The sequence below is a fragment of the Alligator mississippiensis genome, chromosome 5 (assembly GCF_030867095.1).
Source record: "Alligator mississippiensis isolate rAllMis1 chromosome 5, rAllMis1, whole genome shotgun sequence".
NCBI classification, from domain to species: Eukaryota; Metazoa; Chordata; order Crocodylia; family Alligatoridae; genus Alligator; species Alligator mississippiensis.
In genome coordinates this window covers 51,228,084-51,450,597 of record NC_081828.1, presented here as the reverse complement: position 1 = coordinate 51,450,597, position 222,514 = coordinate 51,228,084, and the positions used below count along the sequence as shown (strand labels likewise).

The following is a 222,514-nucleotide window of genomic DNA, read 5'->3' as shown; positions in this document are numbered from 1 at the left end:
GGCATCCTTTGTTTCAGTGCTTTGGGGTTTTTCCATACCCAGCTTCTGTTTTTTGCAGATGTTCTTCATTCATCTTCAGCTTATCTCAGCCCGAGGTCAGTTTGGTTGTAAACGTTGGTATCTCAGCCTTGGAGTGTTCTTGCTGCCCATCTGGCAGGATGTGTGCATTCCTCCTCCTGGTTATCTCCTTTGTGCCCTAGGCCTCAAAGGGATTCTTCAGCCATGCATTAGTTTACTGACAGGTAACTTACATTTGGCACCTTGTTGCTTACATAAACAGTTAAATCTTCTTCTCCCATCTCTATGCCATTCTCTCACCATTCACCCTTTCACATACACTCATTCAAAAAATGGCATACAGAGTTCATTCACTTATGTTAAGCAAAACAATACAAAATGGAGTTTTCAAGTTACTTACAGGACAAAACTAACATGGTTACATTTCACTACTATTATACTCTATGTTAACATCAGCTAAATTAGTTCAGTTCCTGCTACATGAGCCCTGGAAATTTGCTTCTGAGTTTTCTGCACTGCAAAGGAAGGATCACTTAAAAAAAAAAAAGTAATATTCACTAGCAGTTTTAGGAAACTCCTGAAACATTTCTATTTACTTCCAGTCTTGTGAAATCTTTTCTTTATCAAATATAAATTTAAATGCCTCACCACCAGACAATATCACTGCGGTTAATAATTCAACAAGTACAATCCTTCCCTGGATAATACAGCAAGTCTTCATTTAAGCCCAGATTCAGCAGAACAAAGGAAAATCTGCTTAATGTTAGGCTTGTGATTAAGTCCTATTGCAGTGCTCTGGCCAAATATGGATGGATTCAATAAGTTAAACCAAGAAATATGACTTTGCACAGGGGTTGTTTGGAACCAGGTATCCAAAATGAGAAATATGCCTTATTACAAGAGGTAGCAGAAAAGCATTATTATTCAGGAAGTACTGTGTTCTCTCTTGCCCTCTCCCTACATACGCACACAGCTACTGTAACTATTACAGATATTTGAGCCCGTGTGACTTCACTGGGACTCTTCACCTGGATGCAGGGGTCCAGTCTATGCAAATAGATCCAGTTACAGGATCAGACCTAAGGGAACATATAAGCATGTATTTAAGCTCACTCCTATTCAACCAAAGACTTTACATAGCCTTTGGATTTGGTTTGGGAGTGCCAACTCACAAAAACACTGATTTAAAAAACAAAGTAATAGAAAACTGTTACTTATTCTACAGAAGTAAACCCAGCTGCATTTGAACTCTTTGCACTAGATAGTTTTTGCCTCAGGATATTTTTCACCTTTGCATTTTAGCAAATGAGGAGATGCTTGTGTAGCACATTGAAAAGGGAAAGTCTAATAATTCATTCACTTGTGTTACAAAAAACACCCTTGTTATGGCTGTACTTTCTTGCATATAACCCATAATTTTTTCCTCTAAAACTAGCTGGAGAAAATAGGGGTGCATGTTATGTACAAGAAACACTTATCCCTACATGTCTGGAAATTGGGTGAACCATGCCAAGGTTAATTGCTACAGCTCTAGGAGCCATGGAAACTAATGCGGCCACTTCCCACCACTGCCAAATTTCTGGACCCATAAGGAGCCTCTCAGCCAGATGACATGGCCATGCATGCTGGATCAGTCTAGTGCACAGTCCGAGATGCAGCACGTGACCCCAGGCCTCGAGCATGGGACTGGATGTGCCATGTAAGGTCAGACCCAGCATGTGATCACAGACCCAACAGATGGCCCCAGATTTGGCTCAACAGATTGGACCCAACATATGGCCCCAAGCTCAGGCTCAGCTCCCTAGCTGCTGCTACTTGATCTACTACTCTGATTTTTTTTCTTCAAGCTGCCTTCTGAAAACAAAATGTGCATTATCTATGAGGACATGCTGTATGTGAGAAAATAGGGTAGCCCTTTCATTTCTTCCAGTCAGCTGGCTCACTAATCCCAATTAAGCCCCTTCAGTGTAGCACATTTGAAAACACCAGGGCATGATTCTCATTTACAATAGGCCATTTTACAGTGCTGGAATATAACATCACAGTGGTCCCTGCTGGCCTTACAGCTTATGAATCTATAATGGAAGCTTAAGGCCACTTCATCAGAAGACATGCACACACACACTGAAAAAACTCTTAACATTTAATTAAGGTATCAAAACATAAGAATTATCAAACTGGGTCAGAACAAATGTCTGTCTAACCCAGTCTCCTGTCTCCAAGAGAGGCAAGTGGCAGATGTTTAGAAGAAAAATATTAGAAACAGGGCATGTGTAGAGTGATTTACTCCTATCATACCCACATTGCCTCCAATTCACCTGCAATATGTTACACCTGATGGTTGCATTTAATAGTCCCTGATGGACTCAGCCTCCATGAGTTTAACCCCTTTTTTAATCCAATTACATGACTGGCCTCCACAGCATCCTGTTGCAATGAGTTCCAGAGTTACCAAACTAAAACTTGTCCTTGATTACACCTGTGAAATCTAATCCTGTTTCCTTGTGCACTGAAACCAGTTGGGCTGCTTGGATGTACTTTATGGTGGCATTCAGCCCTAACTTATTTTCTTACCCCTAAACAATTAATTTAACTTCCTTGGTATAATACTATCATCTCTTTCTCCATTATACTGCTCTCTACTATTCAGTCACTACATGCTGTTTCTCCCAACACAGTCATTGCAGTCTGGGGTCTCCCATAACCTTTCGCAGCTCTTTGCCAAGGCCTCTGAGAATGCCAGAATTAATACACACATTTTCCCCTCCGCAGAATGTAACAATTAGATGTAGATTACCCATTATGCACGTCAGTGAATCTGTTCTTCCGATGCTTGTTCAGGCAAAAATAAGCCCAACTGTTCATGCAAGAAACATATAAAACAAGCTTCCTCATCACTCTATGAAACAGACCCAGGGGAAACAATTAATGGGGGAAGGGAAGCATTGCAATATTTCCCAACACAAGGCTAAATCCTTTGCTGGTGTAAATCAGTGTGGTGCCATTGACCCCCAATCTGTCCTCAGGTGACTGACATACAATGCATGTTGTATAGGAAGCTAAATGCACATCTGACTTAGTGCTTAGGGTGAGCTGATAGTGATAGATGAAGACAAGGTTCCCTGTAAGATCTGGCAAAGACAAACGTTCCAGATGAGTCTTTTAGTTACTGTTTCCCAAGGAAAGGATGCTTCTCAGCCATGTCCAATTGTCTGGAAGCTTCTTCCTAGTCCACAATTGTTTAAGAAACATCATAACACATTGAGCAACAAAGAGGGTGCCCCTGCATGGGTAGACAGTGTGTGCATGGCTACAGGTACCTTGTGCATAAGGGAAATGAGATAGGCTGATCTATGCTATGGTATTTATCTTCATGATGGAAAAGAGAAGGGATAAATTACAAGTGAGTTATGCTGTCTTCTTCCTGAGTGTAGATAAATGTCATAAGGAATCAGCCATCCTGCATTTTACATCTCTACATGCAGCAAACATTCCCTCTCCCCCAGGCACTCTTGCAGAACTGAAAGAGCTTTAGATTACAACTAGGAAATGGTGAAGGTAAGAGAATAGCAATATCATTCACCCATTAGTAACTTCTGAACTGTTATATTGTCAAGAGAGTAATCATTCAGGCCATGGTAGTGCCATTTGCCTCAGAGTAATTTATAATTCATCCTCACAATGCCCCTGTGAGATGGCTTAATATCACCATGCCGATTTTACAGAGGGATAACAGGAGCAGAGCTCAATGAAACCAGCAAAAGTAACTGGGCACAAACTATATGGCTTGTGGAGCCAAAACTAACTGGGTGTTCAAAGTTCGCCATGGCTGATTGGTCTGACAAGGGTCATGCAGCCAGCCCTTTGCTTCCTATTCAAGAAGCTTAATGTGAATGGGCTGCTATTCATAGAAACATTTGGTGAACATTCACCTTCACATGCAGTAAAAGCCATTTGGCTGGGTGGCCACTATTTGCTATCCTCTGATTTTAAGGGCTTCATTCCTCCAGATCAGCGCAAGGAATAAAACAGAGCTAAGAGTCAAGTGAAGAGGCACAAAACAATGCCTGGGCTGAAATTTGTTTAGGTGGGCCCCCATTCAGCAAAGCGCTTCAGTATGTGCCCAACTGTAAGCATGCAAGTAGTTACATTAACACCATTACCATCCTGCTTGAAGTCTGGCACATGTTTAAGGACCTTGTTGCATCAAGGCCTCAAGCTGCTCATTAAATAGCTTGTAAAAGCAGTATAGTTTCCTTTGAACACTTTTGTCATTGAAATGGCTAGCAGTTTCCATTTAGCTTAAACTTTTGCTAAGAAGGGCCTTTTGAGGCTCCAGAGAAACTGTGATTTTACTGATTTATGAGCTTTTTAAAATTGTGTTTGGGAGAGCATACAGTAGGTTTGAGGTTTTTAACTGTGCTAAGCTCATAATGTGCACAGCTAAAGAAAGATTCCCTGATTATGAATGCTTGGCTTTCTTAACTACATAAGGAGTAAGTGTAATTCTGGTGCTATGGAGCTTGCAACCTTCATTTTGGTATACCCTAACTTGTGAGTGTTTAAACTCTTCAACCTAGTCCCACACCTGCCAAAACATGTCCCTGTGCATAACTTCAGGAGGAGTCTTGAATTCAACAACCCATATCCTTGCAGTGTAAACTAAGCTAGCTCCACTGAAATCAGTGGATCTATCTATCCTGCTTTACACCTGCTGAATATCTTGCCTAATGGGATTAAGCACCCATTTGAGTGAATGAGTAAGTATCAGGGCTTTAATGTCTTATTAACACATCAAGAGAGATCTAGCTCCATAAGCCATAGTTCATATACTTTCCTTTTCTCTTTCTATATACTATATTTGTATATGACCTAATAGAAGATGCTGTTACTACATCAGAAAGTCAAGTACTCAAAAGGACAGAAAGTTGCAGAAGCTACATTTTCTTCCATAACAGTAACTCAGGCATTGTCATATTAAATGAAATAGTTTGAATGTTTGTAAAGGTTGCCCATTAGCCAGTTTCAGGAAGAAGATAAGATTTATCTCCTTATCTAGTTCATTGTTTTGGGGACTACGTGCAAAAGGTCCTGACTTTGCTTAAAGTCTTAATTTAAATTTCATCTTTTAGAAATCTTTTACAAAGAGAGCAAATATCCTGAATTCCAAGAGATCAAACCCTAGGGCCTTTTGACCAGGTTGGTGAGAAAAGGGCATTTGCAGTGATATGGAAGTTTCCCAAAGGTAATTTAAAATGCTCAACAAAGGTAAAAGAATCTGTTGAGTAAGATCCGAGCCCAAATTTGGGAGCAGTGATATATTGAGTAGGAGGAGCCCGCTGACGGCATCTCACTCAATAAAAACCGTAACTTACTGTCCCAATTTGGAGGTGACTATACTTGTAGAACAACGAAGGAAAAATCTCAAGTATAGCCTGGGTCCAGACTGATCACCTGAACCACCCTCTCCGTGAACACGAATCTCTTAGTTCACGCTGAAGCCGCGGAGCACCTGAAAGGGACTGAAGGAAGGGGACTTAGTCCTATCACTGCTGAAGCCAGCCTATTGAATTGTATTGCTGAGCCCATTTCATTGAACCGTACTACTGAGGCCAACCCATTAAATCGTACTACTGAGGATTGAAACCATATTTCGGTATTTGGCTTCTTGGAATTCTAGGATTGTAAGTATAATATGAAAAATAATAGTATTGATTCAAATTTAACTTTTAGTTGTAATTGTAGTTGTTTTTCTAACACTAATTCTTGTAGTATTGTTTGGGAAGGAAGTGCATTCGGAGCATTGTTTCTGATATATGTAATTATTGTGTTCTTAATGTTTGTGGTGTTTCTTAAAGCTAAGCAGTGTTATATACGTAGCAAAGAGTTTTAAAATAAAATTGTGTTGTATAAATTAAGTGTGTAATCATTGTGAAATTGTGCAATCAGTTAACTACTCCCCCACCCAGTGCATCAAAATGAATCAGTAAATTGTGTGGGATTTTCTCTATTCCATAACCCACTAGAGACAGGCATGTGGCACTACAACTTTGCACACAGTGTTGCACTATATACTGGTATACTAAGAAGTGAAAGCACACACTCAACAAGAAAAAAAAAAAGAACAGTGATCATTATGCAGGTGCACTGTAGCCAAGTTCACTTTGCATCGAGACTTTCCTGATAATGTGCATTTGATTTCAAAACCATAAGACTGAATGAACAGCAGGTTTTGTGCATTTTATTCCCCTGGATTTTTAAAAGGAGACATTCAGAGGTCTTTTGTCCACACAACTTTTTAGGCCCTAGCAGTAGGATTTAAATATTCTTTGCTCTAGAACAGGGATCTGCAAGCTTTTACCACTGTGGGCCAGAGCTCGTGATCCGGCTTCCTGCTGCAAACCACTAATCTGCAACTCCTGCAGAACTCAAGTTGTCTGCACCTACAGGTGCTATGTGGCAAGGAAAATGCAGACACTAGGGACAGCAGGAAGGGCACAGGAGGGTCCTGTGGAGGGGGTGGGCATTTCCATGCAGCTGCGTGCCGAATACCCTGTGCTGTCCCCCAGCTGGATTCAACCCTTTGCAGACCAGATCTGGGCGGTAGGTTGCCAAGTCCTGCTCTATAAGTGTTGTAACATGGTTGAAAATTCTTTATGCCAGAGCTAAAGTCTTTCTTACTCACACAAGATCCTCTCCCACCCTCTTCCTCTGGAAATGTTAAGGTCATCAAGATGGTAGGGCCTGTTTCTTCACTTCCATGTAGCCTCAGTTACATAGAGAGCAAATGTAAAGTGGGTATAAAATGTTACCAACTCCGATTGCTCCCATTTTATTTTGGTAGCAATTCACACATCCACACTTCAGGGAAGTAAGTGACTACATGATTGGGAGCCAAAAGGAGGAACCCCAGTGTTGCTCTCTACTCTGGCAGTATGGCACATCTGAAGCAACTCAGTTTGCTAGATCTCAGTCTAGTTGTTGATGAAGAGATGCCTATTAGTTCCAAATCACACACCAGCACTAACACTGGGAAGCTCAGCACAGGGACCAGTGCTGGCATAGTTACTAGGGTTGTGCGAGGCTTCAGATAGAGCTTTGAAACTGAAGAAGCTTCGGACTCTTTGGGGTCCGAAGCAGCACATCCGGGTCAAAGCGCTGCCTTGTTCGGCTTCCTGAAGCAATTCAGAGCTTCCGAAGAGCTTCGGAGCCGCCTCGGAGATCCAGCCATAGGGCATAATGGGGAAACAATACAATATCCGTAACTTTGTTGTTTTTTGTCCGATTTGGATGAAGTTTTCAGAGATGGTAGACTCTGTAGAGAGCGTGAATCCTGCCAAGTGTCAAGAAGATCAGTGCAGGGGTTTGGGAGGAACTGTACCCTAAATTGTTGCAAGCAAAACTCCTGTCACATCTGTGTGTTACAACACGGGGGGGACGTCTCAAAACTTTAGGGGTGGTAGCTCTTGCTGAGGCCACGAAGCCTGCCAAGTTTCAAGAAGAGCAGTGCAGGGGTTTGGGGGAAACTGCCCCCCAAGCTGCGGACAAGCAAAACTCGTGCCATGTGTGCTTGTGGGTCTGGCTTGGGGCGGGGAAGGGAGACACTACTCAAGGCCTGGCTGCTAAGTTATTGTGTTACCAGTTACTAATCAATCAATCATGATTTACTCAGGGACCAGCTCAATACACAGGACCTAGCTGCTATATAACGACTTAACGAGCATCAATTAGCACCTACAAACCCAGGATAAAGAGAGGAAAGACTCAATACAGACAATCAACTGCCCCAAGACAGACACACTCTTGGCACCAGTTTTGTCCGTCAGCAGCTAGGGGTGCAGGGCCCGAGACTCCCCCTGCACCGATCTCCTCGACAGCTGGCAGGTGTCACAGCAGGGGCCACCATCCGTGCACCTGTCACCCTGCTGCGCCTTAACACACGCAGTGTCACCCGTGGTACGAGTTTTGGTTGTCCATAGCTTGAGGTGCAGTTCCCCCCAAACCCCTGCACCGATCTCCTTGAAACTTGGCAGGCTTTGTGGCCTCAGTAAGAGCCACCACCCGTGCAGTTTTCACCCCCCTGTGTTGTAACACACAGCCATGACATGAGTTTGGCTTTCAAGAATTTGGGGTTCAGTTCCCCCCAAACCCCTGCACTGATGTTCTTGAAACTTGGCAGGTTTCATGCTCTCTGCAGAGACTACAATCCCAGCAATTTTCATTCAAATTGGACAAAAACAACAAAGTTATAGATATTTCATTGATTTCCCCATTATACCCTGTGGCCGGATCTCCGAGGAGGCTCCAAAGTTTTGGCCGGATTGAGGTGGAAACCTGGTCCGGAGTTCCAGATCGGATCGCGGCCATCCGAAGCAGCTGGATCCAAAACTGGGTCGGATCGCTGCTGACTCGCACAGGCCTAATAGTTACTGTAGATAAATTCTCTTGCAAGGTTACAGGGGCCTCATGTAGAGTCACAGAGAAGAATTTTACATTGCTGCCACTGTGCTGAAGAGAAAAAACCATGATCCCAAGGTCACAACTGCCACCAGCACTGAATTCACTTCACTTAATAGGAAAAAATACAGTAGACATTTATGCCAGAATTATTCAAGGTTGCCAGGAAATCTGGATACCTAGTTTCTATTTAAATGGGGGGAGGGAGTTGGACCTCTAGTTCCATCAAGCTTGGAAAAAAAAAATCACACCCTTATATCCGCAGCCAAGTCAAACACAAACATGAGAGAAAGCTCAAGACAGTTCCTTATACACTCCTTGGCCAGACTGTAGGTTAGAATGAGATACCTTGATACCGCACCCCCCCAAAGCACTGCTTTGCTCACTCCCTTACTTCTCTCCTCCTTCCATTCCCTCTACCTGCCTCCCCCTCCCAGCTCATCCCTAAGAGGTTGCTGCTCTCTATCAGCCAACTTACATCACAGTATGTGTGAGATAGGTAAGTGAGTAAGACACCACTTACATCAAAAGCTTGACTCGCTCAGGTCAGCTGGTTACTCTGAATTGAGTAGAACAGCAGTGTGTGGGGAGGCTCTACACTCACTTGATCAATATTGAACATGGAACTGGTCTATGAGGCATATGTATTTTTCTCCCTCTGATGAATGCAAGTCTTAATATTTGATGAATAAAAGCCTTTTTCCAGATCTTGGAAGGATGAAATTTTATTGCACAAGCAGTTTGCCAGAGGAATAGCAGAAAGACTCTTATGAAGCACGTGAAACAGAGATACTCAGCTCTTTCCACTGACTGGGGTTTCAGAACCATCCTGTCCCCAACACGCTCTCTCCCTCCATACCTTTACTGTCTCCATGGCTTTACCCTCAGCTCTCCAGCCCCACAGTCACATTGTATGGCCTCAAGTAGCACATCACACTGGCAATCATAGGGGATGCGTAGGGGGGCATGGAGGGTCACATGCCCCCCTGAGATTGGTCACCGCTGACGCTAGCATCTGCGGGAGGTCGCCTCTTGCTTGCCACCCAGCCATCACCGCAGCCACCTGTGGGCAGTCCCCACTCACCACCACCACACCCCTGCCAGCTCCTGTGGGCAGTCACCGTGCCCCCCCCTCCCCCACCCCCCAATGGGCACAAGTCATTCATGTCAACAATCCCGCCAGTGCACTCAGGATCCCCCTTGCCTGAAACCAACCATATCCTCTCACCCAACTCCTCTTCCCTCACAGACATTCCTGTCACACAAGTGACTGCAATGCCAGAGCTCATTCCATAACTGCATTCAGTGAGCAGTGGGATTTTTATGTTGACTGTGCAAGACCATGGTGACTTACTATGGTATCTCCCTGTGAAAAGGCCCCAAAAAGACATCACAGGCTTCCATATAGGGCATGTGTTAAATGGAGCTCTGTGGTGGGGGAATGAAGAGTCTAACTAAAAGTTTGTTACCCAAATGGACACCAATTTACATTTACACCAATGGTGCCCAACCTTCCAGCCCTGCGGGCTGGATGAGTGTAATGGGGTTGATCCACGTGAGATAACTGGCATCACAAGAATTTTTCATAGACATTAGGGCTGGAAGGGACCTCGGAAGATCATCGAGTCCAGCCCCTAACTACAGTACTAATAAAGCAATCAGTTACAACCTGTTGGTCTGGGGCTCTGAGTTTTCAACCTATCCTACTAAGTGTTTCAACTCATTCCCATCAGGGAAATCAGTCCTGGTACTTCAGCAAGGAGGGTAACTTGGGCATTAAATGGGCAGATTCACTGATGAGGTCAATCAGGGATGCACAAACCCCAGTCTGCAGGCCAGATCCAGCACAAAGGGTCCAGACATTTGCCAGCAGAGAAGCAGTGGCAGTATTTATTGCTGCTTCCCTGATGCCAAATTTCTGGACCTGTGGGGGCCCCACAGGCCAGATAATGTAACTCTGAGTACCAGATTACATCAACACATGGCCGGATCCAGCCATGCAGCTGGATCTGAGCACTCATGGTCAGGTCCACAGACTGAGACCGCATGCTGACCCTGTGTGAGCTCCAGCCTGCGGGGTTGGAAGGTTGGGAGTCACTGGTATAAATGTTCATCTCTCAACTGACTTCAATGGAGCTATGCCAAATAACACCAGCTGAGCATCCTGCCCTGAGAAACTCACACAAGGATTCTGGTCTGGTTTAAATTGAGACTACCAGAAGAGGAATGGTGCCTCTTAAGAGGAAGAGTATAATTGGCAGGAGATTATACTGATAGGCACAGAGCAGCCTAGAGTAGGGAGTTAGCATTTCAGCCCTAATTCATTCCTAGGACCTGAAAAGGAGCAAAGAACTCCCCCCTGGGATCATCCATCTAGCTGTCCCCAAGATCATAAACCAAGCAGCTTGGCAAAGATGAGAGACTTTCTCCATGAATAGGCCGGACTGCTGGAGAGCCGTGGTTAGACAGGGTGGAAGAATCATTAGGGTAGGCTGACGCAGCACAGAACTTTCCTCAAGGGTCTCTTCCTTCCTTCCCATCTGCCAAGCTACAGATGCGTTTGGCTTGGCAGATTCTCATCTATCACTGGGAAAGTGGTGGGTAAAGCAGCTTAATTCAATAAGTACAGAAAACACGCCCTCTGGGACTTGTGGTTCACATGGCTTAATTCACAGATAATATCCCACAATCCAAAGCTTGGTGTGTATAGAGCATCACAAGAGCCAGGGTTAATATAACACAGGGGTGGGCAATTATTTCAGTCGGAGGCCACTTACTCAGTTTTGGCAAGCTGTCAAGGGCCACATGGGTAGCCCTGCCCCTTGGTCACCATCTTCGGACCAATGTCCCAATGTCTTGGGACAAATGTCCCAGGGCCAACACCCGTCAGGCCCAGAGCGGGGCACAGGCTGGCAGGGGTCTGTGGAGCCGGGCTGGGCTGCACCAGCAGGGAGAGGGGGGAGCTGTCCTGGCTCCATAGAGCCCCTGCCAGCTGGGACCCTGTACTCCTGCCACCCTGCTCTGAGCCCCACCAGCGCTGGCCCCAGGACACCTGCTCACCGGCAGGGAATGAGCTGGTGCTGAGTGCGGGGAAAAGCAGCCCCTCCCCAGCCCCATGGCCGGGGCTCCCTGCTGCAGCCGCTCACAGCCCACGCGGGGCTGTCCTGAGCAGGCACAGGCAGCCCCAGGCGGGCTGCGAGTGGCTGCAGCGTGGGGTGCCAGCCATGGGGCGGGCGGGCGGGCCGCTTCCCCCCCTGTGCTCAGCACTAGCTTATAACCCACCCCTGCTGCCAGCCTGAGCCCTGTGCTGGCTCTGGGCTCGCCCATTGGGTCTGCGCCATGGCGGCAGCAGCTGCAGCCCCCCTGCTTGCCACGCCAGGCAGTGTTTTCCACCGCCACACCTAGGCTGCCCAGCGCGCAAGCTCCAGGTGGGCAGCAGCAAACACTGCCCGTCGCAGCAAGTCCAGGGGCCACAGCTGCTGCCGCTGCATGCAGCCCTGATGGGCGAGCCCAGAGCCAGCACAGGGCCCAGGCTGGCAATGGGGGTGGGTTACAAGCTGGTGCTGAGCACAGGGTGGGGGGGGAGGCGGGGTAGAGCAGCCCCTCCCCCACCCTGTGGCCAGGGGTCAGATCCTCAGCTGGTGTTGCTAAGCAATGGTGACTCAGGTCAGCTGAGGAGCCAGCCTAAAACTTTGACCAGGGTTTTAACTAGGGACCTACATACTACAAAAACACAGCTTATACTTACCCAGCTGGTGCTGCTGGGTGGGGGGAGGGGGGGAGGGGGGATCCCCACTGCCCCCCACTGCACGAGCCCCCCAACCCCCTCCTCTTGCTCCCCCCCCACCAGCCCCTCCCCCACCAGTCCTTTTAAGAAAAAAACAAAAAAACCCAAGACCCACTGCTCCTGCCAGCGGGGGCAGGGCTGGGGCTTTTCTTGGAGCTTTTTTTTTTTCTTAAAGGGCCAGAGCTGGCTCAGGTGGGGCACCCATGAGGGTGCTGGGGGAGCGAGGGGAGGGAGTCGTGGGGCTAGTGGCAGAGCCCCCCATGCAGCACGGGGCAGTGGAGGGCAGCAGGGATTGCCCCCCCCCACCCAGCAGCACCCGGTGAGTTCAGGCTTTTTAAAAAAAGTACGGAGCTGGGGCACGTGGGGGCAGCCATAGTGGGGCTGAGGGAGCAGGGGGTTGGGAGGGCACTGGCAGGGGTCCCGTCATGGTCCCCTCCCCCATCCCTAGTACTTACCAGCTCAGAGGCAGCTGCAACTCCCTGCTGCAGCCACTGGGGACTGCCCAAATCATCAAAGCTCTCCAAATCTTTTCTGAAGTTTCAGAGAGCTTTGGATTGATTCAAACCTTTAAATTGGTCCCCTGATTCGATTCGGATTCAGAGATTCAGCCACCAAATTGGGTCAAATCTCCTCCAAATCGAACCACCACTCGAAGCTTCGCACAGCCCTAATGATTATGAAACCTTTCACCACCAGGAGGAGTATGCGTATTTTCTTCCACACCTCTCTGGCATATGGGCAGTCTCAGAAGAGGCGGCTGATGATTTCTGCCTCCTACCAGCAGGATTGTCTAGGGCAGTTGGATGGGCCTCTCTACCCCACACCGTTTTTCCATGCCTACACAAGGAGTGCCTGGTGGGCTACCCTTCAGTTTGTCTCTGTGCTCCTTCTGCAGGTCCTTGGGAAAGATTTGCTCCCACACAGCCTGGCCGCTGTCACCAGGTAGTAGGTCCAAAGGGGATATGATGTCTCTTGCTCTTACCATCTCCTGCACTTTGCGGTGGTTTCCCAGTATTGCTAAGGCCTCATCATGCAGTTTATATTTGCCCCAGAAGTGTTTCAGGACCTCATAGAACCAGGGGGATTCCATGGTCCATGGACTCACATTGGCCATCATGTATACCTGCCACTGTCACAGTAGTTACCTCTCTGAACACTCAGTTACAGTCCCTCCCTGACCATCACTTCTCAAAGTCACTTTGGAACCTAACTCTGCAGCCATGCTGCTAGTGAAGCATACCATGCTTGCTGTCAAAAATAAAAGGCTACCCTCTACCTTTTTCCAAATTCCCCAAAAATGGGCACAGGGGAGAACTCTGGAAGCAAAGGCAGATAAAAAGGCTATTGCCTTTCAGGGCAACTGACCCTGAAAGGAGGGTTTGTCTCTTTAAGACATCTCCTTTATTTCAGCACTCCACTGCAGCCAAGGTGTTGTCCTCATTTCAGACGGAGCTAGTGGGAGCCCAGGCCCCAGAGGTAGCGGGATGATGCCCAAATCTCCTAATGGAGTTTGACAGCAATGGGATTAAAAGCACAAGCAGCAAGAGAGATTGCAACCCCCTGCAGTCAGCCTCACCCTTTACAGAGCTGAACCATAAAATAAACCTCCTGGCAGGAAAGAGAACAAAAACCAACAGTGATTAAAGAGTGACAGAGAGCGGAAAAACTTCTGTTTGCTATAAGGAGGACAGCTGTATTGGAAAGCCCTGTTTGCCAGTGGTTTGTATGAAGAGCACATCTGCCAAATATTTGAAACTAAGAAAAAAACCCACTAGATTCCAGTTTGCATAAATATGCATACATTTGTATCAGTCTACATAGATACTTACATTTTTGCCCTGCATATGACCACTCAGTATTTATATTCCATATCCAGTTAGCATAGGCATTGACATTTATTTTTGCTGGGTGGGAAGGGAGCTAAGATGATGGTTATGTACCCCCCGCCCCCCGTATGGGGGGGGTATGTGAGCACAGGCACAGGGCACAGGTAAGGGGGGTGTGGGCATAGGCAACATGTGGGGGGCAGGAGAGGGAACAGGTGATGCAGCAGGGGGTGGGGGGACATGTGTCCTCCAAGATTTCTGCACCCACAACAAGGCGTGGGCCTGCAGTCAGGCCAGACCAGCTCTGGGTAAGAGCTACAGCCCAGTGGGCAGGACCTGGCGTGGGAGGGAGTGCTCCTTTGCCATGGCCACCTAGATGAGGCACCTCCTACCCACCCAGCAGCAGCGGGGGCACAACTCCATGCTGCCATGGCCTCATCTGGTTGGTGGTCACAGTGGTGCAGCATTCCCACCTGTGCTAGGCCGTGGAGGTAGCTCCTGCCTGGAGCTGATCCAGCCCAACTGCAGCCCTGCAACCTGCTGTGGGTGCAGAAATCTTGGGGGGCATGTGTTCCCGCCACAGTGCCTTTGCCCCCCACCCCTCTCCACTGTGTCACATGTGCCCCTTTCCCCTGCCCCCATAGACTTATTTGGAGAGAGCTGCAGGAGCTGTTCTACATCACTGCTTGGCTGCCGCATGCATGTGCCTACGCACATGCACATGGCACCCTCTGCCTCTACTCGCCCTCCCTGTTCCCCCCAACACCAAGCAGCCCTTTGCAGGTTGGAACTCTGCCAGCCTGCAAGTGGAAGCCTGCAGTTTCCCAAGTTTTTCTCTGTTAAAGGAGAAAACCTGCGCTTTTCCACAGCGAATGGAAAGCCCGGATACCTAGCCTCAGTCATCGTTCCTAAGAAATATTACATCATTTTCCTCAGGTTTAGACCCTGACAGCCCCCTTCCCAAGGAAAGCCAGGGGTCTTGGGCCCCCACGTACTCAGCGCCTATACCAGTCATTCTGCACTCACTTTCTACCCACACCCATACTCCCCAGATGCAGCTTGTTCCCTCCCTATTTCCATTCATTTATCATTTCACCCTGCCTCTGTTCTCAGGTCTTAGGTCCTGTCTACACAATAGTGACACTTGTTTAACTAAAGGTGAAGTTTAACTTATTTCAATCATATGGGTGTAGTAGCCTCTGGAAATGCTCCCACCTCAATTTACCAGGCTCATTTCAGTCAGCCAGGAACAGGTCTAAGCTAAGCCATGGCAATTGTACTTGAATCAAAATATAAGTCTAGTCCTGGGAGGCTGCACTGCTTACAGACTTATAAAGTAAAACCAGGCAAGTTGCTTGTATAGACAAGCCTGTAGCCCACATAGGCTGTTGCTTGCAACCACAACCCACCAAAGGGAAGGACATACAAATATATTAACAATTTACAACTACAGGGTGTGTGCGCGCATACAGGCAGTTACTGTGTTATGCATGCTAAAACCTATCCCCTGATACTCCATAGGGAATTGTTCACAAGTTTGTGTGCCAAGGGTCACCAAAAAGGGTCAGACTGGGGCTGCTTATGTAAAAAGCAAAAGCCGCTACCTTTTAAACCAGGGATGTCCAATTTCTGTGTGCCTGGGAGCTGCAGGCCCTTCAGCCACGGGCACACTGTGTGGGTGCCATCGACCATGAGCTTCCCTGCTGCACTGCATCAATACCTCCTCAGTGTGCTGCTCAGCCCTCTGCCCTCACCCCCGCCACACTGGTGCTCCAGGTCCTCCTGAGCTTCCTCAGCCTTGTGAACCATACTGCCCAAACCCATGCCAATGGGTGAGGCAGACAGCCAAAGCTGGAGAAGAAAGATGGAGCTCTGAGTCTTTGCCAGCAATAATAGGAGAGTGATAGGGGTGGGGGAGAGCAGCACCCAGAATGGGAGCCTGAGGGCCTCATACAGTCTGTGGGCCACAAGTTGGACGGGCCTGATTTAAAACTAACAGATTAATGCCCCTGTACAGCAAAAGGAACACCCATTAACCCATTAACTTCTTCTGTGGACCTGCCACCAGGAGAAAAAGACCCACCTGGTGGTACTTTGGCTTCATTTTTTTTCATCCCTCAGAGAATGAGAGAGAAATTGATACAAAGGGACTACCAAGCAAGTTGCCAGGGAGTAAAATTTACCTTAGGGCAGTGGCTACACCTCACCAGGCCCTAGACACTATGCAGAAGGTTTAAAAAGGGCTAAAGAAGTATTTAGGACAGGACTTCCCAAGCTTTTTAGACCCAAGGCACCTCAATGCCAGTTCTGAGCTTTCACTCATTTCTTGATTATGGAAAAATAAAGGAGAAATTCTTCTGTTGCAAACAACTCAGAAAGCCCACAACAGGTCAGAATGTTCTTGACATTACCAATTTCTCTTTGAAATCTCTGGGCTTGTCTTGTGAATCACGTGTAGATGTTTGCTCACCTGACAGTGCTAATATTTCACAGCATGCTGTGGCACCCTGGTTGAGACTCACTGGCTTAGGGCCTTCTGCCTTGTGGTGTGTTTGGCCACAATGGGAATAAGAAGAGCCTGTGAGTGGCAGCAGGTAAGAGGAGAATGGGATCCCAAAAACGCTCAGCCATCAGGCTTGCCAGTGAGGGAGGATGGAACAAAGCTGCTAAAAGCTCTCTACTCATTTCAGATGACGCCCATGGGACGGATCTGTGCCTGCGTCCATCTATCCAGCTGACGTTCTTTTATCTCCTGCAGGAACTCACAAAGCCAGACAGCTACTTACACACAAGGCCAATCTACAGCTGGTGTAAAGCAGCACAATCTTGCTGATTTATGCTAGCTGAGGAGCTGGCCAGTATTTTTGCTTTAGGAAAGGAGCCTTAATTGAGTGCTGGGAGAAAGGGTGTGATGCTCCTCTGAAAGGTCACCTGCTGAAAGTGACATCACTGCTGGAAGTCAGCATGGCACAAACAGGATCCTTATCTCTGCTGCTAGCAAGCTCCATCAAAACACAAACAACAGGAGTTCAGCTGCTTCTTCCATGACCGCCCATTGCAGATGCTGCGATTAGGACTTGCAGACGGCAATAATAACAGGAGAGACTGAGGCTCGCCAGCAAAAATGTGGAGTCGCGGGACTCTCAGTCATTGTGTTTCAGGTTTCCTTGCATGGAACAGGGCAGGACTCCTCAAGCTGTGTGAACAGGTGATTTTTGTGGTTGTTGAACCAAAACATTCCTTCTGGGTAGAGCCAAACCAAAAGCTAGCAGCTTCTCTTGCCCAAATGAAAAACAATAAAAGAAATACAGAGCTCATAAACATTTCACTTGCTGCAAAAATATGAAGTGCTTTGACTCATTTGGGGGCAGGTTCTCTTTTAAACCTGAACTTCAGCTCAAATTAAACTTCTTAAAGGTTTTCCTTTTTTTTTTTTCTTTTTTTTTTGAAGAAAAATCCCTCATTTTTTCAGTCCAGCCAACTTGCCCGAAAGCCAGCCAGAATTGCTTTGGTCAAACTGAAATGGCATTTCTCAGCAAATAAACTACTGACATGAAAAAATTAACTCAGCCTTAAAGAGGACCGACTGTGGAGAGGTTCCCACTGTTGCGATCCTAGCCCCTACCAGGAAGGTTTTGTAAGCAATGGTGCTGCAGCACTGGCCATGTAGGGTATTCAGTGCTGCTGCCATCTCAGGTCTCCCTGCCAAGACATGCTGCAGGGAGCAATATGGAAGTTCTAGAGGGGTGGGAGCTCTGAGGTATTGCAGCCCTAGCCTTCATCATTCAGAGATACTTTAGACGGCTGCAGGAATACAGGCTTTGGAGGAGTTCTCAGCTACAGCAGTCCCCAGCCTTGTCTGCAGGGGCTGAGAGTGTAAGATACGCAGGACTTTACAGCCAGCTAGTCCAGTGCCAGCTCTAGAGTTTGGCATGATGAAGAATCCACACAGTTCAAAGGAACAACTGCATAGTTCTCTTCACTAGTAAAGGGTGGGAGGCTAGGTTATATCTGATTAAATAGTCTAGTAGTCACCTTGCTGGGAGCCAGCTTAAAGCTGGGCATTCATGACAGAGACGTAATACAGCTCTGGGGAACTTCTCTGTCCTGGAACACAGCAGGACACTGCACTGCTTTGGGGTGCAGTGGAATAGCAAACTGCTTCAAGGTGTGCCAGGACACTTCGTGTGACACCATGCTGCTCCGTGCATGCTCCACGGAGTGCCTGGCCCCTGCACTGCCTGACCAAACTCTCCTTAACCTCTGCAGTTTGATTGCTAACTTGCAGGGCTCTCTGTTGTCACCCATTAACCCTGTGACCCTTTGAGAGCAAGACCTAATCTTTGAGGCTCATTGTTCCTCTGGGGCTGGTTGGTTACACACCAGTCCAGGACAGGACCGTGGCCCTCCAGACACTCTCCAAAGACTAGATCCTGTTCCAGTTAAGCTAGGTAAGACAGGAGGTAATTCTCTGCAGACCCTCCAACAGGCCATGTTGTGAATTGTCTGCAGAGACAAACCCAGGGGGATGCAACAGCAGTGGCAGCAGCAGCAGCTAAACTGAGCTGAAAAACCTCCAGCTCCCAGTATCTGGCAGTCTCTGCAGCACTTTGTTAAGCTGAAATGAGCTGTCATTTTCCAACCTCCTCCTGCCAGCGCCAAATGCTTTCTGACAGTCCATTTAAAACTCAAAGTACTTCCATTTACAATCTCGGCAATCAAACTGCTGACTGCAACAGCAAAAAAAAAAAAAAGGAAAAAAAAGCAAGACAGCCCCATTATAAGCAGTTTGACCCCCCTCCCCCCTTTCTATCTGCCCAGACACCTGGCCCTGACAGAGATGACAACTCATTTGTTCCCACCACCACTGCACTGGCCCCTACCTGGACAGAGAACTGTCTTCCCACCTCCAGTTCTATAATTTCTTTTAGGTGTTTCCCATTTTGGACCACCTGGTTAGAAAGGGCACCAGGTTTTCTCTTTCTTTTGCCATACAACCTCAGACTGCAGACACCCACATTAGGGGAAGGGAAAGGCCTATGTACCAACCCCGTCTCACCACTGCTATAGCCAGCCTCTTCCCTCTTAGAACTAACACTTGATGATGAGTTAGTGAGAATATATTTATCTCCCCTCACTTCCCCCCAACCTACACCTTGACTTTCCCTACCCTAGGACATCTGTACCTCTCCTCTCATCCTCTATCTTAGGACACCTGCTAGGATGGCAAGGTATTCCCCAATAACAGCAGAGGCTTCTTCTATTCTGGGATGCCAGTGCTAAACCAGGGAGAGTTTGTTCCTCTCTTCATTAACCCAGTTGTTGACACTCCAGAAATCATCTAATCTTCTTTCCTAGCCCAAGTAACACATTTCTTCATTTCCAGGATTCCTTGCTATTCTAGGAAACATGGCAGGGAGGCAGCTGACTTCATGGTTAGGGCACTGGTCAGGGATGCAGGAGGCCTGGGTTAGTCTCAGCTTTGGGCACCTTGGGCAAGTCACTTCACTTCTCTCCATACCCTCGGTCTACCTGGGCAGCACGCAGCTTTTACATTAGTTCACCTATTTTGGTTAGGAGTTACCTGTCTGCCAATGACATTCCAACTATGGATGTCTATACCCAGTAACATGGGAGGAGGCTGGGAAAAGGCCATACCAGCACACTGCTGGTATATTAGAGAGGTATACTGGGACAGCTTAAGAGGTACAATCCGTGCATTTAGACAAAGTCCCTTTGGCAATGGGTGTCTCACTGCATCCCCACGCATAGGACAATGGAGCTTGTAGATATTATTGTAATACAAACAATAAGAGAGCTGACAATGCCTTCCCCTTGCCCTCCCACCTCACCCCGCCTCCCATTCTGGGACACATGCCAGCAGGCTGGCAAGCTGCCTAGCTGCCAAGGATCTCTATCACAAGGCTGCATCAATACAGGTGCAGTGAACTGTGACCCCACACATCATTGGAGTCCATTAGATGTTCCGTGGTAGCGCGCACCTCACTAGAGTTTTCTTAACCCTGGCTTTTAGGAAAGCTGGAGCAAGCAGCAGCACTCTTTTAATATTTAATTATTAATTCATTTTAAACATTTCCCTTCTCCCTCCTGGGAGCTCCTGCTCAATAATCCCTGCTTGCTGCAGCAATATCTGTTGTCAACCCTGGCACTAATTGTACATAGGCGTCCCAGCACTGAGTTCAGGCCAAGGAGTTCGTAGGAGTTCAAGTCAGAGATTAACATAGAACAATTTGTTCCCCTCTTCACATCAGGAGTCACCAACCCACCAGCAGATAGATCTGCATGGGCTACACCTCAGACCCTGACTCATGTAGCATAGCTGAATGATTCCTACCAACCCCAGATACCCACAAAACAGCCGAGGAGCATTTTACAGATGAAGGATATACAGCTGGGGCAAGTTCTTCCTATTTCCCCCCATGTAGTACATTTCTAAGGGCTCCACGGCAGCTGCTGCCAGATGGAGTAGGAATGGCCCAGACTCAGCTGACAGAACTCCATTGCCTTCTGAGTCATACCCAGTTAGCCTGGGGATCTGACCCAGCATCATCCTTGCCAGTGGATGTGGAGCCTTCCTGGAAACTTTTTAGGTTACTATATTATCAGTAGGTATAACTGAGGCAGCTGAAGCCTGGTGCTCCTTCTTTGCTGTAGGAGAAACCCTGATGTGAGACCCTGAGATAAGCACTCCTATTCCCAGAGAAAGCAAAGAGGCAGAACAGAGCTGTGGCAGGAAGAAGCTTCCTGGCTGGTGGGAGGTTATAAGTAAGGGGAATGTAGCAGAGCACCCATTCAAAGGTTATATAGAACCAGACTGCAGCTGTGTAGCTCTGAGCAAAGTTGGCCATTATAAGAGACACCCAGACCACACTATAGCATATGAAAACAGAAAAACCATTTCTCAGAAAGAACATGTTTTACTGACACTGTTCTACCATTCCAGCTTAGATTGAAGATTGGTTCCCAATGTATGTTGCAAGCTGGTTTACCCAATCATCTGTTGCATCCAGGAGATTATATGAAGTAGTCTATAGATGGTAAAGCAGAAAACAGTAAATCCAGGTTCCCTTGTTAATTCACTTACAGTAACAGCTAGAGGTCACTACAAAGATCAGTACCCTGTTGTACCAGGCACTGCACATATACATAGCAAGAGACAGTCTCTGTGCTGCAAAGTCTAGTGGACAAGACAGACATATTGGCAGGGGAACCATAGGAAAAGAAAGATAAAGTGATTTATTCAAGGTTAGACACAGCCAGCAGCACAGCGGAAATTCAAATCATACCTCCAAAGCCTCAGTCCCGTGTCCTGCTTTCCAAGAGACTTGGCTTCTAGCTTTCTTGGCTCTGCATGACCTCCTGAATGAGGAGGCAAATTGTTTCATTGTACTGTGCCTCAGTTCCCACAACTATAAGCTGAAATAGCAATGTCTTCCTTCCAGCAATGTTATGGCTTGATAGAGAAATAGCTGCAAAGAGCCTTGTGAACCTTATAGTAATAAGAAATTTCAAAACCTCCCATTGCCCCCAGCTCTCAGTAAGTTTTGCAGACACTGGAATGCAGCCATGGGCTAGCACTGTCCAAGGTATTTTCTGGGAATCCAGATAACTTCTGGGGGTCAGTCTTCAACCAGGGACCTTTTGACATCTGCACAAAGGCTACAGGGCACAGAAAGAGTGGAGTGCAGAAAACAGACCCTTTTCTTTTTGGGCAGGACTGTTATGCTACTCAAAGAGGGCTTCTGGTTCTTTGAATTTGGCAGGGTGTTCAGGCTTAATTGAATTCCACTCCATTCCCCCAGCAGCTGCAGCAGTTATCTACAATCTAAGCTGCTAATAACCTTAAAGGGGAGAAGGGTAATGATACAAAATGTGAAAGCCCCCCAGATCCAAGCAAAAGGCACAACCCAGGTAAGCTTGCCCATCTTATGGAGAGTTCCTACCTGAGGACCAGTTATGACAAGCCACAGAATCAACATGAAACTAAGTCAGAAGGTGTTTTGCCTTCCTTCCCAGACGTATTCAGGAGAAGATTCAGTGAGAAAGCTAGCAGTGGCCTGATAATCACTGACACAGTGCAGCGCAGGGAGTGTTATGTGAATCAGGGGATGGAGGCTCAGAACACGAATTGAGCAAAAGGCACTGCTGGGTTTTTCTATCAAGCTCCCTAGATGATGAAGGAGAGGCAGCAATGCACTGTGTAGTTAGGGCATAGGATTACAGTCAGCAGACCCTGGATTCTTTTCTGCTTCAAATTTCCTCTGTGGCCCTGAGTCCATCATGCTGTTCTGGGCCTCAGTTTTCCCATCTCTAAAACAGCAAGGATAGTAGTAGCACTAAGCTCCTTTACAGATTGGGGCTGAGATATTTGTGATGCCACAAAAAGCATAAGAATGATGCGGACTCTACTTTTGTCTATTGGAGAGGGAACTCCTATCTTCTCTGATCTCCAAGGGCTACAGGGGACCCTTGCTCTCTCCGCCCTTAATCCTAGACTTCCTCATGAGCAGAAAGGTAAAAGAAAATCCTTCACATGCAGTGAAAACAGTGCCTTGACCCTCAGATGTTGAGGGCTAAGGGGTCAAGTCAGGGAGTGTGGTCCTCTGGGTGCTGGAGCCAGCAGCAATGAAATGGCTGCCTTCCCATTCCCTCCATCCACAATCTTAGCTTGGCACAGCCACTGGGGCATGTAGTATGTAATGAAGACATGAATATAACACTTTCACTCAAGTCCCTCTGGCATTTTCCTTTTGTTCCGCTGCCTTAAGCAACAAACAGGGAACTGTGGAGCATGATAAACTCAACCCAGAAGTCCCAAAGCTGTCACTCACTATAATGCCATGTTGTGCATTGCAGCCAGATTAAGCCAGGCAATCCAGCCCTGGGCAGTGGTATCAGATTGCAGCCCTCTCTCACAGACGCTGGAGCACGAAAATGGAGCTCAGAGGAAGAGCAAATTATTTGGGCTCAGGCAGTCTGATGATGGTACCGTAGGTGCAGAGAGATCAACCTTCAGTTGCAGGCTCCCAGATGTCTGGAGAGTGGTTTCAGGGACCACAAGGTGTTTGCTTGCAGTGGTCTGTCTGTCCTCAGTCTAACAGTTCAACATTCAGTTTGACACTTCTTCCCGAAACCAACCCATCCTCCAGGGGCAACCTCTGGGCAGCCTTGTGCAGGGGAAGACAGAGGATGGAGCTCAATGCATCCCTACTTTGCACTGCTAAAGGGGATAAGACAAACTCCAATGACTAGAAGAGACTGATTTAAGGTATTCTAGGCTGCATAGCTCTCCCTCTGACATGCGAGCTAGAGCAAACCTAGCATGGCAGGCAGGCACCCTTAACAAACATCAGGTGAGCCAAATTCTCTCTGTTATGGTACCATAACCCCAGAGGAGATGTAAAGGTAACCACAGGGCAGGTTTTGGTCCAGCAACACGAAGTTGCTTGCCCATGATTAAACATACCAAAAACCATGGTAGAGTTAGTACAAATGAGCCACCAATAACTGAAGGAAACTATCCACCTAGGAACTGAGTGAGATTCCTTAAGGGACACAACAGAAGACCTACAGACCAGCCACTAACTTTTAACAACAGGAGTCAAGGAGCTTGGAACAAAGGGACCAAGGATGAAGAGAATTATTTTTTAAGTGTTATTGCTGCTGAGGACAGAGAGTTTCAGGGACTGTGAGGGGAGGTGAACCCTAAACCCTTAGGATCAGTACACCATCTGCTTGACTTACCAGGAAGGCAGACTCTGAGGTCTTGTCCATGTTACAAAGCTCTGCCAGCAGAGTTATGCTGAATAAGGCTATGGAAAACATCACACCCTGTGCACTACTGGCAAAACCCCCTCTTATGAACACCACTGTGATAGCAGAAGAAGGGCTCTGCTGGCACAGCTCTCGCCATTCAGGGGACCTGGTATAATTTTGGCAGCAGAAAAAAAAAAAAAAAAAAAAAAAAATCGGTCTGCCTATAAAGCTAAAGCTGCATCTGCATCTACACCAGAGGCCTGGTCACCTCAGTGCTGTCACTGTGGCTACTGCAACAGCAGTCCCACAGGGTAGAGTTAAGTTAGTACAACCAGGCCATATTTGAAGGACTTGCATGCTTCATTTCAACTAATAAATGATGGCTTGTATCTCAGAGATCACCCTGCAGTACTGAAATCACTACTGGTCACACCACAGTTTAAGGGTAAACCCCAACAGGAGTTTAAGACTGATTAAGCTTCTGTGTTACAGCACCACTGTTTCTCTGAGTGGGTTTAAATAAGCTCTGAGCTGAAGGAACCTCAAGAAGCTAAGCCTGGGGTCTAGCTTAAAAAGGGGATGCAAAAAGACAGTAATAGCTGCAGCTAGCAACCTGCAAATCTGTGACAGGCAGAAAAAGGCATGTCCTTTGACACTAAGCAGCCCCCAGCATGATCTAAGCTCACGCTCCAAAGCATGGGGAAGCTAGAGCTTCGCAATGTAATGGCTCTTAAGAGTTTTTTGGCCAGGCAAAACAACTTCTATTTCCCCAACTTTGTACTGTTGAACAAAACTGAAGCATTTTTGCTTCTGTTTTCTATTAAACAAACATCAGCCCAAAGCATACATTCAGCATGGGAACTTTCAGTCCGAAGGGTTAGGATTTTTCTAAACTTTAAGCCACTGAAAACAAGGTCTCGTAATAGGGGCATAAGGCAAACATAGTTAAACATTAATGTGCTGGGGTTAAAATGCCCAGAATTAACTTTCACTTCCATAAATTAAATACAGGCATTCAAACAGGTGTTGCATGTCAGCTGTTCCACAGCAAGTCCTAGTCTCCAAGTTAACTGACTTTGATCCTTGGTCCATGTGCTGAGCCAGGATACAGATGAGCTGGTTAATTGCACACTTATGCTGGAAGCTCTCTGGGTTTTATTTTGTACCTTCTTAATACAGTGTTTAATACAATGGCAACATGTATTCCCATAACCAAAATAGGTGGTCAGGACCATCTGAACACCTTTAACTACTCCCAGGCCCTGAGGGCAGTAGCAAGTTCACAGCAGACCCCCAGTGCTAGAGAAGGATTCATGCTTCCAATCTCTGAGTAGACAGATTCACACTCAATAACAATCTACCCTTCTCTAGAGCACTTTTCATAAGAGAATCTTAGAGACCATCTGCATGCAATGATGTGTTAATCCTCACAATCCACCCCAAGAGACTGGCAAGTGTAATTACAGTTGAATGAAGCTGAAAAATACATTCACAAATACTTGCTTCAATAAAAACATGAGCAACTCAGATTGTAGTCCTGCTACTTCTGTAATTTTTAAACTTCCGTATTTCTAGGGGAAGCATTTGTAGAAAGAGATTTTTAAATGACTGTCACAGATTACTTGCAAAATATGCTTTTTAAATGTATAATTGCAAACGTGTACACCAGAGAGATGACAGTTACACATGTCCAATGAAGGAACAGAATAATGGCATCTGTGCACTCAGCCAAAACTAACTCCTCTTACAGTTCAATTACTAAATATTCCTCAAGGGGCCACACACAAAACTTAGAGACCACAAGTTAACTGAGAAACTAATGTATTTCAGAAAAATCTCACTAGCCATTGGCAAACCATTTAAAAATAGAAAAAGGTTAAGTTTGGTAAATAAATTACTTTATACAAACAGTTTGCTTGGTTCTAAATTATCTATATTGTACACATGGAAATACCAAGGCACAGAGGGTCAGTGTACATAGCAGGTAAAGCCAGAAAGGAATTGGCACCTAGATCAGATTTTGGTTCCTTTGTGTTCTAAACCACTTAAAAGGCAAGGAGCATTGTCTGAGGGTTAGATTCACACTCCCAAAGCTTGTGCAGTGGGATCCACCTCTCACTGTCTGAGGGGCAGATTTCACGCTGTGAAAGCAGTGCACACGCTGGTGATGGTAAATGCCTTTTTTGGCTATACTGACCCCTACCCGTTAATCAGGAAAGAGAGAGAACTGCAGAGGGCTTGGTTCAGCCCACCCCAACAGGGTCAAGGAAGAACATCTTGTGTGAAGATCAAATTGGAAGGAGGCAAAGACTTGTGCCTCTCCTGAACCTACAACAGACACCAGAGGGCAGCCGTCTCAGTGAAGAAACGTCAGTAGGATTCACTGGGCCAGATCCTGGTCTTAACTCTAGCTGTTCTGCCATAATAGTGCACCGCAAAGCAGCCAGAAGGCAGACTTTGCCTGTTCCCTGAAAATTTCCTGTGTATGGGAATTCCCAAGTGGCACAGGGCTGGAACAAAAAAGAGCTGATCTAGCCACCTGATCCCCAGCTGCTGGAATAGCCCCATGAGACTGTGGGCTCAAGACAGTAGCCTTCAGGCTGCTCTGACTTAGGTAAAGATCAGGCTGGTGGTCCTAGTAAGGCCACCTTTATCCTATCTCCTCTGGGCCTGCATCAAACATAGATGGGTCTGAGAGTCAGTTCCCTCAACCATGCATGTGCTGCTGCTCTCTTTACTGGTGCATGAAGGATCTGCTGCTATCTAGCATTTTTCTCTATCCATGGATGGCCAACCTGCAACACACATGCCACAAGTGGCTCAGGACAGCCTCTGTGTGTAGCACACAACAGACTGGCAGCACAGCAGCAAATATGGCAGAGAGCAGAAGGCAAAGCAGCAGATCAGGCAGAATGGGACTGAAGCAGCATTTGTGGAGGATGCAGTGCCTGTCCCCCACAGCACTAAGCTACAGCAGTGAAATGTCTGCTTCAGACCCCTGGCACACATTCACTTAATGGTACAATGGGATCTGTTCCCTGATCTCAACAGTTGCATCTCTTGCCGTGCCACACATACAGGGAAGGATGTGCAGTTTTGGAATCAGGGATTGCATTATTACTACCTGCCAGTGAGGAGGAGCCTGGGATCATGATCCCAGGTTCCCTCTGTACCATCAAGTAGAGAGCCAGATGCCCCATTGACCAGTGCAGTCCTGGGGCTGGGACCCACAATCAGCTGACACCACAAGGAGCTGGTTAGAATCAAGCGTGGTCCTGGGACTACCCCCAGACCAAAGTGGAGCAACCTCATGACCCCAGTGTAATCCCAGGGCTGGAACTGGCAGTCAATCAGTTGGGGGTCCCACCTCAGGACTGCACTGGGGCTAGTCCCAGATCCCCATCATGCAGCCAGCCATTTAAAGCATGATGGAAACCACCCACAAAATTATTACACATTTTATTAAATAGTTTTGTGTCTTATTTCCCATTTTATTGTGCCATTAAATTGCCTGAACTTGTGGCTAGTGTACTATTTAAGAAGCATCATAGTATCATAGTTAATCATGTCTTAAGTGTAATGTCTACCAGAGACCTCAGTTTGAGATCAGCATTTATTGAATGTTATTACCTTGCCTCTAAAGCTTTGCCTACTACTTCTAAAGGAACCCAGTGAGGTATCGTGTGTGTAATGGAACAGTCTTCTCTTTGCATTTATCCTGAACAGAGGATATCTGACACACAATCCTCTTTCTAGCTGGATGCTGCCACCAGCAAAGGGAGAGCAGAGGAACACCGATAGCATCACAGATCATATGCCAGCACTGAATGTGTCTGGAGTTCTCCCACACATGGCCTAAAAAACCTACAGAAGAACCTGAGTCACACTCCCAGCCCTAGTGCAGCAGGATCCATCAAGCACAAATGAGCGCAGAAGTCCCTCAGTAGTGAGCTCCTTCATTTCAATAACCACAACTAGCCATTAAAGAATCTCTGCTTACCTTGTGTTCTTCAGTGGAGAAGCAGTTCCCAAATCAGATTCCCAAGGCTGGCTAAAATCTATTACTGACTTGTGTACCTCAGGACACATCTAGTTGGAGGGCATCATATATTGGAGGGGCAAACAGCTCAGCTTGTGTTCACATGAGGTAGCTCAAGCTGTAATTAGGATTTGGGTGCAAGTATTTTTTTCACCTCACTTGCTCTCCAGGGCAACATTTTGTTGAGAGCTCCCGTATCATTAGAACGCCAGCTGCTCTCAGGGTAAGGATAGTTGTAGAGTGGGGTGGGTTGAGGGACAGGAGAAGACACGATAGATGATAGAGGGCTTGAAAGCAGGCTGAGTGGGATCAAAGGAAGATTGCAGGCATCTGCAGCAGGGGCAGACACCACGAGAGATCTGGAGTGTGAAGGAAGCAGAAAGGACAAGGATACACTACTCATTGCTGTAGTGCCTCATTTATTCACTATACTGGAAGCAATTCACTTTGTGCTCAGTGTTCTGAGAATCATCCTTCCTTTGATGGCCCAGGTCTGCCACACTGCTACACTAGTGGCATGCCATTATCAGGAGCTACCTTGCACAGCATATGCAGCCAGGGTTCAGCAGCAGAGAGGTTACTGAAGAAGATAAAGTTCTTGAAGGAAATAGCAGCCAGACTACTAATGCCATGGGTGAATGGCCTAGAGGCCACAGCTGAGGGCTTACCTCACAAAATACTACCGAATATCCACACGTGGATCACTACGTTCTCCAGCTCAATAGCTATAGGTATCTTCCTTCCTCTGACACAGCACTGGGAACATCTGTACAATAAGCAACCCTACAAGAAGAGGTCCGTACAAGACCTCTGGGGTGGCCCAGTATAAGAGCAGCAGAGAATCTGTAATGAAGTGTAGTGCCAGCCTTGGATACAAGGCTGTTTTGCCAAAACAAGACCTTATGGTGCTGGTCCTAACTCCTCCCTTGGAAACTGCTTTCACACCTGGGAAAACACACTAGAACTGGAGGTTTTTCACTCCTTTGTAATATGCTGAAGTGCTAACACCATCTTTGATACTGACCTGCTGTGTGCAGTACTTTGAGGTCTACAGACAGAAAACACTGCATAATACCTGTACAGGAAACAACACACACAGGATGCCAGCTGTACCAGTGTCCTGTCCTTGAGCGCCATCTAGTAGCAATAAGCAGCTATGCAGCTTCAGTGGCCTTAACAGGGCCAAGGGCCCACACCACAGAGAGATTTCTTTGACTGCCTATACAAGCAAATAAACCAATTTCTTATGAAGACCAAAAATCTCTCAGGCTGCGACTAAGGTATAGTTTTAACCCTGGCAACATACAAACCACAAGGCTTCAAATTGGACTAGCAAGAACATTCGTACCACCCATCAAATAGGCAGAAACTCATGCTCTTCCCTTAGAGAAGATACACGGGCAGCTCCCACAGAGACAGTAATGCAGCTGGGGAACCAGCCTGGCTGCAAGCCAAGCACTCTCAGACCATCTCCCCACCCTCAAAGCAGCAGCTTGTCCTTGTGCAGCTCCCACGCAAACCTCTGGTAGTAAATGGAGTGGCTGTTCCCAGAGCTAATTAACAATTTACACAAACAGAAAGGAGCTGGAACAAGTTCCAGCAAGGATTTCTGCTGCCCTGCCACATTTGCTCTTCCTGCCTCCGTTTTTCATATATTTTAACAAGTCAACTTGAGAACATAACAGAAGGTGACTGGCTGGGCAGTTCTAGGGGACATAGACTACTTGCGGGCTTCCTCATTTATTACTCCAACTGCATTTTGCTCCCCCAAGATTTTCTCCAGGTTTAAATCTCAGCTTCTCCAGGCCACAGTTCCAGTCCACTTATGGTCCCTTTAGGTTGCTGGAGTGGCCTCCAAGTCCTCTGCCATGTGAATTCCTCCAGCAGAGATGCCAGGGCACTTGCTTGTTCCAAGAGTGTGAGCCAGACAGCAACAGCTCATAGAGCAAAGGTGTATCTAACTCCTCAACTATGTGAACAGCAACATCTGGAGAAGATGAAGCTCCAGCCCTGGCAAGAACCTGTACCACAGCCTTTCCAAAGGCTGTCAGCCAAGCAACTGTAGCACAAACAAGGCCAACATGTGAAAATGACCTAACTAGAAAGCCATCTCCAGCTGTATTGTCAGCAGAGCCACTCAAGAACTGGTGGGCCATTTTACTAAGCTAGACACACCGTAAATGTAGATGAACATTAACAACTATCTGACTTGCCTTCTGCAAATTCTTCATTTGGGACAGAAACACGTACTGTAGTGGGATGGACACAAGAAACACAAAGAATGTGTCATCCTAGCAGAAAAGGACAAAGGCAGCTTTATTTTGAAGCCTAAGTTGACAGAACCTAAGGTTGGCGCAAAGGCACCATAAATGGAAGCCCAGCGTGATTCACCAGCACTGTCACCCTTGTAGATGTTGTATAGGCTGGGTTCCATTAGAGGAAGCTACAGGGTAGTGACCCCAGCAGGATGAGCAACACTAAAAGATCCACAAATGACTCCTGTCCTATAAAAGCGTATGCAGACTCTGCCCAGGTTTAACAGGACATAGGCAGGGTCTGAGAGAAGCTCATCTCAAACTGGTGCCTAGATGGAATGGGTCTATTGTAACTGCCAAGTAGATGGCAACATGCAGGAGCCAAGTTGGAAAGTTGGGACCTTGTTAAGGTGTAGCATGCAGATCAGGTAGCTAGGAGGGTAAAGGGCACTGGCAGCTTAATGGGATTCTTGGGGTAGCTTGACAGGGAGCAATGAATTAAACCTGGTAGCATATTACCTTCTTGTACTTCCTGGACCCTCTGCATCCATCTGCTGTCTCTTGTCTGATACTTCAGAGTAAAAAAGAACTTTCTGAGGCAGGACCTAGCTTTTTTGATCTTTCTGTGTGACACCTGATACATTGGAGTCCTGGTCCACAGGGAGTGTTGCAGTAGAAATATAAGAAATCATAATGAAGGGGATAGTGTCACTGATGAGGTAGCAGGAAGACTAAGGATGTTGGAGGAGCTAGGGAACCTGGGGGTGCTGGGGAGAAGGGGAGATGGCAGCAGTGTTTTGCAGGTGAAGGGGTAGATGGGTCTCTTGGCAAGAAGGCAGGAAGAAATTCAGCAGCTGGGAAGGAGCTGTTTTGTAGAGGGTTATTATTATGAGAAGCAGCAGTGATGGGGGAAGCAAAAAGTGTCACATACTAGTTTAACAAGCTAAAGCATGCAATAACTTGATGTTAAAAATACATGGCCTCTTAGGTCAGTCCCCACTTCCTAGAACGCCACAGGAGAGCCTACACACAGCTGAGCCCAGATGATAGGCTTTGCTCACGAAGTCTGCACCAACGCAGCTGAATCAGCAGGTCAGTAACTTAATTACAAAGAGCAAACAGCTAATGAAATGTGCACTTCCAGAGACAGACCAGCTGGCCATTTCTGTCCCAAATGCCTTCAGAGCTGCTAAGAAAACAAACAAGCTCTCTATGATTGTGCTTGACAGATCAGGCCCGCCTGCCCCAGTTTTACAGGTGCTCTCCATCCCATTTACTCCGTTAGCAGCAAGCTGCTTTTTCCCCAGGAAAGGAAAGAAGCAGCAGAAGGATCTAACTGTAAAAGAAACTAGTGCATGAGAAACAGAAGGAGCCAAGATCCAATTAATCTCTCTGATCTCTGTATAGGGACTCACTTGTGTCAAACAGCCATTATAAAGCTGTGAAAGGACTGTCTATGGTGGCCCTATGCTGCCACCCTCACTACAATGGTTTACAGGACATGCTGGGGCACAGCTAGAAGGGACACACTGAGGCATGTTTTCACAACAATGCTCCAAGCTACAAAGTAGTGTGTATCTAGCTCTGGAAAACCTACTGTAAAAGTAGGGAGGTCCCTGGTTACTCCATCTTGAACCAGAAATCAGATAGACTCCTCCAGCTACCAAGAATTAACATCAGGTCAGATGCTGTCTTTCTTGAGGCCTGAGAACTGATAATTCTACATTTAATTTCAGTTTTTCTTTTAGCACATAGCATTTCCTTCTCCAGATGCAAATATTTTCATTAGGAAGCGTATTTCCATTAGGAAAAAGCTGGCATACTTCTCTCTTGGAATAGGCAAGGGAAAGAAAAACATTGTTCCCCAGGGTTAGATTCATGCGTACATGGAAAACAAAACGGGCACTGTTTCAGCTTTAAATGCCAACTGACTCAGAGCCCATGGGACTCATAAAAGGGTAGAAAACCTTTCACATACAACTTACATGTTTAAACTGTCTGATTACTAGCGACTTGGCCATTGCCTGCTGTTCTCAATGAGCTTGTTTAAGAGAATTCCTTTCATGAAAAATTAAGATTCGAGATTGGTCTTCCTCAGGTCACCCAAGGAAGTGAATGTTATGCCAAAAAGTTTGTCTAACATCTCTCCCAACTATACAGTTGGTCTAAAAAAAATGTATTATGAAACAAAAAATGAGCAGGGCTGTTTTAATATAGTTTTACTGTCCAACATGAAATATTTTTTTTCTTGCTGTGCTATTATTACCTGGTACCATTTCAGCGCTGGCAATCATCATCTCACAAGATGACCAGGGAAGTTGGCCTTTTTTAACATGTTCTGTGATTTAATTTCTTCTACACAGACTTCAGCAAATGCACTACAATGTACAGAGCCTGCACCCTGGTGGCACTCCAAGCTCTTCCTTGTTCTGGATTAAGAAACACTCCATGCATAAAAGCCACACTACTTATGCTTCTGTAAATCAAGGTGGACTTGGTATTTCTGCCAGCCAACTTTCAGGCTGCATGAATTAAATGGAAAATTTCATTCCTTGCTGCTGCTTATTTTTTTGCTGCCCACTGAAACTACTGGAGCCCAACAGAAGTTAGTCATTTCACAGGCTAAACTAGTACACAGTAAACAGGAACAACAAAAAATTACTAATCCAATGACGATGAAATACTGCTACATTAACATTGTTTGCCTTAAGTGTCCTAGTAGACACCAGTCTTTAAAAAACAAAACAAAAACAAATCAAGAATGCAGGTAGCTGCCTGGCTGGCTCCTTTAAAGCCTCACTCCGTCACCATCATGCTGCTGATGCAGGAGCTGGGAGGACTGTGCACGCAAGTCTTCCAGAGTAGAACTGAGTTCTACTCAGAGTTAGGGCAAGTAATAAGTTATTACGACAACCAGCAGATTTGATTCAGCAAATGCACAGAGCAAAAAGTCTTATTTCCAAATTTTTCAAAGCTCTTTAAATAGTTTTAAAGTGTGGTAAAGAGAACAGTCTCAGTCCATAGTAAGATGGCCCTGTTGATTCCATTTATTGGATAAACCTTAACTACTTACAGTTAGGGACCTACTGAATTTGTTATTTTCAAGATTCCACAAAATCTAGGCAATACCTGTGAAATCCAGGGTGGGGGGAAGAAGGGGAACTTACAGAAAGTAAAATGCTGGCTCCCTTAGGGCACTGCAGCAGTGCACCCAGGTGGGGAATGGGGGAGGGCTGCCTGCTCAAAGAGCTGCCACCCCTGCCCTTTGCCACTGATTGGCTGTGAGGGCTGCTTGACATGAGGCCTCGCTCCTCCACCCATCTGTGCCAAGGGGCAGGGCTGCATGATGGGCAGCCCCTTCAGCCAATCAGCAGTGAGGGGTGGGGCCACATGACCAGTATCTCTTGCAGCCAATCAGTCTCAAAGAATGGGGCCACCGGGGCCCCTCAGCCAGAGGTGTGATAGGGCCTGCTGTGCTCCGCCCACAAAATGACAGCTGGGCCCCACGTTCTGACCACAAAATCAGTGGGCAGCCACTGTGAATTAGGTAGGTCCCTCCTTATAGTTTGTCCCTTGGCAGGACCCTACGTTAAAACAACCTGTTTCAACTGAGCTCAAGCTGTTGAACTCTATCAGCACTGGAATAAAGTGGATTTTCAACTCAATTAAGCAAGCTCAGCTCATCTACCTTATTTGAAAGCAGCATTTTGTCTTTGTTTAAGCAAAGATTTTGAGTGTTATCCTTACATTGTGGTTCTAATCTGCCATGTCCCTAAAAGTGGCACTGCAGGGGTACAAACTTGCCCCTTGATTCCTAGTTTAAAAAAAGAGGTGCACACTTGTTCAAATGGGTAATTTTATTTATTTTTTAACTTAACTGGACAGCAGAGAATCAAGCTAGGTTCTTTCCTTCTGAATCAGCAGCAACAGTAAGAAGCTCAGACATGCTGGATCAAACCCAACCCCTTCAATATATTTGGAGATGGATAACTGAGGGGCACTTAGTGCAACCAGCAAACAGAACTGCTTGCAAGACTAAAGAGAATTCAGCACGCTCTGCCTCCCTCCTCATGGTGTCAGCAGACGTAAAAAGAGCAGTAATATTTTTATGGATGTCACCAGATACTAGTCGAATATACCCAAGCAGATCTAGTATGTAAGATGATGCCATTTTTAGCTGTGTTTCTACATTACATAGCTGCAGCATGGAGAAGAAACCAGATGAAAGGGGGGTGTTTGGGTTAATCCCCTGGATGTAGATTTAAATAAAAATTCCTCACACAATGGCAAAAGCCTCAAGGTGGTCAGAGTTACTAACAAGTCATAGAGCACTAGAAATGCCTTCTAGTTAGGACTCATGGTTTGGAAGCGAGTGGACTCAGAGGGGATTTTAGCTGAGCTGTTTCTAAATAAGGGTTGCTTAATATGACTCAGGTTTCTGTTTCTCACCTCTCAGGAACCTGAATATTCACACAATATAAGGTGACACTCAGACAAGACAATGTTTAAACTTTTCATTAAAAAGAATAACCAACGTAAGTACAACAGCAGAAAAACCCACCGCACTGAAAACAATAACATTTGTTGCTTATATACAGGAAGGCAAATAGAGACCTAGTTTCTAAGCATTTATTTTAAATTGCCTCTATTCCATGCCTACCAAGAAGTCCACCTGACCTGCTTGTTCCTCCTCCACACATGCCAACTCCAAAAAAAAAATACAAAAATAAATAAATAAATAAATAAATAAAAAAAATCGAGCAATGTAGTGGCCTCAGAGCAGCAGTAGACATACATCCAATGCCACTCAGGTGTGCTTGCTGGCATATACATGTGGGTGGGATGAACTTCTTGATGGTGGTACCTGGCACAGCAGAGAGGCAATGCAGATATGCCTTAAGTTATTAGGGGGATGGAAACCTTGTGGTCCAAGAGCATAACTGCATCTCCCACTCAGAAAGCCTCTGTTTAATTTCTCCTACTTGTCTGATGCTGTAAAATAGCAATTGGAAGCAATCCAGCTGGGATTCCGCCCCTTGCCTCACTCATCCATCTTTCTCAGGCCAGGAAACCAGCAGAAATGGCCACTGGACGTGGCTAGGCGTGCCGCAGCTCCCAGTACTGCAGTGGGCAAGCTACGAGGAATGTAGAGCTTCTGGAATGCCTGGAGCTCAGCAGCTAAGAACAGGGGGTTCTGCTCCACAGTCCCTTGATCAGGGAGGCTGGTCTTGCTGCACAATGTGAGAGTCTGGGTCCCAGAGAGGTCCTCGTTCTTCACCCTCTCTGGAATGACTTCATCTGTATTGAGAATGAGATACAAGGCACGGGCAGTCCTGCATTGACAGGTCAATGTGGGTTCCTCTTTACCCCCTCCCCTCCAAGCAGCCAGATGCCTGCACTTACCCTCACCACTGATCCCCAACCCCTCTGCATTGAGGGCAAGCACAGACACAGCAGAGCAGCAGGCTCCACAGTGGAGAGGAATGCCACAGAGGAGATGGGGAGCACAGTGCAGCTCCATGCCACCAATCCTCTGTGGCAGCTCACACCTTTGTGGGCTAACCTCTTCATAGCCCACAGGGTACCAACCCTTGGTCTAGTGGATAGGGCAAAAGCTTAGATGTGGGAGGGTTTGATTCCCAATAGTTCCAGACATACTGTGCAACTACAGTTTACCCTACAAAATGCAGATGCCACACAGAGGTGCTGTGAAGATAAAATCCATCCATTCTCACTCAATATAAGATAAGACAGAAACTTGCAGGGAGCTTTACAAGGTAAAAAGGTTTCAGTTACCCTTAATTTCAATGGTCTTATTATGGGTCACTCAATGCTTGGAAATAGGATTTCCCAGTGTTAAACAAATATACACTAATGCATGAGGCAGGAAAGCATTTTGGGAAACAACTGGATAAAGGCAACAGAAGAAACGTTAAATATCTGAAAGAGGCAAGCCAATATCACATAGGAATACACCTCAGTTCAATTCATCCTTATTTAGATACTTATGAGTGCACTTCATTGTGTAAGAGGCCAAGCCAGAAGTACGGCATCAACCCACAGTTACAAATTATCATCTGTCCATTGCAGAGATGGAAAGATTCAAGTTCCCACACATTCAGTGGAACAAGAGAACACACCAGTACACAAATTTCAGGAGTTTGGCCTCCAGCTGTAACAGCTCCTAGGTACAGCATCATGATCTATATTAACATTAACAAAAGTATCTAGGGCACTAGGGCCAGGATTCAAACTGTGCAGTGGGATACGTATGTTAATGTACTTTCAGTAATCAGATGTACTAAAATCTACTCAATAAATCCATCCATACCATTGAGTTTGTCCAGAGATAAGGGCACTGCTGCACATGAAGCAGAGGCAGGTGCTGCTGTAAGACACTGGGCACTGTCAGGAAGTATTTCATTCCAACCAGACTCAGCTTGACTTGGTTCTGCTGGCTGCTGGGAATGGATTAGGGAAATATAAAATTCTTCCTGTGACTTGGATAAACTAGCAGGATCTGAAGACTCTCCAAGAGAGTCTGATGTCTGCAATCAAATAAAGAACAGAAGAGAAAGCAGGATTAATACATGTGCAATTCAACAACTACCCTGATACATATATTTAAGTGCTTAGGCATAACTGGATTCCTAGCACCTGGATTTTTTTTTTTTTGATCAAACAAATTATGACAGCATCTCCTCCATAAAACAGAAGGCAGCCTCTCCTCCACAGGCTCCAGGGTGGACAGTTGCTTACTACAACTTACAAACTACTATCCCTGCTCATCTCTTTAAAAAATATCAACAAAATGTTGTGTGACCATAATCACTCCTGAGTTGACAGAGGCCCAAGAGAGAGCTAACAAAAGGCAGCAAGTAAAAGCAAGGGAATTTGAACCGAGATTAAGTAGGCCACTCAACTTCTTGTAAATAGTGAAGGGTCAAATCACTGAAAGTTGTAGATAACAGAAAATTATTTTTGTTGGTCAAAACTGGAGACTATGGCGCTCTTGAAGACGCACAGAAAGTTAGATGACTGAGTAGTTTGAAGGTCAACTAAACTCAGTGTTGACAAATGCAAGGAAAGCACATTTGGAAAGAACAAAGAGAACTACTCCAATGTAACTGCGGTCCAAATTAAGCAACCATTAAGGAGAGATGTGAGCAGCACACTGATACCAGTAGCTCCATCCATTGCAGCAGCGAAAGCAGCAAATCAAATGTTAGGGGCAATAAAAATAGGATTGAAAATCATGAAATTATCTTAATGGCACTGCCGCTGAGGACAACCTGCACTGACTTCTTGACAATGTCACAAAAGAGGAAGAGAAGAAATAAGAGAGATACAAAGACAGGTGAAGGAAGAAGTTACCAGAATAGAAAAAGTTGCACAAGCAGAGACCGAAGACACTAAGGCTATTAAGTCTACAGAAGAGACAACAAAAGTATACAGAATAATGCATGACAGATGAGGTATGACAGGCATTTCTTTCTCCTAATACAAAAACTGGAAAGACAAGTAATGAAAACTGATAACAGAAAATGCTACTTACACATAATTCATCTGTAGAATTTAGGACCACGACAATTTCATTAAAGCCAGGAGATTAGAAGGATTCAAAAAAAGGGATTCCATATTAATAGTCAATAATGAGACTATTCTACAGTTAAATGAGATAGCACAAAAATAGGTATAGGCCAGAAACCATCAAGGCTTCAGGGTATAAACCAACCAATAAATGCTCAAGGTCAGAACGTAACTTCTACCAGACAGGAATTTCCCTCTGGGATCAAAACAATGTGCGGTTTACTGATTAATCAGTTGTTTAATACTGAAATAGACATATTTAAGCTAGATGACGACAAATCCAATATCCACAAGCCATCCTCTTCTGTCTCCGTCCCTTCTCTTCTTCCCTGCTTAATAACTAGGGAAGACTAATTGTAGTTCCACACAAATTTCATAATTCTTGACCTTCAGCACTGGAACTATCCATGCTACTTTGATATGCAGCTCTGCATTTGTAGAGAAATGGCATACTAGCACTATTAGTCAGACTGTATTTATTGTCCTCCGGCTACCAATGACACAATAGTAGCGGTCATTGTGCCCAAAGTGAGCTTGATAAATAATCCTTCCTAGGCTCACCATTATGACTCCTCCTCTGTGTCTCCTCTAAGACCTTGTAGTGGTGGAGGGGCTTGCACATCCCAGTGATCTTCAGAGCTGTCACCCAGAGTATCACACTCCTGGTCTTTTCATTCCATCCAGGAAGAGCACACACCAACTGCTGAAACTTTCTTAGCCCGACGAAGGGTTTTTGAACCCGAAAGCTTGCTTAGTAACTTTTCTCCAACTATTTGGGTTGGTCTAATAAAAGATATTAAATTCACCCAAGGAACCTTGTCTGCCTATGTCCTTAGACCAACATGGCTACAACCTAAACCCCTACACTCCTGGTAGGGTCACTCAGGGCAAACAGTCCTGAGGGGAGGTTCCAAACAAACCACAGTCCAACCTTAAGTCCTCAATGGCAGATCAGGTAAAAGATAACGTCAGGATCTTAACAGCTGTAAAGACAGAAGAAGGCTGCAGCAAGATGGAGATCTCCTGTTGCCTCCATTGCCACAGGGCCCAGATCTCCACCTTGTCAAAATCATGGGATTGCTGTCTCCATGCACCAGCATCCTCATGTTAAGGTCACATTCAGGCTTCTACCACAGGAAACAACATGCTCTCTTGTATCAACCTCCAATAACTCCTGTTATAATGGACCAGTGATGACAGAGACAGGAATAGTGAATCTGGCAGTCTCCAGCCACAATACTGCACACAGGCAATGATAGCCTGATGGCTATTGTGCACCTGAGATGAGAAAGGGGTGCAATTCAGCAGCCGCTACCATGACTAAGCAGTCCTAGTCAGGATTCCCTCTGCTACCCCCACATAGAGAAGGGGTTAGAAAAAGGTCCTAAGCCTAGGCAGTCTTATCCGCTCCTGTCTAGATAACTGTGTCCAGCGGGTTCACTCTCTCTGCAGTTGAAAACATCATAAGACGACAATGATTTTTGCAACATGGAGCATTCACACTTTGATAGATAACCAAAACAATGAATGACCAGAAAGAAGAACTGCCATCATCTCCAGGGAACTAGCAAGATACAACATCGACATTGCAACTCTAAGAGAGAGAAGATGACCAGAAGAGGGAAGTAGATAGAGGCTATACATTCTTCTGGAAAGGAAAACCAGCCAAGGAAAGACACATTCACAGCATCAGCTTCATCATCAACAAACAGTTTGTTAGTTAACTTAGAGCTCCTTGTGAGCATTAATAAATGACTTACGACCCACTACCTTAAACTCAGCAACAATGATTATGCTACTGTCCTCAGCATGTAAGCTGCATTGCCTGATGCTGACGATGATGTCAAAGAATAGTTCTGCTCCAACCTTGCCCACATACTGACTAATATTTGCAAGGAGAACAAGACCATTCTCTCTGGTGACTTCAAAGCCAGAGTCAGATATGACCTGGAACTCTGGAGTGGCACCATTGGAAAGGAAGGAGTAGGCAAAGCCAACTCCAACAGAATCCTCTTCACAAGCAAATGTGTGGAACATGGTCTCGGCATCACAAACATCATCTTCAGACAGAGTGACAAATACAAGACCATCTGCAGACACATTAACTCTAAGCACTGGCACCTCCATGACTCTGTTAAACAAGCTTGTGATCGCGTGGATGTCCATACTACACAAGCCATGCGAGGAACTGATGACTACTGGACAGATCAACAGCTTGCTCTGAAACACTGGAAACAGCCAAAAGCAATGCAAAGGACTCTCAACACCAAATCTCTTTAAGACCCAAAGTTTTGTAAGAATCTCCAACTGTGTCTCTATGAAAAGCTGTCTGCCCCAGCTACAAATGAAGACGACACAGAGGAAATCTGAAAGGGGTTTAAAACCATCATCAATATGGCCTGTGCTGAATCTACTGGCTATACCATCCACTGACACCAAGACTGGTTTGATGAGAGTGATACCAAGATCCAAGCCCTCCTCAATTGAAAGAGAAGGGCTCATTTTGCTTGGCAAGATGACACATGAACTGAGCAAAAGAAAGAGATGTATTAGCTCCTCAAATCAAGGATCTGGGAAATCAAAAAATGAGTGGTGGCACGATAAAAATCAAAGAGATCCAGCTCTATGCTGACAAACATGATGTGCATAGCTTTTCCCAGGCAATGAAAGCCATCTACTGCCCAACTTCCTATAGTCCTGCTTTCCTGTGATCACAGGATGGCTCAACACTCCTCAAAGACAATGAAGCTATCCAAACGAGATGGAAAGAACACTTTGATGCACTCCTGAACTGAGAGTCAAATGTGGTAGATACCACCACCGAGTCATCACCCAACACCCTGAAAGGGGATCCCTCACCCTGTGAGAACTATCAAGGTATGGCCCTCCTCCGTCCCACAGCAGGGAAAATCCTTGCCCACATCCTCCTGAACCATCTTTTACCTCTTGCTGAGGAAGTCCTGCCAGAATCTTAGTGTGGTTTCAAACATCCCATGGGGCAGTTGACATCTTTGTTGCCTGCCAGAGATAAGAAAAGTGTTGGGAACAACACCAGGACCTGTTTTTGGCCTTCATTGACCTTACTAAGGCCTTTGATTCCAACAATCATGAAACATTATAGAAAGTACTGGCCAGATTTGGATGCCCTGAAAAGTACATCAAGGTCCTGAAGCTCCTCCGTTACCAGATGACTATGACCGTTCTGTGTAGTGGATTGGAGACAAATCCATTTGTCCAAAGTGGGGTCAAACAAGGATGTGTTGTTACCCCCATTCTGGTCTCCATTTTCCTGACAGTCATCCTGGTTCTCATAAAGGACCACCTTCCTTCTGGAATTGACACTGAGTACCAAATGGATGGAAGGCTCTTCAATCTGGGTCGTTTTTGCTCAAAAACCAAAGTATGTGAAACAACCATCCTTGACCTTCAATATGCCAATGATAGCACCATCCTTGCACACGAAACCTCCAGGCAGCGCTGGCTCTTTCTGGAAAGGCCTACTGAGCTTTGACCTCTCTCTCTCAACACTGAGAAGACTAAAGTGTTCTATCAGCCTGCCCTAGGCCATGAATGTGACCCCTCCTCCCCCACATTACCGTTGAGGGAAAGACTCTGGAGGTAGTCCCCTAGCTTGGTAGCCACCTCTCACAGAGAGTTAACGCTGATGAAGAGATCCAGCACAGGAGACGGTGCTTAAGTGCCTCCTTTAGAACATTGCTCCAGTGTGGCTTTATTCACCACAGTCTACAGAAAAACACCAAGATCCAGGCCTATAATACAGTCATCATCCCTACTCTCCTCTACGGATGTGAAATGTGGGTGACCTACTGTCATCATCTCAAGAAACTGGAGACGTATTACCGGCGATGCCTCTGGAAAATCCTCCACATCAAATGGGAAGATTACCACATAAATGCTAGTAAGCCTTGCTGAAGCCAATGTTACCAACATTGAGCCTGCGATCCTCAAGCATCAACTTCACACTGTGTGTGGATGCCTGACTCTCAACTCCCAAAACAAGTGTTCTACTCTCACCTTAAAATGGTCTGAGATCTCACAGTGGCCAGAGGAAACGCTACAAGAATGTATGGAATGCATACCTCAAGGAAACGGATGCCAACATCAACACTTGGGAGAAGCTAGCTGCTGACTGACTTCAATGGTGCTGAAATCTCAAGCAAATGACAGCTTGTTTCAAGGTAAAGCATCTTCCCCTCAAAGCAGAGAAGAGAGCAGAGGAAGGATAAGGAGAGGAAACCCAGCCTGAAGCCTACTCTCCCCTGCAGAAAGTTCTGCAACTTCTGCAGATGGATCTGTCTCTCAAGAACTAGACTCTTAAGTCATCTCAAGACCCATTAATGAGCTGTGGTAAAGACCATCCTCGAATTCAGGGACTGTGGGTGACAACAGTTATGACTCCTAGCCTCACGCCTCAAATTCATTCAGCAGTAAGATGGAAGATCACACTGCAATTTAAGGGCTTCTACCCCCTGAGCCACAGACACCGGTTGTTAATATAGAGAATTCTCCCTCTCTAGCAATCAACTGTTAAATTCATTTCCATGACCCCATTTGGAATAAGTTACCTAAAGACATTGTGGCATCTCCAACCACGGAAGTTTTCAAGACCATGTTAAATGGACACTTGACAAGGATGGTTTAGTCAGGGATGATTCTGCCTTGAGCAGGGGGATGTACTAAATGACCACGTGAGATCCCTTTCAGCCCTACCTTACTATAATCCTACAATGCAAGATCAGGCCCATGGTGTGACACTGCATGAAGCAGACTTGTCAGGGTAGCCATCTGCAACAGAGCTAATCACAGAACTCATGCAAGGGCATCACTGACAAACAGACTAGTTCTCTGGATACTGACAAGCATTCTTCACAACCAGATGCAATCAACACATTAATACTGAACTGCTGAGTCTGGACACATACCTGCAGGTACAACAAAATTACTTTTGGGGGGTTTCCCTTGCTTACTCACCCTTTGTTATGGTAATGGAATCACCATTATTGACTGGCAATCTAATGCATACACTTCCCTACAGAGTTCTGCCAATGCACCCATTCTTATCTGCAACCACTTATCCCTGACTTACAAGATCCCAGACTGAACCTTCTTTTAGCAAAGACTGCTAACCATACCAAAGCATCAGCAAGAGGAAAGTCCAACACAAACATCCTGGATTAGGGTAAATCATTAACATTCTGTCTCTCTCTACTTTGAATTATGCCTGCACTGCAAATTGAAGGTGTGGGTGTAGCACAACCAAGCATACTCTAAGTAGCAAGGGTAACAACAGCTGTGAAAACATGATAGCGCTGGCTTTAATGCAAACTGATAACTAGCATACAAACTCACCAGGGGTCTTGGTTAAGTTTGCTGGCTGTTAGCACACGTTAAAGCCCATACTGGTTAAAATCTAGTATTAGTACTCAAGGCAATTTAGATTTAGCTAGTGGAGATACGCTAGCTTGTGCTATGCTTCCGTCTTTATTTTGCTGCGTGGATGTGCTCATGTATAACAGACTGAACTTCAGAGGTATTCAATGATGACAAGCACCAAAATAAGAACCTAGATAGGTCTGCAGTTGGACGTTAATATTGTTGTGTCTAATTTGGCCAAGTATTTCAGTTTAACAAAAACCAAGATTTTACAGAGCCTAAAAACCATAAAATATGGTTTTAGGAATACTGAAATAAATATAAAAACGAAAACATCCCAGCACAATAAGCCAGACAGCAGGCATTTACCTTCAACCCTGCAATGGGTTCCAGGATTTTTTCCAGTTTTCTGCACTGAGGATTCCGATTTTTTAACTACTGTGGTATTTACACGATCTAAAAGTGACAACATATTATCCAATGTCTCTTCACAGGCAGAAAAGTGCCATTTTTAAGAGGGCACATAAGCCAAGAAGAGTCCCCATATAGTTTGTGTGGAAGGAAGAGAAACTGCAACTAAGGCTACATCTATACCCTGACACCAGAACTGTGATTATAGCACAGGCAAGCATATCAACACTAATGTTAATTGAGGTAGGATAGACAGCAACAGTGAAGATACAGTGGCACAGACTTCAACATGGACTAGCGATCCTAATAATTGCCCAGGATCCTCAGGCAGGTTTGTATAGTCTAGGCTGATGTCTAGGCTGCTGCAGCTTCACTACTTCTGGTAGCCATGCCAGCTAAATTAAGACTATATGTCTACACCCAGGTTAGCTTTAAGGCACAGCACATCACTGAAGGGGCACAACTGTTAGGTTCCTTAACAAGGAACCTAAACCCCTCCCTTGTCTAAATATCAAACAAAAATGTATAACCAAGCACAGAAAGTTAAAATCAGGTTCTGGAAAGCTGCCACTTCTCAGATCTTAGAGGGTGGAAGTGAGCCATCATCTCCTGCAAACTTCAGCAGGTGGGTGCAAGATGTGTATGGGACATGCTTTAGGAAAACTGTACATGTAACGGGCAAACTGAGTTATGCTCAGGTTCTTAGCATAACTTTAGACTTTCCCAGAACTAAGGAATTAAATTGTACAGAGTGCCTTATAAGGCACTGGGAAAGGTGAGAGCTATGATTGGTATGATGGGCTAACCAGGTACAGTAGTTTCCCTAAAAGGAAAGGAAACCAAAAACGGAATAGGATTGGAGTACCTTATCTAAAAAGATGAGGTAAGAAATTTGAGGATTGGACAGTTTGAGATGAGACAGTAGTGGACAAACAAAGAGACAGCGTGTGCTCTGTGTTGCCACTCTGGGGAGACAGAAGCAACCTTGGAATTATTGCTTTGAGTAACAAGGAATCTAGAAACTAACATCCCACACACCCAGCAGAGGATGTGAGGCTGGTACCACCAAAGGTCGCTGTTGGACCAAAGGTCCAACACCTGAAGGAACTGCTTGCCAGGTTGTATTACAAGGATAATAAGCTTGTAATAAAGCCTAGGGTTTAACTAATAAAGTTCACTTGATACCAAATTGGACAAGGGGCCATGTCAATACTTGGGGGTCTCTGGTAAAAGGAAGCCTGGGGCAACAGTACATAGGTAAGATGTTGGGGAGTGAGAGGGAGGAGAAAGAGGGTCACTGATAGTGAAGAGGAATAAAAGGGAAAGGGAGAGGGAGACTTGTTCTTGCGAAAAACTCCCTTAAAATCTTACACGTGTATTTGTAACATAATATTAAGCTTTTTGTTTCTATATTAATAGAATGCCTTCACTTTGCCCGCTCCAGATCTGCCTATCCCTATTCTCTCCAGTCCCAAGATACTTTTTCATCTCAGTGCCCTAAGGTAGTTCCTACCCACCCTCTCATCCAGGCTTACCCACATCGCCACTTTTTCAGGAGTGAAAGAGAGAAAACTGAGAATACCATAAAACTCTTCTACTGATTTTTTAAAAAACCTTTCACATGCTCAGGATGAGAGGGGGCCCAGAAAATTTCTTTTGTGGGGGATGTTGGTTGGGGCACTGAAAATAAATTAGGCTTCTGAACTGGAAACTAGCCGTGGTCTCAACTCTGGAGTTTCACAGACACAGGCATAAAATTGTCCTAGTCTAGTAAAACACATGTTTGTTCAGTCCTTCTGCTCCCAGGAAAACCAAGAAAAGTATCTGTTAATTCTTTTCAACAAAAATGGAATTACTTTCCTTAAAATGTATCCATGAAAATAAGTCATATAGGCACAAGTCACTCATATAGAAAACAAGAAATATTTCATTTCTTAGATTAACAATTTTTTTTTTTTTTAGGGGTGCACCAATAGATTGTGGGGGCTGATACCGATAGCCAATTTCTGAGGTGTACTGGCCGATACTAATCTGATTTCCGATACAGCATGGAGAGCTGCGTGCAGCTGGTAAGTCTGTTGTGGTAGAAGGGGAAGGAAGGAAAGGGGAGGGGAGGGGAGGGGAAGGGGGAGCAGATCAAGGCCCCTATGGTGAGGGAGGGAATGAGGCTGGGACAGGGGCTGGGGTAAACACTGCCCAGCCAGGGCAGGTGTGGGATGGAATTGCAGCTCGTCCAGGAGGTGTGGGGGGAGGGCAACTCCCATCACTGCGTGCACCCCAGGAGAGCATGGGGCAGGTGGGCGGGCGGCAAATGCTCTGGATCTGCACAGGACGCAGGTGGGGTAGGCTGCAGCTGCACCAGGCTGTGCTTGGGGTGGCAGTGGCACTGGGAGGGAGTTACGGGGCTGCAGGGCCCCAAAATTCCCTGTAGCCCTCCTCCCAGCACCACTGTCACCCACCCCGAGCGCAGCCCAGCTCAAACCCTCCCCCCCCTCCAAGTGCCGGGAAGAGCCTGGCAGTCCCGGCCCCATCCTGCAGCTGCCGCCCACGCCCCACACCAATCTGGGAGCACAGGCCACCCCTCACCCCCCCCCCCCCCCCGTGCCCTCCCGGGGTACACGCCAAAGCGAGAGCCACCCTACACTCCGTCCCAGCTGGACAGCGCGTCGCCCAGCCCCACTCCTCCCTCACTGCAGGGGCCTTGATCTGTCCCCTCACCTTCCCCCCCTCGCCACACCAGACTTAACAACTGCACGCAGCTCTCCAAGCTGCCAGGCTGCACTCCTTGCTGCCTACATGCTGTGCACGTGTACTTAATAGGCCAAATTATCAGCCACATCAGGCCGATTTCCAATACATTCAATTTTCTTTATATCAGTGCCGATCCAATATAGGACCAATGTATCGGCACACCTAATTTTTTTTAGGTAAAATATTCTGAACTGCTTTATAATTAAAATTGTCACCAACAACTGGATGCACCAACAAGGAAAAGGAAGCATATGGGATATTTCAAATGAGTGCATAGGTAAGGTAAGCATAATGTGAATAAATTGACTAAAGAAAAATCTTCTCATTAGTGAGATGTAATAGATTGCAGAATAACCTCTTTAGAGAAGTGATGAGGCCTTTGAAATTAGACTGAACAAAACCCCAGGGAATTTACAGCATGATAATTTTCTGCTGATCCCCAGTGCGCCCAAATTAGCCGTCACTAACTTAAATTATTTACACAGCCTTTGTCATTCATCTAACCAGTTTATGGAGAAACACTTACTACTAAATACCTTTAGGGTTCTTCCCAGTTTCTCCATGGAATCAGCAAATGCAGGAAACTGTACTTCAAGCACAGTATTTTTAGAACCCATTGAGAAAGTGTCACCATCATGCATTTTTCCACCTCCCTCCCTCCCCAAAAACCTACAAAGTAACCTGTGTAAGCAGCTCTTTGCTTTCCTGGATCTGATCCTGTTCTCCATTTCTGGAAATCTGGCTAGAAGATACCACAGTATCCACTGTATCAGGGCCCACGTTAGTCTGCTTCTTCAGGGTTTGCAGAGGCAACCAGTTCTCGTCCCAGATGTCCGTACACACAGTGACTGGCTCCAGGTAAGGCAACTCCAGAGGAAAATTACCAACATCCTGGAAAATTTTTCAAAAGAAACAAAACTCTGAAGAAGAAAACAGCTATCTGAACTTGATATTCTATATATACTTCTATTCTGTGAAGAACATGGAAGCAAATTAATAAAGGGCAGAGGGGAATTATTTTATCCTTGTCTATATCCATATTCATGTTTTCTAAGGAACTGTAGTCCCCTTTTATTTAGTCCACAGAAAAGGTTCAGTAAGCTTGTGATAATTACTGAAACGGACCAAAAAATACTGCACATCTACATTTGAGGCCTTTTTACATATTGAACACCAGTAACAGTGCTGTAGCACCAATCAATATAAAAATAGGAAGTTTCAACAGGCATGAGATATTTGATAACTTTCACATTGCAGAGATTTCTCTTTTATGCCATCAGATTTAAAGCACTTATATACAGAATCTGATCTCTTGGGACATTCTGCTTCTCTAATTACTTTTGCTTTCATTTAAATACAATGTATCCTAATGAGTTCATATTTATTTGCTATTTAAAAAAAATAAATCAATAAGCTGTACTCAACCATCCATTTGTTTTCACCATCTTTTCTCCTTCCCAACTTCTCATTACAACATCTACTCTCCCAGATGAGGCCAGAAAAATATATTATCTTCATGGCTTTGTTTTACACATAGCTCTGCAAGTGAAAACAACTACCACCATACTATGTTCATGATAAAAATCTGAATGAATTCCAAATTAACTGGTCTCTCTTCCCCCTCCCACTCCCCCACCTCTGGTTCTAATGTTTCCTTTCTAGAGTTACTGGTTTACTAATGCATTTTTACCTACCACTGCATTAAGATGAATTTAAATAATGTTAATCAGATGATCCATAACTGGCAGCATTTCATGAACATGAACAGCAAGGATTTTTCAGCCTCAAAGGCATACATATGAATGATAGATTTCTTAACCAAATATAACCTATTTTTAATAAAAAGTTATTCTTTTTCCACTAACAATAATTCAACATGGCCCAGAAGTCTGAAATACATCACTGGCACTACTGTTTCTTTTGTAATACCTTTCTACATAAATGTTAATATAAACTTTTCAATCACGAATGGGGAGTATTGAATAAGGAGGCATCTTTTGGTACCTTTGCTACAGACTGTAACAACTCTGTTTCCTTCTGGTCACCCTGAGATCCCTAGAAAGACACAACAGCTTGATTTCAGCTTTCTGTGTACATATTCTTTTTTACCCCAATTGTAAAGCTCTTTTATATTTTTTGTAAGTGATATATAAAACCCATGCAAAGAGCTGTACTTGGTATATCAAGAACTAACTCATAACTAGGGGTCTACTGAACTTGAGATGACTGCCAGCAGATTTTGTAGGTAGACCACAGACTGGACAGTGGACTGCCATTTTTGTGGGCTGAACACAGCACCCCCCCATGCCTCTAATTGGCTGAGGGGCCCTGGTAGTCCCAACCCTCCCTCCAGATTGTCAGATGACCCCCAAAACTGTCACTTGCTTAATAACGCATCAATTAATGGCTTCCGCAGGCTTAATCCCCTGACCTCCATCTCTGTAGGGTGAACACTTTACCCATACACTGAGATGGCACAGTCAGAGTCCATTGAGTTCACTGGAACGATGAGGCAGCGCTTTGCCAGGGTGTAAAGATGTGGAAACGGGTCACAGACAGAGTCCCAGAACACAGGCACAGGCATTTGGCACTCTCTGACAGAGTTCACATAAGCAGCACATTCATTGTCAGGCTCTTTCCCCTCCCCCATTCCAGGATTGCTTGCAGTAGCTGAGGGTCAAAATGCAGCAAAGGCACCTGGTTGGGGTCCAAAATGCAAACAGCACTGAGGAAGAGGAGAGCTGGTTGTCTGAGCCATGGTGGCAGTGACAGGTCATATCTGTAGTATTGGTTCAGCTTCACAGCTATTACCTGGAACAGGTCCCCTCTGAGCTGGTTTTCACAAGGACAGTGTCCCAGGGGGACACAAGCGGAGGCTCTGGAGAACCCTCCTGCAGCGGGACCCGAGGCAGGGTTGACCCACTCGAAAAAGGAAATGAAAAGCCCTGAAAATGGGGCATACTTATTATTTTCAGGAAAAACAGATCCGTGCTGAGAGGAACCACCCACACGGTTCATGAGCCACTTTTATTGCTGGCTGGGAGTGGCGCCAGTGGATGACATTATCAAAAATCGCCACCTGGCTGATTTAAAAGCCAGCGGCAAGGAAATGGAGGGGAGAGCAGCAACGCCAGAGCCAGAAGGCAAGACTGCTCTCCAGGCTGCACACAGGTCGTGTCGGCAGCGGGCCGCAGATGCTGGTGAGTGTCGGGGCCTCCCTCAGGGGTGAATGCGACCCAACATCTAGGTCCCAGGGACACACCCTGTGGCCAGCACCTGGTGTGCACTCTAAAGTTGCTAGACAGCGCCTATATGAGGCCAGGCGGGTGCAGACAGCTTGACAGTTCTTGTGATGCCTTGTCTTTGACTCAACTTATCAAGTCCATCGGTTTGTTGTGTGCAGAGAGGATCATAACCCACCAGTCTTCAAACCACCTCAGGAGTTCCATGATCTGGGTGGTACTGTCAGCCACAAACATCACTTAATTTTGAATGTCACCTCACCCTAAGAGATCATGAAGCTTCAGCAGGCAGTGCTTACTGGGTATGATTTCCAGCTCCTCACTCACAAGCTGCTAGTAGCGCTGCAAATGCTTGGTGTGATAACGGACCACACTGAACCATAAATTTCACTGTGTGAGCACAGGCTCTGCTGGCAGCGGTACAATGCCATGTGAATCCCCACTCTGACTGGCAACGAACTCCCTGTACTGGACCTTATGACCTGGACAGTGCTTGAAGTCTTTTTTGAAAGAAGACACCAAGCTATTTGGGGAACTGTGTGCACCAGATGTCACTTACTAAGGACACATTGTGCGCACTGTAGGTGACACGAACAGCATGAGGCAGCATTCCTTGAAGCACATTGAAGAAAGCCTTGCGCATGTACATGGCACTGTCAGACAGGAATGCAGAGATCTTGTTAAAGACTATGCCAGTGGCCTCCAACATTAAGTAAGAGATCACCTTTGGCATTTAAAAGCAACCCAAGATCTGTGCACCGCGGCCACTCCCCCTCTCTCCCCCCACTCCCTCCCCCACCCAACAGGTAAGTCTATGGGGAGGGAAGAGGGGTGCAGATCAAGGCAGAGGGAGAAAAAATTATTTGAGGGCATACCTCCCCAGCAAGTAAGTCCCACCCGGTCATGGCCCCACTCAATTTACCCCTGCTCCTGCCTCTGTGGCACTGTCCCTCACTGCAGGGGCCTCAATCTAGCCCCCGCTCCTTCCCTCCCCCACAGACTGACCTGCTGGGTTGGGGTGTGCATGTGCATGCACACAGGCACCCAGCTCCCCACCCCAGCCTTGGATTGACTCCAAGAGGCTCCAATATCTACTGGTGGATCGAGATCCACTGGTTGGTGACCACTAGTCTATGCCATAGCTGACAATTATCTTCACAATGGCTTGGGACATGGTAGGAAAAAAACTGACAGACATGAGATGGACTGGCTCTGTTTACAACACAGGCAGATCACAGTCAGTCCAGCTCCCCAGTGCAAATAAAATGTGCAGCATGCACTTATCTTGAATGTCAGTGGCTTCATCAGCCACAATGGAGAAGGAATGATACTCTGACAAGGCATCTTTCATGGACTGTATGTGCAAAACAACCACTGCAGGGAGACAGCCTTGGCAAAGCTTGTTCATACATGGAAAACTGCCATTTGGCACATTTTGGTTCAGGTAGCCCCTTAACTGCAGGTGATCTATTTCTCCAGCAGAATGTTCAGCGCCAGGAAAGCCTCCACAAGAGAAAATGCCACCTCTTCCCTTGCCAAGCTGCTTTCTGTGGTCCTTTTCAAGAGGGAGGGCAGGGTCCCTTGCTTCTTTCTCTAACCTTCAGCCTCTGCAACACCCTCCTCTTCATGTGTGCCTTGGACTCCAAGGGTGCCTGCATACGAGTGCAGAGACTGCTCCAATGTGCAGTAATTATAGCGCGTCGGACCAGACTTGATTAAATCGAGTCTGCTGGACCATGATAAACAGTGCAGTCCAGCAGTCTCCCTCATCTCATGTATCAGAGTCCCCACACTTAAAAATGGCAGCGGAGGCACTTGAGCTAAAACTCATTGAACAAGCTTTCATTTAAGTACCCCGCCGTCATTTTTAAGTGGGGGGACACTGATACACAAGACACTGCAACACTTTAATTAGAGTGGCTCTCGAAGCTATTCTAATTAAAAGGGCCACCCCCCACCCCTCGAGCATGTGTAACAGTGCCCCTAGCCTAGGTGGCAGAAGGCCGAGGCTAACACAGCTTAGCCCCTCTGAACACAGGGCAGTGGTGGCAGTGGCTAGAGCTGCAGGGCAGCCCGGGCATGGGCTCTGGGCGGCTGCAGCTGTGGGGAGGGGCATGCACAGACACAGAGTCAGAGCCTGCAGCAGCCTGGCAGCGTGCAGAGCACTGCCCAGTAGGACTGTGCGAAGCTTCAGTCCCTGATTTGATTCAGCAGAGATTTGGCGGCCGAATCTCTGAATCCGAATTGAATCGGGAGACCCTTTAATCTCTCCGAATCAAATCAGAATCCTCCAAATCAATTCGGAGAGATCCAATGATTCAGACATAGACACAGTTTTAAATTTTTTTTCTGCATACCTCAAGGTAATAGGTGGCTCATGAATGCTGAGATGCTAGGGTGGATGAAGCGTCCCACAGGAGCATGGGGGGCTCCCCAGCGTGCTTAGCAGCAGACCTGGAAGTGGACCAGAAGCTCTTCTGGTCCACTTTCAGGTCCACAGGGAAGCACACTGCGGGGGGCCCCCAAATCAACAGATCGAATCAATGTCCCCGATTTGGGCCGAATCCGAATTGAATATGGCCCGTTTCGCACACCACTACTGCCCAGCACAGCAGGTAAATCTGTCGTGGGGACAGGGTGTGGGGGTGCAGATCGAGGCCCCTGTGGTGAGGGAGGGAGTGGGGCAGAGGCAGGGACTGGGGTGAATTCAGCCCCAGGGCCAGGGTGGGTGGTGGGACACTGGGAGCCCAGGAGGTTTGTCCAGGGGTGTCAGGGAGTTCTCGTTGCTGTGTACACCTGGCAGAGGCCCGGGGGACATGTGCCCCCTGGATTTGTGTGCGGGGTAGAGGCGGCCTGCCGCTGCGGGCTGGGCTCTACGCCCTGCATGAAGCAACATGGCATCATGCTGCTGCTGCCCCAAGAGCAGCGTGACATTACATGTCTGCCACATGGGGGGTGCTGAACCCAGACCCAGTGGCAGCCTGCCTCCACCCCACACACAGATCTGGGGGTCACATGCGCCCCGGGGCCTCCACCAGGGTGTGTTCAGCAGCAGGAGCCCCCCTCAATGCCCTTGGACAAGACACCCAGGGTCCTAGGTCCCACCACCTGCCCCAGCCCTGGGGCCCCATTCACCCCAGCCCCTGCCCCACTCCCTCCATCACCGCGGGGGCCTCCATCTGCCCTTCCCCATGACAGACTTACCTGCAGGGGGAGTGCATGCACTCAGCTCCCCCAAATATTTTCTCCCTCTGCCTATGGCCCCTAGTGCCAATCTATGTGTGTCTCCTGGACACATCCAAAGTTACATTGCAGAAGAGTCTGCCTCCATCTACATGCAAGCTCCCAGCAGGATATTGTCTTGTAAGGTCCAGCACCAAAACATATTTGGCAATCTTAGAGGATTTCATCCCAGTGGCCATGTTGAAGAATCCTCTTTGGTTAGCAGCATGCTGCAGCAGCATGCTTGTGAGCACTTTAAACCCCTCTCAGCTTCCCTAGCTGGCCCCTGAACATGTCAGGGACTCGGCCTCTGGTTTGCTCCCTTCCCCCCTCCCGCCCCATTTTTCAGGACACAAGGGCTGCCTACCCTTTTCTGTTCTTGCAATTTTCATTTTGGTTTTTTCCCCCTCGCTCAAGTGATTTCATGCTTTTTTGCAGGGCCCAGGCTTTTTCACAGAGCCCTAGCTTTTTTTTCCCCCTGCAGAGACTGCCTGAAATCAGTTTCCACAAAAATCATGAAATCACGATTTCAGTGGGCCCCTACCCATAACATACAGCATCTCAAATGACATAAGCAAAAGTTATAAAGAACAATCCTGCATAATACATGTAGGAATTTAGATGAAAAAAAGAAATTAGCTGTAAAGTTTCATATGCTGACAAAAACCATTATCCTCAAGGGTGCAGCACCATTATTTGCTATTAAAGTAGCATATAAAGGTTGTAATTAAGATGAGGTCCGATTGCATCGGCAGTTCATACAAATGCAGCAAGAGACAAAGCCCCACCCACTCTGAATAAACATTCCAAAAGCCAAAGAAAGGATTGTTCTCTCATTTTATTGATAGGGAATATAGTCCATAGAGGTTAAATGATTTACCCATGGTCACAGTTGGTTTGTTGCAAAACCAGGAAGTGAACCCCGATCTTTGAGCCACTGCCTTACTCCCAAAGTCAGCCCTAAACATCTCTCACATTTGTAAACTGAAATGATTATATGAAGCTTACAGCCCATATGACACGCTTTCAGTGCTGGGAGGATACTAATACCCAAGGTTGACAGTTCATCTCAAGTTTCTCTGATACAAAAACCCAGTCTGCTAAAGAGAGAAAACTGGGCAAAGCTAAAAATTACTAAACATGAAGCTTAGATTTACCCTCGTTTTAATAATCTCTGAAACCATAACAGAAAAGTCTCTCTTGTACTAATCATATCATGGAACATAGGAAAGTAAGAAAAGCATAGAAAAGCAACATGACAGGATGAGATATTACCTGAGAACTGGTGCCTCATGACACTGTGCCGCAGAAGCACTGGTAATTCAGTATAACAGAGGAGCAAATAATGTATCTTTATTAACATTTCTTCATTCATGGATGGAGCATTAGACTCAAGAAACAAGTTCTATTCCCAGTTCTGTTACTACTGGGTGACACCGCAATGCCCCACTTTTACACATTTCCCCATAAGCAAGATACAGACTATAATTCCTTCCGTGGTATAGTACCATGAGATCAACTGGTGAAAAGCACTGTCAGAACTAGGTACTATTATAACAAAATATTTCTGAGTGAAGCAGTTGCATAAAACCAATGCCTTGCCACACCCAGAATTACTTTACTTTCAATAATTTTTAATTAAATTTTGAATGATCAAGTCAAACTCTTAATAGCAAATTCTAGAGTTGGCAGTAGGTGGTTATGGCATCTCTTTAATAGCTGATGCCACATAGCCAAAAATGCAATGAAATGCTGTGCCCATCCCAACCCCCCCAATAAAAGCAGAGGAAGATTAAACCAAATAAAAGTGATATGGAAGGGAAGATTGGAGATATGGAAGGGAAGGGAAGATTTTGAAATTAAAGTTAATTTTAAGATAACTTTTAAGATAATCTCATGAGTGAAGTAAAATTTGAGTTCATCAACGAGAACAGAAACAAAATCACCAGGCAAAGAAGCCTCTTTATACTTAAGAAATGAAGGCATATGAAGTAACTGACAGGATCAGACTAGCTGACAGGATTAGATGAGCAGAGAAGAAGATGAGAAGTCCAGATGCTTATTTTCTAGAACAGTGGTTTCCAACCTGTGGTCTGTGGACCCCTGGGGGTCTGCAGACTATGCCTAAGAGGTTCACAAAAGATGACTATGGTCAATCAAAAGTATGTGAATACCCACACTTACAATTCAAAGGGGTCTGCACCTCCAGTCAAGATTTCCAAAGAGGTCTGCAGCTCCATTTGAAATTTTTTAGGGATCCACAAATGAAAAAAGATTGAAAACCGTTGCTCTAGAATACATATTTGTCCCCCATCTGCACATTTTTTGTCTGATATTGTACTGCAAGGAGCTAAAAACAAAAGTATATACATCCAGTGGACTCTCACAACCCAAAGCTGTTTTTTTAACCTCATCATGGATACAGAATAGCAAAAAGCCTCTTACCTGGTCATGTGATTCACTCTCACCTATCTCTGGATTTGCTGTCCCATGGACTGTACTAATACATTTCTGCTGCTGTGAGTGAAAGTCTTGCCCTGCTGATCCAGCATTCTGCTCCAGACTAGGCCGAATATATAAAGCTGAAGGGTTCAGTTCTTCAAAGCCCTATTAAAAATACAGTACAGAACAAGAAAAGGTACTGTGATTAGCAGAACTAGTTACAATACTGAAAAATTCTAAATGATTTTAGAAACATAGACTAGTAACTTGAGAATGATCTGCTACAAAGTTTAAGATGTTTTTCTTCAGAGACAAAATATCCAATGAGTGACAGATGGACATAGAATGCACCAAAAAAATCAAATCCTATGAATCTTGACACAAGAAGCACTATTCAGTTTACTGCTTAAAGCACAGGAGGCATCTTTACATGTGCTCTGGGAGTGGAGGGGGCATTTAATTACAGTGGCTCTCAGAAGCCACTCTAATAAAAGCGCCTGCAGCATCTCATGTATTCCCATGCTTCAAAATGGAGGCGGGGCACTTTACCTAAAAGCTTGTTAAAGCACCCCGCCACCATTTTGAAGTGTGGGGACGCTGAATACACGTGATGCCGAGGTTGCTGGAGCATGCTAATTAACACACTCCAATAGACTTGATTAACCTGGAGTATATAGGCACCCAGGGACTCTAAATTCCTCCTGCTACATCACTATGGGTGGAGGGGGGGAGCTCCAGCCGGGAGGCTCTTATCCCACTACATGGGGCTCTGGATCCAGCTCCTAGCTGCCTTCCAGTGGGTGGAAGGCAGCCAGGAGCAGGAGCTGGAGCTCCATGTGCAAGTGCAGGAGCTGCCTGGATAAAGCTTCCTTCCCGCCTGGAACAACACAGCATGGGAAGGAGGAGGAGCCACCACAGGAGGTGAGGGGAGCCCAGCAGCACCCAGGCGGCTGCTACTGCACTGGGAGCAGCCCTGCCAGTAAACTGTGCACACTGGCTAGGACTGGGGCCAGCAGGAGTGGGCAGAAACACAGTGCTGGCTATCCCAGGCAGGGCTTACGCCCATTTGGAGCACTGCAGGGGCAGCTGCGGGCCAGATCCAATCAGTTGGCAGGCTGGATCCAGCCCATGGGCCATACTTTACATATAGTACATACATACAGGTCATGCTAAAACAGTAGTGACTTTTTCAGATATTGTCCAGGTAAGCCTGAATTATAAAAAATGGTCCACAGAATGATTTTATAACTTAGATCAAGAATAGGCAACCCCTGGCACGGGTGTCAGAGCATAGCACTCAAAGGCATTTTGCTTGGCATGCACACCTCGCGACACACAGCAGGAAAGGGACCAAGGCTGCACTTCCACAAGGATCAAACCCCTTGTGGCTCTCTTGCCATCTGTCCCTGGCATGCCAATATCTTATAATTTGAGGTCACGGGTATTTTTGGCACTGTCCAAAAATGTTGCCAACCCCTGACTTAGATCAAGGATTGTCAACCTAAGGACATGGGACTTCAGTGGCTTTTGGTAGGTGGGCACGCTGGCTGTGGACACTCTCCTCATGCTGCCACAGGGACAAGAAGCAGCAGTGGTCGGATCCTAGTACCCACCTGTCCACCCACCTCTGACCCAAGGCAGTCATTCCAGCCTGCACCTGAGAAAAGTTGCCCACCCCTGGCCTAGATGCCTGCTTAAGCTCTGGTACTTGGTGTAATTAATTTAAATATGCCTTTATAGCAGAATTCATTTACACTTGCCAAGGAAGCCATACTAGCATCTTTTATACCAGAATGAAAGGCCTGTTTACTAAAAAAGTAAACGGATTCCCACGGCTAATGTAGACGAAGTACACTTGATTATCTTGTACTTCTAACAGACAAACCAATTGGACAAAAATCAGCAGGAACCTTACTGTCTCACTTAGGATGGTTATTTCTAGAGCCAAAGTACCAGAATACCACAATGGTTTATTCTTCCTGACCTTTCAAAACTGATGAATTTCAAATGAATGGAAGAGGATGTTTTCATTAATTTTCTGGGTAAATAATATGCTCTTAAAAGTTAGAAGCTGAAAAAATTGGCAAGGCCTAGTGATAAAGCAGAAAGGTATCTGACAGGTACATTAATCTTGACCTTAAGACCCTCTCTCAATGTTATCAGTTCTGGGCTGGTTTTGAAAACATCTATAACTAGTTTTATTTAATATCATCTACCATATTTTCTTACATACAATGTGCCCCACAATAAGATAAACACCTTGCTCTTCAAAGGCAAAAAATGGAGGGGGGGTAGCTTTCCTTGTAATAAGTAACTGAAGGGCTAAGGACAGAAATTACACATAAACCGATATAAGTTATCAGAAACAGGTTCAAATTTGAAACACAACAGAAGTCCAGTGCACATAAACTGTTTTCAAAATGGCTGAAACTGGTTTAAGATAAGCCTGGATGGATGTAGCTTTGCAGGGTGGGCAGGCTAGCCTTGGCCCAAGCTAGCTGCTCTAGCTGAGCAAGGTGTGTTCTAGTGCTCCCCGGCTTCTGGCCTGGGCCACTGCAGGCAAGTGGCTGCATTTCCACAATCAAAAGTAAATATTTGCTTATTGGTTCAATCTACACTGTAACAGGGGGCCGGTCAGAGTCACCGTGCTCTCCCCTGCCGCCTCCTCTACCGTGCCAAGCTGCCTACTAGCACCCTCCAATTCTCGCCCGCCACGACTTTGTTCTAATGTATATTTTATAGGGAGGCCGCCTTTCGTCCTCCTGTCCATGGTTCTCCTGTTATCCCTAGTTCCTCTTCTGTATTGGGTGTTCTGTACACCCCAGCCTTATGGGCTATGAGTGGCTCCAACCATCCCTGTACCACGCCTCAAGCCTCACAGATGTAACTGACGTTGTTCAGTCTCTCTCTCCGCGCCCCCTCTGGCGCTCGGGCTCTCCGCGGCCCTGTCTCTCTCTCCGCGCCCCCTCTGGCGCTCGGGCTCTCCGCGGCCCTGTCTCTCTCTCCGCGCCCCCTCTGCTTTCTGGCACCCAACAACCGCGGACCCCTCTCTCTGGGGCTTCTCACATGCCCCCACACTCTCTGGGGCTGGGGTCAGTGTACCCCGAATGCTGCGCTCTCGCTGGCGTTGGGGTCCCCACATGGCTGTGAGTCCCCTATGAGGCCTCCTCCATCCCCTCTTAGCCTCACCCAGACCACCGGTCACAAACAGCAAACGAAACACAAGCCCCTCAGCTACAACACAAACTCCAGCTGTCCGGCTATAACATTAATCCAGTCACCCCTAGCCTGCTCCATCCTTTACCAGTCTCAACGGCTGATGCATTCAGGGCTCTTCCCTCTGCTTGCTCCGGCAGGGCTCCTTGTCTGCCGGCAGGGAACTGCCTCCTGCCTGTGATTTATATAGGAGCCAGGCCCTGCCTTCTTCTCAGCTAGCTAGGCAGGTGTAGGTCATTAGTTCCCTCTAGTTGCCTCAGCAACCGGCAGCTGAGGAGTTATCTCGGCTCTCCAAGTAGCAGGTACCTTAGTGCCCTGCTACATACACAACTTAGACTAACCTGCAAAGATTGAACTGATTCAGACTCAGGCTTTTTGACTGTCTGTACTTAGCTATGAGCAACAGCTAGAGAGTTGAGCCTGCTCATTCTTCTGCTCTCTGTGGATCATGTGCAGAATTTACTTTTGCTTTTGTCTGGTAAGTGGCAGAAACTGCTCTTCCATATTTCCTTACATATAATGCATTTTCTTGCATGCACCAATTTCTAGCAGATGGTTTTTGGAAAAAAAGGTGCTGCTACAGACAAGAAAATATGGTATATAAAAAGATGCCTATCACTTATAGCTGAATGTACAGTAGATACCACAATATAATCCTTTCCTTCAACAGAGCTGCCCAGACCAGCCCCCTATGCCTTACTTTACCTTGGAGGGAAAGTTTCCTCTACAGATGATAACAAGGCCCTCTGATCTCAAGACATGGTGGAGGTAGATATCATCATCTGAAGATGTGTCACACAGGAAGAGGTGAAGAACTCCATTTACATATTCATCCACCACTCCCACCAGAGGCTTCAGGCTGCATAGCTTCTGGAACTGGAGAACTGCTTTGGATGTCCAGGTTCCCTTGGAAAAAAGAGGAATAAACAGATTACTGTAAACAGCTCATCACTAGTCAAGTAATTCTTCTGTTCACTCCAAGGACATTTAGTGCAGGAAACAAAGTACATCATAGGCTGCAAAACAAATGGACCAGGTTTGAAGAGCAAGAAATCTGGGGACATGCAACATACTCCAAAATGAACCAGACAAGCTGCCCAACACTAAATTAACTTAAACACCCAGCTTGTAAAGATCTGCAATAGTACAGTTATCACTGGAGTGACACTTTCAAGTTCCTATTTTCAAAGGCTGATATAAGGTCAATGACTTGCAATTTTACTACATCTTCAAGTATTTAGCATTTTCCTTGAAGCCTCAGCCCAGTTATACAATGGTGAGAATCAACCTGATTTTGTCCCCTGCAGGGCCCAGTTCCTCTTAACCAGTGTCAGGTAATTATTTTGGATGGAGGGCCACTTACCAAGTTTTGGCAAGCTACTGAGGGCCACAAGGGTAGCCCTACCCCTTGACAGGTCCCCCCCTCCGGTTGCCATCTTAGGACTGGAAGTCCCGTCCCCCTAACCTCTGACCGTTGCCACAGGACGTTCCTCCCCTTGCCCCTGGGAGTACTCCTTTTGAGAAGAGGGTTTGCCATCTTAGAACGAGGAAAAAAAACCCAGAAATTATATACTAAAAATCAAACACCCATAACATATTTAAATTTAATTTTTTAAAAACATTGTTGTCCTGATTTATGTGTTTGTGCTGTATATGTAGAAGTGATTGATTAATAGCTCAAAATGCAGTCTTACTCTTGTATATTGTGTGGGGTGTGCAGGAGTGGAGGGGGTATGGGTGGATGTGGGTGGGTATGGGGGATTTGTAGTGATGGGTCGATGTGTGTGTGAGTGGGTATGGGATTTGTGGGGGCTGTGGGGTGTGTGGAGAGGGAGGGTGGCTGGGAGTGTGTATGCATGTGTGGGTGCATGTGTGTGCATAGCAGTGAGCGGGGCTCCCCCCAGAGGCATGAGGGCGTGTGTGTGGGCACAGTATTTGTGGGGTATGTGATTGTGTGTGGGGGACAGTGTGGCTGTGGGATTTGCAGGAAGGGTTTGAGGGTATGTGGAGTGTGCACCCCCCTGCATGAGCCCCCCTGAGCCGGTCAGCACCCACCTCCACCCTGCAAAAGCCCAGAGCCTGCACATCCTGCGGTGCCTCCCCACCACTGCAAACAGCGGATTGTCACGCCATGGCGTGTCCTATCACCCCTGGGCATGCACTGGTAGCGACAGGGACGAGCACAAGCAGCTGCGACCCTGCACACGCTGCACTGACTCTGGGCTCACCCATCCTGGCTGAGCAGTAGCTGGGCAGAAACTGTTGCTCGGCATGGGGGAAAAGCCCCCCTTCCCCCCCCCCCCCCCCCCTTTCCTCTGGCAGGCAGTTTTTGGTGCAGCTGCCCAGAGCCCACACTTCACTGGGCTGCCCTGTGACTCTGTTACTGCCACCTCTGGGATGCCCTGCGGCTACTCCACACTGTTACCGCTGCCATGCTGGGCATCCTAGAGGCAGTAGTGACAGAGCCGCAGGGCAACCCGGCACAGCACAGGCTCTGGCCAGCTGCACCAAAAACTGTCCAGTGGTGGTGAGGGGGAGAGGTCGCTTTCCCCTGTGCTAAGCAACAGTTTCTGCTCAGCTGTTGCTGCCGCTCTGCCTGGACAGGCAAGCCCAGAGCTGGTGCTGGGGCCCAGGCTCAAAAGCAGCAGCAGCATGGGAAAGAAACTGCTACTTAGCAGGGGCAAAGTGGCCCCTCTGCCTCCTGCTACTGGCACCTCCCAATGCAGCCACTCAGAGCCTGCACAGAGCTGTTTTGCATCTGCTCTGCACTGCCACCGCTGCCCCGCAGGGCAGCCCAGAGGTGGCGGAGACAGAGTAGAGGCACAGGGCAGCCCCGCACAGGCTTCAGGCAGCTGTACCAGGAAGCACCAGCAAGGAGGGGGAGGGTCTGCTTTTCCCCCACTGAACATCTTTGTCCCATGGTGCCGCTGCTCAGCCCAGACGGGCAAGCGCGGAGCACGTAGGGTCAGGGCTGTGCACACTGGTCCCCACCTGTACCACAGGGCTGAGGCAAGGGGGAATGGGAGCGAGGAGGTGTGCAGCAACAGCCGGGGACAGTGTGGGGCCCATGCCGGTGTCCGGGGGGGGGGGGGGCCGCCAGAGTGGGGCGGCAGGAGTGTGGAGTCCTGACCAGCAGGGGCTCTATGGAGTCAGGTCAGCTCCCTTCTCCCCCTGCTGGCACAACCCAGCCCATAGACCCCTGCCAGCCCACACCCCACACTGCTGCTGCCCTGCTCTGGGCCCCACCAGCACTGACCCTGGGACACCAGTGCAGGCCCCGCACTCCTGCACACCTGCTCACTTCCACTTCCCTCCTCAGCCCCACCCCACCGCTTTCCCCACTTTCCTGCTTGCTGGGCAGGAAAAGCCCCATAGTCCCAGGCCAGAAGCCTCTGCTAGGCAGGGGCTTCCAGTTGGGGGAGGGATGACAGGGCCAGGCAGGCCTTGCTGCTACTGAGCCTTGCTGGCTCCCCCTGGCTCTTGTCATCTTTGACAGCAAGCCAGGGCAGATAATTATTAATTTTCTAAGTTTTTTAGGGGCCCCGTGGGCCAGATAAAATGGTCTGATGGGTTGGATTGAGCCTGTGAACCATATTTTGCCCACCCTTCCTCTTAACTATATTAAGAGTGAAATTAGGCCCAGTTTCTCAATACCAATATTCCTGGGTTTGTTTCAGATTGATTAGATGCCAATGTCTGCCTAACAGTCCTGTTATGAGTACAAGGGGGAAAGACTGTAGATGGACAATTACCTCCAGAGGTTTCACCCATGCCAGAGAACAAGGGATAGCTTGGGCAGGAAGTTTTGAATAGCAGCATCTGAAACAGGAATCAAACCCATTACTCTTTGGTTATATATTGGGATCTAAAAAAAACAAAACAGTACAAAGTTGCTGGGAGCCACTTGTTTTCTTGATCTTATAATCCAAAGACATCTCACATTTGTATTTTTAAATTATGTTCTTGAAAGATACCCAAACAACAGCCCTGAAATACAACTAGATACGCACCAATATATCAGTGCCATATAGGATCAGCACTGATAAAATAAAACAACATTATCAGCTATTGGCTTTTTTTGGCCGGTGTAGCTGATGATCTCACCAGTAAATACAATATGACTTCTGGCCAGAGCCCCTGGATGCTGCATGCATGAGCACAGCCACAGCATGCACGTGGCCAGGAATACAGTTGGGCAGCATGGACAGCAGCTCTCTGCAGGTATGTCTGTGGAGGAGAATGGGTGAGAAAGAGGCATGAGGGGGCAGACTGAGGCACCTCACAGTGAGAGGGGGAGTGGGGCAGGGTCAAGGGGTGCTGCCTAGCCAGAGTGGTGAATGGGACCCCAAGCAGGCAACAGGACAGAGTCATGAGCGGCCTAGTGAGGGTCGGCTCCCTGCCACTGTGTGCACACCAAAGGGAGGCATGGAAGGGCATGCATTCCCCAGATTTGTGCACAGGGCAGATGTGGGCTGCTTGCTGTGGGCTCAGGGCTCTCCACTCTGCTGCCTTTGCCCCGGCCACACATCCCCTGCCTATTCGGCAGCAGTGGTGGCAGCAAGTTGTGCCTCCTGCTGCTGGATGGGGCACGTGGCCAGCGCACAGTTCCCGGGGGCAAAAGTAGCAGAGCAGAGAGCCCCAAGCCCATAGCAGGCAGCCTGCCGCCACCACCCTCGCCCCACTCAGCTCTGCTCTTAAAAGCGTCCCTGAGCTTAAAAATGATGGCAGCAGCACTTGAACTAAAACTCATTTGACAAGCTTTAGTTCAAGCACTCCAGCTGCCATTTTTAAGTACCAGGACACTGATCCCCTGGACAAGCTGCCTACAACTCCATCCCACCCCACCCCAGCATCCCATTCACCATCCTGGCTAGGCAGTGCCCCTCGCCCCTGCCCCAATCCCTCCCACTCACTGTGGAAGCCTTGATCTGTACCCCCACTCCATACTCCTTCCTTCCCCCCCTTGCAGGTAAGTCTGTGGAGGAGAACAGGCAAGGAGCTGCTCTCCACACTGCCTGGCTGTGCTCCTGTAAATCAGTTATTGGATCAATATCAGCTGATATGCCTGGTGAATAATCGGTTATCGGTATCAGTCAAGAAAATCTTTAATACAACAGCCTGCATCCACAAAGCAAGTACAACACAGAGTTTCTACACATCTTCCCCATCCACATGCATCTCATCTTTACATACTGGCTACCAAGCCAAAGACAGGGAAGATTGTTGGTTCAACCCATGCCAATGCCCCCCTTGAAGAAAGGCAGAAGAGGAAAATGAAGAGACAACAAGAGAGGTAGCCCTCGAACTGATAGCAGTATGAGGAAGGGGAAATAAAGACTCCTGGTGCTGCACAAGCACCCCAGAACAGCTGACATCTTTAAATAATAGCAGGTTTAGAATACTTTGTGGAATATACAGTTTGCACACCTTGCCCCAAAGCAAGTGAAATTGGGATAAAATATAGAAGAGAAAGAAAGATCTGGCAAAACCTAAGCACAAACCCTCATGTGCAATTAACATACTTGAGCAATCTCAACCAGGACTTCTGAACAGTGCCCAGGTTACCAAAATCTGGGTAATACACTTCCACTTCCTGTTCACTGAGTACCCGATGGACAATAACACGGTACCACCATTTGTCCTCTGAAATCCTTACGCAGCAAAGACAACCAGGCTGGATCAAGGCCGCAGGCATAACGTAACGATTAGAAACGGTTTTATTGGAATAGCATCTCCTGCAAGACAGATAAAACAGGTCATGCTGAGCAGGGAACAGGATAAAGAGAATTATGTGGCTGCTTGAGAAACACCGTGAACATTCTTGTCTTCCTTAAAAAAAAAAATCTGTCCTTAAAAAAACCTTAATATGAACTGAACTGTCAGGAGACTCACTGTAAACAGCTAAGAAGACCTTGTACAATTAATATAAGAGCGAATATCTTCCTTCACAGAGAAAGGGGACTAATCCTTCCATATCATTTTTATATATGACTTGACTGCTCAGTGCAATAGACTTTAAACACTGACTAATGGACACACAGCCAAACACAAAGACTAAGAGTAAAAATAATACAAAAAGAACTACACATATAGGGATGTAACTTTCTTTTTAAAAACTGCAGTTAGTGATGGTGGATCAACAGCTGCATTCAATTCGAGTATATTACAGAGTTCAGTTTTAACAAGAGCTTTGATTCTTTGTCCTCTTGAAATCTCAGTGAAGCAACACAAACCAACACACAGAATCCCAATTTGAGTATCACTTTAATTTTTCATAGTGATTGGGTGGAGAAAAACCTGGATTGTCACAAAAAGAATGAGTGTTTAAAAGTCATGCTGTTAAGTAATTTGTTCACTGGATGGCTCACCTTTCTTTTGCCTCTTTCTACAAGAAATCTCACACCATCGGGAAATTATTCTTTGAAACAATGCTGCTTCTCATGTGCCTAGAATTTCAGTTATAGTGCATCTACAAAGATTTTGTAACTATACCTAAAAGTCACAGGTGTCCCAATTACAAAATCAAACTACTGTTTACCATAAAATTAATAATGACCTCAGCAGCAGTAAGGTAAAATAACTTCCCAGATGCATGGAAACAGCAACATGTAACCCAATTCATTGAGGTCACAAATATAAGATTTTTGTCTGTGCATGTGTGTGCACGTGCGTGAAAATACAAAGAAAAAAAATGTCTATATACACATACACACACCAAGACATATATCTATATATAATGAAGTCAGGGCACAAACTGCTTCTTAGTACCCAATGGAGATAGGAAAAATCGTTTCTTGGAAAAAATCGTCAACAGTACTGTAGGCAATGTCAAAAAGCCTAGGAATGCACAATTTTCTCCTCTTTATTTCTTTTTTCATACTTCTCAAGTTGGATGAAGGGCCTCCTAGTAAATCTTAACTGCTACTACATATAGTCCCTGTTTGCCAGTCATAGATGGACGAGTAAACACTATGCCCATATGTTTGTATGTCTGCATTTTCAAGTGGTGATCAAAGCTGGGATTCTACACGTACATCAAGCTACCAACTACAAAGGCAACCTGGGTGCACCAGTCCCTCAGCTACCATAGCACACAAGAAAACAGACACACAATTTACACAGTAGGCCATGTCACCAAGTTGATGCAACACATTCTCACCTCATCTCAATCATGGTATCTTCCAACATCTCTGATGTTTCCTTGCTGCAGATACGGATGTAAAACTGGTTAGGAGAAACTATGTGCTCTACAAAGACTCCCACCAGGCTGCTATTCTCCAGTAGTGGGAGACCACAGAGGTTTTTGCCTTGAACAGCATCTGGAGGGATCTCTGGCTGCATTATCTCCAGGTTTAAAAGTGCTTCTTCTATACCTAGATTCTGCAAACAGAAGGAGAAGTAAAAGATCTTGGTGTTCAGATGCCTGTTTAAGTGCTGATGCTGCAGGTGCACTACTGCAAAATGACAAGTAACCATTCCAATAAGATAAGATAAGATAAAAAAATACAACCAATGCTGGAGAGGAAGATTAAGTTCTGTGTGTCACTATGCAGAGTCTGAGTCCTATACCGAGCCTATTAAAGCTGGAAACTAGAGAGCAATAAATTCAGGTGCTCAGATCTACAGTACATGTGAAGAAGCTTCTGGGATTCCAACTGCTTAGCTTCCACATGAATACTAGGGATAGCTGGCTCAGCAGAGACTATAATCCTGCCAGAAGTGGGGTTCCCTCCACGGCAGTGGTGGCCACCTTCCAGGCAGACACCGCAGCTGCAGAGGGAAACACCAGGCCCCCAAGCAGCCATGCGCGCGGGGGGGGGGGGCCAGCTGCTTACGCACAGCCCTTGATAATAAAGCTAAAAAGGACAATTATGCATAATCCTACACAACAGAGGGCAGATAACCTCACTTAGTAACCTCTGTATGTAGTCCATAACCTCTTGAGTTACAACACATCTTTCACAAAAACATGCAGTCCTGCTAGAGACTCCACCATGTCAAGACAGATTTGGAGAGTCTGAATAATAGAAACAAACAAACTGCAGTGGCTTGACGAGGGCAACTCTAACCACAGTATACTACTGAAGGGATAATTAAAATTCCCAGCAGTCAGATCCGTGCTATTTGCAGCTTCCAAACAATTAGCGGTACAGTGTAAGTGTATTTGATCAGGGACTTCTCACCTGTTTCACTACCTTTGTTACCACTTTGAACACACTGACTTTCTTCATGTCCAGAGCCTCAGTTTCCTTAGCAGAAGAGTCCCAGCTGGAGACCTTGAGCTCAGCAGCTGGAGGTAGCGAGAGTGCCAAAGCATCATGCTGATCAACCTCATCCATTGATGGATCATCTAGTGGAACCAAATATGCAGTGGGAGAAGGTGACACTCAGATCTGTACAAGAGGCAAAGCTATTCTTTCTCCAGGCTCTGCCTATATTTGAGATAGATGTACTAATTTAAGTGCATCCATATACTACACCCAATGGGCACATCCAGACAAGCGCAGATGTGCAGTATGAAGCCCCACAGACCTGTCTGCAGTGCCACATGCTGCACACGCCACACATGCAGGTGTTTCCCACGCTGCTACTTTGCAGTGCAGGGTGGGGGTTTGACTCCAGGAGATCCCAGGGTCAAAAAACCCACACCTAAAAAAAGCAGGGTGGCTCATGTGGCGGCAGCACACCACCCAAAACTGGAGCCTGGCTGGCCAGAATAACACTCCAGCTGCCAGCCAGGCACCCTGCTACAGGAGCACTATGGCTGCAGCTCCTGGAGGCCCCCAGGACACCAGGTAAGACTGACAGGGCTAGCACGGTTGCTGGCCCCAGCCTCCCCAACCCCACCCAGGGCAACATGATATACACCAGAGTGCATGTGGCACAGGCGTTCCCCCAGGAACAAGTAGCAACAGCACAAGGTGTGCCAATGCTACTTGTCCCCAGGGAAACACAAGTTCCTGCTTATGGAGACATGCCCATGAAAGACATTCTCCCCATGGAAGACATTCTTTCTTTGTTGAGCTAGACATGCTACAACCCATTTTGAAACCCCTTTAGTATAAGGATCCAAGGTCACTTCCATTAAAGCAGAATCAGGGATACACTGACCAACCAAACTTCCCTGCAGGAAGGAGAAAGAATTAATGGCTGCAGATCATCTGCACACAAAATTCAAACAGATGGCAGTAGGGCTGTCAATTAATTGCTGTTAACGTGCATAATTAACGCAAGAACCAATTAACGCGTTAATGTTAAACACATTAATTGCGCACACAGTTTTAAAGACTGCAGACGGGCTGCCCTACCCCACTGTCACCACCACTGCTTCCAGACCACCCAGCGGTGGCAGTGCAGAGAAGCTGTAGGGCAGCCTGGGTATGGGCTCTGGGTGGCTGCAGCAGGAAGGGTGAAGGGGTGCACCCACACTTAGCTCCCATCCAGGGCCCTGAGCAGCTGGGCTGACAGTGCCAGGGGTTTGGGGAAGGTGGAACTGAGCCACAGCAGGGCTGCCTGGCATCCTTGGATCCCACAGCTTGTGCTCAGGGCAGGTCAGGACTGCCTGGAAGAGCCAGCCACCTCTGGGCCCATGGTTTCCTGCACATCCCCAGTTCAGGCCCACAGGGAGCAGTGGCAATGGCAGCCACGCACCCCCACGAAGGCAGCCACTGCCAGCGGGTTAAGGCAGGATTCCCACGCAGCTGCCTAGCGCAGCCCTCAGCCCAGCACCTACAGAGCCCGAGCCACACCTAGTGCCGCTGCTGCTCTCCTCCCTGTGCCACACGGGCTCCCGCCAGGACCCACACAGAGCCACTGAGTTCCAGTGGGAGCCTGGGTGGCGCAGGAAAGAGAGCAGCAGCTCTGCCTGGCTTGGCAGTGGCACTGGGTGCAGCTTGGGCTCCAGTGGCACTGGGCTGGGCGTGCGGTACAGCATGGGCCAGGGGCTGTGGGAGGCGGCTCCATGGTAATCCCATCCCTGCCTACCAGCAGTGGCTGCTGTCGCCACTGCTCCCTGGGGGCCTAGACCAAGGATGCACAGGGACCCACAAGCAGCTTGTGACAGAGCTCCCAGACAGTCCCAACCTGCCCCAAGCCTGAGCCATGTCGTCTAAGGGTGCCAGGCAGCCCTGCCACAGCAGCTCTGTGTGGGTCCCAGTGGGATGCTGTCTCCTGGCAGATCCAGCAGAAAGGCAGGGTGGGGAGTGAAGGGCACACGCACCCACCACCCCCATCTAGGGCCCCCGAGCAGCCAGGCTGGCAGCGCCAGGGGAAGGTGACACTGGACCATGGAGGGGCTGCCTGGCATCCTTGGGCCCAGGGTGGGCTGGGACCGCCTGGGACCCACTAAGCAAGTAAGTGTGGAAGTTCAGGCCCGGTCTGGAGCAGCTCCCCCAGCCTTGGCTGCCACTGCTGGGACAAGGGCAAGATAAGCTCACCACTGCTGGGGCCATGCTAGGGCAGGAGGTATACCCCAGGCCCGGGGCAGCTCTGCAGAGACCCTGCTCAGACTGGGCATCCTGCCAGGGCATGCAGGGTCCCCCCTCCGCAGGTTCCAAACCCCACACACCTTCACAAATTCCTCCCCTCAACACCCCAACCATACAAAGTACTTGCATAATTTTGAGCTTTTCTGCACAACATTTTGAGTTTTTAGCTGTGCAATTAAAATCGTGATTAATTGCAACTATTTTTTTTTAATCAAGTAACTAATCGTGATCAAAATTTTTAATCATTTGACAGCCCTAGGTGGCACTTTAAAACAAGGCACCAAAATTTCTATAGTTCAGGTACAGGTCTCAGGTTCTAATCCCTACAGCAGAGTTTAGTTGCGGAACCTATGCCCCCTTCCCCCCCCCCCTTTTTTTTTTTTTTTAAAGAAAAAAAAATCTAGGTTTATTTTTGTGAAAGTATTTTTTAGGAACGAATCAAAGGTAAACCAATGATATACTGTCATCCTGACAAGCAGATATAAAAGGCAAAAGACAGGAGTGCACTACGTCAATTCATTTAAATGAGATCCTGATCTCAGGTCAGCACAAATTATTTCACTCTATCTTGACAAATAAAATTATCAGAGGTAAGAAACAAAGGAAAAAAGATCCCAGAACACAGTGCTTCACCACCCTCCATGCATTATTTTGCTTAGATCGAGATAGAGAGTTATATGTAGACATTTCTCCTCTTTAACACAGAGGCATAGACCCCATTACAGACTTGGCTGAGTAACATTACCCTTATCAGCCATTCTCCAGTCTCTCCCACTTTACTGAACCTGAACCAGGGATGCACAAAAGCCATACTTACTATCTTTTAAGCACTTTGATTTGAGGTCAAAGACCATCCAGTCTTGTTCACCTTCTTTGCATTCAACATGGAAAATATCATGAAGGGCCCCAACAAGTTCCATCACATTGAAGAAACCAAGCTGCTTCACCGATAGCTTCTCTTTAAAACGTGCCTGTTGACAGAAAGGAACCTTTTTTTACAATGCATATTTGATGAAGAATTGTAACTGTAAACTCTCTTGCAGAACAAGCACAAGAGTGAAACTGAAAGAACTAGAGAAAAGAGCTAACATGGGGGCTTTCCAACAGCATGTGGCCCACGATGGGTTAATCTTCAGTCCCCAGGTGCCCACTGCTCCCCCTATCACTCCAGCTGCAGCAAAAGCCAGGGTCTCAGGGCTTCTCCAATATCTTCTGCTTCCTATGCCTGCCCCAGGGAAGCAAAGTGCAATGCAGCACAGCTCCCAGTACTAGGAGTGCCCTACAGCCAATGAGCTGAGTTGGGGGATATGGGGGGGAATCTATGTATAAGTGGTGCTGGGAGGCGGGGGACACGACGACGACACACAGACCATGCTTACACCCAGCATAGCAGTTGGAAGAGGGGCACCCACATGCACGGTGAAGGCAAGATGGGAGATTATGGAGGAGAATCCACAAAGTAGCACAACAATGTCTGCCAGGAACCCTCAGCCTACGTTTTCTTGGTAAACCTTGATAATCTAAAACCTGAGGGACCACAGTAGTATGAACCAAGGGCCCATGTGTCAGGTAGCTCCTGCTGGTATGGCCCGTTCAGGGTGCAGCCTCTTGGCCACTTAGTAGTTAATAAGTCTGGGATGTATTATCTCAGAACTCTCCATTACAGGTGCCCAACATTTCCCATAAGATTTTGTTTTCAATTGGTATTAACTTTGCCAAACTTTAACCAATCAAGCTTAAGTTTTCCATGCTAGTTGAGCAATTCAGGGAACTATGGGAAGAGAAAAAATGTTTGTTTGTTTAAAGACGCATGGATACGATCCTGGAGAACTGAATTCTGTGCTTCTCTGTCAGAAAGTTCCAGCGTGATGCTGCACAAGCCATTTATTTAACCAACATCTTTCAGCAGTGGTCACTGTGCTCCTCATTTTCTGGTGCCTGACTGGGGTCAGATTTGTAGAAGTGCAGAGCATTCACAGCTGCATCTAAATTAATAAAAAGTATAGTCCAAACAAAGTATGCACTGTTAAAAATGTTAAAGTTCTTTTTAAAGAAGCCCTAGCTGCTACAGGTAAAACCTACCTCAAACTCACCAGGTAGCCTTGATACAAACAAACCCTCTGGATACTGGGCTACAACCTAAACAACATAGAAGGACACATAAGCAAACAGTTGTGTGGGGGGAATGATAAGAGGGTCATAGCTCAGAGAAAACGCATAAATAGTGCAGTTGTGAGTAAATGAATTTCTACGAAACAGAATAGCCTGGCTTTTTACGCTTATTTTTTACCATTTCCCCAACAGCATGCGACTTTGGACCAGCAGTGTTTTGGCATTCATTCCAAACCTCAGATTAAGTGTGACTTAAATTTCTGAATTTGTATACCTCAACACATGTACATTTAAATCAGGGGTGGGCAAAATGCGACTCAGGGGCCAGATACAGCCCACCAGGCCATTCTATCCAGCCCGCAGGGCCCCTAAAAAATTTAGAAAATTAATATTTACCTGCCCTGGGCTGCCTGTCATGTGGCCCTCGATGGCTTGCCAAAACTCAGTAAGCAGCCCTCCGCCCAAAATAATTGTCCAGCCCCGATTTAAATAATCCTCCTTTCACATGTAAAGACTAAAACTCTAGTCTCTCCTGGATTTTCTAATCTGGATAAAGGCAAAAATATAAAGGAAACACCACATCCCAGTCTAATGGGAACAGGAGAAGCAGGTCACTTAATACTGACTGAGCATAGTAAATCTGCGGCTAAGACAGACCCCACATCTGAAACAACAGGATATCTACTTAGAAGCTGCACTGCTGTTTCTGATAATGTACAGGGAATAAATACTTGTTTTTGCCCAAATGCTCAAATTTCCAGATACTAATACTTACAATTTGGAGTTTTCTTTTTAGTTCTGAGCTGACTGTCCCACCAGGTCCCTTCTGTGCAAGGGTCATCTTAAAATCCTGCTCCAACTTCAAATGAAAAAAAAAAAAAAAGAAGTCATATCAGAAACAAAATGGTGAATTCTAGCAGTCAAAAAAATTCTCATGAAGTAGCTAATCAAGTGTGGCAGTGGATTCCTGCACTTAAAGATTAATAATTTTGTTTGTTGTGCGTGTCAGTAGAAATGACATAAGATTAGGAAAGCAGAGAAAGAAAACAGTACACCAGCATTTAGCAAAGTAATTTTTTTAAATGCACCAAATGTACAGGGGGCAGTTAAACAGCTTAGACGGGGATTTAGGGCACCTAGCTCTTGCTTTCCTAATCTCCAGTGATTCCAGCTGTTCACTCATTAATAAAGACTTGCTCTGAGGTGCAGGCATCTCATACTTGTTTGCCATTATGCTGCCAATGGTGTGCTGTCCTTTTCTAAAGCTGCTCATTCATTCAGAGGTTACCTTTCTGGAAGTCTTAAAGGAAGGATTACTGAACAACTCCTGATAGAGAACTTTCTTCCCTGCATGCTGATATTACATGGAACTCTTAGCAGGGACTAAATCAATTTATCACAGTTCTGGACTGGCCCCTTCTCTCAATCTAAACTTCCTCAGTAAACCCCTTGTATCCATTACCATTCACATCTTTCCATCTTCCTCCAGGCTACTCTCTATCCTTGGATCTCTTCCCCTCATTTGTTAAATGACACTCCTTCTATTTAGATGTAAACCAGTATAACAGTATTCATTTTAAAATCCTCCTTAACACACTTCTCATTAGGTATATGACAGATCGACAGAAATCTGCACCACTTTCCACTTGTACTGCTGCCATGTGTTTTTACCATGTGCCAATACTATGTCTGTTCTCAATGAGCCATGTAAGCATGATGGGTCAAAACAATACCTTTCTCTGTACAATGCAGAACACACAGTGAACATTTCAAGACAACAAGTCCTTTCCTGATACTAGTAAATGATCAAGCTTTATTCTACCTCAGCACAAAGCCTATCAGGGCAGAAAACAGCAGAGGAGTACGTTATTTTCCAATTAAGGCATCAACTGAAATACCCTGCATTCTTTTATGTCCCCATAGGTCTCTTATCTATATGCTGAGCAAAAGAGTAGGAATCAAGGTTTACCACTGATTGCCTTGATTTCTACATAAACTGGCAAAAATTCACATTATTTGTGCTTACAGGGGAGTTGAGGCTTGATTAACATCAGTACTGAGATCTTTGAATGAAAAGCATCATAAGGAAAATCAGGTGGCAAGCCAGTATTCATTACTGAAATTGGTTTATAGATGAAAGTTAGCATGAGTACAGAGACAAAAGAAACTGATCAAGATACTGACAGCCTTCTGAACTATGATGCTAACTAACATCAGGTTGTTCATTTCTGGACTAATCTCTAGAAACCAATTTTTAAAGTCTACAGTGATATTGTGAATACAGACCTCAGAGACAATGACATCACTAAATGAATCTCCCAAATAATAAGAAAACCTCATAGATTACTTCTTCAGTCACTCACTTGTTTCATTCTGTTGTCATAGTTCAGTACTTGTGCATCTACGGGCTCTGAACTGGGTTTTAGAGCTTGAAGGAGGTTCTCTGTCCCCAATTCTAGAGAGGGTTTCCCAAATGCAGGGGTGGACACAGAAGCAGACTTGGGCTTCTTTGCTCTCTTTGGCTGACTCACCCTCTCATCTTAAGGTAGTGCAAGAGAGAGATGAGATTTACAAAGCAGAACGTACAAAACAAGCTGCTAGAATATGCAAGTCTTATCTTTTGGTCTCCCCAGTTGGTCTAACACCAACATTTACCTAGATTGGGAGGGGGGACCGTTAAGCTCTGGCCCGTAGGCCCAATGCGGCTTGTGGAGCCATGGCTTTCAGCCAAAGAGGCTCTCCACCATCTAGAAAATGTGGTGGCAGGGAAGTGGTGGCAATCAATACTGCCACCCTCCTCCCCTGCTACCAAATTCCCAAATCCTCCACAGCCAGATTCAGGCTGAGCCACACCCCATTTCTTTCCCTACCCCCAACAATGCAGCAAACTTAGGGCCATTTTTTGTCCCCTTACTGCCCCATGTGCAGCAGCCTTAGAGCTGGATCATGTCCCCTTCCCCGTTCCTGCATGGGAGGTGTAGAGCCAGGCCAGGCTATGCCCCTTCTCTCCTCCCCCGCAACCCCTCCACCCCCACCCACAGGACCAAACATGACCCCTTCCCCCGCACCCCGTACAGCCAGATCAAGGCCAGGCCATGACCCCTCCCCACTCCTGCAGGGTTGGATCAGAGCTAGGCCATAGCTTTCACCCCAACTGCTACACAGCCAGATAAGGCCCAGGTTATGGCCCCCTTCCCCACTTCAGCATGGCCTGATCAGGGCTCAGCCATGGCCCTCCTCCCCCTCGCTGCTCCAGCCCACCAGCTCCTGCCCCCAGAGGGTCTGAGCACCATCTATCCAGCCCAAGGGGGGAAAATCTTGGGCACCACTGATCTAGAGCCACTACAAAGAGGCATCTTTTATCATAGCAATCAACTGTATGTACAGAACCCATCTTTCAGACTGGCTAGACATACTATGCTGCCATTTGCTTTCCATCTCAGAAAAGGGAAGTCAGAGTCAGAACCCTTTTGCAATAGCAGCTGTGTCATGAAGCTTCAACAGGAGCACCATAAGATTTTTATGCTGAATCCTACAAGAACTGGTGCTCAAAGGGTGCCTCTAGACAGGTGCTGCTCCAATGCGTTGTAATTACAGCATGTCAGAGCAGACTGATTGAGTCAGGTGTGGTGCCGCTAATTAACATGCTCCAGCCAGCCATGGTCTGCTCCAAGCAGACTTGATTAATCAAGTCTGCTGGACTGTGATAATTAGCGCACTCCAGTATCTCCATGCTTCAAAATGGCAGCACTGGCATTTTAACTAAAGCTCATCGAATGAGGTTTAGTTGAAGAGCCCCCACTGCCATTTTGAAGCACAGGATGCTGAATACACAAGATGCTAAGGGTGCTTTAATCAGAGCAGCTCTCAGAGCCACTCTAATTAAAACACTGCCCCCCAAAACATGTGTAAAGATGCCCTGATAGGCCAGTGACCTCTTTCCCTCAAAAATACAGTCAATTTACTTTAAGCAGTAAGCAGGCATTAATTGGAACTGCTTGCTCCAAATTAAATGTGTTCAGCCTCACCTTCTAACACTTTTTCCTGTTTAACTGAGGGGTTCTTCTTCAGTGTCAGCAAAGAGCCTGCCCTGGTCTGTTCAACAGCAATAATCTCTGAGGCTGCATTCAGCACTTCAAACATGGAGAAAAATCCATAACGCACGTACTGGAATGCCCGTCCAAAGTGCCTCGAAAAGGCTTCATCAAAGTCTGAAAGCAGGACTGGTGAGAGCCTCAGCAAGTCCTTCAATTCGCTTTTCACCACAGCCGGCAAGACAGGAGGGGTCCGGCCTCGCCGAGGCAGGCTAGGACCAAAGCTGGAGGAGAAGGAATTTGCCCTGCGTGTGACATTCCGCGTCTTAGGCTTGATCTTCTGTCTGGCAACCAAACTTGCAATCCGTACAGTGTCTTCATCTGCAATGGCTAAAGCAATAGGAACTAACAATTAGCACTCTTGTGGACAACATTCTCTCTTTCCCTTCCCCTTTACTAGTCCCATTTAAGTGGAAAGATCCTCTTTCAAACAGCAAGTTAAACTAACCAAGTTATTGCTGAGCTTCAACATTCATTACAAAAGGCATAATAACCTGTCGTTTTTATTCTCCCTCTTATAAAAGAGATCGGAACAGATATAAAATTTACAAGTACATACCCTGTCAGCATCGTGATCTCAGCAGACCAAACACCAAGTGGGGAAGGCTACTGAGCCTACTTAGTACTTTAAAATCTTAAAAAACAACCCAGAAGCTATATGAAGTTGTTTCATTCAGTAAAGGTTCCCCTGCCCTCTGAGCCAGTATTGTAGCAAAGCCTCACAACAGAGCTAAAACATAATCTACATGACAGATTTAAAACAAAGGCCCTGACTACTTGTGACCATGGCATCTGACGCAAAATCAGAAGGGTCAACAACAGCATCCTCGCGATATTTCAGTTTGTGAAATTACACTCTACCTATATTTGCCCTTCAGTTTCAGATACAGTATTCTTGATGCACTGCACTACTGAGATGCAGCTCAGCTGTGCAGTGATCCCTCTAGACAGCTTGCATAGCACTGAGGAAAACTTCATGTTGAAAAGCTAATGCTACCAGCAACAGATAATATTAAGGAGTAGTCCTGGCTACTCTCTGCAAAGGAAGCATAACTAGCTTTGTGAGGTCTCTCTGAATAACTGGTTGGTGTCATGGAGCTTACGTGCAAAACAGGGTATGGCCCAGAAGTGAGAGTGCAGGCCCAGTCACCCCCTTGTATATATGTCCCTCTCCATGGCCCTGGACTGCCCCCTCACAGGCCTCATCCTCTACACCCAGGGACCTTGAGACCCAGGTTCAACTCCCTGCCACTTGCATCCAGTGTAACTTTGGGTAAGTCACTTATTCGCCCACTTGTGGGATTCAGGGAGGAAGATATTCACCACAGGTTTCCCCAAAACACAAGAAAGCAGAGCTGGAGAAGGGACCTCACACAGTCATCTAGTCCAGCCCCCTGCTCAAGGTAGAAGTAACTAAACCATCCCAGGCAAGTGTCTTTCTAACCTGCTCTTGAAAATTTCTAGTGATGGAGATTCCACTTCTCTAAGTAGCCTGTTTCAGTGCCTTCATAGTCAGAAAGTTCCTCCTATCTCCAACCTAAATTTCCTCTGCGGCAGCTCAGGTCCATTGTGCCTAGTCCTGTCCCCTATGGCCACAGAGAAAAGCCTATCTCCATACTCTCTGTAAGGTCTCCAACCTTTTTAAGTAGATCACCTTTGGCATTTAAAAGCAACCCAAGATCTACTGTATGCCACCACCGCCGCCGCCACCCTCACCCCTGGGTGAGGGTGCGCAGGCACGGAGCCTGTGGGGAGGGAAGGGGGTGGAGCAGATAGCGGCAGAGAGAGAAAGAATTATTTGGGGGCATGCCTCCCCAGCAGGTAAGTCCCACCCAGGCAGGGCCCCACTCAACTTATCCCTGCTCCTGGCTCTGCAGCACTGTCCCTCATTACAGGGGCCTCAATCTAGCCCCTGCCCCTTCCCTCCCCCACAGACTGACCTGCTAGGTTGGGGCATGCACATGCATGTACAAAGGCACTCAGCCCCCTCCCCAGCCTTGAATCAACTCCAGGAGGCTCCGAGACCTACCACAAGAGGCTCCGAGAGCTACTGGTGGATCGAGATCCACTGGTTGGCAACCACTGCTGTAGACCATTTTGCCAGTCTATCCAGGTCATTTTGGATCCTAGCCCTACCCTCCAGAGAACTGCAACTCTACTCAACTTGGTGTCTTCCACAAATTTGTTAAGGAGGCACTCAATCCCATCATCCGAATAATTAATGAAGGTACTAACAATACTGGACCCAAAACCAACCCTTGGGGAACCGCACTTGATACCTCCTCTCAAACTAAATATTGAGCCATTGACAACTACCTACTGAGCACGATGATGCAACCAGTTACATATCCACCTTACAGTACTTTGATCTAATCTGTATTTTCACAGCTTATTAATGAGAATATCACGGGAGACTGTGTCAAAAGCTTTGCTAGAGTCATAGGGCATCGTATCCACTGTTCTCCCCTGATCCACAGAGCCTGTCACTTTATCACAGAAAGAGAACAGGTTAATTAAGCATGACTTGGTTTTGGTGAATCCATACTGGCTCCTCCCGATCAGCTTATTCTCCTCTAGTACTAACTGCAGATACTAAGCTGCATTTCTACTAACGCCACTGACATCAATACTATGTCAACACAAGGGACCTGAAATAAACAACATTTTCCAACAAATACTCGGAATACTTAGGGCACCTATACCCGTGTAGCAAGGCTGCTCCAACATGCTGTAATTACAGCATGTTGGAGCAGACTCAATTAATTGAGTCTGCTGGAGTGTGGTAATTACCACACTCCAGCAGACTCCAGCATCACATGCATCAGCATCCCTGTGCTGAAAAACGGCAATGGTTTAAAGTGCCCTTACCGCCATTTTTCAACACAGGGACACTGATACATGCAATGTTCTGGATGCTTTAATTACAGAGACTCTCGGAGCTGCTCTAATTAAAGTGTCGCCCCTTCCTCCCTCCCGGAGCACATGTATAAACATCCCTAGGGAAAGGCAGCTAACACTCTCAACCCTCATCCTGCCTGTCTTTATTCACATCCTCCTGCTTTCTGGCTCTCGTATCTTACACATGTGCTACAGTCACCTCAAGACACTTGAAAGAAGCTGGCTCTTTTGTGGCAAGCATTCCCAGTCACGCTCTCCTCTCCCAGGATGAGAGCACCCACCTTCCAGGACTACGTTGCCATGTCTGTAGGGGAAGATTTTGACCACATCAGGCATGTCCAGGACCAGCTCCATGGTGGAGCGGTAGCCTAGCGAGCGCAGCGGGAGAGGTTTGCCCATCATCGACAGGTACTCCTGCTCCAGCTGGGCTGGGGTCAGGCCCTCCTTGACAGCCATCAGCAGTGACCGCACCTCCTTCCGCAGCAACTCCATGAGGTGCTCCTGCTCCGACATGGTGGCGCTGAAGGAAAAAACAAGACAAGAGGCAATGAGGCTCAGGGCCCGCACTCGGGGGGGCTCCACCAGACACTAGCTGGGGGGGAACCGCAAGCTAGGCAAGGGACAGGCACTACTTGCCAGTGACCCAGAGCCCCTACCCTGTGCCCCAGCCCCCTCATCCTCCTGCCCCTCCCCCTCGCGCCACCTCCCACACCTCCCCGCGCTCCTTCCGCACGTGCCCCCGCTCCGCTCCGCGCCTGCGCACAGCGTCCGCCCAGCGGGACCATAGAGTGGGGGGCGCTTGCTGGAGCGTCCCCCTGCCCCTACCCCCTCGGCGCGCGCAGTGGCCCCTAGTGGCTGGCGCCTGGCTCCGCGCTCGAGCGGCCTGCCCGAGGGAACCTGCCGCGCGTGAGCCGGGAGTGGGGCTGCGCGAAGCTCCCGCCGCCGCCTGTCCCGCCGTGGCGCGGACCATGGGCCGGGCTCCCCGCCCGGTAGCGCTGAGCGCGGCGGGGGTGTAGTGGTGCAAACATGAAGCCCGTTCAGACGCAGCCTGGGCCCCCTCATGAGCCTGCGGCCCCAGGGCGGGCCAGCGCAGCCCTTGATCCCGGGCAGATGGGCAGCAGCAGTGCCTGGTTGGGGCTCCTGCTCCTCAGCGCTGTGCAGATGGGTGAAGTGCTGTACGAGGGATGGCGAAGCTGCGACCATGCAGATATTATGGGCAGGCAGGCGGAGCAAGGAGTTCCTCGGCTGTTAGCACTTCTTGGACCAGCCGTATTGGTGGGCTTGAGTTAGACAAGCTTTTGAATGCAAGACATCAAATGCAAGATGCACTTGTGATGTTTAACACAGCATCAGGCTGTTGGGGCCCAGCTGGGTCTTGGCTCATTGGCCATGGCTCGCCCAAAATGACCCATGCTAGAAAGATCTCCAATAAACCATCTGGGCAGGAATTAAGAGGCTCTGGCGGATCCCCAGCTGATATTACTGAAAGTTCTTCCAGACAGAAGGGTATTGATTTATGCCCTTCAGGTCCCATGTGATTAAGCTGTGATTATCTCTCTATTAGCCAAAACAGAGCTAGTCTGATTCTGCTCTGTGTTCAGACAAAATTGAATCTCTCGAGCCTTCTGTAATCACAGTTAGATTTAAGGACTCTATTTTAGGACTAACATAATAGAACAATGCTTAGCCCTTTACTTCCTGGAAGCACTTAGGAAACATCAATTAACACCCAAGGGAGAGTTGTTATTCCCCCATCATACACATAAAGAAATAGAGGCAAGTAAGGTTAAAAAAGAAACGGCACCTTTTTCACAAAAAGCTAACCATTTAGTTTATTGTTACAAAGCTAAAACATACTCAAGCCTTGCATATTTTGCACTTCTAGAAATATTTTGTAGAACACCCACTCTACAGAACTGAAGTGCAAAGTAGGGAGATTAACTAACTTGCCGAAGACCAAAAAAAGAAAGAGGTTGGTGCTTTAACCCAGTTTAAATATCTTGACTCCCTGACTGGTGTTCAGGTTTATAATGTTTCCTCTCAAAGTTTGTAACGATTGTTCAATAATTTTCTTTACTACCCAGTGGTTATACAATTCAGTACAATTACAAAGCATTCAAGATGTAGATTTAGAGGTTGGGAGAAGATACGGATAGAAAAACAGTCCAGCACTTGGATAACCAATTCTTCTTTATGTTCCAGAGGTAGCAATGTCAAAAGCCATTCAATGATTTCCCACTGCACAGAAGTAAACATGCTGCACTGTTCAGAAGTCCAAGTTCATGAGCTCTACAGAGAGCAAACCACTGTATGCAGAGCCCTGGGGAAACATCATCTAGGATGTTCATTGAGCAAAATATCAAACAAGGTATAGAAAGGTCCAAGGCAATTGGAGGCCTTAAATATACCGTGGTACTTCTGATAAGAAATTGCTTGGAGCCAGAGCAACCTAGACAAAATAAAGCTTTAGGGCTTATTCACCGTTGACCTAAAATTCTAGCTTCAGTTTCAATGTAATATGATATTTTGTCTTTATTTCACAGTCCTCTATTGTGTTAACATAGCCAGTTAAGAACTGCTTCATCTGTATTTTTGTGCATATGTAGTTTACACAGCACTTTGGGATGATTGAAAGCACTGTACTAATGAATTAATATATCACTGTTTCCTCCCAAGCAGCCGCCCTACTCCACTCACTTTGACACGAGGCCTGTTCATTTGCTAATTCCCTGTGGCCAGTGATTTTTCAATAAAGACTTTAATACTATGAAGTTGATGAGGGAGCAAAGAGTTCAGAGTTCACACATGCCTGTACTATCCTGAGGTAGATGATGGTAAATATTTCCAATAAAACAGGAATCCAAGAAAAAACAAGACCATCACTATCCTAACCCACTCCCTCCCTCCCCCAGGATACCCACCTGCTGGACAACTGCACAGCTATGCAGGTCCAAACACTCCACATACTCCATAGGTCAATTTTGACTAATCAGAAGGGAGATTACTGCTTCAGTACACTGAGGGTTGACACTATCTTGCTGCTGAAAAATTAGTATTTGTAGCCTAGATTGGGCCTAATCACACTATTTTTATAATAGTGCTATCCCCCATGCCACTGAGAAATAGAAGAGTCTCTTGTGAACTCTTTGTTTCACATTTCCAAGCCTTTGCTCCCTTTGAGTGGACTGATGGACATGTTCTTTGGGCAACAGTCAGTTGGGGGTTGTTGCTGCACTTGTGGGATGTTACATCTTTCTTCCCATCAGCATCACTGTGAGGGCATCTATACATGCAACTAATGTGCCTTAATTTTCTGGGCAGAAAATTCTTAAACTGCACCCCCCCCCCCTCCGCACCCCCTTAAGCATAAACCTGTTGGGAGCAAATCTGCTCCCAATGGGAGTTCAATCTAGGGCTGCTTCTGCTCTGCTTTGCTCTGCCCCCCTGCAGCAGCCAGGGGGAGTTCCAGGCTCCCCAGGATGCTGGTTGGGAGGTGAGGGCTGGTTCTGATCTCCACATAGCTGGGAGAGCTGTCCCAGCTGCCAAGTAAGCAGCTTCCCTGACCTGATCTCCACATGACTGGGAGGCAGTGTTCCACTGAGCCACAACTGCTCTCCCCACCCCCTGTGGCCCCCTTCTGCCTAGGCTGGTGAGGAGCAATTTGCTCCTGGTCCTAGTACCTGCATCTCCAGGTATTAGAAAATGGCACATTAGAATAATCTACTGCTTAATAATTGCTGCATATGTGTTGACAGTGATTCTTTACTATGCATTAGATTAATTTAATATGTAATAAAGCATCTCATGTAGCTGCACCCAGTGAGTGCAAAGATCAGTTCCACAGCCATTTCAATCTTCTGCCTAAACACAGTGCCTAGACTTAGTGCAAATGTTGCTTTTCTCACCCCACCCCCCCACCTTCCACCTCAGTCAGCACAGGTAGAGTTTGGAGCTTAATCTCTTCAATACTTTAGGTCAGAGCACATCACACTTCACCTTCACCTAACCCACCTCTCCTCACAGAACATTAGGCACTCACAGAACTTCTAATGACACACAAAATGAGCAAAAGGGGACAGACTTTTCTGCTTTTAATTATTTGTCAGCTAGTAACATTACTGGCAGTCTCCACAGGGCAATCCACCTCCCACTAGTGCCTCAAAGCAATCCATCTGCCACTAGGACCAGCAGCCATGTACAAGAGCCTCCATGAGATGCTGGGGTCCATATATTGGAGAGATGGAACAGCTCTTCAGTACCCTGATATAATGGGAACCTCAAATGCTTCCAGACTGTGCTAAAGCCATTCAGTGCTTTAGCAAAGTCTGAGAACATCGTTAAGTCCCATCTGAATTACAAATCAATATGCACTAGGAGACTGCTGTGCTGGGACAAGGTTCTGCTAACTGACTGGCTGTCGTCCAAAGAACATGTCCATCAATCTGCTCAAAGGGCATGTCTATACATACACTTCAGTGCACATTAGCCTATTTTAATGTGCATTAAAGTGTCACAAAAACCATGCTCTTTAGACAATGCACATTAAAATAGGCTAATGTGCCTTCTACTACCTCACAATGGAGGTACTAGATTTAATGCACATTACCTGAAGTGCATTAATGAACGTGTAGACTCACCCAAAGTATGTAAGATATCCTGTCATTCTCCTGATGCAAAATCACCTTCAGCCAGCATTAATCTCTGCTCTCATCATGAACAGGTCTCCCATAGGGAAAAGGAATAAGGTGACAAGTGATTTGCTCTAAGCAACTATACATATAATAATGGACCTAAAAGAAAAACCTTTTCACACCTAGCCTAGGAGTCCTAGGAAGGGGCAGGAACAAGCAGGAATCTAACATCCTATTTACACCAGCTTTCCTTGTTTGGCAAGGATAGTGGGATATCGCTAGCATTTGTGTCTCCATCTCCAGGGCAAGAGATATTCAGTTATAAATAAGTGGAAGTCATTAAGACAATACGGGCACAGGCTTACAGCAACTGAAAGAGGAGCAATCAGTTTGGTAAACTCTGGGTGGGAAAGATGCCTTTGGAGAAGGAGACTTTCTGCATATATAAAACCACATGGGTTAATGTTATTGTAAGAGCTATAAACATTTAAGCTGCTCATCTCTTTAATATATAGGATTTGTTTATCTTTCAGTAGAACAAAGATTCATTCTAATAGCGTTTATAATAAGATGGGTTTTTTTGTATAATCATCGACTTGAGCCCCTCTCATACAAATAGATGTTTACAACGTCTTATATGTGCATTAAACAAAGTGATAGTCTTTTACCTGGACCTATAAACTGCTTTTTTGGATCATTAAACATATAAACAAAACTAATAATAAAGCAGCCTCCATTGTAAAGAGAATTACAAATAATCAGTTTGCCCTCCAATGAAAGTGTGCCGCTCCCCCCTCAACCTTGTGCAGCTGAAACACGACAGCTATTTAACAGCACACATCAACACAATGCTATAGTATGTGACAGAAAATGAAGAATAACAATGGAAATTACAGAAGGGAACAGTTGTGAAACATGAGGTAGAACCACAGAAAGAGGGGAGAGAATCTCAGCAATAAAGAAACTGAAGCTGCAGAGAAGATCTCAGAAAATGTGTTTCATTCAAGTTCAGGAAGCCCAAAGCAAACAAACAGCACTCAGGGTTTGATGTTAAACACAGAGATACGGACCTCTCAAAAAAACAACAACAACAACAAAGCCTCTGTGGACTTTCCCCATTTCCCGAGCTAACCGCTGATTAAAACCCATAGGCGACTGGTAGGGGGTGCACGGGGGTGCACACGCCCCCCCCCCCCGACACTGATGCTGTCAGTAGAGCTGGTGGACCCCCTGACAGGGCCACCGCCATGGGTGGCTTCTGCGGGTGCCTTCTGAGGCACCCTTTGAGCCAGATTCAGGAGGCACCAGTCACCCATGTTAAAACCCGTTTCTACCAGCCCTAGCTCTGAGCCACCATGAAACAGGATTTTCTCTTCTTACTGGAATGAATGGAAGTCTTTATGTTTTACATTCTAATACAGACATCTTTCCAAACTATTGTGCAAAGACCAATCCCTCCAATATCATTCAATGTAACCTCTTGAGTGGCCATTATACTAAAGGATGTTTCTTTCAAAGAGCTGCCGGGCTTGTGCAGTTCATGAGCCTCCATACCCCAGCAGTGCTACGTGTACTGAGACACTGATGAGTTAAGCATAAAGTTTAAAGACCAGTCTTAAAGGCCCCAAACCTGTATTAGGCTCTCTGCCCCAAGTCCACATGGAGCTACATTGACTTCCATGGGTTTCCTGGATTACGGCTCTATTCAGTGGCTCATCAATGAACCAGGACCCCAAGACCTTACTTAAATTTAAAAAGGACTGTAACTTAAATTCTCATGAGAAGAATCTCATGTAGCGAGCCTCTTCCCTTACCAGGAAATCAAACAGAAATTTATAAGGAGCAGCACTAAACAATTTTCACATCACACACCAATCCCTGACAAGGACCCAGTTTTCTAAGTGTTGTAAATATACCCATGATTTAGCCAGGACAGCTGTTTTCAGTAGAAAAGATTTCTGATTTTTCACCTCAGCTCAGGGCGTCAGCTGTCCTAGGAAATCCTCACAGGCTGGAGAGGTCTCCAGAAACAGGTAGCTAATTCTTTAAGCAGGGATTTTGCAGATCAAAGTACTGGAGCATATTTTTTTCATTTTTTGCCAAAGTCACACAAGCGCATGCAGAACCTCACATCCTGAAATCCATCCTGTCTGGACATTTGACTGGGGAGGGCTACACAGCTCCCTGAAAAAAGGGCTGAATACATGTGGGATTGAAAGACGCTGGAAAACAGCTTGCTTGTCTCACTGTCCAACAAGTCTAACAAGCCCATAATAAGCTTGATGCTTCATGATCCTCCTCCTGCCTGTCACCTCCCTTCTTCCTATGCCCCCACCTTCTCTTCTGGCCACAATAAATTCCAGGCACCAGCCACCCTACTTCCAGTGCAAGACAATCTTCCTAAAAGCTGCATGCTTCTCAACAGAAGGATGGAAAAAAGGTCTCGAAGCTCCTCCAGTGAGTCTCACAGAAGAAACAGAGAGTCCCCAGCTATGCATGGCAAAAGGGACAAGATGGAGAGCAGCAGAGAAGCCAGTAGAGAAAGAGGGGGGTCCAAGAGAGGGAAAGCAAAGGAGACCAGGAAGGAGGACCAGAGCACTGTGGGGGCATCCAACAGAGTTCAGTCTTCCACAGTGGTGGATGTGGACGAGGTGGTGTCTTTCGATGACGAAATGGAGGTGCTGGCACTGCTGGAAAGTGAGCGACAAGAGGAAGGTATGGATGGCAGGGGCTTGGGAGGGCAGGCACAGAGAACCCACTGACTCTTTGGAAGCTGGACTGCCTAGAGCAGGGCACTGGTGTCTGATTCTACCCTGACCCTTGCATAGTCCTTTATACCACCTCCAAGTGAGAGCAAAGTGAGTGAGACCCCACACTGCACAAGTATAAATGATTACCCAAGGCACAGCACACCAGAGAATCAACTCCCCCCAGGGCAGAAAAGTGCAATACCCAATGCATTTTTGGAAACCTCTTTCTGCTTTTATCAAGGCTGACCAGTGACCTCTCAGATAAAGCACTAAACTAAGAGCACAGCTTTCAGTTTCATTATGCTCTGCTTTCACAATTATACATCTGATTCTATTGCCCATCAACACTTAGAGGTGCCGGGGACTGTTTACCATCCTTTAGATCAGTGGTTCACAAACTTTTCCAGTCACAACTGCACTGAGAATGGAGAGGATATAGTGCAACTCCATATATGCAGTTACCGTTGTCCATGTTCCTGCAGTTAAGAGATGGAGATTTATTGCTCCTCTGCAGTAACTGACCCCATACTCACAACTGCTCCACATTGGGTGCGTCTACACAAGATACTTACTGTGCAGTAGCCTAATAACACTGTGCAGTAGTGAGCTGGTCAAAAAAGTGTGTTAATATGCTACTGCACATGTTGTTAAGCTACTGCACAGTAAGCATCACAAAAAACCTGTGTGCTGGTGCTACTGCACATTTAGTTAGTAGTTCATTAAGCAAGTTAATCTAAATGCACAATTAAATACTGCACATTAATGAACATGTAGACACACGCAGTTGGCACATGTAAACGTTCATTAATGTGCTGTAATTACAGTGCATTACATTTAGCACCTGTGATAACAAGTACTACCTTAATGAACTGTAATCAGAGCTACTGCACATTAGCACAGATGAACACTTTATGTGATGTTAATGCACATTAGACTAAATCTGTACATTACTGTACATTTGCATGGTTTTTGCCAGCCATGCTCATGCACAGTAGGAGGTTGGCATAATCTACCTTGGACAACAAGATTAGCTGAAAGTTCCTTCTTTGCTGTCAGTTTTGTAATGATTTCTAACTATTATTTAAAAGATCTTGGCTCCATAGTGCAGTTGGGTTCCCCATGGCATATCAAGAAATTATAGGGAGATGCAAGCACCAGCAGTCCAAGAATTGACCATGTTTAAACCCTTTTATGTGAGGCCCAATGTTGACTCTGGGCAAATTTAGGTGAATGTCCTCTGACTAGCTCATAGCAGGTATTGATGACCTAAGGGGAGTTAAGTTTCTGACTGTAGTCAGTATAGATAGAAGCATTCACCTACAAATGCATTTGCTCTTTATTTTTCTGTAGATATAATGTCTTCAGGGGAGTTAATTTTTTGATTGCACAAACAAATCCTAGTCAGTATAGATAGAAACATTCACCTACTAATGCATTTGCTCTTTATTTTTCTGTAGGTATAAAGTCTTCAGGTCTCGGTATCTGTGAGTGGCTTCTTACCATCCTGTCCCTTCTCTTCATCATCATGACCTTCCCCATCTCCATCTGGTTTTGCATGAAGGTAAGACTAGTCAGGGAGACTCTGCAATTTTGTTGACTTAGAATGCAGAAGGCAGGGTAGATTTTCACCTTTATAGACTAACTAAATCAGAGCTATATAGCATAAGCTTTCGTAAGCAGAGGGCTTGTTTCATCAGATGCCGTGAAGGGACTGTAGGAAGCAGAGCTTTTAAATAGAAAGCAGTGATTAGAATACAAAGGGTAGGGAAGGGGGGAGGTAGAAGAAGGGGGCTTAGTGTGCATCAGGGCTGTAAATAAGTGGATCAGTCTCAGTGGGACAGGTGCTTAACGTTAAACATGTAATAAATGCTTTTCTGGCCCAGGGCCTGCCAACTTATGTAGGATCCTTGTATTATTTTGGCTAATCACACATCATCTTTCACTAAATTAGAGGGCAGGTCAGGTGTCTTGGACAAATTCCAATTAGGGCAATTGCACATTGCCTATTTAATATTCCCCAAGCTGGTTGTAGGGTGTCTATGCACCATTAAACATTTGCTATGTTCCATCTCAGAGATGGCAACAATACAGGAACAGGTGAAATGATTTCTGTATTACAGCTTTTAGAGGATTTTAAAATTACAAGTCTTGGTAAATACAAGGCTTTTTGATGTACAATACAACCACATTATCATAAATCCCATCTATAACCAACCCCTGCTTTTAACAATCCAAAAGAACCAATTTTTTCGTTGTTATCCTGCAGCAAATAGACTAATCCTATTACAGCGAACACCCTCTTTAAATAACTTTTCTCCTGATCCTGTGGTGATTCCTTATAATAAAACTGTACTGATCTGAAACCATTTAGTCATCGCCATTAATATAGATCACATGAAAAGCTCCCTTAAAAGGACATTTTAAGCTTACAAAGTCAAGCAGCTAAGAAATGCCACTGTAATCATGCCCTGTGTGTAGTCTTTTTCTTCCCATTTTCATCCCTGGTTCTCACTATCAGTTTCTTTGCCCAGTCAGTCCCAGTTTCCTCTGCCCTGCCTCCAGCTCCTGTTCTGAGTATTTCCCCCTTCCCTTTCTTTTCCCAATCTATACATCTTGAGACCTACTGCATCTAATGGTCATAAATGGTCAATTTTCAAGATGGACAGAAGTAAATAACAGGGCCCCCCTGGGATCTGTGATGGGACCAGTGCTGTTCAACATATTCATAAATGAGCTAGAAAAGAGGGTTAGTAGCAAGGTGGCCAAATTTGCAGATAACAAAATTATTCAAAGCGGGAAAGTCCAAGGCAAATGAAATTCAGTGTAGATGTGTAAAGTGATGCACACAGGCAAAAATAACCCAGACTGTACCATCACTGTGATGGGCTTTACATTAGCTATTACCACACAGGTTAGGAGATCTGGGAGACAGTTCATTAAAAAACACCAGTTCAGTGCTCAGCAGATGTCAAAAAGGCAAACAAAATGTTAGGGATTGTTATGAAGGGAATTGTAAACAAAACTAAAAGTATTATCATGTCCCTTTATAAATACATGGTGTGTCCACACTTTGAATACTGTGTCCAGTTCTAGTCCCCACACCTCAAAAAAGATACAGAAAAACTAGAGAAGAGCAACAAGGACGATTGGCAGTATGGAGGGGCTTCCATGTGAGGAGAGACTGAAGAGGATAGGCCTATTCAGTTTAGAAAAGGAACGCTTGAAGGGGGACATGATAAGGGTTTACAAAATACTAAATGGTGAAGAGAAAGTAAATATAGATTTATTATTTACTATCTCTAAAAATACAAGATGAAACTAGTAGGTAGTAAGTTTAAAACTAACAAAAGGAAGTTCTGTTTCACACAGCATATAATTAAAGTGTGGAACTCATGGCCACAAGACATTGTGGAGGCTGGGATTGGACAAATTCTTGTACAATAGGGGCATCAGTAGCTATTGAGCATGGGAGTTAGGGATACAGCCTTTGAATTAAAACTTCATAGACCATAAATACTGGCAGCTGCAAGTCAGAGAGAAACAGTGGAAAAAAACCCTAGTCATACCCAGTTCACATTTCTTTACAGCATCCACTCTCTGCTCCTGTATGACACAGGATACTGAGCAAGATGGACCTTATGGTCTGACCCAGTAAATGACAATTCTTATATTCTCCTCCACATTGCCTAGATCTGGAGGTGACCATGAATACAGGTGAGACGGGTTCATGGCTTTCTGTTCCAATAGCAGGATATGGCCTAGGGCTGTAATTTCAGGGGGAAGTCCTATTGAGTCCCAGCAAATACTCCAGAGAATTTAGTGATGAACTGCAACAAGTCTACTGAGCATACATAAACTACAGTGTTTTTTCAAAGGCTTATACATTGGCCAAAAAATTGCTCAGATTTTCACAGGACCAGCAAAAGGCATGTCTATGGCCTCTGACATACATTATTAAAGGCATCATGAGATCTGATGCACAATCCCAACAGTGATGCCTCCTGACATTCCACATATATACTTGATTGGAGCTCCCAACCAGGGGAGCATGAGGAATCAGCTGATGGGCATTCCCAGCCAGGGAAGCCCATCAGAGCAGAGGGCTTCATGAGCTCCTTCAGCTGGGAGCACCCATCAGCCTGCAAGGTGTGCTCAAGAGGCTGAGAGCATGGGCTACTCATTCAATTAAAGGCATGATAGGAATCAGCCACAAAGCTATTACACATATTTTGTGTAATAATTTTGTGACTTATTCCTTGCTGTATCAGTTGAATGAATGTGTGGCCAAGAAATTACTTAAGACCTAATTAACCCGTTAATCACATCTTAAGTATAAAGTCTGTCAGTGGCCTATGACACACAGGCCACCCCTTGTCAACTTTTAAGTCTGCTACAAAGCTTTCCAGACCTGAAACTATATAAAAAAAAAAAAGGCTCAGAAGAATTTATCATGTGCCAATAAATGCATTTTTCATTAGCCTCACTCTCAGAAATAACTTCACTGTTTTTGCTGAAATCTGTCCAAGAAATCTTCAAAGGAGGCAGACACCCAGCATGAAAGAGCTCAAGTTTCAGTGTTGAAGCAATTTGGTCTCATCTTGGAAAATGTTCTGCAATATTTATAATAGGTTGGTATAATCTGCTGCCAGTTAGAATCACAAAGGACAGTATTTCTTCTTGAGTCCAGCCGTTCTCTCACACAAATGGGAGTACAGTCCTTAGTTAGCTATAAAATCTTTGAGTCAGATTTTCAGCTGTGGTAAATAGGTGACCTGAATTCACCAGTTTACACCAGCTAAGAGTCTGGTCTGCATAGGATTTGCCTTGGATGGTTTTTTTTCCCCAAAACCATTGTTTCCTTCTCAACAGCCCTGCTCTCTCTTGCCCTCGCTTTCCAATTCCAGCCTCTGTGTCTCCCACTGCAGGTCGTGCGGGAGTACGAGAGAGCCATTGTGTTCCGATTTGGGCGCCTCCTTCCTGGAAGGGCCAGAGGGCCCGGTAAGCAGTTTGTTCAACCCTCACCTTCGCCAGCCTCAGAATGGGTTGGACTCAATCCCAGATCCGTCACCAATGCCCCTGCTGTTAGAAGGAATCCTCACACTCATTTCACACAACTCTGACGTGTTCTTTTTCCTCCTCCCTGTTCCACAGACAGAGGTCCACCATGATCTTATCTCAACAGATCTGAGCTGGGGTCATTCTTCCCCTCTCCCCAGTGATCTTATTCATCTCCTTCCTCTCCAACCCTGAGGGCTTTGGCACTCTCCCCTCTCTCACAGCATCTGATAATGGGTAGCAAAGTAGGTATTGCTCTTTGTTTCTATCCTTGACAGGCAGCTCTTTCCACAGCTGGTTCTTCAGGGAGTTCACATGGGATAGAGGGTGCCCTGTCAGACATGTGGGTGGGAGACTCAGGAAACACATAGCTTACTTGACAGTGCCCCCTGCTAGCTGCTCCCTCACCTCACTCATCTCTCTGTGCAGACAGGGGAAGGCCTGGTTTTAATGTCTCTTTTTGGCTCCTTCCCTTGGTAAGGACAGCTCGTAAGGGGACTCCCTTAAACCTGCAGGCCTCCAAACCTTACTGAAGCTGTGGGCTTAGGACTCATGGCAGTTAACTTTTTCTCTATCTCTTCACACCTTTCACCAGTTCTGAAACCCATTAACAGTGGAAAAATAGCCCCTTCCCACCCACTGGGTTGAGGTCGTTTCCCTCTTCTTCTCATCTGCAGGGTCTAAACAGGCCCAATAACCATTCTGTCCCATGCACCTTTGTATCTCTCAGCTCTATCAGCCTGTCCCATCTATGCACATTCTATGTCAGAAGCCTAAGTAACCTTGAACAGGGAACCCAGGGTACAGACACTGTATTTTTGGATGCCCCTACTTTTATGACTCCAGGCAGAGCTTTCAGTCAGGACCCTCTCCAAACATCCCATTTCTTCAAAAATGCTCAGGACTGGATCCTGAACTATATGGTGCAGCTCGGGCCCATCTCAGTCCAAGGACATGTGTTCATCTGTGAAATGTGAATGCAATGCATTGAGATAAGGGGAGACTGAAAGGGGGCAGGGAGTAATAGAATCCATTGTCCAGGATGTCCAGGAGAATCTCTCTGGTTATGATGTTGCAGCCCGATCTGTCAGGAAGAATTTATTCTTCTCTCACACATCTGGATAGGTGTCCTAATGGTGGAGAGACTGCCTCTCCAGCAAACACATACACAAGTTCCTTCCTTCTGTTCTGCCCGGCATGGCCCCATACTTGCTGCTCTCAGAATCAAGAAGTAGAATTCTTCTGTGGCGTCCATAGTCACTATCTCCTGCCGTGTCTCTTCCTCACACAGGCCTCTTCTTCTTCCTTCCCTGTCTGGATACATACCACAAGGTAGACCTTCGCCTCAGAACCTTAGAGATCCCCTTCCATGAGGTAAGAACTCCGGCACCACATGTTCCCTTGCTGCTTTATCATTACAACTAGTCCAATCTGATTGTCCCTCCAATGAAAAAGGTGACAGAAAACACTACTGCTACCCAAGAGAAGGACTTAAAACCAAAATTAATTGTAGCTAGACTTGGTCATTCTGCCCTCATGCAATAGAAGGAACTCATGCTTAGATACTGCCTTTGATCCTAAGGTGAAGGACACCAATTTATTGGCTCTAGCATACTGCTCAGTGTTGCTGGCTCTTGTGATTTTATCATAAATCTCATTATATTTAGTGTCCTCTTTGGAAGTCTCCGCTCCTGAAGTCATGAGAATGTACACGAACCTTGCTCTTTTTTATGAAGACTAAGTTCTTTGCCTTCCCAATTGCATGATAAAGCACGAAAATGTGACCAAAAGAGCACCCTAAAAACTCCAAAACAAGAAGTTAAAAACAGTACCTTTAGGGCCTCATTATTTTGGAAGGCTGCCTAACATGAGCTATACTAGTCTGCTGCACAGCAGATAGGAGGGAGGGAGGCAGCGGTGGCTCTGGCTGAAGAGCATGGTCCCCATTCCCACCAAACGTATGCCAGGGTCTTTGATACCCCTGCAGAGGGGACAAGAATACAATTCTTTTACATCTCTTTGGAAGAATCCTCACAGAGGTGAATTGAGTCCACTTTACTCTTGGAAGGGCAAAGGACTGAGCATCTGCCATTTCAGTGGTCCAGGTATACACAAGCATGAAGGGGGTAGCTCCCTATAGAAGACCTGTGTTTTATTTGCTGTTTTTGACTTCCTTTCTCTGTGCTGCTGCATCATTGATGTCTATTACTCTTTGCATCACTAGATCATCTCAGACCTCCAACGGGAAGTACTAAATCACAGTGCAGTAACAACATTGCCATAGTGACATGTGTGAGAACCCAAGACTAAGCTCCTTGAAGCAGTGACCCCCCCCCCAGGACATACTGAAGGCAACTGTAAATAATGATTAACAGCATTGTTTTGGGCACTCTGCAAACACAACAGGAGACAGGCCCTGCCCCAGCCTGCTTACAATCAAAGCAAACTAGGCTGACAAAGCATAGGAGGGGAAAAAGAAGCATAGAGAAGGAAAATGTTACACAGAAGGTCAGTGGCAGAGCCAGAAATGGCATTTGGCAGACGGACAAAGAATGGCAGAATGACATCAGTTCTCATCTGTAAAATGGGGGCAGTTAAAATGCAGAGATGAAGGGTCCTGCACAAGGTTGCAATGACCAGAGGCAGAGTCATGATATAAATCTGTGATAACTGTAAGCATCTTCTGGGCCATAGCCTACTGCTTTAACCACAAAGCCATTCTTCACTTTCCCCAGTGTCTCTAACCCTTCTGTGTAATTAAAGCCATCAGAACCCACCTCATTTCTCAAAATCTTTTCTGTCTAGGTGGTGACCAAAGATATGGTTACATTGGAAATAGATGCCATCTGTTTCTACCGCATGGAGAATGCTTCTCTCCTCCTAACCACTCTGGTCAACATCTCCAGTACTATCCAGCTGCTGGTACAGACAACCATGAAACGCGTGCTAGCACATCGGTCCTTCACTGAACTCCTCCTGGAGAAAAAGAGCATTGGTCAGGAAATAAAGGTAAAGGTATTTCCACATGGAGGTGGGCAGGGCCACAGCATTGGGATAGGGTACCACAGCTTTCTTTCAACCCATGGCTAATCAAGGCTTGGTGGAGAGGCCTCTAAGGGTCACCCAGACAAGCATCCACTTGCAGTATGCAGCACTGCAAACCCATCTGCAGTGCCACACACCACAGTCGCTGCACATGCAGGTGTTCCCTGCACTGCTAATTTGCAGTGCAGGGGGGGTGGAGGGGTTGAAATCAGGAAATCCCAGTGTCCAAAAAAACCCACACCAAAAAAAGGCAGGGTGGCATACATGGTGGCAGCATGTGCTACCTGAAACAGGAACCTGGCTAACTGGAGCCATGCTCTGGCTGCCAGCCAGACTCCCTGCTGCTGGATCACCACCCGGGACAACATGCTGCATGCCAGAGCACGCATGCACAGGCATTCCCTGTGGACAAGTAGTAGCAGCACAATTGCTGCTGCTGTTTGTCTCTGGGGAAACTCATGTTCCCGCTCGTGAGGATGCACCTTAAGAAGCCCACAGTGATCCACCCAGTGGACCTGTTGGCAGGATCACATGCTGTGTTCAATGAATGGCAATGGTTAATACCAAGTCCTGTTTTCCAAGGAACTCAAGAGTGCTTTGGCAAAAAATGGAATCACTCTCAGGCATTGGTCTCATAGGGCAACTGAGAAATCAGTGGAATGAAGTTGGTGGAAAACCAGCTGCTGAGAAGGGCATTGGGGAGCAATGAATAGAAGACAAGACAAGCCATGTAGACTAAAGTGAAACAGCTGGAGACAGATTCAGATCTAGTATATATGGGTGCCACACCACTGACTCCAGAGTTGGTTCCCTTGTCTCCTCTGTTGAGGTAGTAAAAGTTCTCTAGCAGCAAGTCCCCCTGAGCACAAAATAGGACATAATAATTAGGGGAAGAACTTTGTCATTTATCCTTCTGCCCTGTCCTCTAAAGGGATCTCTCTAAGTGCCTCTCCCTTCACAGAAGCCAGCTGTATTATTGCACATGCCTTGCTGCAATATGAACAAGTAGCTGTGAATACTTTTGTACCAGATACATACATTCAGCACTTCTCCAGACAGTACATCACATGGGACCGTATCACCTGTCTGAGTTGTCTGTAAGCTCTATGCTGCCCATACTCAATCAGTCATCATCTTTACAGGTAGCTTTGGATGCAGTCACATGTCGCTGGGGGATCAAGTTGGAGAGAACAGAAATGTAGGTAGGACACATAGGAAGCAGCCACAGCAGGGTAAAGAAATTTGCTGTTGCCCCTTTGCAAATTTCACTCTCTCTTGACTGCCAACTTCTGCTCTTCTTACAGCTTTGCACCTGAAGATCTATCTAAGTGTATCCCCTGCAGCAGCCAAACCCCACTGCTAGCCCACATGCTTTTTCTACAGTACTCTGCAGCTGCATTCAGCTGTCAGAGGAAAATATTACCTGTAGAGCTTCAAGCTTGCACAAACCCTGTGCTTTGCAGTTATGGCATTTGGAACTAGATCTGCAGCTGGAGCAAATCAGCACAGCACCACCAATATCATCACAGGGACATTGGTTGGCACCAGCTGAAGAGCTGGCCCTCTTATTTACTATTCACATTTCCTATCCAATTTTCAAAGTAGAAAAATATCCCCTGGCAGACAAAGCCTTCCTAATCCAACTGTCAAGCAGTCACTGGAAAAGCTCCCAGTGATTTCAGTGCTGGCTAAACTGGGCCCAGCTGCATAGGAGATGGGCTGAGAAGGCTACAAATCTAAATCACAAGGGATATTAGCAAACTGCCTCAGCTCAGATGAGAACATAGCTGCAGCTTGATACCTTCTAATGAGCCACTGCAAACCCCACCAGCTTCATGCACCCAAGCTCCTGCCACTAAGTAGAGGTGCAGAATACCAGGCCCCAGGTAACTCCTATTTTCCCCCTACAGCAATCATGTAAGGCTGCCAGCTGAACTCCAGCAGTCCTTGGCAGCAGAAGCAGAGGCTCATAGACATGCCAAAATACAGGTAAGACAACAGAGTGCTTCCTGTTTTCACACAGTACAACATTCAGTCTTTCCCAGAACAGCCCTCACTGCTGCTTGAGTGTCAATGGCACAGGCAGCCACATTCTAGGCATAGAGCCTGCCCTAGGCAGACTGGATATACCACAGGGAGAGCCCCTCTCCCAAGCTGGAAATTGGCTGTTCCATCCTTTGGTTCTCCTGTAAACCCTGCCCACTTGTAAAATCTTCTCCAACCTCCCCTTAGAGGGATCTAACCCACAGGATGGGAAATTATAATTTAAAGAACAGCATAGGAGGAATTTAGTTACAGGTGGGGCAACTATCCTGTTGCAGTCCCAGCCATGGTCACTGTGGAGAAGAGATTGAACTCTGACCTTAGAAGAGCCAATGACAGCTCCCTTCCCACCATCTTTCTGCAGAAGGTGCTGTAAGGAATATTACAAGAGCCCTCACCATGGAGAAGCCTGGAAGTTCTCCTGCCTCAACTGCTTCCATTAAAGGTGTGTCTGCACTGCCTCTATGCTGAGCTCAGGACCCCACCAAGAAGACCGACTACCACTCATTCCTGCTTTACACACTTCTGCGGCAATGTAGCCACCTTAGAGGAGCCCAGAGTGCATGCCAACCCTACTCTTAGGCTCTCTCAGGTGCAGACTGTTGCGAAGCTCTGAAGTGGTCACTTTGCACCTGGTTTCTGCTGTGTGGAGCAGGAGTGAGTAGGTGAGACATACTTCTTGGTGATGTCCCCAGGCTTGGCACAGAGGCAGCATAGACAAGCCCTAAGACTTCCTAAGAAATGCTATCAGACAGCATCCTCCCAGCTACCACCATCCCCCTGGGGCTAGCTTAGCAACTGCTGATAAAAGCCCCTTTCATTCCCTTGTGTTGTAGGTGATAGCTGCTGAGGGAGAAAAGGCTGCCTCTGAATCCCTGAGGATGGCAGCTGAAATCTTGTCCAGCACCCCAGCTGCAGCTCAGCTCCGCTACCTCCACACGCTGCAAGCCCTGTCTACAGGGAGGCCATCCACTGTTGTTCTGCCTTTGCCCTTTGACCTGATGAATCTTGGGTCTGCAGCCATCCACAGATGTACAGCCAGCCTTTCTGATAACACTGCAAGCCACCCAGAGCCTCAGGAGGACAAGAAGGACTCCCCCATGTTGTAGAGCCTTCCTGGAAGAAGCTGGAGCTCAAGTGGGGCTGCTGCACCTGCAGCCATGTTACACAGTCATTCACTCACAAGAGCAATGAACTGCCTGCCTCCGTGTTGGTATGAACTGTGGTAGCGCTGGGATGGAAAGCACACAAGGGCTTTTAATACAAAGTGTGTTAGACAGCAGAGGATTTAAGTTTGCTTGGAAAAAGTATTCCATATCTTAAGTGTGCAGGGGGTGGGGCTGGAGCTGCAGGAGCAGGTGTGGTAGGGATTGTTGCCTCTGAATTTTCCCATTTTATTTCTTTTATCACCAAACCACAGTGAGCAGTGCAAGAATGGTATTTTATGCCCACACAAGCTTCACCCCTAGGGATAGGTCTATTCTTCCATGGATGGTGGGTGGAAAGAGAAACTAGCGTTTATTTTGAAAGGCCCCAAATATCTAATGTTCATTTCCCAACCTTTGTGGTAAGATCCATGGGGAATATTTTTCACTGCAAAAGCCAGGTGCCTGGGACAAGCAAAGAGGCATAAACTGACACCCTGTACAATACATCCAGCAGGACCTTTGGTTTTCACAAAGTTCCATACCCTCATCCAGCTCTGGGGATTTTCTTGCTGTATCACTCACCATCTGCAGGGCAGCTTTTTGAACTGGCAGTGAGAGATGTGCAGTGCAAGCATGACTGAAATCGGGAAGTGGAGCTGGAGCAAGAATTGTGGGAAGCTCGTAGGCATCTCCTGGCCCTTCCCAGCCCCACCAGACTCAATTTGTTGTGTTCTAGGATGATGTGTCAAAATATGGAACATAGTTGGTCCAGGGACAGCAAACGAATAGTGTAATGGAAATAAACATTTGGGAACTTGCTGTTTGTGTTAATTAGCTCAGGTCACAGTTACTTGATCAGTTGCCAAAGGCTTATGTGGGAAGCACACAAGGACATGCAGGTACTCCTGCTGGTTCAGGGATGGATGCAGAACATGGCTATAGAGGGGGGATCCCAGCCTGGAGCCAAGCTGTCATATCCCAGCCAAGCTGCATTGCTGTCCCAGTGGGAGTTAGCTAAAGGACCAAACAGACCTGTGTCCTTGATAACAGGCTGGAGATAACTGTTTCCCGACCCTCCCCCCAACACACAGAGACACAGGCTGGTCTTGGAGACTTTTAGGCTTCTCAGTCTTCCTTGTGTGTGAATGGAACAAATCAGAGGATGCAGAGGATCAGAGAAAGAAGAGAGTGGCAGATAAGTTAGAAAAAGCCAAAGGGGATGGATAATTAAAGTAGGGTAGAGAAAGGAGCAGGGTTGGGGTAAGGTAAAGAGAAGATGTACTGGAGGCGTGCAGTCCAGAAAAAGAAAGGAGTGATGGAGATGCAGGGGTAGGGAAAAGGAAGAAATGAAGGAGCAATAGGGGCAAATGTGGACTGAAGAGCTACAGGACAGGATAAAAGAAGAGCAAAACAGGCAAAGTGGGGACAAAGGAAGGAGCCGAGGAAGGGCAGGGCCTGGGCTGCAGGGTGGGGTAAAAATCATAGAATCATAAGAAAACAGAACTCAAAGGGACCTCCAGAGATCTAGTTGAACCCCCTGCCTGAGGCAGGATCATTCCTATCCAAAACATCCTATACAAATCCATTGTTTATCTTATTAGCAAAACTACACAGTCAATCCTGATACAACCACAGGACAGCACCCTAACCTGCCAAAAATAAGGCAGGGGGACCATAGTGGCCAACATCCTGTTGCTGCAAAGGTTGTTAAAATACACTTAAATTCCAGGAAGAGGCCTATGCCCCCTGCTGTGAAGGAAGATGTAACAGCCAAAACCAAAGAAATTAATAAGCAATAAATATGTGCTTCTTAGAGGCATTTGAAATGTTTGTCTAATATAAAGCTTGTATTTTTGTAACCCACAAATGTAAGTTGTAACTGTTTGTAAAACTCACTAGGCCCCAAAGACAAAGCTATAGTTGTAAATTTAGCTGACCTAATGGTTCTTTCTTGCTCAGAATTTAGCCTTGATGATGATAAAAACTGGATTCAACTGCCTGGCCTACCCAGCACATTCCAGGAAAGCACATTTCAAAAAAGCATAGTCAGAGAGATCTAAAGGGGTTAAATTTAGGTGGAATAATGTTAATTTCAAACCTAAAAATGCTGCATTGCAATTTGCTTATTGGATAAACCCAAGTTTGGGTAGTAACCTTTTATAATAATTTTTAACACCTTTTAATCCCATAGGGCAACAGCTATAGAACAAGATTGTGAATGGCTTTAAAGCCAACAGATTAACATAAAACTAGGTATAAAAAGTGCATGCATCAGGTGACCAGCAGGAAGGAAGGAACAGAACAGTCACTGCTGTTCCACGCCCGGACCCCAGACTCCCGGTGTAAGTAAGAATCGGATCCTAATCAAGGGACCTTCCCCAGTAATCCCCCTAACAGCGTCAATCGAAAATGCCTGACTTTGCTGGAAGCATCTGGCGCGCACCTGGCATTGAGGGGCTATCAATAAGTTGCCAACCCATGTCTGTCTATCTGTTGTTTTAAACAGCCGGTGGCTGATGCCCTCGCAGTGCCCAGCTGGCCTGTGACAGGTTAATCTATCTGTTATTATTTATTATTAGTTCTTTAATACTGCATTATCTGCTTATCACATTTATCTTTCTGTTAACTGTTATGTATGTGTAAACTATAATAAATTTGCCATTGCTTTACTCCCAACTCTGCCTCCTCAATCCCAAACCAAACAGCCCAGTGGCTAAATTGATATACTCACAGTGCCCAGCTGGCCTGTGACAGGAAGGCAAAAACCACTACCAGGTGTACCCATCTGACCATGGAGCAAAATTCCAATTGTGGTGATCGGTCTGACCTTGAGCAGAGAGACAAGTCTCTCTAAGCCAGAAACCTCCACATTTAAGCCCCAGCAGGAGCACTGGCACACCAGCCAAAATCCCAAGTCTTGGCTATAGCTAACATCCAATGCTTCTGAAGAAGGTAAAAAACCCCAAATAAACAACCCTGATGTAGCAGCAGGAGAGGGAGAAAAAAAAATCCCTTCCCAGCCCCATGTGGCAGCCAGCAAAGCCCAGAAGCATGTCAAACATCCATAATAGAATATAGGCACAGCTACTCCTAGATCATCCCTGACTAATGCTTATCCAACCTCTCCTTGGACACCTCCAGTGAGATACCACAGCCTCTCTAGGCAATCTATTCCACTGCCTCATTGTTTTAACAGTGAAGAAGTGCTTCCTGATATCCAATACAAGCTTACTTTACTGCAACTTCAAGCCACTGGTCTGTGTCCTGCTGTCTGCAGCCAAAGAAAAGACTTCCCCCCCATCATCTTCAGATATTTGAAGACAGCTATCACATTCACTCTTAAGTGCCTTTTCCACAAGGAGAACACGCCTATTTCCTTCAACCTCTCCTCATATGAATTGCCTTCCAAGCCCTTTATCATTTTTGTCACCCGGCTATGGACCCTTACTTCTCCATGTTCTTTTTAAAATGGGAAGTCCAAAACTGCACACAATACTCTAGAGGCCTAATCAGTGCTGAGTGAAGAGGCTGAGTGAACCTCCCACGTCACCCAACTAATGCTTTATCAATGCATCTCAACACTTTGTTATCCTTTTGTACAACTACATCACAATGCAGACTCGTACCGAGTCTACAATGAACCAAGACTCCCAGGATCCTTCTCTGTAGTGCTGCCATCTAGGGTGGTGTCACACATTTTGTACCTATAGATTTTGATTATTCCTCCCAAGGTGTAGCACCTTGCATTTGCCATCATTAAACTTCATCCTGTTTGGTCTGGTTTGGCTTCCAATCTATTAGATGCTTCTGAATGGCAATCCTGTCCTCCATGTTTGCAATCCTTCTCAGTTTCAAGTCGTCTGCTCATGTGCTTAAGCTCTCAGTTCCAGTATCCAAATAATAAACATGTTGAATTGCACTGGGCCCAGTTCAGACCACTGTGGAACCTCACTCAAAACCTCCTGCCATTCTGACATGTATCCATTTATAATAACCCTCTGCTTGCAGCTATTGATCCAGTTATCTATCTACCTTATAGTAGTTTTGTCTAGCCCACATTTCTCCTATTTATGAAGTCATATGGGACTTTGTCAAAAGGCCTGCTGAAGTCCACATACTTTATGCCCACTGCATTCCCTTCATCCACCCAATTAGTTATTTGTCCAAGAAGGAGATCAAGTTTGTTTGGGATAATTTGTTCTTAGTAAATCCATACTAGCTGCTTGCAATGAGCCTTTTCTCCTCCAGATGCCTGCAAATAGATTTTCTTATGATATTGCTTCAGTATCTTCCTGGATATTGAAGCTAACTAGTCTGTATTTCCCTAGGTCCTCCTTTTTGGGCCCCCCCCAAAAAAGAGGCACCATGTTGGCCCTTTTCCAGTCCTCTGGTACCTTGCCCATCTCCTGTGACTTCATAAATATTATTGCCAAGGGCTCCGAGATCACCTCTGTCTGTTCCTTCAGTACCATGGAGTGAAGTTCATCAGGCCCTGCTGCCTTGAATTCATTCAAACCCATCAAAAGTTGTTTCTTTTGTTATCTCATCCCTCAGCTAGGCTTTCTCTGCCTGCAACCCCTCATGGGCAATGTTTTAAAATTAAAGGAAATCATGCTTTTTTGGCATTTTATTTTACCAGAGGGAGACATCCAGATCACACAATTGAAGAATATAGCTTCCCTAAGGGTCAAGAACACAGTTGCTGGGCAATATCTGTTGTGCAAATAGAATGGAATATTTTGTGGTTTTCTGGTTTGCAACATTCATGGCTGTGGAACCTGTGTTCTTAAACTATATTTCTTTAGAAAACTGCCATAGCAGCTACTGTAGCTTGCATGTTGCATAGAAAGTTGGTAAAAAGTGGCAGCGTTGGAGAAAACTTGCTGTCAGTGGAATTGGGGGGGAAAAAAAGATTGTACAAAACACCTTAAAGATCAAAACAAACAAAAAAAATATCTGCACTGGAGGGGAAATTCTCAATGCATGGGTTACAACGCATTCTCAAATTTAGATTAAGGAAACTTCCCAATGTAAAACTGTCACTTCCCAGGTTACATAAAGTAAAGGATGATGTTTCCTCCTAGGCCAGGAAACTAAACCCTGGCATGGAACAGACCCTGAAAATGTTTCTAAAGGCTTCACACACAATGAATAAAACATTACTAAGGATAACACCAAACACAGGAGACTTGAAACAAGGTCTTCAGAATCAGTAACTTGAAAAAGGCAAGTCGTAATGTTCTCTACTGATTAAGATGATATTAAGACATGTTATCCTCTCACTGGAGCAGAGGTACATGTTTAACAATTCTGTATACCATGTTTTCTTGTACATGACATACAACTTTTTCCCAGAAGCTGGAAAGTGTAGTGCTCATTGTATGTGAAAAATACAGTAAAAACAGTTTTTCCACAGGATTCACAGGGAAGAAAACAATGAGTAGGCTCTGGTCCCAATGAAGGAGTGGGGGTGCATGCACGCATACTTTTGGGAGCCTCACAATTAGACAAGACTCTTCCTCTGTCACTTCTGAGTATCATCTCTAATGCTTCTGTGCATTGTCCCATGGATTGCAGTCAGCAACCTCCCAGTCAAACTTGCACGAATGCACCTCTCCAGGTCCCCCATTAATAAACATTCTAGTGTAGCAAAAGCCATTCACATTATTTAAAAGGATACCAACCATGACAAGGATGGCTCTCACAAGAAATGCTGTCTGCTGCCTTATCTGTTTATCAAGCAACACAGGGCAGAACTTTTTCCTTTCTCTAACCATAGTCTGTAACTGGACGCTTACCTTAAAATACTAAGGGCTCGTGTGCAATTCAGGGATGGAATTGGTTTCAGAGCTCCCCTCAGTCCCCAACCCTGAAAGAAGCCTTGTCCTCAGATTTCTGCTCACTGGCTAAGCATTGAAGGAGGATGCAGAGATCTACACAGTGTGCCAAACTCTTAAGAGCTGGGGTAGTACAGCCAGCCTTCTATTATTTGATCTATTACAAGCTCTATTAAGAGAGATGTTGCTATGTCTTGCAAACCTTGCCCACAAAGTATGTTCAAGCCCTCCGAGTCATGAATGTGCTCAGACACCAAACCACCCAAAATGTACTTTTCCAATCATTCATAAATTGGGGGAAGGTTCTTTCTAGGCTTTTGCAATGGCTCTCCTTATGAGGGCATATTTGAAGAAGTTCCACCCCCTCTGCTATACCAGTAAAGCAAGGGATGAAAGTGTATACTGAAGAAGCCACTGGTATTGAATCAAAGTTTGCTACAAACGAGAACCCAAATAACTTCCTTAGGCATTACTACTATTTATTTTTTGTGTTTGCTGGTTTTCCTGGACCGGGCAGTGCAAGACTGTGTATGAGAAGTTGGACTGGTTTCTTCTTGGAAGTGGATTTCTGAAATTTAAAAATAATATATAAACACATTAAAAATAAACACAGAATAATGCATTCCTGGGTCTTTTTATCTTTGATAATCAAAAACTCATTGTAGCAGGGCCAAAAGCTAGGCCAAGAGTTTGGGAGGGTTCAAAACAGGATCAAGAATATACGTATAGTATAAAAAATGTATAGTTATACAGAAAAGTGATCCATGGTTTAGGACACTAGCTTGTGACTCGCATACCACATGGTCCACCACAGACCTCCCACGTGACAGGGAATGTCAGTCTTCATGCCTTAGATACTCATATGCAAATAAGCAGGAGGGAATAGCTTTCTCTGAAGGCATTTCACTCCCTAATGCAGGGGTCAGCAACCCCTGGCACGCGTGCCTAGCATGGCACACAAGGCCATTTTGCTCGGCACACCACTGCCAGCCCGGGCTCTAAGCAGCTGTTGCCAGCCATGGAGCCCAGGCTGCTCCCAGCAGGTGGCTGGGAGGCTGCAAGCTCTGCTGCAAGCAGACCGAGCTCCATGGGCCAGCTGCAGTAGGGAAGCTGCAAACAGCTGCTCCGGGCTCCGGCATGTTGGCACTCCAGCACCTTCCAAAGTAGACATTGTGGTTTTTTCGGCACTCTGGACAAAAAATGTTGCCTACCCCTGCCCTAATGCCTACTTCAGGATTTCTTGCATCTGCCTGTAAAGCAAGTGACAGAATACCAGATGAAATAGATCATCTGGTCTCATCTCTTACAGCAGCTCTTCCAAATGCAGGCTGTGGCCCTTTGAGGTCGCCAAGAACTAGAAAAGGGTTGGAAAATGAACTCTCACGTTTTGATGCTGCTTCTTGGGTCCTGTGTGATTTTTCCAGCTCTTTCTCCAACTCTTGAATTCTCCCCAGAGCTTCCTCCAGCTGCTGCTCCAATTTTTCTGATTTCTCCTCTGCTGTCTGAGCACGGGTCTCTGTTTTTCTGTAATCCAACAGCCAGGACAACACTGAAATCTATAACCTAACGAAGTGTTGGCCACATCTCTAGTACAGCTTAGAAAATAAAGGTTTTCAGAAGAACTAATGGGTGGTATGAAAATAAATTCACAATGTAAAGTTGTAGCATTAAGAACTAAATCAAATGGGGAATTCAGGACTATATCACATTAAAATTCAGATTCAATTTATTTTAATATTTTTATGCTAATGGGAAGGGGGGGGGGTGTCAGATACTGATCTTGGTTGCATAAGGATAAATATGGAGCAGTTCCATATAAGTCAGCAGAGTTAAATGAGTCATCTCCTTAGCCAATGTAATTCAGTATAGCTCCATTGAATTAAAGGAGCTATGGAGCTACAATTGCTTGTACCAGCTGAGGATCTGGCCCAAGACAAAAACAAGACTGAGAACAGAATGGAACCAGTTGGGTCAAAGGCATAACTTTGCATAAATGTTTTTTTAAACATTACTGGAGATCAAGATAATCATCTTTGTCAGAACAGGAGAGTCAAACACACAGTCCATGGGTCAGATCTAGCTCGTGAATCCATTTCACTTGGCTCACAGAGGGACTGAGTGATAACTGTAAGGCAGGGTGTCCCACTGAAATCCGGGCATGGATCCCTGATGGGCACATGCGTCAGCAGTAGCGGGGTGAGCAAAAGCTGTGTTAACCCCCAGGCCATCACCCCCTGTCCTCCTACCACTACCACTCACACTGTTTGTGAAGTGGTAGTGGTAAGAGACCAGAGACCTTCCCCACTCACGCTGTTTGTCCCACTGCTTCCAACAGGTCTAGATCTAGTCCAGGAGGAGCCCCAGTCTGGATCCAGCCAAGGGCACAGGCAAGTTTGACACCCCAGTCTACAATAAATCTCTAATACTCTTGGTTCTCTTGTCCCCTTCACTGGGAAACCCAATACTCACAGAAGCTGTGACTGCAGATGTTCCAAGAAAGCAAGAGTCTCAAACTCCTTTTGGGAACAGGCAGTTGTTGACTTGCTGGCAGTCATCTCTCTCTGTTTGAGAAAAGGAAACATCTTCTGTACATGAGTATGATGAGGGGGAAGAAAGGCAAGGTTGCATGTCATCTGCAGCGTGTGCTAGTTCAAGCCTCGTGCTGGTGGGCCAATGCTGCTTAAATGCATCCTGAGCAAGCAACCTAGAAAGAAGGGCTGCTGCATCAAGGTACCAGTGCATTAAATTGTGTACGCATAGAAATCACGTTAAGTGCATGAGCAGTTGCACTGATTTCAAATGGATTCTCTCATGTGCTCAGTGTTAGGCATGGGCTTAAGTGCTTTCTTGAATCAGACCCCAGTGGGCTCCATGGGTTACTTGTTGCTAAGAATACACCACCATGTTATGGTATATGCACTGATCACTTCTGGTGGCAAAATGTCCCTCCTCAGTATCCAAGATATTTCATGTGGGACAGAAGTTGAGCTGGCACTGGCGATCTGCACTGCCTCTTTGGGAAAGGAATCTAAGGTTGGAAGGGGACAACAATGCAGGCTTGCATGAATATAGCTGCATCCTCAAGGCATCCAGAAGGGTCAAGTCTAGGACAGGTACTGGGTTAGGAAACACAAGGGGCCCCAGGAGATGCTCTCTATTGGGCACTAGGACATTTACTACTGTCCCTTGTAGATCCTTCACCATAGTCTCTTCCTGACACCCATTATGTTCTCCAAGGAGGGGAAGGAGGGTATATAGAAGAGGAGTTCCTGTCATGTCCCCCATGGAATGAAGAAAAGGAGTACACCTCTTCCAAGGGAAGGACTCCCTTGTCCAGAGTGCCCTGGCTGTGTTGGGCTCCTGCTACATGAGAAGGAAGAAAAATCAGTACCAGAGAAATCTCTTTTTTTCTGCATATCAGTGATTCAAGAACTACTAAAAATATCTTCAGTATTTCAAATGGAAGACTCAACAGATAAATTACTTGGTACCATGCATAGGTACAGAGAAGCTATGCATCAGTGTGCTGAATGTTGAGGAACACATTTCCAAGGTTAGCTCTTGTGTTGGTGTACAACCAATGTGCAAAGTACCAAGAGCTCGGTACTGGGAGAGATGCAATCCACAGGTTTACAGACTATCACTAATGGCACTTTACTAGTGAGTACCAGGACACTAGAAGGACCCTTCTCAGGCCATTGGCTACCTCTCTTGTTGAGTCTGAAATGAGTCAAATATATGAGATTTTTGTCTCAACTCAGTAGACAGAGACCTTTGTACCAGCCCAATTCTGGCATGGTGCTCCTTTCTAGCCATCTCTCAAGTCATCAATGCCAGAATGGAATTAGCATGGATGGAAGTGGAAGTTCTTGAGTGATATTGCTGAGAGTTCAAGGTGAAACCTTCATTCATAAGGGTGCTCATGAGAGGGATGGACCAGAGGGGTGATTTTTAGCTATATTCTTCCTTTTGCTGTCAAAAAAGGCTTGTATACAAGTGAAGCATTTCAGAAAGAATGATTTTGGGCAGACTTCTCCGGCTGTTTGAGTCTGCGTAGAGAAGCAGTGACATAAAAACTAGTTGGAGGCTGTTTTAAAAATTATAACAATAAATTGTAATGTGTTCTGCATATGCTCTATGTGGAATGAAGTGAGAGAATCTAGCAACTAAAAAATTTATCTATGATACTATAACAATAGACAGTAAAATGCAATTTGTTTGCCAGATCCTCAGCTAGTATAAGTTAACAGAACTGCACCAGTTTATACTATCTGAATATCTGGGGTTTTGTGTTGGTTACCAACTAAATATCTGGAGCCAACTTGCTGGTTAGTAAAGTTTAAAATTGTATTAATTAATTATAACATTGTATTTATTAATTATAAAATTAATATTGGTCTGTATTAATCAGTGCTTGAACTCACAAAAAAAATGTATAATTACTGTGAAATATTTAAGCAAAGTCAACTGCTTAGGAGTTAGATAACTATGAATCAACTACACTTGTCACACATGCCAAATCAGAAAGTTTCTGCAAGCAAAAATAAGAAAATCATGTACAACATGGAGATTCTTACCCCAGTGACTGACACTGCTTCTGACTTCAGAGATTTCAAATGGATGTTAGAATCATATCCTATATACCTGATTGTGTCCTCAATCATCTCACCACTTACAGCTGGGCCATCACTGCTGGCATCTGGTGCAGGCTGTAGGGGCTGCAAGGAAAGGTGAATAGACAGTGTAATAGTGCCTGGCCCAATAGCACTTGGGTTTGGATTTCAAATGGCTCAGAAGGCAAGAAGCAAAAAAAGGCTCCTTTGGGAAACAGCACCTCACACTCCAGCCATCACTACTATGCACACACACACAAAGGGGATTGTCACCTGTGCTTCCAACATTTCTTTCCCTATCACAGGTTTCATATCAGTATCAGCATGTTCAGTTTTGTCTTTCCTAGGTTCATGAGAAGACTCAGATTTTCCATAAGGTAAAGAAGAATCCACACAGTTCACCTGGTGCGTCTGTGGCTGGACTTTCTGTTAAGTAATGCAAGCTGTTGGTCAATGCTCATTTGGGATTTTGTAATATAGGCAAAACGCTAGAATAGGTCAACCAATCTCTTATCGTGCCTCGCTCAAAATGTTCAACTGTGAAATAAGTGGAGGCTTGGCTCACTTATTAGCCAGCTATCTATGGGAATAAATCTATTTGAAATCACAAGTTAAATGTATTTTGTCTTATCTAAATCGTTACCCGATTCTTATGAATATTACAAAATTACATTCAGAATCTACACTACATAAACTAAGGAATCACATAACAGTCTTGATGTCATGTGGACAAAGTCCAGATCTGATGTAAACAAATGAAACTCCATTGAAATAAGACTATTTGGACTGACTTCCCCCCACATGTGAATTTAGTCCTACATAGACTCTGGGTGCTCAATTTCCAGCCCGCAGTCCAGATTCTGCGCACAGAGCTGTGGCATCCAGCCTGCAGGGCTCCCCATGTGTCTGAAAATTTGGCAGTGGAGGAAACTGGCAGTATTAATTGCTGCTCTCATGTTGCTAAGTTTCTAGATCCATGGGGATTCTACGGGCTGGATATCATGGCCCCTTTGCTAGATCAGGCACATGGGGCTGGGTCAAGATGGCATAGACCCCTGTGTGCCTGGATTGGGCCCTATCTGGGCTCAAAGGGCTCAGTCAAGATGATGTAGGGCTCAACCTCAGCTGCAATCCAGCTTACGGACAGGCCCTGCACCACTCATCTGGCCCACGGGGCCAGAAAATTGAGCACCACTGCTTTAGACCTCCAGTCTAAAAGGTGTAAATCAAATGTTCACATGTAGGTGGCACCCATATGATCAACTACTTAAGTAACGTTTTCTTATATAAAACACACACCACTTCCCCAAAACCAGCTGCTGGAAATTGAGGTGCACATTACATGTCAGAAATATGGTAAGAGCAGGTTCTGCCACTTATCTGGTGAAACTGAAAGTAAAATCTGCAGTAATCCATAGGGAGCAGAACAAGGAGCAGGCTTGGCTCCCTAATTGCTACTACTCAGTTACTTACTGTAAGGAAACAGGTTTTATTTCCCCTCACTCTGCCTTTCAAAAACAAGGTGTGTATTATATTCTGGGGCATATAGTCTGCAAGAAAATGTGGTAATTAGGCTAGTGGTTCTGGTAACAGTAGAAAGTACTTTGTGATCCAAAACCAAAATTCCATCAAATTCCACTATTGTGGGAGAAATAGAAATACAAGGCAACATAAAACGGATCTTCAACTTGTATAAATAGCCATATCTCCACTGAAGCTATGACAACTTTCACCAGCAGATGATCTGCCCCCATAGGAAGTATCATAGGTGTAACAAACAGTTACTGCTCCTATTAATTCCACCTGGACTGCTGAGTGCAGAAGGCTCCCAGTATTAAATCATTCTAGAAATAGGAATGTAGTTTCTTCATTAGGTCAAAACTTTCAAGTTGTTCTCTATCCAAATAACATTTACTAACCAAGGTAGAATGTAAGTCTCTAAGTACCTGTGGCCCAAACAGATTGGTCTGCTCTTCTAAACTCAATAAGGAGACTGGAGAGCCTTTGACTTCAGAAAGAAGGAGTCCACATGCATTAACCCAGTCAAAACATTCAGTCTGGAAAAAGATAACAGAAAAGACAAATAGCATACGGGACAAAAGGATTTCTCTCTTATTCCTTCTTAAGTAATTCCATCCTTCTGTCCATCTTGGATATTTACCTGGACCCCATCTAGCTTCACGCTATAAAGGAAAAGGAACATATACTTTTCCTAAGCCTTTGAACATGGAACCTTTCACTTGCTAATTCCTTATTCCATATGATTTATTCAACAAGCTGCAGTTTAATTAGGCTCAACAGTCTACTGCCAAGATATTGCTCTGCCAAGAAGAGGGGAGATATCATGTAAACCCCAAACTCTGTTTTTCACCCACAATGCTAGCACAAACCAACAAGCATGGAGGAGGAGCAATCCTTTCAGTCTACTGCTGTAACTACTTAGATGAAATCCAGTGAAGAGAGAATGGATGTGCTAATCTTTGGTGTAACACTGCAGGGAATTACTTAAATTTAAATATGACTCAGACATTTAAAATAACGTGCTTTGTGTCTGCAGGGTAAGCAGGAAACTGCTGGTAGGAAAATCCAAAAGCAGAGGATGCTGTGCGGATAGAAGAATTCTTGTGGACAATTCTGGAGCACTGGATTCTTCCTCTGGAGGGCAGAGTCTGCATTCTATAATCGATCTGATCATATTTTAATTAGTTACTGACCAAAACGAATGAATTTATTCCTGCAATAAACATTTGGTGGCGTATGGTTTATACTTGTGAAGTATGAACGTTCTCCTGTCTGTTGAAACTCCTTCCCAAATCTCTTGTATAAATTAGTTCTTTGCCCCTTCTTTTGTCTGGCTCTTACAAAAGGAGATATAGCCAATTCTGAACTGGGTCTGAATTGTATTCTGGGCAGCCAGGAAGCCCTGATTACCGTGATCTTTTCCAACTGCAGTCGCTCATAATCAGCTTCTAAATTCAATTCAGACTGTTTCTTCTGAACTATTGCATCTACTGTCCCCTTGCAGCAGCTGAGGAAACACAAAAGATAACCTACCCTTCAGCAACGGCTTCAAACACCTTTCCTTAATCAGTTGGGATTCTCTAGCAACAAGGCATACTGTCATCAGATACCATGGCTTTTAAAGTAGCAACATGTAAAAATACCAAGTACTATTTGTTAGAACTCTAATACATCTTAGAAAAAAAGGTGATGGGCCCTGTGACTGTGCTTAATTTTCCTCTATATTTCAGGAGAGCTACTACAATAGCAAACTATTGAGAGAAAAACATGTATTTAGTTTTACTCAGTCAGTCTCTCTAATATTATTACAGATTCTTTTGTTTGAATTGTTTCACATTTATAGTGCTATATGGGCCACAACACGTGGCAGTGCTACAAAAATATAGCACTTTGAGGGATGTCCAAACTTTCAGTAGGTCCCAGCTGAAGCGCTACAGTCACCACAAAGATGCACTCTCTAGTCAGGGGGTGATAAAGGTTGCTCCTCTGTTCCCCCACCCCCAGGGGAGCATGTCAGTGAGCCCAATCACTGGGAGATGGACTGTCCTCCACTAGGGAAGGGAGACTGCCAAACAAGCTATCAGTAATCAGAAGGGACTGCTTGCCCCTGCAGTTCACTGGATCAAGAACTGCAAAATGCAGCTCTGCTTCCTGGCAGCCACCATGGAGCCAGCTGCTCTCCCCACTTCAACCTAGGAGAGGGGGAGGGGGAAGAGGGGGATGGCAGAGCATGGTGGGATAATGTGCAAGATCCCCTGTAGCGCTTGTGCCATTTTTGTAGCGCTACAGGCAGAATGTACACTTGTACATCCTCTTTTTGTAGTTCTACAAGAGTGTATGTAGCTCTACAAATCCAACATCTGCCCATGGCCTTACCCACTTTTGATAAGACCACACCTCCTGCAGGAGACACTCCTGTGCCATCCTCTGGATCATTCCTATTAGAGAAAACCCTATTAGGCTTGTGATGTGTATAGACTGTTAAAATACCTAATTATGTAACTGGAGAATCTGCTAAACTTGGCAACCAGGTTTACAGCTTCTTCTTCTAGCTTACAAGTACTAAACACTTTGAGCTGTTTCTCAGCAGCTTCAGCATCTTCGCTTAGGGGACACTCACTGGACAAGCGGTCAGGCACCATCAATCTCAGCAAATTCACCATCCACATGATCAGAGCTTTGTGGAGTTCAACCACCTGGAAAAACCATCACACTGAAAGGTTAAAGCATGAATAAACCTGCAGCAGGAATGGTGCTGGAATGGCGAGCAGTTGTCCTGTCCACAATTCCAACCTCAGTGGCACTGTCAATGTGTGTGGGTGAAGACTGACACACACTTCACTGGTAAATTGTCCCTCTGAGGCAGAAATATTTAGTTAAACTTCTCTTTTTCCTCTCTTCTTTCCATGTTACCATCTTTTCCTATCCTGGTTCTTCCCTTTACCTAGTTCCTTCCTCTGAGATCACTGAGCTGCTTTTGTCAGCCACACCACAGTCTTAAATTTCCAAGAAGCAGGTATGTCCCAGAATCCTGTATGACACTGAAACAGCATCTGCCCAATAGGATTCTAGGATGAACCAGTAACTGAACAGCCCCAGACAGCTGTATGAGCTGATCATAGCAAAACTGTTTTTGAGAAGCCAGATGACAAGCGATAACTAGCAAAGGGGCCTGTGATCTGGAACCTCTTTTAAAATGCATTCCAGTGAGACGGGAGTCAAGGTTCACACCCTTTAACTTTATCTTCATTAAGAATTTTTTCACAGGGATAGGATGTATTGCAAAATTACAGGGATATGATGTATTGCAAAATTAATTCAAATAGGATCTGCTAGAACAAGGATTGGCAACATGCGGCCCATGGGCCCAATCTATCCCACAGAGCCACTGAACCTGGCCTGTGGAGCTGGCCAGAGAGATTTGTCTGGGCCCATGCCAGGGCCAGACAGCCAGGAGCCAGCTGAAAGTCAGTGAGGGAGTTGTATTGGGGCTGTGCAGCTTCCAGCTGTGCCTGCATTGCAGCCAGAGGCTGGGACCAGAGTGGGGAGAAGCAGCAGCAAAAAGGCAGTCTGCATATACCTGGTTCTGCCACAGCTCTCCATTGGCTTGAACTTGCACCGATGCTGCAGCCAGGGAGCTGGGGATGGGGAGAAGGGGCAGTGGCAGGGAGACAGCTTCCTGGTGACTGGCTCCAGTATGGGCTTCAGGAAAGCTCTCCTGCCACCTGGCTCATGTTGGACAGAAGCCAGGTTGTTCCAGCCCATGACTTGTAAAACATTGCTGGCCCCTGTACTACAGCAATAGGCCATTGCAGCAAGAGAAGTGGAAGGCTGCTGGCCCACTTCTTGAATAGTTTAAATGTATGCTTTGGCCCTCCAACTGCTGACAAATGCACGCTCCACCATGCATTACTACCGTAATAGCTCATAAAGTAGGGCTTGTACTTTCTCTGCACATCTACTAATTCTGTTTCTACTTTTCATCAGCCTGAACAAATAGAACAACAAAGAGAAATACAAGTTGAAAACAGTCTTCCTCAGACATCCAGGGCCAGGTGCTAAGATCCTGGAATGAGGCCCTCAGCAGCCCCTCTGAAAGTCAGCAACGTTGACATTTCAATTATTAACCCTGCTTGCCATTTTAAGTAGAAACACAAGCTGTCTGCCTTTCCTAGCACAGTTGGATTTATTTGAAAGAACACCCTACAAAAGAAATGCTGTAAATTTAAAATATGCAAATAACTTTACTAAGTAGATGATTTATATGTGGTCTTCCACTTGGGACTATGGGGAGAGACAGTGAGAATCAGTCTAAGGCAGTAGAAAACTTCTAGGCAAAGAGGAATGGGGTGGGAAGATCTTGAGTTCTTGAGAGCATGGGGGATCTCATATAAAGAATTGGTTTAATGCCATTTTTTTCTCTAAAGCTACATGAAATAGATATTAATTTACTAAAATGCTCATTACAGTAATATCACCAAGTGTATTCTGAAATAGTCTGATGATCCCACAGATCTTCAAAAGCTTTTTGTAAAACACATAGATAAAAATAAGTAGTCTGGCAAAATTCCCCAGGTCTAGTGATATTGCCTACAGCTCTGGTTCATGACACTATAAAAATCCTTCCAACTAAATAAGGAGCACCTCTCAAAGCTTCTGAAAGAAGGCCACTTAGCCTTCCCTTGTCAGAGAGATGGAAGCTATAGTCCTGAGCTTTGAAGGGAATGAGGGGGATCAAAGCAGACAGGGGATTCCTTATGACACCATCTCAACATAAGGAAATAAAACAAGAGAGTGAGCAAATGCTCTCAGCCCTAACCACTTCAGGCATATACATACTTCCTGAGTAAGATACACATTGTTCTTCTCAGTTTCATTAGTCACAGACAAGATCCATTGCTGAATCATCTTAAATACATCTGCTGGTGCCACCCTGAAAAACAAACCCAAAATAAAAAAGTGATACATATAGCACAAGATCTAAAAAGTTCTCTTATCGCAAGGTCAAGTCTAACTTTCCAACTTAAAATCTGTATTTACTCTGCAATATTTTCTACAAAGGCTGAGGCAATTTTGCAAATGCAGTAGCTTTTTTTGATGACTAAACAGTCTGTTATATTTTGTATGTATTCTGCAGTTAATTCATTCCTTCGGTAATTTTACTGGAGTCAATAGAACTGCAACATTGGAAGGAATCTGGCTACATGCCTCTTACTGTAAATAAATCTTTTTTTCTTTTACATTTATAAAATAAGCAGCTACCTACAGCCTACAACTTAACACAAGGTAAAAGAACTCTTCATAAAAGTAACCATCCCTGGCCTCAGACTAGTTTTACTCAGCAGCCAGACAGAGGGGAAAATAAAATCATAGAAAATTACAGTTGAAAGGGACTTCAGGAGGTCATCTAGTCCAACTCCCTGCTCAAAGCAGGACCAGCCCCAACTAGATCATTTCCGCCAGTGCTTTGCTGAGCCGAGCCTTAAAAACCTCCAAGGATGGAGATTCAACCACCTTTCCAGGTAACCTGTTCCAGTGCTTTACTACCCTCCTAGTGAGAAAAGTTTTTTCCTAATATACAATCTCAACCTCCTTTGCTGCAACTTGAAACCATTGCTCCTTGGTCTGTCATCTGTCACCACTGAGAACAGTCTAGTTCCATCTTTTTTGGAGCTACCCTTCAGGTAGTTAAAGGCTGCTATCAAATCCTCCCTTAGTCTTCTCCTCTGCAGACTAAATAAACCCAGTTCCCTCAGCCTCTCCGCACAAGTCATGTGCCCCAGCCCACAAACCATTTTCACTGTACTCTGCTGTACTCTCTCCAACTTGTCCACATCCTTTCTATAATGGGGAGCCTAAAACTGGACACACTACTCCAGATGTGGCCTCACCAGTACAATTACTTCCCTTGATTTGCCAGCAAATGCTCCTACTAATGTAGCCTAGTATGCTGCTAGCCTTCTTGGAAAAAAGGGCACACTGCTGACTCATAGACATCTCATCATCTTCTGTAACTCCTAGGTCCTTTCCAGCAGAGCTGCTGCTTAGCCAGTCTGTCCCCAGGCTGTAGCGGTGCATGGGATTCTTCCATCCTAAGTGCAGGACTTTGCACTTGTCCTTGTTGAAACTCATGAGATTTCTTTTGGCCCAATCCTCCAATTTGTCTAGGTCACTTTGAATCCTACCCCTACCCTCCAGCATATCTACTACTCCTCCCAGCTTGATGTAATCTGTAAACTTGCTGAGAGTGCACTTTATGCCATCTTCCAGGTCATTGATTTAGATATTGAGCAAAACTGGCTCCAGGACCAACTCCTGGGGCACTCCACTTGATTCTGTCTGCCAACTACACAACGAGCCATTGATTACTACCCATTTAGCCCGACAATCCAACCAGCTTTCTATCCACTTTGCAGTCCATTCATCCGACCCATATTTTCTCAGCTTGCTTGCAAGAATGCTGTGGGAGACAGTATCAGAAGCCTTGCTAAAGTCAAGGTATACTACATCCAGTAGTCTCCTCACATCCACAGAGCCAGTCATCTCATCATAGAAGACAATCAGGTTGGTCAGGCATGACTTGCCCTTGGTGAATCCATGCTGACTGTTCCTAATCACCTTCTTCTCTTCCAGGTGCTTAGAAATGGATTCTTTAAGGACCTACTCCATGATTTTTCTGGGGACTGAGGTGAAGCTGACTGGTCTGTAGCTCCCTGGATCCTCTTCCTTCCCTTTTTTAAAGACAGGCACTATATTTGCCCTTTTCCAATTATCTGGGACTTCCCCCAACTGCCACAAGTTTTCAAAGATAATGACCAGCAGCTTTGCAGTCACATCAACCAATACCCTCAGCACTCTTGGATGCAATGAGATGGTAAAACTATAGATATCCTTAACCTAGAAGGTTAAGAAATTATGCAGCGTCACTATTTGTTTTTCAAGTCTTTTTCATCTTCTGCTTAAATTAATACAACAGAAACAGCAAGACTTGTGTAGTCTTACCATGTTTGGTGCCAAACTAACCAGCTAAGGCCCAAACTCCTCTTTTTATCCATATAACAGATAAAGTCTGAGCAGCAAGATTCTTCACACTGCCCTAGCATTGTGCTTCTTTCCTGACCTGAAAAGTCATAACTAGAGGGAAGGCAAGATTCAGTCTCTGAACACCATTCAGTTTTTGACCTCTACACATAGAGACTATCAGTGGAGGGTGTCAGCCAAGAGAACACAGTGTGTGTTAGGAACTTGGAAGAAGCCACTAATGCTTTTCATGGATATTACCAAATAGGAGAGAAAGACTTTCAGTCACTACCCACCCAGACCAGAGTTCAAGTGATGACCTAGAGGTGAAAGGTTCTGTATCCTATTACCCTGTGCCAGACAGTTTCCACCACAAACAGGAGAAGAGAAAGTTATATCAGGATAGTCCCAGAGGGAGGAATGGACAACACTGGCAAGAACCTGTCTTACGGAACATGCGGCTTTTTATTCTTCTCTTCCTCATGAGACTGACTGGAACCTATAATGGTCATCAGTGCATCCACCTGGGACAGCCACTCTGGAATTACTTGATATAATTTCAACCAATCAGATTCACGTATGTCAGATGCCCGCTTGCAGGTTAGCTGCTTGAACAACCAATCTTCCAAACTGCTCACCAACCCCATCAAAATCCTAGTTACACCTGCAGGAGGAAAAAGAGAAAGTGTTAAGTGTATGCCTGCACTCCATGCAAGTTAAGCTGCAGAAACAAGACAAGAGAAATGAATACACTATGCTGTAAATTGGTAGTCTGGTTTTGAAGATGAATCACTTAATAAGGACTGGATTCAAGGCTTACTAAAGTTCAGGAGAGACAGTGGGATTTTCCTGACATACTGACTTTCCAGCATAGCACAGCTGTTCAATGTCACAAGAATTAGCAGCTGTGCATTGGTTTGAAATAATGTCAAGACAGATCTGTCCTTTCTCAGCACATACATTATTTTATAATAGACTGGGGAGTTGATCCGAGTGATTAGCCAAAGCTTGGGGTTCTATGGGCCGTTTCCATTAGGAAGAGAAACTGACGATGGAATCAGATATTGTTAACGCTATACGTTCTTAGTAAAGTAAACAGGATTAAGTACTGGATCCCTAAACACACACACACACACACACACACACACACAATCAAACAGTAGGAGACATTTTCACTGCTCGCAACTTCACACCTCTCTCTAGCCAGCAGTCAACCCAAAATCTCTCTCACACTTAGCTTTTTTCCTCAGAGTCATGCTCCTAGTACTCCTGGACAAAGGCCTGAACTACAGAATTAGCACAGCGCCACCTGATGGTGAATAAAAGTAATTACATGTCTCTGAGTTGCTTGTTTGCACAACAAGAATCCATAGATAAGGTGCAGTAAGCAGTGGCAACGCTAAATAAAACATGTCTGAGCAGCATTAGTTTAACGTGTCGAAAAGACTATTAAAGCAGTGGAAAATCCCACTCGTGCAAACACAAATGCAATTGTGGCAGGGTAAACAGGAAAAATCATGACGTGTACAAATGCCCCCGGTTGTGTGTGGTACCTCCTTGATGCATTTTCTTAGTTCCTCTAGTTTTTGCCCTACTTTTCTCAGACATACAGCTCCACCAAACTTCTCCATCCAAATTTGGCTTGTACATAATTTTTTTAAGCAGTAACACATGCCTGTGTTTGAAGTAAAGGCCACTATAGTGTCAGCTCTTTGGTTTTAAAAAGGAACTTAATGGCTTCTTACAACATTCTTAAATTAAGAACTTTAATTATATCCCTTGTTTCAGAAAGGCTTGATCCAATATGTTTCAAAATGCACATATGCACAAAATAAAATTCCTAAGGAACTGCGTGATGCAGTCCAGCAACAGGACTAAGAGGGATTGAGAGACAATGTGAATTTCAAGAAAATATGGTACACTTGGCAATAATCCCTGTGTTTTAAGATTGGCCACACACTATACTGTATTCCAGCTGGCTAATAATTCTGGCTTAGTTTTGAAAGGCTGCCTTTGTTGCTGCCAATATGTCTGATTTTATTATTTCCCTTTAAAGGGAAGGCCCAACAATAGTTGAACTAATTTTGGGCTTCCTGAAGGGAGCACTGAGACACCCAGGCGCTACAGCACAAAGGCCCTGTCCTAAAGTTTTATGAGATGCAGAGCTATCCTTTTACACTTATCCCCAGGTTTCTCCTTCTCTCTCTCATTTTCTAATGGGAGTTGACTATGTAGTTTCCTCTTGTGAGGAAGAAGACTTTGTCTTACCATTCTCCCCATTTATCCTTATGTTATATTGCTGGCAGAGCTTAGTTGCACTTCTGTTTATTTCTTCCATGACAGTGAACTCTGGAGGCATCAGCCCATTAACATCTTTGTGGCGACTGAGCATTGCTTGTCCCAGCTCTGTCCAATGTTTCTGCAGCCTGACAGCAGTCTTGAAAGTCTCCTTGCTTGCTAGGAGCGCATCCCCTCCAAATTGCTCCAGGTCCTCATTCAACATCTGAAAGAAATGGAATCAGTATGTCACCACAGAAAAAACACTCAGTTAGCTCAACCATCCCCTGGGATTTAACAGAAGAGAGGTGGAAACCCAATGAGAAACATTAGGGAAACCCAGCAGATAAAGCTGTCACAGACATGGCAACTATCAGAACAAATGGGAGAACTGCTTTACTGTTGAGTGACCCACTCCCAACAACAACTCATCCTCTGACAACATTCAGGAAAGGATCAATGCCAAAAAGCCCTAAAAAACATTAGATTGGACACCTCACAGTGGATGAAACCCTAACCTTGACCGCTACATTGACTGCTTCAGGGAAAGGATGAACAATTAAATAAACAGCAACACACGCCACCACAACAACCTCTCTACCAGAGAAAAAGGCCATGAATCTCTAAGATCTAACCACCAAATAGTAATAAAACCAGCAGATAAAGGAGGAGCCACAGTCATCCTAAACCGTGAGGATTAGATAAAGGAAGCTAAGAGACAGCTCTCTGACACCACCTACTACAAAGAACTACAAGAAGATCCTACTCCCCTTTTCACCAAAAAACTCAACAATACCATCAAATCATTTCCATCAAGACTACAAGAAAAACTACAGACCTTGATCCCCCCGCTACCTAACCCGGGGACTTTTTACATGCTCCCTAAAATCCACAAACAAGGGAACCCTGGCAGACCTATCATATCCAACCATGGGACCCTAACTGAGGAAATATCAAGTTTCGTTGAATCAATCCTAAAACCGCTTGTCACCCACAGAGCAAGTTTTGTCCAAGACACTACAGACTTGCTACGGAAGCTTAAAAACATAGACCACCTTCCCAGCAACACAATCCTAGCCACCATGGACGTTACCAGCCTATATACCAACATCCCGCACCAGGATGGCATCCAAGCCTGCCTTACATATCTACAGGAACAAGATTACAACTCAGAATACAGGCCCAAAGATATTACTGACCTTATACACTTCATCCTCACACACAACATTTTCACTTTCAATAATCAACACTTCCTCCAGATGATGGGAACAGCTATGGGCACTAAAATGGCCCCACAGTATGCCAACCTTTTTATGAACCACCTAGAAAAAGACTTCCTCAAGAACTGCACCATCAAACCCTTGCTATACTTAAGATACATCGATGACATCTTCATCATTTGGACTGAAAACCTGCAATCTCTGATTGTTGAATTTCTGGTGGAACTCAATCACCACCCTTCCATCCAACTTTCTTTAGAATACCCCAGCACCAACATCCCCTTTTTAGACACAATGATCAGTATCCAGAAGGGTAAAATACAGACCACAGTATACAAGAAACCCACAGACCAACATACATATCTGCACAGAACCAGCAATCACCCTAAACACATTAAAAAAGCTGTGATATACAGCCAAGCCCTCAGATATCACTGAATTTGCACTGAAGAGAACACCCGGGATTGCCACCTCACCAATCTTAAAAAGGCTTTCACCCAGCAAGGACACTTGTCCAGAGAGATAGATCGCATGTTTGAAAGAGCCACCCGGATACCACATGAAGAACTGCTGCAGTACAGAAGAAAACCCCCCACAAATTGCACACTGCTGGTTGTGACATATCACCCCTCCCTTGAACCTGTACAGAAAATCTTCAAAAAATTGCAACCCATATTAGAAAGAGACCCTATTCTTAAAAAGATCTTCCCAGAGCCACCCATCCTAGCCTTCAAACAAGCACCGAACCTCGCTAACCTCATCACCAGAAGCAAACTTCCTCAAGCCCAGAACACACCAAAAGGATCCAGACCGTGCCATGGCAAGAAATGCAAAACCTGCCAACACATCTCCACCACCCCCACTATTACTACACCCCACAACAGAGCCATTAGCATTCCCGGATCTTACAGCTGCACCTCCAGAAATGTAATATATCTCATCCAATGCACCAAATGCCCTGATGGAAAATACGTAGGAGAGACCAAACAACAACTGCGCACCAGAATGAACGCACACCAGAAATCTATCAAAGACAGAAATACCCAATTACCGATGGGGGCAATTTCTCACAGGAGGGCCACTCTCTCTCCAATCTCTCAGTCCTGATCCTCAAGGGAAATTTACACAACACTTCCCAGAGACGAGCCTATGAGCTCCATTTCATCAACCTGCTGGATACTAGAGATCATGGACTAAACATAGACATTGGATTTTTGATACATTATAATCTGCCTGGCAACTGACTCCCCAGCCCAGCCCAGCCCCTGGCTTCTTTACTTTTCATTCCATCCAGGAAGAGCACACACCAACTGCTGAAACTTCCTTAGCCTGACGAAGGGTTTTTGAACTCGAAAGCTTGCTTAATAACTATTCTCCAACCATTTGGGTTGGTCTAATAAAAGATATCAAATTCACCCAAGGAACCTTGTCTGCCTATGTCCTTAGACCAACACAGCTACAACCTATACCCTTGTATCCATCTGAGCATTCACAGAATTTAAAAGGATTTATTAGTACTGTAGATGTTGATCAGAAAGTCTTACATTTCCGAAGTTCTTGAGGTCTTGTAGCGCTCCCTCCATTACATCTTCCTTCATCTGAGAGAAACCTGCTTTCCCACTATGAAGGCAGAAAGAGAACATGAAAAAGAAGGGATAAGATGGGAGAGAAAACACACTCCCCTCAATGAGCAATCTAAAACCAAAAGTAAACTTAAGACTGGCATGGGATATATGTAAGCGGTACTTAAAATGAATGCCATTATGCTACAGGAAAGGTCTGTATGGCTTCACCCACCAAATGATTTATAGTCTTTCATTTGAATCACGAGAGCATTTGGTGTCTCATCTATGATAAAAGGTCACTTTAAGCATAGACATGAACTGAAGGAAAATAATACCGGGTGTTTAATCATTGTTACAACTGCATGTTAGAGAGATAAAGTACTTCCTCCATAAATACTCAAATACAAGACCAGGTTTTCTCCCCTCAATCAACATGGGGGTGAAGCTCCTTAACTTACATTTGCATACAAGGAAACCTCACTAAATACATTGTCTATCATTAAACTGTTGCCAAAAGCAGTATGTGCCCAATAATGGAAACCAGCTATAAAGTTGACTAAATGAAGCCAACACTGATTATGATTATAAAACACATGGCCCATACAGAGTAAAGATACTGATGGGAGGGAGAGGGAAAGAGGGGACAAGGGGACACATGTACGTGTGCCTTAAAAAAAAAGAGCAGCTGCTCCCCTGGTAGGGAATGGGTACCAGCCTGGAGGTACTGCAATACCAATACCAGGCCAGCACTGGGATGGCCAGAGCCAGACCTGACACCCTCCCCTTGGTGCCAAAAATGCTTGATCTTAGCCTTTTTTTAAAAAAATGTTCATGTCTCAGGCCAAATTAAACACATCAGTTCAAAAATCCATCAGCTGAACAAAGCCCAGTCATTCAGTTCCACGTGGTGTTAACACCAGCAAGTATCTTACTTCCCAGGCTCTTCAGCTTGGGGCTTCAGATACTCACAAATCCATATCAGGCATCCTATGTGCAAGCCCCAAGCCTGGAGTCTTGGGGTTCAGATACCCCTGAGTCCCACTTTCCCTTAGCCAAAAAAGGCAAAGGAGGCAAGCTAGGGAGAAATCCCCCATCTCCATAAAATAAAGTATGTAGCTGAGATTCTCCCATTGGGAGGCTATAGCAGACTCTCATAGGGATGCATGCCAGCAGTGCAATGAACAGGTCTCCACCCTCAACTATACAAAGTCATTCACGGTCAGGGAGAAGGGGATCCCTTTTTCGAGGTACAGCAAAACCACCTAGACCAATCCTACCTTCTACCGTGGTGATGATCACACCATCTCCCCTGCCAGGGATCTTGGCCAAATGACAGGTTAGTGTAAGGGCGGGCAAAGGCCAGCCCACAGCAGACTCCACTTCTCAGCAGCCCCTGCCCATGTTCCTGCAGCCAGTTTCCATGGAGACCAGCCCCAGCAGCACTCGCAGGGCAGGACCTGCTCCGGGCCTGGGATCTTGCAGTGGTAACAGTGGTCTGGAGCCAGGGCACAACCATGATCCACTGCCTGCACACCCCAGGCAGGGACATGCAGGGAGCAGACTGTGGCTCTGCCCTGGCTCCAGACCATACTGTCACCACTGCAAAAATCACAGCCCTGACCATGAAGCAGCTACTCGCGCAGCTGTGCACCCTGCCAGAGCTGCTGGAGCTAGTCTCTATGGAAACTCTGGCCCCATGCTGTCGCTAACACAGCTCCTGGGGTCTCCATGGAAACCAGCCACAGAGACATGGGTAGGGGCTGCTGGGAAATGGAGTCTGGCCACCAGCCAGATTTTTTTTTTTTTTTGGTGAAAATTTTTCATATTCCAGGTCAAATTTGCCAAATCAGTTCCGAATCCTCTTGACTGAGCAAAACTCAATTGTTCAAACACTATATGTGGCACTACAACCGGCAAGTATCTTCCACCCCAGACTTTCCAGCCTGGGGCTTCCCAAATCCATATGGCAGGCATCCTATGTGCAGGGCCAAGCCTGGAGTTCTTGAGGTTTGGATGCCCCTGAGTCTTTCTTGCCCCTAGCCAACAGCCATAGGAGCAAGATAGGGAGGAGTTCCCCATTTCCATAAAGTAGGTGTGTAGCAGAGATCCTCCCACGGAGCTGCCCACTGGGAGGCCATACCAGACTCTCATTAGGTGTCCTGTCTGCAGTGCACTGGACATGGGTACAACCTCTACTACACAATACCACTCAACTCCATCTGGGTTGGGGCAGCAGGCCAGTGCAGCGCTTGATCTTAGTCCACAAGAGACTGAGAAACAATCTACTATTTCGCCCTCCCCTGGGTTAGTGTAACCCACCTAAATAAGATTTAGTATAATACCCTTTGTGCTCAGTCCCCCTCAGAAATCATTTTAAAGTCATGGTAAGCCACTATACTGAACACATTTTATACTTCTGCTTCACTCCCACAGCTAAGCCACACCTTTCCTTCCCATTTCCAATGAGTCCTGTTTCTTAACCAGCCTTAAATGACTGGTAAACATCACTAAACAGGGCCCCAGACAGTTTGACCAGAATCCCTCTGTCACCCCTCTCTCAGCCTGTTGCATACGATTAGCGTGGCCCACCCACCATGAGATGGAGCCTGACCAGGTTGCCCTGCATCTCATCTGCATATAAATTTTCATGACAAAAACACCTCCCACCCTTTAAGAAGAAAAAAAAAAAGGTGAGAAAACTCCAGACTCATTGTTCCTACAGGTGGGGGGGTGATCCCTGCTGCCCCCCACTGCCCCATGTTGCATGGGGGGGCTCTTCCATGAGCCCCCTGAAGCCCCGGAGCCGCTGCAGGAACGGTTAGTCCCAGGGCTTTTCTCCATTTTTTTTTTTCCTTAAAGGGTCAGAGCTGTGGCAGGCAGGTCAGCCATTGTGGGGTTTGGGGGGCTTGTACAGAGCCCCCCATGCAGTGTGGGGCAGTGGGGGATGTCAGGGATCACCCCCATCTCCCTACCCAGCAGCACCCGGTGAGCACCAGGGCTTTTCTTTAAAGGGCTGGGAGCTGGGGCAGGTGGGGCAGCCATGGTGGGGCTGGGGAAGCAGGCAGGGGATGGGGCCTGGCAGGGGTGCCCCCATTGTCCCCTCCCCCACCCCCTACTTACCAGCTCAGAATCCGGCTGCAGCTCCCTGCTGTAGCCACCAGGGACTGCCCGAATCAAAGTTATCCAAATCTTTTCCGAAGATTCAGAGAGCTTTGAATTGATTCAGACCTTTTAATTGGTCCCAATTTGATTAAGATTCAGCCACCAAATCGGGCCAAATCTCCTCTGAATCAAATCACGACCCAAAGCTTTGCACAGCCCTAATACCGAGCACTGTTGAGCTCTGGATTCACCATGGTTTTAAATGCTGTTATCGCTGCTGGGGCCTGCCCCAGTGAATGTGTGTTAAATCATGAGTCTTTTTGGCTTTGGACAAATGTTGTGCATAGTTTGTACAATATAAAAGTAGGTAAAGAAGTGCTACTTAAAAGTGTGTTTATGGAGTGCCCGTGCTAAAACTTGAAGTAGTTGTAAAAGAGGGAACCTGCATCAATTCTGGAGGAACTCAGCCTATGGGTACCTGTAGTAACTTCCCTATTTGAAAGTTACTACAGGTATGTTTATTTCCAGATTATAAATTATATATTTCCCTGGAGGCAGGGAAATCAGGGCCCCAAGCCCTGCAGATAGTGCTGTACAAACCCCGCTGAGGGTGCCACCACTCTGCGCAGCCAATGCTTGCTGCTGGCTACTCGCCACCCCACCCCAACCACTCGCCACCCTGCCCTCCCGCTCTGGCCACTCACCACCTCCCTGTCCTGCACAGCCCTATGGTCGGCTCTGCACACTATGGTCCAAGTTATTCACTTCTGGACACTCACAAAGCATTTTCCTGGAAGTACTGCAGCCACTTGAAAAGGCCCTTCTGAACAAGTCTCAGTTTCTCCCTAGTGGAGTCTTCAACATGTCTCACTTTTTCATCAATGTGACCCAATAGTTCCCTGAATTCTAATGTCTCTTCCTGCAAATTGGAAAGATCTGCCACATCCTGTATGCATAAAAAAAAAAAAGGAGAACAATAAGGAAGAGAGATCTATCTTTTGACTTGGATCAAAATAAATCACAACTACCTCCCCATGCTTCCAGCTTTTTGAAGTACCTACACTTCACAAATTGCCAGGTAGAAGACATCTTCAATTTCAAAATGCACAGCACAACAGCTCTGCAAGTTTAGCTTTTCATTAGACGTGATAGGATTATGGTGCACCTGCCTGAGCTCAGCACCTAACTCGGGTGCTTGTAGTCAAGCACTAGATGGAGAATGTGTCAGACCAGCACTGCTGGAAATAGAACTGCAGTAGCATTGATTTGGTTTAGTTATGGAAAGAGGAAGAGAACGAATGAAGCCAGAAAAGCTATAAGGAAAAAGGAAATAAAAAAGGTTGGGAGAGTGTGAGACCAGAGAAAGGAAGTCAGAGGGAAGAAAGACATAACAGTATGGGAGAGGAAGACCGGACCGATTCAAACCATCAAACTGGACCAAACTTTGAAAGTTCAAGTAATAACTGAAACAGTAAGACACTAATCCATACATGCATTCAAATTATCCAAACATTCTTCTCTTCACTGTCACACAGCACAGTAGGGCCATACCTCTGAAGCCAGGAGTAGTACAAAATGTTTGACAACTTTGGTCCAGGCCTTTTCACTAAGATAGAGCTTGCGAGCCAGTGTGAGCTGGTTTCTGTCTATCACCTGGAAGAAACAGTGTTACTTACACTTCCTTCTTTTCTTTGGGGAAGGGGGGAAGAGGAAGCATGAAGCACAGCATCAGAGTACACCCAAGATAACAACTAACCCCATGTGTCACCATGAGAAAAAAAAAAATGCAATCTGGTAAGTTGACTTCACTCTATTACTCATTAAAGCTTGAAATATAATTAGCTGAGCTGTACTAGGATATACAGACAGTGGACTTCTTGCGATTTGTCTCCTGCAGTTCCTCATATCCCTGGAATGGCCTCCACTGCAACATCCCCTCCAGATCTTCTCTCCTTCCCCAGCTTGCCTTCTCCATTTACATAAATTCCCCCATTAATGTTTTTCTGCCCCGGCTCTTCCTTGTTTCAGCATCCCCTTGGTATAGCTACTGCCACTCCCCTTGTATTTCTGACCCTTCCTGCTTTTTGCTCCAACATCTCTTCTTTACTTCAGTGATTGTTCTCAGACCCTACCTCTTGCTCCATTTTTCTCTCACCTTCTTGTCTCCATCCCCAACAATTAACAATTTGTTCAATTTCTCTCTCAACTCTCTTTATTTTGTGGATGTCTGAGGATGGCCTAAGGCTTCCCTCTTATTGCCTGTGTGAACAGAGTTGCAAAAAACAAGGTGCAGGGACTGCTGAGGTGCTCCAGCTGTTTGCTGAAACCTTTATTTCAAAGGAAACCACTTCTCTGTTCAAGTTGTGCAGTATCACTGATAAGCTCCAGCTCAGGGAAGAAGTGGCTCCCTTTGGGGAAAAACCCCTACAGCAAATAGCTGGACCATTCATCCTTAATTTGACAAGCCTAATGCAAATGAAGTGGGTTGCAAACCACCTAGATTCATTAATTTGATCCAGGTTCTACTGCAATACACAAGATATTTTGTTATCAGAGCCCATAAAAGGCAGCTTGTAGAAGATAACTGTATCAGAACTGGTTTCCGTTCTAGCTATAGCCACCGCAGATAATAGCACACAACTGCAGCAGAACCAAAGGGTCACCTACTCTCACAGATTTGATCCACAGCCTAATAATACAAGCAAACTTCTTGGGAAGGAAAGAACCTCCTCAATACAATAGCCTGATTGGGCTCAAACATAGGGAATGGCCCCTTCTGAAGGCCCTATCAAAGGACAGAGGTCATCTGAACATGCCCCCAGTAGTGGGAATGAAAGTGTAAAGGTCAGCTCAAAAACTGGCTTTTACCCCATGTTATCCAAGTGCCTCACAAGTAATAACGCAGTGTCCAAGCTTTAATGCAGATACCCCTGGTAGATAATTCATGGCCCAAATGTAAAGCAAGAATAGATGACTTAAGCTTATCATTTGACACACAGAGGGGTTCTCTGAAAGGTAACAACTTCTAACCAAAGTAAGCAGATTGTAAATTTGCATTAACTCACTCAAATTCAGGTATATAGTATTAGAATAATATACCTTTTAAAGCTGCAACACAACCCATGGAAGGCATTTTGATAGGTGCCATGTATATAAATAAAAAATGTCAATACTACATTTTCAATAGTGTTTTTATTTGTAAAAAACTCTGAAGAGATGGAGGAAGAATAAGCATCTGTTAGTAATCACCCTCTTCTTTTTCTGCCACCCATACTACCACGGAGTAATATACTGCATGGAGAGCCCCATTTCTGCAATAAGACAACTTGTAGAGGAAGTACTATTCAAGATGAGCAATGATAGCAGAATCTGGGCAGCAATCATTTCTTAAAAATATCAAAAGAAAATGCAAAACTATCAAGCAATTTTAAATAACAATGGGTGCACATTTTTAGAAGAACTAGTCATGTTATCTAAAGGCTGTGGATAGGAAGCCCTCTGTAAAACCCAAGTTTCTATTGTATTAAATGCAGAAGCATTTGTTCCTTGACCCTAATGACCAATCTGAAAAACTCCTAAGTGACTCCAAGAAGCTCTAATAAGAAGTTTTAAACTTGAGTAAGGTAGAGTAAGAAATACAAAGGTGGATAAATGCGTCTCAAAAAAAAAAAAAAAAAAGTAAAATATTTTCCTAGAATTTAACTTGTACACTTTTACAAAGTAATCTGGGTTTAGATCATCTAAATTATGAGGAAAATCCAGAAAACTTTAGTGCCACTATTTTTGAATGCATACAAGCCACTCTGACTTTAACCAAGTTATTCTTCTTTCACTAAGCCTTGAGACCAGAGCCAGAAAAATAAATATACAAAAGCTGGGGTTTCCATAGTAAACAAGACAAAAAAAAAAAAAAAAAAAAGCATCAGTGCACTGGGAAACAGTACCCAGACAGGTCTGGGAGGTATACTAGCAGTTAATACAAAATTTCAGTTAATCAACACCTGCCTTTAGAATCCTGGAGTGGAGCGGGTGCTCTAGCTATAATGATTTGCATCTTACAGAATGGCAATAGTTTCCACAATCCCACCCATACCTACTTTCAGTGCTAGGTCATATGTAGCTGAGCTCCAGACTTCTCTCTCTTCAATTAACAGCTTCAGCTGGCCCTCAAGTCTCACTCTCTGCAACTCATACAGCTGTCTATATTCTTCCACAAGGCTACAAGAAAAAGAAAAAACACACTGAAATATGGGATAAGCTACTGGAATCACATCCCTTTTTTCCTATCCAGTTTTTTTACCTCACAGAGCTTCCAAACATTTCTCAAGATACCTGCCCTCCCATTTCCCTTATCTCGCCCATCCTACTCTACCAACTTATGAATTCAACAATTCCCTTTTCCCTGACCCACCTACAAGCCTTTCCAATGATATTCTCACTGATATTCTCAGCAAGCCTTGAAGATTCATAGATGTTAGGGTCGGAAGGGACCTCAATAGATCATCGAGTCCGACCCCCTGCATAAGCAGGAAAGAGTGCTGGGTCTAGATGACCCCAGCTAGATACTCATCTAACCTCTTGAAGACCCCCAGGGTAGGGGAGAGCACCACTTCCCATGGGAGCACGTTCCAGACCTTGGCCACTCGAACTGTGAAGAAGTTCTTCCTAATGTCCAGTCTAAATCTGCTCTCTGCTAGCTTGTGGCCATTGTTTCTTGTAACCCCCGGGGGCGCCTTGGTGAATAAATACTCACCAATTCCCTTCTGTGCCCCCATGATGAACTTATAGGCAGCCACAAGGTCGCCTCTCAACCTTCTCTTGAGGAGGCTGAAAAGGTCCAGTTTCTCTAGTCTCTCCTCGTAGGGCTTGGTCTGCAGGCCCTTGACCATACGAGTTGCCCTTCTCTGGACCCTCTCCAGGTTATCCGCATCCTTTTTGAAGTGTGGCGCCCAGAATTGCACGCAGTACTCCAACTGCGGTCTGACCAGCGCCCTATAGAGGGGAAGTATCACCTCCCTCGACCTATTCATCATGCATCTGCTGATGCACGATAAAGTGCCATTGGCTTTTCTGATGGCTTTGTCACACTGCTGGCTCATGTTCATCTTGGAGTCCACTAGGACTCCAAGATCCCTTTCCACCTCTGTGCCACCCAGCAGGTCATTCCCTAGGCTGTAGGTGTGCTGGACATTTTTCCTCCCTAGGTGCAGCACTTTGCATTTCTCCTTGTTGAACTGCATCCTGTTGTTTCTGCCCACTTGTCCAACCTATCCAGGTCTGCCTGCAGCTGTTCCCTGCCCTCCGGCGTGTCCACTTCTCCCCATAGCTTTGTGTCATCTGCAAACTTGGACAGAGTACATTTGACTCCCTCGTCCAAGTCGCTGATGAAGACATTAAAGAGTATCAGTCCAAGGACCGAGCCCTGCGGGACCCCACTGCCCACACCTTTCCAGGTCGAGACCAACCCATCTACCACGACTCTTTGGGTGCGACCCTCTAGCCAATTCGCCACCCACCGGACTGTGCAGTCATCCACATCACAGCCTCTTAACTTGTTCACCAGTATGGGGTGGGATACCGTATCGAAGGCCTTCCTGAAGTCTAAGTATACGACATCCACCCCTCCTCCTGTGTCCAGGCGTTCCGTAACCTGGTCATAGAAAGAGACTAGGTTGGTCAGGCACGATCTGCCCGCCACAAACCCATGCTGGTTTCCCCTCAGCATAATTTGCCCTCCCGGGCTCTCACAGATGTGAGCCTTGATAATTTTTTCAAAGACTTTACCAAGGATGGAGGTGAGACTGACTGGCCTATAGTTGCCCGGGTCCTCCTTCCTCCCCTTTTTGAAAATGGGGACCACGTTAGCCCTTTTCCAGTCCTCTGGGACTTGGCCCATGCGCCACGAGCGTTCGAATATTCCCGCCAGTGGCTCTGCAGTGATGTCGGCCAGTGCCTTCAGCACCCTCGGATGGAGCCCATCCGGGCCTGCCGATTTAAAGGCATCCAGTTCTTCCAAATGAAGATAGTCCTGGCTGACTGATTTATTCAGGTTACAAGATTTTCCTAGGTCAGAGGTAACTTAGAACTGAATATAGAAGGGTTCAGACTCCTATCCTTTCTAGCAATTCTCAGATTTTTACGCTATAAAGAGATTATCAATAGAGAACAAGTAGAAGTGGGGGGTATCTGTCCAAACTCAATTAAATGCGAGATACATAGATAATAAATAAAAATGACCTTTATTTGTTAAAACTTGAAACATTAGAAGAACTTCTTACCCCCTTGAGGAATCTGGAAAGAGAACCACACATTCTTCCTCGCAGAAATAACCTCTCTTTCCTAATGACTATGAGAAAGCGATCAATGTGTCACATGCCATATTTTCACTCAATAAAAGAAGCATGTGTTTTGCCTTTAACTCAGACATGGTATTGCTTCACTCCCTCAGCCCACCCTAAGTTGAAAGCAACTCACTTTGCATTCAGCTCAGAGTCCCGTACTGCAGCAGCTAGTTCTTCTTGCGCCCATTCTGCTTCTCTGGTGACTCTGAGATCGTGTTCTCGGACATCCCGCAGCTCACTGAAATAGCCCAGAATGGCCCTTTCAAATCCCAGCACAACCATTACAGTTCCTATCCTATCCAGTAATCTCAGTCAGAGCATCCTAAATGCTAACATGGGATTCTCCTTAAAACAGACAATCATCCATTGCTATGCCTGTCCAATGCATACAAACGATGATCTTGTACACAAGTTATCCTTTCGTATACAGCCCTACATGACATTTTAAGCAATGTGTCTTCACTGTCATCTTCCATTCCTGCACTGCGGGATTCATGGGACTGCCAGAACTGTTGAAACCATGTAATGACACAATGCCCCAGGCTGTCTGCATTACAATCTGGTTTAGGGGTCATTATACTAGTTGCAAGCTAGACTATTCAGATCTTATACAAGACTTTGCTGCAACTGTAAAGTATTGTATACGGTGTAAAGCTGTAAAATAGTTAATATCCCTCTGATCTGCCAGACAAAACGTAAGAGAAGAAATCAAGTGTCTGGGGAAGAGCAAAACATTTCTATCTACATACTAGCCCTACTGCACAGAAGGTAATGGGCACCAGTCATGGTTCAGACCTGGTCAGCCGTCCAATGGATTCCTTGAAATTGTGCAACTCTTCTGTAATGTGCTTGTCCATTACCCGTTGTGCCATCAGTTCTTCATAGAGGTTCCTCATCTGTTGGGGAATCCAATCCAGTAAATTCACATACTTCTGCCTGTAATAAGAAGGATAGGAAAAAAAACTGAAAGGTGACTTACCTTTTTGAGAATGCAGGTCTGCTAATCCAGTGTTTCAGGAGAGGAGCATCACCACTGAATATGAGAGTTTCTATAAGGCCATCTTTTGAGAAGATATATTTGGGATTTTAACATTGCTGGCCAATTCAGATGCCCCAAATAAAGTATTTCTGAACATAAGCTATTATAAGGAATGATACAAGAACCCCGACTCAGGGATCTCTCAGCTGCTCCAGACACAACAGACAGAATTTTATTTCATATTAAGCAGCCAAATGGCAGATTTCCACCTGCACAAGTGGCATTCTTGGTACTTATGCAGTTTGAGATTCCGCTATCCCTGCAGCATGGACACACAAACATCCACGTGGCTGCTGAACATGCACAATAGCCTACACAATCAGGCAGATACGCGGCTATGTACATATGTGTGTATGCTCAACGTTTCAAGTTGCATGCCTCCACTAGCAAAAACCAAGGCTGGGGGACAGGGTGTCACATTTCAGGTATTATCCAGTCCATTCTCCAATCTTCCTTTTGAAGCTGCCCTCCTGAACAACCAGGAGATAGAGTTATGTGGAGCCAGGAGGCAGAGAGCAAACTAGAGCTCGTTCTGGAACGGGCTCCCAAGGGAGGTGGTGCTCTCCCCTACCCTGGAGGTCTTCAAGAGGAGGTTAGACGAGTATCTAGCTGGGGTCATCTAGACCCAGCACTCTTTCCTGCTTATGCAGGGGGTCGGACTTGATGATCTATTGAGGTCCCTTCCGACCATAACATCTATGAATGAATCTAGAGGGTACATAGCTCTATGAGACAGATGCTGCTCAGAAGGGAGAAAGTCTGGGATTCTAGCCTGGACCATTGCTTCCAACAGAGGAGAAACTTTTCCACTACTTTCCATCCATTTAATCCAATGAATAATAAATGCATAGTTTAGTTCCAGAGCTTCAAGAAGAGGACTGGAGAGGGGACTGGATAATTCTTGATCCTGTGGCATTGCGTTTGGGGCAGTATGTTGAGGAGTCAAATTCAGGTTCAAACGTCTGGGTATTTGGGGCACCTAGAGCTTCTAGGCAAGTGTCCTATACATTCAATTACTGGAGCTAAAACATGGATGGGCCCCCCTCCTACTACTATTTTTTCAGGACTTACATTCAGGTATATGCATAGGTACGTGATTACCACCCTGGTCAGCATATATTCAGTACAGGTGCAGATACTTACACACCCACACTGCACAGGTCACAGAATCACAAACCGTGTACTTGCCAAAAATGATACTTATGTGGCTGGAAAACTTTCATTTTGGAAATATGTAGTGAAACAGAGTTCTATTTGATAACTCTAGCTAGATAAGACATACAGAGAATAGAGAAGCAATGTTGGAACAAGTACCAAAGTTAAGGGTAATTAACATTCCTGGTGGCAATTAATGGTTTTATGAAATACAAAGCTAATCAAGACACTACCATAATCTTGAAAGAACAACTGGGTAACTCCATTAATCCTGACCTGACCTGAGCTTGGAAAGCAGTTCTCCTCTTTCTGCACAATCCACGCTGACCTGTCGAATCAGCTCATGGAACACTATGTTGTAAATGTTCTGCTCTGCCTTCAGCACCTTCAGTACATTGTGCAGCTGGTGAAAAACATGAAAGCATCAGGGCATGGTAAAGGAAATTCACCTTTGGCAGCAATGAACTTCGAAGAAAAGAAACAGGGACAAAAGTTCAGTTCCAAAAACCTGAACCCCCTGTGCTAGATTTTCCTTTCTTAATAAACCAATAATAAAGAAATGGAGAATAGGAGAAAACTACTGGGCATAAGTTCATCAGTACAGTTTCTAAAGCAGTCAGCAGTTGCTTAACTTGCCTGCCATTTTTCTTCTTCTTGTGTCTCTACACCACATGTGACCATTTTGTCATACATACTTGTGCTCATTTATTGTACTTTGCAAGATCTTTTATTGTACATGCACTTTCAAGCAGCAAGCATTGCAGCAGGTGTTACATAATCTGAGGCTGTGTGCCACAGCCACAGGTGGCTGAATCAATGGTATAGCCCCACTTCTTCATTAGTTCCTTGGAATGTCCAACTCCTGTACGTAGGCAGTTGAGACATTGCCACCTGACATGGCTGTCATGGTTCATCAGCCCCTGGTAGCAAGGACTCAGTGGCTGGAATGTCCATTTTTTCTCTGTCAGGTATGTTCTTCAGCCTCTCATTCCACATTTCTAGTTGTGTCTACTTGGGTGTGGTATCAAGAGGTTGGGTGCTGGTGAGGAAGCTCCTGCATAATTTCAAATGTTTGTCTGACGCAGGAGGTTGTATGGCTGGTGTCTCACGCCTTCAGTTTGGTCTCATCATATCCTGCTGTCCGCTGCTCTTCTGATGTCAGGTGGAGCAACGCCAGCCAGCAGGTACACACTGTTTAAGCTGGTAGGCTTCAGACATCTTGTGATGCATTGGCAGCTATCATTCAGAATGGGGTCATGGTGCTTAGCATGTACAGATTTCTCCCATACAGGGCATCCACACTCAACAGAGAAGAAGCTGAGAGCCAGAGCAGTGGTTCAGATGGTTGAGGATCTAGCTTCCCATTTCAAGCTGGTGAGCTTATATAAAATGTTGTTACGAGTGCTCATCTTTGCTTTTGTCTTCATTATGTGTTTTTTTTTGTATGAAGCAGTTCAATTGAGGGCAACTCCAAGGTAAACTGGATTTGGACAATGTGACAGTAGGGTCCAGGACCATGTAATGTTGAGCTGGCAGTTGGTCTCACGGTTTTTTAGATGGAAGGCACACACTTATGTGTTTACTGGGTTGGTATGTAATTGGTTTTCCATTTGAGTATGAGGTTAGTCCAGGTAGTGGGGGCCATAGCAGAAGCATTCACTTTGTGACCCCTGTCAGGTAATACCTGTGAATTCTGCCAAAACTCCAAACCATGACTTTGTCTTGCCTCTCATCAAGTTAAGGGGCTTTACCATTATCTCAAATGTAAAGAATTAAAATTAACTCTGAATGTCTTTACCCCTGTTCCCATGTATCTAAATCTGCCCAATTACTATGCATGTAATAACTGAAAGTAACCCCAAGATAGGAACATGCTCTGACATGCCATTTCAGACCTGCAACGTTCCTCAAGAGCACCTCTTTTTCATTTTGTATCAGTAGTATTTCTGTAGTCTAACATTATACTTTACAATCAGAAGAGGAGAATTCTGCTGCTTTAGTTATTTCACAGTAGGAGTCCACAACATGTCCTCTATTGGCAAGAACATTTGTATCAGGAAAGTCCAGTATTTAACACCAGCACATTAGTTGCTCAGCCTTGACAAAGAAGATCAAGACTAAACAGGGCATTCTTAGCACAGGCAACTTGATTAGCACAAGCAGGCTGCAAAGGAGAGATGTGTAGCAGACTATCTTTAAAATTAAAACAAGGGAAGGCCCTTTCACTGTTCCAGGATTTATCCCCTACAGTAAGTGAGATATTATTTCTCAGGATTGTGATGAATCTCTACCTGGGAAGGCTCCAATACCCCAATTGTCTCATCATTTACTCCAGCCTTTTCTAGCATGCTATCCATCACCTTCATCAGCTGAATGACCTCAAGTCGCCCAGATGGTTTCCTAAAAGATAAGGATAGAAGAAATGTGCCGCAATTTTGGATAAAATAATATGATGCATTACACAGAGATGAAATCAATACTGCCTTCTTTCTGGCACAAGTTGGTGGAAGGCACTACTCACATGGATGGGAACAGCCGCAGCCTATTTTCACAATCTTCAAGCAGAGTTGTGTATTTACTATAACAAATACAAATGGAGAAGTGGTCTGAGAAAACTCTCTTTGCCAGTTCTGGAATCCAGCTCCTTGTACCAAAGCTCCTATCTAGACTGGAAGCTTTTTTTGCTGTGTCTGTACAGTGCAAGCTGTCTATGGCCAGGGACAGCCTTGTGCACGGCTGGGGCTCCAATGCAAATAAAAAGCCAAAACAATATAACAGTAAGAAATAGAAAAAATTATTATAATACCATTTTATACATGTTCATATTGACCCACAAAAGCTTGGATTTAATTCCTAATCTTATCTTTCATTCCCTGAACAAAGGAAGAATGGAAAACAACTATAAAGTCCTGAACAAATTTAAACTGGAAGACTGGTAAACTCAATTCAAGGCTAAAAGGTGGAAAAAATTATGGGTTAGTCTGAAGATAGCAGACAGGGTTGAGATGGCGTTATCTTGATTACGTCACCATGCAGACCGGCTAGTGATAAAAGGGAAAGAGACATGTCTACAGCCAAACCTTTTATTGCTTACATCCCAAAACACAAAGCAAGTTCCAAAGTCTACTTGTGACACCACAACATACCTATGCCAGCTGAGGTGATTCAAGGGGGAAGCAGGTAGTACACAGGCTGATAGCAGGTCTTCTTGAATTTACTGAGTTCTCCAAGCTTCCTCACAATCTATACCCTATATTTATAGATGGCTTATTCTAAATATTCTAAGAAGTGCTTGTTGATTGGTTTTATTTAAATTTCTTTTTTTCACCAAAAGTTTGGGGACTGGACTGAACCAAGTCTCTTGTGGACTTGGAAGGTGTCAATTCATTGTGATTTATATCGTTGTGGAATATTGTTCAGCACTGTCATGTTTCTCTTTTACCCTAGTTTATGGTCTTCTCTGACAAAGCTGGTTTTTTTTTTTACAATTTATTTAAGAATCTTAAAAATATATCTATTATAGCCAAATAGCATCTAATACATTTGGTTACATCAATCACTACTAATAACTTTTTAAGATAAAGCTATGATATAGATATAGTATATTTGCATTATTTAATGTATGGTCTTCCCTTATAATGTCTCCTTTCAGACCTTGTGGTCTGTTTAATTGGATCTTATTACTAATTTAGATGTATATGTTGATCACTTCTTTCACTTTGCTGACCAAGTTAGTTATCACATGTCCAATGCTTCACTCAACAGTCACTCAGAAACACACTTTGGGTCCTTTTGCTTAGCCACACTTCTGCAGCTTGGTTTGGGCACCTTGAAAATGGTCAAGGCTGGAACCAATGGACAGAGTATCAGGACATGGAGACATGCTAATTGAAGTCATATAAAAGCCAGTGGTGACTTAAAGGAGTCTGTCAGCACTTCGCTCTAAGCATTTGATCAAATGTATATACCCACGTTCAAATCGAACCGTAAACATGTTTGATAGGAAAGCCCTTGAAATGTAGTCACAGGAATGGAAAATAGGTCTGGCTTCCTTTAGTCATTGCAAGACAGTGAGGCGAAATACTGTTGCCTAGGTGGTTCTGCAGAGATAGGGTGACTGGCTGTATTGTGTAACCACGGCTGCTTACAGACATAAAAATAAATATCAAACAGCACTTTACTTTCAGCTCAGTGCCCCTGCACCAAGCGCAGTGCATGCCTAGAAGAGGCATCATGTCAGATTCAATCAGCTGTTACATATAAGTGCCAAAAAGCCCCACTGAAGTACGCAGTCTATACAGATGTTGGGTGAGCCAGGGCAAACTAATGCGATGCTTCTTCTAGTAAAACACTGGAGTTTTTTTCACATCTGTCAGTGGCCCATATTGCTAGAGGTGCCTGCTAAGCCACACATTTTACACTCCTGTTTCCTTGACTAGGATAGGTATCTTTGCTCAATGGCTTTGGCTTCATTATCTCTGTGCACTCTGCAGTGTAAAGCAAGCCATTAAATGGTGGGCACAATTCCTTGCGAGCCATACAAGCACTCACTCGTCAAAATACTCCAAAGGTATGACTCCTCTGTTCTTCACAATGTGAAATTCTTCAGGGACCAGGCTGTCTGCTATGTTTGGCTGCTAAGGATAGAATAAATACATCAGAGCATGAAAGACATTTTTTTCTTTTTTAAAACAAAAGGAAGGAAGGAAGGAAAATACATGTGAACTCTCACTTTCTCCTAAAAAAGGATTTGGTTTTGGTTGCCTAGAAAACAAATTTTGTGCATAAACTTTTTTGCACTATTTTTATCCACGCACAGATTTAGAACCTAACTGATGGATGTATTTTATAGACTTTTAAATCCATTTATATAACCAAACATGAACCAATGCTTGAATTCTAACTGTTGTGGTGCATGGTAAGTAGGGTGACCATAAGGTAGTCTGAAACACCCAGGACACTGCTGATTTTCCATCCCCTCTGCCCCCCAGACAATGACGCTGCTGCAGACAGTGGCAGAGGTCAGTGGGCAGGGGCATAGGTGCAGTCCACTCCTGGTGCACCATGCCACCCTGCTGAACTGTGCCCCAGATCCCTGCAATTCCAGGACTCATTTTAAAATTTTCCCCAAGCAGCTGGGACCAGCCATTAAAATCTGGGACTGTCCCAGGCAAACTTGGACATACAGTCACTCTAGTGATATGGGAGTTGTATTGCTAAGGAAATGTTATAGCAACAAAAAGCAGCAATTAATTTTTTTGGGAGGTTTTGTTTGTTTTCAAGTGAAATGGATTTAGAGACTGCTGCATAAGAAGTCCACCTTAAATCAAACACAGACCAATGTCAGAGGGATGCACTACCAATGTCAGAGGGATGCATACAGGCATCATCCATCCGTTCATCCAAGTCAGGAAGCTATTTTTATTTATGCTCAGTATTTACCCAAACTCTGTTCTTGCTGAAGTCAATAAAAGCATAATTAAACACATGTTCAGCACAAATTAAAATCTGTCCCTAAAATTGAGGCCTACCAATGGATCCAACCTAAAAATCTTCCCTTGCCACATCAAAATGGAAGCATGCCATTCCTTAGTCAGTATTGCTAGGTACAGCGAGACCTGATAGAGTTTGAACTGACAACCAATGCAACCTGCTCTCTTCCAATATTTTCTTCAAAAGCTCCAGCAAGGCCAGGCAGATAACATTAAATTGGGGTTGGTAGAAAGTGTAATTCAAAGTGACTAATGCTATGAAAATCTTGCTCTAAAAATAGAAAAAATGGGAATAGAAAAGGCGGCTCCAGTCTACTACATAAATCCCGCGATTACTATATGTAGTGGTTCCACAGAATTGAGAAGGATTTATCATATTTCTTCACTCACAGCAGGAGTGATGGGCGAGGCATTATTTTGGGTTTGTTTATCACCCCTCTCAGAGAAAAAGCCTGCCAGGGACCTCTCTCTCTCATCTTCTTTTCCAAGTGCAATGTCATATAGAAAGGAAACATCCCTGAGAAAATATGGAAAAAAGTAATTATTCACTGTACCCTTCACCACCCATTCATTCCGCTGCTCTCCCCCAGCTAGTTAAAAGCCATAGAAGAACTATTCTGTGTTTAGGGCATAACTAAAGCCATGTTATCTTGACTAATTAAAATTCACAGGGTGTTATCTTTAGCCAGATTAATCTTACCACTGAAGGCAAACTATTGTCTAACAACCTTGGGTCAGAGACTCTCTCTCATACTCACTACCATGGATCTACCAGATACCAACATCTCTAAATTCTGGTATGGACAACATAAGACTCAAACTTAATCATCCTGGGGAGCGATAATGTTATGCCAAAAGGCTAAAGGAGAACTGTACTCTCTTCCAAATCTGTTAAGGCCAGGCAGGACTTCCTCAGAGAAATCTTGGATTCCATGTCATATCTCTAACTCCTGGCAACTTCAAAAAAGCAGTTTCAAAAAGATATTTTAAAGGTCGCTCTTTACTAACTTTCTGCTTACTTTTTATTGCTCCCACATCTCCCCAGATTTTACTATGGCTGGTTACCAGCTCTACTCGTAGAGTTCCCAAAACTGAAGCATTTGGAAGCACATCTTTAGATATTTAAAAAACCGACAGGAAATTAAAAGTAAAAGCACTGTGTTCCCAACCTCAGCATTTTTTCCTCTTTCACCATAACCATTTCCTCTTCCTTGTTTACCTCCCGGCTCCTGTTAGGCAGATAGGATTGTCTGTCAGGTGCTTGAACTTATTCCTCCGATTAGGATGATGCCAGAGCCCATCTGGAGTGCATAGGAAACCCTAAAAAGCATGCACAAATATCAGTTTCCAGAGGTAAACTCTATGGTCATCATGATATAAACAAAGACTACCTGTCACCCAAGGTGATTACGAAGGACTGACTTATAGTTCAGAGGGCTATAGAGAACAAAGCCATGAGAGAAAGGAAAACTCAGATACTGTGAAATACCACTACAGGCAAGTTAATTTAAGTCACAGGGATTTAAATAAAGAATTGCAATTTAATCCAAGAAACACTAATTTAAATAATTTTCATCTTGTTCTTAAATTTGAGCTTTTAGCTATTTTCCTAAAGAAAGGTTGATTATTAGAAAATGAGGAATGACATTTCTTACTTTCTAGATGATTAATATTTTAATCCTGATCTGGGTCAAACTGATTTTGCATGGATATTGGAATTCAATTAAAAAAAAATGCAGAGAATTGGCATCTTACATTTCTGTATTAGTTAAATAAATCTCTGGGTATGGCCAGACACACATTTGAAACATCCAAATCTTAAGAGTGAGTGCTTTAAATTTGCATGTTTAAACACCACAGAGCCCCTACCCTACTCCAGAGCACTTCAGAGTGGCTATGAAGGCATACAGCAGCACTGCTTTCCAACCAAGGAGAGTAAGAATCCCTGCCTATCTTAGCCTGGGGAGGCACCAAGGTCAGCTAAGTGAACCAGAAAGCTGTCCATCCTGCTCCCTGTTCTCCCCATATGGGCTGGGAGTAGGGAGTGGAGCACTGTGGGATGCCAGCGGACAGCTGGAGCATGTAAACATTTCAGAAAAGACTTCAAAATGAAGCACTTCAAAAGAACATCCCTCTTTTTCTGCGGGTAATTTTTAAAACTTTGGTCAGATTTGAAACACTTTGCACCCCATGCATGTCTGTACAGCATGTCTGTCCATAACCTATGTTAAATGTGGATAGATAAGAAGTTGATGAAAACAGCCTGCATCTAACACTAATTTATTAGAAAGAAAATAATTATCCAAAAATTGGCAAATTCCATGTATTGTTCCTGGGGATCAGGTCCTTCTAAAATTTAGAACTGGATGATCTCAGCCTCTCATGCTTACATTTTATTTCTATATCGGAATAGGAAAACAACTTTTACAGCATTTCCAGTTCTTAATCAGTTTCTCAGATGTAAATAAAACCACTTCTCTAAGTAACCCATTCCAGTGTTTCACCACCCTTCTAGTGAGAAAGTTTTTTCCTAATATCCAACCTAAACTTCCCTGGCTATAACTTGAAACCATTGTTCCTTGTTCTGTCATCTGCCACCATGGAGAACAGTTTAGCTCCATCCTCTTTGGGACCCCCCTTCAGTTCATTAAAGGCTGTTATCAAATCCCCTCTTCTCCAGACTAAATAAGCCTAGTCCCCTCAGTCTCTAAGTCACGTGCCCCAGCCTCCTAACAATTTGTGTTGCCCTCCACTATAGTCTCTCCAATTTGTCTACATCATTTCTGTAGTGGGGGGCCCAAAACTGGACAGTACTCCAAATGTGGCCTCACCAATGCCAAACACAGAGGAATAATCACTTCCCTCAATTTGCTGGCAACACTCCTACTAATGCAGCCAGGTATGCTGCTAGCCTTTTTCACAACCTGTCCCCAATTCAGTGACTTGATATTGTTGTTTATTTAAAAGATTATAATAAGTTTAGGCCTTAATGCAAGGTTTCACCAGTTTACTCTAAATATGTTTGTTTTTAAAACTTATTGATTTTTAAACTCTTTTTCTTTAAAATATTTAGTATTTTAATACTAGTATTGCACAAAAAATAAAGTTCTTAAGGTGTGGGAGCGATCAAAACAAGTGTCTAGCCAATTTGTGTGTATTCTGCCTCAAGGTAGAACCAAGAACCAAAACACACAAAATAAATGTTTAATATTGTATAGTCCCATCCCCAAAGTGTGTTAAGCATTTTACAGTCAAGTAAAAAGCAAAAGCCCCTGCTCCATATTGCTTACAATCTAATCAGAACAGTTGTAATTACAAAGTAGTACACCGTTTGGTTAACAAGATTATGATTTTATGAGTCCATGTCATTTCTTGCCAACAGAAACACAGCAAAGACAGCTAGTCTAATAAAGCCATGCGTTACCTTGAAGAATTCAACCTCTTGATTGCACGTGTGGACATTGTACTAAGATACATCTAAAAGGGACAATTCTGATCAGGTCTGACAGGAGGGGGAAAATACACTTCCTGGTAATAATGCACACACCTTAAACTCTTTTGCACTTTTGCCTTTTTTGGGAGGTTGTAAATATTCAGGGTTATAGACAGTGCTGGCAGCAGAGGTCAGCGTTCGGAAGATCTCTTCAGGGATGAAGTGACTTTGGAGGGAGGTAGAATGAAACCTTAAACAGTCAAGCATCCTTGTTTTGTCTTTCAGCTCTGGAAAACAGCAGGAAAGCACCCTACGGTAGATGGTAATACTACATTGCTAGGGATAAAAATATTGTTTCAAAACAGTACAGTCAACTGGCCCCATTCTGACTGGATCTTTAGTTAAACATCAGTGAAGTACCTCATGGAAACAGCATGATAATGCTGCTGTGCTCCCACTTGCAACATAGTGATGTCTCTTTATTGTTACTACTACTTGCTAAATAGAGGTAGGCTTTTCAGTGAAATTTTCAGCATCAGCAAAAAGGGGGGGAAAAAAATTATCCACATACTGCTACTTACAGTTATTTTATATGTCCTGCTGTATTATGCACGTATTAATACAAACCTTTAAATAAGCATTAACATCACTAACTTCACCACTTGTGGTGGTGCCCCAAGGTGCTGGATTAAATTTAAACTACACTAGGTTCAAACGTAACAGCCATGTGACCCCCCCAACCCCAACATAGCAAAAATGGTATATATATTTAAAAAGAGGGGGGGTGTAGAAAAAAATCTCAACTACTGTACGATTGCTAGTTAGTCAGTAAGTGCATCTACATGAGACGCTTACTCCAGTTTTCCAATTAGTTCCTCAGTAAAGCATCACCATCTACACAGACAATGCTTACTAGGCCAGATTAAACCAATTAATTCTGCCGTAGGATAGTACTGTCCAAAAGAAGTACTGTTTTATGATGGAGTTATTTACTCTGCTGCAACTCGTGTAGGCACTGACCAGGGCTGGCTAGGGAATAAGTGTGCTACAGTGAGGGGCTGCCTGCCACTTAACCTCACATTGTAGCACCCTCGTGCCCCAGCCAGACCCTCTGCAGCACGTGGCAGGAGCAGCCCTGGACTGGCAGGCTGACCCCTCCCTGCCAGCTCCCTGCCAGCCAGGGCTGCAATGCCCCAGCTCAATGTGCTACAGTCCCAGGTGCACAGGTAAAGACTGCACTTGGGAGCAATGAAATCCAACACAAACCGTGCCAGAGTTTATCGCATCAAAATTAATTTAATCCGTAGATGTGTTTTCTTTAAGACCAGTGTCTTAAACATCTGTGAACAGCTATTAAACAAAGGCATGACATAGTGCTAAGTCTCCCATAAAAGTACTCCAATACCATCTACAATCCCAAAATGGCAGAATAGACGGAGAGGAAAAGAAGTCATAATTTCCACATGGAATTATATTATATCATCTATGTTGAACTTTACCTGCATTTTCCATACTGACAGGTACCAAAGATGAGATACCTTTCATTTTTCTGCTTTCTGGTTTTGATGCAGAGGATGGCCCCGGAACTGGTACTTCATTGTGGGACATGGCAAATAGCTACTGCTCATTTAGCCAAGAAAGTTCAGTTCAAATAACCTGAAAGCAAAGTTAAATCTGAATGTCTGTATCAGTAATTCTCAAGCAGAATGCTGGAATGCCTAGGGATCCTGTCAGGGATGCTACAGGGTGCCAAAAAAAATGAGACCACTGTTAGGTCTGCAAATATGATTCACAAGATAAAACAAGAGATTTCAAACAGGAATTCACAGTGTTAAAAGATTCTGACTGGATTTCTTCAGAACAGAAAAATAGCATTTTTATTTTTCTGCAGTCAAAAAGAATGAAAGCTCAGGAGCTGGTATCTTCCAAGAAGTGCCTTGCATCTAATGAAGGGTGCCTTCAATCTAAAAATATTGAGAATCATTGATCTATATTGTGGGGCTGCCACCTTTTAGGCTTGTTAAACAAAAAACACAAAAAAAACTTTTAATGGAGAATATAACGTGTGCCAGATGCAGAAAGGGAACATGCTGCTTTATTTCACATGCTGATGCAACTCCAGATGGAAATCCACAAACACAACTACAGAAAGAAAAAAAGATGTGGTTTACACTTAACCAAATTGGGCCTGATAAAATGAGTGGGTTTGTATCCAAAAGTTGACGCATAAATCAAGGGGACTGTGTTTACAACAAAGCAGTCAGTCAAAAATCATTGCATTCACATTTAATGCAATTAGACTTAAAAAAAACAAAACACCCAAATATATGATCTTGTAAAACTTAATGCTTCATCCTCTCTAGAGCAGTGGTTCTCACCCTTTTTTAGACTTGAGGCACTCGTTAGATAAGGCCAGCTCTTAGGTTTCTCACTTCCTTTGGAGTCCAGAAAAATAGAGCAGCTTTTCTGTTGCAAAGAACTCAGAAAAACCATAACAGGTCAGAATGTTTTAACACTGTGGATTCTTAGGCGAAGTATCTGGATTTAACTTGAAAATCATGTTAGCAGCTGTAACACAGTGCTAACATTGTGTGGCACCCACAGCACCCCTGAAAGGCTCTCGAAGCACCCCAGGGGGGCACACCACCCTGCATGAGTCAGTCCTAAAGTGTGTACATTTATGTGTATGTGTGCACACACTGTACATAGGCAAACAAAGTTTCATTGATTGTAAGGCTGGAAGGGACCTTGAAAGATCAACGGGTCCAACGCCTTGCACCAAGCAGGAAAGACAACTGGGGTCAGGTGACCCCAGTAAGGTGACTGTCTACTCTCCTCTTGAAGATCTTCAGGGTAGGCAACTTCACCACCCCTGGAGGGAACTTACTCCAGTCTGGACACCCTATGAAGTTTTTCCTAATGTTGAGCCTGAATCGATCTTCTACAAATTTGTGGCCCTTACTCCTGGGTTTTCCCCTCAGGTGCCCTGGTGAAGTTGCTTACCGAGCCCTTGATTTACTCCCCTAGTGCAGCGGTAAGTTGCTACCAGGTCTCCTCTCAGCCTTCTCTTTTTCAGGCTGAAGAGTCCCGGATCCCTCAGCCTTTCCTTGGATGGGTAAATCCGTTATTTTTTATTAAACCAACTAAAAGGGTTGGAAAGACTCTCTGCAAGCTTTCGGGTACAAACACCTGAAAACTTGCAAAGAATTTTTCCAACTATGAGTTGGTCTGATAAACGATATTGGATTTACCCAAAGAACCTTGTCTGCCCATATCCTTGGATCAACGCGGCTACAACCAACACCCCTGTACAGGTAGTTTGTTTACCACTACACACATGTACATGTGCATGCATGGGCAGTTTTTTGGGGAAACTGTTGCATTATTGACCCATGTGACATCACAGGCCTTACCCCGGACTTTGCTGAATGATATTACAATCCGCTTCACATATGTGTCAATCAAATGTGGGCTCTGCTGCTTTGTGCCTTCGCATCCAGTCTTTAGTGTGGTGTGTGCATCCATGTACATGTGTGCGTGGACGCCACTCGAGGCGCTTTAATTCTTTCGTTACTTGCTGGCAGTGCCTCCCCTCCCCGCAGCCCGGCTGCCCCCGGGCAGTATCCCCCACCGAGCGCCCCGCGCTACCAGGCTCCTGCCACGCGCCCTCCTACCCTTCCCCAGGTCCGCAGGCAACCTTGCGCCTGCGCAGCAGCGGCTGGCGATGAGGACGAGGCGTGGGGGGCACTAAACAGCGAGTAAGGGGGGCGGAGCCAACGCACAAAGTCCTCCGGGATTACTTCCTGTTGAGCTGGTTGCCAGGGAAACGGGGGCTTTCCTTGCGGCGGCTGCCCTTCATGATGCTTCACGGGAGCGGGACCGCCCAACTCCTCGCGCTTTCCCCGTCTCAACGGCCACTAGCACGGCCATTCCCGCACGCGCTCTTCACTCCCCCAGTTGCCCTCTCCAAACGGAGCTGCTGCCCGGCCGCAGTTGTCCGGCGGGCACCTGCCCGGTCACTCGGCGCCGGGAGGGCCCCCTCCCGAGCCTTCGGGGGAAGGAGGGGCCGAAGTGGCCTGCGCACTAGACCCCTCTCCCCTCCCCCTCATCCCCCTGCTGGAAAGAAACGAGATACGCGGCTGCTTCCGTACATAGCAAAATATATTTGGATCGGTGCAACAGCGCAGCAGGTGGCCCGCCCCAGCCCTGCCCGCGCACCGTCGCAACCCGGACAGCCCCAACCCCGGGTCCGCTGTTTCAAAGCTGACCCTGGCTTTCCCCTCCGCAGTCGCAGGACTTCAACTCGTTTAGGTCATCCTTATTTCGAGGGGGGAAGAAAAGAAGTCCAGCAGTTAGAGATGAGGAGCAGGGTGGGTGTCGTTTCTAAAAAAGATCTCTTCCCCCAGGCAGGCAGAGAGCAGGGGGCTCCCTAAGAAGGGAGGGGGAAGAGAGAGAAGATCTCTCTATCAATATCCTGCATGAAACTTAAAAAAAAAACAACAAAAAAAACTCCTCCCTGGAGGATAAACTAGAAACAATATAGTAGGCAAAAGAGTGGGACGGACATCTCATCATATTCAACGCACGGTTCTGTGGCATCACCCAGCCGTACCCTGCCGTGGCACTGGCCACAGCTCCCAAGGTTTTCAGGTGACAATGAAGAAAGCTTTACATCCTTACACTTGCCAGCACTGAAGATGGGTATTACAGTATCACTAGTAATAAGTGGAGGTGGTTAGCCTGGAGCAGCTAGTGTTAGGCGTTTGTGCCCATACAAGCGCACATCCCCATCCACACAATGAGGTATAGTTTTTAGCTCCCAGTTAGAGCAGTGTGCAAGCATTACACTAGAAGTTGCGGGTCCCCAATGCAGTCTTGCAAATGGAATGGTTGAGCCCACTGTCAAGAAAGCAATGAAATGCTTTGTTAAATACATGCACAGTCTGATCACTGATGCTCTGAAGGGAGAGTTTTCAGGTGCCTTTAACATTTCAAAAGGCTCCAATGCAGCAAGCAAAAGTAGAGGCCAAAGCCAGAAAAAAAACACCCCTCTACAGAACTGAGAACTTCTGCTTGCGAGCTCTGGTAACTCTTTTGCTCCATTAATTGCTATTGCTCACATTTAAAACTTCAAGATTCTGTATTAAATCAGTATTAGGGAAACCTTCACAAATGGCATAGTAGAGTAATACCTGGAATTCCATTAGTAGGTAGAGAAAAAATGACTCTCCCCTTTGGAGAACACTGACAGACATTAGCAAGCATCATAAACAGGCTTCAAGAAAGCCAAGCCCCTAATCCAATCATACCCTTATGCAGTGCAGTGATAACCAGACATGCATCCTATCCTATTGTGCACCTGACCACAAAGCTATTAAAAACAAAACATAAACCCACAATATCAGGTTAAAAAACAAAAGCCCTCACCTCTTAGAATTCCTTTACTACATACAACTTTAAGAGGTTAAAAAAAAGTCTCAATTTCTAATTACTTTAGTTAATCTTGAATAATTGTAAGAAGCTGAAATGGAAAGCCAGTGAACCCAGTAACATTTCTAAATCGAGCTCTTATGGACAGAGCTGTATGGTCTGAATTCATACACTTAAAATTTTCCACCAAAATTAGCCATGAAAACATTTTAGGTCAAAAATTAAACTCAACAAGAACTCAGTATATATCAAGTCTGAAATGGTCATCAAGTTTTACCTGACAGAATCCTTTTACTAAAAATCTTCTTAGACAGGCACTGAAAAGCCTAGGAGACGCACCTTAGAAGGCCAGTTGACACTGGTGAAATAAATTTCAACTTGGGATGCCAACAGAGCTCTAATAGTTTTCCCTTACTTGAGCGCTCAGTTGCAAGTACCGGTATAGATGCCTAGAGACCCTGTACTGGGAAAGAAGGGGAGGGAGGTGTGGAGATCAGGGGAAGACCTGAGAAATGCCAATAAAATTGGAAGTTATGATATTTTAAAAGGTACTCTGCTAGAGAGCTCTCTCCTGCAATGAGAGGTATACAAATTGTATCTGGCTCCAAATGTTTCACTTAACTCTTTTTTTTTTTTTTTTCCATTTTAAGTGGTGGTTTAAAGAATAAGAGCCAAGCAAACAGAAGTAATACACTTTAATTAAGTTCTGCATTGCAGGTGACAGACACTTATTTGGCAGGGGAGAAAAAGAATCTTGTTAGATTAAAAAAATCTATACATAAATGCTGTCATGAATGATATTCAAACAATTCCATCAAATCAGTTGCATTTCTTTTAAGTGGGCGACCCCTCTATTCCCCAAAAACAGAGTGTAAAGCTCCCTTCACTCCCTCAACTCCAGATATTTTTGATGCAACATTCCAAGGGAGAATTTCCTAGTTGTGCAAAAGATTCGACTCAATCTTTTATTCTCAACTGTGTCAGGGAGTTAATCCTGACAAGATACAGCCTAATGACTAAAACTAATGGGCACCTTACACAATGGAGCTTTGAATAAGGAAAACAATACTGAGTTCCACTGAAATCAATGGATTGCCACAGCTCCTCCTTAATATTCAAAGTGCTAAGTATCTGGAGTAAAAACTGCATATGCACAGTAATAAGCTTTCATTTTAAATTTGGCAGATTGTTGTTTTTCTTTTGTTTATAAAAGTGTACTTAAAAGGAGAACATACTAGCCTAGGAATTATAGGGAGTAAAGCTGCAAGGAAATCAACTGCTCCTCAGCCACGCGATCTTCACAACAACCACCATCATGGAATCATAATAGACTGACTGAAGGAAGTCCAACTTCCAAGACAAAAAGCAATGTAAAAAAATGTCTATAAAAAAAGTGCACACGTTTGCACCCTATTTTGAGCATAGCTGATCTCTTCATAAAGCTAGTAGCAACAAGTGACCCTCCACTGAAACTACAGAAAGCATTCAGCATTAAAGTTTCCATTTCCATCCCCCCCACACTTTCTTAGCCCATTCTCTGCTGTCAGACACTGTGGAATGTAGTTCCAGACAGAAGACAGAAAGCCATCTACCAGTACTTTGGCTATTTCCATGACAACAATGCAAACAGATCCTGTTACTCTGCCACTTATCAGTGCCATAGCAACAAGAAGGCTGAAAAGCAAAGAAAAAAAGACCCCATGCATAAGCCACACATGCTGTAGATGAGAAAAATTACTGAAGGAGGAAAGAAATGAAAAGGAATGGCTAAAAGACTACTAGAGGCCACAGCTGAACCTTTGAAGAAGTGTGGCAAAAATATGAAGCACTACTGGGATAAGCTAGGTTTCAGTAGACTTCAACCTTCAGCTTAAATGTTTGACTGGCATAAAAATGGCTCAGAGTGGAACTGTGTGCAATGAATGCAACCTGCAAAGGCTGCTGCAGTCCAATTCAACTGGACTGCCTCAGGAGAGTTCCAAAAAACAAAAAAAAAGTTTCTCTCCAGTAATAAGGAGGCACAACCTTCCCTTGAAAAGCATTCGCTGTGAATGTTATTGATCCAAATCCAAAAAGATGCACACATTGGTTCTTCAGCAGTAGGTGGTAAGATGAGCGCCCAGGTGTAATGGTTTTAAATCTGAACATGACGACAAGTCCAGGAGCGTGGTTTCATGTAGTCCAGGAACGTGGGCTATAAAACATGAAGTAGTAAGAGTCATAAGCATGTAGCTGTGGACATGGACTTTATTAACTCATGTATCAAAACCTCTTTTGACATTTCCCTTATAAAAATCAAGAGATACATATTCACCGCTGGCTACCAGATGTTGGGGAAGGGAGGAGATTCACAGTTTTTCCAGGTAACAGAAACAATCTTACAGTTACCACTAGAAATTTATCTGTACTTATGTACAATCTGATCATTTTTATATTCAAAGTTAGCTTCAGCCGACAGAGCCACCACTACCAATAAGAGGCAAATAAAGTGCAGAGGTTATATATTAATTAGGGGATAGAGAAGCAGAATCAAGTCTGAGCTCACCTAGAATGAACTCACTAGTCAAGGCCTCACTAAAGAGGTTTACGTGCCTCTTCAAAGCCCCGTGAGGCTAGGCAGAGCATCAAGACTATTTCAAGGCTGAAGAGCTTGTGAAATGTTCTTACTTTAAATTCTCAACTCTCTTCTGCCACTACCATTACAACCTAGGGTGATGAAATTGCCTAAAACCCAAGTGCTACTGTAGATTTTTATTTTTCCACATTTTGGAGATTGAGTACACCACTTTTCTAGAACTACAATTCTAGTACATAGTGCTATAACAGGCTTAAAGTGTGCAGTCTAGGGAAGTAAACCCACTGGTGTCCAGAAACAAGAACAATTTGGATCCTGAATACAAACTGGATGTGTAAGCATTGGAAAGACCAATAGTGGGCACATCTACATACAGGAATGCACTCCCTTGGTATAGCGTGTTACTACGACAACACAGCAGCTAAAAATAAACATGCACAGTACAGGGTCTTACTGCGCCATAATTTAGTACTTCCAAAAGGAAGTACTGAATGACGGTGCAGTTACAACCGTGCCATTGGGGCACACATAGGATGCACCAAGTATTAAAGTTTAGGCAGAAGCTTTCCCTAATTTCTCGATGACCTGAATATCACTGCTTCCATAATCTCCAAGTTTGTATTGGAGTTCTCCAATCTATTAATCCACACTTGGAGATTGTGTCATTGTGGTTAATTCCCACACAATTAGAACACTGTTCATCCACTTCTCACTACCAGAGTTCATGACCTGTCATTTTCCCTAATGACTGCCCGTCTGTCCCTTCTCATCACGTGCAGCCAGTTACTCATAACCAAAGGTTACTCACATTTTTTATGGGGCAGTACTGATGTGCATACCACTCCTGACTGTAAAGGCAAATGATGACTCCCTGACCCAAGAAGAGAGATGTCCACATGATCACATTCCAAAAGGGCCCTTTTCGACGGTCATTAAGAATGAAGTTGAAAACCACTGGAAGAGGAAGAGAAAATCATCAGGGATGCCACTCAGTACATATGTAAACTCAGTTTACTCTGCATCAGAAAGCCGGTATTTCCAGTCAGTCTTCCTCCAATTAAAATTGGAAGTCAGGCTGACTTCCTTAGCTCCTGCTGAATTTATGGCAAGTTATGGAACAAGTGTACATGTTTCATGGATCCCATTTGCCATGCCTTCTCTCCTAGAATAAGCTGAATGGCCTATAAGCTCCCTTCTAATACAATCCCCTGCACAGATGCAGGATTCAATCTTCTTAAACCAATTAGTGATTTTTCACCCAAATACCATATACATTTTCCCTGCTTCCACAACAGTGGTACAGAAGGAAAAGCCTCCACCTTAGGGAAGATGCTTACACTGGTCTAGGTCAGTGAATGTTACACATACAACCCCCTCCTCCCCCACCCCTAAAAAGCAACTACCACTTTACACAATTGCTTTAAAAGCTCAGTGTTAACTACTTGGGCAGAAGTGTGCCAGTCTGCCTGAAGTCTGGCAAGTTCATTACAAATTTGTTTTTTTGTATTGTTTTATATGTACAGGAACACATTTAAGACCCCTTCCTTGTGCTGCTGCTCATTTCCCCAATCCCAGTCCAAATACACCAAGGAACTGGCTAACAGAACTACTTAAATGCATGTGCTTGCAGGATCTGAACCTCCACTTGTGATCTCTGGGATCACAAGTTAAGACAAATTGGCTCAATAAGCTCCTGATCCCAGCTGTGATATTTAAACGCTATCAAAAGTTACGGTAGTGGTTTTTTCTTTTTAAAAGAACAAAACAAAAACAAAAACACAAACCCACCACACATTGCACCCCACCCACTTCCCCCAATCAGTTTCTCCTAATGACTTACTTCCAAAGCACATGAAAAGGCAGAAGAGGACTGGATAGAAGTAACCAAAGCAGACGGCCAGGACATACTCATGTACAGCAGCAGAGATAGCAAAAACAGACAGCATAGCAGCTGCTTTGAACTTCTTACCAAATAACTGGTACAAGGGAATAGAGAAGAGATGGATTCAGCACACAGTTTATGAATTAGGCATTTTGTTGTATTTTAGTTTTAGGCCAAATAATTACTATACAAATATAACCATTTTGATGAGTTGCTTAGGGTCTGCCCTAAGTGCATATAGGAGTGCTATATTTGAAATGCCATGTTATTCCTACACAATGTGGCATTTTCTTCATAATTCTTGAAGACACGAATGAAATCCAGGCACACACCTACCTACTTCCCTCTTGATTTCATTTGTGATTTCAAGAATTATGAAGCAAAAGGTATGCCAAAACTCAGAAACTAGTCCTACCAGAACACATTTGTGTTTATAGCACTATTAATTTCAGTTGTTAGCTTTCAAATTTACGTATTGGACTAAGCCTCAGTCCTTCACTCTGTGCATACAAATAGCACCAGTGGATTTCAAATGGAACTGCTCGCATTCATAATTCAGTCATTCACTTCCCTGAATGTATAGTGAAGCAGTATTTGATAAAACACAAGACTTCTGAACTAATGTGGGAAAAAGAGGAGTAAGGAATAAAGATTTTCACATTTATCAACTGGTATCAACTCTGACAACAGGCATAGACACAGAGGAGCTTCTAGTGGATATCCATTAATTCAAACAGCTTCAAACAAGTAAAAAAAAAAAAGTTGCCATTGTTATGCTACAATTCACACTGCCTCCCATCTCCTTGGCAATTTCTGCATATATGCAGAGAACCTGGCTAACAAACAAACAATTACAGAAAGCCTCCCCATAATAGTGTCATTAAGACAATGGAGACTACAGCTATGGCATTTTAATCACCATTCCCAAAAAATGTACACTAACTCTACTTATGCCAACTACCTCCTCATTTTAAGAAAGATTACTTATTGTTTCAAAAATAAAAGATGAGGAACAAAATCTGTTTGCTGCTTACCCAAAGGATATCCCGGTACGCGTAGTAATACAGCCAGTCATGTACTACCACATTCCAGGTTCTGTAGTAGTTTGCATAGGATGTGGAATTCCACCAATCCTGAAACAGGTGAAGCATAAGAGAACAGGTTTGTGCACATGCAGATCAAAGGTACACCTAAAAAAAAATAGCTGGAGTTTTCTGGACCCACAATGGTAGAATAAAATATAAGTGAATGGAGTGCTCATGACGAGCTATCTAGCAGCTGATGTTACCCACAGGATACGCACATATTAGGAACCCCAGAAGTTCCCCACACTGCCACGTGTACATCAATCCTGATCCAGAGGGGAAAGAACCCCCCTAGAAACAGCATTAACAATTTCTAGTGCTACGGTGATTTGGGTGTCAAAATTTTCTGAAGTTCTTCAGTTCATTGAGGAAAGATAATTTTAATCTTGGCTCCTAATTCATTTTGGTTCAGCCAACAGACAGCATCTACAGATACTGAAAGAAAAACCCACCTCCACCTGTGTTCCCTGCTTCTTACCTGGTAAAACATTCGATCTGCAAAGCGCAACATCTCCGCAAATGCATTTAGCCAGCAGTGAAGGAACGCGAAGAAAATCAGGAAGTACATCAATATACCTAAGGGTGCAAAACAGGGTCAGTTCATGACATTGTGCTTATTCTTTCACCCAGCCCCGATCACAGCTGAACGTGGTTTTAGAACAGTAGCAATGCTCTTGTTCCTCTTGTCCCATCATAATGTCACCTGACCCCCACAAAAGGGACAACAATCCTGAACAAGGAATTCAGGTGCCAATATGTAAAAACTGAACAAGCTGAAATTTCTCTTGTCCTCCATTGTACTATCACAATGCTGAGAAAAAACTTCCTTGCTCATATAACAGAGCAGCAAGTTAGTACTGGCTAAGTGTTGCTTTTGCACCTGGCCAGGAATGACCAGATTCCTCTCTCATGGAGAGGGGGACAGGGGAAGATCACCCTTCTGCCACAAATCCCTGTAGACAGTTAATCAAGCACCTCCTTGGAATCCCTCTTGCTATTGCATAGCCTTCTGAGCATCTGTCTCACCTGGCAGAATGGAGTTGAAGATACAGAGGACCAGTGCTCGCAGATTGAAGGGCTCCTGACTTATGTTCCTGAACTGAGGGATGCAGAGTCGCACAAAGATATAGTAAGAGTAAAAAAGTGAACCAAGCACCTGGAACAAAAAGCAAATCAGTCTATAAGAATTAATGCACCTGTAATATATCTTTGAACACAACTGCCCCATAGAAGGGAAGGGAACAATGCAAAACCCACACCTCAATCCTGTCACCACACTAGCATTAGAAACTTCTCCAAGCCCACCTAATGATAAAGCTGCTTGCAGCTGCCCTAGTACAATAAAAGAACTACAAGCCAGTTAGCTTTAGGTTGACAGCCAGAAAGCAAGTGATCTCTCAGTCTGGATCAGAGAACAAAATTATAATAAAACTTTTAAATTTTAGGTGAATATGGGGGGAGGGAGGGAGAAACCCTTCACCTCTCTCCCATCACAAGGGCTAGAAGTAGACATTGCCAAAGAAAGTAGATCAGTTGTGGTGGTAGAAGTCTTGGCACAGCTGATCCACTTCACTGAGTGAAATGTCACCTATTGATCTTGCAGGACAGTGCAATATGTTCCCTGCTTGCAGAGATGCACCCTCAGCAATCTCCAGATCTTCCAGAGACACCTCTGGAAGCAGGGAAAGATGGGCAGCCATTCTTGGGGCCCAAATCGGTGCAGAAATTCCCAGAGTATGCAGGACCAGGCCTCTTAAGTCTCAGGGAGGACCTGCCCGGGGTGGTGGAATAGTGCATGCAACTCTAGCTGCCCATGCTCACCTGTCATAAAAGTAAATAGACATCTGCTACAATAAAGCAGCACAATTTTATTACTACTGTGTCACAGCCACAAGTGTGGCCACATGAGATGTGGACATGTATTTGCTGTGGCTTTATGCTGCCATAAAAATGAATAGTGGCACAAATGCAATGTTTGTTTCTACACTAAGGCCCCATCTACATATTATATTTAAGGCATGATTAACCAATTAAATCATACCTTAAAGTGGTCACCCTGGTCACACATTCACTCAGTTAATGGTGGAATAAAGAGAGGAATAGGCTACAAATGTATTCCACAAAATGTGAAGTGACTTTGTACCTGCTTCCTGTCATGCCATTAATTGAACATGTGGCCAGGGGCTGTTGGGGTGAGGAGGCCCATCAGCTGATCAGATCTCCCATCACAGCACAGGAGGAGGAGGGAGGCAGGGGCATGTGCACCCTCCAGTATGGGAACTCCTAGCAGACAGGGATCCCAGCTGCAAGGGGCCCCACACCCCTACAACTAGGAAACCACAGCTGCTGTGATCTCCCAGCCATGGGGGGTGGTATGTGCCCGCAGCTGGGAAAAGCACAGCAGCTGAGGGGACTCCCAGTCACAAGACCTTGCTTCTTGTGTAGCATGGCAGGAGATGCAATTGTGTGGATCATACACCAGATCCCATCGTGCCTCAACTTGCATGTGCAGAGGACCCTATGATTTATAACCAGGCCAGGCCCACCGCAACTTCCCATTTAAAAAATAGTAAATTCAGGTCAAGATGCAAAATCCTCCCCTGCATTAACTCATCTGAAGTTTCACTATAAAAGGGTACTCCTTGTTGTAGACAAAGCACATGTACCTTCCCCACTCCTCCCTTTCTCCTACAGCAACGATAGAACAGTGGCTTTCACACTGTATCTTTAGCAGTGGCCTTTAGATGAATAGGACTCCATGTGAAGTTGTCAGAATTCTAGTTCTCACCACACATACATTTATTTGGATTACAAGTTTCACTGCAAATTCTAAGTCATCCAAAACTTGCTCAATCCTAGGTTTTCGAGGACCCCCGGTGGCTGTTACTATATTCCTATGCCTCACTTGCAGGTGAATTACACTAATCACCTGCTTTGAGATGGTCCAGGTAGCCCTTAAAGCAGGGGTGCGCAAAATGTGGTCCACGGGCCAGATGTGGCCCATCAGGCCATTCTATCCGGCCTGTGGGGCCCCTAAAAATTTTAGAAAATTAATACTTAGCTTCCCCTGGCTACCTGCCATGCAGCCTTTGATGGCTTGCAAAAAACTCAGTAAGCGGCCCTCTGCCCGAAATAACTGTCCACCCCTGCCTTAAAGTGATGAATTAGCTCAAAGTTTGGAAAAAAACACCCAAAGAAGTTTGTTTTGGCCCAGGCCATCTCAAGCTTAAAAAAAAAAATAGATGCTCTTGAGATTTCAACTCATGTGCACTATCCCAGCACTTCTACTTCTCTCTGGAACACTGAAATCCAGTTGAGTGATAAAGTGGTAAACAACCTTTTTCAAACTTTTAAAACAAAAGTATAGTTTGAAATTAAGGCAAGGCTCAGGTCAGTTCTGTACCCTGCAGAAGTCACAGGCCAAAAACCCAAGCTAAGGGAGGGGCAAGTCCCTGGGATGATTTTTCTGACAAATGGAAGACAGACCAAAATTGACTCAAACTCACTGAGCAATGTAACAGGTATGATTTCCTGCGCTACCCGTCTCCCCACCCCCCTGCCATTCCCCTCCTCCCCAGAATATTGTACAAGTACATTTTCAGGTACAGGTTTACAGGGGTTACATTCCTGAAAGTTCCCATGGTTCACAAAACTGGCAGGGCTGGGGGAGCAGGGGCTGCTGGGGGTATTTTTCAACTGTACCCCCCCATGCCTTCTCTGAAGCATGGATACTCAAAACCATGGCTGGCAAAATCGTGGTTGACAAGGGAAACCTGTACAGTTATTAATGCAACAAGAAATTCATTTCCTTGTTTTCCAGGAACAGGTTATACAATTTTTCCAGGGAAATTAGTTTTTGAATTCAGCAATGCACCAGTGCCTCAAGCAGACAGAATTGCCATGCAAATCCTAAATTAGCTGGATATTCTCTGGATGGGCATCAGACAAACAATGTATTAAATTCACCTGTGCAAACTTGGTAGCCACGTAACTCCATCTTATTCTGGGAGTCCTACAAAAAGAAAGAATGGTTACATTTACCCAAACTATTTCTTAGTAGCAGTCCAACATGACTGTGATCCTTGACAGTAGTCCAATAATAACTGTGATCATACTGTCCCCTATCAGCAGAAATCCCTTATAGCTACCCCTTTCCTCAAACACCAGTTATTAATTTGCAGAAAGCTCACATGCCTGACTCCTGATTTTCAACAGGTAAATACCATATTCTTGCAAACAGGAAGTAAATTAAATTGCTGTAGTTATTGGGTTATTATTATGTAATGAACAGAATAAATTATTTCTCCTTATAATATCACTAAAACATGGATTGCATCATGAAAGACTGAGATCTCCTGATTTAAGAACACCAAGAAGTGCCTGTGTATTGCCTCCTCAAACTCAAGCGTGCTGCCTGTTAAAAAAAATACTGATGTAGAGTTAAATATCAGCTAAGGTACCAGTCACAGTTCCGTAGTCATTCAACATCCAAATTCTAGTTTAATTTCTAGACGCAAGTCCAGAAGTTTCCAGTGGAACTGGCTTATTAAAGGAAGGAGAGCATTCTAATACAAAGAAGATGGGTATCTAGAATAAGATAATCCAAGTTCTAAAGCCAGCTTTGTCAATGACTGCATGTACCTTTCAGAAAATTCACCCAATTTCTGTAGCTCATAAAAAGTGGGAATAACTCACAGCAGGAAGGGTTTTAGTACTGGTTTAGTTTCTTTGGACTACTGCATTGAGGAGTTAATGTTGACATTACCTGGGGTAGCTGTCTCTATAGATGAGGGTGGGAGCAAACAGAAAGTACAGGTACTGAGTAATCCGGGGAACTGGTACAGTACCTGTAGGAGAAAAATAAAAGCCAAAAAGCATTTCACCACTGAAGCCAGGATTTCCTCATTAACCTCCTATGTACATGACCCATGCCTCTTCCTTAACCATTATTTTAGTGGCTTAAGGGTGTAGGAATCCTCAAATGCCAGAAGGAACAAAGGAAAACAAACAAACAAACAAAAACAGAACAGAAAACCCAGACCAACAGTTAGAAATTCTGCTTGGGATGGGCAGTTAAGAAATAGCCAAAGCCACTGAGAATAGATCTTTAAAATGGAAATGACTACATAGTAATTTAGAAAAAAATATGTATTACTGATACCACATTCACCTTGAGCCAAAATGTAAGAGATGGAGCCCATACCAAAATAGAGTCTTATATTCCCTGCGGACTTCTCTTTGCAGCCCTGAAGGGCCTGCTACTATTAAGTGTTGCTTTAATGCCTAAATCCAAAGAGCAGAGTCCCCTCTGCCCATTTCTTGTGAACGTCCTAGTGTTAGAGAGGTCCCCTGGCACTAAGGGCATTAGAAGAGCTCAGGCAGAATATTGGCTACTATGTGAGAAACCAATTTTTAAAGTCAAGCTCTTGGGGTAAAATTCACTAGGCAGAAAGCCAGACAGACTTATCTTCTCTAGCCACATTTAAGCTCTACTTGGATCTTCAGTTCTAGGGGTTCACAGGAGGCCTGAACTGGTCATACAAATAGGAATAAATTTCACCTGTAGGCAAATAAGTGGGGCGGGGTACCAAAGAAGGAAGCAGGTTATGCTCAAGTTACTCACTTGACTTCTCCTTGACTGAAGACAGGACCCGAGGAACATTCTCCCTGATAAATGAATGGCCTTTCATGATGAGACGAACCTGTAAGACAGCAGTCCAAGATCCCATTCTGTACTGTTCCATTTCTTTGGCCTCTCTACTCTACTGCTGGAACCAGTGTATTTGGATAACACTTGCAGCATGTTGGACTCTTCACTTTATCCCTTAAAAAAGCTCCAAGCTGCTCCACCCCCTCACTAGGTTTCACCACAGCTAAAGAGACCAGGAGGAGCATTTTCCTCCTCACCATATTTTCTAAAATAGGAAGACGTGTCCTAACCCAGCACAAGTGCAATATCACAGATGCCAAGGAAATGACACCACAATCTGGGACTCAAGAAACAAAATTGATTATTTCCAATAGTCCAGCTGTTAAAAATGTAGTTTACAGGAAATCCAAGCTATTATTCATTGAGTAACTCATTTTTACTACCACAAAGGACACCTAGGAATTGGTGCAAAATGGTACCTATGACAGCTTGCCACAGGCTATTCCCTTTTAACCTCATCTGCACTATACAACGTCCCTCAGTGTCTAGTGGATTTACTGGATCTTACTTCTACTCAAAAGTTGCTCAGCCTGAGGCCTCATACAGACATTCAGTTTCCCCTGGGAAAGTTGTTGTACTCTCAGGAGAAAACATGAGTGTACAGAAGTTCAGGCTCTTCCCGCTGCCCCCCATCGTAAAAATGGCCACTACAAGAGAAAAATAACGTGGGAACAGCCAGAGTTAAAAATTACTCCCAGGAGAGTTCTCCTGGAAAAGTAAATGTCTGTACATGTCATTGCTCATCTCCAAAGACAACATCATCCTCCAGCATTCCCTTCCCTCCCAGGGAAATAACATATCGCTTGCTAGAAACTAGCAAGGGAGGCAAATCCTTGCTAGCCTCTACACACCCTTCACAATCGCCACATTGTGCTGCAGGGAAACAGGCCGAATATGGATAGCCTAGGTCAGCCAGAGCTATCACCTGTTGCCAGAGAGACTAAGGAAGCCTGCAAAGCATGCCAAGATGCCCTCCTTGCTACAGTGACAGCACTGGAAGCTCTTCACTTTTCAGACCCTCAGTATTTGAATACCTGTACACAAAGCTCTGGGTAAGTTGCTCTCCCGGAAGAACAAACCTGGGAGAATTCTCCAAGATTATTTGAATGTATGTATGCAGCCTAAGTTTTAGCAATTTCCATTTCACTTTGGTGGTTAAACAGATGCCCATAAAGGGTAGAGACCCTCCCAAAAACATCTGGTCCAGAAGCAGAGGGGGCGGGGGCAGAATGGTTCTTCCCGGACTGTGTGTGGGGTGGAAATTGCTTCTGTCAGTCTGACCCAGTGGGTATTGCTACTTCTTCCGTTAAGTCTAAAGTTCTAAAGCCAGAGACCTGTTATAAATAAATGCAAGATACACCCAAGCAATATTTTTCTCCAGAATTATGAGTCTCAACTGAATACCTCCAAAGTGGAAGACAAGGAAGAGTAAGGGAACAGAATGCTGGGTGACTGAACCCCTTATCATACCCCCTCAAATGATGAGCAGTTCTCTCAAAAACAGGATAAAAAGTATTTATTGCAATAAACTGATTGGGAATCTGGAATGCATATTTATAACACATCACTGTCCCAGCAAAAACCCTGGCCCAGTATTTTCAGTTAGTAAAATTTGATAAGGATAAGAATGTGTGCCAGTCAGTGATACACTGAGGGTAAGCCAAAAAAGGAAGAATTTAGTACCCTCTAGTTCATATTATTTTTACTCTTAAGTAGTGTAGCAGTAAGATGGGTATAGGACACTGCAGAAGAACAGCCAAGACTGAAACCTTAGGAATTGCACAGGCTCCTTTCAGATGTTTCAGCTTATTACTTATTTGGAAAATTAAGTTAGCATCACAACCAGGATGAAGCATCTTAAAATGTCCACGGTAGATATGGCTCACCTAATGGTATCTGGTACTAACAGGTATGTGAGAAGTTATTACAAACTGCAATGCAATGTAATTGATTCAATTGTATTAAATTAGATACTGAATGATACTGATTCAACAATAGATGTTACAATTCTTGCAAACCCCAAACAAGTAGTTCCTAAGGGTAATAAGGTCCTAGTTATACACAATTACTATGTTACACCTAAAAAAGGTTCTATAAATATGGGGAGAAGGGGGAAGTGGTGTGTGTTTTTTTAAAGATTATTTAGCAAAATTAGTTTCAATAAGTCTTTCCTCCGCTCCGGTAAAGAAGCCCCTCTATAGAAGAGGCTAATATCAGTACTCAAACCTACCTGTTCAAGCATTACAATGAACCCAGAGGCTGGAGGTAGAGCATATGCCACTGCAACATAGACTGGTCCAATCCCAAGTCCAATCACTTGAAAAAGCATGAAAAGCGTCCCATAAAAAAAGGAGCGGACTGCCTGGTGAGAGGAACTGCTGTACCCCTGGGCCCACTGATGGAAAAGGCCATAGGGTATAATGAATGTGCCAAGAAACATGCAGGGCCAGGTGCAAGCAACAACAGTAGACTTGCCAAAAGCAAAGACCAGGAGATCAAAATCTAACACCAGCCTGAAAAAGAGAGATGAGAAAGCAAGATTAGGTGTTTATTATCTCATTGTTAAAACTTCCAGCAGCTGGAGACACAGGCTTGAGCGTTGTTACCACAACTGCCAAATCATCCCAAGGTCATCCAAAGACATGGGCAAGACATTTACTGGAACAGTTTCCAAGGTTGCTTCCTCAGCTTTAATTATTCTTTTAGAGGACACCACTTCTCTAAGGATGTCACCAGAGTTTCAAACATTAAAGGGCTGCACTCAAGTGTATTTAAAATATTTACCCATAAGGAATAAAGCCACCAGATTTATTTGGGAAAGAAGAAAGAGAATTTCAGATATTATTACACAGAAACAGGTTCTCTGCAAATGATGTATAAGAGAAATCTCAGTATAGGTCATTCTCCCCCTGCCATCCATACCACTTTCACACTGCTTGTGAAACTGAATGTGGTAAACCTGTCTGTTGACCTACAGCCCACACAGAACTGTATGTACCAATTCAAACACAAATTAAGAGAGCATTGCAACATCAAGTGGAGTCAGAGTTAATCCTGGATGTATAAAAACACAGATAGGACCAGTTTATCAGTGAGATAAACATGTAATCTGGCTTGTACTCTGACATACCCTGCAAAAAAGGTTACAGTTTAAGCAAGAGTCAACAACTCTGAGGAAGACTGAGTCAGAAGTACATTTAATATTGGCTACATGCACCAGAGCCCAGTCACAACCAGTTCTGTGCCAGGAACTCCAAGGTTTTCCTGAAGCAAGTCAGTTTGTTTAGTACAAGTACAGTCTTTCAGAAGTGCATTCAGCACAGTTACAGAACCATTAAAGAATCTGAAGCCTCCCCTCTTCCTTTCTCCCCCCACTCAAACAAACAATCACGATCTTCCTGCATTTAATACAACCAAGAAAAAGCTATGGCTTTGGATTTCAACTTTGTTCTTAGCTCTTCAAAACAGTGCTCTCAAAACAGCTGGGAATTTGTCAGCCTATAAACTGGATTTATTGCATACAAAATCTGGCCCAGTCACTCTGGCTGCAGTATTTCTGGGATACACAAGCCTACAGCTAGTGAGCTATACCTCTGTTTTCCAGTATATCCCCATTTAATTTACAATAGCCTTCTCTCTCCTGGACAGGGTATCCTGTGTAATTTAAGTGTCAAGTCCATTTAAAGGTTTTACTACCTGCTCAAAAATTGAATTAAGGGAGGGAGGAAGTTACCCGATTTTCCAACTTCATACACTATATTAAAAGAGAGAGACATACAAGGCTTTTGCTTCTACATTCTTACCTTCCTTCATCAATAAAGTCTACTACAACCGTGCTCAGAATGAAGATAATGAGGAGAGCAATGAACATGTGGTAGATTGTCCTGATGTGGCTCAGTTCAAACAGTTCACTAAAGGGAAGAAGTTCAGACAGTGAACTCTATATATAAGCAAGCATTTATATATTTTTTCTACTTTTAAGTGCTTTCCACCATAGCTCAACCAGTCATAGGAGCAAGAGATGAAAGAAACCTGAATTGTATAGTCCTGGCACCTTTCCCTGTGCCTAGGATAATTATTTTTTCCACGGGGGGGGGGGGGGGAGGGAACGACAGTATAGGACAGGATACACAACTCTCTCATAGTGGTGTTGGTTGAAAGGTTTAGTGATGTTTATGAAGAAAGATGCTTGGTTCTTTACATAGCAGCTTCCAGGTGAAAAAATGAAGTGCTCTGCAAGCAAAGCAAATAATCCATCATCCTTATTTTCACATGGATAGACAGGGGGCTAGCTGCGTCAAGCAAAAAAGGTAGGGCAGAGCGGCACCTTAGAGAAATGATTCTCAACCAGGGTACCATCCAATAGTGTGCCATGAGGTGCCACACAATGTTAGCACTATAAAAGGTGTGCAAACTTGATTCACAAGATGTACCCAGAGATTTCAAAGAGGAGTCCACAGTGTCAAAAACCACACTGAAAAGAAAAAAAAAAAAGCAGCTTTTTCAATAGTCAAATAAAAGGTTAAAGCTAAGAGCTGACACATGGAAGGTATTGAATTTTAGCCCGTTTTTAAAATTAAATCTTCACATTTTCCCAAGCAGGAAGCAACTGTGACCACCTGAGACACTGCTGCTGCCTTTGTTTCAACGTAATCTGCATAATCACAGAACCTCACAAGAGGTGAATGACTCCATACCAGTTATGAACCAACTGCCCAAAGCAGTTCTCCATCTACTGACTCCTCTGTGAAATCCTATGAAATATGAACTTTCATTTCTACCCAGGAGAGCTTTTACAATCTTTTCTCCAATGCCTGATGAAGGGTATGTGTGCCCAAAAGCTTGTGATTAAAGAAATTTTTTTGCAAAAAATCTTGTTGGCCTAATAAAAGGTATCATCTCTACCATGAGTACTGAAAGCTAAGAGCTAGCATTTTTAAAGGGGTGCCTAAAGTCCAACATTGACAACCACTGCCTTTAACTGGTTTGGAGAAGTACAAAAGAATAAAACACCTTTACAAAAAATGCATGAGAATCTAGAGGAGACTAGAGTAGTTAACAAGCAAGACTGGTCAGTTAATAGAAATTCACCCAAAACCAGGATTTCATAAGATTGGCAGATTTGGAGGGCTGTCACCTCCCATAGCCTGTTGGAATCCCAATGATACTACAGGAATACCTAGCATCACCAACAATTATCTCAGGTAGAAGTGGACAACGAAGATAGTAAGTTTACAGAGCTCCAAGGGAAAGCAAAAAAGGCAACATGACTATGAAACTCCAGGGGGAAGAAAAAAAAAGTGTAACTTTTACCTGGAGAAAGCTCCAAAGATCGTATAAACACACCCATTTAACTTAGAAAACTTCCAAAGACTTTTGCAGCAGCTTGTTATGTTATTGCCCAAGGGTGGCCAATATATATTCCAATTGTGCTAAGCACTGCATGATATAATATTTGGCAGATGGCTGCTACGCTGAAGAACTGAAAATCTAAAACTAGGTAGTGCTGGGACTAGGTATAACAAAGCAAAGTACACTAAGTTACAGCACTGAAATAGCAAGTAGCAGGAAACAACTTTAATAAAAATGAAAGAGGAAAAAAAACCACCTTAAATAAAACAAAACAAAAACACAAAAATCATGGCACTTAAGTACATTGCAAGAACAAACCCAGTTAGTTAACACACTCACTCCAAAAGTGACCTTCTGGCAGTGAAAATCTTCCCATGTTCTGGAGGTGCTCTCAAGCCCCTGTGAAGAAAGAAGAGACCAGTCCAGGTAAGAAGGTAAACACAAAGGCTTCAGAAAAAAAAAAAAATCTTTACCTACTCCAAGGATCAGCCTAGACACATCCCCGCCCCCCCCCCCCCCCCCCCTTACCTGTTTTTGTTCAGGTCTTTCTCTGAACTGGCAGTTGAAAAAGTGGATGCTGGTGTGGAAGATTCCAGGATCACAGACTTCTCAATCAAACTGTCCACAAACTCTGTGAAGTGACTGTCCACCTCCTTCATGAAAGCTGGCTTTAACTGCTGAAAAAGAGAAAGAACAGCATATTAAACACCCCAGATGCAATTTCATGTGGCATCACCATTTAAATAGCCAGCATTCCCCTTTCTGCCAGAAAATAAAAAAAACAGTGGCAATACGCCATACTTCATGACAACAACCAAAAAGCAAACCTTGATAAGCCGAGGAGCTTTTATCAAGCTTGTTCACACAATGCCAGATGTACCCTTAACTAAAACAATGCAGAAGAGAATAAACATTAAAAAAAAAGTCCAAAACATTTAGAGAAAGGTGAAGAAGAACAAAATGGTGGGGGGGGGGGGAAGGGGAGTACTTCATTTATAAAATGTAGTAGCAAGATGAATTAAAGGCAACACCTGAAAATAAAATCCTGAATTGCTACATTAAAAAAAAAAAAAAAAGTTTAAATGTTACAAAACAGATGTATTGGATTGCTGATGTTGTCTACCCTATGTTAATATAAGAACTGTTTTTTATTCCACAATTAATTTTAGCCATAGAAGCTTTTTGAATGTAAGTGTGTAAGTTGACATCGTAACCTGCCTAACACCCGACTCCCTAAGTAACCTCTCTACTATTTACCAGCTATATTCATTCCCCTTTTCCCCCAACTTGCTCACCCATTAACTGACTACCTCAATTTACATTTTCACTAACTGGCTTTCTCCCATGCATGCTGGCCTCTGGCTTCTTTACTACTCTATCCAGGAAGAGCATAGACCAACTGCAGGCGGTTCCTCAGCCTAACAAAGGGTATTTGTACCCAATAGCTTGCAAAGAAAAATTTTTCCAACTATCTGAGGTGGTCTAATAAAAGATACCGGATTTATCCAAGGAACCTTCTCTGCCTATGTCCTAGACCGATATGGCTATGACCTATATCCCATTGTGTACACACTCGCTCACATGAACGAAGGAAAGAGGAGAAGGAAAGAGGAACAGATAAATTCACCCCTCTGATGCTTCCATTATTATAAAAGATTGGAGACTTTTTTTTTTTTGTTTTCATGGTTGAGATAAGATGTACAGAGTGTAATATTTTAAAGCAACACAAAATAAATAGGGCCAAAATTACTGGGCACTAGGACTTGCTCTACACTGCATAGTTAGTGTAAAGGTGTATTTAAAAATAAATAAATTTAAAGAATAACCATAACTGCCCCTCCCCTTACCAATATAACTACACTGGCAATGCCCCACCCCACCCCAGCCTCAAGATGTATGCCAGCAAAAAAGGTACCTTTATCAGCTTAGCTAAATAACATTTAGGAAAATGATGTAGCAATAATAGAAGCATTTTCCCTCCCCACATATGCTGCACTCCACTACAAGAGAGTTCTCTCTTTGAAATCAATAAATAGTGAGGACTCAACATCTTGCAGAATTTCAGATCCTGTGGTATGAAGCAAGGTTTACAAAATGAGTTCTCTGGTGTAACTTAACTCTAAATTTAGCAATCCAAGTTAAAAGAAGAAGAAAAAAAATTTGAACCTGTGGAAAGATTAGTGCTGCTTGCATATCAGACACTTAATTTTTCACCTATAGTTACTCTAACATGCCAGGCTAAAAATAAAAGTCACTTGAATAAGTCCCCTTTCACAGTGTATTCAAGGGTGATGGCTAAGGACAAGTTTCAAGGAACCTGATCTGTTGTCTGACAAATTATTTCTGCTCAAAAGTATTAGATTCACAGCTTGATAGCAAAGTGTTCGTTACCACAAAAAAAAAAAAAAAAAGAGTTATTAGAAGCAGTGAACATTTCCCCCTCCCCCCACAAATACGTATATATGCAATATAGATCCCAAGCCTTAAGCAACAGCATAAGGCTAGGGCACAGGAAGACTTGAGTCATTCAAAAATTAATTTTTCCTGATTAAAAACCTCATTGGCTGAAAAATTGCAAAAATACTTGTGGCCAAGTTATCAGACTCAGTTCTGGAGGACCTGCATTGAGATTTACACCAATTGAGAATCAAGCCCAACATGACTTGGGGGAGCAGTTACTTGGAGTTTAAGTTGGTCCCCAATAAACTAGCTAGAAGGAAGAAAAATGGCAAAAGCTAACCTACAAAGGACACACAACTCTTGTCCCTGGAGTCTTTTTAGAAAAAAAAAAAATGCTTCCAGGTGTTAAGTTTCTGTAGCATGGGAAGGAGACATTTTAGGTAGCAAATTTCAGAACAGGAGTCAAAAGGAAGACACCCTACCCCCAAGTGGCTTCTTCCAGGGAACTCAAGCATTTGGATTTCCAGATTTCTAGAAATCTGGAAATCCAAATCACCTCTTCCCACTGACCAATGAACCAGTAAAACTAACATTTCCTTGTTCTCCCTTTGCAAGGCTCATTATAGGAACCTATATTGTAGTGTTCTTAACTGACACTTTTGGAAAGGTACAAGGTCTTCCACAGACACTAGCATATGGTTTCTAGGAGAGAAACTCAAGTAATGGGCTGAATAACAAGTGAGATCATATTTTGCCACTTCTTTGAGATACAAAGAAAGGCTAAAAAAAGTTTTATACTTTTTTTATTTTAGGGAAAAACAGGGATTAAAACTTAAGACCCTAGAAGACCCTGAAGCAGCAAACAAGTGGAAATATAGTTCTGTCTACTCAGTTGCAAGGGCAGTCTTATCTGGGTCTTCCACAAAGGTTCTCTTCCAATCAAACTCCACATGCCCAAGATCATGGATAGCAGAGTAGACCAGGTTTCAACCCTATTTACTATAATCCTACTAGTTCTCCAGTGATCCATGGAGAAGAGAGATAGAACCAGAAAAATAACTGAAGTCTTCAAGTGCGAAAATAGGAAACTTATCTTTTCAGGTCACTTAAAAACATACCATGTCTATTGTGTGTAATTTCTACATACTAATACCTTATAATACAAAAAAAAAAAAAAAAAGTGGAAGGGAGGGAAGAGTCAGATCAATGACCACAAGATTCCAGTATTTAAATTTTTTAAATCCACATATGAGCAAAAAATAGGATGACAAGGAACAGGGGGAAGGGTGGAATAATCAGGTTGAAAGACTATGCACAGTTAAATAAAAAGAGGCAGCGAGTCTTCTGCTCTCCACTTCAAGAGAGAGGGAACACTTCAAGCTCTTGTCAAAGGCAGAACTGAAGCATTTAGTGTATTACATGTTTTTTTGTTGTTGTTGTTGTTTTAAGTACAGCAACCTTGACAAAATTAACAATTTACTTGAACACTTAAAAAAGAAACAGTAGTTTAAAGTAGATGGCTGTCCACAGAAGCTGCTTCTACTCATCAAAAGGAACTTGCGAGTTGAAGCACCTACCACGTACAAATACACGTTTACATTTGTAAGTGATTTTGCATAAAACTACTCCTCTTGCCAATGTCAGAAAAGGCAGTGTCCATATTACACTCTAGGCAGATTTAGAATAAGGGCATTTCAGGTTTTTCCAGGAAGTCTCCTCAAGAATTTGGATCATCCACACAGAAAAAGATGTATATACATAGATCTTTTTCTATGTGCGCGCACACACTTTTACCTCAGCTTCTGCTATCAGCTGCATTTTCCTTGTTATCACATGGTCAACATCAACCCGACCTAAAAAGAAAAGCAAATATTTAGCAATTGAGTTTTCAATAGACCTGGCATAGCCTATCTGCATGCTTGGAAGCACAAAGAAAAAAAAAGAAAGAGGGAACAGTGTGTAATAGTTTGCTGATACTGGATTTAAATTAGCTTTTTGCCTATAGACAAGCGCTCATTAAGCTGAGACCTAAGCTGTATGAATTTTAGAAGCTAGGAGGCAACAGTCTTGATTGCCAGTAGACACTGGGTTGGGGACTTGGCTTTTTGATGTACTATTATGCTTAGTAACCCCATAAATCTTTCCAAGGTCCCTAAACCTATTCAACCCTGAAAACAGCAATAAACAACCTTTAGAAGGTCATGTGAATCTCTGTTGGCCTTCTGGGAGTTTTCTTGCCTTTATCTTACCACTAATTGAGTACTTTGGTTAAAGCTACAAAGCTTGCCAACAGTACAGAGCACTCCAAGAGAAAAGGCATAATATAGTTGGCCCTATTTATTTATACATTATCACTTTATTTGGTATGTAGACAGCATTTTACAAGTTTGTTAAGTAAGGAATTCTCACCTATAGGTTCAAGGACTTTTTAGAGGTTTTCCCATGTGACTAAACACACACCAAGAGCAGGTTTATTAAGCATATTTATTTTTCTATATACTTTTTCAGCCTAATGAGATGCTACCAGCTTACAGCAAGAAAAGAACTCTTCAGTTTCCATACCTGAGCTTCCTACTCAAAATAATTAAGTCTTAGCCTATTTATAAAACTTTGAAGTACTTTCCAGCTTCAGGAAGAACCTTAACCCTCAGATTTGATATAGCCACTATAACAACATTCAGAAACTGGAACAAATACATTCTAAGGGCAGTAAATGACCAATAGATAGTGGCTTGTGAATTAAGCTTAGCAGAATATTGTATAGTTGTAACTTGAGTGCAGAAGTATCCTGTATTGTGTTATACCTTTTCTATTTCCAGTTTAAAGATATTACAGCTCTAGAAAAGGGGCTATTTTCAGCTAGGCATCCTGATAGCATTACAGAAAAGTATTCATTACCAGCTCCAGAGCACATTTTTCCACTGTGATTGCAAGTAAAAGTCTTGGATCTTTGAATTCTGACACTAATAGGGTATGGTCTGTACTCACTACTATCCACATTGTTCCTTTCTAATAATTTGAATGCATACCCTTCCATGAATTACAATTCACAGCAATTTCAAGATACATAAGAAATAAATAGTAAAGAAAAAGTTTTAGCATGAACCTTCTGGATTGGCAGCACTGTAAGAATTCAAGGGCAGCTTGCAGTAGTGTTGAAGTGAACTGTGACAGTTCAAGAAAAACCAAGAGAGACCAGGATTTTTTGTGGGTATATCTCATTGAACCAACTATACAGTTGGAAAGGACACCAGAGCTTTTGGATACTACTGTATCCTTCCTCAGGACTCAAGAACAGCTTAAAATTTAACAGAAATAACTAAAACAGTAGGGTGTGTTAGCAAAGTTGCAAGTGTTCCTGACAAATTTACTCCCGTAAATCAGACTTCATCTACAATGCAAGTACTATAAAAATCCTTGGCAGAAGTTTACCTGCCTTATGCTGTGGACCAATATTCAAGACAAGAGGTATTTGCTTTTATTGCAAGTGTAAGATAAATTTACAAGATTACAAAAATTTCAATTTTTATTTGCCAGGCACCACTTACCTCAACAATATAGAGTTGCAGAAATAATTAAGATGACTACATTTTTGTATTTAAGGAATGCTGGTTTCAAAGGTAATTTCTACAGAGGTGCTTAGCCATATTAGCCTGAAGTCAGGCAGGAAGTAGAATAGGATGGCACCTTAGGACACTGGCACACATGCAATTAATTGTGCAATAGGATCTGATCCCCATTCCCAACAACTGTACCTCCTGGCATGCCACATGGTACAACTGCTGGGATCAGGCAATCAGATCCCAATCATGCAATTATCACTTGCCAACACAGGGGAAGCTCAGGAATCTAATCTCAGGTTCCTTCTGCTCCAGCAATTTTCAAGCCGATTGCTGGCCCTGACCACAACTTAAAATTTTACAGCACCAAAAAAAATCCAGCCACAAGTGTTCAACAATCTACATGTAACATTTTTATGGCCAGTTTCCTACACTATGGCACCTTAAATTGGGTACACGTGTAGTACCCTGTCCATTTATGCCGTGATTAATGTAATGTGTAAAGAGGTCTTAGAGATTTACTGGTCCAGAGAGACATTAAAATTTGTAGGCAACAACTTACTTGGATGCTAAAAACAAGTTTGAGGGAGACAGTAAGTATGGAAACCATTCTCCTCTTCCTTCTCTCTTGTGCTATCTTATACTAGTTTTAAAGTGACCAAGGATGGGGGGGGGGGAGGGGGGGGAGGAAGGGGGGGCAAGGAAAGGAAATTACACACTTGAATTAATGTACAGTATTTTCCAGGCAGATGTTGCATTTGTCCAGCATAATATTTTAGGATGTCCAAGAGTGTAAGGCTAAGAATTTGCAAAAAGATCATCTGTTTTTTATTCAATTAGCCTATTTCATTAATCATTTAAACTACAGGTGGATTTTTAAAAATAAAAGTGCTCAGGATATATTAAGAATAATTGGTCATGAAAAAAAAGGAACAACTTAAATATGTTACTTATAATTTGACAGTCACTAATATACAAGGTGTAGATGGAAGAGGAAAGAAAAAGGAATCAGCAAACTCAAACACAAAACCAAGCTATACCTAAAACTAGAAACTAAAACTAGTGATAGATTCACAGATTACACAAACAGGAGCTGTAGTTTCAACAGGATCTGACCAACTTGACTTGAACAGTTTTCAGTAAAATGGGTATGTTATAAAACATATATACAGTAACTAAAAACAAAAAAAGTTAACACAGCATAATAGCCAATTTGCAACTTGCCTTGGAAATCAAGTATCAAGCATCTTTAAAAGAGGAAAATTAAGAATTTGGATTACTATTGCCCAATAGATGGTGGCATTACATAGGAGATGAGAATTTATCTGAAGTCCTTGTCAAACGAGTTTGCTTCACTCACAGGACTTCAACTGAGAGAGAGAAAAAAAAAAAAACAAAAAAAAAAACGTGCCTACAAGCAAGATGGCTCCAGTACAGTATCAGTCAGGGTTTCTCTGAGAAGTCCCCAGCTCCAAAAATGCATCACTAAATTCTTACAAACTTTCAGCTTTAGTTACCTGAAATCCCAAGCATGCATTAGGGATCTTCTGAGGACTATAATACAGAACTGCTGGGAATCAGTTTCCTCCTCCCTCCAAAAACACACACACACACACACACACACACACACACACACACACACACAGCTGATTGCCACATTGCCAAGTGCGCCATTTTATCAGGTGTTTACAGGTGCATGATGCAAACTAAAAGCATTCAGGCACTTTAAAAGGCTCTCTTAAGATTAGTTGTGTGGGACTATAAACACAGTTTTGCATCTGACATCTACTTGTCACTGAAGGAATTTAAAATACTTCAATATTACTTTATCCTGATCATTCTGAGAGAGATATCTTGTACCAGAGGAGGTACAAAGAAAGGTTAAGATCACAGATCAATTCAGTAATAGAAGATTAGATTTTAGCCCCAAATCTCAGCCACTACATGTGACAGTACCTGCCTGAAGTAACCCTAACGAGGAACCAGCCTAATGCAATACTATTGCACAACACCTAAAACATGTCTCATTACAATATACTGTGTACCAATGTCTTAACTGCTTATTCTGAATCATGCCCATCTGTACAGCTAACTAGCACATACAAATATCGCTCAAGGGTGACTTAACTCACATAATCTACTTAAAAGACAACCAGCTAGCAATTTAGAGCCAATGCATATATATATTAAAATAAATAAATAAATAAATAAATAAATAAATAAAAATAATCAGATTAAAACTACAAAGACTAGACATACAACTTCAGATATTTTCACTCAATAGCAAGCTTAAAGCAGCAGCATTATCCAAATTAAACAAAAAAGAAATCACTGCTGCAGCTGTGTCTTCTCCAGGCTTTACTGCCATTCAAGAAGCAGAGAACATTGTTGACATTGACTTTGGAAATCAGGATATAGATCTGCCTCTTGTGGAATCCACAGGATATAATACTGGAGTCTCCATAAAGCACATCTCGGTAGGCTGGATCAATAACCATGCAACTGAAAACTTAAGTCAAAACAAAGTAATTAGTCGGTGCATCACTACCACTCATGCCTGCTGTTGTGACCCAAGCCATAGCTGAAACCCCTTAGTTAAAGCTGTAATTAGATTGAAAACAAAGTTTCCTCCTTTTTACTGTCAAATTTGCCACACACACGCACGCACGCGCACACGCACACACGCACACACGCACACACGCACACACGCACACACGCACACACGCACACACGCACACTCTTTGTTACTTAAGAGCTCCAGCATTGCCCAACAGGCTTTACTCACAGCAAACAAAGAGACTCCACTTGCTCTCAAGTCACATTAGTCATCCAAGAAGTCAAGTCATGCACCACATTCTCTCACAACGAGGCAATTAAGAAAGCCATCCAGAGAAAAAGCTTATTGCCTATTTGCTGTCTGGTCTTTAGATAATATCCAGAATGCTGTTAAGTTTTGTAAAAGGAGACCAGGAGCAAAAATTTTGTCTCTAGTCTTTAAAAAACATCTCTCCATTTAGTTTTTAAAATTGTACCCATTCTGGTAGGCAGGTACCTTTGGTAACATCCAGTGTTGGCCAAAACCAAAATATTATTGATCAAAATTACTCCTGGGTATATTCCCATGTTTATATATTAAATAGATAGCAGAGAATGCTCTTAATAAACCAAGTGAGAAGCAAGGGCTTTTTTGGGGTGGTGAGGGAGCAGGGGGAAAGAGCATTACATCCAAGAACAGGCATTACACATAAACCAGTGATCAGAAATCAGTTTAAACCTGTAACAGAACCCGTTTGAAAATGGCTGAAACTGATTTGAGATAAACCTGGTGGAATGTAGTATCAGACTTAACTGATTTTGGTCAAGCCAGTTTATGAGAATGTCTGTCCCAGACCAATTAGATTAACTGTATAGTTCAGATACACTTAGACAGGCTTTTAAAATGACTTGAAAAATGCTCTCCATTCCAAAGCTTGTCAAACTATTCCAGCTATACAGTTGGTCCAATAAAAGATATCACTCCAAAAGAATCCTTGCTTCATGCATAATTCTTAGACCAAAGCTACAACACTCTAAACGTAGCCTTAATAAACCAAGGCACCCAAATAAGACAGTTTTGACAGAGGGCATTCTTCTAAGAGTACTTGTTGATTCCATTCTAGACCCAACTCCAATTATTTGTCGGAGCAGGATGCTGCAGCTCGCTTGAAGAAAGAGCTGGAAAAAGAATCCAAATATCACATCAGTATTTGTGGATGACCACACAGTTCTTTGCCGGATTCCAAATCTACTATGTAGACATAAATGGATCAGGTGACAAAAATAAATAAATAAATAAATAAATCCTGTTCATCTCTCTCAGCAGACAGAAGAAAAGCTGCTCCAGTCAGTTATGCAAATATTATTGATACACCTATTTCATATTTCTGAAGTGACTGAACATCCACAGCAGGAAACCTGGATACAAATTATTCAGTGTTGGAATTCAGCATGGAATAAGCCAGTCTTCTCCTACAATAAGCCCATTAAAGGAAAAAAAAAAAACCCAACAACTTTAAATGCTCATACGCAAAAAGCCAAGGAGTACATTAGATCTTTCCCTTCCTTTGGGAGAAGACTCTCTCTCTCTCACCCCAATGATGGGTACTCTGAAGACAGCATCCTCTTTCTTTGTACAGGTAATAAGTCATCTATAAGGCTCGCAAGCAACCTGTGGAGCAATACCAGAACTGTGCAAGTGGAACATTGTAAAACCTATTGTATCTGGAACACGTTGACATCATCCCCATTTCTTTAACCCTATTATTTTGTGTGGCTCAATCAGCCTTGATGCATTGCGTTTTGCTGAGGTACAGAAGCACTAGGAAATGGAAGAGGATACAAAACGAAGAGAATTCCAGTCAGCTTCTCAAAAGAACAAAGAGAATGTATAGGAGAAAGGAAGAAAAAGATACATAAATCTTCACAGATTAAAAAAAAAAAAAAAAAAAAAGTGGTGTGGAGAAACAGACAAACCAAACTAAGTTAAGGAGTGGGAAATGATCCCCTATATTCTGACTCCAGGTAGCTCACAGCATTATGGCCTCTGCAAAGACCTTGCATATGTTTATGAGTTTGGGAACAGCCAGGGTAGGAAACCAATAGGGCTGTGCAAAATTTCGCCAGCTGTTTCATTTCGAAGCTCTTTCAACTCGTTTCGAGCTTGAAACAGCAAAATTGAAACGAAGGGCTTAAAAACAAAATGAGGGTAGTCAAAACATTTTGAGTTTTGAAACTAAAGCAGGGCTTGCCTGCAGGGAAACAGAACGTAAGGAGAGGGGAGGGGGGAAGGAGTGCTCTCATATTGACCATGTAGCTGGCCAGTGACTGTGGTCCTTCCCTGAGGTCCCTTCCAATCCCAGTGCTCTGGGGGAGGGATGGAAAGACAGCATAAAAGGCAGCATTGTTTGAACTGGCCTGTTTTCTGTCACCCATGTCATCAGTTTTGCTTGTCAGCAGCCTGAGGAGCAGTTTCTCAGAAACCCCTGCAGGATCCATCTTCTTGAAACACAGCAGGCTTTGTGGCCTCAGCAGGGGCTACCATCCCTGCAGTTTTCACCCTGCTGTGCTTTAACACACACACACACACACGACACAAGTTTTGCTTTCAAGTATTTGAGGTGCAGTTTCTCAGAAACCCCTGCATCTATGTCCTTGAAGCTTGGCAGGCTTCATGGCCTCAGAAGGAGCTACTGTCCCTGCAAATTCCATCCGAATCAGGCAGATGTTCTTGTCATGAGTCCTGGGATCTTCCAAAAATTTGTATGTAAATGAGGTGCAGGACAACCTGGTCTGGCTCCACCTCATGGAGGGCAGGGCCATACTAATCGTATGCAACAGGCTGAGAGAGGAGGCAACAGATGGATTCTGGGTGAACTATCTGGGGTGCCATTTGGTGATGTTTGCCAGACATTAAAGACTGGTGAAGAAACAGGAACAATTGGAAATTGGAAACAAAGGCACAGCTCACCTGTGGGAGTGAAGAGAAACTCAAAAATGTGTTCTATGTAGTGGATCACCATGCCTTGAAGAAAAAGTCAGTGCTGAGTGCAATGGGCACTACCATATATCTTATTTAGATGAGCTGCAATAACTTATCTCTGTGGTAGATTACCATCAGTATGTTTGCCCAGTATGGGCCATGTGTTTTACAGTCATGCTCAATGTTGGTTGCGTTTAAATCAACTTCATAGTTGGTTTCCATTACTGAGCACATGCTGCTTTTGGCAGCAGTTTAATGACAGACAATGTATCTAATGAGGCTTCCTTGTATGCAAGTGTAAGATAAAGAGCTCCTCCCCACCACAATGCTGAATGGGGAAAAACAGCCTCAGCTTGTATTCAAGTACATATAGTACCATAGTCTCTTCGTTAGTATGTATTGATTCTATGTTTACTGAAACAGATTTCTAACAATAGCACCCATCAGGATTGTAATCTAGCTAAATTAGAAATAAAAATAGTGCCACTGAAAAAAAGTCAGAATTTGCTCTCCATCAGCCTAGTTTTTTTTTTTCTTTAAAATACGCATGTGCGCACATATACACACAAATGCTAAGCTACACAAGTTCTTCCTTCCAATTACAAACAAACATGCAAAGAAACTTTTGTTCAAACTTTCCTCCTTTTGTGAATTATTTGAGAAAAAGGAAAGGTGAAATAATGACACTACTCTGAAGCTTCCAAAACTGTTCTCATCTTCCCTAGTAAGAAGTTTCACAGCCCTTGTTTGCTACCTGAATGCTGGAAGCTAGCTGGCACATCCATAAGGATGTCAAGAACAACCCAGGTTACAGGAATTTTTTCAACACTCAAGACAATCAATTGTGAATGTTCCCTACCACCAACCCAGGGCACTATAGACCAGTTTGACTAGGATCACGAGAAATCTGGGGACTGACAGGCATGCAATGAAGCATACAAGTCTCTAGATCAGTGGTCTTCAACCTTTTTAGGTTGGAGATCACTTTTGGACCTCCCGCACCCAGCAGGCAAGTCATAGATTCATAGATGTTAGGGTCGGAAGGGACCTCAATAGATCATCAAGTCCGACCCCCTGCATAAGCAGGAAAGAGTGCTGGGTCTAGATGACCCCAGCTAGATACTCATCTAACCTCCTCTTGAAGACCCCCAGGGTAGGGGAGAGCACCACCTCCCTTGGGAGCCCGTTCCAGACCTTGGCCACTCGAACTGTGAAGAAGTTCTTCCTAATGTCCAGTCTAAATCTGCTCTCTGCTAGCTTGTGGCCATTGTTTCTTGTAACCCCCGGGGGCGCCTTGGTGAATAAATACTCACCAATTCCCTTCTGTGCCCCCATGATGAACTTACAGGCAGCCACAAGGTCGCCTCTCAACCTTCTCTTGCGGAGGCTGAAAAGGTCCAGTTTCTCTAGTCTCTCATCGTAGGGCTTGGTCTGCAGGCCCTTGACCATACGAGTGGCCCTTCTCTGGACCCTCTCTAGGTTATCCGCATCCTTCTTGAAGTGTGGCGCCCAGAATTGCACACAGTACTCCAAATGCGGTCTGACCAGCGCCCTATAGAGGGGAAGTATCACCTCCCTCGACCTATTCGTCATGCATCTGCTGATGCACGATAAAGTGCCATTGGCTTTTCTGATGGCTTCGTCACACTGCCGGCTCATGTTCATCTTGGAGTCCACTAGGACTCCAAGATTCCTTTCCACCTCTGTGCCACCCAGCAGGTCATTCCCTAGGCTGTAGGTGTGCTGGACATTTTTCCTCCCTAGGTGCAGCACTTTGCATTTCTCCTTGTTGAACTGCATCCTGTTGTTTCCTGCCCACTTGTCCAACCTATCCAGGTCTGCCTGCAGCTGTTCCCTGCCCTCCGGCGTGTCCACTTCTCCCCATAGCTTTGTGTCATCTGCAAACTTGGACAGAGTACATTTGACTCCCTTGTCCAAGTCACTGATGAAGTCTGAGGAGGGGCGGGGCAGGGCAGGGCAGATTGAAGCCCCAGCCCTACCCCACTCCCTCCCTCACCACTGGGGCCTCGTTTGCCCCGCGCCATGGAAGTGAGGGAGGGGCAAGCCTTGCACAGCCGGGACAGGGTGGCCGACGGAGCCGCGAGGGGCTCATCCAGGGAGTACAGGTAAGGGGGGGTGCACCCGGATCTGCACATGGGCCGGGGCAGGCTGGGGCCAGGGCAGTGCCAGGCTCTTTCCAACCAGGTGTGCTCAGGCCAGGTGGCTGCAGTGCTGAGCGCAGCGTAGGCCAGGCCAGCATGAACAGCCCAGCACAGCCTTCCAGACCACAGCTGCAGCCCCACCTTCCCTGGCCGGGGGGTAGGGGGAAGGCTGAGCCCTGCTGTTCCCACCACAGCTGGCCCACACTGTGCTCAGTAGTGCCACTGGGAGCGAAGGCTGGGGGGAGCTATGGGACCCTCCCCCTCCCCAATGACCCCACTTCCAGTGCCACTGCTGCAGCTGCCCAGCCTGAATGCAGCCCAGCTGGAAAGAGCCTGGAGATGCCCCCGCCCCAGCCCACTGCATGCGCAGATCCGGGGGCATGTACCCCCTCTGCCCTCTCAGGCTGCATGACATCCCCCCACCCCCCCAGATGAGCCGCTCTCAGCTGTGCAGGGCCTGCTCCAACTCTTTACCTGCAGCCACAGGTACTGCCCTGCATTTGGGGGGGCACACATGCCTCCTGATCTGTGCATGGCAGAGGTGGCTGCAGCTGCAGGCTGGGCTTTGTGCCCTGAGCTTCACTGCACATGCCCCCTCGCACCTCCACCACTTCCCTCCCCCACTGACTGACCTGCTGGGCTGGGGGAAGTGGACGCACACATGCTTAGCACCCCCAGCCCAGGATCGACTTCAAGAGGCTCCAGGATCCACCAGTCAATCACGATCAACCGGTTGATGACCACAGCTCTAGATCTAGAGACAAAGGCAGAAAGCAGCCCCCAGAATTGGGGGACAGGGTGGATAAACCAGATCCAGCTATGCTTCAGGTAAGAGATGTACAGATTGGAACTAAGGAAAAATTAGGCTTGGAAGGGACCTCAGGAGATCATCTAGCCCAACCCCCTGCTCAAAGCAGGACATCCCCAACTAGATCAATCTAGTCAAGGCTTTATCTAGCCAGGTCTTATAAACCTCCAAGGATGGAGATTCCACAGCCTCTCTGGGTAGCCTGTTCCAGTTCTTTACTATCCTCCTTATGAGAAAATTCTTCCCAATACCCAACCTAAACTTCCCTTGCTGCAACTTGAAACCATTGCTCCTTGTTCTGTCATTTGTCACCACTGAAAACAGTCTAGCTCCATCCTCTTTGGAACCACTTTTCAGGCAGTTAAGGCTGCTATTAAAATCTCCCCTTAACATAGGCAACATATAGGGAAGGTATGGGGGGGGGGTCATGCCCCCCCTGAGCTTGCCCCTCGCTGGCCAGGGAGTGGGGGCGCCAAGAGAAGTGCTTGCAGCACTTCCAGTTTTTGTCAGCACTTCCAGGGCCAGCGATTGGCCACTGGGGGGGACCCCCCCCTTTGGCTGCTGCCCCCCAGACTCAGGAGGCATCTGTTGCCATTGCGCACTCAATCTTCTCTTCTCCAGAAGAAATAAGCCCAGTTCCCTCAGCCTCTCCTCAGAAGTCATGTGCCCCAGCTCCCTCACCATTGCCATCTGCTGGACTGGACTCTCCATTTTGTCCACATCCTCTCTGTAGTTGGCGCATACTGCACACCACTGCAGAAGTGGCCTTACTAGTGCCAAACAGAGGAATAATCACTACACTCAATCTGCTGGCAACACTCCTAGTAATGCAGCCCAGTATGCCATTAGCCTTCTTCACAAGAAGGGCACACTGTTGGCACATGCTCAGCTTACTGTCCACTGCAACTCCCAGGTCCTTTTCTGCAGAGCTGCTGCTTAGTCTGTCAGTCCCCAGAGTCTACTCGTGCATGGGATTGTTCCATCCTAAACGCAGGACTTGTATATACACTGTAGTGGTAAACTGCTTTGCTTTTAGGTTTGTTTCTTCTATGAAAACTAATGCTTTGTCTTAGAAAGACACTCTTGGCTCACTCCAGTCACAGCTCTAAAGTGAAACACCTGTGGGGCCTGACTATAGTCCTGAACTCCTGTTAAAGAATTTTGATCAATATAGAGCATGGGTGGGCAAGATATGGCCCACCAAGTAATTATATCCAGTCTGCAGCAGGTCCCTCAGCTCCACCCAGCCCAAGCATAGGGGAGCCCTGGCTACAGCACGTGCAGCCAGTCCTACTGCCCCCAGGCACACAGCAGGGAGGGGGTGGTATGGCGGTCAGACTCAGCTTCCCGGCAGCCCCTGGTGTGGCAGCTCACGGCGCCTGGCTGCTGCTGCTAGACCTGGCCCCACTGCCCAAGCACCCTGGCCCATCTGCCCCACACCTACTGCTAGGGGGTGTCAGGAGTGGTGAGTGGGGTCTCCATAAAGGCCAGCCCAGGACCCCTGCAAACAGGGCGTGCTCAGTCAGGCAAATGGGATGGGGCTGCAGGCAGGCAGGGAATAGCAGCTGGGACCGCAAAGCAGTGACAGCATGGGGCCAGGGCACAGCCACTATCCACTATCTATATGTCTCTGCCCATGGAACCAGCACCAACTGGAGACATGACCCACCCCCTCACCCCCCCACCCCCAAAAGCTCACCAAAACTCCTTAAGTGACCCTCCAGCCCACATACTAGCCCACCCATGGTATAGAGGGCTTAGACAGGCTCCCAGTGCAGAGCTGGAAAGAGATCATAGGGGTCACCAGCCAAGTAAAACTACATTAGGAACCCATGATGCAGCTAGCCCTGGATCACAAAACAACGTCACCATTGCTTGAAGTTTGGGACGATCTCTCCCCCTCAGTTCTCCTCTGCATTTCATCCTTCTCAGAGGCCCCATATGCTGAAGAAGAGGTGCCCGATCGGCGATTCCGTACAGGATTGCAGTCTTCACCTGCCATTGCAGCAGCTACTGTAGAAATAAAATTTTTTTTTTTTTTTAAAGTGAGGAATTAGCTAGCAATAAAGCTTAGATTTGTCATCTGTGCTCATTTCTGACATTTTCCATTTTTGTCTCCCTTTGACTGCCCAGTAAAAAAAAAAAAAAGGGGGATGCGGGTGGGAATGAGCAAATTGTCCCATGTTGATCTATTACAAGGTAAGAACCACCCCTGCAACTCCTTTTTGCCCATACCAGAAATACATAGGCAAACTCTCCCACTTCATGACCACCAATAAAGCAAACCCTTATCCTTCATCTTTTACACTCTTCTCAAATAACTGTTGTAAGAATCCCATGGCTCTCTTCCAACAGTTTGCATTAGCCTTACAAAAATCTTGCACTTGGGTAACTGATTTTGCTTGTCATTTTTGCAGCACAGCACCCCCCCACCAACCACCAAAGGTTGGTTTAAAAGGATACCTCATACACTTCCTCCACCCCAGCTCCTCAGTTTTGTTTCTCTGCACCACAGAAGTGAATAGCAGACTGAAAATTCCAACTAATTCCCTTCTTGTAAGTCTTCAGTCCTATTTGAAAGAAGTTTTCCTAGCTCTCAGTAAACCCTTATGCCTTGGTCAGGCAGAATTATTACATTGCAAGCCACAGCAGAAAACAGGAAAAGACCATGTTTATTTAAACCACATCAAATTCAACAAAAGACATTACTGAACTGAGTTATTAGCAGATGTCCCTGGCACTGCCACACAAATCCAGAATGCAGAGATGTCCCTTTAAATAGGATTTTAGATTTTTTTTGTAAAGTGGGGTTCCCAGAAACTAAAAATGAAAACTAAGGAGGCCCCTAAAGCTGCTGCTGCATGAAGCTGATCTTCAAAGCCTCAAGTGACATATACCTTTCATAAGGCAAACACCTTACTTTCATACTATGCTTTTCATAAAAGAGCACTCTATACTAATCAGAGCATGTTGTGCACATTTATGCACACACATGTTAAAGCCATTTAATTGCAACTTTTAATGGTGGGTGTTACATTAATACAAGCATAATTTAAAAAAGATGAGGGGGAAAAAAAAAAAAATGAAGCAACAGAGGGATATCAGGGAGAAGCTGAAGGAGCAGAATACAATTACTCAGCAGGCTCTGTGCAAGACAACAGAGTTGATATTTGCAAACCAGAAATGGGCTACTTCACAATTACTTGAGGCCAAGGCTTCATTTTCATGGCTAATAAAAAACACAGCACCACCCACACAAGCTTCCCAGCAGAAATCATACTGATGAACCACTCCCAAAGGGTCAGAGAACAGATGCTTTCAGTCAAATTACCAATGTCAATTCTTACAGCACTTTGCATTCCCTGGAAACCCTTTTGCAATTGCTTCTAAATAACTTGGGACTATCTACCTTGTGAGGTCAAAGCCAAGGCTACAAGCCATAAAACAAACCAAAGAACAAAGATCATAATAAGCAAGTGAAGCTTTCCTACATGCAACAATATAACTTCTAAGTGTTAATTTAAAACAAACTATGTGCAACTGGAAAGCATATTAGATAATTATGTGCAAACCTTGTTAACAGGTATGGCATAAATTAGCCACACACCCTCCCAGAATGCCACTCCAATCTCTGCCCTATCCGCTGCATGCCACACAGAGGCCACCTCTGACATTTGTGGCATATGTACCGTAAGTTGGCCACCTACATATTAAAAGAAGAGTTACCATGATTACATCTATAACTTGCCCTGCCAAGGCCAGGAACGTTACTGAAATACAAGTCCTGCCTACTCCCAAACCCAGTTAAGCACAGCAGATGGCTTAGGGCCCCCAAACACACACCCAGCACCATTGTCAGGATCTCCCAAGACAGGAGGCCTCTGCACGCCATTTACTCTGCCCAGTTGCCACACCATGTGGCATGAGAGAGAGAGTTTGTTTCTTAGCAGTGGTCCTGGGCTCAGCAGGGAAACAGTATAGACATGATCTATATTCTTGTACCAGGTTAATTGACTCTAGTGCACTGAATCAGGTAAGTAGTTAGAAGGATGTAGTCCACTTCTGGAGGCCCTACATATTGTTACTACTGCTACCATTCTATTTCATACTCACTCTAGTTACCTTATAACTTTGTGCGTTTCCTAATGTCATTATTAGGGGAAGAAGAAGAGTGAATGATCTGGTGTTTACAAACTAAGAGTAACCAAAGTGAAACTGAAGATTAATGCTTTCCTCAATAGCACTTGCAAAGGGCACTAAGGGTCTCACATTCATCTCTGATAAACCCAACCCCTAAGGTACAAGTATGGCATAGAGAAACAGTAATAGTTAGAAAGGAATGAAGGAAAAACACCAGAATGGACCCTAACATATGTAAACAAGTCAATTTGTATAACTGCTTGCTATAAAGTGGACCTTGTTTTAGAGGCAAAGAACCCTCACCTTAGACTGCTTGACCTGATGTTTTTCAAGCAAAGTGAAGGACTGTTTTCCCAAGAACAAACGGATTGTATATTTGGTAGCCTGCCATCCTCATTGTCACGGGAGCCTGCAACTTGCCTTTCAAGAGGCATGATACATTGCTGCAATATTTGATATCTGCCTGTAAGCATGTGGCCAGGTCTTTAAACAGAGATGACAAGTCTCTCCTCTTATCTCCTTTGGAATGCATCCAATCACAACCGAAGGTTAAGTCAAGTCTGATGAGTTAGTTTTCTTTTCTTTCTTTTTTTTTTTAAACAGAAAATATGGAATGCAGCCTAGTCTTCGCTAATGAATTCAAGAAAGTTACAATAGACAGAGTTAATTTCTGGAGTGTCACCGTTACAGTCTAAGACCCAAGAGAAAACAATGAATGACCCGTCACAAACACATGAACCTCACCCTCACCTTTCCAGTAGGCGAGAGAAACGTAAACCAAAAGGCGAATTTCATGTTATATCAACCTTACCCAAAGGCTCCAAGGGAAGTGATCAACTGCATCTACAACTATTTAATCTAGACCTACACAGGACTTAATATCGCCACATACAGTTGGGAGTTAGTAATATTCCTCCTGCTACTCTTTATGCCCTTGTCCCATTTAGCTACCCGAAAAGCGTAGGCAAATATGTTCTTGAAAGCTTTTGTTTGCTGGAGTTCTTTGCATAGTCTCTTCTGGTTTCCTTCCTATGCACTCAGCACTTTATTGTCTTCATAAGACTAAACTTCCTCTAGTTGTGAAATCCAAATGCAGTCTTTTAACTTTTGCTCCAATCACGAGCAATGAGTGCATCACCCCAAACTCCTCCAGGACATGTGAAACCACGAGACACTTCCTCATGTTCTCTCCCCAAAGAAGTTCATATGCGTTAAGCAGAGTAGCCCAATTGTACCAGGGATGTATTTGGTAGCTGTGTTGGTCTGAGAAAAAGAAATGCAAAAACACTAGAACTCTTAGTTCAGAGATGACACCTTTTATTAGACCAACTAAGAAACTGAAAGGAAAAAAAAATTGCAACAGAAGATTTTTTTCGCAATTTCTTAGTTGGTCTAATAAAAGGTATCATCTCTGAACCGAGAGTTCTAGTTTTGCATTCCAATTGTACCAGGTACCCTACCTAATCGTTAGCTTCGGGGAAACTGATTTTCTCCACCTTTCATTTTAAATATTGATAGCAATGCATGTTTATCTTTCATTACAAAGCATTGTGTGTGCATCAACATATCTTTGCTCATGGAAGCAGAGAAAGAGAGCATGAAGTTGGGGTGCAGGCAGGAAGGCAAGCCATGCAGCAACCTATGCTTAAAAAAAAACCAACCCCAAAAACCTTGAGCAATCATCATAGTACGCTACCTTTATTGCCGCTCTCCTTTTAAGTTAAACAGAAAGGTCCCAGTTTAGGTCCCTCTAAAGGGAAAGATCAGCTCACCTATAAGAATTCAAATGGAAGATATTTAATGAGCAAAAAGAGTCTGTTAAGAGTCAGCAAAATATTCCCAATGTGTTAAATATGGGCTCAGAAGACTAGTGTCAAACTACAGAAGGGTACAGCCCTCTCTGTCAGGTTTCCCAGTTGTGCGCAGGCAAGGGGTGGGGGGGGGAAGTGAAGTCTCCCAGTTGTGATGGGTCAGTGTGACCACGGTGTGCTGCCCTAAGGGCGCGGGGTCCGTCCAGCCCCCAGCGATTCTCACCCAGGGCCGCCCCGAGCTCCTTCCGAGGGTGCCCCGCCTAGACAGAGCCCGGAGCGAGCGCGGGAAGCCCCCGCCCGCGCCCCTCGGCGGCAGAAGGAAACAGGAGCTGCCAAGCAAGAGCCGGTGCTTCCCCGGGCCGGAGCCCAGCGGCTGCCTCCAGCCGCAGGCGGGGCCGAGACCCACGGCAGAGCGCGCCCCCCGGAGCCGGCTGCCTGTCCCGGGCGCCCCGGCAGCGACCGCGGGGCTCCGGACCTGACCTGTCCCGTCCCGCTCCAGCCCGCCGCGTCACCTGGGCGGGTCGGCATCTGATGCTCCAAGCGGAGCCGGACGGCGCGAACCTCTACCTGCTCCCCCGGCCTCGCGTCACCGCGCCGAGAAGTGAGGAGCGTCCCCGCTCATTGGCTGCCTGCCGGGCGAGGCCCCGCCCCTCGGCGGCCGCCCAGGCCGCGGGGCGGGGCGGGCCGGTGTGTCCCCGCTGCTCGTAAGCCGGAAGCGGGCGGACGCATGTGGTGCGCACGTGGGCCGCTGGGGTGACGCCACTCCAGCCCTGCTTTTTTCTCCTCGCAGGGAGCGAGGAACAGCCCGCCTGGGAGCGTTGGCGGGTCCCCTGATGCCCCATTGCAATGCGGATCCCGTCTTCTTGCATAGGAAACGGGGGGGGGGGGCGCAAGGGATGCTCAACTGCAGCGCCCCCTCCAAGCAGCCTCAGCCCCAACCCCAACCCGCTCTGGAGGCGGCCGCAGTTAGAGCGATGCCTGAGGGCTGCAGAGATTATTTCAGCACCTTGATAGCTTTGCTCTGGCTAGGCAGCGTCTTGCTGGTAGTACTGAACAAGCCTCCTTAGGTTCCAAAAAAAACAACCTGGGGGTGCACTGATCTATTGGGTGGCTATCCTATCGTACTCATAAAAGGAGAAATGACATTATTGGCTTGTTTTGATTGTTGTAGCCAATAATTATGGCCATATACCCAGAGTACCCTGCTGAGCATAGTCTGGTCCCAGCACCCAGGCGCTGGCCAGAGCCCACACAGTAGACTACAGGTCCCAATGAGCAGTGGGGGGAGAGGGGCGATGGCACAGGGCACCACACTCAGCAATAAAGGGGCATTACCTTCTGCTGCCACTGCGATAACAACAAACCACGCACAGCAGGGGCCTGGGTATCAGGACTGCCGTGGAGACAGTGGGTTGTACATAGGCCACGTAAGGCACTGTGCGAGGGACATTCTGCTTAGTTGGACACTTGGGCACATTTGCAAAAGCAGCTTCTCTTTGGCAGCTGTGTAGGGCCCACCAGCTCTGAAGCAGTGATGTGCTCTAGGGCTCAGTAGTTTAAAATGCCTTGCACTATTACTAGATATCAGTTATCAGATCAGCATGAGCCCATATGGTTGGTTAAACATTGGCAATTGGTATCAGCCAAAAAAGGCTTTATCGGTGCACCCCTAAAAAAACAACACATTTGTTCCATCGCAACAATAACAACAACAAAAGGTGAGGACAGCAAGTCCTGAGAAGGTATGGATCAACCTAGAATTTTGAAGAGGGAGGTTCAGGCAGTGAGGTGCCTCATCACATACAAAACAACATTTTATTCCCGTTGAGAATAAACTTGAAGCCTTACTCATATGCTAAAGGCCTACAGCTGGATTACGCAACTTAAAATGGAAACAAGCCAGGGGCCTAGGGCTGGATTTCGCAGTTTAAGGAAGCAAAATCAAGTATAACTTAATTGGAATTAGTTAAAAAACAAACAAAAACACACAAAACCAACCTGCAGGGGTGTGAGAGAGTTTCATTACTAGGAGCAGCTAACAGACTTGCAGAACAAGACAGCAGGTCATATAAAGAGAGGCTGAAAGACTTGGGACTGTTCAGTCTGGAGAAGAGAAGACTCAGAGAGGACTTGGTGGCAGCCTATATTAGGGGTGTACATCTGGGCCTGGGGAAGCATCTTCACCAAGGCATCCCAGGGAAAGACAAGAAATAATGGGCACAAGCTGATTGAGGATTGCATCAGACTGGGCACAAGGAAAAACTTCTTCACAAGTCAAGTGCCAAGGGTCTGGAACAGGCTCCCCCCAGAGGCAGTATAGTCACCCACCCTGGCGATCTTCAAAAAGTGTCTCGATGCCCACCTTGCTGGGGTCATCTGATCTCAGCAGTCTTTCTTGCCCAAGTGGAGGGGGGGACCTGGACCTGATAATCTTGTAAGCCTTTCCAGCCCTTAACATCTATGAAACAAAGACTATCTTGATCGGTGCAACATGAAGACCATTACGTAGAAGAGAGGGTTGTTAATGCCTGTGGAATTAAGATTTTAGAAGGGTCCAGGTAAATTATAATGAGCCATGATGTCAATTGACTCCTTCAGCACTGCCTGACTAGAAATACTGCTACCACTGCCAGGCTGTTGGTTTTAAACTTTGGAAGGAGCAGGAATCAAGGGGGGGGGGGAGGTACAAATGCACCAGTGCCGCCCCCCTCCCCCAGATCTCCCCCTGTGGGAAGACTGCAATGTAAACAGCCCTTGTCCTTTTGAAGGAATAAAAGTATTGTTCACCAAGCATCTCTCCTAGCTGGGTTTGGTACAAGCAAGAGCAACCCAAAGTGAAACCCTTTCAAACCGCTTTACAAAACCTCAAAGAAACATTTCATGGAGAAGTGAAAGCAAGGTTCCCGCCAATTTCTGAGTGACATTTCTCATTTTGGAAATGGCTTCTCATTCCAATAAGATGATTTTAGACTGGGTATTTCTTCAAGGGAAAAAATGGCTCAAATTAATCAACAAGAGCTTTGGCAACTGGCCAGGTACGTTAAATGAGAAATGGACTTGAGCTGGAGAGGTCAAATTCTAACAGTAGTTCAGAATTGTAACATACCAAAGGGAGGGGGAAAGGTTCAGGTCTATGGACCTGGTCTACACTACCCTTTGTTCAAGATTGCTGTTTGCATCAGCCTATGTTGATCACTGGAAAATTTCAGCTTCGTATGACTGATAGTAACCTTTGGTTGTATGCATTTCACAATTGAAAGAGGAAAGGGAAGGAATACCCAAACAAGGAGAACTAGATCTATGTTTCATTCACAAAGTGTTCTATAAATATTCATCTCTTTCCTATTTCAAGATTATGGTCTGGGTTTGCCAAGCATTCATGTGTTGTTCTCTTGCATTTTATCAAGGCAACCCTAAGAAACACTTTATAAAACAAAACAAAAAAACAACAAACCCAACCACTGAGGTTGTTTAATTTTGTTGTAAATAGCTCCCGTGCCTCTGCATACAGTTACAAAGGCGAATACCTGTTTACCTCCAAAGGTGTAAACAACATTTGGAGACCTAATATAGCAGGATTACTAAGTACTACAAGTGACTTTAACATTGTATTGCTTAGACCTCCTCTAAGCAGAGTTACATGACACATGGTTATGTGAAGGCACCAGCTGCTGAACCATCTATGCCAAGCTTTCCAATGCTTGCAACACTGGTGGAAATGAACCAAAAGGAGGGAAAAATCAGATTTCCTTAGGGTCAACAAAGCTGCTAAGGTAAATTACTAAAAATGATTAGGAAAAATGCTCAAGAGAATGATACCCCTTTAATAGGAAGAGGAATAGAAATACCCTGTTCACCCTACCCCTTAGAAAGTGTCCTTGTTACTTCCATAGATGAAGACAAAGGTTAGATTTCACCATACCCTCACTGACTTCTGCTGCAAATCTTTTGCCAGACCCAAGAAGGAAAAGGAAAGTTCAGTAGACCTACAGGATATTTACAGGCAAACATTTTAGTTTTCTATCACAGGTGGAGCACATATCTCCATGGGGCATTCAGGTACTGGAATTTAATTATCAGAGCACTGCACTGGAAGTTGTAGTGTTTTGTTATATATTTTATTATACTGTTTCATTAATCCAAGCATCATACTAAAAATATTGAGCAGAGGGAGACATGTCTTTCCTTCTCCAACTTCTCAGGCACATGTGAAAGTACCCTGAGGTAATTGATGGAAATCACTTCAGATGCATCTTATTTTGCAAAGCATCAAGTTTTCACTTTAAGTTGGCATTGTCCCCTTTCGTTTAAGTGAAAAATATCGTTCGGTTCTGGCAGCCTGATTTTCAAGATGCCCCCTGCCCAACAAAACAAAAACTCTCAAAGCATCAAGATCATAAAACACCAAGAGACCTTTGCTCTTATCGTCATATCAGATTAAATGTTTAAATGAATTATTCCTTTTCATCTTGACCTCTGACATGAAAAGCAATTTTAAACAATTGACCAAGTAGAGGGATTTGGATCTTCTTACAGTCCTGAAGTTCAGACTAATAAATAATATGGAGTTGTCCCCCTCCTTACTTGTAGGGCAGCTTAAAAACAAAACAAAAAAACAGACAAACAAAAAAAAAACCCCATTGTGCATCAGGGCACCACTTGCAGCCAGGCTCATCTTCTCCTTCTGCCACTTGTGTGCTGCAGGTTGGCCACCCCTGCCCTAACAATGTCTAACAGTCTTCCCTTCTGCCATTTTCTTTAGCAGTACCCTCGAAGTGGGAGAAAAGCTACTTTATTTCCCTATTTTCCTTATCTTTGTAAAAAAGAGAGAATGGAAGTGTCATGCCTACTTTCCCTCTGCTGCTGTTTCCTCCCGACTTTTGTGCTTTTCTTCACTGATCTAATGTGCTACATTGCTTCATCAAAAAGGCCTAAATTACCTTTGTTGCACACTGCTTAGCTTTTTGTTGTCATTGTTTTGCATTAATCCTGGTGGCTCCTTTGCATTACTGATTTCTTAACTGCTATTGTTTCCTTCAGTGATCCCGTTCTAAGTCCTTCCCATTAGTTCCCATGGGAACCTCATTTCTCACTGTAACTTTCTGCTTACTCTTCACCTTTCATCTGCCTAACTCTGCCACTCAGTAGCCCCCATACTATGCTTGCCTTTTGACACATTTATCTTAATGAGGGAGTCTCTTTAACCCTGATCACTCAGTAGCCACTCTAGGAGTGAAGCCCCTGGACAAACGGATGATTTCCTTTGCTTTGGCAGCTCCTGCAGCCAAGATGGTTCCAAACATACTGGCACCTCCTTTTCTTTTGGATTAAACCAGCAAGACCCAGAGGGGGACACTAGTTTGTGGACAGCTGAGTCTCCATATACACTGCCCAGGCTTGTGTTTCCTGGTGAGGTCACTCTAGCTCAGGAGCGGGCAAAATGCAGCCTGTGGGCCGGATGTGGCCTGCCAGGCCACTCTATCTGGGCCATGGGGCCCCTAAAAAATTTAGAAAATTAATATTTATCTGCCCTGACTGCCTGTCATGCAGCCCTTGATGGATTGCCAAAACTCAGGAAGCAGCCCTCCACCCAAAATAATTGCTCGCCCCCGCTCTAGCTTCACTTCATTTTCAAGTGAGGATTACATTCAACAAGCTGATATCTCACTTGACATACTTCTATTGTCTCTTGAGACACACAGGTGCCTACTACTACTATTGGAGTCTCATGACCTCCACCAGATCTCTACCCCCTTGCTTTTTTCTGGATTCATTTGCTTGCAGGTAGTAGATGGTCATTTGGATTTGTGAATGAACAAATCTTGATGCACTGATAACGGATGGGATTTAAAAAAAATCTTATGAGAGAAGCCTCACATACATTAGCTAAGATGGAACATGGAGAAAAGGCTTTGGGACCAAATCACCACTGTTCCTACCTTTGTGTCAGCCTTTCCACCAGTGCAAGCGGGGGATAAAACAATACTACTATTTCTCAAGAGGTGTAAGGAATTTCTCTGTTGTCTTTGGTGCCAGTTGAGAGGCTGTCATTCTGGAGCTTTAATATTCCCAGATATTTAGACATAGGGTAGCACTTCCTATGTTCTGCCTTGTAAGAGATTTGCTTTTTTTTTTTTTTTTTTAATACATCAATGGATTTAGTACAGCCTAATGCTCTATTATGCAAATTAAATAGCTCCTTCATGCAGTGACAATGTTGCTTTACACTTGTTACAGGTTTTTGATATTTGGGGTGTTGGTTGTAATCATCTTAGTCTAAGGACACAGGCAGACAAGGTTCTTTGGGTAAATGTGATATCTTTTATTAGACCAACTAAATAGTTGGAAAAAAGTGGTCTGCAAGCTTTCGGGCACAATCACCCTTCCTCATAACAATGAACAAAACCAAAAGACTTAGGAGACCAAAGTCAGGCATATAGCAGAAAGCTGGTTACAACCTTAACTCCCAACAGCTTTCATCTTTGCACAGAGTAAAATGGTTTGAAAGTAAAGTTATAACCAAAACTCAATAAAGACAAATGCTGGATTAGGAAAAAGATGACTAATAAAGAAGTCACAACAGAGTGATGCGTGATCTCAACCCAGACCAAAATCCCTAAATAAAATTTTGCCATGAGAACTGAGGCTAGTTTCCAGCACGTACCAGATCTAGAAGAGACTTGTCCTCATAAACCTTAATTTTTAACCTGTTGTTTTCAGGTTTCATAACTCATTCTGAAGTAGTGCCAAAATTCTGTATGTAAAACTTAGCATTAGTCTGATCTGTCATTAGTTCTCTACATTTCTGTACTGTAGCATTAAGTCTAGAATTCCAAAAATAATTGCAAAGGATTTTCAGACCGAGAAAATGTCTGAAAACAGATAGAAGCAGCAAAAGGAACAATTATACAGAAACACATGCAGCCCCAGCTCTCAGTAGAGGGCAGTGGTATCCTTGCATAAATCCCATATCCCACTTTACAGATAAACGCAAAGAAAAAGGAGGAAGTGCTACTGCCTGCCAACAGGCTGCCTCTTCCACACACAGCTAAGAAATTAAAGGGCTGAGCTTTTGGTAGTGCCAAAAAGAAAAAGTGAACCAACAGCCATTGCTCCGACTCCATTGCTAATACAGAAAAGAAACTTCCATTATTTCCCAAGGGATAAATAATTTCTCTTTTCCCCATAATTTTCAGAGTGATAGGATTAACTCTGCCAGCTTGTCCAATCTAATAGACTTTAAAAATTAGGAGGATTTGAGGAGAAGACAGTATATCAAGAAAGCCTTCTTGCTAACCAATCATAATACAAAGAAAGGTACTGCATTTATTCTCCATTTGCAGGTAGAATTTCTGGCTGACTGCCAAGACAAACTCAGCCTTTTGAAACTCTTCTTCACCTCCTATGTACAAATGCTTTCTTTTTCTCAGCAGCAAAAACAGCTTCTCAAAGCTCCCAGCCACAATAAACACTTACAGTCATATTTTTAAACTGCAAACTATACAGCAAACCAGTCTTGGATTTATGGTGCAATGCAGGATTGTCCACCTGGCTGCCTATGGGCCACTTGCAATCTTCAAAGGGTTAATCTGTGGTGCCTAGGCTCCCACCCGGTGTCACTACAGCTGCAGCAGCAGCCAGGATCTCCACGCTCTCCCTTCCTCCTCAGGCTGCTCTTCCTGCCTTAGGGCAGCATGATGCAATGCAGTTCCTGGGGCAGCAAGGAAGCTCAGGGTGAGGTGCCTCCTGGAGGGGAGTGGGGAATGCCTGTGCATCACGTACCCCAGGGGTACCATGGTCCATTCTGTTGTGACCTGCCCATATGGTGTACAGCTCCTTCATGCTTAGAAGTTGGACAGTTCTGATTCAGTGTATTCTACTGCTCACTAAAGTGGCATTAAAAAATTAACTACTTCAAATAAAGCATTTCTTAAGTTGCTTCATTTATAACATGCAAAGTCACAAGTAGTTGCCCTCCAGCCAATTTGCGACCCATCTGACTGTGTAGGCATCGACACCACAGTCACCTAATTTTTTAATGAGAACGGGGTGACAGACAGTGTCGAAGGCCTTTATAAAGTCCAGAAAGACTACGCCCACCGCGACACCTGCATCCAAGGATTTTGTAACCCAGTCATAGAAGGCCACCAGGTTGGTCTGGGTAGTTTAGGTCACCCAAGATGATCGTGTCCCTTGACTTAACTGCCTCCGCGAACTGACCTGAGAATTCCCGGTCCAGCTCTTCCCCCAGTTGGGTGGTCTGTAGTAGACCCCCACCATTAAGTCCTTCCCCCCCCCTCACCCCACCCCACCCCACCCCCCGCCTCCCAGGCTCCCTTGTATTCTAACCCAGAGCACTTCAGTCTGCCCCTCCTCTGACCCCCTGCTGTTTGTTGAGGACATGTGTTGCTCTTTGGAATAGAGCGCCACACCCTCACCTTTCCTCCCCGTTCTGTCCCGCCTGTATAGTCTGTAGAGACTCAAGCTCAAAGTATTTAAATGAGTGAATATTTTGCCTTCCCTGGGGTTTCACACAAATGCTAGGATCTGCCCATGTGGAGCAAGTTTCAGGACTGAAGCCCTAGTATCTTTGTATGACCAGGACATTGACAAGCAAAACTGTTTCCACCGGTGTAATCAGTCTTACCTGGGCACAGAATTGAGTAAAACAGACAACTGGGTGAAATACTACCTCTGAAATAATCAGTGCAATTTTAATTAAATTAGGTTTCATCTGTCGGTGTCCATCCCAGAGTAGCATCTGTTAAAAGTAATCAGACTGTTACCTGGTCCCTCTCTTCTAATGGCAAAAAGTGTTGTAATAGCATCTACCATCTGGAAACCACTGCTTATTTCTCAGTTCCTGAACTGTATAATTTACATCAGTACACAAATCCAATGCAAAATTATGCTGGGAGAAGCTGAACATTTGTCCACACTCCAAGTCATGCTGAAAATTTGATCGCAGCCCTAGTACAGAATCTTTTCCTTACTATTTTTAAGGATTTCATGTTTCAATCTATTAGACAATTTAGACATTAAGACATCTTTTATCAGCATATCACCCAAATGATCACAGCGTATAGTTGCTTATAAAAGCTCAGCATACTAAGTATGCCCAAGCATGCATCTTCTCTTTCCAGCCTGTTCACCCAAGACAGTATTATAGCCAGTTCCAATATTTTGTTCCTTATGTGAGGATGCATGTCCATGTCTCAGAACTTAATCGTCTCAATTTTAGTAGTTAAACCTCTTCCAGTTTTAGTACAAAATATTCAAACTTATGCTCAAAAGTTATGGCTCCTGACTATAGATAGAAATTAACAAGTGTATCAACACTCTATTTACTTGAATACAAGACTATCCTGAATATAAGACAGTCCCCCAATAATTAGATTCTACATATGGAAAATGTATAAATTATAATTTCCCAGGTATACAACCTAATTATTCAGAGTTTGCCTTAATTTGTCCTCTTCCCACTTATACAATATGGAAAAATAAATCTTGGGGGGAGCCGGGGGGGGGGGAATAGGGCGGGTCAGGTGGTACCTTTGCCCCAACTTCTTCCCCCTGCAGCTCGTTCACCCCCCCCAACTTACTATCCGACCCTGTTCTCCCTGAACACATAAGAGTGAGGGATACATTTGAAAACACTGACTTTGTAGTAATCTGTACATAGGCAAATACAATATAGGTACCCACAGATTTAGTTGATGCAGAATTAATGCAGTTCACCTTTCTTGAAAGAGCTGCAGGTTTTGGCATGGATACTCCACAAACCCACTTTTCAGCAGCATTTTTGTGTCTACTTATAAATAGGGACCTGCTGAATTAGAGATGGCTGCCTGCCAATTTTGCTGGCAGAACGGGGGGCCTGGCAGCTACTTCACTGGCAGAACACAGTGGGCTCTCCCTGCACTCTGATTGGCCAAGGAGCCCCGGTGGCCCTGCCCCTCACCTCTAATTGGCTGTGAGGGCTGGAGCAGAGGGGCAAGGCCACATGACAGGCACCCCTCGCAGTCAATCAGCAGTCAGGGGCCATCGGCCAGTGACCCTTCAAGTGGGCAGACCCCTCTCCTCCCCAGCAGGTTGCCACAGTGCCCTAAGGACTCTGACTCCCTCTGGGGAGCCAGCATTTTATTTTCCGTAAGTACCTCCTCCCCACCCCAGATTTCACAGACATTACCTGCATAAACGACAAACCACAAAAATCGCAATTTTGGTAGGTCCCCTACTTATATACAGTATAAACTATGCATGATATTTCTCCAAAGTCTAAAGGCTCATGGTTGACCATAAAGTTCATTGGGCTGGACCTCAGCAGTGACAACAGCATTTCAAGCCACAGTGACCCCACAGCTCAGCACTGCTCAGTAGACGTGTGTACTCCAGATACCACCTCCTGAAAGGACCTATGTACTAATTAGGCTCCCATTCATGACTGGAACCAGGTGTTCTTGTCATGAGTCCTGGGATCCTCTGAAAATTTGTATGCAAATGAGGTGCAGGACAACCTGGTCTGGCTCCACCTCATTGAGGGCAGGGCCATACTAATCGTATGCAACAGGCTGAGAGAGGATGCAACAGATGGATTCTGGGTGAACTATTTGGGGTGCCATTTGGTGATGTTTGCCAGACATTAAAGACTGGTCACTAGTCCCAGTTCCATCTCCACCTTAGCCTTCCTAACAGCCCCCCTACAGTCTCGAGCAATGGAGGTATAATCCTCCTTGGTGATGGCCCCTCCCTTCCATTGGGTGTACGCCTCGTTTTTAGCTTTGAGATGTTCCTGGATGCTTTTGGTGAGCTATGGGGGCTTTTGAGCACTCTTGCCCCCTTTGATCTGCTTTGGGATTGTCACCCTTGGGCTTGGGCTGTTATCCAGAGTTATTCTGAAGTTCACCAGTTAGTCATTTTTGAAGCAAATGTTTTTCTTTCTCTAGGTGCATTGTAGCAATTTATATTTCTTCTCAGTTTCTTACAGTGCTGTACAGTGGATAATTTACTGTTTTTCTGCCTGTGACCGCTCGTATGCTCAGAAGGCAAGACAGTATCCCGGGGTACACTAGCAAATTCTGCTGCTCTGTTGTCTCACACCAGTTTTATGCTATTACAACTCCCAGTGTACACAGATGCAAAAATCAGAGGCAGGGCTTAGGTGAGGAATGACCTGAGACAATTAGTAGAAATATCGCTTGCAGGTAACTGTGTGACCCCATCTACTCTAGAATATGGAAAAAGGCAGTAGCACTGTGGAGAACAGTTAATGCAGATGCATAATAGCAAAGTCTCTTGAATCATATGGTTAGTTGCAAAGGATTCCTCTGAATTTAGAAACTCTTTCCTGCTCTAGAAACAGAAAAAGAGTGTTTTAGGGATAGGACTATGGAGGCCAACCACTAATTTGAAATATAAGTCTCTGGAGAAAACATTATTATTCAAAGAAAGACAAAAACAACTACTGTGGTGCAAGGAGATAAGCCAAGCTTTCTTTCCAAGAAAAGAACAAGACTAGGAACTTCAGAGTAGACACTTGAAGAAATGTAAACAGTCCCATGATCTACACAGCATTGCATAAAGTGTAGGAGTATCTGAATAGCAGCCAGAATCTTGACAGCTAAAGACAGATTGATAGTTCATAAATAATTTTAAAGAAGTAAAATTAGAATGTGAGGAAAGGCCAGGGAAAATTTGATTTTTAAAAACAATTCTCAAATACATTATTTACTCTTTCAAATGAGAGCAAGGCTGTTCATAAGGCCACAGAAAATTGATCCTCCCTTGTAAACGTAGGGGAAAAAATCTATTTGATGTTAAATGTGAGCCTTTCTCCTTTTTCACCTTGTTTTAACCTCTTCACAGCCTGACAGTATCTATGGAAAACAAATTCCAGGCGAGCTATATTTTTAAGTCCATTCACCACTGGTCCTTTGGCTGTTTCTGTGGTAGTGAATATGAAATGTGTTGCTCTTCCTCTCTCAAGTGCCTTTCACTAAGCTTGGAGTGAAGCAAGAATGCCATGGATTTGAACATTTTATCTCACTTCCTCACTAACCACTCCTCCCACAGGCTTATGGCAATTTTTAATCTGTTTATTGCTGTCCCTCTGTTTTTTAAGCACATGGCCATAAAGGGACTCTAGCAACCATCTGGCATCTGTTGGATGAAGATGTTCCCCTCACACTCACTTCCCCGTTTGAATCCATGTACTTCAGGAAAACTGGAGAATGCTAATGATTGGACAAGCTAAGGGAATGGAAAAGGCACTTCCTTTACATTAGCAGCCGGACTGACAGGAGGTTCAGCATGGTGAGAAGGTAAGGAAGAAACCTGTGGGACACAAAAGTCTAAACAAAGCAAAGGAAACAAAAATCCATATTTTTACCCAGCCACATCCAGTCTTCTTGAAGTGTCCGACTGGAATTTGGCGTCTCTGGCCATAGCAACAGGCAAAGCTGCAATGAATGTTCAAATTAAGTACAAAGCAGTAGTTATTGAAACATGATAAGCATGAAGGAACAAGTAAAGAAAAAAAGTACAAGCTCATTCCAGATGGGTCTGTTTCACTGCTGAGTCTCTGGCAGGCCTCAAGAGCCCTGAATTCCCAAGGGAGAAAAATTAAAAAGGAGAAGAATACAAAGCATTGCTCAGAGGAGTAGCTTCCAGCAAGTTGCACAATCAGCTCATGACTGGTACGGAAAAGCACAGCAATGGAACTTCATGTAGGAGGAGACACAATCCGTGTGGCTTGTTGCAGTTGGTTTCAGTTGGGCTGGGTTATTATTACAGATACATGAAAGCATCTGTTACCTAATGATTAGAAGGCCCAACTTCTTTCAGAAAGATTTATTTTCAGAAGTATTCTTTTGTTGGTCCCCAGTGCCTTGAAGATTACACGCTGCTGAATTGCTTTACAGACATCGGGGAAGAGGTGAAAGCCTGTATTTGTCTAATGGATTTAAATCTGAATGGGTTAGGTCCAGGAGAGTTGTTTTAACTTAGTCAAACATGTAGACTACAAGAAATGTTCACAAGCAGTTAACAGAGGTACAAAGTCAAGTGTTCGTGTTATTTTAACTCTTGCCTGCACTAATTTCTAAGGGGTCATAGTCATAAATATGAGATGAATAGTACAACTTGGATGCAACACAAGACTTGATCAAATACACTTTATCAGCTGCTGCTGGCACCTTTCTGTAGTGCAGACTCAAGTTAGCTTAAAAAGACCATAGCAAAAGCATTGTGGAAAAGCACGTGAAAACTATTTAAGTGCTGCCTACTTCCTAACCACTGAACCCCACACTGCATACGGACCTGTTTGGCATCCATTCCCATGTTTTCAGGCAGCTTCCAGTACCAGCAACTGTACTCATCCATCTCCAATACAAAAATCCTTCTTTTCAGAGGATGGCACCCAGAAGACCTCATCTCAGGCCAGGAACAGAAATGTATTTGAAGCATGCCAAATTCCACTCCGGTTTGGTGTGCTTCAAATTTGGAGCACCTTAATGCCATACAAATGTGTGGCTGCCCCCTGTGGCCTCTGTCAGAGTCTTTCAAAAATCATTATGGGCATTTTTCCATGTGCTTTGGGAGTTGGGGAGAGGGAGGAGGGGCAGGTGCTTTAATTAGAGTGACTGAGAGCCACTCTAAATCACTCAGAGCATCTCGTGTATCAGCATCCCTGTGCTTCAAAATGGCTCTGGACACTTTATCTAAAGCTCATTGAATGAGCTTTAGTTGAAGTACATCCGTCACCATTTTGAAGCAGAGGAATGCTGATACATGAGACATGGAGGCTGGCTGGAGCCATGGTAGTTACCACACTCCAGCCGACTTGGTTAATCACGTCTGTTCCAATGAGTTGCAATTACAGCATGTCTGAGCAGCCTCCCGCCTGGTGTATAGTACAGGTAGCCTAAAACAGCATGCAATTACAGTGTTCTCAAGTCAGGGGGCATAATAAGGGGTGGCTTAATCCTCTGGCCTCCCCCTGCGGTTTGCTAGCTGGAAAGCAAGATTCCCTGCCACTCAGCTTCCAGAACCTCCAGAGGTTTCCAGGATGGCTGAGCACACAGGAAAGCTCTCATTGCCTGTTTTTCCTGTTCTTTGTCTCTCCTAGTGCAAGGTCAGCAGTGGAGCTTTTTGGGAAGCCAGAAGATCAAGCAACCACCCCCCTGTTGCATTCCATAGAGTATCCAGATGTTTCAGGAAGTGCTTAAAAAAAAAAGCACTTCAAAGATATTCCTAATTTTTTGGGGATCAGTTTTGAAGTGCTTCAGTCATTTTTTAAGCAGTTCTTCAGTGGTGCATGTCTGTAAGCTCACTGTTTGGAGCACTTCAAATGGCACATCTGTTCAGGGCCACAGTTTGCTGCCACCTTGCCACAGGCAGAGAAAGTTACTAAAGAATCTCTGATGTGAGGTTGCCAGGCTCATAAATTTTTAAGCAAGAAAACTAACTACAAAGATGAATAAAAACATTCCAACTGGGCACAGAATTCAATGAACAGGTACTTCAGGAAAGGGAGGAAATCAAAGGAGTTTGATGATGAAACGTACAGAACTATAACTTCTAGTTTTGTAATTCCCCAATATGCCTATGCTACAATGGACTGATGGCATCTCTAGCAGATACCTAAGCCCAGATCCTGATTACACAATGGAAAAAATGGCTGGCTCCAGGGACCATACAGAAGTAGAGGATGCATTTAAAAATGTAATTTCCTCTTCAATGTGATGTTGAAAGTGAAAGGACAGAAGCTGTCTCCCCAGGAACACAAAAATAATGTGTTGTCTCACTGGTTTACAGGACGCCAAGCACAGGGGAAGACGGACTTAACCTTAAGGGTCCACTAACTATGAGCTAGAGCAGTGGTTTTCAACCTGTGGCCTGCACACCCCTAGGGGTTCACAGACTACGTCTAAGGGATGTACAAAAAAAGATGGCTATGATCAATCAAAAGTATATGAGTACCCACGCTTACAATTCAAAGGGGTCCATACCTCCTTTCAAAGTTTTTTAGGGGTCCACAAATTTAGAAACGTGGAAAACCACTGACCTACAAGTTGCTGAATCTTTGCAGCAAGAGAAAAAGGAGCTGGCAGTGCCTACTGGAGTTTGCCAGCTGCTCAGACAAGCTGTATGAACAGGAGCAATAAAAATCAGACTTCAGTAGAGACAATGCTGAGTGGGGAGGAGGCGGCCTAGCTAGCTAGAAATCTCAGGATGCACAAATGTGTGGAACTCCAGTGTGAACACAGGTCATAATTATCACCTCAGCCACTAAGAATTATTACTCTGTAACATCTGCTTTCTTTTGTGACAGGCCAACAAAAGGGAAGTATCTTGATGTAAGGCCATTGGTCACTCAGGTTAATTCTTTCATCTGTATATATGTTCAAAGAAATATGAAGACAAAAGAGGACAGGCAGAAGGTTAGCCATGCCTGGTTTATGAGATAGAAGGTGCTTTTGTGTGATCCCTGTGCGGTGGCCTGTTTTATACCAGACAGTCCTGTTTTTAAATTCTTTGTCTGAATGAGGAACAGACAGCAAAAAAATGCTGTTTTTCAGTTCATTGGTGGAAATGTATGTCAATCATTTGTCCTTATGATTCTAGTGGCTGTGCCTAGAGGTTGGGCGGTGCACAGCCAGGAGGAGCAGGGTTGGGAGCCAGGCAGGGAGGAAGGAGGTAGAGTAGGGTTTTCAACCTTTTTTAAAAAGTGTCCCCATTCTGGTGGCAGCAGTTGGACATGGAGCTGGGGAGTGGGGGGGCTTGCACGTGGCTCCCACCACCCACCACGCCACACCACCGTGCCCCACTTTCCCATGGCCAGTTGCACATGTGGCTCCGTGGGCTACTGACAGGCTTCGCACCAAGCCAATCATGTACCGCCTGTCAGCAGCCTGCAGAGCCACAATGTCACCAGCCATGTGCTAACTCCCCCCGCCCCTGTATCCGGCCAGCTGGGTGGTGCCTGTGCGACCCACGGAGGGGCACCACTGCTGTTGCCCCCCACCGGCCCTGCTCCTGGGAGGCAGCAGTACGGGGTGGTGGGGGGCAGTGTGGGGTGACAGTGCTCCATCCCCGCCCACCTGGGCATACCCCCTAGGACCTGTCCAAGTACCCCGAGGAGTACACATACCCCAGTTGACAACCCCTGAGGTAGAGGATTCCAGAGGCTGGTCTCTCTGTGCCTGTGCAAGGAGCCATGGCTGCAGTGCATGTACAGGCACAGAGAGAGCCAAGGTGCTGCTGCATGCTTAAGCTCTCTGACCCTGAGCTGGGCATGTGGCATGGGTCCCAGGGGTAACTGAGCTGTCCAACTGGTTTGCACACCAGACCTGCACTGCCTTGGCACAAGGTAATGGCTTTGAGAGCAGGCAAGTAGAGTACTGCATTTGTATCTGCTAGAATAACGGTGGGAGTGGGAGGAGGCTCTTGTCATCTTTGCTCCCACAGGGCAGCTCAGTCAGTCCCTGGGGTGTGCTGCTGCATGGAGAGAGAGAGCTTTGGGGAGAAGGGCCGCTGAGTTCCTTGGCCAGCTTATTAAACCATTATTTCTCTTCCAGGACAGGTAAACCTGTCTGTCTCCTGAGGAAGGAAGGGAATTTCCCTTTAGGCAGCTGGCTGCACTGTCACATGTATCCAACACCCATCAATCCCACTCAGCCCAGCCCTGACCAGAATGTGTCCAGGGTGGATTCCCAGGTGCCCAGTGTTTGAGTTGAATGCTCATGGGAGGAGGCAAGGTCCCTGTGCAGTGTGTGCCCCTGGCTCCAAAGTGTGGAATTGGGCTGGAGTGAGACTGGATCCAAAGGTGGGGGGGAAGGGGTGCTTGAGCTTCACACCTGCTATGCCACGTTCTCAAGGCTGGACTGTCTGGAAAGAATGGCAGGGCTGTGGGATACGTGAAACCATGAAGCAGGGGGAGCAAAGCAAGGCCCCCTGCTGGTTGAACTGCAGAGGCTCACAAAACTTGCTGCTGATCCTAGCACTTGCTCTTTCTCATTTCACTTTGCACCACATGTTCATTTGCATGGGGGTCAGGGACTGAATAGTAGGCTTTGTGGTAGCCCTACCCCTCACTGCTGACTGGGTAAGGGGCCTGGTGGCCCCACCCCTTACCAAGGGGATGTTCTATATTCTGGGGATGCATCAGTGGCCACCCTACTGTGCATAGGGGAGGGGCAGGTGCTGCACAGCCAGCGGGGTGTGAGACTGAGCCACCGGCAGCTTGTCTGAGGGCATGGCTCCTGCTGCTATGCATACCCTGGAAGGCAGGGGGGGCATATGCCCCTGGATCTCTGCAGGGCAGGGCAGGCTGCCACTGCAGGCTGGGGCAGGTGGTGGTGGCGTTGAAAGAGGACTATGGGGGGGGGGCTGCAGCCACCCCAAAATTCCTCATAGCTCACCCACTCCATCTCCCAGCACTGGGAACAGCCCAGCACTGGCCCCAGCCCACAGCAGCAGCCTGCCCTGCCCCATGCAGATCTGGGGGCACACGCCCCTCATGTACTCCTGAGATATGTGCAGTGATGGGAGCCGCCACCACCTCCCCACTCCCCCCGGACAAGCTGTGGCTTTGTCCCAGGCCCTGCCCCACACCAGCAGGTCACGGCTTGCTCCAGCAATAGCAGCACTAGTGTTATTATAATATTATATTATTATTATTAACAGCTCAGGGCAGAACACTATTGAACTCTAGTTTCAGGATGGCTGCAGATTCATGCAGCTATTTTTACATTGCACCCCGTGAAATTCACATTTGACAAGTTTCCTTTGCAAAGATAACAGCATAGAACTTTTACTGTTTTAAATGGAAGTTCAGGGTCAGGGGGTAGATTCTGCACCAAACCTAAACTCAGAGAATTCACAGTACCCAGCCCAGCTCTTACCAGAATGTGGCCAAAGAGACAGAGATGTGTACGTATGTTCCATTATTTGATTCACTAGAACCTATTAGGAAAGGAACATTTTCTATATGGGTGGGAATTACAGACGAGTGTTCTAGTCTGATGAGGTACAGAGCTAATAGCCAAGTTATTAATTAACATAAGAATGCTGCTAGGTAAATACACTGAGCTGATAAGGTAGAAGAACCTGGGTCTGTAGTGCAACAGTATGGGGTTTGTTTGTTTGTTTTGTTAAATGAGATATTTTCTACTCCAAGACATTCACAGCCTAATACTGAAAAGCAGAAGAAGGTTCTGGTGCAGGTATTTTGTGAAAGTTTGGATAATGAATATGTGATTGTCTTTAAACCAGAAATGGAAACCATTTGTATGGTCAATTAAGAAGTTATTTTATGGTATACACATCATCCCATCCTAAATTTTAATCACTTTTGCATTCTCCTATTAAAATTACAAGATTGGATGTTTAGCAAGAATAATTCCCAAGAAGTGTACATATACGTGAAATATATATTATAACCTTCATTATGGCATTTTTATGACTATTGCTTTATAATAAACCATGATAAACAGGAAAGTACTTATTTTTTTCTGGTATGGTTTCAGACACTGACAGAACGCCATTTACAAGCACAAGTAACCACTTGCTGTTCTTATCTAGTGAGATAAATAAAGCCTGGCAAGGAATACTCTATGAGCTCTTTAAAGAGAGACAATAAAAATTTATTAGACTATGTTTGATTTAAAAAAAAATTAAATCTTTATAACTATCATACAGTACATAAGTGCACAAAGAGTCTCAAACATCACCTGGAAAGAGGATGGAGTCTGTCTCTCCCAGACTCATAGATTATGGCCCCAGTCCTGTCAACACCTGTTCCATTATACAGTCTAGATCAGTGTTTCTCAACCTTTTCCAGCTCAAGGCACACTTACATTAATAAAAATTTTCCATGGCACACCTGTTAAGGCATTCCCCATCCTCATACCTAGTGTAGCTCATTGCAGCTCATTGCCATGGCAAAATTCCATAGCACATCTGTTAATTTTTGACAGCACACTTTTGTGCTGCAGCACACTGGTTGGGAAACACTGGTCTAGATCAGTAGTGCCCAACCTTTTTCCCCGGCAGGCTGAATGACCAGTTCATCCCATGGGCCAGATCCAGGTGCTGGTCCTGTTCTGGTATCCAGGACAGGCATAGCAGGACCCCATCTGACTGCATGGAGGGAGGCAGGGGGACAACCCAGCCTTGTCCTGACTACGTTGGGGCTCCACAGGGGGCATAACCTGGCTCTAACAGCCCTATTGTTGGCGGAAGGGGAAGGGTCATGGCCTGACTTCAACTCCCCCACACACAGTTTGTGGATTTGGAAATGGAGAAAGGTGGCTATTGCCACTGCTCCCCCACCAAGTTTCCCAACCTGCGAGAAGTGCCGTGGGCTGGATGTCATGGCTCTACTCCACAGGCTGTACTTGGCCTGTGGGCTGGAGGTGGAGCACCGCTGGTTTAGGTCTTCCATACAGCAGCAGACACTAAATCAAGGGCCAGATCCACCCCACTGGGCTACTGGTAGGCTAAGGGGCACAGCTAACAATAGCTATGTCCTGCTGAAAGATCCAAGGCCCTATGGCTGCCTGGCAGACAGCTAATTTAATTCTTCTGCCATGGCAAGTACCCACCTGACCTGCAGCCCCACTGCTGCTTTGGTGACCGCTAGTGTTGCCTTCCTTTGCTGCTGCTGCAATGGCTATGGCTGCAGTAGCCACTCCATGGCCTGGCTTGGATACAGACCTCTAGGAGCCCTGCAGTCCATATCTGGCTCAGGGAATGAGGCGAGTTTGACACCTTGCCATATTAAATGCACAAACAGGTACAATTATGAGTGAATCTAGGACTTTTAAGAGGCGGCTGCAGATAGTGTGCACATCACACAACATTTTTCTCTGGTTAGAGCAAAACTAAATGGTTTACTAATATGCCGACCCTAACATCTATGAATCTATGAATCTATGCTAGGACTATATTATTCAGTTTAAGATCAACACAAAAAACAAAGATAACTGTTAAAATATGCACTGGTTTGTTACATTATTATGATGTTAAAACACACAGCTAGGCAAAATATAGTCAAAACAGTAAAAAGAACATTGTGTGTCATTAGGCCTGTAATCATTATAGTTAAATGACTGTCTCTTATTCAGATTCATTAAACAAGAACTTAGCCTTCCTGAGCATCTTGACAGTGCCTCCAGTGCTTCGCTGGAAGTAATTTCTACATCTAAGTTAATAGCACCACATCCGAGTTAAATTTTTAGCTACAGCTAAAATACAGTCTGCAGGGCTGTGAAATACGAGACCTGAACCTGTTCAGCCTCCACAAGAGAAGGCTGAGAGGGGATCTGGTGGCCGTCTATAAACTGACCAAGGGAGACCAGCAGGCAATGGGAGAGTCCCTGTTCCCCCAAGCACTACTGGGAGCAACAAGGAATAACGGCCATAAGTTGACGGAGAGTAGATTCAGGCTAGATATCAGGAGGCACTACTTCACAGTCAGGGCGGCCAGGATCTGGAACCAACTTCCAAGAGAAGTGGTGCTCGCTCCTATCCTGAAGGTCTTCAAAAGGAGGCTAGATAGACACCTTGCCAGGGTCGTTTGACCCCAGCATTCTTTCCTGCCCATGGCAGCGGGTTGGACTGGATGATCTGCTCTGGGCCCTTTGGACCCTACCAACTATGAAACTATGAAGACACCAATATAAGGAAAATTGACATTAATCAGCAATCACCAGTTTTTGGCTGATGTGGCTGATAACATCACAGATAAATGCCCCATGCATGCACATAGCCACAGTGCAGCATGCAGGCAGCCAGGAGCACAGCCTGGCAGCATGGAAAGCAGCTGGGTCCGGCTGGTAAGTCTGTTGTGGGGAAGAGGTAGGGGGTGGAGATGAAGGCTCCTGCAGTGAGGGAGGGATTGGGGCTGGAGCTGGAACTGGGGCTGGGGCAGGTGCTGCACAGCCGGAGTGCAGGACAGAGCTGTGAGCAGATCATTGGGAGGGCAGGGGGCCCCCCCACCGCTGCACGCATGCTGGGAAGGCATGGGAAGCATGTGCCCCCGGATCTTCTTATGGGGTGAAGGCAGGCAGCCACTGTGGGCTGGGGCGGGGCAACTCTGAGCTCTTCTCAGAGGGGGGCTGGGTCAGGGCTGCACTTGGGGCGGGCAGCAGCAGCACTGGGAACAGGGTTACAGCAAATTTTGGGGTGGCTCCAGCCCCCTCCATAGCCCTGCTCCCAGTGCCACCACCGCCTGCCCCAAGTGCAGCCCAGCCCAGCCCAACCCCCACTCCAGAAAGAGCCTGGCACCATCCACAGCCCCAGCCTGCAGCAGCAGCTTACACTCACCCCACATGCAGATCGAGGGGCACACGCCCCCCATGCCCTCCTGGGGTGCATGCAAGGGTGGGAGCCGCCCCCACATCCCCCGAACAAGCTGCTCGCAGCTCTATCCCACACCCCAACCCGGCTGTGCAGCACCTGCCCCAGCCCCACTCCCTCCCTCACCATGGGGACCTCGATCTGCTCCCCCCACCCCTCAGCCCTTTCCCTTCCCCCACCCCTTCCCTCACAACAGACTTACCAGTTGGACGTTGCTTTCCACACTGCCCAGCCACATATTGGCAATTGGATCAGTATCGGCCGATATGGCTCCTTAAAAATCAGCCATCAGTATCAGTCCAAAAAAATCTCTATTGGTTCACCCCTACAAACACGTGACAGCTTGGATAAATCACAAAGGCAAGTGGGTGAAAAATGCAAACAGTTAAGACAAAAGAAGAAAGAGGGGGCATAAAGAGGAAGTGCTGACTGTAAGACCCATGGCAGTGGGAGTGGGAGTGGGGGAGGGGGTGGGGGAAAGGTAATCACCTTAGCACGCCTCTTTGTGGTCCCCTCCCACTTGCTGGCTCTTTCCGGGTCCCACCTCACCTACCATCTTTGGCCTGCCACAACTTTAATGTAGTTTGTTGTTGTGGGGCACAGGAAAAATTGCTAGGGCTGGGAATAACTTCAGCCTTGTCTGCCCAGCCAGACCAGTCTGCACTTGGGGCTTTTGCTCTCTCTTTGCATTTCCCCCTTAAGGGAATGCTTCAGTAGGCTTCTAAGGGTTTATTGGGCTTCAGCTGTCACAGCCCTGACCCCTTTTTCTCTAGCCACACCTTCCAGCTTTGTCCAATTATTAAGACCTCAGCCCCTTTTGGGGATCCAGCCTCATTGCACTTGTCTCTGCCCCTCTGGCTGGGGCGAATTTCTGGCACTTACATCAGGGGAGTACACCCAGGCACGCCTGCTTGTGGTCTCCTCTGCCCCTGTATCCATAATCCAGTTTTCCAGTCTCAAGTTAAAACAAAAAAAAAGGAACAAAAAACACAAGCCAGCTGCTTCATAAAACAAATAGTCTCCTTCTCTCCAGGTAAATGTTGCCCACAGGCCCTGTCTCCTCCAGAGCCATCTTACCTCCAGCTCCCCTGAGCAGTTTGGGTGCCTGCCTGTTCATCTCCAGAAGCCCCTCTTTCCCAGGTGCTCCTCTCCCTGCTGCAAGCAGGGGCTGCTGCCCTTGCATGTTCAGAGACTGGGCCTATATCCCCCCGCCCAGCCTCCTTCCAGTCATACGACTGGATCTTCTGCACCCCACCCTAAAGGGGACCAAGGGCTCCCTGTTACACTGGCCACACCTCTTGGAAAACCATCCCAGGCCTAAAGAGAAGGGAAGGGTTCAGCTCCATTATGCTTCCTCAAAATACTCCCACATATATATGTTGCAATCAGGGTCACATGTAAAAGATAGTTAAATTTTTCACATTTTGCCAAATTCAGTGGGCAATAGTATATCCATTATTAGAGATAATACATTCTCTAATTTTATTTCTAGGTAATGAAGCCATTATTTTGTAATTGTTTTGGTGCTTAGATATTTAAAATTCTAATTAAAATATTGTACCCTAGTAGTCTACTGTGATGGCATAGAATTGATTCTGCCTCAAAGATGTTGGCTGATTTGTTGTTGCACTACATTGAAACTATACTCCAAAGAGGCGGCTAAACCATTTCCAAGCCACTGAACCAAGTGGCTGGCAGCAACTACCCAGAGCCAGGGCTGGCTGCAGCTGGGAGGGTCCAAACAGCTGTGCCTGGCTCCAGCATCAGCTCCATACCGGCACATGCACCCACACGTCAGAGAGGGCAGTGGGGAGGCAGCACAGCCCCGGTTTCTCCCCTGCTCCTGGCACAGAGGTGAAAACAGGGTTCCAGAGCCTGGCGCAACTGTTTGCAACCAGCCTGGGCTTTGGGCAGCTGCAGCAAGCAGAGGGCAGGCTGCAAACAGCTCCACCAGGCTCCAAAGCTCCGGCATCAGCTCCATGCTGGCGGTGACTGTGCGGGCACCTCAGGGCAGGCTGTGCTGTCCTGCTGTCTGCTCTGAGGTGCCCACACAGTCACCGCCAGAATGGAGTGGATGCCAGAGCTGTGGAGCTCTGAGGCGTGGGTGCACACGCCAGTATGGAGCTGATGCCAGAGCCCAGCTTCCGGCAAAGCTGTTTGGAGCCTTCCGGCTGCAGCTGGCCCCGGCTCTGGGATGCTGCAAGCCCTGCTGGGAGCAGCCTGGGCTCCAGCAACTACCCAGACCCAGGGTAGCTGCTGACAGCCACAGAGCCTGGGCTGGGGGGCAGGGGCAGCAGGGCTGGGGGCCAGGGGCTTTGGGTGGGGGGCAAGGGGCACAAGCAGGGCATCCTGTCATGTATCCCTTGACCTCATTTTGTTTTTCTGGCATGCTGGCACTCCGGCACCTTTCAAGGTAGGGATTGTGGTGTTTTTCGGCACTCCAGCCAAAAAACATTACCTACCCCTGGCCTAGATTATCAAAACAGGAACTTAAAATTAGGTTCAATAATACTTATTTAGGGACTTGAATAAAAGGCTTAATTGTATCCTTGTCTATATTACTATAGCACCTAGGAGGCCTAGTCATTGACTTAGAAGACCTTGCACTAGGTGCTGTACAAACACTGGAAAAAAAGATGGTTTCTGCCCAAGGTGGTTACAATGTAAGTATAAGACAAGAGATGGACCAACATGGAAGGGCAAGAAATATAATATTGTCTTGGTCAGCATACAGGCAGTGTTAGCAGCAACTGTTGTCAAATTTTGTGTAGATGTCATAGCAAAGGAGAGCTTTAAGGAGGAATTCGAAGGGAGTTGATGAGATAGCTTTGTGTATATCCAGGAGGCTCCCTCTGAACATGAGTGGAAGAGCAAAAAGGTGCTTGTTTGAAAATGTAACAAGTGGGCCATAAAGGTGGGAGCTGACTTGTTAACAGTAAATGAGAGAAGGTACATAGAATGAGCATAGGTCCTGAAGGGCCTTAAAAGCAAAAATGATTTATGCTTGATGGGATATGGAAAGGGGAAGCCAGTGGAAGCAAAGCAAAGAGTAATGTAGTTCATGCAATGGACTAGGACTGTGAACCTTACAACAGCACTCTTAACAAATGGGAGCAGGACAAGATTGAAAAGGACAAAATTTAAAATTTGCCCCTGCAGTTCCCTTGTAAATGAATGCAAGATGTTTTAAGTGCTTTGTGCGGCTGAAAAATCAGCTCACCTAGTGTTGTGTTGACAAGTGATTATAAGTATCTAATGTTAGGCCCCTCCAGTGTTATAGAAATGCTCTTGTAAGTCTGTCCTCTCTCTGGTACCCAATTACACAACCTTAAAAGATATTAAAAAAAAAAATATTAACAGCAAACAACATCAAGGTAAAGCAGATAAGCAAAGATTCAATTGTACAATGGAAATAGGCACATTCTAATAAACAGAGATGATAGTAGTCAGGCATGTGTGGAAGAAGGCATGTGTGGAAGGCATGTGTGGAAGAAGAAAACCCCAGGCCTTAATTTCTGCTGACTTCTTGAGTTAGTGCACTATTTGCTAATGATTGCTTTTTTCCTGCCTATTTTGCAATCCGCTCTTTCTCCTGCCCTTTTCCCTTGTTGAGCTGAGTAGACCTATGAGGTTAATAGGTCAAACCACAGTCTATGCCCCCTTGCAACTTTCTGGTTCAAACCAGTTTTTCTTTGACTTGTTATATCTTGTGTCATGTGACCTGAATTGAAACACATAAAAGGCTTGCTTCAATTGTCTGTTGGGGTGGGGGCATGCAGGACTGATAAGAGGAAGCTCTGTCTGTCTGGTCCTCTTCCCAGCAGCTGCTTGTATAATAAAGGTCTCTGACAACTTTGTGACCAAACAATAGAGTGAAGCCTGTTTCTTCCACACATGCAACTGTAGCAAGACAGCTCATGAAATATTACCAACTGACCTACCTGTGGTCAAATGTCCAACAGCCTGAATCTGCCTGAAACTGGCCCCGCCAAGACAGCAAGTGTTGCATCAGCAAACATGACTGCTCAATGATTGCAATGTGCATATCTGGTACTCATTTAAACTTTGCATATAAAATACTGCACAAGTATGCAATCATTTAATTTTCCATGAAGGTTGCCAAATAAGCAGTATGTCCAGGGTGCTTGTACATGCCACGGTGTTTAATCCTCATTAATTTAACAAGCTTTAAAATTTTTAAACTGGTTTATTTTGGTGCATTGGGTTTGTGATTGCACACAATGGGCTTTTGAACAAATTAAGTCCTGTGTGCAATTCCCCACAAATTCCAACAGGGGGAGCCAAATACCAATCTACCCCCAGTAATGTCTTTCCTAATGAATTACAGCAGTCCGTGCATGTTCACTGGTAAACCCCCTGGGAGCCTCACACTAAGCAACACTCCCCAGCACCCCGCCAGGCTGCGGTCACCCCAAAACCCTACCATCTCCGTCCAGTCTCCAGTAGATGACCCCATGGTGATCCCAATGCCCAGCTGTGTGCATCATCCCCCTCCCCTCACTTCCTCTCCCCCCATGTTAGACTGTAATGAAAATGTATGTATGATTTTTTTTTTACTGTATATATCATATCAGAAATATACAGGGGTGAGAGCAGGGGGTGCCAGCCCGGGTAGTTGGTCGGTGCTGCCCCAGGCGGCTGATGGTGGTGGCGGTGAGGTGGACCAGTGGGTGGGTGGTTGGTATTATGTTGCCAAAGCCGATGTGTGCCACGAACACTTATAACAAAATTAATGGTGTATGAATAGTATGGTGTATGTGGGGGTGGAGGGGTAGGGGGTGCCAAATCCAACAGCTGTTAGTTTTCCAGGTTTTAGGACTACATTTCCCAGCATTCCCAAGCTGCCCAGGCTTGGAACAGTTTCCATGGGGATCCCTCAAAGGGGCTGCTTCCCTCGCTCCCCTTCCCTGCCCACGTGACACGTGACACCGTGAATACCTGGCACCATTCTGTGTTTGTTTAAGCGCGGCATACGGCTTTGTGAAATGTTGGGGTGCTGTGAAATGTTGAAATGGTGGGATGTCAGTGGGGTTGAAGTGGAATATTGACTTCATTCCTCCCCCCACCCCCAATCTTTCTGCGTATAATGGTGCAGTAAGCGGAGATCATTTCTTTACTCCAAAAAGAACTTCTTTGCTTGCCTAGGTTCTTTGTAGTTTCATATGGAATTTGAATGCACAATAGACATCCCAACAACCTAGGCAAGCGAACCCCATTCCCCCCCGCCTGCACACACACATAAACTGACTCCTGCAGGCTGCTCATACCACTCACTCCTCATCCCCTCCCTCCTCCCCCAGCCAACGAGAGGTGTAATTAACCCTTTCACAGGACATGATTCAGGCTGGCTAGGCGGTGGTGTGTAATGAGCTCCACCCCCCCACTCAGACCAATGCCAGCCTCCAAACAATAACCCCCTACCCCAGTTCACCTCCCCCCATACTCTACTCATCCTCCACCCCCATGTCTGCTACCTACCTCCCACTTACCTGCAGACAGGCACAGTTGTTTATGTTAACAGTAAAATAATTTATTGTAATCAAGAACAACCACTGCTAGTTGTTGGCAGCGTTCATAATATATGCTGCCAGGCAATCCCAACAAGGGCCACCCGACCAGCTTCTGCTTGTGGATATGCCCTCAGTCCCTGCGCTGCTGCTCGGCCACATCTCTGTCTGGCTGCTGCCTGTCGCACTTCATCATCCCACACCTGTCTGAAAACCTCTTTGCAGGTCTTACAGATGTCTTGTAGCACTCAGGCTGCCACTACAAAGGCTGTGATATTTTCTGGCTCCAGCTCAAACCTGCAGTTAAGCACTCTCCATCGTGCTTTCAGTTGGCCAAAGGCACATTCACCCGGTATAAATGTTTGTGAACCAGCCCAGGTGGTCCACCATGGCTTGTAGGATCATGGAGGCAAATCCTTTCCTGTTTGTGAATGACCTCCCCCTCCCCGAAGGGAACTTTACTGGGATGTGAGTGCTGTTTAAAGCCCCCATGCAGTTAGGGAACCACATGGCATTGAAGCCATCTATGACTTTCTGAGGATTCCAGAGGCAATAAAGATGTTTGCCGTGATATCCTGCAGCAGCTGGCATACCTTGCGAGTCACCAGCCTGGCTGTGCAGGAGCCACGCCGAACTGGTTCTCAATGTAGCAGAGGTTGGATGGGGTGGCCAGTTTCATGATGGCCATGACCACCTTCTTGTATGGCAGGATTGCCCGACGCATGTTAGTGTCCTGCCTCACAATTTTTGGCCCCAGCATCGACTCAATATGATAAAATGTTTCCCTGATCATTCAGAACATTTCTGGCTACTGTTGATCATTCCAAGTGGTCAACATGATTCTTTTCCACCAGTCTGAGCTGTTCTCATGGGTCCAGACCATGTGGTTGCTGCTCCTGAGGCTTATCCACAGAGCCCTGTCAGCTTCCACTTCTTCACATGCCTCTCAGCTATCCCACACCACCACATATCTAAGTCCTGGGGCTCTGCTGGACTCCTCACGTATATCCGCCTCCTCATGTATGAAGCACACGTATAGACCCTGACCAGGAGCAATTGACTCCCAGTCTGCCCATGTAGCAGGGGACCACTGCTGCCTGGCTAAGCTCTAATCTTTGTGGGGCAGGGGGAGCTTTCCCAGCTGTGGGGACAGCTGCCGCCCAGCCACATGGAGATTGGGACCCATCCCAATCTCCACAGGGCAGGAAGAACTGTCTCGGCTTTGGGGCAGCTGCCAGCCATGTGAAGATCAAGATGGGTCCTGATTTCAGCAGGGCAGGGCAAAACTGTCCCAGCTGCAGGGCAGCTGCCTCCCAGCCACCCAGCAATTGGGGCTGGCCTGTAGAAGTCGAAATTCCTGGCTAGCAGAATTCCTGCTCTTCAGCACCCTCTGCTGTTAGGATCACCTCTGTGGTTGGACCCATCTTCTCTGTCCTCTATAAAAATAAGACTCTTCTGCTTCAAAGGCTGATCAGACATGATAGCAGGTTCTGTATCTGGCTAGTCATTAGGCCTGTGTGAAGAAACAAGTATTCACTTCAAATTCATATTTGGCCAATTCGGAGGAACAGTGTGTGGCAGAGCACAAGGTGTCTCTGCCACTTTAAGGGCCTGGAGCTGGCAGCCTCCAGGTGCCTGATTAGGGCAGCCATTTTGGGGCTTATATAAACCAGGCAGTTTGGCTGCAGGAGGTTAGGCAGCAATGTTGCCTGGCTGTAGGGCTGCTGTGATTGACCTGGAGGTAAGGGGGAGCTGCAAGGGGTTGGCAGGAGGCTCCTAGTCCTGGGCATGACCTGAAACTGCACCCTGTCGGGAGTGGGTGGTCTGGTGGGGCTCTCAGTGGTGTGGGAGCCCCCAGGAAATACCAGGCCAGTGATCACCCTGGTGAAAGGTGAGTCGGGGTGCCTTAACCCCTAGCTCCTACCACCACCAGGTGGGTAACCCTGACAGTGTTATGAGGGGCCTAGAGGGCCAGTGTTTTTGAGGGGCCCAGAGAGGGTGGACCCCGAGAGTGGCAGTGATGTGAGTGAGGTGCTGTGGTTGCTCCTAGGAGGAAGGGAGTAGCGGCACGGTGAGGCCCAGTGTTAGTGAGTGGCTAGAGAGACCCAGCCCAAAGGGGATAGTACCCTCGACTGGCCCATGCTGGGGCCAGGACCAACCGCGAGGGATGCCCAAGAGCCAGGGGCCTGGGGTCCCGACTGGCCTTGAGGTGGGCCAGGGCCAGGTAGCCGAAGGTTCCGGGGGAACCACACCCGAGAGGGGAAGATAGCTTCGGGGGGGTGAGGTAGCCCAGATGACAGCGGAGTGGCCGCCTGAGTAGCGAAGATCATAGTGGGGTCTTGCATGGAAGGTTCTGGGGGCCCAGTGTGGGGCCGGTGAGGAAGAACACCATGATGCCATCTGCGAGGCTTGGGCTGCGGTATTAGGGGAGGTCGGAGCCGCAGAGCGCCCCTTGGCATCGGGGCATTACAATGGGCGGCCTCCCACTTAATTGACATCGATATCTGAATCAATTATCATCAAAGGCGTGACGGGTGAGATAAGGGGGCAGTTGCCCAGAGACGGGTGGGCGGGCCATGAAGAGCTTGGCCCTGAGTAGGCCCGCTGTCACGGTGACAGGCAGGCGGGCCACAGAGTTCGGCCCCGGGAGGCCCCCTGTCACAGTGATTCGAATCACTGTCCCAATTTGATTTGGCCAATTCGGATTCGGAGATTTGGCACCAATTCAGAGATTCAGCCATAGATTATAATGGGGAATCGCTAAAATACCTTTAACTGTCATTTTTTTGCAGGTTCAGATGAAAACAGCAGGGATGGTAGCCCCTTCTGAGGGCATGAATCCTGCCAGATTTCAAGGAGCTAGGTGCAGGGGTTTCTGTGAAAATGCACCTCACACAAGTGATACCAGTTTTGCTTTCAACAGTTTATGTTAAGGCAGAGCAGGATGAATGCAGCAGGCATGGTAGCCCCTCATGTGGGCATGAGGTCTGCCAGGTTTCGGGCAGAGTGGTGTAGATGTTTCTGTGAAAGTACACCTTAAGGTTCTGAAAGCAAATAAAAAAAGCAAACGGGTGTGGAGTGAGGAGGGTGGTACTCGCTCCATCTGCACGTGGAGCTTGGGAAACCACAGCAGTGGGAGCCTCGCCTTCAGGAACGCCAGCTGCTCCACCAAACCAGGATCCAAGGAAGCGCGGTGGGGTGTCACTACATCCCCAACAGTGCTGAACACACTCTCGCTTGGAACACTGGTCAGTGGACAAGACAGGTGTTCCCGGACAACCATGGCCAGATCCTGTCTCATCTGGCTGCGGGTTGCCTAATAGGCTAAGTGGTCACAGTGCAGTGGCTCCATGTCCTTGGTGAGATAGGTAGCAACTGAGGCCTCTGTGGCAGAGCACCAGTGGGTGCTTGCCACTTAAGGGCTCTTACAGGCTCTGAGGGAAGCCTGTTTTGGCAGAACATTAGAAAGAACCTTCCCTAGGAACCATTATAAGAGGTAAGGTATGTGGCAGAACACCTATGGTGTCTGCCACTTTAAGAGCTGGGATAATTAGCTGGCAGGTGTGGCCCTGGCTCTGATGAGCAGCCATTTTAAGATTCAGGTCAGCAGGGCTGGAGGCAGCAGTTTGTTGCCTGATGATATGGAAGGAACATCTGGTGGAGCGGTTGCTCCTACAACAACTCAGAGGTGAGGCTATGGGGAAGCAGGAGGCCGCCTGGTCCCGGGCATGACTTGAAACTGCACCCTGTGGGGAAGAGTGGCCTGGTGGGGCTCCCAGTGGTGTGGGAGCCCCCAGGAAATGCCAAGCCAGTTACCTCCCTGGTGAAAGGTAAGGAGCGGCACCTTAACCCCAGCCCCTGCCTTTGTGTGGGTTATTTAACACCAAAAGCAGTAGAGGGCCAGGCATGCCCTGGTGTGGCACCTGAGCCTGGTTGGTGCAAGACCCCAGAGAGTGGGTAGTGGGGCCAGGCACAGCTGCAGCCACCTAAGCCCGTGTGGGGCGCAAGACCCCAGTGAGTGAGGTGAATCCCTGAGAGCAAGGGGGTGAATAAGGTGAAGACCTGAGGACAGGGTCTGCAAGGTCCAGGTAAGCCTTTGGGCACCTGAAGCCACATGTGGGCCAGAGGCTGAGGAAAGGCCCTGAGAGTGAGGGGCATGAGTAGGGGCCTGAGGAAGGGGCATTATATTTGGGTGTGGGGCCAGAGCTGAAGTAGGCCCACAGTTCAACAATCGCTCAGTCAACGCACAGTGGGGTAGCCGGAGATGCCCAAGAGACTGCCCCAGGGCTGACCGAGGAGTGGAGAACTAATCCTGAGGATCTCATGGAGTAGGGCAGCATGAGTGTGGCCCAAGGGGGCAGTATGCAAGAGGCCAGGTAAGAGCCAGTGGAGTGGAAGAAGCTGCAGTGAGAGAGGGGTGGCATGAGTGTGACTTGTAACATGGCAGTGTAAGAGAGACGACTGTGTGTCTAGGTGGGCCTGGCCTTGAGCCAGAGATTGAACAGCATGTCATCTGTGAAGCTTGAGATGCAGTATAGGGGTGGTTGGACCTGCATACATAGGCCCAGGATCACAGAGCATTCAAAGGGCAGCCTCCCACCTAATGAAGACCATATTTATTTAATGACAAGGCATGGCCAGTGAGAAGGCAGGTGACATGCCCAGAGGCAGGCGGGAGATCAGCACTGCAGCTGTTCAAGGAGTTCCCACTTTGTCACAGCCTCCGTGCTACCTGCCTGATGGTGGGATCTGGTGCTTCCAGACCCCAACATTGAAGCCACACCCTTGGCAGTGACTGTGATGGAAGAGACTGACTTGTAGTTGAAGTGCTGGCATGGGAAAGTGGGTCTCCATCTTCCATGCCCCTCTGCCCTTCTGCCTCCCTGACTCTGTTCATCAGCGCCTCTGTCCAGTGACCAAGGGTTTTGCTGCTGCCAACACTCCCCTTCACCCTTGGGTCACAGATCCTTGCCAGCTCGTGGGCTGTACTGCACTGCAATGGATCCAGCCATTTTCTGATGCTCTCCTTCAGCTGCTTCACCAGCACCTGCACCTCTGGTGAAAGTGGCTTTCCCCAGCCAGGAACACCAATCCTCTGGAACTTCTCCATTTCATCCTCAAGCTTCTTTGCTATGGGGAATCACCTAGCTAAGAAGGGCATCACCAGTGCTGAGGCTATTGGTGGCCTCAAGAAATGGCTTGAGGACCATCAAGATCTGGGAGATGGTATCCTACTTGGTCTGATTAAGGAGGCTGCTGATCCCTATTTCCGCAACCAAGGCCATCTCGTGGATGGCCTTCTGTTGCTCGACCAGCCTTTCCAGCATCAGGCATGTGGAGTTCCACCAAGTCTCCACATTCTGCATGATTTATACTGCAGGACACTTAGCTCTGCCTGTTTGTCCAGCAGCATCTTGCTCCGCTTGATGCTCCAGTGAAAGTAGCCCGCCACCTTCCTGCATTTCAAAATGAGCTGGCTGGTAGTGATGGCACCATCACCAGGAGCCCCATCCCCCTCCAAGGCGTTCCTATGAGGTGGAACTTCTGTGCCACGCAGTGGATGACAACAAAGTTGGCATGCACTGCCTTGACCATATTAGCCTTGTTGTCAGTGACCATGAGCCCATGGGTGAGCTTGCCCTGCCCAACAAGCCGTGCTGTTCCTAGCCACCATGATCTCTCTTGCCATGTGGGACTTACCCATCACCTCCACTTAAAGGAAAGCCCAACAACGCCCTGGCTGATCACACCAGTGCCCTGTGAGGGAGAGGTAGGCATGATCTCCACTCCAGCTGCTCCAGATGTCAGAGGTGAAATGTAAAGACACCTGCAGCCCTGCCTTGCACAGCTCCTCCCTCATCTGCATGCCTCATACAGGGGGGGCACCACTGTCCTGCTAAAGGTGGTGCATGTAGGCACTTGATATGATGGGGCCACAAGTGCCATGAGCCACCTGAACCCTGGACACTCAACAGAGAAGGGCTGGCCATCCAGATCAAGTGTCTCCCCAATGTTCTGGGTGACCTCGCTCACCTTTGGGATGCACCCCTCTTTGTCTCTGCCTTTCCCCCACTGGTCCAGGGTGGCCTGCCTCTGCTTCTTGGGGATGGGGGCTTTTGAGCAGAAGGGGTTTTCTTTTTGGGCATGCTCCCACTGGTGCCAGGCTGAGGAGGAACAAGGGCAAGGGGGTGCTGCCTCCTGAGATGCAGCACTATCGCCATAGTGGTGAAGTGTTTCACCGCCTTGCCCCAGCTGATCTGCCTTCAGCAGTGCTGGCAGGTAGCATACCTGGGACTATCGGCCACCTCATAATGATCCTACACTATACTACCTACCCTCTTCTGGGTTGAGGGCATGAATGCCACATGCCTCCCAAGGCTGGAAGTGGGGGGGCGGGGCACAGCAACTGCCCACAGGTGGTGGTGGCAATGGCTGCGGCAGGGGCATGGCAGCAGAAAGTAGGGAGCTTCTGCAGGTGGCCTCAGTGGTGTTGGTGGCAAGGGCAGGCTGAGCAGGGAGCTCCTGCAGGCAGTGTCGGCAGTGAGGGGGTGGGGGTGGCAAGTGCCAATTAGCAACTACCCACAGATGCTACCTGCACTGTCAGTGGCGAGGGGAGGGAGGTGGTGAGTGGCAACTACCCGCAAGCACCAGCGGCAGCAGCCAATTTCAGGAGGTGCACATCCTATGCATCGCCAATGGTTCAGGGTGGGGATCCTGCCTTATCCCTGTCCTCACCAGGCAGAGGCACAACAACAGGTGGAGCTGAGCCACCTGTCCCTACAGCCTCCTCCGAAGTGCCTTCCAGAGAAGGAGACCTGCCTCTAGGGGGAACTTTGAGGACTGTGGATCACAAATTCAGATTCCCCATCCTTCCCCAGAATTTCCTTCTCTATGGCCCTCAGCTCCTCTGTTTCCAGATCCAGCTCCTCCTCTGGTACTGGAAGGCTCACGCTAGAAACTGAAGTTGGGGTGGAGAAGGTCATGCTGCTGCTGGTTAGTGGTGGTGGTGCAAGTGCAGGCACTGCTACTACCTCCTTGCTCCCACTCGCAGCAGAAGACTCATCGCTGCCAGGAAAGAGGGTGCATCTATGTTTGGGGCAGGGGGAAGTTGCAACTCTCCCTCTGCCCCCTCTCCCAGAAGACCTGGCACCTGCCTTTCCAGCACGCTTCATGTTTGGTATGCTGCAGTGAGACAGACAGAGACATATTATGTTGTGCTTTCTTGCATAACGATGATACACTGTCAGGGGAAAACACAGATTTCTTTTCGTGGGGGGGGAGAATCAAGACAGACTAACAAGAACAAAGAAGGATTTGCGGGGGAAGAACAAGTTGAAAGGAATGGATAGGGATAACAATAGGGATTGTAGGCAAGGGTAAATAGGAAAGGATTGGATACAACTTACAAGAAGAGACTAGCTAGCAAGCCAGAGCTTTTCAGACACTGTCGCTCCAAGACAGAGACGGCTCACAAGAGGCACAGGTAACTTCAGACACAGCTTTATATGTTGTTTCTACATCCCTCTCCAAGAGCACTGATTGTAAGGGAACTCAGAGAAACATCACAGTCACTGGCCAGCTACAGATGTCAATGTCAGAGCAGTCTTTCCCTCCCCCCGCCCTAGTCTTTTCCATGTATGGAAGATCACCCTATCCCCCTCCCTCTTGTTAGTTTGTTTGCTGCAAGCCTTTCAAATCTCCAAAACACTCCAAATCAGTTTGGAGACTTCCAATTCGATTCAGACCTTTAAATGGGTGTTCTGATTTGATTTGGATTTGGAGATTTGGCTGTCAGTTCTGGCTGAATCTCCTCTGAATCAAATTGGCTACCGAAGGCTTGCATAGCGCTACTAGCCATCCATTTGATTCTCTCTTCCATCAGCCTCTTGAATATGATGTTATACTGGTGCCAATTTGGAGCTTATTTCCTGAAAACACATTCACTGCTGTATCCATTATAGATAACCAGAGCATTGGTGGGCTCCTTTGGTCAGCTAGGACAGCAACAAGTTGCACTATTTAACTTATCTGGGGGTTGCAGATATGGAACTGCAGGGACTGAAGGATTAAATTCTGACCGGCTATACCAAAAGTGGCTAGTAGCTTCCAATGCACAGAAGGCAAGTGGGAAATGAGCATGTAGGAGGCCAGAAAATTCAGCCCCAGAGAATTGTGCGATGGTACTGGAGAGCTAATAAAACTCAAGTTCTACAATTTGGGCATCAGCTATGTCCATATTACAGAATAGTGGGTTTTGAATTCTTACTACAGTAGAACCAAGGCTCTGAACTATGCTGTCAGACATACTGGCCTTGGCATGCAGTTCTCAGTTCCCATGAGTTCCCTATCTCAGGTGGCCATAGCTATGCCAGGCCTTATCTAGGTCTTGCATTCTACTTGGGATCACAGGGCCATAGCTGTGCCTGGCCTCCTTTTAGCCACAGTGTTGTAGGGGCCAGGAGTTAAGGCACCCCACCCCACCTTTCACCAGGGTGGTAATTGGCCTGGTATTTCCAGGGGACTCCAACACCACTAGGAGCCCCAGCAGGCTACCCATCCCCAGCAGGGTACAGCTTTTAGGTCATGCCCAGGACCAGGAGCCTCAAAACCAACCCCTTAAGCTCCTGCCCTTACCTCCAAGATATTACATACAGCCTTATAGCCAGCCAATATTTCTACCTAACTTACCAGTAGTGAACAGCTCTGTTTATATAGGTGGCCAGAGATCTAAAATGGCTGCTGCAATCAAGCACCTGCTGGCTGCTTGTCTCAGCACTTAAAGTGGCAGGCACCAACAGTGCCCTGCCACAGACTTTTAGATGTGAAATAATGCAATTAGCATCTGCCCTACACAGTTTTCTCTTCTACCTTCCCTATTTCCATTAAAAGTGTGTTTTTTACAGTGCTTTCTTGTGACGTGCATTTTAGTGAGTCAAAGGAGTGTGTCTTCCACTTGCATCCTGGACCTTTATGTATATCGGTCCCACACTTTAAAGAAGAGAACTTGAATTTGAGTTGATATTTAGTGAGGAGCTAATGCAGTGAACAGAGGACTGGTTTAATTTATGACACATGTACAGGGCAGCCAATGGTACGAGCACAAGCCTTCCTAGAAGTAGGGTCGGAAGGGACCTTGTAGATCTTCAAGTCCGACCCCCTGCCTGGGCAGGAGGAAAACTGGGCTCAAATGACCCCAGCCAGGTAGGCATTGAGCCGCTTCTTAAAGACCCCCAGGATAGGAGCCAGCACCACTTCCCTTGGAAGTTGGTTCCAGATCCTAGCCGCCCTAACTGTGAAGTAGTTCTTACAGATGTCTAATCTAAACCTACTCTCCAACAACTTGTGGCCGTTATTCCTTGTTATCCTGGGCGGTGCTAGGGGAAACAAGGTCTCCCCCAAACCCTTCTGGTCCCCCCTAGTGAGTTTATAGACGGTCACAAGGTCCCCCCTCAGCCTTCTCTTGTGAAGGCTGAACAGGTTCAGGTCCTGTAGCCTTGAGGGGATACAGATCCCTTCTGAACCCTGATGAAATATATGCCCCTGAATTACCTATTCTCTAGATTTTAGCCAAGTGAAAAATGAAGAGAGAGCAGCAAAACGTGGGGGCAGAGGAAGTTTGTTTATGACACAGACATCCCACACATGCCATCAACCAGCAAACATTTTTTATGCCTTGTACTATTCCATCCTAGCAATTGTTCACTGCATGCTAAACCATTATCTAAGAATGTGTTGCCACCTTGCAACTCTGTACCAATGTGGTTATCATGCACAGGGTTTTGTTCTTTCTTTGCATAGCATTGGATTAAAACATTTTCACCCCTTTTACCCTGGGTTGACATAAACTGCTTGACTAACTGCATGTTCTAGATTGCATCAACATATGACATCTGTGCTCCACGTGGCTACCATGTGCAGGGTCTTACATTCTCTTCAGTCTCTACAAAGCCATGTAAAGCTATGATTCTTAACTTTCATTAATAAAGTGTTAATTCTCTCCCTAACTCTCCACCTTCTGTGCACTTTCTCCCAGTGGTGAACTCCCTTAGCTTTTAAGTACTTAAGAGTTTTATCCTTTTAATCAGAACATTTTCTGATGCAGATACATAGCAATTTTTATGTAAGTTTTTGTCTTAATGTGCCTTGATGTTAACAAAACTATTTTTACCAAACTGGTGATTATGTCAGTTACCATGCAGGGGCAGAAAATCTCACTGAGTTTTAGAAGCCACTGGTTGGTTAGTCCTCTGCAATCCTCAGTGTGGGGCAAACTTTTTCTAGCCTTCACCATTTGGACTGGCTTTGAACACCCACCATACTTTTGTTCCTGCTTATCTAAAATGGGGCTGGGAAGGGGGATGAATTCCTATACAAAAAGTGTGGGACTCATTCCTACCAGATGTTGTGGAAGCCAAATTCAAGAAGGGATTAGAGCAGGGGCGGGCAATTATTTTGCGCGGAGGGTCGCTTACTGAGTTTTGGCAAGCCATCAAGGGCCACATGACAGGAAGCTGGGGACAGATAAATATTAATTTTCTAAAATTTTTAGGGGCCCCATGGGCCAGATAGAATGGCCTGGTGGGCCGCATCTGGCCCACAGGCAGCATTTTGCCCACCCCTAGATTAGAGTCATAAGAGAAGTAGTGCTGGAAGACACCTCCAGAGGTCACCTAATCCAGTGGTTCTCAACCTTTTTTGTACCAGGGCCCATTTGTAAACATTGATGGCCAATCCTGACCCAATAAATAGTTTGAGTAGAAAACAGTCCCCTTGCCCTGCTGGTGCCCCTCACTCCTGACCTGCTGCCTCCTGCCCCCCCAGTCTGTGGGGTAGGAGTGGGTGTGTGGAAGCAAGGGGAGCCTCAAACAGCCCCTTACAGGCTGAAACTCTGCCAACCTGCAAGGAAATACCCCCAGTTTCCCATGTTTTTCTCCTTTAAGGGAGAATCCATTTTTAAAGTTTGTCTGCGACCCTTTCCTATATTCTTGCGACCCACTTTTGGGTCACGACCTATGGGTTGAGAAACACCGTTCTAGTCCACCCCCCTGCCTGATGCAGGATCATCCCTATCCTAACCATCCCATAAAAACCCTTATTTAAACTCTACGTAAGACTGCCCTCAACCCGGACACAACACAGACCTAACACCCAAACCTACCACAGCCTCGTAAAGCAAGGGGAACCAGGGCAGCCAATGTCCTGCTTCTGTGAACTGTTACTATATGCTCAAGAAGTCCCTGGTAGAGGGCTACATCCCCCCCTCTGCCCCCACCCGAGGAAACATTGGACACAGTGTTAGAGGAAAGGGGTATCAGTAGCTATTGAGCACAGGATTTAGGGATACAGCCTCTGGATCAGAACTTCCTAGACCTTAAATGCTGGAGATTGCAAGTGTGAGGAACATTGGGAAAAGCCGTGGCCAGACCCAGTTCACTCCCCCTTTCAGCATCCTCTCTTTGCCCCTGTGTGAAGCAGGAGACCCAGCAAGATGGGCCGATGGTTTGAGGCAGTGAATGGCAGCTCTTATATTCTTAAAATCCTGTGTTGGAAAAAGGGTGGGGATGGCATCACCTCCAAAAGCCTAGCCCTGGGGACAGAGAGGTGGGGTTGCCAACTTGTTTAAATCTATTCCAGGTTTCCCGAATGCCAACAAATTTGTGAGACACAGCGCAAACGTGCCGGCGTATATCAGTTACAGATTACGATGCATAGACTTCACGCCAGGAAGGCAAATGCACATTACTATTACATTTTTAAAACCCACTGGACTACTGTATAAATTGGACTCAACGTTTAATTTATTTGAATGAATGCCCTATCATTGATCTCTCCGGTACCTCTCAGCAGTCTCCTGGAGACTGTATCTATTTCCTGGAGACTCCGGGGCA

The 222,514-nt window shown here is 45.4% G+C and overlaps 4 protein-coding genes across 16 annotated transcripts; 1 reads left to right on the top strand and 3 right to left on the bottom strand.

Moving 5' to 3' along the window:
• Positions 1-34,658: 34,658 nt before the first annotated feature.
• On the bottom strand, positions 34,659-79,299 carry TDRD5 (tudor domain containing 5). Of its 3 annotated transcripts, none has more exons than XM_059728362.1 (17): positions 78,731-79,292; positions 78,300-78,538; positions 75,055-75,450; positions 73,390-73,565; positions 71,802-71,885; positions 70,997-71,053; positions 69,732-69,885; positions 66,611-66,777; positions 65,587-65,807; positions 63,950-64,162; positions 62,180-62,246; positions 59,133-59,333; positions 55,215-55,376; positions 48,310-48,360; positions 46,987-47,196; positions 36,491-36,707; positions 34,659-35,457 (listed from the first exon to the last, which is right to left on the bottom strand). In XM_059728362.1, the coding sequence occupies exons 1-17, from the start codon at positions 79,219-79,221 to the stop codon at positions 35,201-35,203; spliced, it is 3,363 nt and encodes a 1,120-aa protein (XP_059584345.1). In that variant the 5' UTR covers positions 79,222-79,292; the 3' UTR covers positions 34,659-35,200. The 3 variants fall into 3 exon arrangements, with proteins under 3 accessions (XP_059584345.1, XP_019355771.2, XP_059584346.1); XM_059728363.1 differs by lacking the exon at positions 34,659-35,457 and adding an exon at positions 40,693-40,767 and having other exon boundaries at positions 36,624-36,707; positions 78,731-79,299; XM_019500226.2 differs by lacking the exon at positions 48,310-48,360 and having other exon boundaries at positions 78,731-79,293.
• Positions 79,300-85,017: 5,718 nt separating this feature from the next.
• Positions 85,018-99,359, top strand: NPHS2 (NPHS2 stomatin family member, podocin). Of its 2 annotated transcripts, XM_006276826.3 has the most exons (8): positions 85,018-85,364; positions 86,857-86,960; positions 90,325-90,397; positions 91,746-91,828; positions 93,260-93,463; positions 94,642-94,697; positions 95,410-95,488; positions 96,379-99,359. In XM_006276826.3, exons 1-8 carry the CDS (start codon positions 85,061-85,063, stop codon positions 96,649-96,651), a joined length of 1,176 nt encoding a protein of 391 aa, XP_006276888.2. In that variant the 5' UTR covers positions 85,018-85,060; the 3' UTR covers positions 96,652-99,359. The 2 variants fall into 2 exon arrangements, with proteins under 2 accessions (XP_006276888.2, XP_019355786.1); XM_019500241.2 differs by lacking the exons at positions 90,325-90,397; positions 91,746-91,828.
• A 3,626-nt stretch (positions 99,360-102,985) lies between these two features.
• On the bottom strand, positions 102,986-147,324 carry AXDND1 (axonemal dynein light chain domain containing 1). 6 transcript variants are annotated; one of them, XM_059728356.1, is made up of 26 exons: positions 144,980-147,324; positions 142,805-142,961; positions 141,420-141,592; positions 139,092-139,192; positions 138,263-138,389; positions 136,932-137,017; positions 134,902-134,958; positions 134,672-134,780; positions 132,662-132,783; positions 130,982-131,122; positions 130,320-130,424; positions 127,943-128,063; positions 125,397-125,498; positions 124,625-124,791; positions 120,723-120,798; positions 117,950-118,184; positions 116,132-116,345; positions 113,501-113,594; positions 111,152-111,357; positions 110,072-110,168; positions 109,087-109,197; positions 107,414-107,566; positions 107,105-107,245; positions 104,997-105,088; positions 103,912-104,051; positions 102,986-103,095 (listed from the first exon to the last, which is right to left on the bottom strand). In XM_059728356.1, the coding sequence occupies exons 2-26, from the start codon at positions 142,911-142,913 to the stop codon at positions 103,007-103,009; spliced, it is 3,168 nt and encodes a 1,055-aa protein (XP_059584339.1). In that variant the 5' UTR covers positions 142,914-142,961; positions 144,980-147,324; the 3' UTR covers positions 102,986-103,006. The 6 variants fall into 6 exon arrangements, with proteins under 6 accessions (XP_059584339.1, XP_059584338.1, XP_059584340.1 ...); XM_059728355.1 differs by lacking the exon at positions 144,980-147,324 and adding an exon at positions 144,719-144,938; XM_059728357.1 differs by lacking the exon at positions 144,980-147,324 and having other exon boundaries at positions 136,932-137,014; positions 142,805-144,938.
• A 91-nt stretch (positions 147,325-147,415) lies between these two features.
• SOAT1 (sterol O-acyltransferase 1) lies at positions 147,416-184,349 on the bottom strand. 5 transcript variants are annotated; one of them, XM_019500248.2, is made up of 17 exons: positions 184,251-184,349; positions 183,624-183,699; positions 179,657-179,800; positions 167,534-167,592; positions 163,868-164,016; positions 163,679-163,738; positions 161,791-161,898; positions 160,218-160,500; positions 157,901-157,979; positions 157,043-157,124; positions 156,244-156,289; positions 153,304-153,433; positions 152,756-152,853; positions 152,227-152,325; positions 151,151-151,286; positions 150,119-150,264; positions 147,416-148,929 (listed from the first exon to the last, which is right to left on the bottom strand). In XM_019500248.2, exons 3-17 carry the CDS (start codon positions 179,787-179,789, stop codon positions 148,870-148,872), a joined length of 1,668 nt encoding a protein of 555 aa, XP_019355793.1. In that variant the 5' UTR covers positions 179,790-179,800; positions 183,624-183,699; positions 184,251-184,349; the 3' UTR covers positions 147,416-148,869. The 5 variants fall into 5 exon arrangements, with proteins under 5 accessions (XP_019355793.1, XP_019355795.1, XP_019355794.1 ...); XM_019500250.2 differs by having other exon boundaries at positions 179,657-179,797; XM_019500249.2 differs by having other exon boundaries at positions 184,219-184,309.
• Between the last annotated feature and the right edge of the window lie 38,165 nt (positions 184,350-222,514).

What these genes read in the sequence shown, in the direction of transcription:
- TDRD5 (XM_059728362.1), bottom strand. Translation starts at nt 79,221, where the DNA reads ATGGTCGCAGCTTCGCCATCCCTCGTACAGCACTTCACCCATCTGCAC. An exon ending in TGGCAACGTAGTCCTGGAAG is followed by an intron (nt 75,451 to 78,299) that starts GTGGGTGCTCTC and finishes CTATTGCTTTAG; the next exon opens with CCATTGCAGATGAAGACACT. An exon ending in ATCAAAGTGCTTAAAAGATA is followed by an intron (nt 66,778 to 69,731) that starts GTAAGTATGGCT and finishes TGGTTCCACTAG; the next exon opens with ATGATCCATCAATGGATGAG.
- NPHS2 (XM_006276826.3), top strand. Translation starts at nt 85,061, where the DNA reads ATGCTTCTCAACAGAAGGATGGAAAAAAGGTCTCGAAGCTCCTCCAGT. An exon ending in GCATTGGTCAGGAAATAAAG is followed by an intron (nt 93,464 to 94,641) that starts GTAAAGGTATTT and finishes TCATCTTTACAG; the next exon opens with GTAGCTTTGGATGCAGTCAC. An exon ending in AAGTTGGAGAGAACAGAAAT is followed by an intron (nt 94,698 to 95,409) that starts GTAGGTAGGACA and finishes TTCCCCCTACAG; the next exon opens with CAATCATGTAAGGCTGCCAG.
- AXDND1 (XM_059728356.1), bottom strand. Translation starts at nt 142,913, where the DNA reads ATGTCCCACAATGAAGTACCAGTTCCGGGGCCATCCTCTGCATCAAAA. An exon ending in CCTTTGGAGTATTTTGACGA is followed by an intron (nt 134,959 to 136,931) that starts GTGAGTGCTTGT and finishes TATTTGTTATAG; the next exon opens with TAAATACACAACTCTGCTTG. An exon ending in TGCAGTTGGAAAAGATCACG is followed by an intron (nt 109,198 to 110,071) that starts GTAATCAGGGCT and finishes ATCTTTTTCCAG; the next exon opens with ACTGAATGTTTTGACTGGGT.
- SOAT1 (XM_019500248.2), bottom strand. Translation starts at nt 179,789, where the DNA reads ATGGCAGGTGAAGACTGCAATCCTGTACGGAATCGCCGATCGGGCACC. An exon ending in TCATTGTAATGCTTGAACAG is followed by an intron (nt 157,980 to 160,217) that starts GTAGGTTTGAGT and finishes GCTGTCTTACAG; the next exon opens with GTTCGTCTCATCATGAAAGG. An exon ending in AGTACTGCCCCATAAAAAAT is followed by an intron (nt 148,930 to 150,118) that starts GTGAGTAACCTT and finishes CATGTTTTATAG; the next exon opens with CCCACGTTCCTGGACTACAT.